The sequence below is a fragment of the Bubalus bubalis genome, chromosome 20 (genome assembly GCF_019923935.1).
Source record: "Bubalus bubalis isolate 160015118507 breed Murrah chromosome 20, NDDB_SH_1, whole genome shotgun sequence".
Classification (NCBI taxonomy): Eukaryota; Metazoa; Chordata; class Mammalia; order Artiodactyla; family Bovidae; genus Bubalus; species Bubalus bubalis.
The window spans coordinates 25383552-25671909 of NC_059176.1; the positions used below are offsets into that span (position 1 = coordinate 25383552).

General features: G+C 42.1%; 7 protein-coding genes, 2 long non-coding RNA genes, 10 other non-coding genes and 3 pseudogenes across 29 annotated transcripts; 10 read left to right on the forward strand and 12 right to left on the reverse strand.

Annotated features, from left to right (window-relative positions):
• Positions 1–9511: 9511 nt before the first annotated feature.
• Positions 9512–10222, reverse strand: LOC123330797 (annotated as a pseudogene).
• Positions 10223–29583: 19361 nt separating this feature from the next.
• On the forward strand, positions 29584–77320 carry SNX6 (sorting nexin 6). 2 transcript variants are annotated; one of them, XM_006056945.4, is made up of 14 exons: positions 29584–29834; positions 29989–30036; positions 41088–41192; positions 41428–41538; positions 44306–44427; positions 46352–46475; positions 53511–53606; positions 55806–55911; positions 59513–59588; positions 61444–61483; positions 67297–67383; positions 71085–71244; positions 71327–71412; positions 75620–77320. In XM_006056945.4, the coding sequence occupies exons 1-14, from the start codon at positions 29829–29831 to the stop codon at positions 75671–75673; spliced, it is 1221 nt and encodes a 406-aa protein (XP_006057007.1). In that variant the 5' UTR covers positions 29584–29828; the 3' UTR covers positions 75674–77320. The 2 variants fall into 2 exon arrangements, with proteins under 2 accessions (XP_006057007.1, XP_006057009.1); XM_006056947.4 differs by lacking the exons at positions 71085–71244; positions 71327–71412 and having other exon boundaries at positions 29716–29834.
• On the forward strand, positions 58830–59052 carry LOC112581039. Its single transcript, XR_003105484.1, has one exon. It is a non-coding gene; the product is annotated as a small nucleolar RNA U3 (small nucleolar RNA).
• On the reverse strand, positions 61097–61168 carry TRNAW-CCA. The gene has a single exon. It is a non-coding gene; the product is annotated as a tRNA-Trp (tRNA).
• Positions 77321–78902: 1582 nt separating the features above from the next.
• Positions 78903–79054, reverse strand: LOC112581034 (annotated as a pseudogene).
• Positions 79055–83647: 4593 nt separating this feature from the next.
• LOC123465232 lies at positions 83648–87114 on the reverse strand. Its single transcript, XR_006640389.1, has 2 exons — positions 86523–87114; positions 83648–83853 (listed from the first exon to the last, which is right to left on the reverse strand). It is a non-coding gene; the product is annotated as an uncharacterized LOC123465232 (long non-coding RNA).
• On the reverse strand, positions 84346–84435 carry TRNAY-GUA. Its single transcript is given in 2 exon segments — positions 84346–84381; positions 84399–84435. It is a non-coding gene; the product is annotated as a tRNA-Tyr (tRNA).
• A 96-nt stretch (positions 87115–87210) lies between the features above and the next one.
• Positions 87211–87374, forward strand: LOC112581029. Its single transcript, XR_003105478.1, has one exon. It is a non-coding gene; the product is annotated as a U1 spliceosomal RNA (small nuclear RNA).
• On the reverse strand, positions 87236–91092 carry LOC102399225. Of its 4 annotated transcripts, none has more exons than XM_025271148.3 (4): positions 90797–91092; positions 90135–90253; positions 88748–88954; positions 87236–88019 (listed from the first exon to the last, which is right to left on the reverse strand). In XM_025271148.3, exons 1-4 carry the CDS (start codon positions 90968–90970, stop codon positions 88007–88009), a joined length of 513 nt encoding a protein of 170 aa, XP_025126933.1. In that variant the 5' UTR covers positions 90971–91092; the 3' UTR covers positions 87236–88006. The 4 variants fall into 4 exon arrangements, 3 of the variants coding, with proteins under 3 accessions (XP_025126933.1, XP_025126935.1, XP_006057010.1); XR_006547129.2 differs by lacking the exons at positions 90135–90253; positions 90797–91092 and adding exons at positions 89051–89120; positions 89589–89719 and having other exon boundaries at positions 88887–88954; XM_025271150.3 differs by having other exon boundaries at positions 88887–88954; positions 90135–90936.
• On the reverse strand, positions 90676–90765 carry TRNAY-GUA. The gene is given in 2 exon segments: positions 90676–90711; positions 90729–90765. It is a non-coding gene; the product is annotated as a tRNA-Tyr (tRNA).
• A 2555-nt stretch (positions 91093–93647) lies between the features above and the next one.
• LOC112581035 lies at positions 93648–93814 on the forward strand. Its single transcript, XR_003105482.3, has one exon. It is a non-coding gene; the product is annotated as a U1 spliceosomal RNA (small nuclear RNA).
• A 12907-nt stretch (positions 93815–106721) lies between these two features.
• LOC112581036 lies at positions 106722–106882 on the reverse strand. The gene has a single exon (XR_003105483.3). It is a non-coding gene; the product is annotated as a U1 spliceosomal RNA (small nuclear RNA).
• A 2576-nt stretch (positions 106883–109458) lies between these two features.
• Positions 109459–109548, forward strand: TRNAY-GUA. The gene is given in 2 exon segments: positions 109459–109495; positions 109513–109548. It is a non-coding gene; the product is annotated as a tRNA-Tyr (tRNA).
• Positions 109549–110146: 598 nt separating this feature from the next.
• LOC123330708 lies at positions 110147–116204 on the reverse strand. Of its 5 annotated transcripts, none has more exons than XM_044932801.2 (3): positions 115551–116203; positions 112133–112290; positions 110147–110341 (listed from the first exon to the last, which is right to left on the reverse strand). In XM_044932801.2, exons 1-3 carry the CDS (start codon positions 116005–116007, stop codon positions 110294–110296), a joined length of 663 nt encoding a protein of 220 aa, XP_044788736.2. In that variant the 5' UTR covers positions 116008–116203; the 3' UTR covers positions 110147–110293. The 5 variants fall into 5 exon arrangements, with proteins under 5 accessions (XP_044788736.2, XP_044788735.2, XP_044788734.2 ...); XM_044932800.2 differs by having other exon boundaries at positions 112137–112290; positions 115551–116200; XM_044932799.2 differs by having other exon boundaries at positions 112049–112290; positions 115551–116198.
• Positions 115373–115536, reverse strand: LOC112581031. Its single transcript, XR_003105479.1, has one exon. It is a non-coding gene; the product is annotated as a U1 spliceosomal RNA (small nuclear RNA).
• Positions 116205–118655: 2451 nt separating the features above from the next.
• Positions 118656–138815, forward strand: LOC102400531 (E2F associated phosphoprotein). 3 transcript variants are annotated; one of them, XM_044933384.1, is made up of 6 exons: positions 118656–118792; positions 126232–126413; positions 127509–127601; positions 128896–129013; positions 132501–132614; positions 138234–138815. In XM_044933384.1, the coding sequence occupies exons 1-6, from the start codon at positions 118671–118673 to the stop codon at positions 138508–138510; spliced, it is 906 nt and encodes a 301-aa protein (XP_044789319.1). In that variant the 5' UTR covers positions 118656–118670; the 3' UTR covers positions 138511–138815. The 3 variants fall into 3 exon arrangements, with proteins under 3 accessions (XP_044789319.1, XP_025127526.1, XP_006057012.1); XM_006056950.3 differs by lacking the exon at positions 118656–118792 and adding an exon at positions 123045–123213; XM_025271741.2 differs by lacking the exons at positions 118656–118792; positions 128896–129013; positions 138234–138815 and adding an exon at positions 123039–123213 and having other exon boundaries at positions 132501–132571.
• LOC112581032 lies at positions 118886–119049 on the forward strand. Its single transcript, XR_003105480.2, has one exon. It is a non-coding gene; the product is annotated as a U1 spliceosomal RNA (small nuclear RNA).
• On the reverse strand, positions 131931–132302 carry LOC102400198 (60S ribosomal protein L39). Its single transcript, XM_006056949.4, has one exon. The coding sequence runs from the start codon at positions 132261–132263 to the stop codon at positions 132108–132110; it is 156 nt and encodes a 51-aa protein (XP_006057011.1). The 5' UTR covers positions 132264–132302; the 3' UTR covers positions 131931–132107.
• Positions 138816–141676: 2861 nt separating the features above from the next.
• LOC112580804 lies at positions 141677–144628 on the forward strand (annotated as a pseudogene).
• Positions 144629–170168: 25540 nt separating this feature from the next.
• SPTSSA (serine palmitoyltransferase small subunit A) lies at positions 170169–190626 on the forward strand. The gene is made up of 2 exons (XM_025271848.3): positions 170169–170336; positions 189475–190626. The coding sequence occupies exons 1-2, from the start codon at positions 170234–170236 to the stop codon at positions 189576–189578; spliced, it is 207 nt and encodes a 68-aa protein (XP_025127633.1). The 5' UTR covers positions 170169–170233; the 3' UTR covers positions 189579–190626.
• Positions 190627–235217: 44591 nt separating this feature from the next.
• LOC123330865 lies at positions 235218–276302 on the forward strand. The gene is made up of 4 exons (XR_006547108.2): positions 235218–236309; positions 236459–236761; positions 272912–272964; positions 276016–276302. It is a non-coding gene; the product is annotated as an uncharacterized LOC123330865 (long non-coding RNA).
• On the reverse strand, positions 256930–257697 carry LOC102401496 (60S ribosomal protein L7a-like). The gene has a single exon (XM_044933243.2). It carries the CDS (start codon positions 257695–257697, stop codon positions 256930–256932), a length of 768 nt encoding a protein of 255 aa, XP_044789178.2.
• Positions 276303–288358: the final 12056 nt, after the last annotated feature.

The window sequence follows — 288358 nt, forward strand, 5'->3', positions numbered from 1 at the left end:
CAAGAGAAAGTAGGATACTGACTACTAAATGTTGAAAAGAGGTTTGAGGTGCTCTTGCTACCTAACAAGGAAATTTGTGCCAGAATAACTAGAATAAATAGAGCTTCCACAATGCACCAGCTTTGATAAGGTTGCAAAGCAGTATGAGTAATAGAGGAGAGGGAAGTGTCCTGACTCTGTTCCTGTTGTCGAGTTTCTCTGCTGTAAACTCTGCAGATACTGAATCACCAGGGAGAGGTTATTCAACCCTCTCCGCGTCTAAAATTTAACCCCATTGTACTTCAGTTTCCTGGCACAAACCTTACTGTAAAGTTGTTTGTAGACCGTGAATGAATTTAACAGACTGTAAATTTAACCCTAAAAATATGTAACCTTATTTCCTCCAATTTAGTGTGAAAATAATCTGTGCTGCAGTTGGGAAGAAAGGGAGAAAGAAACATGTTTTCAGCCGTTTCACCTTCAAATTAAGAGCGTGATTGTTGACATGGAACATCCACCGTTCATTTAGAAACTGTTGTATTGACTACTTCTTTCCTATTCCTCGGATCTGCTCATCTGAAGGGGTGGTGCTGATGGGGATTCGAACAGCTGCACATTTCCAACATAGTATTCCCTAAATGGTGTCAAATGACTGGGAATGAAGTTTTGGTGACTGGATGATTTATTCACTTAGTCATCGTTGTTCCGTCAGGGGAAACAATAAGAGGCTTTTGTTTGTGTTTCTGAGTGTAGGGTGTGAGGGATGAAGAGAAGAGAATAGCCATATAATGAAACTTTGGTCCTTTTTCTCCCTCTCTCAAAAGAGGTCTTTATCTTCAAATTACTATAAATATATCATAAAAAGGGAACATATACTGCATTGTGGCCCCTTCTACATTGTTTTTTCATATTTTCCTGGAAAGGTTCTTTTTTTTCCCTTCTCTATTAAAAATACTGCAAAAAACAATGCATAAATATGTTCAAATCATAAAATATTCAAACATTACAGAAATAACAGAGTGAAAAACAAACGTTTCTCTTCACTGCCCTTGCCCAACCCCCCTCTCCCAACAGTCAGCCCCTACAAAAAAAAGTTCTTTGTTTCTTTTTTTTAAACCTTATTACCCTGATTTGGGGCAGTTTCATAACAACAGGCGGTATATTCAGTCAACAGGCAAATTCCAAAATACAAACAACCAGGAATCACTGAAAGTGAACCTCCCTGTGAAATATAGTCCCAGAAAGTGCCAGGGAAATTTGTGGCAGAGTGGCTGAACACAGACCAGAGTCCCCGAGTGAAAAGGCTCCCGGGGCCAGAAGCATCTGGGTTTGCTTCTCCCCCCGCCATTAGCTAGCTGGATGTCTTTGATCATCTTTGTTTCCCCAGCTGTAAGGTAGGCTTGACAATAGGAGTCCGAAATGAAGCTTGTGGCCAGGAGACACCTAGCAAGTGCCTGACCTATGCTAGATCTTTGGCAAAAATAATTTTCCTCCCAATTCCAGAGGACCTTTGGTGCGTCTAAAGCACATGTTGATTTCTGGTGAAATTCTAGTTTCATCTGCATGTTCGTGGGGAAGTTATAATCCTATTTGTGCACTGTTTATAAAAGGTGAAAAAAGAGCATGCTTTGTTGCCCTGCCAAACTGCTTGGAGTGCATCAGTGTTTTTACAGGTTAATTAAAGGCTGGCACAGAAATACATCTGCATTGGACTTAGGTTCAGGCAATGGATGTGGATTCAGGCAAGAGTGTTCAGGATTATGACATCCTGATAATCATGTGTAAGTTATCTCTGGGAATCCTGTATCATAAAAATAATTCAAAGACAAATTTGAGTAACTGGGGAACACTGATGCAAGAACATGGGATTTAATAAAAAAAATTATTTGTGTAATATTAAGACGGTTATCACCGACTCGATGGACGTGAGTTTGAGTGAACTCCGGGAGTTGGTGATGGACAGGGAGGCCTGGCCTGCTGCAATTCATGGGGTCGCAAAGAGTCGGACACGACTGAGCGACTGAACTGAACTGAACTGAAGACGGCTATTTGGGAGTTCATAATTTTTTATTTTCTTCACACACACACACACACACACACACACACACGCAAAACTCAGCAGTCATCCAACAGGCAAGCTCATAATAAGGTGAAAAGTAACTTGCAGAAGGTAGAAGATAAGGCTTTTGGCAATTCTGGGGCTTTTTCTGCAGTCTTTGAAGGTTAGAGTGCCCTCTACCGGTTACTTTCTAGAAAGGCAGGCAGCTAACAGTCCACAGAGGACTCAAAATTTTTGGAAACATGTAAATACAATACTTAATCTCTGTATATTTCCTATTGAGTGATCCTTTTTTCTAAAGGCTTATCATCTGAAAAAGAGAAAGAAGTGCATTTTTTTGTTCCAACTTGATTTCTTAATCAGAAATACCATATTAAGTAAGTTAGTGTCAGTCGCTCAGTCATGTCTGACTCTTTGCGACCCCATGGACTGTAGCTTTCCAGGCTCCTCTGTCCATGAGATTCTGCAGGCAAGAATATAAATTTTGTCTGTTGGGTCCTAAATTTTAAAGTAATCAGCATTTCAGAAGAAAGATTAAATGGAGTAAAGTGGCCCCCAAATATTTAAAACTAGATTTTACATTAAAAAAATATATTTTGTTGCTGGGTATACAGTTTCTAGTATACACTAGTCTCTCTGTACTAACTTTTCAATTTCCGGGTAAATCTATGATTATTTCAAAATGAAAAGTCGGGGGAAAAAATCTAATGAGTTTACTATGCAGCTTTAAATTATTTGTCTTTTTTGAGCTTGTTGAACTGTAATGGAAAGAAAATAACAAAGACGAAGATTTAAAATGTACATCAGTTGAAATTTTGACTTTTCTGTTCTTTTTCTTGCCCTACTCTCCTTTTCTTGCCCTACTCTTCCTGGCTACTGGCCAGGAAGGGTGGCCAGAAGCCTTAGCTGATAGTCCCTGAGGAACCTGCAAGAGGAATCTAGCCAGAATAAGTATGTGCATGCTCGTCAGGCAGAGCAAACATATTGCCGATGTGAACTAGCTTACTGCTTTTCATTCATGTATTTAAAAGCAGAATTCTTAGCTTCTAATGCAGTGTGACCTGGAATTCATCCACTTTTCACCCATGCATTAACTTATTCCACAGCTATTGAGCACCTATTATGTACTGCACACTATCTATATGTCATGAATACATGTTGCTTCTACCAAATAGGGGTCTAAAATTTAATCACATTCCTTTTAACATCAAAACAACACACAAACACATGCACGCACTAGTCTCAGGAAAATCCTTTTTTTCCTTCCCTCTGCAAAATTCCTCTGTGTTACAAATCCATGAACACCAGAGGGCTAAAACTCATGCTGGGACCCAGTCCTGCATTTAACTTGCCTACTGGTCTCTACTGGGAGTGTGGTTGTGGGAAATCAGATTTGGACAGCTTCCACCACCCTGGAAACATTGCCCGATTGTCCTGCACCACAGATCCCTGCAATGGCTCCTAGAAAAGTGACGGGGGATGTTGGTTCCCACCCAGTGTTACCGCACACAGATAAGACTTCCACGCTTTGTGACAGAAAGGGTGCCGCACTCTTTGTGTGTTCATCCCTCAGTTGTGTCCGACTCTTTGTGACCCCATGGACTGTAGCCTTCCAGGCTCCTCTGTCCCTGAAATTTCCCAGGCAAGAATACTGGAGTGGGTTGCCATTTCCTTTTCTAGGAGATCTTCCTGACCCAGGGATCGAACCTGGGTCGCCTGCATTGGCAGGCAGTTTCTTTACCACTAAACCACTAGGGAAGTCTGTTACTGTACACAGAGGGCAGAAATCCCAAACTGTTCTTTAAACACACACACACATCAAAGCCCACTTTTCCCTAGAGGACTGGCAGCAGGAATACCCAGTTTTGCATCCATGACCTGAGAAATCTCCAGAGCAAAGTAGCCTGTCCTTGATCTGGACTCCTCAGTCACATCCTTGGTTATCTCATTCCATGTAAAGCCTACAGCACAGCTGCCCTGGTTGGAGCAGGGGTGGGGTTCTGTCTCCATCTACCTATTTTTTTTCTTTGCATCTCTCCCCTCCCAAGCTAGTGGACATTGAGGTACCTCTGTGAAGCTGTGGGGTTTTGTGAAATGCAAATTGAAAACTGCCGATCTATTTAAAAACTCTTACTTTATTGAAAAATGAGGCCCAAAAGTGTTGTAAACTGCTGATCTAGAACTCAAACTGAGATCTCATTTCAAACCTCTTGCTCTTCCTGTTGCTTTGTGTTGTTTCTCTTTTATCTCTATGAAGCTTTATTTGTTGTAGGTCCCATTCCTTCTGAGCTCAGCCTTAGGTAGTTATATATTGAAAAGCAATCTCATAATTTATAATTGGATGTTTATGGCCAGTAATAGCTCAGTAAATTGCTTCTATCAAGGAGTATCTATCTGTCAAAGTCCCAGGAGAAAACAGATGGCACACTCAAATTAGGATAATTCAAGGTGGGTTTAATAAAGGTACTATTTACACAAGTATATGTAGTGTGTAAGGAGAGACCACAAGGGACAGCAGTCCCAAGGGTATTCCCACCCCTACTCCCAGAAGGATGCAGCGAGTGAGCAGAATCTCTAGAGACGCATGGAGCTTGCCAGAAGAGGAGCTGTGACCTTTGGTCATGGGACCCAAGCTGCCCAAGGTGACCTTTCAGGCTTAAAGTTGGGCAGTTATAACAGCACCTCCTGGGCCTAAGAGTGGGCTCTTACCTTCCACTTGGAAATGAATTGTCAGAGGAGACATAAGTGCTAACGAAGCAAGAGACTTTTGAGAAGAGGTGCCCAGGTGGAGAATAGTAAGTAAGGGAACCCAGGAGAACTGCTCTGCCACGTGGCTCTAAGTCTCAGATTTAATGGTAATTTGGTTAGTTTCCAGTTGTCTCTGGCCAATCATTCTGACTCAGAGTCCCTCCTGGTGGCACATGGATTGCTCAACTAAGATGGATTCCAGGAGAAGGATTCTGGGAGATTGGTAGGACATGTGGGCTGGAGTCTCCTCTCTCCTTTTGACCTTTCCAGAATTCTTCCAGTTGGTGGTAGCTTGTTAGTTCCACATTCCTTACCAAGATCTCCTGCTGTAAGATAACTCATGTGAGTGTCTGGTTCCTGTGGAGCCTGGCCAGGGCAGGTGGTTTCAGTCAGTGGTTCCCCAAACAGCTTCACTTTCCTCTCTTCCTCTGATCTCTCCCAGGGATCGTTGTTGGTTAAACCCAACTAGAAGTCAAAGGCCGGAGAAGGCAATGGCACCCCACTCCACTACTCTTGCCTGGAAAAGCCCATGGATGGAGGAGCCTGGTAGGCTGAAGTCCATGGGGTCGCTAAGAGTCGGACACGACTGAGCGGCTTCACTTTCACTTTTCACTTCCATGCATTGGAGAAGGAAACGGCAACCCACTCCAGTGTTCTTGCCTGGAGAATCCCAGGGATGGGGGAGCCTGGTGGGCTGCTGTCTATGGGGTCGCCCAGAGTCGGACACGACTGAAGCAACTTAGCAGCAGCAGCAGCAGCAGCAGCAACAGAAGTCAAAGGTGCTGAACCAGTCTGTAGGGGTCAGCCACCCTATTATAGAGCAGGCTGAAGGTGGGTGGAGAGTGAACCTAGGGGCAGTGGAAAATCTTTTACTACAAGGTACTGAAATAAAATTCACATTTTATGGCAAGACAAGAAAAATTTTAATTTTTAAATTTAAATTTTTAAATAAAATTCTTCTTTGCCTGTTTGGGCCGCGGGCTTCTCCTTCAGTGCATGTTGTACATCTGCTTTAACCAGTTCTCTTTAGGAGATAAAATTCCTTCTTAAAGTCATAAAGGCTCACAGCTCCTTAGGAGATAACCTTCCTTCTTAACCTTGTAAAGGGCCAAGAGCCACATGTAAATCTGGATTGTGTAAACTGTCAATTGATTATAGCCCTTTGCCTTAAAGACTTATATCACTGTACTTTGACCTCTAATGAAGAAAATAGTCCTCGGAACTTTCTGAAAGATTGTTTCCCAGGTTATAATCCTCAGGTTGGCAGCAATACAATTTTCCATTTCTTTCTTAGATCTACCATTGATTAATTACTAAATTGTATGTGACCTTTCTTGTTGACATACGTGACAAAGGTCACATACAATTTAGTAAGGGACTCTTGGCATCATCTAATGATGATTCACTGTGATGTTGTCATTCATACTCAGAAATATATATTTGGTCTTATCCTTGTTTCTAGCACAGAGCTCCTAAAACCCTTGGAATTTCCCAAGTGAAGAGAATGACCGAGGTGTCTTTTGTGATGGAGTGGTGACTTTCGGGCTGCACCTCAGATTGAAGGCAGTAGGCCAAGAGAACCAACCAAGTAATAAGAGGATTGGAACTTTCGGTCCCATGCTCCATTTCCAGGGAGGAGAGGAGAGCTAGAGGTTGATCAGTCACCAGTGGCCAATGATTTAATCATTCATGCCTATGTAATGAAGCTTCCGTAAAAACCCAAAAGGATGGGATTTGGAGAGCTTTACATTGGTGAACCATAATGTTTTCACATACCACTGTGCTGGGCCCCAAACTCCATGGGGACAGAGACGCTCCTTTGTTTAGGACCTCCCCCTATATATCTCTATTATCTGGCTGTTGATTCCAATCCTTTAATATCCTTTGTAATAAACCAGTAATCCAGTGAGTAAACTGGTTTGAGTTCCCCGAGTCACTCTAGAAAATTAATCGTACCCCAAGAAGGAGTCATGGAAACCTCTTAATTTCTTGCTGTTGGGTCAGAAGCACAGGTAACTATCTGGACTTGTGATTGGCATCTGAAGTAGGGGCAGTCTTGCAGGACTGAGCCCTCAATCCGTGGGATCTGATGATGTTTGGTTAGATGGTGTCAGAATTGAGTTGAATTTTAGGACACTCAGCTGGTGTCAGAGATTTGCTTAGTGTGGGGAAAAAACCTACCCATCAGAGTTAGTGCTAGAATCATGCTTATCTAATAATGGGATCCCAGAATATGGAAAAACAAAGGAAAAGCAGTCACTGGAATGGAGCTTTCCAAGTGCTCTAAACTCTTACTACACAACCTGGAATGAACCTTACTGTGATCTGTGCTCTATATTTCTTTGAAATGATTCAAACACAGGGATTTTTTTTTTTTTTTTTTTGGCCGTACCCGCAGCTTGCAGGAACTTAGTTCTCTGACCAGAGATTGAACCCAGGGCCACGGCAATGAAAGCGCCAAGTCTTAACCACTGGACCGCCGGGGAATTCCCCATAGGGATTTTAAAAGATTTTTTTAATTTTTATTCAACTATAGTTAATTTACAATGTTGTGTTAATTTCTGCTATATGGCAAAGGGACTTATATATATATATGCTAAGTCGCTTCAGTCATGTCTGACTCTGCGACCCCATAGACGGCAGCCCACCAGACTCCCCCGTCCCTGGAATTCTCCAACCCACTGGAGTGGGTTGCCATTTCCTTCTCCAATGCATGAAAGTGAAAAGTGAAAGTGAAGTCTCTCAGTTGTGTCCGACTCTTAGCGACCTCATGGACTGCAGCCTACCAGGCTCCTCCCTCCATGGGATTTTCCAGACAAGAGTACTGGAGTATATATACACACACATTTATATATATATTCTTTTTCATATTATTTTCCATTATGGTTCATAACAAGATACTGAATATAGTTGCCTGTGCTAGATAGTAGGACTTGTTTATCCATTCTGCATATAATAGTTTGCATCTGCTAATCCCAAACTCCCAACCCATCCCTCTCCTGCCCCACCTCCCCCTTAGCAACTACAGATCTGTTCTCTATGTCTGTGAGTCTGTTTCTGTTTGATAGATAAATTCATTTGTGTCATATTTTAGATTCCACATATAAGTGATATCATATGGTATTTCTTTCTGACTTACTTCACTTAGTATGATAGTCTCTAGGTCCATCCATGTTGCTGCAAATGGCATTATTTCATTCTTTTTATGGCTGAGTAGTATTCCATTGTGTGTGTGTATATATATATATATATATATATATATATATATATACTACAGGTTCTTTTGCATTCATTCTGTCAGTGAACATTTAAGTGTTTCCATGTCTTGGTTATTGTGACTAGCGCTGCTATGAACATAAAGGTCCGTGTATCTTTTTAAATTATATGCCCAGGAGTAGGATTGCTGGATCATATGACAATTCTGTTTTTAGCTTTTTGAAGAACCTCCATACTATTTTCCATGGTGACAGCACCAACTTACATTTCTCCCAACAGTGTAGAAAGGGTCCCTTTTCTTCACACCCTCTCCAGCCTTTGTTATTTGTAGACTTTTTAATGATGGCTATTCTGACCAGTGTGAGGTGGTATCTCATTGGAGTTTTGAATTTGCATTTCTCTAATGATTAGCGATGTTGAGCATCTTTTCATGTATTTGTTGGCCATCTGTATGTCTTCTTTGGAGAAATGTCTTTTTAGATCTGACCATTTTTCAACTAGGTTGCTTTGTGTTTGTTTGTTTGTTAATTGATTTACATGAGCTCAAATGGGGGCTTCCCTAGTGGTTCAGATAGTAAAGAATCCGCCTGCAATGCAGGAGACACAGGTTCAATCCCTGAGCCGCAAAGATCCCCTGGAGAAGGGAATGGCAACCCACTCCAGTATTCTTGCATGGAGAACTCTATGGACAGAGGAGTTTGGCAGGCTGCAGTCCATGGGGTCACAAAAAGTCAGACACAACTGAGCGACTGACACTTTCACTTTTCTTTTCATGAGCTCAAACATGGTTTTTAAGCAGAAGTGTTATGTTTCTTAGGTTCACATAGGTAGCTGGGAAATCCCTAACAGTACCACTTGAGCAAAGAAAGTCTTGTTTAGGGTCAAAGCCACAACAGGTCAAGAAGGGAGTCTGAGGTAAATGGAAAAAATTACTGAACTACAGATAAATGTTTGTTCAAAGTAAAAACTAGTTATTCCCAAAAGATTTCTCCAAAGTTAAAAGGAAAGCCTTAAAAAAAAAAAAAACTTTAGGAGATTAATGTCCCTGTTTTTTCTTGGCTAATTTCTTTTCTTTTCTTTTAACAGCACAATCTAGCTTTTCATATTAACTTTACTATTCAGACCACAGAAAGTAGGTGGTAATTTCAGGACTGGGAAAGAGATAATACCAAAAAAGCTCTTCCTGGACGTTTATTCTATGCTGTGTATAGCTGTGCTCACAGAGATGGCTTCTCTTACTTCTCTGTTGCTGCTGCTGCTGCTAAGTCGCTTCAGTCGTGTCCAACTCTGTGCGACCCCATAGACGGCAGCCAACCATGCTTCGCGTCCCTGGGATTCTCCAGGCAAGAACACTGGAGTAGGTTGCCATTTCCTTCTCCAATGCATGAAAGTGAAAAGTGAAAGTGAAATTGCTCAGTCGTGTCCGACTCTTACCAACCCCATGGACTGCAGCCTATCAGGCTCCTCCATCCATGGGATTTGCCAGACAAGAGTACTGGAGTGGGGTGCCACTGCCTTCTCTGCTGTGCAGCAATTCAGTCGTATATAAAATTGACCCTGCTCAAAAGCTGGGGGAGACTAGAAATGATGGGTCCATATACAGGGGCATTGTTACACAGTTCAAACAGTGGTGCAGCTACCAGCTTGTAATTTTTAGGGACTGCAAACAAGGCTTTCTCTTGAAGCTGAACCAAAAACAATTTCTTATGTTCCTTAGGTTTGGTAATATATGCAGGAATATATGGATACTGAGGAGGTTCAAAATTTGGTCTCCATCAGTTGCCAATGCAGTCATCAAAGACTCAGTCTTGCAGGACTGCATCTTGACCACCCGATATCTCTGTCATTAAGCATTTTAGTCCTTCAACTTCATCTTCTCCTGGGTTAATAAGCTCACCACCGGGTAATTTGAAGAAGTTGTTCCCAGCTGTAGTAGTAACACATGGGGTAGCCCGTGCTCATGGACAATCAAAACCATTTCTACAGCCCTCCTCACGCCAATTTTATCAAATTCCTTCCTCATGCGCTGAAATCTGGCTGCAACAGAGCTGTCCTTCTCACAGAGGGGCTCTTTTGTACCAAAAAGGGAATTGGTAAGAGGGTACAGGTAGATGGTGCGCTCTAGGGTGAGGAGCTTGGTCTGCTGGATGTACTTGTTGCCGAACTGGGTGACTTCCGGGGCCAGCCGTTCTGCGAGCGATTGGACGGCACCATGGCCATGGTGACGAGCTTTGGCACTAGGAAAGCAGGAGGCAGGGAGGCTGCCTGTGTGGGCCGCGGTTACCTGCGTCCCAAGTAGCAGCCACAGCCCACCATTAACAAGAGAATGCCGAGGGAGGCCTTGGCTAATTTCTTAATGGGCATATGGGTAAGTTTGAATTTAAAGTAAGTCAATTTACTATTAAAACTTGATTACATCATTGATGTCTTAAAAATATTAAGTAACTTAAAAGAACATTTGAAATGAAAACTACATTTTTAGTGTTTCTTAAATAGAAAAATGCTGATATAAGAAAAACCTTGAAGAACAAAATATTTTAAAGAACACTTAGTTTAAGGAAAACACTCACATACTCCACCCTCCCCACCCAAGCTATGGGAAGATATTTCTATGTAGTACTTACTATAAATCCACAAAGTGCAACTAGGTAAATACATTTATCTTAGATAAGAGTGAGACCTTCAAAAGGAGATTTCTGAGCTGAGATGGAGAAATAGCATGGGACTGACTCTTTCTTCAGCAAATAGCCAAAGTTGGGGAATCTATACATTTGGCAAGATTCTAGAAGGAAAAAAACAACACAGAAATCATTTTAGTCTCTATCTTTCCTGTCTCTTTTATAAACACTTCTTGATCCTGATGACAAAGAGAAATTATAATGGCGTCATCACAGTTCAGGCATACAAAAATGGAGTAAGGGAGCCATTTAGGATCTGGTCTCTAGCAGTCTCTCCATCAGTGAGAACCTGAATTTTACTGAACTATACCAGACTTGAGGACACCATCTGCCAGCTGGAACGTTATGGTCTCAGGGTCTCCCTTTGCAACTGTGTGACCATTTCAGACCCCAACCAATCCTTACTTAATAAGCACCCTGACTTCTTGGCAGTTCCAATTACAATTCTTGATAAAGGGCTCATTTAACTGACTCTAACCTTACAGTTTTTGCCTTTATAAGCCTCCCCCATTTTGTAGTATGGTGGAACACAATTCAAGTTCTCCTAGAACTTGTGTCTCCCCAGCAGCAGTGCTAACAAACCCCATATAAGCACTTTTTATTTCAATCAGGTCTCTGCTTCTGAAGTTTTCTCTAACCTCCAGCTTGATCGCCACATGGTCTCAGTCCCTACTTCCTCACTCGTGGATGGTATGATCCCTTCCTCAGTCGTGTCTGACCTTTAGTTTCTCAGTGTCCACCCACTTCATCCAACTTCTGCCTCGAAGGCAGAATTATTTCTAGATGCATGTCTGACCATTTACTGCTCCACTTAGTAACCTTCAATGACTTAACCTCACCCCAATACATTCTGTATCTGTAATGAGTTATCCTAAAATGTAGTGGCTTCAAACAATAGTGATCACATATGGCCAGGAATTTGGAAAGGGCTTGGTTAGGAAATTCTTGCTTGGAATCTTTCATGAGGATACAATCAGATTTTGCCGGAGGCTGCTGTTATCAGCGGCAAGGATCTCTAGGAGCCCTCTTGAAAACTGGCTAGTACATGTACCTAGGATAACCTCTAATCTTAACATGTCCTTCAAGGCCATTCATTCTTTATCATCAGGAACAAGGACCTGCCATGCAGCTCAGACAGTAATGAATCTGCCTGCAGTGTAGGAGACCTGGGTTCGATCCCTGGGTCAGGACACCTAGAGGAGAGAATGGTTACCCACTCCAGTATTCTTGCCTGGAGAATTCCATGGACAGAGGAGCCTGGCAGGCTATGTCCATATGGTCCCAAAGAGTTGGACACAACTGAGCGACTAACACTTTCACTTTCATGTCCTAGTACATTTTCAGGTTTGCTATTTCAGAAGTAGTGGGTAGGGACTTCCCTGGCGCTCCAGTGGTTACGACTGCCCTGCAGTGCAGAGGGTGCAGGTTCAATCCCTAGTCAGGGGGCTAAGATCCTACCAGCCTTGCCGCCAAAAAAGCCAAAACATAAAGCAGAAACAGTAATGTAACAAATTCAATAAAGACTTTAAAAATGGGGGCAAAAGAGATAAGGGGTAGTTTTTCATTCCTTTACTCCTTCTTGTTGTTCAATTGCTAAGTCATGTCCAACTCTTTGTGACCCCATGGACTGTGGCACACCAGGCTTCCCTGTCCTTCACTGTCTCCTGGGGTTTGCTCAAATTCATGTCCATTGAGTCAGTACTGCCATCCAGCCATCTCATCCTCTGTCACCCCCTTCTCTTCCACCTTTCCCAGCATCAGGGTCTTTAAAGTTGACTGAGTCAGCTTTTTGCATCAGGTGGCCAGGGTATTGGAGCTTCAGCATCAGTCCTTCCAGTGAATATTCAGGGTTGATTTCCTTTAGGATTGACTGGTTTTCTTCTAAAGAGCAAGATTCTTTTGTTATTTATTTATGTGCTAACCAATATAGAATTATCTCAGAATCATGTATATAAAACAGTATATATTAAGTATGTATATTTAAAGCAACATAACATACTTAATGTGTTGTTAGTCATTCAGTGATGTCTGACTCTTTATGACCCGATGGACTGTAGTCCACCAGGCTCCTCTAGCCATGGAATTAGTTCTCTAGACAAGAATACTGGAATGAGTTGCCATTCCCTTCTCCAGGGCCAGGGATCAAACCCAGGTCTTCTGCATTGCAGACAGATTCTTTACCATCTAAGCCAAGAGGGAAGCCCCTAACCTACTTAATACCTAAAGTTTAATATATTTGATAACTTAAGTATCAGCTCAGTTCAGTCGCTCAGTCGTGTCCGACTCTTTGTGACCCCATGATCGCAGCACGCCAGGCCTCCCTGTCCATCACCAACTCCCAGAGTTCACTCAGACTCAGTCCATCGAGTCAGTGATGCCATCCAGCCGTCTCATCCTCTGTCGTCCCTTTCTCCTCCTGCCCCCAATCCCTCCCAGCATCAGAGTCTTTTCCAATGAGTCAACTCTTCGCATGAGGTGGACAAAGTACTGGAGTTTCAGCTTTAGCATCATTCCTTCCAAAGAAATCCCAGGGCTGACTTGAGAAGGCTGAGTCTTGAGAAGACTCTCAAGAGTCTTCTCCAACACCACAGTTCAAAAGCATCAATTCTTCGGCACTCAGCCTTCTTCACAGTACAACTCTCACATCCATACATGACCACAGGAAAAACCATAGCCTTGACTAGATGGACCTTTGTTGGCAAAGTAATGTCTCTGCTTTTGATGCTATCTAGGTTGGTCATCGGAGAAGGCAATGACACCCCACTCCAGTATTTTTGCCTAGAAAATCCCATGGACGGATGAGCCTGGTAGGCTACAGTTCATGGGGTCACTAGAGTCAGACACGACTGAGCGACTTCACTTTCACTTTTCACTTTCATGCATTGGAGAAGGAAATGGCAACCCACTCCAGTGTTCTTGCCTGGAGAATCCCAGGGACGGGAAGCCTGGTTGGCTGCCGTCTATGGGGTCGCACAGAGTCGGACACGACTGAAGCGACACAACAGCAGCAGCAGCAGGTTGGTCATAACTTTCCTTCCAAGGAGTAAGCGTCTTTTAATTTCATGGCTGCAGTCACCATCTGCAGTGATTTTGAAGCCCCAAAAAATAAAGTCTGACACTGTTTCCACTGTTTCCCCATCTATTTTCCATGAAGTGATGGGACCGGATGCCATGATCTTTGTTTTCTGAATGTTGAGCTTTAAGCCAACTTTTTCACTCTCCTCTTTCACTTTCATCAAGAGGCTTTTTAGTTCCTCTTCACTTTCTGCCATAAGGGTGGTGTCATCTGCATATCTGAGGTTATTGATATTTCTCCCAGCAATCTTGATTCCAGCTTGTGTTTCTTCCAGTCCAGCATTTCTCATGATGTACTCTGCATATAAGTTAAATAAGCAGGGTGACAATATACAGCCTTGACGTACTCCTTTTCCTATTTGGAACCAGTCTGTTGTTCCATGTCCAGTTCTAACTGTTGCTTCCTGACCTGCATACAGATTTCTCAAGAGGCAGATCAGGTGGTCTGGTATTCCCATCTCTTGAAGAATTTCCCACAGTTTCTTGTGATCCACACAGTCAAAGGCTTTGGCATAGTCAATAAAGCAGAATTAGATGCTTTTCTGGAACTCTCTTGCTTTTTCCATGATCCAGCGGATGTTGGTAATTTGGTCTCTGGTTCCTCTGCCTTTTCTAAAACCAGCTTGAACATCAGGAAGTTCATGGTTCACATATTGCTGAAGCCTGGCTTGGAGAATTTTGAGCATTACTTTACTAGCATGTGAGATGAGAGCTATTGTGTGGTAGTTTGAGCATTCTTTGGCATTGCCTTTCTTTGGGATTGGAATGAAAACTGCCCTTTTCCAGTCCTGTGGCCACTGCTGAGTTTTCCAAATTTGCTGGCATATTGAGTGCAGCACTTTCACAGCATCATCTTTCAGGATTTGAAATAGCTCAACTGGAATTCCATCACCTCCACTAGCTTTGTTCGTAGTGATGCTTTCTAAGGCCCACTTGACTTCACATTCCAGGATGTCTGGCTCTAGGTCAGTGATCACACCATCGTGATTATCTGGGTCGTGAAGATCTTTTTTGTACAGTTCTTCTGTGTATTCTTGATGAGATAGGCACAGAACTCTTCTTTATTTTCTCCTATAGCACCTCCCTGGAGAAGGCAATGGCACCCCACTCCAGTACTCTTGCCTGGAAAATGCCATGGACCGAGGAGCCTGATGGGCTGCAGTCCATGGGGTTGCTAAGAGTTGGACACGACTGAGTGACTTCACTTTCACTTTTCACTTTCATGCATTGGAGAAGGAAATGGCAACCCACTCCAGTGTTCTTGCCTGGAGAATCCCAGGGACGGGGGAGCCTGGTGGGCTGCTGTCTATGGGGTCGCACAGAGTCGGACATGACTGAAGCGACTTAGCAGCAGCAGCAGCAGCAGCAGCAGCATAGCACCTCCCAGCCCAATTCTTAGCATAAAGTGGATGGTCATGAAGTATTTGTTGGATTGGGTTGAATAGTACCAGGAATAAGTAACACCCCAGCCTTCTCTTTGCAGTTCCTTCTGAATTTCTGCGGAGCAGGAGACAGTATTGTGTTCCAGACACTATGCTGAGCACTTTACATGTGTTATTTCATTCAGTCTTCACACCTATCAGGATGGTGGTACTTTATTTTACCTATTTTGTAGATAAGAAAACTAGATTTAGAGAAGCTGTTCTCTGCTATTCATAGCCTCACCAAATTCTTTATATTCTGTAGTTTGAGTCAAGAAAAAGACTATTTGATTAACATTATGCCTAGTTTTGAATATACTGATTCTATCATTTCTATTTGAAAGCTTATTTTGCATGTATTTAGCAATACTATTATTGAAATAACTTTTTCTTCAGGATATAGAGGAATGTGCTATAGAAGACCTAAACAGAGAGGACAGTACTCCTTACTTCTAAGATACAGTTTTATTGTTCTCATTTTAAAGTTCCGAAATCAGGATGGATGTAACCTAATGCTGGTGTGAACATCTAATGCACTGCCTTTTTTCTTTCTCCCAAATGCTCTTGGTACACCTTAAAATTGCAGAAATACTTTCTGTCAAAGACATGGCCCATGCCTCTGCTTCCTCTTGGTCTGTTAAAGAATGTGATGACAATACATATGCTTCATAAAGCTGGGCTGACATCCTTTTGTCTTCCAGGAACTTGCTGGCTTTCTGCCAGACTTATACATTTACAGAATGCATCTGCAGAGATCAGCATTTTTAATTTTGAGAGCTTAAAGCACTTTAGAGACTCTGGTTTCTATTCTGTGGTATACAGGGGTATAATATACACCCTCTTACATGTCAAAGAAAGGACTATTGATTTTTCTGGAAAAGACCATTTTTCTCCTCGTGTGATAACTTGTATTTACTTAAAGGCTATTGTCGTTATCACCGTCATCATGATGTACACGTAGTGACAGAAAAAAGTCAACACCCCAGGGTTCCTTTCGGAGTTCTAATTGTTAAAATTGAGCACATTTTAAAATTAATTATGAAGATGAAACCTTTGGGAATAACTTGGATGGCCTGGAGCCTGTAAAGAAAGAGCTAACCTGTTCTGTAAGAAATGAATGAGAATTTGAGGGATTGAGGACCAGTAAGGAAGGGAAGGATGGGGACTAAAACAAGATGAAGGGAAACCAATGCTCAAATCTGGCCCACTTTCTGTTGTTGTGCTGAATATTGCAAAGGCTGCTGAAGAAGGGCTACCTTTAAAAAAAAAATGTTCGCTAAAGTGTCGTATGGGTCAACAGTGACCCCAAGAGGGACCCAGCACAACTTGGATGAACAGGTATAGGGTGAATTCCCCATAAGAAAAAATGGACCAGGGATTTTTAAGTTCGGCAATATTAAAATCCTCTTTAGGTCATTCTGCCCTGGAACATCATCTCCTCCATGGTTCTCTTCCTTTGACAATATCTGCTTACATATAGCATGGATGAAGGATGTTTCAGGGTGAAGAAATTGGGGGACAAAGTTGGGGAAAAGGAGAAGAAACACTGAGTAGAAGGGCTGTAATGTTGCTGGAAGGAAGACTCAATCAGAGGACACCGAGAGAAGACTAAGCCCCAGAGTATCCTCAGAGACATGGGGGATGGGTGGTTGAACCAAACCTCATTTGAATTCCAAAGGGCTCGGGAACATCCATGATCTGACAGTTATATTATACAGATGTAAATATCATTTAAAAGCATTTGAGTTTTCAACAAATGGTGCTGGAACAACTAGACATCCACATGCAAAAAAAATTAGACACAGACCTTATATCCTTCAAACATAAAAAACCCCTCAAAATGGATCATAATTTAAAATGCAAAACCATAAAACTCCTAGAGGAAAACATACATTAGTTAGTCATTGTTATCTAGTAAACCACTCCAAAATCTTTTGCCTTAAAATGACAATTACTTATTATATACACAGATTTATGGGTCAGCTGGGGTTTGGCTGATCTGGACAAGCTCAGGGCAGTGCAAGCTCATGAGAGTGGCAGAGACATAAGAGTGCAGGTGGAAGCACAAGCAATGTCTTAGTAAAGCCTAGGCACATAGTCTGTCACTCCCACTCACACGTTATGGACCAAACCAAGTCCCATGGTCAAACTGAAAGTCAAGGGGCCAGGAAGTTCAAGGAACCACAGTAAGAGTGTGGACCCATGGGAGGACAGCATATTAAAAAGCAGAGATATTACATTGCGACAAAAGCCTGTCTAATCAAAGCTATGGTTTTTCCCGTAGTTATGTATGAATGTGAGAGTTGGACTATAAAGAAAGCTGAGTGCTGAAAAATTGATGCTTTTCAACTGTGGTGTTGGAGAAGACTCTTGAAAGTCCCTTGGACTGCAAGATCAAACCAGTCAATCCTAAAGGAAATCAGTGCTGAATATTCATTGGAAGGACGGATGCTGAAGCTGAAACTCCAATACTTTGGCCACCTGATGCAAAGAACTGACTCATTGTGAAAGACCCTGATGCTGGGAAAGATTGAAGGTAGGAGGAGAAGGAGACAACAGAGGATGAGATGGTTGGATGATACCACCGACTCGATGGACATGAGTTTGAGTAAACTCTTGGAGTTGGTGATGGACAGGGAGGCCTAGTGTGCTGCAGTCCATGGGGTTGCAAAGAGTCGGACACGACTGAGCGACTGAACTGAACTGAGAGTTTTCTCCCTTATTTCACAGTCTATTTTGTGTGGTAGGCAGGGAAACTCTGCTTACCCAGTCATCCAGCAACCCAGCCTCCTTGTGTTGTGTGGTTCGTTCATCTCTTTGGGCTTTATCATTCTCTCCTTTCAGCTCAAGGATATAGAAAGAGACAAAGTGTGTAGGATCCCTGTGGTAGGCTGAGTAATGGCCCCCAAGAATGTCCACATTCTCATCTCTAGTATCTACGAATGTTATCTTACACTGCAAAAGGGACTTTACAGATACAGTAAGGCTTTCAAATTGGGGAAATTATCCTGGATTATCTGCTGCTGCTGCAGCTAAGTCACTTCAGTCGTGTCCGACTCTGTGCGACCCCATAGACGGTAGCCCACCAGGCTCCTCTGTCCCTGGGATTCTCCAGGCAAAAACACTGGAGTGGGTTGCCATTTCCTTCTCCCACTGGATTATCTGGGTGCGCCCTAAATGTAACCACTCAGCAGCAGCAGCAACAGCAGCAGGGTCCTCATTTTAGAGGGAGGCAAGAAGGTCAAAGGAGAAAGAAGTAAGTAGATGTAAAGATCAGGGATTTCAAAGAGATATAAGAAAGGGATCAAGAATACAGTGGGTGGCCTCCAGGAGCTAAAAAAGGCAGAAATGGATTCCCTATTAGAGCCTCCAGAATAAATGAGTCCTGCTAACACCCTGACTTTAGCTAGTAAAACTGATTTGGGAGGAATGGCCTCTAGAAATGAGAATAAATTTGTGTTGTGTTAAGTGACTAAGTTTGTGGTAATTTGTTGCAGAAGTAATAGAAAAATGATATAATTGCATAAGAGGTTTTTCGGGGCAGACATGTGCACACCATTTTCACTCACAGCTCATTCACCTTAGTCAGACAGTCACTCCCATGTTGATGGGGTCCCCGGAATGTAATCTCCTCCAATGGCTGGGGAAAAAAAGAGGGTTTGGTGAATATCTGGCCAGTCTCTTCCACAGCCTTTCATGAAAGCTTCCAAACCATGGAGCCGGCCAGTCAAACTGAGTATCTCTTAGTGCCTAAAGAGCACCACATTCCTGCCTCACATCAGACCACTACAGTGACTGCAGCCTCAGTCTCGCAGTGAGTCCTCTCAGGGCCATGGTGGTTTTCACCTGAATTTCTGGGAGCCTCCCATACCAAGTTTATACATCTCTGTTCAGTTAAATACAAGAGGGCAAAAGAAATACCTTTAATGATTCAGAAATTAGTGTATGTTTCCAAGATGCCTTTAAAATGATGATAAACATGTTCTGACTTTCCTTTTTAGAAATTGCAAGCAAAGCAAAGGAAATTATGTAAATAGCAAGGTCAGAGAAGTGGCTAAAAATGTGGTTGTAGAACATAAAAGAGTAAATAATTCAGTACATTTTCTGAGTCAGTGAGCAGAAAGAAAACTCAAGAGGTCGTTTGGCCAACTCTCTGCTTCTGAGGAGGCCCAGATAGAAGTCATGCCAGAAGGTATGAGATTGTGGGTGGAGACACAAAGGTATCCTGTGTCCTGCTCCCGGATCTTTAAGCATGGAGAAGATTGTATAGAACTTTCAAGGTATTGTCTGAGTCCTCATAGCTGACATACGCAATGCCAATATCTGCTAGGTGCCTTGCCCATGGAAGACTTGCCGGCACCCAACTCAGCTGTCTTCTGACTTTGAGGAAGGGCTTAGGGGTGGGGAAACTCTGGGCCTTAATCATATCCCAAGAGAAAAAAACTCATGACTTCTCTCTGCCTGGTGGGGCTGAACTGCTAGATTAACAAGAGGGCAGCCCTCTCAGCCCTAAAACTGAGCAAGAATCTCCCTACGTTAGCATATGCCCCATGCATCTGATGCCCCATGCTTTCCAGACCTAAAGTCGGCAGAGAGGAAATCAAGACCCCTGTGACTGTCCATGCCCTCTTCTCTTCTCAATTCCCTTTCTCTCCATCAAGGCTAAAAGGAACTGGTGATACTCTCTCCCTCTCCACTCCAGCCCCATGGCAAAGTCTTAGGAACAGGCAAGCATATCGTCAGTGAATTCCCTGGTGGTCCAGTGGTTAAGACTCTGAGTTTCCACTGCAGGGAGCAGGTCTCTGGTCATGGAACTAAGATCCCACCTGCTGTGCAGCCATTAAAAATATATATATATATATATATATATATATATATATATCTTGCTTCGGCTGTTGTGGGCGCTCTATGGTATAACTACTTCCTCCTGCAAACGAGAGCAAAGGACAACGCTTTCTTGCCCCGGAGCAGTCACCCTCTAGACTCAAGTCAGAGGTGGAAAGCTAGGGAACACAATTTAGGGATGTATTTATATTCAGTGTTTTAATATTTATAAAAACAAGTCCTATTTCACCAAGAAATGACAGAGTAAGTACTCAAGTACAGTTCTGACTCAGGTCTTGGAAGGAGTCATTCTTTAACCTTTTCTTTTTTGCTCATCATCAGCCTTACTCTATAATGTATTTCCCAGCTTTTTTTTCTTACTTTTTCATCTTTTAATTTCATATCATATGCAGCTATCAGTTAAAAATTCCCATAATATATCTTGGAGACCATTCCATATATATTTCCCAGCTTTTAAATTCCAGTTTATTGCAATTTAGTTAATACTATTTGTGAGGATCCATTAAGGACTCCTACTGTGCTATTGCTATGGTGGACTTATTCCTGTCCTCAAGATTTAAGTCCTTTGGGGACTTCTGCTGGCTTGGGTTCTGCTGGCCCTAGTCCTGCCTTATCCCCACCCTCAACCTTGAACTTTTTCACTTTGTAAATGAACCCTTTTTGAATCTCTTAAGGAGTGTGACATCTGTTTCCTGTTAGAATCTTGACTGGTAGACAGGAAGTCTGTGACTCCACTCCAGTGGCAGATGGCTAGCTGAGTCACACGCCCTTCCAAGGCACGAAGTTGTTGACGCTTAGCCCAGAGGTTACTATCATTTCCCAGACCCTGTGCCTCAGGAGGGGCCTCGTGACTGAATGTGGGCAGAGGAGATGTTCCTGTTACCAGGCCTGGGCCACCAAAGCTTCCTATTTGTCCTGGTGCTTTCTCTGCCCTTGTTTAATAACATCTGAGCCTCCTGGGCAGGCGTTCCTATTTATTTTGTACCATCAATGCCTGCATTCCTTCTCAGAACCTTTTTCTTTTTTCATAAACTTTAGACTTTAGAATAATTTTAGATTTACAGAGAAGTGGCCAAGATAGTATCTTAGTCCATTTGGGCTATTACAAAAGATAGATCCAGTGGCTTATAAACAACAGAAATTTATTTATCACAGTTTTGGAGGCTGGGAAGTCCCAGATCAAGGCACCAGCAGATTTGGTGTCTGGTGAGGGCCCGCTTCCTACTATAGGAAGATAGTCATCTACCTAAGGTAACCTTACATGGGAGACGGGGTGTGGGGTCTCTCTAGGGCCTTGTTTATGAGGGTGCTATATGCAGATGACACCACCCTTATGGCAGAAAGTGAAGAGGAACTAAAAAGCCTCTTGATGAAAGTGAAAGTGGAGAGTGAAAAAGTTGGCTTAAAGCTCAACATTCAGAAAACGAAGATCATGGCATCCGGTCCCATCACTTCATGGGAAATAGATGGGGAAACAGTGGAAACAGTGTCAGACTTTATTTTTTTGGGCTTCAAAATCACTGCAGGTGGTGACCGCAGCCATGAAATTAAAAGACGCTTACTCCTTGGAAGGAAAGTTATGACCAACCTAGATAGCATATTCAAAAGCAGAGACATTACTTTGCCAACAAAGGTCCGTCTAGTCAAGGCTATGGTTTTTCCTGTGGTCATGTATGGATGTGAGAGTTGGACTGTGAAGAAGGCTGAGTGCCGAAGAAATGATGCTTTTGAACTGTGGTGTTGGAGAAGACTCTTGAGAGTCCCTTGGACTGCAAGGAGATCCAACCAGTCCATTCTGAAGGAGATCAGCCCTGGGATTTCTTTGGAAGGAATGATGCTAAAGCTGAAACTCCAGTACTTTGGCCACCTCATGCAAAGAGTTGACTAATTGGAAAAGACTCTGATGCTGGGAGGGATTGGGAGCAGGAGGAGAAGGGGACGACAGAGGATGAGATGGCTGGATGGCATCACTGACTCCATGGACATGAGTCTGGGTGAACTCCGGGAGTTGGTGATGGACAGGGAGGCCTGGCGTGCTACGATTTGTGGGGTCGCAACGAGTAAGACACGACTGAGTGACTGAACTGAACTGAACTGAATCCCATTCATGGGGACACTAATCACCTCCCAAAGAACCCACCTCCTAATACCATCACCGTGGGGCTCAGGATATGGATCTGGGGGATATGAACATTCAGGCCATGGTAATAGTAGGATTCCCACATGCTGTCCACTCAGCTCTAGTTTCCTCTGACGTCATCATTTTACGTTATTGCAGTACATTTGCCAAAACCAGCATTGGTACAGTATTATTAATTAAACTCCAGAATTTATTCCGATTTTACCAGTTTTTCCATTAATATCCCTTTTTTGTTCTGGGATCTAATTCAGGATACCACATTGTCTCTCTAGTGGTTATGTCTCCTCAGCTTCCTTCAGTCTGTAACAATGTCTTGGTCTTCCCTGGTTTTCATGACTTTGACAGGTACTTTTGAGGAGAACTGGTCAGGAATTTTGTGGAATTCCAGAATAATGTTTTATATGCATAAAACAGGATTATAAAGAAAACAAACCACATTGAAATATAGGTATTGGAGTTTTTTAAAACTGTGATACAATAATTTATGTGCTTTCTCTTTTTTTAACACATTACATAACTAGATCTAGTAGCTACCTTGATTTTGAAATAGCAGTGAACATAAACATTATTTTGAGATTCTGTAACACCTGTAGTATAACATGAAAATATCTGTGAGTTGTCTTCATGGCAGTCATGGGTACTGAGATTTTTTGCCTACAGTAAAGGCTAGAGAAAATAGAGATGTAAATTTTTTCCCATCCAAGTTTACAGATTCTCTGAATTCTGTGGCCACCATGACTGTCTTAAAAGGGATGCAGAACCCCAGGATTGGAAGCCTGAGTTCCTGAATATCAATCTTCATGTAGCTGAGACTCTCAAAATAGCCCTCCGACACCCCCACCACTGCCAAATACATTTTGCCTAAGTTAGCAGTAAATCATACAGGGTTACACCATTGAAGTTTTAGGTTTATCTATTAAAGCAGTTGGCATAATCTCAAATAATATGGCTCTTAAACATTAAATTTTATTTATATGTACACTTGTATTAACTAACAATACAAAAGTACATATATTTGTATTCATTGAGACTTCTTTTCCTTACAAGTAACCAAAAGCTTAACCAAAGAAGAAGATGTTACTGGAAGAGAGCTGGAATATCTCACTGCATACAAAGGTAAGGTAAACCATCAGGTGTCTTAATGGACTGGAGTCAGAGAAGCTCTAGGAACCTCAGCAGTATTCTGGGGTGCCTGCCTATTTTGACAGGCCCTGCCATTAATATGACTGGGCTTCCAACTCTGTTGCCGCATGTCTCGAAGACCCTTACCCAGAAGAATCTGATTGGCCCAGCCAGCTTCGGTCAGATATCCTTCTCTGGCCAAGTCATCTGTGACCAGGGAGTTACTGTCCATGACTGAAACATGGTTTTGGAGGCCCACTATCTCTTGAGTGGACAGATAGTTCTAAGCAAATGATAACAATAGCATTAAAACAAATATCTGAGCTTTTTCTGTAAGCCAGGTACTCTTCTGTGTGCTTCATAAGGATTATTTTAAACCTCTTCAACCACTTTGAGATAGGTATGTGCTATTATTTCCATTTTAATGAAGAAACCAAAGAACCAAAAAAGTATATAAAAGTGTTTGAGGCTCCATGATAATCAAATGGCAAAGGCGAGATTACACTCAGCCCATCTAACTCCAGAGTCTACATGATTATTGCCATATTACAAAGCAAGGAAACAGGCTCAGAAAGACAACTTTCTTCACCCACAGTTATAGGATACAGGGCCAAGATTTGGACAGGAGACTGTCCCCAAAGCCCATGTTCTTTCCTAACTATTCCAGGTAAAGTAGGGGTGGTGGTGGAGGCAACTTCTGGGTGCATCTTGAAGGATGGTAAGATTGGGGAGGCACAGATGAGGAGGGAAGTGAGTTCAGGCTGTGAGAACAGGGAAGGTCTTGCATTATCTGCACAGACTAAAATCTGGGCAGCTCCCCTTTCTGGGCCAGACACAGTCTGATTCTATTTCCTACAATGAGAGGGAAAGTTCAGCACCACTAAGTGAAGGGTTCCTGGACCTGTCATTTTTTTCCTACTGAGTGCAGTGTTTAAACTGACTCCTAAAGTGGAGAACTTCATGTATCTGGATTCTCTTGTGCCAGCTGGAGCTGAGCAACACTTCTGAAGAGACAGACAGAAGGAGGAGCAGGGCCTTGGGCTCAGCCTTTTGGATGGATTTCTAGGCCTTTTGCTTGGGAAACTTGGAGAGTTTTCTAAATCCTGAAAGTTTTCTTTCTTGAGACTCCCATGACATAGCCATAGGCTGAGGCCAATTCACAGGATTCCTGGGGTTTAAGCCCGTTATTCTTTGCTGGAAAAATGGTTTTTGCCCAGGTACTCTTAGATCTTAAGCAATGGGATAAGCTACTCCTAAAAAGATGAATGCAAAGAGTCAGACATGACTTAGTGAATAAACAACAACAACAAAAGATGAAAGCGGTAGGGAAGCAGCAGGTTTTCCAAGCAAGGCCTGGGATTTGTAAACATTACTCATCTTCCCTTTATGCAAAGATGCAGCTATCTTTTCACAAACAATTCTGTGACCTTTTGGAATGTAATTCTTAAAAAAAAAAAGACCATGTGTAGGATCCTAAAAAAGAAATTCCCCAAATCACTTCTTTCTTTCTTCTTTAAATTGAGAGATAATTCACATACCATAAAATTCACCCTTTTAAAGTATATGATTGCATGGTTTTTAGTATATTTACCTTGTGTAACCAAAACCACTAATTTTAGAACATTGTCATCACCCTAAAAATGTAACCCACATACCCTTTAGCAATCATTCCCTATTTCCCCATCCCTCAGCCGTTGGCCGGAGAAGGCAATGGCAACCCACTCCAATACTCTTGCCTGGAAAATCCCATGGACAGAGGAGCCTGATAGGCTACACCCCATGGGGTCGCTAAGAGTCGGACACGACTGAGTGACTTCACTTTCACTTTTCACTTTCATACATTGGAGAAGGAAATGGCAACCCACTCCAGTGTTCTTGCCTGGAGAATCCCAGGGACAGGGGAGCCTGGTGGGAGGCCATCTATGGGGTCGCACAGAGTCGGACACGACTGAAGCAACTTAGCAGCAGCAGCCCTTGGCAATCACAATCTACTTTTTGAGATATATGTGTGTGAAGAGACGATCTTCAATTTATTTTCTAAACTTTCTCCTTAAAAAACACATCAATTAATATCTGGTACTTCTACAGTCCATTCTAAAGGAGATCAGTCCTGGGTGTTCTTTGGAAGGAATGATGCTAAAGCTGAAACTCCAGTACTTTGGCCACCTCATGCGAAGAGTTGACTCATTGGAAAAGACTCTGATGCTGGGAGGGGTTGGGGGCAGGAGGAGAAGGGGACGACAGAGGATGAGATGGTTGGATGGCATCACTGACTCGATGGACGTGAGTCTGAGTGAACTCCGGGAGTTGGGGATGGACAGGGAGGCCTGGCGTGCTGCGATTCATGGGGTCGAAAAGAGTCGGACACGACTGAGTGACTGAATTGAACTGAACTGAACTTCAATAAATGGTGTTGGGAAAACCAAATAGCCACATGCAAAAGAATGAAATTTTTTACACTATATAAAAAATTAACTCAAAATGGATTAAACACTTAAATGTAAGACCTGAGACCGTAAAACTCCTAGAAGAAAACAGATAGTAAACTTCTTAAATTTATTCTTTTATTTGCTTATTTTTTGGCTGTGCTGGGTCTTAGTTGTAGCATGTGGGATTGAACCCAGGTCCCCTGCATTGGCAGGCAGATTCTTTGTGACTGAGCCACCTGGGAAGCCCCTTCTTCATCTAACTTAAACAATTACTATTTCATATGTTTAAAATTTTTCTTCTAGAAAAAAAAAACTTGACTTTTGTTTGACAAAATATGTTCAACCCCAATAGTCTATTTCCAGAATTTTAAAGTAACTCACTCATTATTCTCTGAAATCTTACTGTTCTTTAAAATCTTCCAGTGCATGTCTTTTTTTTTTTTTTTTTTTTTTTGGCTGCATCATGCATGTTTGATCTTAGTTTCCTGACCAGGAATCCAGCCTGCACCCCCTGCATTGAGTCTTAGCCACTATACCACCAGGGAAGTCCCCCAATGCATGCCTTTTGAAGCACACCACTGGGAAACTATTCATAATTATAACATTTTACTTTCCTGTTGAATCTGTGAAGTAATCAAATTGTGATTCAACATAATTTGCTCATGAAATTTATATAAAGTAGGTAATTTCATAGAAATCTATCAAAACAAGATGAAGATTGATTACTTGGTTTAAAGTATTAGGAAAGGGGTTAGCTTTAATATCTTCTTGATTTATTTTACAAGTAGTTGAAAAACCTGTTATGTAAACTTCTACCTTAATTTCTTTTCATATTCCTGAACTTCTATAACTGTCTTCTTGATAGTTATTAGTATCAGTTACTTATAACTCCTTTTTTTTATCATTTAGAAAATATATCTTGAGACCTTTGCTCAGAAAGGAAGGCTCAGATGATAATGAACAACTTTATTATTTCAAGATTGGGTTCTCTATTCATGTGAGTTTTCAGCTATTGATTTTAGCTACAGTAAGTACTATATGTCTTTGTTGATCATTTTAGTTGGTTACTTATATCTTGTTTTAAAATTTTATTTTTATTTGGCTGCACCAAATCCTAGTTGTGGTAGGTGAACTCTTAGTTGCAGCATACGGGATCTAGTTCCTTGACCAGGAATCAAACACAGGCCCCCTGCACTGGGAGCTCAGATTCCTAGCCACTGGACCACAAGGAAAGTCCCAGTTACTCATAACTTAAATCCTGCCTATTTTTTTTTTTCAGAACTAGTGATCTTAAAGTTTTGGCATTTGAGAATTTCAGTGTTTCTCTATAGTGTTGCTGGACTTGGCTTAAATATTGAAATTTAAAACCCTTGGTTGATGCAGAAGCATTTGAAATCATCTTATGTGGCACTTCTTGATCTTTGTCCACAAGGACACACCTGACCCTCCTACCAGTTGTGTACAAATCCTCAGCTCATTAATTGTAGCTCCTTGCTTCTGTCTCCACCTAGGAAATGTAACCTTATAGGCATTATCTTAAAACCAAAAACAAATTATTGGGAAATATTGACACATTTTACCAGCAACAAGTTCCTGGGACATCCCTCCTGACATTTCATCACACTACACTGACACCACATGATGCCTCATGACTCCCAGTGAAAAACATCACCCTAGTAGTTATTACATTGCACTGGAAGCAAGAAACAAACAAAAAGTAAAGTCACCCCCCGCCCCCGTGTTGGAGAATAACCCTTGTTGGGGCAATAACGTAAATCTTTCTATGCCTCAATTCTTACATATAAAATGAAACCTACAATTTCTCATGAAAATGTCTGGAAGTTTAACATTACTGTTTTGTAGAAATTCCCTGGCTGTCCAGTGGTTAGGACTATGTGCTTTCACTGGAGAAGGTACAGGTTCAATCCCTGGTTGGGTAACTAAGATCCTGCAAGCCGTGGAACCTGACCAAAAAAAAAAACAAACAAAAAAAAAACTGAAGCAAAATAAAACCCAATACTGTTTTGAGAGCTTAAATTTAATAAGATAGGATGGGAGGGCCTGGCAAAATAGGGACTCACAGGCTGAAGAGCTGGACTTTCACATAATGGAGACTTGGGAAGATTACTGAACAGGGTAGTAACATAATCACCAGTATCTGTGTCTTAGGAGGAAAACTGGCAGCAGTATATATAGAATGGCAAAGAAGTTATAAGAAATATATAGAATATTTTATATATAGAATATATAGAAGTTATGAGAAATATATAGAATGGCAAGAGAAGTTTTGGCAAAGGGCCGGACAAGGGTGGGGAGAGATAAATATGGAGTTTGGGATTAACATATACACACTGCTATATATATGTGTGTGTGCGTGTATTAACATATACACACTGCTATATACACACTGTTATCTATATAAAATAGATAAACAACAAGGACCTATTGTGCAGCAAGGACCTATTGTGCACTCATGCTCAGTCGCTCAGTTGTGTGCTACTCTTTGTGACCCCATGAACTCTAGCCAGTAGTCATGTATGGATGTGAGAGTTGGACTATAAAGAAAGCTGAGGGCCAAAAATTGATGCTTTTGAGCTGTGGTGTTGGAGAAGACTCTTGAGAGTCCCTTGGACTGCAAGGAGATCCAACCAGTCCATCCTAAAGGAAATCAGTCCTGAATATTCATTGGAAGGACTGATGCTGAAGCTGAAGCCCCAGTCCTTTGGCCACCTGATGCGAAGAGCTAACTCATTTGAAAAGACCCTGATGCTAGGAAAGACTGAAGGCAGGAGGAGAAGGGGGCAACAGAGGATGAGATGATTGGATGGCATCACCGACTCTATGGACATGAGTTTGAGTGAACTCTGGGAGTTGGTGATGGACAGGGAGGCCTGGCGTGCTGCAGTCCATGAGGTTGCAAAGAGTCGGACACAACTGAGCGACTGAACTGAACTGTAGCCCGCCAGGTTCCTCTGTCTATGGGATTTCCCAGGCAAGAATACTGGAGTAGGTTGCCATTTCCTCCTCCAGGGGATCTTCCCAACCCAGGGAATGAACCCATGTCTCCTGCATTGGCAGGCAGATTCTTTACCAGCTGAGCTACCAGGAAAGCCCGTGCTATACACTAGGGGCTCTACTTCAATTTTTAAAAATGGTTTTTAAAAAGAGGCCAGACAGATGCTGAGGGTAATTGTTGTGGAAGGGGGTTGGAAGGAGGAATGAGACCAATTTAAGAGGTAATGGCAGATAATCAACTATACATGTAATGGGATTTGGTTACTAAATGATGTGAGGACTGAGGGAGAGGAAGGAAGGACTTGAATGGGACTTTTGAGGTTTCTGGCCTGAACATTTGAACATGCTGATGCCATAAACTGAATGGAAACGTAGGATTGCTTTTTTGTTTGTACATGTGTGTGCACTTCTGTGTAACAGAAGTGGGGCAGGGGCTAAGGAATGGTTTTGTCTTTTTCAAGTGCCTGTGGACACCTGTGTGGTGCTATAGAACTGGACAGGTAGAGTGGGCCTGGGGACAATTCTTGGTATAAAGAAAAGGAATACTCTAGTAATGTGTACAGCTCATTTATATAGTGCTCAACTATTAGCGCACCACACCCTGAGGTAATTACCTTGCCAGCAGTAAAGCTTTATTACAGCCCCTGACCGATGACTGTGTAAAGGGCCTTGGTTCCCACAACATCTACGGGCAAAATATTAATTGTGATTAATTATCGTGTGGCACCATACAAAGACTAGAAGGTTTCTTGTGGCTCCCGGAGGGCACTTGCTTGGTTTTCGCTACAGCCCTCAAGTAAAGAGAACTGGACAGCTCCCCGGGTGGCCTTCGGCCCTTCCCGGGTCTGAACCGGCCAGCCGCGAGCGGTCTCCAAACACTTGCACCTGGGCCTGGGCGCTCTCGACCTAGGATGCGACGACCTTGGGCGGAGGGCTCTGAGTCCTTCCGCGCTCTCAGACCCTGGCCCCCAGCGTCGGGGCGGGGCGGAGCGGAGCTGCTCCGAGGCCCCGCCCGCCTGCAGCCGTCGCCGCCGCCGCCGCCGGCTCCCTCCGGCCCGCGGTGCGGTGCGCGCCTGCGCTGGCCCTCGCCTCGGAGCAGCCATGATGGTGGGTGTTCGCGGCGCCGAGCCCAGGGCGCGCGGTGGGGGCGGCGGGCGCGGGGCGGGCGCGGGGGCCGCGCCGGCCGGGCACTAACGTCTCCCTTTGTGTCTCCCCCACTCCATCCTCTCCCCCGGCGCGCTGGGCCCTTCCGACCCTGCAGGAAGGCCTGGACGACGGCCCCGACTTCCTCTCGGAGGAGGACCGCGGAGTAAGTTCTGCCTCCTTCTGGCTCGCAGGACCCCCCCTTCCTCGCCTTGGCCTTGGGGTGGGTTACCGGAGGGGGGTCCCCGGCCGCGCGGCACCCGCTTCCCGCCGGCCTCCTTTCGGTTTCCTCGCCGCACCGCGCCCCGCCCTCCTGCAGCCCTTCCTCCCTTGGGGCCGTGCGGTTCTGATTTCCCGGGGACCCGCGGCCGCTCTCGGTCCCCCGCCCCGGCTCCGACCCTCCGGTGGACCTCCTTCCCCGCCCGCTCCGGGTGCAGGTGGGGAAGTGGAGGGGGAAGTCGGAGCTAGACAGTCCCCGCCCCCCGCCCCACGTTGGGGGCTATGAAACCCATTGTCAGACCTTCCTGCCCGCACCCTGAATTTCCCCTTGGGGACCTCTCGAACCCGTCTCCGCCTACCCTTCTCTCTCTCTAAAACATTGTAGTACTGGCTTGTTATAAATTATCCTTTTGCAAGGGATTTTACAGTCGCCGGATCTTATCTCTTCTCCAGTATCCTACGAGATTTTGCAAAGTGCTGGTAGCCCACTGTACCTTTACTTTTCCTAATGTCCAAAAGACACATCTTTTGTGGAGATCCCTTGGTGGTGATTTGAGGCAAACTGCAGTTCCCTTCAGAAAGGGCCTTCAGAGCTGTGATTCCTCCCTTCCACTCTGCCCCATTTACCTTGGCTGAAGGGTGGTAATCTCTATAGTGCCTTGTACAAGTGAGCACTTGAAAGATACTGATACATGATGATTGCAACTCAGCAGCGTTCCGTGGTTCCTTCACATTTAACAGCGTGAGCTTTACTTTTCTGTTTTGCTTTTACTTATTTATCTTTGATAATGTGAGAGACACATTTGTTAGTCGGTTTTTGGCAGATGATAAAGTATTTTATAAGATTTTATTCCTGTTTTTTTTTTTTTAAATAAAGATAAGGTGGTATTAACTGATGACCTTTATAAAGCTTTAACATAGTAAGAAAGATGCAAAGGGTGCAGTATACTTTTATAGATGAGGAGTTAATACATTTCTCTGTTTACACAAAACAGGAAAAGCAAACAGGATTTGCTGTCTTGTAAAACCTAATGTTCAGTAAAAGTATTAATTTTTTGAGTATTTATGTTGATGTGAAAAATAGAGTATTTTCTGGTGAATATTTGTGTTCCAAGCCTTATGCCTTTGATGAGATTTGCTTATCAAACTGGAACCTCTTAAGTAATGTGTCCAGAAACTTTTCATGTATTACAGATTAAAGGCAGGGTGAGATGAAAGGCATGGGTGACCAGGACGTTCTTACAGAAACTTGCAGATGAAAATTTTAATATGAAAATGGAAAAAAAAAAATTACCAGGAATTTGAAAGCATTTAGAAGGTCATGATGAACATGTCTACATGTCCAGTTCTTCCTTATTTTTGTCCTGTGAGACGAGGTGAATCATAGTAATAGCCACAGCCGGACAGTGTGTTAGCACTGTATAAGCACTGTTTCCTTCTATCTTCTCATCATTCTTGTGAAGCTTTTAGTATCCCCCCTTTACAGATGAGAAATCTGAACCTCAGGGAAACTAAGTAATAGTCTGAAGTCATATAGTCAGTGAGTGGGAGAGGTGGACTTTAAACCATGTAGCTGACATCAAAGCCAGTGCACATATTTCTCAAAGTCTCCTTGAAACACTTGCATCAGAATCACCTGGGGTTTTTGAAGAGCTAAAGTCAAAAGGTTCTGGGCCCACTGTCTAGTAAATCAGTCTCTTGAGATGGGGAGGGAAGAAAACTACTTTGTTAACAAGCAAGAAGATTCCACTGCACATGAAGTTTGATTATGGCTGCACAAAGTTATCCTGCTGTTTCCTCATTTCAGGAACAGAAATTGCAGGCCTGTTAATTTCCTTATATTGTGTTTGTCTGCATAGAAATAGATTAGTAGAACTTTTAGGCGTTGCACTTTTAGTTCAGATTGTCTTGTTCAGCCTTTTAAGAAAGTCTTGATAAAGAGAAAGCGTGAAATACCTATTTGATACAAATTACAGAGGGGAACATCACAGATTCAAAAATAATAGTGTAAGCACTTCATTCAAAGCAGCAAGTAAGCAAAATTAAAGACAGTATTTTTAAATACGTTTATAAGCAGCCTTGAATTTTCATCATATTTGGAACAGAAGAGAATCTTAAAGCTTTAAGAAAATACTGTTTCGGGAGAAAACATAAAAAGCAGACTTTAAGAGTACACAATATTGAAAATATTGGTCACGTTTAATCTCTTCGGTTACACCTCTACATAATAGGGTATTTTTTTCTTTCCCAAAGGCAGGACAGTAACATATTATTTAGTAAACAAATGAGCCCTTTGAACTGGACGCATTTTGCTCTGATGTCCTTGTTAAATAGAGCGGTAGGTGCCAGCATGATGGCATAGTTCTGTTAGCATTTGATTTGAACTCTAAATAATATGTTTATTGTTTTCAGAATTACTTCAGGTGGAGGAACTGCACCTCTCCTGGACTTCTTGCCTTGCTCCTCCCTCTGCATTTCTTATCTTCGTTAATGTCATTTCCATTCCTCAGGCAAGAAGCCTCTGAATCATATCCTTCATCCCCATACCAGAACAATCATCAAGGCCAGATAATTTCACCTCAGAAATATTGTTTAGCCCATCTTTTGTTTACATGACCCCAGTTAAGGTCCCTGCCATCTCTTGCAGGGCTTATAGCAGTATCTGTTATTGGTCTCTATCTCTGGTCTTTCTGTTTTCCAGTCCAGACTTCACATGACTGCTGGTTTACCTAACTGAAATGATTGAATCATACGGCACCAGTAGTCACAAGGACTTACTTGGACCCAGTTCTTTTTGCAGTAAGGTCTAAATTCCTTATTCTAGCATTGAATACCGTTCATCATTCTTTCTGGCCGACTTCCTTCTCAAGATGCCCCAGCAGACATCCTCTCCCCAACACACACGTGTAGGCATATTCTAGTCTATTTGTCATTGCTCAAGCATCTCTGCCCTCTCTAATGTCTATTTTATGCATGCTTGTCAATGTTGTGGAGTGGTTTTTTCCCTTTACCTCTTTTTTTCCACATGAAATTTGGCTTATCTTTTAAGACTTGGCCCAGATGTCTACATTTTCTTTTGTACCTCCTCAGCCTTTAGCTTGAATACATTCCACATTTATTGGTAGTTATTTCAGATAAAAATGTCTCATAGATTTTGTTAGCAAAGGATAAGATGAATGTTGGCAGAGGAAGAAGAGAAAGCTCCTGCCCTGGGACCATGGCAGTGTAGCATGAGACTTATGGTGAAGTGCTGAGGGAGTACCAAGGAGGGTGAAAACGTAACGATTGCTACACACTGCTGAAGCATTTGCTGCATGCCAGGGACTTTCCATATATTAACTCACTTCTCAAATCCCTGTGAAGTAACTGCTTCTGTTATTCCTACTTGGAAAGGAAAAGTGAGGTTTAGAAAGAGTAAGTAACTTGCCCAGATTCCCACAGCCAGTATGAAATAGATTCAAACTCAGAGGAAATCTAGCTATGGGTCCTGGGCTGTCATGTCCAACTGTTTTGTGACCCCATGGACTGTAGCCCACCAGACTCCTCTGTGCATGGGTTTCTCCAGGCAGGAATACTGGTGTGGTTTGCCAGTTCCTTCTCCAGGGGATCTTTCTGACCCAGGGATCAAACCTGCATCTCTTGCATTGCAGGTGGATTCTTTACTGCTGAGCTGTCTCTTACCGTGGTGCTGTCTCCTAAAGGAGCTAAACCTTAAATGTTGATCAGAAATTGTGTAGGCTGTCAGGGAAGGGGAGGGCTTGTCAGCAGAGAAGATAACATGTGTAGATAAGCCATTTGGTTCCACCTGCAGCACTTGTTCTTATTGGAGAGAAGCGAAGTGAAGTCGCTCAGTCGTGCCCAACTCTTTGTGACCCCATGGATAGTAGCCTGCACCAAGCTCCACCATCCATGGGATTTTCAAGGCAAGAGTACTGGAGTGGGTTGCCATTTCCTCTCCAGGGAATCTTCCCAACCCAGGGATCGAACCCAGGTCTCTCACATTGGAAGCAGGAGTAAATACCAGTAGTACAGATAAAGTGCATAATGATAAAGAATCCAGCCAGTGGGAAGTTCAGAGGGTTCTTAGCTGGGAAGGACATATACCCAGATGAAAATAGCATTGTAGATGACTACAGTGTGGAAGATGGATTGCTGCCTTCTTGCAGAAAGCAGAGAAAGCAGTTAGCAGGCCCTTGTGGCAGTCCAGATGAGAAATGTTAAAGGTAGAACTAAGGCCGTGCAGTGGGAGAAGGGATGAAGGAGAGGACATAGCAGAGATGTCTAGGAGATAGAATGGACAGGGCATAGTGGCTTAAGAAATACATGGGCTGGGCAGAGGAGAAGGAGATGAATATAGGAGAGAAGAGTAGAGTTAGACGGTAGATAATAGGTATGGTTTTCACATATGCTGGATTTGAAGTGCCTAATCCCTTTCCGCCAAAACTACAAACTAAGATCTGAAAGGACCAAGATTGTGTCTTTTCATCCTAGCACCTTTGACAGTAGTTGGCACACTGAAGGCACTCAGTTGTTTAATAAGTATTAAGAAATAAATACGTAAACACTAAACAACAAATATATCCAGGTGGATATATCTAGTTGGTAAGTTGAAATTATGATTGGGAACTTAGAACAAGAGATGTGAGTTGAAGGTATAAATTCAAGAGTTATTAGTCAAGAATGGCTGAAATTACAAAGGCTAGGTACCCATAGGAAATAAGATTCACATGCCAAGGGGAGAAAATGGACTAATTGATGGGGCTGAGATGGTCGGGAAGAAAATGAGAAGTGTTCCCAGAAGCTGAGAGTTTGAATGGAAAGGATCAGAATGATCATTAAGGCAAATACTGAAGAGAGGTCAAAAAGACTGCAGAGTATTGGATTTGGAAATAAGGTCCTCACCGTGTGGAGGTTTTGTGAGACCAGGGCTAATTTGACTAGAAAAGCAGTGCTAGAGCAGACAGGAAGGTTACATGCTCAGGTGGCCAGAAAGCTCAGCTCTCTGTAGGACACCATGTCTTCTGAGAAAGCAGAGGCATTGAGTCCATCCAAATCTATTTGTAGAAAGGTTTATTGATGGGTCTGAAGGGGTAACAGCTGCTAGTGTTTATTTCTTGGAGATGTGGGAGGCAGTGTCACTTATTGAGCATAGGCGTGGAAATGTGGTTGAGGCTTGAGACAGGAAAGGTTTGGAGTAGTTGCTCAGGGAGTCAGAAGGGGAGCTGAGCAGATCGGCCTAGGACTGTTGAATGATTTTAAGGATCTTACGCAGTTTGGAGACCAGTACTTTGTAGTGGACAAGTGCAACAAACAGTTGTGATTTTCCTCTAGCCACATTCAGCTCAGAAAGCAAAAAATGTCGCTTGAATTGATCGTCCAGGTGGGAATTTGCAAGTCAGGTATGGCAAAGAGCAGTGAGAGTTGACGAGACCCGTGAGAAAGGCATTGGAGTGACATCAAGTGACTTATTTTTGATATGGTAGATGAAATCTAGTTTCCAGAAAGTATATGTATGTATAATCAACCATTGATTTGACTGCTGAGTATACTGGGTATAATAATGGAAATAATTCTTTACAGGACTTCCAAAATTATTTGTTGTGGTTCAGTTGCTAAATTGTGTCCAACTCTTTGTAACCCCATGGACTGAAGCACATCAGGCCTCCTTGTCCCTCACCATCTCCAAAATTATAACTGGTTGTAAATCAACTGTACTTCAATTAAAAAAAATTTTTTTTTTTCTTTTTTAAAATCCTAACTGAACTAGGAGTAAAATAGATTTAAAACTCGGCCAGAACTAGTGAACTTAACCGAGTTTCTGTCTGTCTCATGGGGTTTTTCACTGATTGTACTATAATTCCCTAGAGATAGTTTCTTAGCACGATTACAGTTTGCGCCTTTCTTTCAGGGCTGCATTGAGCCAGAAGAATAGGGCCTGGGGGCTCACTGTAAGGACTAGGCTTTTCTCCAAGCGAGAACCCCTTAGGTTTTGAGCAGAGGAATGCGTTCTAGTTTAGTGATATCGTTCCAGTGGCCCTATATGGAATATAGATTGAAGAGGCAAGAGGACAGAAACAAGAGACTGGTTGGGAAGCTGTGGCAGTAATCAATTACTGTGCTTCCTTCTTCCTCCTCCTTCCATCAGTCTATCTCTGTACATGTATTTACTTTTCTGACAAAAGATAAACAGTTTTTTAGGAATGTCATAAAGTAGGTACTTTAATGTGTGAACACATCAGTGTACTAAACTAGTAGTGAATGTCATCCTTACTAATTATACATGAATTAATCAGCAGTAGGGCAGTGTCTTTATATTTCTAAGGATAGTGTATTTATGTTGCTTAATCCATTTCCTCTGCCTGGGCTTTCTCTTGATCATGACACAAATGTTTAACCTAGTAAGTCTTTGACAAAAGAAAGTACAAAGTTTATTGACCCAGATAAGTATTAAACTGATGAATGTAGTCTAATTAGAATATCCTCAAACTGACCTGACTGGTTGCACAAAGTTAATTAAATGTTAATAAATCACAGTTATTTGCTTCACTCCTCCCCTTAATAAAAGCTACCTAAAATTACTTATTTTTCTCTAAACCAAGAAGGTACTCTGCTTGCAAAATCTGTGTGTGTGTGTGTGTGTGTGTGTGGTCACTCAGTTGTGTCCAGCTCTTTGTGACCCCATGGAATATAGTCTGCCAGGCTCCTCCGTCCATGGGATTTTCCAGGCAAGGATATTGGAGTGGGTTGCCATTTCCTTCTCCAGGAAAATCAGTGCACATTGTATCTAATTAGCACTAAGTTTACAGAAGTTCCAGGGTTAGGACTCTGTGATTCCACTGCAGGGGGCGGGGTTCCATCCCTGGTTGAGGAACTAAGATCCTGCAAACCGCACAACAGGGCCAAGAAAAGAAAGAGAAAAAAAAAAACCCACTAAATTTACAATACGATATTTTATTAAATCTAAGGTGCAGTTGATTGGAAGATATATTTTCTTACATGTACCACTAAGGAAAAAATACAGCCAACTAAACTATTAATTTGTCATCAATTACAGGGCATCCTTGTTTCAGATGCATTAAAATGTGGAAAATGTGCATCTGGAATTGATGAAATAGGATATCAGATTATCTTTCTTTTTTGACTTAATTTTTTAAATTGAAGTGTAGTTGGTTTACAGTGTTGTGTCAACCCCTGCAACACAGCAAGCTGACTCAGTTATACATAGATAGTGGTCAAAATAGCTCAGTGTGTCCCACTCTTGGGGACCCCATGGGCTGTACAGTCCATGGAATTCTCCAGACCAGAATAGTGGAGTAGGTAGCCTTTCCCCTTCTCCAGGGAATCTTCCCAACCCAGGGGTCAAACCCAGGTTTCCTGCATTGCAGGTGGATTCTTTACCAGCTGAGCCACAAGGGAAGCACAAGAATACTGGAGTGGGTAGCTATCCCTTCTCCAGCGGATCTTCCCGACCCAGGAATTGAACTGGGGTCTCTTGCATTGCAGGTGGATTCTTTACTAACTGAGCTATCAGGGAAGCCCATATACATACAGACATTCTTCTTCTTTTTTTTTTTTTTAATTCTTTTCCATTGTGGCTTAACCTAGGATATTGAATACAGTTCCCTGTGCTATACAGTGGGACCTTGTTGTTTATCCATCCAGATTATCTTTCAGCGAAAGTTTTGTTTTGATGTGGGAGATCATTTTATTGGCTGGCAAACCCTTATGTGTGTGAAACAAATCTTGTGGTCAGACAAAAGAATCCTTCTCCATAGGCCCAGGAAATGGAAAAAAATTGAAGTCTGAAGTGTATATGGGAACTGACCATAGGAACATACACTATCAAAATGAATGCTTCTGCTGATATGTAGCTAAACTTCCTATGAGATATAAAGAGGAAGAATCAGAATCTTACCATCAGTGTTTTGCTGTGACCACATTTGTAATTCATGTACATTTTCCTAAGATCAGTTCTAGAACTAAGAATGAAAGAAGCAAATGGCAGGTTGAATTAATAGCTATTAAGGCTATTATGTGGGATGCTTTAGTAAAGCATACAAGAAGAGAATTTATAAAAAGGTTAGAAAGAAGTAGAGGAATAAAAGCAAAGGAGGAAACTTCTGGGACTAATGGAAATGTTCCATATCTTGATTATGGTGATGATTACAAGGGTATAATCTATGTATTTGTTAAAACTTTTCAAATTATATCCTTAAAATCTGCATTTCATTATATGTAAACTGTGCCTAAAAAAATATAGAGTACAAGACCAAAAGTGAGATATAGGAGTATAGGAATGTATACTATAGCTATACTTTTTGTATATAGGAATACTTTTATTGATTAGTTGCAATTTTAAAAAGCCAAGTGTTTTACTGTCAGACTAAACAAAGCAAAAAAAAGGGAAATAGTGGATGTGGATGTGGTATAAAAGGATACTGAAATGGAAGACAGAGAAATATGTTAATAATTTGAAATAATCTTTAATTGGAAGAATAAATAACAGCTGTTCATATGTAGAACTCCTGAAAGGTGTATTTCCAGATTAATAATGAAATGGTTAAAAAAATAAACTTGAAAGTTAAAATGTACTTAGAGACATGCAGTCTGGCAAAATGTTTTATATCATCATTAAAAAGGAAATATTAGCAACTGAGATAAAGTTTTGACAGAATGTAAAGACAGTCCGGAAGAATCTAGTGTTCCCTCATATGGTTTTTAAGGCTTATTCTGAAAATTGTTTTGATATGTCTGTGGTAGGACATGGAATTCTGTGTTTTTTAATAAGCATCCAAGTTGAATCTTACTAGTAGTGTCTGAGAAATGCTAGACCAGGCAGTGAAAACATAAATGAAGAACTGCCAAGATTGTTATTCCAAAATCCGTAAGATAAATCTATTAGTTTCCTGGGGCTGCTGTAACAAGTTACCACAAACTTAATGGGTTAATACAACAGAATTTTGTTCTCTCATGATTCTGCAGGCCAGAAGTCTGAAATCAGTATCACTGAGCTGAAATCAAGGTGTTGGCAGGGCCATACTCCCTGACGCTCTAGCGAAGAATTAGTTACTTGTCTTTCCAGCTTTCTCGTAACTGCCTGCACTCCTTGGCTTGTGGCTTTACCACTCTAATCTCTGCCTCCTTAGTTAAGTTGCTTTCTCTTCTTTTGTCTGTGTCAAATCTCCCTCTTATAAAGATACATGTAATTGTATTTAGGGCTCTCCTGAATAATCCAGGATAAACTCCTCCATCATTTTTTTTTTTTAACCATATAAGGTGACATCCACAGGGATTTGGACCTGGATGTCTTTGGGGGAGCTGTAATTCAGCCAACCACAATAAACATCTTAAGAGTGGCCTCAATATGAGTAAAAAGAAATAAGGAAGCAGATTTCTTAAATTAGAATTAAGGTAAGGGGTTAGAGAAGAGGTAGGAAACAGTTTGAAGACCTGATAAGACTAAATAAAGGCAAGAAAACCAAAGAACAACGTACTCTCTAATGTTTCCAATATTGCAGAAGCAATGAAGTTATTGGAAAATGAAAAAGAAAACTTCTGTGTAATTCAGGACAGCCTTTAAATTTCTTTTATCAGACAGTAGCTACATGTAGCAGAGTACAATAGTGATTTTTTTAAACATTTTTATGTAAGTTTATAGTGTTAACTTAAAAGTATGATTGCTGATTGAAATTTAATTCAGTGTAAACTTATTAAAGTTACCAATAAAGTTTTTGTTAAAGACCATCATAGATAGTATCATGCATTTTAAATAATGATTCATTTCTTCTGTGACTGTTGTTAGATGGTAATGGTATTTATTTTTTAAAAATATGCCTCTTCAATATAGGACCAGTAGTGCTAAAGTGAAATAGTATTTTACTTTCATTACTAATAAACAACTCTATTTAATGAGAAACTTCACAAAATTCATCTTTGAATAAGTCACAAGATTTCTTAAAGGCTTTTTTCCAATTTTATAAAATTCATGCATATTGTGGAAAGTTGGGAGAATAAAAGAACATAGAGGAAAATCACTGCAACTCACATTTTATTGTATTTCCTATACATAATAATTTTATGTGTGCATTTTTAAAAAATATAATTGAGATCATAGAGTGAACAGTTTTGCTTCTAGCATTTTTTCCATTTGCACCGTAATTGAAATTTGAAACACTAACGATTAGGTAAGTTTCCAAAGGCAATCCTGCTTTTGCAGCTAGAGTATTTGAAGCAGGCTAGTTAGATTTTTAATATTTTGTATCTTTGCATCTGGCTTAGACTTGATTTTATCTTTTAGTGTATTTGCTTTTGTAAATCTCCAAATTACCTTAAGATGTTAGAATGTTAATCTGTTTAAAAGGGAAGAAAAATGAGTGATATTTAAGAATGAGTAAAATTGTGATTAGAATTATAAGTGATGTCTTCTCGTAGATGAGTAAATAGAAGCACTAAATAGGGAATATACCCAATTCTTCTAATGTACTAAAGCTATAGAGTAAAATTTAATACATATCACGGGAGTTAATTATTATTTGTTACCATTTTTCTTAGCACTTTGCATATGTAGTACATTGAACTGTTATTATATATTCCTAAATTAAAATAAGCAATAAAATTTAAATGATTGGCCATTATTCTTTTTATTATTTTTCTTATTCTTAAAGGTAGATACATTTCTTAATTTTAGGACATTTGAACTTGTAAAGGAGCATCTTTTTGGGAAATAGTTTAGTAGTTTACTTTTTGGGTGAAACTATAGTGAATCATAGTTAGCACATTGACTCATACAAAGGATAGTTGAATGGTGTAGAAGGAAAATTGATTAAGATAACATACCCAAAGCACCTCCCCCAGAAGATAGATTAAATGAACTTGTGTACTTGTTAGATCTAAGATTCGCTATTTTAGTTTTATTTTTGCATTGTCTTATTGTCTAGGAGAAGAATGAATTTGCATAAAAACCTATAGAATTTTCACTGAGGTGGTATTTTTTTCTAGCTTAAAGCAATAAATGTAGATCTTCAGAGTGATGCTGCTCTGCAGGTGGACATTTCTGATGCTCTGAGTGAGAGAGACAAAGTAAAATTCACTGTTCACACAAAGGTAAATGGGATTTTTTTACTTGTGTTATTTTAATTATTGTGCTGTTATATATGTAATAGTACACTGACTAGAATTTTGGTTTTCAACATAATTAGAAATTGTATTTTAGTTTATAATTCACTGCTGCTTATTATCTTTCATTAAAGACTAAGTTTAGAAAATAAGGTATAAATGTTCATAGAAACTTTTATAGTCTAATCTTAATTTTTATTTGAGAAAATCTCTGTCTTTGCAGAGTTCATTGCCAAATTTTAAACAGAATGAGTTTTCTGTTGTTCGACAACATGAGGAATTTATCTGGCTTCATGATTCCTTCATTGAAAATGAAGACTATGCAGGTTACATTGTAAGTATTGAGGTTCCATTTTAATCCTATTTTCTAGGAACTTTTTGGATACTTCATTATGTGTGGAAATTTTATTCAACACTTCTAGTGAACTGATGTAATTTTTTTTAAAATTGGCAGCTATAAAACATAATTGACTGCCACCTTTTATCCCAGGTTGTCTTGTTTGGGAGAGTGGCAGTATCGATATGTAATGCTCCCTCATTTAAACTTAAATTTTTACTGTTTGTTAGGATTGAAATGGGCTTGTCCTGGGGGGTAATAACTAAGGAGGTGTTACAGACCGTATTGGTTTTAAACCCTTAGGTAGACAGATGTTTAGAGTTGGAGGGCTCCTGAGAGGCTGTCTAATGTGAATATGCACCCAGTGTTGTGGCTCAGCTGTGGACCACACTCAGATTTCTGGAACTGTTTCATTTGATTTCCTTGAAATTGTCCTGACCTGATTCCATCTTTATCCTTGTGGCCCTTACTCTCAGTCATTTGCTTTTTTTTTCTTTCTACAACTCCAGTTTGGTGCACAAGTGGCAGTGCTTTTGTTGTTGTTAATTGCCAGTTTTTATAAAGAATACAACTGAGGAACAGCCCAGTAGAAAAGATGCATAGGATGAGATATTGGGGTGAGGGATTGGCGCAGAACTCTCATGCCCTTTCCAGGATGTACCACCAGCATGTCAGTGTGTTTACCAGCCTGGAAGCTCTCCTGTTTCCACCCTTTTCCCCCTCATCTTCTTGTATGGTGTTATTTTCGTACTACTTTTTTCTCTCGTAGACTAAACACTCCTCAAAGATCAAGACCATGTCTTATTTATCTTTATCTGCTGGTCGTTCAGCATCACGCCTGGCACATAGTAGATGTCGTGCGTGGGCAGCAATGAATGTGTGCCAGTCTGCACTTGGTGCTTCCTTCCCTGTTGCTTTCCTTGGTATAATCCTTTTCTTCTGGTCATTGCTGTTTTAACTTCCCCCTACCTACCTTTCTTTCTGTTTATTTGCTGTCTTTGCTCTCCATCATTTCCCCTTCACAGTTCTTACTTGCAGGCTCTTCCTCTAAGATAGATTTTTTTCTTATGTCATTCCCTTGAGTGATACGTCTCTTTTAGACCTTGTGTTTTTATTTAAAGTAAGTGCTTACTTTCCCCCTCACTGTGAGAGAATAGGGGGAGGTTAGTCATTAGTCTGTGCCTTATTCTCTTGTAGTTAAGTCAGTGCTTTTTGCCTCTGGTACACTCCAGTCATACCATTTACATACTTTGGAAAAAATAGCATGCATATTTGCAACACATTTAATTAGTGTGTACTTAGAGCTTAATGTGCATATACATTTGAGAGCTCTAGGTTGTCACGTAGGAGTCTACAGACTAAAGTTTGGGTTCAGTTCAGTTCAGTCGCTCAGTCATGTCCGACTCTTTGCGACCCCATGAACCGTAGCACGCCAGGCCTCCCTGTCCATCACCAGCTCCCAGAGTTTACCCAAACTCATGTCCATTGAGTCAGTGGTGCCATCCAACCATTTCATCCTCTGTCATTCCCTTCTCCTCCCGTCTTCAATCTTTCCCAGCATCAGGGTCTTTTCAAATGAGTCAGCCCTTCGCATCAGGTGGCCAAAGTATTGGAATTTCAGCTTCAACATCAGTCCTTCCAGTGAATATTCAGGACTGATCTCCTTTAGGATGGACTGGTTGGATCTCCTTGCAGTCCAAGGGACTCTCAAGAGTCTTCTCCAGCACCACAGTTCAAAAGCATCAATTCTTCAGCGCTCAGCTTTCATTATAGTCCAACTCTCACATCCATACATGACTCCTAGGAAAACCATAGCCTTGACTAGATGGACCTTTGTTGACAAAGTAATGTCTCTGCTTCTTAATATGCTGTCTAGGTTGGTCATAACTTTCCTTCCAAGGAGTAAGCGTCTTTTAATTTCATGGCTGCAATCACCATCTACAGTGATTTTGGAGCCCACAAAAATAAAGTCAGCCGCTGTTTCCACTGTTTCCCCATCTATTTGCCATGAAGTGATGGGACTGGATGCCATGATCTTAGTTTTCTGAATTGAGCTTTAAGCCAAGTTTATCACTCTCCTCTTTCACTTTCATCAAGAGGCTCTTTAGTTCTTCTTCACTTTCTGCCTTAAGGGTGGTATCATCTGCATATCTGAGGTTATTGATATTTCTCTTGGCAATCTTGATTCCAGCTTGTGCTTCCTCCAGCTCAGCGTTTCTCATGATGTACTCTGCATATAAGTTAAATAAGTAGGGTGACAATATACAGCCTTGACGTACTCCTTTTCCTAAAGTTTGGGTCCTGTGATCTAATACCAGAATATAGTGCTGCGCTCTGTTTCTTCCTTGGTGTTCAGGACCTCAAGAAACTTAATTTCTAGACTTAATCAACTTCTCTAACCTTAATTAGGATATTCCTCATTCATTCAGCATGTTGTTAGCTCTCTCAGACAGCAGTCTTTTTTTTTTTTTTTTTTTTTGAGAGGGAAATTAAGTTTGTTTGAGTGGGAGATGCTATTAGAACAGCGGGCCAGCTCAAGGGAGAACCGATGAGACAACAGTCTTTTATAGTGGCAATAGTGCAACTACTGAAAGAAATAAAAATCTTTAAAAACTAGTGGTATAGGGGACTTCCCTGGTGGTCCAGTGGTTAAGACTCTATGCTTTCACTGCAGGAGGCGTGGGATCTATCCCTTTTCGGGAACTAAGATCCTCCTGCTGCATGGCACAGTCAAAACAAAACTAGTGATTTTACTCTGTGACAGATCCCTCCAGCACCACCAAGACCTGATTTTGATGCCTCAAGGGAGAAACTACAGAAACTTGGAGAAGGAGAAGGGTCTATGACAAAGGAGGAATTCACGAAGATGAAACAGGAATTGGAAGCGTATGTGACTTTTGTTGTTATTTGTGCTTGTTTTTATGCCTTTTTTTGTTTGGTTGGCTTTTGTCTTTGTTTCTCTGCTCTCTGATATCCCATCCTTTCAATCATTTCACCACAGTGACCCTTTCTGGAAGATGCAGGTTTAAGCCATACAACCAGTGTTAACTATCATGATCAGAGCCTACAGGAAAATTATAGAATAATTGTCTGCATTGTAAAATTCTTTAAATTACTGTTTTAAATAAACTCTGAAGATTGAAAACAAAAGATTCACAAGTTCATAAATGATAGTAGAAAGGGAAATAATGACTTTTTAAAACACACATGTAGATCATTTTATTTTTATTTACAAGGCCTTAGTCATTACCCACCTGGTTCTCTTGTTTGGACAAGTGCATACTACCAAGATTTCTGTTTCTCATGTAAGTGTGCACTTAGCAACTCTGGATATTTTCTTCTTTCTTTTTCAAAAACTGTGTGTGTGTGTGCGTGTGTATATAATTTTCCCACTCTTTTGTCTGCCTGTGGCTTATGCCTGAAGGGAAGAGAATAGGAGCAAAGCAATGAGAGAATAGTTTTTTAGTGTTTTTTATTAAATGATGATTAGTTTCGTATATACTAGACATATATTAAATTCTTGAAAATATTCTATTTCATTTTTAGCATATTTGCTGAAAATACAGTTTTTCCCCTTCTCTTGAACATTTGAAATAATTTTGGATTGCTGCATATTGTTTTTCTGTATTTTGAGAGTTAAACAAGGAAATAGCTTTCCTTGCATTACCATCACCTCCATCACTTTTTCTGGTCATTTCTCCTGTTTGTGCATTTCCTTTTCTTCTCTTCCACTGAATTTCAGTTTTTAAGCATATATTCATGCTGCTACTAGACTCTTCTTCAGAATGCTAAACTCTTGACAAGAGAAATTAACAAAGTAGGTCTTCTTTGTTAAAGTGTAAGGTGACAGATATTTTAAGAATTCTGTCAATACTGAGTGCAAGCAGTAGCCTGATAGTGGACAGGTACGACTTCTATAGTTGATAAGCCTGACAGCTGGAAATGAGCAGCGCACATTAATATTGAGAGAATCTGTGGTTTTCCAGTGGCCCTGATCATGATTCTTTTGTGGTCTGGTTAGGGGTTGGATAACAGAGAACCTTGGGTTTATTCTACTGCTACCTCCATCCTCTGCATCCTTCTTTTTTGTCTTCACTGAATGACTACCCTCACAGAGATCAAACTTCTCCCAACATTGGTCCTGCTGGTTTGCTGGTATGTAAAACTTAACCTCCTTGCACGTAGTTGAAGCAAGAATATTGGGCCTTTTCCTTGAGTGTTTTTTTTTTTTCCCCCCAAACTGACATGTATTACTATAAGATCACTGTGATTCACTGATGATATTAAAATGTTTTAAACACAGTTCTTCAATGTAATGGAAAACACTAGTCTCTCCATGGTGTGTTTCTTTCTTGTGTGTTTGGGTCTTTAGATGAAAATAATTATTAAAGTTGAAAATATGTTTACTGAGGTTTGTTTTATTTATTTGTATGAAGGTGTGTAAAAGCAGTAATTATCTAGAAATTGAATCATTAAAATTGTATGCTATAATTTGTAATATACTTTCTCTGAAGCTAAAAACAAAAAGCCCTATAGTTACCTTTAACATCAACTTGCATAGGAAGAAAGGTTCATAAAACTTAAAAATATTAGCATTTATATATAATAAATACTATTAACTAGCATGAAGTCTTTTCAGAGCTGGGTTTTATATATTTTGTTAACAGTTCAACTAAAACCTTTGTTTACATGGATTATATCTTCATGCCTCTAGTTTTGCATTTAGAATAATTCCTAGTATTTGGTTAAAAAACTGTTGCGGGTGTTTTTCTGCAGTGTTTTTACCTTTAATTTTGTGTATTGTTTCTAGTGAGTATTTGGCAATATTCAAGAAGACGGTTGCAATGCATGAAGTGTTTCTGTGTCGTGTGGCTGCACATCCCATTTTGAGGAAAGATTTAAATTTCCATGTCTTCCTGGAATATAATCAAGATGTGAGTATTGAATTGATCAAAGCAGTGATCAAGGTTTATTTTTAAAGAGTCATTGGAAGGAGAAGGGAGTTGTTAGAAAAGGCTTAAGGCCTTATAAATACATTTTATAAAATGTTCTGATTTTTCAAGGCAGTTTAATATGACATTTTTAATGATGATACAGTATTTCAGTAGAACTTAAGTAGATTAATTTTTTAAATGATGCTAAACTATGTTACTACATGAGATATTGATTTTGATCCTGAAATGTGAACTTCTTAAGAAATAGGGTTATTAAATTGGTTAGTGTTTCTTAAATTTGAGTTTGGAGGCTTCTGAAGCCTTACGGAGAATTCAGAGAAGTTCTTGAGCTAAAGAATTCTCAGTTACTTTTGGGTTGATCATTGACTCTTAATGTGTTTAACCTGCCTCCTTCAGTGCTGGTTGCTGCTAATTTTCCTCCCTCCCAGCCTCAAGAGATTTCTTCATTCGTGGTCCTGGAAGAAAACTTTTTAGTGGATGGGTGATACAGATCTTGGAGTCTCTATTTGGACGACAAGATTAACTCATGATTTTAGCAGAAGAGAGATATCTATTTCCTAACCTTTGTTCATTTCTTCCTATGGGAAGACCACACCCAGGACCTCATCTCACCCCCGAGTTCTTAAACCCTGACATTATGGACTCCAAGCATAGCCCTCTGTCCTCACAACTCCCTTTTCCCCTGTTCCCACTGCAGTTGTTCTTTGATTCACTGCTGCATCTAGACCCTTGACTTCTCCTGCACTTTGACCCTGTCAGTAGCTCTTTTCTTTCTTTCTTATCTTGCCTAGCGTGCCTGCTCTGTCACTTACAGCAGTGTTATGACTTTAGACAGATCTCTCATTTTCCATTAAAGCTAATTTCAATAATTCTTCTAGATCAAATAATGACCTTGTTCACTGGAAGTGGACACCAATCAGAAAGCAAACACCCAAACCTCCTGTATCCCCCCATAGTCTTCAACCACTTTGGCAGCCACACTCATTTAATAGTTTTCTTTTCTTTTTTCTTTTTTACTTCCTCCTTTCCAATCTGGATGCCTTTTTAAAATTTTGCTTGCCTGACTGCCCTGGCTGGAACCTCCCGTACAGTGTTAAATAAGAGCAGACATCTGTGTTCTGTCCCTGATCTTAGGGGAAAAGCATGCACTCCTTCACTATCAAGTGTGATGTTAAATGTGGGTTTTTACATAGACACCCTTTGCCAGCTTAGAGAAGTTCTATTCCTAGTTTGTTGAGTGTTTTTATCATGAAAAAGTACATCTGTTGAGATGATTCATGTTTTTTATTCTATTAATGAGGTGAAATACATCATGCTTTTCCATTTTGACTGAGATACCTTTCTAGCTATGCTGACTCCCATGTTCTTGTGGATCTATGGGAATCCATCTTGATGTGTTCACCTCTTAACTCGATGGCTGCTTCCCAGTCTGCTTCATGGGCTTTTCCCGCCATATATCCATTCATTTAAATCTGATTCTTCCAAGGTTCATCATTGAGTTCTCTAAGAGTCTATAAGATTTCTAATTCTGTAAATTCTGTCTAATACCTGCTTCTGTGGCTCCAGCGATTCTAATATGTTATTAACTTAGAAATCTATGGGAATTCCTTGGCGGTCCAGTGGTTAGGACTCTGTGCTTCTACCGCTGGGAGCATGGGTTTGATCCCTGGTCACGGAACTAAGATCCCACAAGCCACATGGGACAGCCCCGCCTGGCGGCTCCCCCTGCCCCAACTGTATCACTCCTGAGGCCCAGCACTATTCATTAAATAGCCTCCTGAAAAACCTCCATTTAGATGTCCCCTTGGCCTTTTACCCTCAGCTGTACCCTTCTTTTTTAAATCCATGCCTCCTTTTGTACTCTTTGTCTTATCTCAAAGAAGGCATCACTAACTCCCATTCCCTTCCACCATGAAAATTACTGAGGACTCCTACTGTCTGTTCCTGTCAGGAGTCACCAGATTCTCTCTGTCTTTTTACTGTGCATACTTGGTTCCATCACTAGACCTGAAGACTAGTCCAGACTTTGCCTGGGTTACTGAAGCAGACCCTGACTGGTCAGTCAACCTCCAGTCTTAACCTTTCTCAACCCCTCAGTCGTATTGAGTTCTTTGGGTGCTTTGCTGATGCCACATGAATAGCTTTAACACTATACTTCTCATATTGTGTGTAATTATGTTTGCTTCTCTCTGTCCTCCTCTGTACCATTAGCTACTTTAGGAGTAGGGGCCACCTCTTAATCATCTTAATATTTGTAACACCCAGCACAGTGTGTGGTTATAATATACATTCATTATGGTTTGTTAAATGAGTGAATTAGAGAAAGAAATGGCAACCCACTCCAGTGATCTTGCCTGGAGAATCCCAGAGACAGGGAAGCCTGGTGGGCTGCCGTCTGTGGGGTCGCACAGAGTCGGACACGACTGAAGTGACTTAGCAGCAGCAGCAGTGAAATAATTAATATAAAAAATAAGGTTAAAAAAAAGCTGGAGTACTTTGAGGGGCCTAAGAGCAGTGAATTCTAACTGGGAATTTGAAAGGGTTTCATGAAGAGATGCCTTTTATTTTGAATATTAAAGTCTGACAGAGTTTTTGGTGGGAGAGGAGATACCATTTCAGATACAGAGGAACCTAAGAGTTTAGAGCCTCTTTCGAGAACAGTGTGGAGCATAAGGCTCTTTAGGGGTAGGGGTGGCGTTGGAAAGGTAACCTGAACCAGATTTTTTCAAAGTGTTGAGTATCTTGCTAAGGGGGTTGGCGTTCAGTCTCTGAACATTATGAAACTCTATGAACTTACTTAAGTATAGAAGAGATGCTCAAAGTGTGATTTTGGAAGGAAAAAGAAGCTGTAGATTGTGTCAAGATTTTTATTGAAAGGTATGGAGTTTTCACAGTTGCATACCTTTACAGTCAGTCTCTCCCATCAGGAAGCTTCCATAAATCTCCTATCTTTATCCATCAGAGGGAAGACAGAATGAAAACCATAATCAAACTAATCAAACTGATCACATGGACCACAGCCTTGTCTAACTCAATGAAACTATGAGGCATGCTGTGTAGGGCCACCCAAGATGGACGGGTCATAGTGGAGAGTTCTGACAAAATGTGATCCACTGGAGAAGGGAATGGCAAACAACTTCAGTATTCTTGCCTTGAGAATGCGATGAACAGTATGATAAGGCAAAAAGATTTGACATTGAAAGATGAACTCCCCAGCTCGGTACATGCCCAATATGCTACTGGAGAAGAGTGGAGAAATAACCAGAAAGAATGAAGAGACAGAGCCAAAGTGAAAACAATGCCCAGTTGTGGATGTGACTGGTGATGGAACTAAAGTCCAATGCTGTAAAGAACAATAAAAGAACAATATGGCATAGGAACCCGGAATGTTAGATCCGTGAATCAATTGGAAGTGGTGAAACAAGAGGTGGCAAGAGTGAACATTGACATTTTAGGAATCAGGGAACTAAAATGGACTGGAATGGGCGAATTTAATTCAGATGACTTCATTTAATTCAGATCTCTGTTCATTTCCAAGGCAAACCATTGAACATCACAGTAATCCCAAGTCTATGCCCCAATCACTAATGCCGAAAAAGCTGAAATTAAACAGTTCTATGAAGACCTACAAGATCTTCTAGAACTAACACCCAACGTGTCCTTTTCATCATAGGGGACTGGAATGCAAAAGTAGGAAGTCAAGAGATACCTGGAGTAAGAGGCAAGTTTGGCTTTGGGGTACAAAATGAAGCAAGGCAAAGGCTAACAGAATTTTGCCAAGAGAACACACTGGTCATAGCAAGCACCCTCTTCCAAACAACACTAGAGATAACTCTACACATGGACATCACCAGATGGTCAATACTGAAATCAGATTGATAATATTCTTTGCAGCTGAAGATGGAGAAGCCCTATACAGTCCACAAAAATGAGACCAGGAGCTGACTGTGGCTCAGATCATGAACTCTTTATTGCCAAATTCAGACGTAAACTGAAGAAAGTAGGGAATACCACTAGACCATTCAGGTATGACCTAAATCAAATCCCTTAACAATTATACAGTGGAATGTTGCACAGGAGGCAATGATCAAGACCATCCCCAAGAAAAAGAAATGCAAAAAGGCAAAATGGTTGTCTGAGGAGGCCTTACAAATAGCTGAGAAAAGAAGAGATGCTAAAGGCAAAGGAGAAAAGGAAAGATGTACCCATTTGAATGCAGAGTTCCAAAGAACAGCAAGGAGAGATGAGAAAGCCTTCCTCAGTGATCAGTGCAAGGAAATAGAGGAAAACAATAGAATGGGACAGACTAGATATCTCTTCAAGAAAATTAGAGATACCAAGGGAACATTTCATGCAAGGATGGGTACAATAAAGGACAGAAATGCTGTGGACTGAACAGAAGCAGAAGATATTAAGAAGAGGTGGCAAGAATAAATAGAAGAACTATACAAAAAAGATGTTCATGACCCAGATAACCACAATGGTATGATCACTCACCTAGAGCCAGACATCCTGGAGTCCAAAGTCAAGTGGGCCTTAAGAAGCATCACTATGAACAAAGCTAGTGGAGGTGATGGAATTCCAGTTAAGCTGTTTCAGATCCTAAAAGATGATACTGTGAAAGTGCTGTACTCAATATGCCAGCAAATTTGGAAAACTCAGCAGTGGCCACAGGACTAGAAAAGGTCAGTTCTCAGTCCAATCCCAAAGAAAGGCAATGCCAGAGAATGTTCAGACTACCGCACAACCGCACTCATCTAACACACTAGCAAAGTAATGCTCAAAATCCTCCAAGCCAGGCTTCAACAGTACATGAGCCGTGAACTTCCAGATGTTCAAGCTGGATTTAGAAAAGGCAGAGGAACCAGAGATCAAATTGCCAACATCTGTTGGATTATCAAAAAGCAAGAGAGTTCCAGAAAAGTATCTGCTTCTGCTTTATTGACTATGCCAAAGCCTTTGACTGTATGGATCACAACAAACTGGAAAATTCTGAAAGAGATGGGAATATCAGACCACCTGACCTGCCTCCTGAGAAATCTGTATGTAGGTCAAGAAGCAACAGTTAAAATCGAACATGGAACAATGTACTCGTTTCAACATGGGAAAGGAGTACGTCAAGGCTGTATATTGTCACCTTGTTTATTTAACTAATAATGCAGAAAGCAAAGAACTAACGAGCCTTGTGATGAAAGTGAAAGAGGAAAGTGAAAAAGCTGGCTTAAAACTCAACATTCAAAAAACGAAGATCATGGCATCCAGTCCCATCACTTCATGGCATATAGATGGGGAAACAATGGAAACAGTGAGAGACTATTTTCTTGGGCTCCAAAATCACTGCAGTTGATGACTGCAGCCATGAAATTAAAAGACGCTTACTCCTTGGAAGAAAAGCTATGATAAACCTAGACAGCACATTAAAAAGCAGAGACATTACTTTGCCAACAAAGGTCTGTCTAGTCAAAGCTATCTTTTTTCCAGTAGTCATGTATGGATATGAGAGTTGGACTATAAAGAAAGCTAAGCACTAAAGAATTGATGCTTTTGAACTGTGGTGTCGGAGAAGACTCTTGAGAGTCCCTTGGACTGCAGGGAGATCCAACCAGTCCATCCTGAAGTAAATCAGTGCTGAATATTCATTGGAACGACTGATGCTGAAGCTGAAACTCCAATACTTTGGCCACCTGATGCGAAGAACTGACTCATTTGGAAAGACCCTGATGCTGGGAAAGATCGAAGGCAGGAGGAGAAGGGAACGACAGAGGATGAGATGGTTGGATGGCATCACTGACTCATTGGATGTGAATTTGAACAAGCTCTGGGAGTTGGTGAGGGACAGGGAAGCTTAGCGTGCTGCAGTCCATGGAGTCGAAAAGATTTGTACATGACTGAGCTACTGAACTGACTGAACCGATGGGGTTTTAGGGAACAGATGAGAAGCTGAGAGACTGTATAGATGGGAAAACCATGAATAGGGAACCAAGAAGAGGGAAAACTTGGAGATCAGATTATAATAAATATTTTTAAAAATATTCAGTGTGCGGTTAGCAGAATATACATGTAAAGAATACGATGTAGGCAATTCGAAATAGAATCTACGATTCAGGAAAGAGCCTAGGCGTAGTGATTGAGATGTGCTAGTCACTTGCTTAATGGTGAGTATTGAAGCCATGGCAGCAGATAAGGAAGTTAGATGAGATGTTCCTTCATGGGGCACTGATGCAATAAGTGGTAAAGTCAGAGTTGACTGCTTCTCAGTTTTGCCTTTAGATATATACTATTCATGCCATTCAGAGTCATCGTTTGTGTCCTTTGTCTCATGAGTTGCTGACCCCAAAATAGGTCGGGAGATGAAATTTGGAGGAGTTCAGAGTGAAAAATTTGCAAAATATATTTTCAGAGTTTCTATAGAATCATATGATGGTATATTGTACTCCAGTAAAGTTTACATGTTCAGAGAAGCTCCTGAGTGAATTTTTAGTTGACTTTATATGATATAGTAGTGTTTGACAAAGTATGATGAAAGAGCTCCTTAGAGCAGAATTATCAACTACACTTACACAATTTGGAGGGGCTTCCCTGGTGGCTCAGCAGTAAAGACTGCCTGCAATGTAGGAGACTCAGGTTTGATCCCTGGATTGGGAAGATCCCCTGGAGAAGGGAACGGCAATCCAGTCCAGTATCCTTGCCTGGAAAATTCCATGGACAGAGGAGCCTAGCAGGCTACAGTCCATGAGGTTATAAAGTGTCAGACACGACTGAGCGGCTAACACTTTCACTTTTGAGCCATACTGTAGATCAGCTGAACCTGAATCTTTGGGGGTGAGGCCAGACTCCTTTAAGTTCCCAGAATTTGAAAATCACTGATCATACATAATGAAATTGCCACTTTATTAAGTTTAAAAACTGGAGTCCTTTTGAGATTGCTGTTTTGATGACAGAGAATAAAGGAGGTATTAACTTCTCATTTGTAATCTTAAAAGAAATACTAACTTAAATTTACCTTTCTTTCAGTTGAGTGTGCGAGGAAAAAATAAAAAAGAGAAACTGGAAGATTTCTTTAAAAACATGGTTAAATCAGCAGATGGAGTAATTGTTTCTGGAGTAAAGGTAAGACACTATTTGGTTAACAGAGGTACTGCTTTGAGAATTTACTTCTTTTACGAGGGAGATACTTTGAGATTTTCCGATGTGTAGGCCGTTATATTGGAATGGAAGAGAAGTTTGGATAGTAGACTTCTTAGGGCTGGGAAACTGGGCCCCTTGCCCTGAGTTCCCCTCTTCAGAGAGCTCCTTTCTCTAAGGGGTGATAGGTCTGCAACTCCAAGGGGATTTGCCAACCCAGAGCCCACACCCCTGTCCTCCAAACCAGAACATTCTCCTTATCTAGAACCCCACATTTTCTTGCCCAAATTCCAAGCCTGCCTTCAAGTCCTGCTTGGACTTCCTCCTTGAATTCATCTGCTGGTGAGTAGACCGTGCCTCTGGTGGTCTGTCCTCCACAGGTAGTCAAGGAGTAGAGGGCCAGCACAGGGAAGAAGAGCAGTGTGCAGGATGGAATGACTGTCCGGCCTTACCCTGTGACTCTGCCTTACAGAGGGGCTGCCTCGGTTTGTACACTTAGCCTTGGCTTTACAAATGTTAGGGGCCAACTTGGGTTTAGATTTGAAGTTAGAAGAGCTCAGTTGAAGTTTTGGTTTTGTCTCATAGTAGCTACATGACCTTGAGAAAAGTCACTTTTCTTTCTCTAAATCTCAGGTTTCCCATTTTGAAAACATGGTTAGTAATGCTACCTAGCTATAGGATTGTTAGAAACACTGAGTTAGATTTAGAAAGAATGAGATGCTAGGTATGCATATACTTATAATTACCTAGATAACACCTAGATTTTTCTTAATGATGGTCTGAAAATGGTACAAGAATTGATTTTTTTGAAAACTCTTACCATCAAAATATTGAGAAAAATGTTTATTGCAGAATGTATTTTCAAAGTTTATATAGAATCATATGATGGTATATTGTACTCCAATAATAATATTATTAAGCAAATAATAAAGCAATAAATAATGCTTTATCATCATTGCCTGTTTTTATAAATATATCTACACTAAAACTTTGGTGTAAAGTACTATTTGATTTATATTTGATTTTGTAGAGACAGGTCAGTTGATATGTTGACAGTGCATCTCCTTTGGCTACTTTTAATAAAGAGTTGACATGGGAATTCCCTGGCAGTCTAGTGGTTAGGACTCAGCGCTTTCACTGCCGAGGGCCTGGGTTCAATCCCTGGTTAGGAAACTAAGATCCCACAAACCATGCAGTGAGACCAAAAAAAGATTCAGGCTGGTTTTTTTTTTTTCTTCTTCTTCAGATTATTTCCATTTTGATGCTACTTATGTTGAACTTTTTGATTAACATTAAGTATAATTGATAATTTTATTAAAGTAATAATAGCTAACATTTTTTTGAACATTTGCAGTGGTGTTTGGTAGCGCACATTTCATTAATCTTCACTACAACTCTGCAAGTTAGTTTTATCTCTATTTTTCCAATAGACCTCACCTGTACTAGTTAAGAAAACTAGTACACATGCATTAACAGATTTTAAGTCACATTTTGTCACACTAACTTTTGCTACTATGTTCTGTTAATACGGGTCTCAAGTTACATCATTTCAGCTGGTGCTTTTTCAGTAAACAGTTGCTATTTTAGAAGGGAGTTCATTGTTTTTAGTTTTAATGGATTTCTAGCTTTGTTCCAAAAAAGATTGAAAACAGTGTTTAATACGAACATTGCTCCCAGATAGCTAATTTGGCCAGGTTCCCCAAAGCAGTCAGAGAGGGCCAATGACTAAGGCTTGGCAGCATTCAGGAATGGTTCATAAAATGCCTAACAGACCAAGAGAAGCAGATTTCTACTTGTCTGCTGGGCTTTTTTCCCTTTTTTTCCCTCAAAAGCAATTGATTGCTCCCGCTGGAGGAAATAAATGTGTTGGAGAAGCAGGATTGTAGTGGAAGAATACAAGCTGGAATAGGTTCAGGTACAGCATGGAAGCTTGGACAATATGGGACCATAAGCCTTCTGCTGTAGAACTGTGGAAGACCTCTTACTTGATAGAGAGATGTTTTTGAGGTTTGAACTTGTTTTTGAAGTTTGAACTTGTTGGTGAAATCAATATAATGTCTGATTATTAGAGGATAGCTATGCTGCTTAATGATGATCTTTTATGATTATAAGGGAAGCAAAGTGTTATATGTTAGATTACAGCAAATAAGTGAAAAAAGCTCATATTTTCTTTTGATCCCATAGGATGTAGATGATTTCTTTGAGCATGAACGAACATTCCTTTTAGAATATCATAACCGAGTTAAGGATGCATCTGCTAAATCTGATAGGATGACAAGATCCCACAAAAGTAAGGTTTTTCTCTGTGGCTCAAGTTTACATTGTTTAATGGAATAATTATCAAGTTACTATGTTATTTACAGTTTGTAAAAGTCTTGATATAGGGCAGTGATTTTCAAACTATGGTCTATGAAGCTTTGATCTCAAGGCCCTTTTTAGCAAGTCTGTGAGAACAAAACTAATTTCATAATAATACTAGGATGATTTTTTTGTCCTTTTCACCATGTTGACATTTACACCAATGATGCAAAAGCCGTGATGGATAAATGGCTGGTGTCTTAGGACAAATCAAAGCAGTGGCACCAAACTGTACTAATAATCTTTGTATTCTTTCCCACAGTGCATTCAGAATTTTAAAAATTCAATTAAGAATGTCCTTGATGAAGCAGTGAAACTTATTACTTATTGAAAGTCTCCTCCCTTGAGTATACTTTTTTAATATGCTGAATGATGGATCGGGAGGTATGCATAAAGCACTTCGCATATGGATGTATGATGGTTCTTTCTAGAAAAGCAACTGAGTTGCAACTGAACTGGCTGCTTTTTTTCAATACAATTTTTACTTGAAAGAACAACTGACAGACAAGCTGCTATTATGCAAACTTGTGTCTTGGTAGACATTTTATCAAAAATTAATTAAATGAGCCTTACACTTCATGGAAAACTACTGGCAGTGTTTGTTGACAATGATAAAAATCAAGGTTTCCAGCAATTATTAGAATCTTGGAAAACTTGTATCAGTCACCATGAGTTTGCTTTTCAGTAATTAAAGACTTGTCTGAGGAGATTGATGGTGATATTACTGAGTGTGATACTTTTTATATACTGAAGTGCATCTGCATTTGGAAGATGTGTGTGATTCATTGAACCAGTATTTTCTAAATAATCAAAATCATGTTAAGTACACGATAGACTAATGGTTTTTTTTAACAGCTGTATTGAAGTGTAATTGATATCAATAAGCTGCAATGTTCAAAGTTTACAATTGGATAAGTTTTGACACATGTATGACATCATTACTAGAGACAGTATAATGAACATGTCCATCACCACACACAGTCCTCTTGTAATCCTCCTTCATAACCTCTTCATAATCCCTCCATTCTGTCCCTGTCCCTGTCCCTAGGCCACTGCTGATAATGCTTTCTGTCTCTGTAGATTAATTTGCATTTTCTAGAGTTGTAAATAAATGGAATCGTACAGTATGTACTTTCTATGGTCTGGGTTTGAAATTCAACAAAATTATTTTGAGTTTCATCCATGTTGTTGTATGCTTCAGTAGTTCATTCTGTTTTATTGCTGAGTGGTATTCCATTGTATAGATATACCACAGTTGTCTATTCAGCTGTTGCTGGACAATTGGATTGTTGCTAGCTTTCACCCATTCAAAATAAAGCTGACATATGTAAGTCTTTGTATGAACATAGGCTTTCATTTCTCTTGGGTAGTACCTAGAAGTAGAATGACTGGGTCAAATGTAAGTGTATAATTAACTTTTTTTTAAAAATTGCCAAACATTTTTCCAAAATGATTGTATCATTCTGCATTCCTACCAGCTGTGCACGAGGATTCCAGCTGCTTCATATCCTTACCAACAAAGTCAGTCTTAAATTTTATCCATTCTGCTAGGCCAATATGGCTTTAATTTCAGTGATTGATGATATTGAACTTCTTTTCTTGTATAAGTCTTTCAACTTTATTCTTCTTTATCACAGTTGTTTTGGGCCCTCTAGGTTCTTTATTTTTTTGGATGGATTTTAAAATCAGCTCATCACTTTCTACAAAAATGCCTGCTGTGATTTTTTGATTGGAATTGTGTAAAATATAGATCAGTTTGGGGAGGATTAAGATCTCAAAAGTATTGGTTCTTCTAATACATGAATAGGGTATATGTCTATTTACTTCGGTCTTCTCTCAGCAATTTTTTGTAGCTTCCTTTGTAAAGCTCTTATATATCTTTAGTTAGATCTCTGTTTTTTGATGCAATTCTAAATGATGTGTTTTTTACATTTGAGTTTCTAGTTTTTTTGCCAGTATATAGAAATACATTGTATTTTCAGCATCGAGCTTATATCTTGCAGCCTTTCTAAATCAACTCACTTATTAGTTTATTAACTATTTTGTAGATTCCTTAGCATTTTCTACATAAAGGGTCATCTGTGAATAAAAACAGTTAACACTTCTTCCATTCCAGTTGGAATGATGTTTATTTCTTTTCCTTGCCCATTATACTATAGCTGTACCCTTTAGTTGTTTTACCATGTTGGTAAAAGTGGTGAGGGCAAGCGGTTTGACCTTGTTCCTTATCTTGTGGGAAAGCATCCATCTTAATTGTGATGTTAGGTATAGGTTTTTCCTAGATGCCTTTTAGCAGGTTTAAGTCAGGAATGAATGTTGGATTTTGTCAGATGCTCTTTTTGCAACAATTAAGATAACCATATGGTTTTAATTTTTTTAGTCTGTTAATATGGTTAATCATGTTGATTGATTTTCAGATACTAAACCAATCTTATATTCTTGGGATAAATATTACATATCATTGGAGTTTAATGTGATAGAGTACACAGACTTCACTGATAGAACTTTAGGTTCCCCAGTGTGACTAACCCTTAAAGAAACGACTGCTTGTTGAGTAGAGTATCCACAGTTATCTGAAAATATTAGTAAAGTACCTCCTGCTTTTCCAATGACATACCTGTTTGAAGCTAGATTTTTTTCCCCCACATACTTGAGCAAAAATATTGTGTCACAGCACAGTGAATGCAGAAGCAGATAAGAGAATGGAGCTATTGACTGTTAATCCAGACACAAAAAGGAGATTTGCAAAATCTAAGTGTCACCATGGACACTGATTTTAAATATTTTTCATTTAAATATTATGTTAACATATAATGGTTTGAATACTGTTATTTTAAAATAGTAAATATTAAGACTGTACTTTCGAGGATCGTTTCTGTTGTTTGTTACTCTAGAAGTTTCTCTGAACATGTAGAGCACCTGAAACCACGAGGAGGAGACATACTTCACACAGCAGTCTCTCCTCAGCGTGAAGCTGGCTCGTGGTGTTGCTTCTGCAGTTGCTATTTGCTGTTGATGATTGTTCTCTTCCTCCTTTGGGAGAGTAAGAGGGAGAGAATGCTGTCTGGGTGGTTTCCTTAAGAAAAAAAAAAGTAAATACTTAAAAAATTTTTTGTTTTACTTAAAAAAACAACAACAACACTCTGTACAGTGCTACGGACCCCGAAGTCTCTCTGAATATTCTTTGCTCTTGTATGTCTCCCTGGTTCTTTTCCATGCCCTTCTCTTTATCTAGAATTCTTTCCTCCACTTTGCCTAGTAAAGATTTCCTCACCCTGCAAGCTCCAATGCCTGCTGTAGTGTCTGTAAACCCTTCCCTGACATCCTCAGGTGGAATATCTGTTTCTCCTGCTCCTTAAGTAGTTTATAGCTACTTCCAGTTCCATGTTCATCATAGTGTATTATAGTTTGTGTCGTTTCTTTCTCTAGACTTCAGTATCTCATATTACATACACATTTTTTGGCAGGTGCGTATTCAGTAACTTTTTAAATCCATGAATAAATATATTAAATCCTTAAAACTTTTTCCATAGGTGCTGCAGATGATTACAATAGAATTGGTTCTTCATTATATGCTTTAGGAACTCAGGATTCTACAGATATATGCAAGTAAGGATTCTGATTTAAAACATTAAATAAAACAAAATTTTTGTTGGCAGCTTGGGCACACACACTACTGCTGACCCAGCAGGCGTTTTGGAATATTTTTGTCAAAATACATTGACAGTATAGAGCTTCTTTATAAACTTAGGTTGGTGTTATTTTTCTCTTCCTTTTCTCTCTTACTTTTTTAAATCCGAGAAATAAAAGTTAACCTTAGTATATATAATTTTTAACATTTACAGTGTTTTAGTTGATGAAAATTTGCCAATTTGTGTGTGTGAAAGAGAAACAATTTATATTAAAATGTTCTTAGATTTTAATAAAGTTTATTTTAAATAAATGCTGTTTTAGAATTAGAGTATATATATATTAATATATGTTTTGTTGGAGGCCAAGTTTTACTCTTTGGCCACCTGATGCAAAGAACTGACTCACTGGAAAAGACCCTGATGCTGGGAAAGATTGAAGGCAGGAAGAGGAGATGACAGAGGATGAGATGGTTGGATGGCATCATCGACTCAATGGACATGAGTTTGAGCAAGCTCCAGGAGTTGGTTGTGGACAGGGAAGCCTGGTGTGCTGCAGTCCATGAGGTCGCAAAGAGTCAGACACGACTAAGCAACTGAACTGAACTGAACTGAAGTTTTAATCTAGCCATAAATCTTAGTTGCTCGTGTAATGTTGTTTAAACTTAACTCTCCTTTGAAAATAGCTCAAACATACTTTTAAAATTTTAAGAAGAAAAACTGTTTTCATAGTCCATGCCTTTCTCTAAACCACATCCTTGAACTTTTCTCTAGTATATCCTGTCTCAGTAGACATGTCAGATCAAATTTTTCAGCAAAACAGGATACCATAGCCTACTAATTAACATGCTACCTTCCCAAAGAGTTAGTTCTTAAGTCTTTGATAAGGAAAAAAAGGCAACCTTGCCATGTGTTACCTTACATAAACTTGTCAAAGAGTGAAGTGAAGTTCATAAAATTCAGCTTTCAATAGTATATACCCTAATCCAAATATAATGTTGTCTGTCATATTTTTCAGAATACCCTTTAGTAGTTTGGCATTGGGATATTTTTTAGTTGGCATCAGCATTTGAAAGATGGACTTTCGAGTTAAAAGCGACAGTGGGGACTTCTTGGTGGCCTGGCGGTTAGGGTCCGGGCTTTCACTGAGGTGGCCCCAGTTCAGTCCCTGGTCAGGAACATCCTGCAAGCTGCAAGTGCAGCTCCCCTACCCACCCCCAAAAAGTGAAAGTGAATCCTGAAATAGAAATTGGCTGTTCCTTTCTCTTGTTTTCCAAAACAAAACAGCTCCATTTGAAAATATTTAAAATGTAGTTCTTTGGATGTGATTGTTCTGTACTTCTGTAGTATTTAAAGGTATAGACTTTATTTAATATTATGCAGCATATTACTAAAGGATATCAAGACAAAGATGGTTGTTTTAAAAAATATTTATTTAATATATTTATTTGGCCGCACTGGGTCTTAGTTATGCTGTGTGGGATCTAGTTCCCTGACCAGGGATTGAACCTAGGCCCTTGCATTGGAAGCATGAAGTCTTAACCACTGGACTACCAGGGAATTCCCAAGACAAAGTTTTTAATGTATGGCTTAGACTGTTACCTTGAAATGGGAGGATTTTCTATAACAGTACATCACGGGGAATCTGTTATATCGGTGCTTATACAAAGAAAGATTTTTGTCGAACTAGATGAAATCTGCAGTGAAAAAAATCATTATTATTGTAATGAGATAAGAATGTTTATTATTAATATGGTTTGCGGTGTGTTCTCTGAACATTTGCAATAGAAAATTATTTCAAAGATAGCTTATGATGAAATATTTTTCCCTTCCAGGTTTTTTCTTAAAGTTTCAGAACTGTTCGATAAGACGAGAGTAAGTACTAATAATTAACCTTCGGGAGTATGTCTCTGCAAACAATGTTTAATTTGTTGGGCTGTGTTTAACTTTATGAAAAAGATGAGTTATACTTTAGAATCATGAAGAGGCAGATTTAGATTTGAAAATAATGAGTTTTTCAGGAAATTCACTTTTTGTTACGGTATAAAAGTTCAAATTCTTTTTTTTATAAATTTATTTATTTTAATTGGAGGCTAATTACATTAGAATATTGTATTGGTTTTGCCATACATCAACATGAATCCGCCACGGGTGTACATGTGTTCCCCATCCGGAACCCCCCTCCCACCTCCCTCCCTGTACCATCCCTCTGGGTCATCCCACTGCACCAGCCCCAAGCATCCTGTATCATGCATCGAATCTGGACAGGCGATTCGTTTCATATATGATATTATACATGTTTCAAAGCCATTCTCCCAAATCATCCCACCCTAAGTTCAAATTCTTGATCAGAAAATGTGTTCAGTAGGAAACTGTTCATTTTTATGAAAAAAATCATTTTTTCTTGGGGATTTTGTAAGCTAGAAGAAAATCTTGGATTCACTATAACTTTACCAAGATTATTGTTTTTGATCCCCCATGAAATACTGAGTTAAAAGTGAGTTGTATCAAGGTAAAGCAAATATATAACTGCATGAAATTTTCATTCATTTTAGTAATTTAATACTGATACAGTCTTGGTTTTCAGGGGTCGTATTTATTTATAATCATTATGATAGTTAAATAATATTTAACATTTTTATAAATTGATAGAATAGTGAAAATGTTTACTAAATGTTTAATGGTACTTAGCTAATTAAGATTGGTGGTGGCTAGTCCATTGTAGAAGTCTGGTTTCATCATGATCTTGTCAATTGAGCTATTTATAGTGAAGACAAGTAGAAAAAGATAATATTCTCTGTCAAAGGAACAAGTTCTTAAATACGTAAATGTTATACTGGGGTCGATATAGCCCATTATTCTGCCTTTGATGTTTGTACCAGTGAGCATTTTCTGGAAAGATATAGTTGTTTTCTTGAGTCTATTTACATCAAAAGGATAGGGATCTATCACAAAATAGCCTTATGTGCCAGTTCTTCAAAAGTAGATGTAAAGATGGGATTAGATGCACAGAGGTTTATTGTGAAAAGCAAAAAGGAAGGAGCAGTAATAGATAGGAGGAGCCTTCAGATGACAGTGCCAGTCTGCACCTGTGGAAGGAGAGGAAGAGGAAAGAGGACTGGCTAGGCAGGGTTTCAGACTATAGCATAGTTCTGAGAAAGCTTCATCCAGGTCACAGGGGAGTCCCTAAGCCAGAGCCGCCTGTTAGAGAGTTCTGCGTCAGGCAAAAATGGGCTGGGTGGGGAGCATAGAACATAACTTTGGTATGAACATGATTCCAGATCCAGAGATACAGTAGTTGGGGCTATCAGCCAGCCAGCTATAATCCTTTCAGCAAGCATTTCTCTTGACCGAGGTCCGAGTGGCACATTTCGATAACCCCCAAATTCTTATTTCCTTTAGCATGTGCATGGTGTTCTGGTTACTATGGCTGTGTTACAAATCATCCTAAAATCAGTAGCTTTAACCAGCAACCATTTGATTAAGCCAATGAACTCTGGTTCAGGAACTCAGAAAGGGCACAGCAGAGATGATTGTCTCTGCCCCATGGTGTGCCTCCACAGGAAGGCTGTGAAGGCCAGAGCCTGGAACTGTCTGAAGGCTCGATCATTCCTGTGTCCGAGGGTTGATACTGGCTAGCAGCTGGAACTTCTGCTAGGGCTGTTGGCTGTAACACCTACATGTGGCTTTCCCATGGAGCTGCTTAGGCTTCTTCACAGCTTGGTAAAGAGGTTCCAAAAGTGAGCATCCCAAATGATGGGAAGAGGAAGCTGGGGCCTGGAAACTGGCGTGGCATCATTCCTGTATTGGCCAAGCAGTCTTAGAGCCCAGATTCAAAGAGAGGGGACACACACCCTACTTATTAATGGCAGGAGAGGAGCCCCGTTTAAAAGCACCGAACATTAACTAGCATGTCAGGAAGTTAAGTTTGTTTCTCTGCAAAGAAACTTAAAGTTTTTTCTAACTTTTTATTAAAGTATACTATACGTGTAGAAAAAAGCACATAACAGAAACGTACAGCTCAGTGAAATGTTATTTCACACACCCATGTAATGAATACCTGGATGAAGAAATGGAGCATTACAGCAATTCAGGTGCCCGACTCCCCTTTCAGCTGCCTTCTGAGTCACCACCTCCTGCAAGACTAACCACTGTCCTAGCTTCTAACAGCAAAAATTGGTTTTATTTTCATATCTTATATAAATACATATGCAGTATATATTGTTCTTTGTCTGGTTTCTTTTAATTGTTATATACATGAGATTCATTGGTGGTGTTGCATGTAAGTATAGTTTCTACATTCTTACTGCTGTATTGTTTTCCATTTCAAGAATAGACCTAACTTTATTATTTGTTCTACTGGTGGGCATTTAGATAGTTGCCGGTTTGAGGTACTTTACACAGAGTACTGTTAAGACCATTTTTTATTTATCTTCAGCTGAACATAAGTACACATTTCTGTGGGGTGTATGTAACTTGGAGACGTGATGGTTCATAGGAAACCCATGTGAAAAGCTTTTTTTTCCCTAAGTGATTGTGCCAGCTCGCATTCCCACCAGAATGAATGTGAGCATTGGGCTGCTGCACAGGGTTGTAATATTTGGTATCTTTTTTTACTTTAGCTGTTCTGGTGGATGTATAGGATTTTTTTTTTTTTTAATTTTTTATTTTGACAACAATTTCTGGCTTAGATTGCAAGAATAGTATAAAGAATTCCTGTACACATGTCACCCAGATTTCCTTTCCTTTTGTTGTTGTTCAGTCACTAAGTCTTGTCCAACTCTGCAACCCCATGAACCTGCAGCAAGCCAGGCTTCCCTGTCCATCACCATTTCCCAGAGTTTGCTCAAACTCATGTCCATTGAGTCAGTGATGCCATCCAACCATCTCATCCTCTGTCGCCCTCTTCTCTTGCCATCAGTCTTTCCCAACATCAGGGTCTTTTCCAGTGAGTCAGCTCTTTGCATCAGGTGGCCAAAGTATTGGAGCTTCAGCTTCAGCACCAGTCCTTCCAATAAATATTCAGGGTTGATTTCCTTTAGGATGGACTGGTTGGATCTCCTTGCACTTCAGGGGACTCACAAGAGTCTTCTCCAGCACCATAGTTCCAAAGCATCAATTCTTTGGTGCTCAGCCTTCTTTATAGTCCAACTCTCACATCCATATGTGACTACTGGAACAATCATAGCTTTGACTAAACGGACCTTTGTTGGCAAAGCAATGCCTCTGCTTTTTAATACACTGTTTTGGTTTGTCATAGCTATTCTTCTAAGGAGCAAGAGTCTTTTAATTTTGTGGCTACATTCATTGTCTGCAGTGATTTTGGAGCCCAAGAAAACTAAATATGACACTGTTTCCACTTTTTCCACATCTGTTTGCCATGAAGTGGTGGGGTCAGATGCCATGATCTTTGTTTTTTGAATGTTGAGTTTTAAGCCAGTTTTTTCATTCTCTTCTTTCACCTTCATCAAGAGGTTCCTTAGTTCCTCTTCACTTTCTGCCATTAAAGTGGTATCATCTGCATATCTGAGGTTGTTGATATTTCTCCCAGCAGTCTTGATTTCAGCTTGTGATTCATCTAGCCCAGCATTTTGCATGATGTACTGTGTATATAAGTTAAATAAGCAGAGTGACAGGATACAGCCTTGACATACTCCTTTTCCAATTTGAACCTATCCATTGTTCCATGTCCAGTTCTAATTGTTGCTTCTTGTCCTGCATACAGATTCCCTTAGATTTGGTTGACATAGTACATTCTTCTTTATCCTCTGTCTCTCCACAGTGAATGAAGAGTTCTCATCTTTTTAGTCTGACATGGCTGCTTCCCAGTTCACCTCACCTCAGACTCACCACACCACTTTAGTTTTATGTTTTTTTTTTTTTTTTTAACTTTTACTCTTTGGTATTTTCAGGCACATTTTGTTAATATTTTAATGTTGTTTTGTAGTTGTCTGCAGCAGGGGGATTGGTTTGAATTACCTAGTCCATTACTACTGCCAGCCTCTATTACTTTATAGTCATGTGTACATATCAGTTGCTATTAAAATGAATAGAAAAATACAGGTGAACCTAAAAGATGATATTGAAACTAGTTACAGCCAAGAACTTGAGTCAAATATAGAGTCCTTCCATAAATTCACTAATCTCATTTGATCTCATCATTTTTCTGTTAATTTTTTTTTGTCAGTTACATACAAAGACAAAATAACAGGCTCATAGAAAGAATGGAAGGAAACTTAGCTTAACTAGGAACTGATACTGTAGTTACTTATAACTTTAATTTTTTTATTTTCATTTTTTAATTTATTTTAATTGGAGGCTAATTACTATACAATATTGTGGTGGTTTTTGCCATACATCAACATGAATCAGCCATGGGTGTACACGTGTCCCCGCATCCTGAACCCCCCCTCCGACCTCCCTTCCCACCCCATCCCTTGGTTGTCCCAGAACACCAGCTTTGAGTGCCGTGCTTCTTGCTTTGAACTTGCACTGGTCATCTATTTTACATATGGTAATATATATATGTTTCAATGCTAATAACTCAAGTCGGCCCACCCTCACCTTCTCCCACATAGTCCAAAAGTCTGTTCTTTACATCTGCCTCTTTTGCTGTCTTGCATATAGGGTCATTGTTAACCATCTTCCTAAATCCATATATATGCGTTAATATACTGTATTGGTGTTTCTCTTTCTGACTTACTTCACTCAGTATAATAGGCTCCAGTTTCATCCACCTCATTAGAACTGACTCAAATGCATTCTTTTTTGTAGCTGAGTAATCCATTGTGTATATGTATCGCAACTTCCTTTCCCATTCGTCTGCCGATGGCCATCTAGGTGGCTTCCATGTCCTGGCTATTGTAAACAGTGCTGCAGTGAACACTGGGGTACACGTGTCTCTTTCAGTTCTGGTTTCCTCGGTGTGTATGCCCAGCAGTGGGATTGCTGGATCATAAGGCAGTTCTGTTTCCAGTTTTTTAAGGAATCTCCACACTGTTCTCCATAGTGGCTGTACTAGTTTGCATTCCTACCAACAGTGTAAGAGGGTTCCCTTTTCTCCACACCCTCTCCAGCATTTATTGTTCGTAGACTTTTTGATGGCAGCCTTTCTGACTGGCATGAAATGGTACTTCATTGTGGTTGTGATTTCATTTCTCTGATAATGAGTGATGTTGAGCATCTTTTCATGTGTTTGTCAGCCATCTATATGTCTTCTTTGAAGAAATGTCTGTTTAGTTCTCTTGGCTCATTTTTTGATTGGGTCATTTATTTTTCTGATGTTTATCTGCATGAGCTTGTATATTTTGGAGATTAATTCCTTGTCAGTTGTTTCGTTTGCTATTATTTTCTCCCATTCTGAAGGCTGCCTTTTCACCTTGCTTATAGTTTTCTTTGTTGTGCAAAAGCTTTTAAATTTAATTAGGCCCCATTTGTTTGTTTTTGTTTTTAATTTCATTACTCTGGGAGTTAGGTCATAGAGGATCTTGCTGTGATTTATGTCAGAGTGTTCTGCCTATGTTTTCCTCTAAGAGTTTTATAGTTTCTGGTCTTATATTTAGATCTTTAATCCATTTTGAGTTTATTTTTGTGTATGCTATAACTTTAATTTTTTTACAATAAGAAAAAAGTACTGAGTGTAGAATGTAAATACTGACTAAATACTTAATTTTTTTTTCCTATTTTAGAAAATAGAAGCACGAGTGTCAGCTGATGAGGACCTCAAACTTTCTGACCTTTTGAAATATTACTTAAGAGAATCCCAAGCTGCTAAGGTAATTTTATTCATTGTTTTTTAAAATGGACTGCTTTACAGAAACCCATCATCTCTTTAGAAGTTGTTAGACTTAAAATGGTTTAAGATGACTTATCTCTTGATTTTAAATCATATTTTCAAGTGTGATTTTTTTTTTTCCTCTTTTTATAGATTGTAGGTCACAGAACCCCACATTAAAGTCTCCTCTATTAACTTCTGATACAGTTTGTCTGGAACTTATCTTTTTTCTGAATTTGATATATTTAGCCAGGTGAAATACCTGCAAAGACAAAAGGAAAATGCCCAAATAACAGTTGTACAATTAGAGGATTCCTAATTTGGCCTATCTAAGTCCTCTGTTGGGGGTGTCTGCTCACTTGTGTGCAGCTCTTTATGACTGCATGGACTGTAGCCTGCCAGGCTCCTCTGTCCATGGGATTTTCCCAAACAAGAATACTGGAGTGGGTTGCCATGTCCTCCTCCAGGGGACCTTCCCGACCCAGGGATTGAACCCACGTCTCCTGTGTCTCCTGCATCACGGGCAGATTCTTTACCACTGAATCACCAGGGAAGCCCTCTGTTGAGGGTGAGCGAGTCATAAAACAAGGATATGTTTTATTTTAAGGCATCTCAAATTTCCTTTTGGAAATCTGTCCATGTGTAAAACTAAAACTCTTTACTAATCAAAAAAATGTTTAACAAAAACTTCTAAAAGCACTGAAATCTTAGTGACTCAGATACTCCAATTCAGTGTTAATTTATGAATTGAGATATACAGAAAATTCCCATCTGGCCCTGTTGCTTTGAATACCCTTCTTTTATTTCTCATCAAATTATAAATAACCCTTTTAACTTTGAGGACTTAAGTACTTGCAGATATACTGTCCATATTGAATTTGTTTTAAATCAGATTGTGTATTATGAACTGCTTAACATTGGTTGGGCAGGATTAAAATAAACTGTTCACTTTTGAAGACTTATTATTATAATATGGAATGGTTTGTAATATATTCATAAAAGGGAAGGCTGCTCAACAAGTAAAAAGGAATAAGCTATGCATATATACAACAAGATGGGTCACTCTCAAAATAATTTTGCTGAGTGAAAGAAGCCCAGCAGTAAAGACTGCAGTTTACATTAGCGTTCACTCTTAGTGGTATACATTCTGTGGATTTGGACAAGTGTGTAGTGACATAAGTATCATACAGAATAGTTTTCCTGCCAGAAATCCCGTGTTCCATCTGTTCATTCGCCTTCCTCCTAACACTTTTTGATACTTTAATTGCCTCCGTAGTTTTCCCTTTTCCAAAATGACATATTGTTGAGTCTTTTCATACTGGTTTCTTCACTCGGTAATGTGCATTTAAGTTGCCTCTGTGCTTTTCAGGACTTGATAGCTCTTATCTCTTCAGCAGTTAATAGCCTCTATCCATCAAATTTGTTTATCCGCTGACCTTACTGAACGGTTGCTTCTAAGTTTTGGCAGTTATGAGTACAGCTGCTGTAAACATCCGTTTGCAGGTTTTTGTGTGAACGTAAGTTTTCAACTCCTTTGAGTAATTAACAGCAAGAAGGGTAATTGCTAGACCATATGATAAGAGTAGTTCTGTCAAACTGTCTTCCAAAGTGGCTATATCATTGCATTCCCACCATAATGAAGGAGAATTCCTGTTGCATAACATCCTCACCAGCAATCGGTATTATCAGTATTGTAGATATTGGCCATTCTGACAAGGTGTGTAGTGATACCTTGTTCTAATCTGCATTTCCCTGATAACATTTGATGTGAAGCATCTTTTCACAAGCTTATTTGCCATCTCTGTATCTTTGATGAGCTACTTGTTCTAAAAAAAGAGTTATTTGTGTATTTTGGATAGCAGTCCTTTCTATCAACATTTTTAACTGTCAGGGAAAGGAAAGTGTTAGTCGCTCAGTTGTGTCTGACTCTTTGCGACCCCATGGACTGTAGCCTGTCAGGCTCCTCTGTCCATAAGGATTCTCCAGGCAAGAATACTGGAGGGAGTAGCTATTTCCTTCTTCAGGGGATCTTCCCAGTCCAGGGATTGAACCCGGGTTGCCTCTATGCCAGGCAGATTCTTTATCGTTTGAGCCATCAGGGGAGCTCCTGAGCCACCAAATACACATCAAAACCATGGAGTTATATCACTTCACACCCACTACATAGCTCTAATCAAAAAGACAACAGTGTTGACAGGAATGTGGAGAAGTGAGACCTCTCATAGTTCTGGTGGAAAAATGTAAATGGTGCAGTCACTTTGAAAGTACTCTGGCATTTTCTCAAGAGGTTCAACATAGAGTTGTACAAGGTGACCCTGCAATTCTACTTCTAAATAATGAGCTATAAAAGAGAAGTGAAACATGAAAACATATCCACAGAAAAGCTTAAACACACATGTTCGTAACAGCATTTTTCTGAAATAGCCAAAAAGTTGAAACAAACCAAATCTTTCAGCTGATGAATGGATCAATCAGTGTGGTATATCTATACAGTGAAATATAGAGCTTCCCTGGTGGCTCAGAGGTTAAAAGCGTCCGCCTCCAACGCAGGAGACCTGAGTTTGATCTCTGGGTTGGGAAGATCCCCTGGAGAAGGAAATGGTAACCCACTCCAGTACTCTTGCCTGGAGAATCCCATGGACAGAGAAGCCTGATAGGCTACAGTCCACGGGGTCGCAAAGAGTCGGACACGACTGAGCAACTTCACTTTCACTTTCATATCCATACAGTGAAATATTTAGCAATCAAAGGCATGAAGTACTGATTCATGCTACAAATAGATGAACTTGAAATTTTATGCTAAGTGAAAAAGCCAGACAGGGGAGTTGGCTGGCAGTCCAGTGGTTAGGACTCTACTCTTTCACTGCTGAGGGCCCAGGTTCATTCAGTCCCTGGTCAGAAAACTAAGATCCCACAAGGCAAGCAGCCAAAAAAGGAAAAAAATAAATAAAAGGCACAAAAGGCTGCATATGAAATGATTCCTTTAAGAAATCTGTTTATTTGGCTGTGCTGGGTCTTTGTTGCTATGTGGGCTTTTCCCTAGTTTGGCGAGTTGGGGTTCCTCTCTGCTCGTGGTGCACGGACTTCATTTGGCGGCCTCTCTCGTTGCAGGGCACGGGCTCTGCAGCGCACGTGCTTCAGTAGTTGTGGCTCCCGGGCTCCAGAGCAGACTCAATGGTTGCGGCACATGGGGTTGCTTGTCTTAGACAGGCGGGGTCTTCGCGGATCAGGGAGGGAAGCCGTATCTCTTGCATTGGCAGGCACGTTTTTTTACCCTTGAGCCACCAGGGAAGCCCAGGATTCCTTTTTTAATGAAATGTCCAAAATAGGCAAATCTGTAGAGACAGCAGATGAATGACTGGAGGTGGGGGCTGTAGGAGGAAATGGAGAGTGATTGCCATGGATATGAGATTTCCTTTTGGGTGACAGAGATGTTCTAAGATTGAGTGTAGTGATGGGTACACAACTCTGTGTGCATATTAACCATTGAATTGTGCTCTTTAAATGGGTGAATTATATGGTGATATGAGTTATACCTCAATAAAGCTGTTACCCAAAAAATGTAGAAGAGTAACTGACCTGTGGCATTCAGTGTGTAAGTGTTAACTCCGATGATGGTTGTTAGGGGTGGGTGGGGGGGAGGTTGGCAGCAGCTACTAGACACGAGCAGCATGTGTTATCATGCAGCATTCTGTTTTATAGGATCTCCTCTATCGAAGATCTAGGTCATTAGTGGATTACGAAAATGCCAATAAAGCACTGGATAAAGCAAGAGCGAAAAATAAAGATGTTCTGCAGGCTGAAACATCCCAACAGTTATGTTGTCAGAAATTTGAAAAAATATCTGAATCTGCAAAACAAGGTACTCTTACATTAACCTTTAGTAATCAGGTGTGTTTTACACTGTTACACAAGCAGTTAATCCTAATTTGTTTTGTTCACAGAACTTATAGATTTTAAGACAAGAAGAGTTGCTGCATTCAGAAAAAATTTAGTGGAACTGGCAGAGTTAGAACTGAAGCATGCAAAGGTAGTGTCATATTAAAGATATAACAATTTAAGTGACTTAAAATTTAGGAATGAGTCTGTAATGATACTTTATACTAATTTTAAAAATAGGAAATCTTAGACTTGAGAGGGATTTTAAAGATTATCTAATTTCAGCAAGAATAGTATCTGCAGTGTCTCTAATGGTTAGCTCTGCAAGACTCCAGTACCTAATATGGAGAAACAGTGTCATTTTTTGACTAGTTAAAAAAATAAATTTTCTTTACTGTCATTGCTCATTTAAAATACTATACCCGAAAATGGAAACACTTTTGCATGTGTGAAATGATTATTGTACACATTTCTTGTTGCAGCATGTTTTTTTAATTGAAGTATATAGTTGATTTAGAATGTTATGTTGATTTCAGGTGTACAGAAAAGTTATTCAGTTATATACATATATGTATATATTCTTTTTCAGATTCTTTTCCATTATAGGTTATTATAGAATATTGAGTATAGTTCCCTGTGCTATACAGTGGGTCCTTGTTGTTTATTTTATATATAGCAGCATGTATATGTTCCCTTGTGGCTCAGCTGGTAAAGAATCCGCCCGCAATGCGAGAGACCTGGGTTTGATCCCTGGATTGGGAAGATCCCCTGGAAAAGGGAAGGGCTACCCACTCCAGTATTCTGGCCTGGAGAATTCCGTGGACTGTATAGTCCATGGGGTTGCAAAGAGTTGGACACAACTGAGCGGCTTTCAAAAAAAAAAAAAGTGTGTATATGTTAGTCTCAAATTCATATTTTTTGTGGTTAAAAAACATAAAATTTACCATCTTAACCATTTTTAAATGTGAAGTTTGAGTAGTGTTAAGTATATTCACATTGTTGTACACCGGATCTCTAGAACTTTTTCATTTATTGAGCATTTATTTTAAAAATGTAATTGCAGGCCACATGTGTGTCTGTTAAATTTTAGCTTGCTAGTCTTAGCCCAGCTCATTGAGATCTTTTGGAAACTTGGGTTTGATCATGTGGTATTTGACTATTACACTAGGTTTTCCTGTCAGTTGTTTGATATTTGCAGTTTGTATGAACTATCTTTTATGTCTTCATCTAAGTTTTGATTTAAAAGGTTGATCAGGATTAAAGGAATCAGTGTTTGTTAATCTAATTTATAAAAGTGGCACCCAAAAACTTTTAGTTCCCTTCTTTCTATACTAATTGATACTAACTTATTAATATTATTTGGTTATATTTATTTGAATAGTTATGAGTTCACTTATACTATTATCCACCATTATTTCTCCATTTTATCTGTGAAGGACATTAGGATCGAGCCTGTGTTGGTTTTCTGATGTTCACTGCTTATGTTCTTTTTAAAGACGTTATAAACTGTCACGGATTTTGTTATAGATTAAGGGTGAGTTGACAAACTATAACCTGTTTTTGTACAGCCTGTGAGTCAGAAATAGCATTCATGTCTTTAAATGATTATAAAAAGATCAAAAGAATAATACTTCTTGACATGCTAATTACATGAAAGTCAATTTTAACCTATAAAGTTTTATTGAAATACAGCCAAGCTTACTCACTTAGGCTTTGTCTGTGATTGCTTTCATACTACTGCAGCAATGCTGAGTAGTTGAAACGGAGACCAAACGTCTCTGAAAGTCTACAATGTTTACTGTTTAGCACTTCACAAAAAGAGTTTGCTGACCCATGCTATAGATTGATGTTAGCTTCTGGTTTCCAGATTTTGTACTTTTTCAAATTCTTTCTGAGGTATGTTCTTTGGGTGCCAGTTTCTCACAGCTGTTCTAGTCCAGTTGTTCTAAACTAGTAGTGATTTTGCCCCCCAGAAGACATTCAGTAATTTCTGGAGACATTTATGGTTGTCACCAATCGGGATGGGTAGGTTATGGAGAGGCCAGAGGCCAGGGTTGCTACTCAACATCCTCCCACGCACAGAGAACCCCCACAAGAGGGGATCACAGCCCCAGTGTCAGGAGTGCCAAGCTTGGAGAACTCTGTTGTCTCAGATTTCTTACTGATTTTGTAAGTCTGAACAAAATCTCATTTTGGTCCCAGGATCCAAGTAAACCATTCCAGAAAGAGTAGATAATGGTTAAATTTACAGCAAGATGTTTGAAACTACTTTGGATTTTATTTATTATAACTGACATATATGACTCTACCACATAATTGAAGTCTAGTTATAACAGAAAACTCGATAGTTAGGTCACTTTTGTTTCCTTGAAAATAGGCTCAGATTCTTTATTAAGGAAATAAAAAATGTATGATGGGGCAGTAACAAAAGAAAGTGATGAGCCAGCTGTGGGGGTGTGACGTGAGTCCCCACGTACCTTACTGCAGGGGCAGAGCAAGGTACACCTTTTGCGGGGCATCCGGCAGGTGTCAGCCTGCAGCACATACATCTCGTGACTCGGCGGTTCCCGTTGGGGGGTGCAGCTGTAAGAAGGTAATTTCATGACGATAGGCAGGCTTAGAGTCATTTGTCACAGTTCTGTTCTTATACCGGCCAAAAATTGACAGTAACTTAAACATCTAAAATTGTTTATTTTCACTTAATTTTAGACTTTCAGAAATGTTGCAAGGAAAGTACAAAGAATTCCTGAATACTCTTCACCCAGATTCCCCAAATGTGCATGTTATCACATCTATTTTGTCTTTTTCTCTCCCTTCTTCCCTGTTTCTCTTTACACACACATCCCTGTACATACCTATTTTTGTCTTAAACCGTATGAATAAGTTGCAGATACTATGCTTCTTCTTTTACACGTTTCCGTGTGAATTTCCTAAAACCAAGTAATTCTCTTAAAATAGTCAGTTATAAAGGTGAGGAAATTAATATCGACATAATTCTGTTATCTAACCCAGAGACCTGTATTCACATTTCCCTGGTTGTGCCAGTAGGAGTGAAGAGATCGTGTGCATTCAGTGCACCTGTCGTCTTAGACTTCTGGTGTCTGGGGAAGTTGCTGAGTCTTTGTGTTTTGTAGCATTGGATACAACCCACTCCAGTGTTCTTGCCTGGAGAATCCCAGGGACGGCGGAGCCTGGTGGTGGGCTGCCGTCTATGGGGTCGCACAGAGTTGGACACGACTGAAGTGACTTAGCAGCAGCAGCATTGGATACAGGCCCGTAGAATGCCCCTCAGTTTGGGTTTGTCTGATTCCTGGGTTTGGGTTCTGCACTCTGGGAAGGTGTCCCACACAGAAGTGATGTTCAGATGGTCTCATTGCATCTCATGTGAGGAGATACATGCTGTTGATTAGCTGCCTTACTGGCAATGTACAACATTGATCATTTGCTTAAAGTGATGTCTGCAGGCTTCACAGTGGCTGAGTTGCTGTTTTATACTTTGGAATTAAGAGGTATACTGTGGGGAGGTACTTGAGACTGTTAATACCTCATCACTCAACCAGCACTGACCAGTAGAACTTCGTGCCGTGGTGGAAGTACTCTCATTAGCACTGCCCGTGTGGTTGGCGTTAGTCACGTGTGGCTGTTGACCCCTTGAAATGTGGATAATGCACCTGAGGGACTGAGTTTTCATTTAATTTTAATTAACAGAAATTTTAATTATGCAGCTGTACATAGCTAATGGCTACAGTATTGGCATTTTAAGTCTCATAATAGCATCCATTCATGTTTTTTGCCTCAGTCAGTTAATTTGTGATGGTTGCCAAATGGTCATTTTCTAATTCCATCTTTATACATTTTAGTTGACTTGCTAAGGAGAAGGATTTCCTTCACTCCTGTTAATATATACTGTAACGTAAATATACTTAAATTTACTTTTGTATGTTCCTAAATTTGGATGCCAGTTCACATGTTTTATAAATGGGCATTTAGGTATGACTTTTGTAGAATACTTCTGTGTGATCTTACTATTTTTATAAAACTGCTATAAGTCTAAGCTACCATCAGAACATGCCCAGTAGTTTAATCTGTACACAAAGGGCATATTTTATAACCCTCACTAGTGCCTGCCAAATATTAATATATTCGTCTAGATAGAAAGTTGCTGAAGCATCTAGTATGTGGAAAATATTATTGTGCATGGAACAGATTCTGTAATTTTATGTCTTTAAACCTTTATTTCTACATAATGACTGTTTTCACAATTCTGGTATTTTAATGTGATTTCTAATGCCATGTGTTTTCAGTAAGACTCTTTCACACTATTTGAAGCTCACTGGTGCTGTTCCCTTCCTTTGCAGGGTAATCTACAGTTGCTGCAGAACTGCCTGGCAGTGCTCAATGGAGACACATAAGCCACACTCTTGCCTTCCAGTTAAAAAGGGCTGCCTTCCTTCAGATTTTATTTTTTCTTAATGATGTTAGGCATTTACTGCTCACTGGAAACGAAAGAAACAGCTGACAGAGTGCATCTCCTCTCCCTTTTTCTGAAAAATAATGGCTCAGTGCCACCCACGGGTCTGCGGGCTGCGTGGTGGCCCCTGTGCCCTGCGCCCTGGACAGTTGCCCATCATCGTGCCCCCCTCCTCTTCAGAAGTCCAAAGTTCCGTCTTTTTTAAGTAGCCTCTATAACTGTTTATTTTATGAATAGTATTCCTTTTGGCTGCCAATCTTATTTACCTTTAAATAATTTCTGAAGTTTAACCCTTTCAAAAATACATGGTTTAAACAAAGATAAGGATTGCCATTACCTTTTTTTTTTTTTTAATTTTGTTTTAAAAAAACATTATACACCACCATAGTTCACTCTTGTATCCTGGTAAAGCATCTTAATCAGACTTATTTTAATTAATGAACGTTTCTTAGAAGTGTTGGGACAGGCTTTATGTACTCTTTATAAGTATGATTTCTGAAGAAAAGCAAATGCATTAGTATGTTTGCCTTAAACTTGTAGACTAAACCAACTATTGTCAAATAAACAGTGATAACAGTGATAGTTTTTAACTCTGTGGTCATTGTATCACTCTAAAATTTGGAGTAGCTATAATCTACTCCTATACTATGCTTTTACAGTGCAGGTCTTAGCTTTTCTTTATTTCTTTTAAAATGGCATATGGAACCAAGTTCACCGCTTTACAAAAGAATGAACTGCTTCTCTGGGTGCTTTGAGCACTTCGTGTAAGATGGAATTGGACAGAGACAGGTTAGAGGCCGCTGTTTGTAAAACTGGAACAGAGACTGGTCTGTTATAATTTCCAGGATTCCACCTCTAGCTCAGCCAATTAACCATGAGACATATGCCAGAGTAGAGATTGGTATGTAGAGAGAAAGAGGCCTGCTATAGGGAGTAGCACTTGTCAGTGGGGAAAAGTTGGAATATTTGGAATAAAAGTTAGGGTACAAAGTTAAGGTAATGTCAGTAGCTACTTTACAAATATTATTGACCTTTCTAATGTGAATGACCATTATGTTATTCCTAGTTTAAAATTAGCTTGAGTGGTTGGATTTTTCCACTCTAAGTTGTCTCCCATGTAGAAACCACAGGCATTTGGGTTGGTCACCCCTCCAATGTGTTCCTAATTGTTTTTGCAAACCATTCTGAAGACCGCCTGCCTGGGTCTCAGGGCTAGTTACTACAGTTCCAGACTTCCTCTGCTGCTTGTCTCGCCTCGCTGGTGTGCTGCTCAATGTTTCTCTCTGTTACTGTTGTTCCTCTGCGTTTGAATTGTCCATGTTTGTGTTGGCTGAGAGATTGTGTTTTGTCCTCCATGTGCCCTTCACTGGTGAGAATATGCCCCTGTGATGCCCACCAGTGGGTGAACGTGGGGTGGAGGGCCCCAGCCTTTGGATTCAGGGGCAGTCCCTTCACCAGCTGCCCTTGTGGCCTCAGACCACAGGGTTCACTTGAGCTCTTTGCCTGTTTCTCCACCATGAAGGATATACTGACCTACCTCACAGGGGTGTTGTGAGGATTAATAAATGTTGGTACAGTGCTTTGGAAATGTGAAGATGCTGTGTCAGTGCTAAAAAATAGCAAGTTCACAATTTGCTACACAGCCATCAACTAATCTGTTTCTACCAAGGTGGCCTTTTTCTAGGAAGGAAGTACAGTGGAAAGTACATCTCCTGACCTTTTGGTTTACATTTTCAAATGCTTGATGGAATGGGGTAAACTGGAGGTGATGATTATGGGTGTGGGGAGGTGAGGTATGCTTAATAAATACATGTATAAATGAGTTATTACTATCCAAGGGTCTTGGGAAAGAATGTGTGTTACTTCTTTCAAGTCTTAGGGCAAAAATTTACTTTGTACCTCCAGAACAGTTGAAACATTCCATAGCTCACTGCTAGTCCCTGTTAAAAATAGCCCACCCTGGATTCACTGCTGTCGATTGAGTTGTGGCATTCATAAAGCTTTAGCGTGGCAGAGGTGCAAGAGGAAGACACCTAGTGGCAGAGACAGGACAGCAATGGAAAAAAATGGTTTCCCTCAGGAGATGCTTTATGCTTTGAGAGGAAGAGGAGCAACCTGGTCTGTGGAAATGGCTTGGGGAGTCATTGTTGGTTGCAGTGGGAATCAAGGATGTGAACGATTAGGAGTTTATGTGGTGAGCAAGGACAGTGACCGGAGGAAATCAGTGAAAAAGGTGAGGCAAGCCTGCCTGAGGCCAGTGAAGCTCCAACTGGATGAGTTTTTTCCAGTGGGCACATAGTGTAAAAGGAATTGATTTTTCACTGTTTATGGGTAGAGGAGAAATATCAATAACCTCAGGTATGCAGATGACACCACCCTTATGGCAGAAAGTGAAGAACTTAGAGCCTCTTGATGGAAAGAGTGAAAACACTGGCTTAAAACTCAATATTCAAAAAACAAGATCATGACATCTGGTCCCATCCCTTCATGGCAAATAGATGGGGGAGGAGAATGAAAACACTGACAGACTATTTTCTTGGACTCCAAAATTCTGTGGTTGGTGACTGCAGCCATGAAATTAAAAGATGCTTGCTCCTTGAAAAGCTATGACAAATCTAGACAGCATATTAAAAAAGCAGAGACATCACTTTGCTTACAGATGTCCACATAAAAAGCTATGGTTTTTCCAGTGAGATGTGAGAAGTGGGCCATAAAGAAGGCTGAGAGCCAAAGAATTGATGCTTTGGAAGAAGCATCAATTGGTGCTGGAGAAGACTTGAGAGTCCTTTGGACAACAACGAAATCAACCCTGAATGTTCATTGGAAAGTTGAAGCTCCAATACTTTGGCTACCAGTGGAAAAGACCCTGATGCTGGGAAAGACTGAGAGCAAGAAAAGAAGGGGGCAACAGAAGATGAGACGGTTGGATGGCATCACTGACTCAATGGACATGAGTTTGAGCAAACTTCTATAGGTGACATGGTGCAGTTCATGGGGTGGCAAAGAATCAGCAGGACTGAGGCACTGAACAACAATAGCTAACAGCAAATCAAGTTTACAGCAGAAAACAAAAACAAAGAGCACTGCTACAAATCCCTTTGGGTATAAAACATTGAAACACACATACCCAGACACCAAGCAAGTACCTTTTTATCTGTATTCACAATTACCAGAGGAAAGGGCGAGCACAGTCCCCCACTACCCCAAGTTATGCAGTCGAGCTTCCCACATTTGGGGTCAGCACACCCAGAGTACAATGAATAAGCCTCGCCCTGGGAAAACCACCTACGTGATTATGGTATCTCCCCTGCCAGGTAAGTATGAGTTTCCGCCCACGCACCGCCCAGCACACTCACGCTCGCTCCATTCTCCAGGCACGGTCACTTCCTCAGCCGACTCTGCACACTCCGGGCCCTCTGCACCTGCACGCCTGTCGCCGTGGCCTCGCTCAGCCGTAGACCAACCCCAGGAGCCTCCGCGTGTCCACACGCAGGACGCGCAGACCCAGGTGAAGCGGGACCAGCAACCTCTGCACGCCTGCTCATCTACATACGCCACGCCCCTGCGTGGGTGTCTCCGGCGTCCTTTGCTTCGCCTTGGGGACCGCGGAGCCCACTGACCCCACCCGAGACGCGCCGATATCTCCGATGGCGGGGGGGGGGGGGGTGGTGGCGCGTGGCGACAAGTCGGGACCTGCAGAGGGGACCAGGGAAGACGAGCTCGCGGCGTTCGGCGCCCCGCAGTTGAGGGGGGACCTGGGTGGGTCCCGGCTTGGGTCTGGTTTCACTTTTCTTTTACTGAAATTGACACGCAACAGAATGTCAATCGGACGTTAAATAGTAAGAGCAGCGTTTCGTCATAAATTTAGCATGAAATTTAGTCCTCGTCCATGATCTTTCTTTCAGATTATGTAGTAATCTAATCTTGCAACAGCGAAAGAAAATCAGACTATCAGGGCAAAGCGTCCCTGTAAGGGGTAGATGTGTATGGGCTGGGTGAGGTGTTGGATGGTCCCTGAAAATCAAATACACGCAAATATCACGTTTTCGTCCTGAAGGACTAGGCTGCCCTTTCAACCGCCAGATTTGTCTTTTCCTCTTTCGTACATGAAGATTATTTCTCGGAATCAAGTGGCTCTTCCCCAAACGTGAGCAAAACGACTGAACGAACTGTTGCGCGATCATGGGTGGTCCGTGCTAGGGAGCAAAGGGAGGCGAGAGGCATGACTGGAGATTTTAAGATTAGGGAAGGCTTCCTGAGGTCCTGACTGCTCAAAGATCCTAGAACACGTGTTATAGCACCCTTTTTTTTCTTTTTCTTTTTTTTGTCGAGATGTCTGGTGGGGGCAATGCTAGTTCCCGCGACAGGGATGGAATCGCACGCCGGCGCCGCCCTGCAGTGGAAGTAAGGAGTTTTAACCACTGGACAACCCGGGAAGTCCCAAGCACCCTTTTTGATTATTGGTTGTCTCAGGAAGTTTTCTTTCTTAGTGAATATTTCCTAAAAATAGAGGATTTTCTTATCTAACCCCAGTGTTTCTTGATAAAAGTCAAGAAATTAACACTGATACCTTCTTTATTCTATAGACATTCCATTTGCTCAATTCTCCAGTAATCCTTTATCAGATCAGTTCAGTTCAGTCGCTCAGTCGTGTCTGACTCTTTGTGACCCCATGAATCGCAGCACGCCAGGCCTCCCTGTCCATCCCCAACTCCCGGAGTTCACTCAGACTCACGTCCATCGAGTCAGTGATGCCATCCAACCATCTCATCCTCTGTCGTCCCCTTCTCCTCCTGCCCCCAATCCCTCCCAGCATCAGTCTTTTCCAATGAGTCAACTCTTCGCATGAGGTGGCCAAAGTACTGCAGTTTCAGCTTAAGCATCATTCCTTCCAAAGAAATCCCAGGGCTGATCTCCTTCAGAATGGACTGGTTGGATCTCCTTGCAGTCCAAGGAACTCTGAAGAGACTTATCCAACACCACAGTTCAAAAGCATCAATTCTTCGGCGCTCAGCCTTCTTCAGAGGCCAACTCTCACATCCATACATGACCACAGGATAAACCATAGCCTTGACTAGACAAACATTTGCTGGCAAAGGAATGTCTCTGCTTTTGAATATGCTATCTAGGTTGGTCATAACTTTCCTTCCAAGGAGTAAGCGTCTTTTAATTTCATGGCTGCAGTCACCATCTGTAGTGATTTTGGAGCCCAGAAAAATAGTCTGACACTGTTTCTACTATTTCCCCATCTATTTCCCATGAAGTGGTGGGACCGGATGCCATGATCTTAGTTTTCTGAATGTTGAGCTTTAAGCCAACTTGTTCACTCTCCACTTTCACTTTCATCAAGAGGCTTTTGAGTTCCTCTTCACTTTCTGCCATAAGGGTGGTGTCATCTGCATATCTGAGGTTATTGATATTTCTCCCGGCAATCTTGATTCCAGCTTGTGTTTCTTCCAGTCCAGCGTTTCTCATGATGTACTCTGCATATAAGTTAAATAAACAGGGTGACAATATACAGCCTTGATGAACTCCTTTTCCTATTTGGAACCAGTCTGTTGTTCCATGTCCAGTTCTAACTATTGCTTCCTGACCTGCATACAAATTTCTCAAGAGGCAGATCAGGTGGTCTGGTATTCCCATCTCGCCTGGGTTTCGGCCTCACGCAGCTGCCTTGGCCCAGAGCAGGCTTCCTGCAAAGGTCTCTTCCTCCCGCTGTGCTGTCCCCGCTGCTTGCGCTGCTGGTGGGATGTTTTTAAGCGGGTGATCGAGGTCCACGCCAAGTGATGTTCTAAAATGACAGAAGTCTCTTTACAAGGAGTTGTCTCCTGAGACCTCTTGGGAAGAGAGAGAACCAGTTCCTCTCGAGTATGGGACCCCCCCCCCAACACCCTATCTGCTTAAAAATAATGCCCATTTGAGAAAGAAACAGCTACCAAGTGGGGCAAGCAACTTGGCTGTATTCCAAGCCCTGGTTCCACCTGTTCCAAGCTCCTCAGGCTTCTACCTGTACTTTCTTGTCTGGATAACACATAGTAACATCTGGAGCAGCCGTGAAGAGATACCCCACGCCCAAGGTAAGAGAAACCCAAATAAGACGGTAGGTGCTGCAAGAGGGCATCAGAGGGCAAACACACTGAAACCATACTCACAGAAAACTAGTCAATTTAATCACACTAGGACCACAGCCTTGTCTAACTCAATGAAACTAAGCCATGCCTGTGGGGCAACCCAAGATGGGTGGGTCATGGTGGAGAGATCTGACAGAATGTGGTCCACTGGAGAAGGGAATGACAAACCACTTCAGTATTCTTGCCTTGAGAACCCCATGAACAGTGTGAACAGTAATCCTTTATAGCAAAGGGAAATTCAGAATCACGTGTTACATTATGTATCCTGATTTTTTAACATATTTTAATCTGATATAACTCCCAGCCCTGTCTTTTTTATTTCATTATGCAGGCATTTTTTAAAATTACAGGCCAGTTATTATTGTGTAGAATAGCCTTTGATTTTTAAATTGTCCTATATGTCCTCATAATTACATTCAAGTATGTATTTTTTGACAGGTAGACAACATAAATGATACTGTATCCATTTACAGGTTGAATTATGTCTGTGTCCTGCCACCCCTCTCCCAGGAAAAAAAAAAAAAAACACCTCAATATACTAATCCCTGGTGCCTATGAACATGACCTTATTTGGAAATAGAATCTTTGTACATATAATTAAGTCAGTCCAGTCACTCAGTTGTGACCCCATGAACTGCAGCAGGCCAGGCTTCCTTGTCCACCACCAACTCCCAGAGCTTGTTCAAACTCATGTCCATTGAATTGGTGATGCCATCCAACCATCTCAGCCTCTGTCGTCCCCTTCTCCTCCTGCCTTCAATCTTGCCCAGCATCAAGGTCTTTTCTAATGGGTCAGTTCTTCAAATCAGGTGGCCGAAGTATTGGAGTTTCAGCTTCAGCATCAGTCCTTCCAATGAATATTCAGGACTGATTTCCTTTAGGATTGACTGGTTTGATCTCCTTGCAGTCCAAGGGACTCTCAAGAGTCTTCTCCAACACCACAGTTCAAAAGCATCAATTCTTCGGCCCTCAGCTTTCTTTCAGTAAAAGTTCAGTAAGGTGGGCCCTAATCCAGTAAGAATATTGCCCTTATAAGAGGAAAATGCTGTGTAAGGACAGAGATATATAATGCCATGTAATGACAAAGGACAGATTGCAGTGGTCTTGTAGTGGTCTTGCAGTGACTTGTAGCTGCAAGTCACGGATTGACTGTCACCTCTAGAAGCTAGGAAGAAGCAAGGACAGAGTCTACCCAGAATCTCAGAGGGAGCATGGTCCTGCTGACACCTTGAGTTTGGATTTCTAACTTTCGTAACTGTGAAAAAATAAATTTATGTTGTTTCAAACCACCCAGATTGTAGTACTTTATTATGATAGCCCTATCAAGTTAATCCAGTGTCCTCCTGTGGGCATCACATTGGAAGCATGTGAAGCCAGTTTGTTCAGTTATTGATGGTGTTAACATTCATTATTTGCTTAGGGTGGTGTATCAGTCATCTACTGCTGTGTAACAAATTACTCTAAAACTTAGCAATTTAAAATAGTAACCATGTGGGTGACTTCCTTGGTCCCCTGGTTAAAAATTGCAGAGAAACTAAGCCTAGGCAATGGTGACTAAGACCTGACTCAGGCAAATAAATAAAGTGATTAAATAATTTTAAAAATAGCAACCATGTTATTTGCCCACTATCCTTTGGGTTATCAATTGCAGTTGGGCTCAGCTGGGCAGTTCTGTGGCATTGACGTAGGCTCACTTATACAGCTGCAGTCAGCTTGTCGGACATTTGGGGCAGGTTAGTCTAAGGGCCTCAGCAGACATATTTCATCTTCACTCCCATATTTCATCCTCCAATAGGCTAAGTCAGTCTTCTCATGGTGGTCTCAGGACAGCAAATAAGAGCAAGTCCTGATGAGCAACTACTTTTCAATCTTCTGTTTCCATCGCATTTACTGTTCCATTAACAGTGGTTCCGAAGATCTCCGGTGGTAGCTCTGCTCCACAAATAGATTAAGATGGTTGGGAAGGTTTTCTGTCTCCCCGAGTCTGCACCTGCAGAGACCATATGAAAGACAGGGACGGAGAGACAGAGGTTGGGAGGTTGAAGCATTGTGACTGGGAGAAACAGAGACTGTGACCTTCCTTTAGGGGGCAGAGCTGGGGCCTGAGCCGGCATTGAGGGGGGTTTCAGGAAGGGTGCCCTGCTGTCCGACTCTGTGATGGCTTGGGTGCTTGTTGGCCTCGCTCCAGGGCTTTTGGAGCGCAGCTGCTGTTTGGTGGGCCTGGGCGGGAGTGGGGGTGGGAAAGCGAATAAAAGCCCGCGGCGGAGGCCACCGCGCTGTGGGCCTGTGTGCGGCCTACGGGCAGGAGACGGCGCAGGCGAGTCCCCAGGCCACGGCCAACGCGGGGCAGTGCGGGTGTCCCCGAAAGGCTTTCCCGCCTCTGGCCAAGAAGGAAGGACGCTGCGCTGCCGCAGGGTGTCGGGCGGGGCAGAGGCGCCGGGGGCGGGGTGCCTTTCACTGGGGAGCAAAAGTAACCAGCACCTCCTTCGAGCCGGAATCGAACCAGCGACCTAAGGATGACCACACGTGTCGGATCTACAGTCCTCCGCTCTACCAGCTGAGCTATCGAAGGGTGCGCGCCACCAAGTGGCCGGGGACCTTACTTTTTCCGGAAACGGCGCAACACCACCCTGGGACGCCCGAGGTGAGACCGTCCGGGCTGGTCGGAAACCCCTTTGAAGAGAGCGTTTAAGTGCCCCTTAAATGCTCTTCAAGTGTCGTTAGTTCAAAATACTCCTTTGAATAAAATGGTATCATTTGCTGTGGCAGTTGTGCCGCCCTTCAAAGCCAGTATCATCTTGCCTGCACTCCGCGGATCGCCTATGGATCTCCCTGCTTTCGCTCTGCCACCTTTACAGCCAGAGTGATTTTCTCTTCTTTTCTAGGAGTGTGGGCAAGAGGGTTTAGATGAAGCCGCTTCTCTTCTGGAAACTTCTGGTTCACTCAGACTTGAACCCTTACAATGGTCTACACGACCCTCAGTTCCTGTCTCCACACAGTCACCTCTCTCAGTTTCGGTACCACTCTTAAATTTTGTTCTGTATTCAGGACCCCCTTGTTATTCTCCAGACCCACTGGTCTAACTGACCTTTTGCTAGGGATTCTCTTCTCAGACAGCCCCATGACTAGCCTCCAGTCTGCTCACGTTGTCACCTTCGCCAGGGAGCCTTCCCTGACCACCGAAATCAACACAGCAACCTTCCTCCTTACAGCAACTCCCATCCCCTTTTCCTCCTTGGTTTTTTTCTTTTTTCTTTTTTTCTTTTTTATAGCTCTGGTCGCACAGAGTCGGACACGGCTGAAGTGACTTAGCAGCAGCAGCAGCAACATACTAATTAATTTACCTACTGTGTCTCTTGTCAATTTTCTCCCACCCCACACCCCTTTCTCTAAGTAAAATATGAGTATCAAGAGGCCTTTTTGTTGCCAAATTCCTGAACAGTGTCTGGCATGGGGTATTCAATACATAGTTGTTGAGTGGAAAAGTGCCCAGTACTGTCAAAGAGAAGATCAGGATATAAAAGAAGGGGCCAGGAGCCAGGGTTTGCCCAGGGGGATGTGCAGAATTATCTTCTTTGGTCACAAAATAGAGCAAGGTAGCAACCCCTCCAAACCATTTTCTGCACTAAGAGACTTGACCAGACTCAAGCCTGGCTTTCAGCAGCATAAGGTCCTGTCCCTGCCTTGACCTCCACCCCCATTTAAATGTCTGTCTGATCCCAGACATAGAAAACAAACTTATGGTTACTAAAGGGGAAAGGTGGGAAGAAGACAGAATTGGGAATTAACATATCCACACTACTATATATAAAACAGATAAACAAAGAGCACCTACTGTATAGCACACAGGACTATACTCAATATTCTGTAATAACATGCGAATAGAGTCTACAGTATATATAATATATATAATCCTGTCTCAAAAAATCTAACACCTGACACAGGCCCCTGATCTCCGTTTTTTCTTTCTTTCTTTCCTTTGGCTTCTGTATGCTGCATTTTAGTTCCCTGGCCAGGGTAACCCCCGCCCCCATGCAGAGCTCATAATCTTAACCACTGAAGCGCCAGGAAGGTAGCCTAACTGCCCTTTGTTAGAGCATTTAACAGGGTTTGCAATTGTAAAGATGGTTCTCTTACAGCCCAAAGGGTCTCTCTCAAAGACTGGGAGCCATTCTTTTGAAATGTAAGCAAGAAGGATAGGGCATATTGTGTGCGAGGACCCATCCTAACTTCAGTAACTGCCCTCTGACAAACACGGCTGGCCTGCCTCTCTACTGACCAGCTCTGTGGTTTTTCACTGCTGCCTCTTCTGAGCCCCCTCCCCCTCATCCTCCCTTTAAAACGCTCCGATCCCCTCGCCCATTTCGGAATGGAGCTCGATCAGCTCTTTCCCCTGCTGTCAGTATTCACTGACTGAATCAAGTCTGCTTTCAGCACTTTCTCTACGGTCTGCTGTGTTCCTCTTTGACCGAGTCAGATCGGAAAGGACCAAAGGACACCTGGGGGGCCGCTCAGTGTCTGCCCGTTGGGGCAGCAGGCGGGGGTGGGGGTTGGGGTGGGATACGGGGGCGAGGCCCAAGGGCAAGGGCTCCTAACCCCGAGCACCGCGCTCCGGGAGCCCCCGCCTGGTGCGGTGGAGGCGACCGCTCGCGCTCTCACCTGGTTTTCTCTCTGCAACAGAATCCCGAGTTTTCCTTCCAGCATCACTAGGATAGGCTATATATCCGAAGCACTTTCGTCACTTTTATTTAGAGAGACACCGTGAATAAACATAACCACGCTTTCCTATTAAGGCGGCATTAGCGCTTAATGTCAACCGGTAAATAGGTCTTTTCTGAGCTTTCCATGACTAGAAAATGAGTTCAGACAGGGGACTGCAAAAAAGGGCTGATATTTTCTTCTTGTTGAAAGGAAGGTGAGACCAGACCCGAGTCCAGACCCACCCCTCAACTGAGGGGCACTGCGGTCTCGTGTCTTCCTAGGTTCCCACTCCAGGTCCAGACGGGTCGCCGCTCGCCCACGCGTTCCCCTCACGAAACACCGGCGAGTCTCGGGTGGGTTAGTAGGTCCCGCGCCCCCGCGTGGAAGAACATGACATCCGGGGCATCCCGGCAGGGGGCGTGGCGTATGTAGATGAGCGGCGCGCGGAGGCTGCTGGTCCCGCTCCTCCCGGGCCTCGGTGTCCTGCGTGTGCACACGCGGAGGTTCCTGAGGTTGTTCCCCGGGTGGGCGAGCCGGGCCGGGGGACAAGCAGGTGCTGAGTGTGCGGAGGTGGTGCGAGGGAAGTGACCGTGCGTGCAGAGTGGGGCGAGCTCGAGGGTGCTGGGCGGTGGGTGGGCAGCAATTCATACTTACCTGGCAGGGGAGATACCATGATCACGAAGGTGGTTTTCCCAGGGCGAGGCTTATCCATTGCACTCCGGATGTGCTGACCCCTGCGATTTCCCCAAATGTGGGAAACTCGACTGCATAATTTGTGGTAGTGGGGGACTGCGTTCGCGCTTTCCCCTGATTAATCTGGTTTATTGACAGACAGAATATGGATAACTACGTGTTTATACTTGTGTTTAGTTTCTTTAATGTACAGCTTTGTGATGGTTTAATAAGTTAATAAATTGCCTTGAGTTGCATTTTTGGATTTGTTTTGTTTTTCTTTCAGAGATGTTTTGCAAGCATTTATTATTTTTCCATCGACTTTTTTTTTTCAGCGTTACCTGATTAGGTAGGAAAAGGGTTTTCTGTTTCAAAGAAAACTTTCTCGAACAAGCTTTGCCATTTGCCAGTTGTAGTATTAAATGTCAGGGAAGAACCCCAATGTATATGTCATTTATTGTTTCAGTCATGCCTGACGGTGCGAGCACTTGGACAGCAAGCTAGGCTTACTTGTTCTTCACTATTTCTGCTCATCGAGTCGTGGTGCAATCCAAACATCTCGTCATCGTCCTGTATGTCACCTGTTTTTCTCCTGTTTTCAATTTTTCTCAGATTCAGGTTCTTTTCAAATGAATCAGCTCTTCGCATCAGGTGGCCAAAGTATTGAAGCTTCAGCATCCGTTTCTCCAATGAATATTAAGGGCTGATTTCACTTAGGATTGATTCGTTTGATCTCGCAGTCTAATGGACTCTCACGAGTCTTTTATCACTTACATGTGGAATCTGAAAAAAAAAAGTATAAAACGAAAACAATCACAAAAATGGGGGGGCAGGGATAAACTAGGAGTATGGGATTAATAGGTAGAACACTGTATAAAAAATAATATACTACATAGCAATTGAACTATATTCAATACCTTATAATGGAAAATAATCTCAACTGTACACCTGAAATTAACACAAGATTGTAAATCAACTAGTTTAATACATTAAAAAAAATTTTTTTTAAGAACCCGGAGGGAATGCCCTTCAGATCCATGTTTAGACTCCAGGCTTTCACTGATGGGGTAGGTAGGACATCAGTCCCTGATAAAAGAACTAAAATCCCCAAAGTTGTGCAGGCCCCCCCAAAAGGCAGATTTTTTACATGTACAAGAGAACCCCCAAAGGAAGATGGACTGTAGCCTGCCATGAGATTCTTCCGGCAAGAATACTGGAGTGGGTTGCCATTTCCTGCTCCAGAGGATCTTCCCGACCCAGGGATCGAACCCACGTCTCCTACATTGCACGCAGATGATTTACCAACTGAGCTATGAGGGAAGCCCTAAAGGAAGATAAATACCCCCAAAAGTGGCTAAGTGCTTCCGTTTATTGGCCCTGGCTCCTTTTGCTGGAGAATGATACTTAGAAACTAAAATCTGAGTCCTCTTGTTGATGAATACTGGTGTGTCATCGCTATTAAGTCCTGTACCTATTTTACTCAATGGATTATATTCCATTATCATTATTACCCTGATTTGGCAGTGGGACTCCTTTGAAACTGGCTCCTGTGAGCTTGATATGCCCCCAAATCAGTCACCGTACATTTCTTCACTTTTCGGCACATCGGCACTTTTCCAGGTTTGCATGTTCCGAAACTAAGAGCCTCACCTCCCGTGGAAGCTGATATGCCCCTTCGCCCTCCTGCCCACCATGACTTCCGGTCGCAGCGAGGCTTCCTGTGAAGTGATGGAGAAGGCTATCAGGCTCAGAGCATCCAGGCTTAACCAGGCCTGTAGGTATCCAGCCTTGGCTGCCCTCCTTCGCCCACCTACCCCAATTCCTGGGCATAAGGGTCTGCTTCCTGGAAGAGGTCAAGGTTCTGTGGACTTCCTGGAGACAGGGCTGGAATCCAGAGGGAGGGGCAGAGGGCACGGGTGTCCAGGTTGGACTCGACAAACATTTCAGATCCCACTGGTGTGTGCCCACCACCCAAGATCGCTAGCCCACCCAGCAAAAGTCCTCCAGAGGCATAGCAAGCCACAGTGAAGTGGCCTTCCCTCAGCCCGGTGTGTTGCCACTCCCTGACCAGGCAGCGGGCACCTCTGCCCCTTTGAGGTTGGGGGACAGTACCTCAGAGCACCCCTGCCAGTATCTGTGACACCCAGACCAGAATAGTTGGCCATGCTGGTAACCAAAACCCACACTCCTTCCCACTTCCCCAAACCCAAGTCCCCAAGGATTCTACACCTCCACATCCCTTCGGGAATAGATCCAACAAAGGCCTAAGGTTCTTTTTTTTGGCCCCATCTGCTGGTCTTTACAGATGGTATCATTCGAGGCTGGGGTCTCTGCATCCTTAGAGCAACGGACCTTTCTGGAAGGGCACCGGTCAGACTGCAGCGGCACAGCCCTCTAGGCCCGGGCAGACTCCACAGACTCCAGGTCGGCGCATATTAGCAGTGGGACGATTAGAAGGGCTGAGACCAACGGGGCGGGGGGGGTGGGGGGGGTGGGGGTGGGGTGACCACAGGAGCTCGCCAGGAGAGGAAGACAAAGCAGAAACACAGTCTCCAGTTAGAGAGGCAGTTCAGTTCAGTTCAGGCGCTCAGTAGTGACAGACTCTTTGAGACCCCATGGACTGCAGCACGCCAGGCTTCCCTGTCTATCACTAATTCCTGGAGTCTACTCAAACTCATGTCCATTGAGCCGGTGATGCCATCCAACCATCTCATCCTCTGCCTTCCCCTTCTCCTCCTGCCTTCAATCAGAACTAGAACCAAAAAAGGCCTCAGGGGTCGGGGACCGCAGCCCCGGGCCCCTGAGGTTTCAGAGAGCCACACTGCCATCGGCTGGTGAGTTTGGGTGGAGCAGGGGCTTAGGGGACGAGGAGGATCACGGAAAGGGGGCTCAGCTCACCGGACGGCCCGCACCAGCTGCTCGAAGGCCTCATCCACGTTGAGGCGCAGTTTGGCAGAAGCTTCGAAGTAGGCCACGTGGTGGGAGGCACTGAAGGTGGAGGCTTCAGATCGGGGGACCTGGGGCGCGAGGCGGGGATACGGAGGAGTCAGGGGCCTGCAGTCAAGGCTAGTCCCAGCCGGGGGTGGGGGGAGGCAGAAAGACACACTGTGTGCTCTAACTGGGGTAACGTACTGCGGAGGCTCAAGTGTAGAGTCCTCTGAGATGGACTCCCAACTGTAAGCAGTCTCTGGAGTTTCCCTCCCACAGGAAGGGAGGGAGAAAGTACCACTCCCTGCTGTTCTCTGTACCCACACCCAAACCAGTCTGTCCCCACAGTGAAGCTGCTCCTTCTTGATGACAGTCCAGCCCATTTCCTTCTGGGTGCTCTCTCCACTTCAATCTCTTTCTCCCAATTTAGCCTTAAGGACCCAGCACTAAAGTTAGCCACCTGGTGAGAACCTCCCCTGCTTTTCACTGGGGAGCAAAAGCAACCAGCACCTCCTTCGAGCCGGAATCGAACCAGCGACCTAAGGATGACCACACGTGTCGGATCTACAGTCCTCCGCTCTACCAGCTGAGCTATCGAAGGGTGCGCGCCACCAAGCGACCGGGGACCTTACTTTTTCTGGAAATGCCGCAACACCACACTGAGACGCCCGAGGTGAGACCGTCCGAACTGGTCGGAAGCCCCTTTGAAGAGACCGGTGTGCTCGCCGCCAGGGCGCCAAGTGCCGGTGCGAGGACCCGGCAATCCTGCGGGGTGGCTGCGGCCCGGCCTTTGTGTCGGCCGGCATCGGGGCAGCGAGTTTCAAGATGCCTCGTTTTCTCTCCGCCGTCCCTCTTTCTACAAGTGGGGACCGCGGCCTGAAAGTGAGGAAGAGGGCTAGGGGAGAGGCGTTGGGAAACGGATGCGCGCGTGGGGTGCGGGAGGCCGGGCCGAGGAGAGGGCACCGCGGAGCCGGCTGCCGACCGCCTAGCCAGCCACCTGGTGCTCTTTAAGTGCCGTCAGTTCAAACTACTCTTTTGGTCAAAATGGTATTATTTGCTGTGGCACGTTGTGCCGCCCTTCAAAGCCAGTATCATCTTGCCTGCATTCTGCAGGTCTCCTATGGATCTCCCCGCTTTCGCCCTCCCACCTTTACAGCCAGAGTGATTTTCTCTCCTTTGCTAGGGGAGTGTGGAAAGGGGGTGGGGGGTGGGATGTGGAGGGTTTAGATGAAGCTGCTTCTCTTCTGGAAACTTCTGGTTCACTCAGACTTGAACCCTTACACAGGTCTACACGACCCTCAGTTCTTGTCTCCACGCAGTCACCTCTCTCAGTTTCGGTACCATTCATAAATTTTGTTCTGTATTCAGGACCTTCATGCTATTCTCCACACACTGCTCTAGCTGTCCTTTTGCTAGGGATGCTCTTCCCAAACAGCCCTATGCCCAGCCCCCTCCCTCCACCCCCCAGTCTGCTTACATTGTCACCTTCTCCTGGGAGCCTCCCCTGACTACCGAAATCAACACAGCAACCTGCATCCTTATAGCAGTTCCCCATCTCCTTTCCTTCCTCGATTTTTTTTTTCTTTTTTCATAGCTGTTAACATCTAACATACTAATTAATTTGCCTACGGTGTCTATTGTCAATTTTCTCCCACCTCCACACCCCTTTCTCTAACTAAAATATGACATTTTAGTTGGTCTAAAACATTTTGCCTTACACCTGAAACTAACACAACGTTGTAAACAAGTATATTTCAATTAAAAATAATTTTAAAAATTCCTCTCTGAGAAAGTTCGACACCTGACACAGGCCCCTGTCATCCTTTTTCTTTCTCTTTTGTCCCCTCTATGCTGCATTTTAGTTCCCTGGTCAGGGTAACCCGTGCCCCCCCGCATTGGGCGCTCAGAGTCTTAACCACTGAAGCACCAGGAAGGTCGCTTGACTGTCCTTTGTTAGAGCATTCATTTAAAAGGGCTTGCAATTGTGAAGATGGTTCTGTCTTAGTCCAAAGGGTCTCTCTCAAAGACTGGGAGCCATTCCTTTGAAATGTAAGCAAGGATAGGGCCTCTGTTTCCCACTTTCTGTGCGAGGACCCATCCTAACTTCAGTAACTGCCCTCTGACAAACACGGCTGGCCTGCCTCTCTACTGACCAGCTCTGTGGTTTTTCACTGCTGCCTCTTCTGAGCCCCCTCCCCCTCATCCTCCCTTTAAAACGCTCCGATCCCCTCGCCCATTTCGGAATGGAGCTCGATCAGCTCTTTCCCCTGCTGTCAGTATTCACTGACTGAATCAAGTCTGCTTTCAGCACTTTCTCTACGGTCTGCTGTGTTCCTCTTTGACCGAGTCAGATCGGAAAGGACCAAAGGACACCTAGGGGGCCGCTCAGTGTCTGCCCGTTGGAGCAGGAGGCGGGGGTGGGATGCGGGGGCGAGGCCCAAGGGCAAGGTTTCCTGACCCAGAACACCGCGCTCCGGGATGCCCCGCCTGATGCGGAGAAGGCGACAGCTCGCGCTCTCACCTGGTTTTCTCTCTGCAATAGGACCCCGGGCTTTCCTTCCAGCATCACTAGGATAGACTACATATCCCGAAGGACTTTCGTCACTTTTACTTAAAAAGACACCGTGAAGAAACGTTACCACGCTTTCCTATTAAGGCGGCTTTAGGGGCTTAACGTCGAAGGCAATGGCAACCCACTCCAGTACTCTTGCCTGGAAAATCCCATGGATGGAGGAGCTGGTAGGCTGCAGTCCATAGGGTCGTGAAGAGTCGAACACAACTGAGCGACTTCACTTTCATTTTTCACTTCCATGCATTGGAGAAGGAAATGGCAACCCACTCCAGTGTTCTTGCCTGGAGAATCCCGGGACAGGGGAGCCTGGTGGGCTGCCGTCTATGGGGTCGCACAGAGTCGGATACGACTGAAGCGACTTAGCAGCAGCAGCAGCAGCGCTTAACGTCAACCGGCAAATAGCTCTATCCTGAACTTTCCATGACTAGAAGATGAGTTCAGAAAGGGGAGGGCAAAAATGGGCTAACATTTTTTGCCGAAAGGAAGGTGAGACCAGACCCGAGCCCCGACCCACCCCCTCAACTGCGGGGCAGCGCGAGCTCGCGTCTTCCCAGGTCCCCCCTGACTGGTCGCCAGTCGCCCACGCGCTCCCCTCACGAGACACTGGCGAGTCTCGGGTGGGTTAGTAGGTCCCGCGCCCCCTCGCGGAAGAACATGACATCCGGGGCATCCCGGAAGGGGGCGTGGCGTATGTAGATGAGCGGCGCGCGGAGGCTGCTGGTCCCGCTCCTCCCGGGCCTCGGTGTCCTGCGTGTGCACACGCGGAGGTTCCTAAGGTTGTTCCCCGGGTGGGCGAGGCCGGGCCGGGGGACGCGCAGGGGCGTAGGGGGCGGAGGTGGTGCGAGGGAAGTGACCGTGCGTGCAGAGTGGGGCGAGCTCGAGGGTGCTGGGCGGTGAGTGGGCGGCAACTAATATTTACCTGGCAGAAAAATACACTATGATCATGAAAGTGGTTTTTTCAGGGCGAGGTTTTATTTATTGCGCTCCTGTTGTGTTCACCTTTGCTATTTCCCCAAATGTGGTGAAGTTCCACTGCTTTATTTGTGGTAGTGGGGGACTGCGTTCGCGCTTTTTCCTCAGTCTTTTTTGGTCTTAAAAGCAGCTGGTACAACGGGTTTCGCGTGTTTGTACTTTGAGTGGGACTTTACTCTGTTTAATAAGCTACTAATTTTATAAAATGTACACATAGGCAAGAAATTGTGCTCCTAGAAAAAATGTGAAGTAGCTATAGGAGTTAAAAGCATACGCTCTTTTGTTGAATAGCATCACTGACTGACTGCATCTGCGTTTGTTTGAAATCTAAGAGTTTGTGGAATACGATTGAGCAATTGAACTAAAGTATACGTATTCTGAGATTTTTGTCATATGCTTTGCTAGGTTGTGATCCTTTGCTTTTTAACCTTGTTAATTTGTTATTTTGTAGAGGCAATGGCACCCCATTCCAGTGTTCTTGCCTAGAGAATCCCAGGGAAGGGAAGCCTGGTGTGCTGCCGTCTATGGGGTCGCACGGAGTTAGACACGACTGAAGCGACTTAGCAGCAGCAGCAAATGTTTTTCAGGGGTTTTCAAGGCAAGAATACTGAAGTTGTTTGCCATTCCCTTTTCCAGTAGAACATATTCTATCAGACCTCTCCAGCATGACCAGTTTGTTTGGGGTGGCGGCATTGCTTAGTTTCATTGAGTTAGGCTGTGGTCCGTGTGATCAGATTGGCTGGTTTTCTGTGATTAAGGTTTCATTCAGTGTGTTTGCAGTCTGATACCTTCTCGCAACACTTGTCTTACTTGGCTTTCTCTTACCTTGGACGTGGGGTATCTCTTCACGGCTGCTCCAGCAAAGTGCAGCCGCTGCTCCTTACTTTGGATGAGGGGTATCTCCTCAGGGTAGCCCCTCCTGACCTTGAACGTGGAGTATCTCCTTTCAATCCTCCTGCGCCCGCGCAGCTGCTGCTCCTTGGACGTGGGGTTGCTCCTGTCGGCCACCGCCCGTGACCTCAGGTGTGGGGTAGCTCCTCTCCGCCCCCACCCCTGACCTCGGAAGTGGGGTAGCTCCTCTCCGCCCCCACCCCTGACCTCGGAAGTGGGGTAGCTCCTCTCGGCCGCAAGATGGTTAAACAGTGGAAACAGTGTCAGACTTTATTTTGGAGGGCTCCAAAATCACTGCAGATGGTGATTGCAGCCATGAAATTAAAAGACGCTTACTCCTTGGAAGGAAAGTTATGACCAACCTAAGACAGCGTGTTAAAAAGCAGAGATATTACTTTGCCAACAAAGGTCCGTCTGGTCAAAGCTATGGTTTTTCCAGTGGTCATGTATGGATGTGAGAGTTGGACTGTGAAGAAGGCTGAGTGCCGAAGAATTGATGCTTTTGAACTGTGGTGTTGGCGAACTCTTGAGAGCCCCTTGGACTGCAAGGAGGTCCAGCCAGTGCATCCTAAAGGAGATCAGTCCTGGGTGTTCATTGGAAGGACTGATGCTAAAGCTGAAACTCCAATACTTTGGCCACCTCATTTGACTCATTGGAAAAGACCCTGATGCTGTGAGGGATTGGGGGCAGGAGGAGAAGGGGGATGACAGAGGATGAGATGGCTGGATGGCATCACCGACTCGATGGACGTGAGTTTGAGTAGACTCCGGGAGTTGGTGATGGACAGGGAGGCCTGGCGTGCTGCGGTTCATTGGGTCTCAAAGAGTCGGACACGACTGAGCGACTGAACTGAAGGTTTTTCTTTTAAGCTTTCTAATTTGCCTGCCATCGAGTTGTTTTCTATTGCCTGATACTTCCCCCCGCCCCTCAGCCCAGTAAATAGCAGTTGTGTATTCGGCAGCAGGAGAAAACCTCGGAGCAAAAAGCTGACTTGTACTTTTGAGGTTTTTGAGGCGAAAAAGGCAAGTTCTGTGTCTGTGCAAAGAAGGCTTAGCAGTGAGTGAAGGTGATGAGCTTCTATATAGCAGTGGGGTTGGCTTCTCTGGACAGGAGTGGATCGTGAACAGGTTCTAATCTGGTGCTGCAGGTATTAATAACTTGGTTGTGAGGTTTGGAAGGACTCGTTGGATGGGACCGGGTTCTGTAAGTTGCCAGTCATTTGCTCATCCTGGAGGGTTGGCGGGTAGAGAGTATATAATACACAGCCGTGGACAAATTCTAGGCTTTCAGAAGGGGCTGGGACAGCATTATCCCCACTCTCAAGATGTAGGCATGTGATGACAGCGAAGGCCTGTTTATGAAGCCCTTCCAAAACAAGGGGCTTGTGCTTCTAATGGACTCGGAAGACCAGGCAAAACCCTGGCCATTTGCTAATGTTTTTCATAAATGCTGTATAGAGTCTCCTGACTGCCCAGGAAAAAAAAGGAGACTGCCATTGTAAGACTTGGAATCACAATCCTGATGTGGACCTTTCCTCTAGTGATAATGTTGCCCTTCCCCATCCTGATAGCTCAATGGATAAAGATAAAGCTATCAGGCAGGCTTCCCTGATAGCTCAGTTGATAAAGAATCTGCCCGCAATGTGGGAGACCTGGGTTTGATCCCTGGCTTGGGAAGATCCCCTGGAGAAGGGAAAGGCTATCCACTCCAGTATTCTGGCCTGGAGACTTCCATGGACTGCATAGTCCACGGGGTTGCAAAGAGTCAGACACAACTAAGAGACTTTCACTCACTCCATCATCCAAGTCAGTTCTGGCCCAGGCTCTCCGGCCCCATAGGCACTGGGACACGTAACGTGTAATGGAAGATGAATACCAAATCAGAAAAAAAAATTCCCCTGTGCAAAAAAGGGAAAGATATTTACTCCTCTTTCTCAAACTGTTTATTCTTTTGTTTTTGTTTTGGTGTGTGCCAGACTTAGTTTTAGCTTGCAGGATCCTTGTTGCAGTGTGTGGGATCTAGTTCCCTGAGTAGGATGGAACCCAGACCCCTGAATTGGGAGTGTGGAATCTTAGCCCCTGGACCAATAGGGAAGTCCTCCCCGTTTCTTAAAAAATTTGCAAATACCTGTTCTGTCCTTTTGAGATATATAAATACATAGTGTTTTTAACAGCTAAACAAATCTTTTGTCAATGTTGCAACCTAAGAATGTTTGTTTTGGGCCTTTGAAGCCATCTTTTTGAAGTGTGAACATTAAGGAAATGCTCCATCTCCCTCTACCTCAGGGAGTTTAGCTAAAGTGGCTGGCTCCATGTTGTAATGACCTGCTTGCCATGGAGATACGAGTTTTATTTCCTTTTGGATAAAGGCACACGGATGGCCACTCCAATTACCAGTTGAATTTAGAATGAACTGTGTAGCAAATGGTGCTGTCAAGTCCTCCTATTGAGGACAAGTTCTTGAAGACGTATATATAATGAATTGTATCTGCCTGCCTATATAACAGGAAACATTCTTATTGTTATGGGGTGAATTGTGTCATTCCCCCTGCCCCAAGATTCATGTGTTGAGGCCCTGGCCCTCACGTGACTGTATTTGGAGACAGGGCCTTTAAGGAGGTAAATTAAGATTAAAATGAGGTCATAAAGGTGGATCTCTTAATTCAATATGACTGATGTCCTTAATTGGAGATGTGAGGGACAGCTGCAAGCCAAGGAGAGGCCTCATGAGAAAGCAAAGCTGCTAATATCTTGGTCTTGGATTTACAGCTCCTCAAACTGGGAAATGTTCCTATTATTCAAACCTCCCTGGCAGTCCATGATGTTTTATTACGGCAGCCCAAACTGAATGATATCCTGTCTTTGCAGTCTATTTGGTGCATTTCTTGTGATGTACATTACAATGTGGTTTAGTAGTTTTTCAGTAAAAATATTTTCTTTCTTTCTACCTTTATGGAGAGGATTCCCTGGTTTGACAGGAGATGGTATTCTCAGTGGTCTGGCATTGAGGACAAGTGTTGGTTTGGTGGTTCTTGACTTGACTGAATCGGGTAAACATCTTGTGGTCTCACAACAGTCAGGTAAGAAAAGACCCTGAGTTATTTTTAAAAGTCTCCCTTTTAGGACTTCCCTGGTGGTCCAGTGGTTAAGACTCCATGCTTCCAGCGCAGGGGGCATGGGTTTGATCCCTGTTAGGGAAACTTCTGCATGCCATGTGGTGTGGCAAAAAAAAGCGCCCTTTTTCAGCCCTCTGCTCTTTTCAAATTCTAGCTGGAGGAACCACCGGCTTCAATATCAACATATTAAGTAAGCATGGGTAACATAGGTTCTAAAATTCTCGGGATCACTATTAGCATTGAAGGTAAAAGAAATATGTCTATGTGTGTGTGTGTATGTGTATATATATATGTGTATGTGTGTGTGTGTGTATATATATATATATATGTGCCAGCTTCCCTGGTAGCTCAGATAGTAAAGCGTCTGCTTACAATGCGGGAGACCTGGGTTCGATCCCTACGTCGGAAAGATCTGCTGGAGAAGGAAATAGCAACCCACTCCAGTATTCATGCTTGGAAAATCCCATGGACCGAGGAGCCTGGTAGGCTACAGTCCATGGGGTTGCAAAGAGTCGGACATGACTGAGTGACTTCACTTTCACTTTTCATTGCTCTCATTGACAGAGTCATTTCCTAGGCAGGTTGATAAGGAGTCTAGGGGTCCCCAAGGAGAGAGGGGTCTGGAATTCTCAAGGAGGAAGAAAGGACAAACTTTTTTTCTTTCTCCACATTCCTTAGGATTATATAACAATAATGTATCCTGCCTAAGGACAGTCTTTGGATTCAACCTTCTGTTATCTTAAAATGTTAATTATGGGAGTAGACCTGGTCTTTACAAGGATGTATTTTGCCTGAGGACAGTATTATCTTAAAATGTAAATTATGGGAGTAGGTCTAATGAGGTCTTTACAACTTCAAGATATTCTTTGGATTATATAACTTCATTGTTAACACTAGCAAGCGGGTACTCTTTCTGCCCCCTTCTGATGCCTATGTCAGAAGCTTTCTCTATCTCCTTTATACTTTAATAAAACTTTATTACACAAAAGCTCTGAGCGATCAAGCCTCATCTCTGGCCCCGGATTGAATTCTTCTCCTCCGGGGGCCAAGAATCCCGGTGTATTCGCATGATTCAACAACAACCTTTCATCATCAGGGCTTCCCTGGTGGCTCAGATGGTAAAGCGTCTGCCTGTAATGAGGGAGACCTGCGTTTGATCCCTGGGTCGGGAAGATCCCCTGGAGAAGGAAATGGCAACCCACTCCAGTTCTCTTGCCTGGAAAATCCCATGGACGGAGGAGCCTGGTAGGCTACAGTCCATGGGGTCACAAAGAGTCGGAAATGACTGAGCGACCTCATGCATATCTATATATCTATAGTCACTCAGTCTGTGGCTCAGATCATGAACTCCTTATTGCCAAATTAAGACTTAAATTGAAGAAAGTAGGGAAAACCACTAGACCATTCAGGTCTAAATCAAATCCGTTATGATTATACAGTGGAAGTGAGAAATAGATTTAAGGGACTAGATCTGATAGAGTGCCTGATGAACTATGGATGGAGGTTCATGACATTGTACAGGAGACAGGGATCAAGACCATCCCCATGGAAAAGAAATGCAAAAAAGCAAAATGGCTGTCTGGGGTGGCCTTACAAATAGCTGTGAAAAAAAGAAGTGAAAAGCAAAGGAGAAAAGGAAAGATATAAGCATCTGAATTCAGAGTTCCAAAGAATAGCAAGGAGAGATAAGAAAGCCTTCCTCAGCGATCAATGCAAAGAAATAGAGGAAAACAACAGAATGGGAAACACTAGAGATCTCTTCAAGAACATTAGAGATACCAAGGGAACATTTCCTGCAAAGATGGGCTCGATAAAGGACAGAAATGGTACGGACCTAACAGAAGCAGAAGATATTAAGAAGAGGTGGCAAGAATACACAGAAGAACTGTAAAAAAAAGATCTTCACGACCCAGATAATCACAATGGTGTGATCACTGACCTAGAGCCAGACATCCTGGAATGTGAAGTCAAGTGGGCCTTAGAAAGCATCACTACGAACAAAGCTAGTGGAGGTGATGGAATTCCAGTTGAGCTATTTCAAATCCTGAAAGATGATGCTGTGAAAGTGCTGCACTCAATTTGCCAGCAAATTTGGAAAACTCAGCAGTGGCCACAGGACTGGAAAAGGTCAGTTTTCATTCCAATCCCAAAGAAAGGCAATGCCAAAGAATGCTCAAACTACCGCACAATTGCACTCATTTCACACGCTAGTAAAGTAATGCTCAAAATTCTCCAAGCCAGGCTTCAGCAATATGTGAACCGTGAACTTCCAGATGTTCAAGCTGGTTTTAGAAAAGGCAGAAGAACCAGAGATCAGATTGCCAACATCTGCTGGATCATGGAACAAGGAAGAGAGTTCCAGAAAAACATCTACTTCTGCTTTATTGACTATGTGAAAGCCTTTGACTGTGTGGATCACAATAAACTGGAAAATTCTGAAAGAGATGGGAATACCAGACCACCTGACCTGCCTCTTGAGAAACCTGTGTGCAGGTCAGGAAGCAACAGTTAGAACTGGACATGGAACAAAGACTGGTTCCAAATAGGAAAAGGAGTACGTCAAGGCTGCATATTGTCACCCTGCTTATTTAACTTCTATGCAGAGTACATCATGAGAAATCCTGGGCTGGAAGAAGCACAAGTTGGAATCAAGATTTCTGGGAGAAATATCAATAACCTCAGATATGCAGAGGAGAAGGCAATGGCACCCCACTCCAGTACTCTTGCCTGGAAAATCCCATGGATGGAGGAGCCTGGTAGGCTGCAGTCCATGGGGTCGCCAGAGTCGGACACGACTGAGCGACTTCACTTTCACTTTTCACTTTCATGCATTGGAGAAGGAAATGGCAACCCACTCCAGTGTTCTTGCCTGGAGAATCCCAGGGACGGGGAAGCCTGGTGGGCTGCCGTCTATGGGGTCACACAGTCGGACACGACTGAAGTGACTTAGCAGTAGCAGCAGATATGCAGATGACACCACCCTTATGGCAGAAAGTGAAGAGGAACTAAAAAGCCTCTTGATGAAAGTGAAAGAGGAGAGTGAAAAAGTTGGCTTAAAGCTCAACATTCAGAAAATGAAGATAATGGCTGCTACTGCTGCTAAGTCCCTTCAGTCGTGTCCGACTCTGTGCGACCCCATAGGCAGCCTCCCACCAGGCTCCCCCTTTCCTGGGATTCTCCAGGCAAGAACACTGGAGTGGGTTGCCATTTCCTTCTGCAGGAAAGTGAAAAGTGAAAGCGAAGTTGCTCAGTCATGTCCGACTCTTAGGGACCCCATGGACTGCAGCCTACCAGGCTCCTCCATCCATGGGATTTTTCCAGGCAAGAGTACTGGATTGGGGTGCCATTGCCTTCTCCGAAGATCATGGCACCTGGTCCCATCACTTCATGAGAAATAGATGGGGAAATAGTGGAAACAGACTTTATTTTTTTTGGCTCCAAAATCACTGCAGATGGTGATTGCAGCCATGAAATTAAAAGACGCTTACTCCTTGGAAGGAAAGTTATGACCAACCTAGATAGCATATTCAAAAGCAGAGACATTCCTTTGCCAACAAAGGTCCATCTAGTCAAGGCTATGGTTTTTCCAGTGGTCATGTATGGATGTGAGAGTTGGACTGTGAAGAAAGCTGAGCGCCAAAGAATGGATGCTTTTGAACTGTGGTGTTGGAGAAGACTCTTGAGAGTCCCTTGGACTGCAAGGAGATCCAACCAGTCCATTCTGAAGGAGATCAGCCCTGGGATTTCTTTGGAAGGAATGATGCTAAAGCTGAAACTCCAGTACTTTGGCCACCTCATGCGAAGAGTTGACTCATTTGAAAAGACCCTGATGCTGGGAAGGATTGGAGGCAGGAGGAGAAGGGGACGACAGAAGATGAGATGGCCGGATGGCATCACTGACTCGATGGATGTGAGTTTGAGTGAACTGTGAGAGTTGGTGATGGACAGGGAGGCCTAGCATGCTGCAATTCATGGGGTCACAAAGAGTTGGACACAACTGAGCGACTGAACTGAACTGAACTACTCTTCAATTTCTTGGAAGTGTTTTACTTTCCATCTGGTGATAGCATAGTAGAAACTTGTTTTTTTGGGCCACCTTTCTACTTGTTCCTTTTCCTCCATGGTTCTCATACAGAACAAGTTCTCTGACTTGAGAAACATGTATTATTTTTTTCTCCTTTTAAAGTACCGGGGAGACCTGCTGTGCATATTAAAAGCTATCATGTCCTGTGCTATAGATGCCATGTTAGTGGAGCTCCTTTGAGAAAAAGACCCCTAATTTGGTAACTATGTACCTCCTGAAAGAAGAGATGGATGGCCAAGAGTGACTATCTCACACTTCACTGGAAAAGCCCTCCAAACAGAGACAAATCCATGTATGGAGCTGGGCCTTAGCAAATAATGACACTTTTTTAGTTTGAGATAGAGAAAAATTAACAAAACTTAACAATCAAATTAAGGAGAAAAAAGAGAATTTTATTTTAGTCAACCTGAGGATTATAACCCAGGATAAGCTTTGAGAAAGAAATCCAAGGCACAGTCACATATATTTTTCAGAATAAAGAATCATACATCAAAATAACATACTGACATTTTACATAAAGTTCACCAAAGATGCATAGTTCAGGTAAGCATGTACAAATCAGGCAGCAAGCCACCATACCCTTTGACACAGCTGGGAAAGAATGCCAATCTTCTGAGAAGTTACATCGCTGTTGTCAGAAGAAAGGGAGAAAAAAAATGATCTTTATGGCCCAGCAGGCATTTCTACCTCTAAGGAGATCTGGTTAATGTATAATACACATCACACACTAGGGAGGGCCCAGTATGGGCAGGGACTATGTTATGGTTAAATTTTCTTGTCCTGTTTATACATTCAGTTCCATCAGAATCAATAATTTACCAAAAGGATAAGCTATGGTCAGGTATAAAACAATATCATTTGTCAAGAATTCAATTAAAAGGGGGCTTCCCTGGTGGCTCAGTGGTAGAGGATCTGCCTGCCAGTGCAGGAGACACAGGTTCCATCCCTGGTCAGGGAAGAAACTACATGCTGTGGAGCAACTAAACCCATGCACCACTACTGAGCCTGTGCTCTAGAGCCCATGAGCCACAACTACTGAGTCCATGAGCTGCAACTACTGAAGCCCGTGTGCTAGAGCCTGTGCTCCAAAACGAGAGACGCCACCACAATGAGAAACCCACACAGCACCTCAGACCCAACACAGCCAAAAATAACTAAGTTTTAAAAAAGAATTCAATTAGAAGGAATGAACCAGTTTTTAAAAAATTAGAAAAATGAGAATTTTAAAACAGCGCTCACCTTGTAAAGAAGTAACAAATTTGATAAATAATTGACTAATATGTAGATTTATACAAGATCTCAGAAAAATTAATTTATTATTCCATTAATGTTAAGGCCTGTAAGCTTCTGCTGCTGCTGCTAAGTCGCTTCAGTCGTGTCCAACTCTGCGCGACCCCATAGACGGCAGCCCACGAGGCTCTGCCGTCCCTGGGATTCTCCAGGCAAGAACACTGGAGTGGGTTGCCATTTCCTTCTCCAATGCATGAAAGTGAAAAGTGAAAGTGAAGTCGCTCAGTTGTGTCCAACTCTTCGCGACCCCATGGGCTGCAGCCTACCAGGCTCCTCCATCCATGGGATTTTCCAGGCAATTTTAACCCTGCAGTTATCCTGACTTCAGTACCATCGTCTGCGAGGTTTATCTGTGTAGTTGATCTGAGTTCTGGTTATTTTTCTGTCCCCCTAATGGCAGAGTCTTTGTTTTCAAACACAGAGTCCTATATTGATGGCAAAGGATTCCTCAAGGGTTTCAGGACTCTTCTATTTTCTGTAGGAAAAAAAAAACAGAAATTTATGGGAAAACTTACAGAACTATGTCCCAGCAGAAGGGTCTGTAATTTTAGATGATTTTCTAACAGTCTCCTAAAGGACACTGGAAAACCAACACCTCAGCTTTGTTCCAGCTCCTTGCTTCACAGAGAAATAAGGCCTCACAAGACAAATTGTAGGATTGTGAAACAGAAGTAAAATATTGCAGATTCATTTTGATATATGGCAAAACCAATACAATATTGTAAAGTTAAAAAATAAAAATAAAATAAAATGGCAAAAAAAAAAAAAAAAGTAAAATATTTAGGGTATGTTGTCAATCGAAGGCTGCAAAGTGTTACAAGCTAAGAGTCACCTAATTTTTCAGTGAAGCATCTAGTACAAAAAAGAAAAGACAGTTTGGGGTCAGGTACAAGTACTAGTTAGGTAGGGACTTCCCTGGTGGCTTAGCGGTAAAGAATCCGCGTGCTATGCAGGAGACCTGGGTCAATCCCTCGGTCAGGTAGATCCCCTGGAGAAGGAAATGGCAACCCACTCCAGTATTCTTGCCTGGGAAATCCCATGGACAGAGGAGCCTGGCGGGCTACAGTCCATAGAATCACAAAGGGTTGGAAACAACTGAGCAACTAAACCACCACCAGCACTAGTCAGGTACTTAGATGGTAGGTTTCAGCTTTTCCAGAGGCAAAACTTCTGACAAAGCACTGTGTGGGAATTCCCCAGATCTACTGGTTCAGTTCAGTTGCTCAGTCTTTGCGACCCCATGAATCGCAGCACGCCAGGCCTCCCTGTCTATCACCAACTCCTGGAGTTCACCCAGACTCACGTCCATCGAGTCAGTGATCTACTGGTTTGGTCCCTAGAAAAAAGATTTTGAAAAAAAATCAGCTATTTCCCCCCCAATTTGGGTATTCCAATTTTTAGAAAAAAAACTTTTCACTTATTTTGTTATGAAAACAAAGTGTTAATGGAATTTTAAGTCAAAAGTTGGGATTAGGCTATAAACCTAATAGGATGGTTCTCAGTTCTTGATTTCAGTGTCCTGGAAGTGCCTACTTGTGTGCTTTTCAGCTGCAGCAGCAGCTGCCACACTTTTTGAAGGCTCAAACCCTGACCTTGGGTTGCTTATTTGCTATCAAAGTGAAAGAGAAAATCAGTTGGATTCATATTTCTCATGTGAAGCCAGTAAGTACCTTAGGAAAACCAAAGGGTGATTTACACAAGAACTTGACACTTAAATTTTCTGGAATAACTGACATTGGAACTGAGCTGTACTGAAAAGGTAATGATTCTTTCCTACAGATACATGTTTCCAGTCAATGCCACTTTGCACTCTCAGAAATGGTTTGTATTGAAGTTGAACAGCTGTCATTGGTGATTATTGGCAGAGCACTTTTTATAATATCAAAATAAATCTAACTTGAATCCATGTCCTCAAGCGCTAAATTTGACACAAAAACAATTTTAATTGAGTACAATGTTGTGTTAGTCTACTGTACAGCAAAATGACTGTTATATATACATTTTAAAATATATATTTGCTCCGGTCAATGTAAGTACTTGACTTAAATATGAGGTTAACTCTAAAAGCTGACTTAAATAAAACCCAACATTCAAAAAAACTAAGATCACATGGCATCCAGTCCCATCACTTCATGGCAAATAGATGGGGGAAAAGTGGAAACAGTGACAGATTTTATTTTCTTGGGCTCCCAAGTCGCTGGAGGGGTGTCTGAAGCCACAAAATTAAAACATTTGCTCCTTGGAAGGAAAACTATAACAAACCTAGACAGCGTATTAAGAAGCAGAGACATCACTTTGTTGACAAAGGTCTGTATAGTCAAAGCTATGTTTTTTTTCCCACTAGTCATTTATTGATGTGGGAACTGAATGATAAGAAATATCAAGCACCAAAGAACTGATGCTTTCAAACTGTGGTGATAGAGAAAACTCTTGAGAGTCCCTTGGACTACAAGGAGATCAAACTAGTCAACCCGAAAAAAAGAAAGCCAATTCAGAATACTCACTGGAAAGACTGATGCTGAAGTTGAAGCTTCAACTTGGTCCACCTGATGCAAAAAGCCTGATGCATTGGGAAAGAACCTGATGCCGGGAAAGATTGAGAGCAAGAGGAGGAGGCAACTGAAGAATGAGATAGTTACATAGCATTATCGATTCAATGAACAAAAACGAGTTTGCTCAAACTGCTCAATGTGTTAAGGGACAAAACAGCTGACATGTTCATAGTACCTTAAAAATAGACACAACACCCCAAGTCTCAAATAGCTCAAACACTGCAGACTTAAAAGAACATCTGAAATAGTCAAAAACTCAGATATGCTCTGTCACTTGCTCAAGTGAACAAGTAAAACTTTTTACTTCGCAAAAATCTCTCACTGCCTTAAAATCTGTTTCTTAACAAAAATTAAAGAAAAAATAGTTCACAAGTATTAATTTTATGTTTATCACAATCCTGAGAACAGTTTAGTTCAGTTGCTCAGTCGTGTCCTACTCTTTGCAACCCCATGAATCGCAGCACGCCAGGCCTCCCTGTCCATCACCAACTCCCGGAGTTCACTGAAAGCCCCGTCCATCGCGTCGGTGATGCCATCCAGCCATTTCATCCTCTGTAGTCCCCTTCTCCTTCTTCCCCGCATCCCGCCCAGCATACCGTCTCTTCCTGCCCCCAATGTGTCTCAGCAACACGATTTTTTCCAAAGAGTCAATTTTCCCCAAGAGATAGCCAAAGTACTAGAATTTCAACTTTAGTATCATCTCTTCCAAGCAGACCGAAGACTGATCTCCTTGCAGGGTAAGGGGTTCTCAAGAGTTCTCCCACACTACAGTTCAAACTGCGTCAATTCTCCCTCGCTCCGTTTTTTTCACAGTCCAATTCCCACATCCGTGATGTAACTACTAGGAAAACCCATAACTTTAACTATGCAGGCCTTTATTAGCACAGTAATGTTTCTTTTTTATGACTATACTACCGAGATAGCTCATCTTTTTTCTCTTAAAAAACAAGCATCTAAAAGTAAAAATTGATAATGATCAGTTTTATATTCACTAGCATAAGTACTCAAAAATTATCAGCGATTATATCACAAACAGTAAAAAAAAGAAAATCTAAACCTGTTAGTCATACTGTCGTACATCAGGAGAAACCGCGAACGCAGTCCCCTTGTACTACAAATTATGCAGTCGAGCCCCTCACATTTGGGGAAATCGCAGGAGTCAGCACACGCAGACTACAATGAACAAACCTCACTCTAAAAAAACCAGCTTCAAGATCATTGTATTCCTGCCAAATAAATATGAGTTGCTGCACATCCACCGCCCAGCACCCTCGAGCTCGCCCCACTCTGCACGCACGGTCACTTCCCTCGCACCACCTCCGCACACTCAGCTTCTGCTCGTCCCTCGGCCCGGCCTCGCTCAACCGGGGAACAACCTCAGGAACCTCCGCGTGTGCACACGCAGGACACCGAGGCCCGGGAGGAGCGGGACCAGCAGCCTCCGCGCGCCGCTCATCTACATACGCCACGCCCCCTGCCGGGATGCCCGGATTTCATGGTCTTCCAGGCTGGGGCGCGGGACCTACTAACCCACCCGAGACTCGCCGGTGTCTCGTGAGAGGAGCGCGTGGGCGAGTGGCGACCAGGCGGGGGCGGGACCTGGGAAGACGTCAGCTCACGGTGCCCCGCAGTTGAGGGGTTGGGTTGGGGCTCGGGTCTGGTCTCACCATCCTTTCAGCAAAATGTCAGCCCATTTTTGCCTTTCCCTCTCTGAACTCATCTTTTAGTCATGGAAAGTTCAGAAAAGACCTATTTCCGGTTGACGTTAAGCCCTAAAGCCGCCTTAATAGGAAAGCGTGGTAATGTTTCTTCACGGTGTCTTTTTAAGTAAAAGTGACGAAAGTGCTTCGGGATATATAGCCTATCCTAGTGATGCTGGAAGGAAAGCCTGGGGTCCTATTGCAGAGAGAAAACCAGGTGAGAGCGCGAGCGGTCGCCTCCAGCGCACCAGGCGGGGGCTCCCGGAGCGCGGTGCTCGGGGTTAGGAGCCCTTGCCCTTGGGCCTCGTCCCCGCATCCCACCCCCCACCACCCCCGCCTGCTGCCCCAACGGGCAGACACTGAGCGGCCCCCCAGGTGTCCTTTGGTCCTTTCCGATCTGACTCGGTCAAAGAGAAACACAGCAGACCGTAGAGAAAGTGCTGAAAGCAGATTTGATTCAGTCAGTGAATACTGACAGCAGGGGAAAGAGCTGATCGAGCTCCATTCCGAAATGGGCGAGGGGATCGGAGCGTTTTAAAGGGAGGATGAGGGGGAGGGGGCTCAGAAGAGGCAGCAGTGAAAAACCACAGAGCTGGTCAGTAGAGAGGCAGGCCAGCCGTGTTTGTCAGCGGGCAGTTACTGAAGTTAGGATGGGTCCTCGCACACAAAGTGGGAGACAGAAGCCCTATCCTTCTTGCTTACACTTCAAAGGAATGGCTCCCAGTCTTTGACAGACGCTCTGGGCTCTAAGAACCATCTTTACAATTGCAAGCCCTTTTAAATGAATGCTCTAACAAAGAGCAGTCAAGCGACCTTCCTGGCGCTTCAGTGGTTAAGACTCTGAGCGCCCAATGCGGGGGGGCACGGGTTACCCTGACCAGGGAACTAAAATGCAGCATAGCGCGGACAAAAGAGAAAGAAAGAAAAAGGGATGACAGGGGCCTGTGTAAGGTGTAAGACTTTCTCAGAGAGGAATTTTTTTTTCCATAACTTTTTAAATTGAAATATAGCTGTTTACAACGTTGTGTTAGTTTCAGATGTAAGGCAAAATGTTTTATATATCGTATTTTAGAGAAAGGGGTGTGGAGGTGGGAGAAAATTGACAATAGACACCGTAGGCAAATTAATTAGTACCTTAGTTGTTAAGAGCTACGAAAAAAGTAAATAAAAAAAATCGAGGAAGGAAAGGAGATGGGGAACTGCTATAAGGAGGCAGGTTGCTGTGTTGATTTCGGTAGTCAGGGGATGCTCCCTGGAGAAGGTGACAATGTGAGCGGACTGGAGGGAGGAGGGGGCTGGGCATAGGGCTTCTGGGAAGAGCATCCCTAGCAAAAGGACAGCTAGAGCAGTGTGTGGAGAATAGCATGAAGGTCCTGAATACAGAACAAAATTTATGAATGGTACCGAAACTGAGAGAGGTGACTGCGTGGAGACAAGAACTGAGGGTCGTGTAGACCTGTGTAAGGGTTCAAGTCTGAGTGAACCAGAAGTTTCCAGAAGAGAAGCAGCTTCATCTAAACCCTCCACATCCCACCCCCCACCCCCTTTCCACACTCCCCTAGCAAAGGAGAGAAAATCACTCTGGCTGTAAAGGTGGGAGGGCGAAAGCGGGGAGATCCATAGGAGACCTGCAGAATGCAGGCAAGATGATACTGGCTTTGAAGGGCGGCACAACGTGCCACAGCAAATAATACCATTTTGACCAAAAGAGTAGTTTGAACTGACGGCACTTAAAGAGCACCAGGTGGCTGGCTAGGCGGTCGGCAGCCGGCTCCGCGGTGCCCTCTCCTCGGCCCGGCCTCCCGCACCCCACGCGCGCATCCGTTTCCCAACGCCTCTCCCCTAGCCCTCTTCCTCACTTTCAGGCCGCGGTCCCCACTTGTAGAAAGAGGGACGGCGGAGAGAAAACGAGGCATCTTGAAACTCGCTGCCCCGATGCCGGCCGACACAAAGGCCGGGCCGCAGCCACCCCACAGGACTGTCCGGTCCTCTCACCCGCACCCAGACTCTGGCAGCGCGCACACCGCTTTCTTCAAAAGGGCTTCCGACCAGCGTCCCAGTGTGGTGTTGCGCCGTTTCCGGAAAAAGTAAGGTCCCGGCCACTTGGTGGCGCGCACCCTTCGATAGCTCAGCTGGTAGAGCGGAGGACTGTAGATCCGACACGTGTGGTCATCCTTAGGTCGCTGGTTCGATTCCGGCTCGAAGGAGGTGCTGGTTGCTTTTGTTCCCCAGTGAAAGGCACCCCGCCCCCGGCGCCTCTGCCCCGCCCGACACCCTGCGGCAGCGCAGCGTCCTTCCTTCTTGGCCAGAGGCGGGAAAGCCTTTCGGGGACACCCGCACAGCCCCGCGTTGGCCGTGGCTTGGGGACTCGCCTGCGCTGTCTCCTGCCCGTAGGCCGCACACAGGCCCACAGCGCGGTCCGCCGCCGGCCGCGCCCTCTCCGCTTTTATTTGCTTTCCCACTCCCGCCCCCGTCCCCGCTCAATGCGCCCAGGCCCACCAAACAGCAGCTGCGCTCCAAAAGCCCTGGAGCGAGGCCAACAAGCACCCAAGCCATCACAGAGTCGGACAGCAGGGCACCCTTTCTGAAACCCCCTCAATGCCGGCTCAGCCCCCAGCTCTTCCCCTCAAAGGAAGGTCACAGTCTCTGTTTCTCCCAGTCACAGTCTTTCAACCTCCCAACCCCCCTCTCTCTCTGTTCCTTTCATATAGTCTCTGCAGGTGCGGACTTGGGGAGACAGAAAACTTTCCCAGCCATCTCTCGGGGCAGAGCTGCCACCCCGAGATCTTCCGAACCACTGCATACCCTGGTCCTACGTAGAAGTAGACACCCGCAGGAGCAAGTCAGCAGGGCTCTCAGTGGGCCTGACAGTGCTGATGAGAAATTCCGCGGCTGATTCAGGTGTCCTGTCGGTCTGAGGACCGGAAGTGGCCCCCGGGGAAGCCTCAGCTTTCATAGGCCGTTGCACCTATCCCTGTAGCCGCTGGAAGGTTCAAGTTCCTGTGGAAAGAACAAGGATTGCTCACACTCTGTAGAAGGGTGGGAAAAGCGCCCCCACCATTCTGCTACATCTGATGGAGGAGAGAGTTCAGTTCAGTTCAGTCGCTCAGTCGTGTCCTACTCTTTGCGACCCCATGAACCGCAGCACGCCAGGCCTCCGTGTCGATCACCAACTCCCCGGAGTCCACCCAAACTCATGTCCATCAAGTCGATGATGTCATCCAACCATCTCATCTCTGTCGCCCCCTTCTCCTCCTGCCCTCAGTCTTTCCCAGCATCAGGGTCTTTTCCAATGAGTCAGCTCTTCGCATCAGGTGGCCAAAGTAGAGATGACAGCAAAAGTACAGACAAGAGCTCAGAGAGCCCTGAGTCGGGAGCAACGGGGGCTGATGGCAGGGAGAAGGGTGGAGGTTGGGATGGGGGGCATGTGGGGAGATGTTAGCATGAGGGGCACATAAATTCACCTAGTTGCACAGACCACTAGCCTGTGGGTTCTGACCAGGTGGCTAACTTTAGTGCTGGGTCCTTAAGGCTAAATTGGGAGAAAGAAGAGGATGAAGTGGAGAGAGCACCCAGAAGGAACTGGGCTGGACTGTTACCAAGAAGGAGCAGCTTTATTTTAGGGACAGACTGGTTTGGGTGTGGGTACAGAGAACAGCAGGGAGTGGTACTTTATCCCTTCCTATGGGAGGGAAACTTGAGACTCTGCTTATAGTTGGAGCCCATCTCAGAGGACTCTCAGCAGAACACCAATGGCAGCGTGGCTCTCTGAAACCTCAGGGGCCCGGGGCTGCTGTCCCTGACCCCTGACGCCACAAGCCATTTTTTGGTTCTGGTTCTGATTGAAGGTGCGAGGAGAAGGGGAAAACAGAGGATGAGATGGTTGGATGGCATCACCGGCTCAATGGACATGAGTTTGAATAGTCTGCGGGAGTTGGTGATAGACAAGGGAAGCCTGGCGTGCTGCAGTCCATGGGGTCTTAAAGAGTCTGTCACTACTGAGCGCCTGAACTGAACTGAACTGCCTCTCTAACTGGAAACTGTGTTTCTGCTTTGTCTTCCTCTCCTGGCAAACTCCTATGGTCACCCAGCACTTCTCATCTCAGCCCTTCTCCTTGTCCCACTGCTAACTAACATGCTCCGATCTGGAGTCTTTGGAGTCTCCCTGGGCCTAGAGGGCTGTACCACTGCAGTCTGACCAGTACCCTTCCAGAAGGGTCCGTTGCTCTGCGAATGCAGAGACCCCAGCCTCGAATGATACCATCTGTAAAGACCAGCAGATGGAAATAAAGAACCTTAGGCCTTTGTTGGATCTATTCTTGAAGGGATGTGGAGGTGTAGAATCCTTGGGGACTTGGGTTTGGGGAAGTGGGAAGGGGTGTGGGTTTTGGTTACCAGCATGGCCAACTATTCTGGTCCGGGTGTCACAGATACTGGCAGGGGCGCTCTGAGGCACTGTCCCCCAACCTCAAAGGGGCAGAGGTGCCCGCTGCCTGGTCAGGGAGTGGCAACACACCGGGCTGGGGGAAGGCCACTTCACTGTGGCTTGCTGTGCCTCTGGAGGACTTTTGCTGGGTGGGCTAGCGATCTTGGGTGGTGGGCACACACCCAGTGGGACCTGAAATGTTTGTAGAGTCCAACCTGGACACCCGTGCCTTCTGCCCCTCCCTCTGGACTCCAGCCCCCTCTCCTGGAAGTCCACAGAACCTTGACTTCTTCCAGGAAGCAGCCCCTTATGCCCAGGGATTGGGGTAGGTGGGCGAAGGAGAGCAGCCAAGGCTGGATATCTACAGGCCTGGTTAAGCCTGGGTGTGCTGATTGCTCTTGATAGCCTTCTCCATTACTCCACAGGAAGCCTCGCTGCGACCGGAAGTCATGGTGGGCAGGAGGGCGAAGGGGTACATCAGCTTCCACGGAAGGTGAGGCTCTTAGTTTCGGAATATGCAAACCTGGAAAAGTGAAGAAATGTACAGTGACTGATTTGGGGGCATATCAAGCGCACAGGAGCCAGTTTGAAAGGAGTCCCACTGCCAAATCAAGGTAATGATAATAATGGAACATAATCCATTGAGTAAAATAGGTACAGGACTTAATACCAGTGACACACCAGTGTTCATCAACAAAAGGAACCAGATTTTAGTCTCTAAATATCATTCTCCAGCAAAAGGAACCAGGGCCAATAAAAGGAAGCACTTAGCCACTTTTGGGGGTATTTATCTTGCTTTGGGGGTTCTCTTGTACATGTAAAAAAAATCTGCTGTTTTTGTTTTCGGGCTGCACAGCTTTCAAGATCTTAGTTCTTTGACCGGGGATTGATGTCTTGCCCCATCAGTGAAATCCTGGAGTCCTAAACACTGCACTGCCAGGAAATTCCCTCCACATTCTTTTTTACATTTTTTTATATATTAAACTAGTTGATTTACAATCTTGTGTTACTTTCAGGTATACAGTTGAGATTCTTTGCCATTATAAGTTATTATAGAATATTGAATATAGTTCAATGTGCCATGTAGTAAAATCTTATTTATTTTTATAGTGTTCTATAACTATTAATCCCATACTACTAGTTTATCCCTGTATTTTGCCTCCCTCTCATATCCCTACTCCCCCTTGATGCCTAGCATTGTTTTCTGTTTGTGATTGTTTCTATTTTATAAATAACTTGACTTCCTTTTTTTTAGATTCCACATATAAGTGATATAAAAAAACTCTTGAGAGAGTCCCTTAGACTGTGAGGAGATCAAACGAATCAATCCTAAAGGAAATCAATCCTGGGTGTTCATTGGAAGGACTGATGCTGAAGCTGAAACTCCAGTACTTTGGCCACCTGATGCGAAGAGCTGACTCACTGGAAAAGACCCTGATGCTGGGAAAGATTGAAGGCAGGAGGAAAAGCAGTGACAGAGGATGATGAGATAGTTGGATGGCATCACCGACTCAAAGCACGTGAGTTTGAGCAACCCTGGGAGACTGTGAAGGACAGGTTAAGCCTGGCATGCTGCAGTCCATGTGGTCGCAGAGTCAGGCACGACTGAAACAGTAAGTGATTTTATAGATATTATATTTGTCTTCGTCTGATCTGCTTAGTATAACCTCTAATACCTATTCAGTTCAGTTCGGTTCAGTCGCTCAGTCGTGTCTGACTCTTTGGGACCCCATGGACTGCAGCACGCCAGATCTCCCTGTCCAACTCCCGGAGTTTACTCAAAGTCCATGTCCATTGAGTCGGTGGTGCCATCCAACCATCTCATCCTCTGTCGTCCCCTTCTCCTCCCGCCTTCAGTCTTTCCCAGCATCTGGGTCTTTTCCAAAGAGTCAGTTGTTCACATCAGGTGGCCAAAATATTGCAGTTTCAGCTTCAGCATCAGTCCTTCCAATGAATATTCAGGACTGATCTTCTTTAGGATGGACTGGTTGGATCTCCTTGCAGTCCAAGGGACTCTCAAGAGTCTCCCCCAACACCACAGTTCAATTCTTCAGTGCTCAGCTTTCTTATAATTATAGTCCAACTCTCACATCCATACATGACTATTGGAAAAACCATGGCTTTGACTAGAGGGACCTTTGTTGGCAAAGTAATGTCTCTGCTTTTTAATATGCTGTCTGGTTGGTCATAACTTTTCTTCCAAGGAGCAAGCGTCTTTCAGTTTCATCGCTGCAGTCACCATCTGCAGTGATTTTGGAGCCCCCCCAAATAGCGCCTGTCACTGTTTCCATTGTTTCCCCATCTATTTGCCATGAAGTGATGGAACCAGATGCCACGATCTTAAGTTTTCTGAATGTTTAGTTTTTTTGTTTGTTTTTGTTTTTTGCAAGTTGCTTTATTTACAACGCCAACTTTAAAATGAATGTTTAGTTTTAAGCGAACTTTTTCTCTCCTCTTTCACTTTCATCAAGAGGCTCTTTAGTTGTTCTTCGCTTTCTGCCACAAGGGTGGTGTCATCTGCATATCTGAGGTTATTGATCTCTCTTCCTTTCCCGATTTGGAACCAGTCTGTTGTTCCATGTCCAGGTCTACCTGTTGCTTCCTGACCTGCGTATGGATTTCTCAAGAGGCAGGCCAGGTGGTCTGATATTCCCATCTCTAAGAATTTTCCAGAGTTCGTTGTGACCCACACAGTCAAAGGCTTTTTGGCAGAGTCAATGAAGCAGAAGTTTTTCCTGGAACTCCTGCTTTTTCCGAAGATCCAACGGATGTCGGCAATCTGATCTCTGGTTCCTCTGCCTTTTCTAAACCCACCTGGAAGAGCTGGAAGTTCAGGGTTCACGTACTGCTGAAGCCTAGTTTGGAGAATTTTGAGCATTATTTTACTAGCGTGTGAGACGAGTGCACTTGGGCGGTAGTGTGAGCATTCTTGGGCATTGCCTTCTCTTTGGGATTGGAACGCAGACTGACCTCCTGCAGTCCTGTGGCCACTGCTGAGTTTTCCACATTCAACACGTTCGCAGCATCTTTTAGGATTATAAAATGCTCACCTGGAATTCCATCAACTCCACTAGTGAAGGTCCTCAGGCCCACCCACTTGCCTTAGCATTCCCGGCTCTCCGGCGCCAGTTGAGAAATGACTGTGGCTGCTGCTGCGGCGGAGTGGCCTCAGCCGTGCCCGACGGCGCGCGACCCCACTAGACGGCAGCCCACCAGGCTCCCTTCTTCCCTGGGATTCTCCAGGCAAGAACACTCGAGTAGGTTGCTATTGCCTTCTCGGAGGTAAGCGATCATACCACCTTCACTGTTTTCGGTCAACACCTATTCTAAGTGCTGTAAACCCTTCCCCAAATCTGGAAAGCCACAGGCGGGTCGTAAGAAAAGTTACGACTGGAAATACTAGTGGGAAAACGCCGCCGTTTAGGAGCTAAGCAACGCCACACGTCCGCAGAACAAGGAACGATTTTCTGCATAGCATCATTACGGCAAACGGCAAAACGCCGTCTACTAACGAAGTGAAAGAAACCTCGCTAACCCAGCAACTAGGGGAAGCGGCAGGTTACACCCCCACCTAGCTTGGTCTGCTCTTCATAAACCACGTTCATCAGGGGAAAGCGCGAACGCAGTCCCCCACTACCACAAATTATGCAGTCGAGTTTCCCACATTTGGGGAAATCGCAGGGGTCAGCACATCCGGAGTGCAATGGATAAGCCTCGCCCTGGGAAAACCACCTTCGTGATCATGGTATCTCCCCTGCCAGGTAAGTATGAATTGCTGCCCACCCACCGCCCAGCACCCTCGAGCTCGCCCCACTCTGCACGCACGGTCACTTCCCTCGCACCACCTCCGCACACTCAGCTCCTGCTCGTCCCTCGGCCCGGCCTCGCCCACCCGGGGAACAACCTCAGGAACCTCCGCGTGTGCACACGCAGGACACCGAGGCCCGGGAGGAGCGGGACCAGCAGCCTCCGCGCGCCGCTCATCTACATACGCCACGCCCCCATACCGGTTGTGTGACCAACCAATCCCCAACCTAGACAAGTTGCCTTGAGGTTTCTGGGCCCCAGGGTCTGGGTGCGCAGCGAGAAGACGCGACCTGGAGGGGGAGCCCGGGAAAACAGGAGTTCTGGGCGGCCGGAACCCCGCATTTGAGAGTGAGGGTGTGAGTCGCGGCTCCGTTCTAGTCTCACCTTCCGATTTTGTTTTCACAGCCAGACCGAACTCATCCCCACTGGGCATGGTTATTATGAGGACCTTTCCCTCCCCCGACCCCCGTTAAATATTTAAGTAATAAGATTTCCGCAGTCAATTTAAAAGCGATCGCTTTATTCGTAGTGTCTTCCTGAGTTAGCATCTCCATCAACTACTTCAACACATATCTGCTTCAAGATACACACTAAACCAAGTGAAAGTTAGAGGGAAAAAAAGTCAAGATTCTAACCTTGAAGAAAGTAAACCAGGGCAAGGTACAAACTTCTTCCACTTTGCAAAGAATACAGTGCTTGAGTCAAGTATATAGTACTGGCAAATACAAAGTTTTAAATTTTATTTTGGCCGTTGCCCTGCGATTTGCAGGATCTGTTTCCCCACCAGCGACTGAGCCTCTGCTCCCTGCAGCGCAAGCACCATCCAAACCCTACCTGTCTTTCAAAATCCATCTGCAAGCAATGGGTGGCTCAGTAACTAGATAGAAAGATCCTTTAGGATTCCTTTCAGCCATGAGATGCTGCACCTATGGTTACTCCAACTGTACGATTGCTGTGATACCTTTTCAGATTCTCCCTCTGCTTGTGCTCTATGCTTTGAAATCTTGTAGGATAATGTACCACTCATATGCTATATATTTCTCTGGTTTTGTTTGTTTGTTTCTAGACTGTGCCTCTTGGCTTGTGGGATCTTAGTTTTCCAACCAGGGACTGAACCCAGACCACTGCCCTGAAAGGGAGGAGTCCTACTGGACTGCCAGGGAACTCCCTTCCCTGGTTTTCAACTATTGGTCCACCCAACTTTCTTGGGAGGTACAATACTCTCCCATGAGTCACAATGACATGAAAGAGACACCTGTTAGGAAACCCATTTTTCTTTTTCTGAGAATTGTGGCCCTCGTCAGGGCCACAATTACATCCATATTCATTCTGATCCACAAAGTTAAGTCATTACTTATTTACTCCCATAAATTTAAAACTAAGAATTGGAAATGCTAAGGAGTTGGTTTTGATTCTAGGACTAGGACTTTGATTCCAGGACAGAACAAGTAAACTCAGGGGCTGAGCCTGTCAATTTTTGGTGGTTACATGCACTAATTGACAAGCAAGCAAAGGGAAGCAGGAGTATGTAGCAAACTGAAACAGAGAGGCTTTCCCTGACCCCCTTGTCAAACAGTGTAAGCCCTCACCCCAACCCCTGCTCTCCGTCCTGTCTTCTCTATCCCTTAATCCACTTTTCCCCCTTCTACTTCATGTTACTTGTTTGCTTACTTCTGTATCCCTCTTCCATTTCTCTATTGTTGCACAAAAATATCACCTCCCCACCCAAAAAAAAACACCCCCAAAGTTAAGAGCTTTGAAACAAAAACACTCATCTATTTTCATCCAAATCTGCAGTTTGGGAAGGGATTTCTCTCTTCCCCAATGTCTGGGGTCACAGTTTGGGACTGAAACCTAAGTGTGTCCCTTTTCCATGTATGGCTCTTGGCTTGTGGGATCTTACTTCTCCAACCAGGAACAGATTGGAGACAAAACTTTGGTCTTCTGTTGAAGGAGATGATCGGTAGACTGTGACCACTGGTCTTTGAGCTAGACTCAGGCAACCATTCCCCTGTCCTTGGAATGTACCCTCTGCCTACTACTTCCACAGTGGGAGCTATCCCAAGGAAAAAACCTTGAGGAAGTACGGCGTTGTTGAGATCATCTGAACAGTATACCTGACAACCCACTTAAGGCCTTTTTAGCCACCCAAGACAATCTTAGTAAGTTCCTGTGCTTCTTGGACCTGCCATCTACCAATTTAGGGTGGCCTACCTCTATCTTAGAGAAAGCAATGGCACCCCACTCGAGTACTTTTGCCTGGAAAATCCCATGGATGGAGGAGCCTGGTAGGCTGCAGTCCATGGGTTGCTAAGAGTCAGACACGACTGAGCGACTTCACTTTCACTTTTCACTTTCAAGCATTGGAGAAGGAAATGCCAACCCACTCCAGCGTTCTTGCCTGGAGAATCCCAGGGACGGGGGGTGGGGGTCTCGTGGGCTGCCGTCTCTGGGGTCGCAGAATCCCAGGGACGGGGGGTGGGGGTCTCGTGGGCTGCCGTCTCTGGGGTCGCACAGAGTCGGACACGACTGAAACGACTTAGCAGCAGCAGCAGCAGTACTATATACTTGACTCAAGCACTGTATTCTTTGCAAAGTGGAAGAAGTTTGTACCTTGCCCTGGTTTACTTTCTTCAAGGTTAGAATCTTGACTTTTTTTCCCTCTAACTTTCACTTGGTTTAGTGTGTATCTTGAAGCAGATATGTGTTGAAGTAGTTGATGGAGATGCTAACTCAGGAAGACACTACGAATAAAGCGATCGCTTTTAAATTGACTGCGGAAATCTTATTACTTAAATATTTAACGGGGGTCGGGGGAGGGAAAGGTCCTCATAATAACCATGCCCAGTGGGGATGAGTTCGGTCTGGCTGTGAAAACAAAATCGGAAGGTGAGACTAGAACGGAGCCGCGACTCACACCCTCACTCTCAAATGCGGGGTTCCGGCCGCCCAGAACTCCTGTTTTCCCGGGCTCCCCCTCCAGGTCGCGTCTTCTCGCTGCGCACCCAGACCCTGGGGCCCAGAAACCTCAAGGCAACTTGTCTAGGTTGGGGATTGGTTGGTCACACAACCGGTATGGGGGCGTGGCGTATGTAGATGAGCGGCGCGCGGAGGCTGCTGGTCCCGCTCCTCCCGGGCCTCGGTGTCCTGCGTGTGCACACGCGGAGGTTCCTGAGGTTGTTCCCCGGGTGGGCGAGGCCGGGCCGAGGGACGAGCAGGAGCTGAGTGTGCGGAGGTGGTGCGAGGGAAGTGACCGTGCGTGCAGAGTGGGGCGAGCTCGAGGGTGCTGGGCGGTGGGTGGGCAGCAATTCATACTTACCTGACAGGGGAGATACCATGATCACGAAGGTGGTTTTCCCAGGGCGAGGCTTATCCATTGCACTCCGGATGTGCTGACCCCTGCGATTTCCCCAAATGTGGGAAACTCGACTGCATAATTTGTGGTAGTGGGGGACTGCGTTCGCGCTTTCCCCTGATGAACGTGGTTTATGAAGAGCAGACCAAGCTAGGTGGGGGTGTAACCTGCCGCTTCCCCTAGTTGCTGGGTTAGCGAGGTTTCTTTCACTTCGTTAGTAGACGGCGTTTTGCCGTTTGCCGTAATGATGCTATGCAGAAAATCGTTCCTTGTTCTGCGGACGTGTGGCGTTGCTTAGCTCCTAAACGGCGGCGTTTTCCCACTAGTATTTCCAGTCGTAACTTTTCTTACGACCCGCCTGTGGCTTTCCAGATTTGGGGAAGGGTTTACAGCACTTAGAATAGGTGTTGACCGAAAACAGTGAAGGTGGTATGATCGCTTACCTCCGAGAAGGCAATAGCAACCTACTCGAGTGTTCTTGCCTGGAGAATCCCAGGGAAGAAGGGAGCCTGGTGGGCTGCCGTCTAGTGGGGTCGCGCGCCGTCGGGCACGGCTGAGGCCACTCCGCCGCAGCAGCAGCCACAGTCATTTCTCAACTGGCGCCGGAGAGCCGGGAATGCTAAGGCAAGTGGGTGGGCCTGAGGACCTTCACTAGTGGAGTTGATGGAATTCCAGGTGAGCATTTTATAATCCTAAAAGATGCTGCGAACGTGTTGAATGTGGAAAACTCAGCAGTGGCCACAGGACTGCAGGAGGTCAGTCTGCGTTCCAATCCCAAAGAGAAGGCAATGCCCAAGAATGCTCACACTACCGCCCAAGTGCACTCGTCTCACACGCTAGTAAAATAATGCTCAAAATTCTCCAAACTAGGCTTCAGCAGTACGTGAACCCTGAACTTCCAGCTCTTCCAGGTGGGTTTAGAAAAGGCAGAGGAACCAGAGATCAGATTGCCGACATCCGTTGGATCTTCGGAAAAAGCAGGAGTTCCAGGAAAAACTTCTGCTTCATTGACTCTGCCAAAAAGCCTTTGACTGTGTGGGTCACAACGAACTCTGGAAAATTCTTAGAGATGGGAATATCAGACCACCTGGCCTGCCTCTTGAGAAATCCATACGCAGGTCAGGAAGCAACAGGTAGACCTGGACATGGAACAACAGACTGGTTCCAAATCGGGAAAGGAAGAGAGATCAATAACCTCAGATATGCAGATGACACCACCCTTGTGGCAGAAAGCGAAGAACAACTAAAGAGCCTCTTGATGAAAGTGAAAGAGGAGAGAAAAAGTTCGCTTAAAACTAAACATTCATTTTAAAGTTGGCGTTGTAAATAAAGCAACTTGCAAAAAACAAAAACAAACAAAAAAACTAAACATTCAGAAAACTTAAGATCGTGGCATCTGGTTCCATCACTTCATGGCAAATAGATGGGGAAACAATGGAAACAGTGACAGGCGCTATTTGGGGGGGCTCCAAAATCACTGCAGATGGTGACTGCAGCGATGAAACTGAAAGACGCTTGCTCCTTGGAAGAAAAGTTATGACCAACCAGACAGCATATTAAAAAGCAGAGACATTACTTTGCCAACAAAGGTCCCTCTAGTCAAAGCCATGGTTTTTCCAATAGTCATGTATGGATGTGAGAGTTGGACTATAATTATAAGAAAGCTGAGCACTGAAGAATTGAACTGTGGTGTTGGGGGAGACTCTTGAGAGTCCCTTGGACTGCAAGGAGATCCAACCAGTCCATCCTAAAGAAGATCAGTCCTGAATATTCATTGGAAGGACTGATGCTGAAGCTGAAACTGCAATATTTTGGCCACCTGATGTGAACAACTGACTCTTTGGAAAAGACCCAGATGCTGGGAAAGACTGAAGGCGGGAGGAGAAGGGGACGACAGAGGATGAGATGGTTGGATGGCACCACCGACTCAATGGACATGGACTTTGAGTAAACTCCGGGAGTTGGACAGGGAGATCTGGCGTGCTGCAGTCCATGGGGTCCCAAAGAGTCAGACACGACTGAGCGACTGAACCGAACTGAACTGAATAGGTATTAGAGGTTATACTAAGCAGATCAGACGAAGACAAATATAATATCTATAAAATCACTTACTGTTTCAGTCGTGCCTGACTCTGCGACCACATGGACTGCAGCATGCCAGGCTTAACCTGTCCTTCACAGTCTCCCAGGGTTGCTCAAACTCACGTGCTTTGAGTCGGTGATGCCATCCAACTATCTCATCATCCTCTGTCACTGCTTTTCCTCCTGCCTTCAATCTTTCCCAGCATCAGGGTCTTTTCCAGTGAGTCAGCTCTTCGCATCAGGTGGCCAAAGTACTGGAGTTTCAGCTTCAGCATCAGTCCTTCCAATGAACACCCAGGATTGATTTCCTTTAGGATGGACTGGCTGGACCTCCTTGCAGTCCAAGGGGTTCTCAAGAGTCTTCTCCAACACCACAGTTCAAAAGCATCAATTCTTCGGCGCTGAGCTTTCTTTAGGGTTCAACTCTCACATCCATACATGACTACTGGAAAAACCACAGCTTTGACTAGACAGCCCTTTGTTGGCAAAGAAGGGACAAAGGAGTCCAATCGATTCCAAGACTTTCAGTCTATGGCAACTCTAAGGATGTCAGGAAGTGGTAAGAACAGAAATTTAGTCAAAAGTAGCTATTGGCTGAGGCATAGGAATGGGGTGAAAGATGCTCTGCTGGTTTGGGGCTACATTGATTGAACTGCAACAGGCGGAGGTATCTAGCCAAGCAAAAGGAAATCTGACAAAGTATCAGAGGAAAGGGCAAGGATTAAATAAGACAGAGTAGTCATCTGAATTGGATCATTAAGAGGGATCACTTGTTCCCTAAGGGGGCAGACACTTGAATATAGGCTGGTAGAGAAGCAGAAGCAATGATCTTACAGTCAAGACGCTGTCATCTGTCTCATCTGACATATCCAGCGGATGTGTAAGGTAAGGGCTGAGAAAAGATTGGGACTAAGAGGAGGTCATGGAGAAGGCAATGGCACCCCACTCCAGTACTCTTGCCTGGAAAATCCCAAGGAGCCTGGTGGGCTGCAGTCCATGGGGTCGCTAGAGTCAGACACGACTGAGCGACTTCACTTTCACTTTTCACTTTCATGCATTGGAGAAGGAAATGGCAACCCACTCCAGTGTTCTTGCCTGGTGAATCCCAGGGACGGGGAAGCCTGGTGGGCTGCCGTCTCTGGGGTCGCGCAGAGTCGGTCACGACTGAAGTGACTTAGCAGCAAGAAGAGGTCAAGAAAGGCAAATTAGGAAGTAAGTAATGACAGGTTGGTGCTTTTGAACTGTGGTGTTGGAGAAGACTCTTGAAAGTCCCTTGGACTGCAAGGAGATCCAACCAGTCCATACTAAAGGAGATCAGTCCTGGGTGTTCATTGGAAGGACTGATGCTGAAGCTGAAACTCCAATACTTTGGCCACCTCATGTGAAGAGTTGACTCATTGGAAAAGACCCTGATGCTGGGAGGGATTGGGGGCAGGAGGAGAAGGGGATGACAGAGGATGAGATGGCTGGATGGCATCACCGACTCGATGGACATGGGTTTGGGTAAACTCCGGGAGTTGGTGAAGGACAGGGAGGCCTGGCGTGCTGCGGTTCATGGGGTCTCAAAGAGTCGGACACGACTGAGCGACTGAACTGAATTGAATGACAGCTTAGCAACTTTTTGGAAGACAGAAGAGGGCGGAAGTCAGACAGAAGGGAGAACTGTGAAAGCAAGGCAGTAGCGCGAGAAAAAAAGGCAGAAGGGTTTCAGGCGACGAGGCCGGAGGGACGTCGAATGCTAGTGTCTGGAGACCTACTGGCCCTGATCTAAGGCTACAAGTCCCTCAGAATATAGATTCCTGATTTTTCACGTCACAACGTGAAACACGGCACGTGGAGTGTTTATCTCACATACTGCCACTTATGAGGGTGCTGACTGCAACTTCCAGTAATAAGGTAGCGGCTTCCTATGTTCCAAATAGGAACATATTCCTGTTGCGAAGGGTTGCAGCAGGTCTTCGGGACCCGCCTGCCGTACCAGCCCTTCGCTGGGAATATCCGCGCAGGCGCGCATTAAGGACTCGGAAGTGCGGGCGGAAGTTGTGTCGGAGCACTTTAGGGAAGGGACCTGCGGAGTAAACAGTCATTCGGCAGACGCCTGTGGATGGTATCGGAGGGGCTGGTCACTATGAACCGCCTCCAAGACGACTATGACCCGTACGCAGTTGAGGAGCCTAGCGACGAGGAGCCGGCTTTGAGCAGGTGGGCCCCTGCCCCGCCCCGTCCCCCTGCCTCTCCCCGGCCCCCGAGGCTTCGGACCAAGGTCGGACCTCAGCCTCCCGACTCGCTGCGCTTTCCGGGCCCTTGCGGATACTCCGGCCAGCGGTTCGGGACCCTGTCGCACCCCACTGTCGTCTGTGGGACTCCGCCGGGGGTTCTGGTGAGGTCTTGCAGTCACGGGGGAGGCAGGATCGAAATTGGCGCAGGGAAGGGCCGTAGTCCATATTCTGGAATTAAGCGTAAGATTCAAAAGCCGTGAAGTCGAATCCTGCTTCTGCAGCTTACCAGCACTGTGACTGAGGGCCAGTCCCTTATCGTCGGTTTCTCGTTTGTAAAAAGGAAGTATAATAAGCATATCTCGAGTTTGTTGTGAGCCACTTGGGACTTAACTGTGAATTGAACATCATGAAGATTAAACTGCCATAAACAGAAATTAGGGGATAATTAACTTTTTTTTTTTTGTGAGCATCTATTGTATGCTTGCTGTGGGCTACAGAGATCAGACATAAGATTTTTTGTCTTCGACAGGTTTAACGGTAAAGTAGGGGACATAAGATAGATAAGTATCTTGCGAGATACATGTCTTGGAAATAAACGTGTATTGCAGAAGAGCGCTGTAAAAAAAGATGACCTGGGATAGTTACAGATGAAGTTCCACGGGAATTTCCAGAAGGGAGGGATTAATCCTACCTGGGGGAAACTTGCAATTATGTTGACTAGAGATTTCCAGGTAAGTTTAGCCATTTTTAAAGCTGTCAGCAGATCCTGTTCATAAACTTTAAAACATTCTGTCCGACTAGTTTTCTTTGAAACCATTTTTCTCTTAATCACAGTGCTTCCTCATACTATCCTGGGGAAGGTTTATAGGATGGGAGATCAGACTGCTGTGAGGATTTCTGTTGTGGGAAGTGAGGATGGATTCCAGGATTCCCTTATGAAGAGTTTCACTTAGGGGCCCAGTCTGTGAAAGTAGGTCTCAGTTAGTAATTCAGTTTGATTGGTTTCAGTGTTTCCTGAACTTGAGTTATTCTTCCATTATCATCCCCATATTCACCCTTGTTATTATTCATTTAATATTTTTCTTTAAGTCAATTTACATTTTTGTAGTTAAATGCCTTTTTTTTTTGGCTCACAGTTTGTGGGATCTTAGTTCCCTGGGATTGAACCAGGGATTGAACCTGGGCGGCCAGCAGTGGAAGCACAGAGTCCCAACCACTGGATCACCAGGGAATTCCCATGTAGTTAAATATTTGTAAGAAGACTTTATATTCCTGTGATGGTTGCCACTGGTAAGGTAACTGTAAATACTTTGAAAACAAAACAGTGTTATTAGGCGGTATTGCCTGCTGAATCCAGTGCTTGTTTTGGAAAGGGAAATTGTGTTAGAGTGGTGTTTAAGAGGTGTCTGTCAGGATTTGATTTTCCTCTATCTAGTAGTGACTCTTTTATCGCCTGTTACTGTCTCATGGAAGCTGGCAGAACACATGAGTCTCCCGAGTAAGAGACACCTCACAGTAGAGCAAGCAGTCTGAGCATCCTGTTTGTGTTGGTTGCTCTTGCTTCCAGCTCCCATCTATAGGAGTTACCTGGAGAGGCCCACATGGCTGCTGCATATTCAGTGGGTTGGTATCATAGCTGAGGATCACTTGTGCTTGGAGAATGCACCTTTTACAGCAGGCAGTATATATGCCACTAGATGCCAGTAACCCCTCCTCCCACATCCCAGTTGTGACAATCAAAAATATCTCTAGCTGTGCCATCTGTTCCCTAGGAGGCAAAATTGCCCCCAGTTGAAGAGTACTGTGATAGTTCAAGGGTAATAGTGAAAGATAAGCCTGAAAAGATAAGTTGAAACCAGATTGTGGAAGATTCTTTTGAATGCTGTACTCGGAGTTTTGGTCATGGATAATTTTCTTTTGGATTTGGGTAGTGATGTGATAACAGTTCTTTAGGAATAATATGCTGGCATCAGGGTTCAGGGTGGAAGGAAGCAGAAGGGTTTTGAGATCTGGAGATCCTTAGGCCTTGATGGTACAAGCAGAGATAAGAGAACCTGAGTGAATATAGAGGTGATGGAGAAAGGGAACATGCTGATCAGGATGGGGAATTTTCTTGGGAATAAAATCTGGATAAGGCCTCTGTCATTAGCAAAATTGATTGGCATGAGTTGTATTATTCTTATTTACCTTCTTCTGGTGTATTAATAGAAGAGAAAAATAGTGAAGCAAAACCCATGAATAGTCTGTAACTGTTCATCAGACCATGAATAATTGAACACTATATATGTACTATTGACTGTGTTAGAAATGTCTTAGGCATTTCATCTTGATAACATTTCATTTCTTCTGATACCTGGTTTAATTCCATACTGCTATTGATGGGGAAACCCAGGCACAGAAGGGCAAATTGGCATAAATTGCTCAGGAGAATTTGGAATATATTTTAGGTCTCTCTCTCTCTTTTTATAGTTCCCTGTAGCACTGTGCCTTTTAAACTGTGATATTTATTTACTGTCTGTTAACATTTTGTGTGGATATATTAGCTGTCTGTTACATATATTAAGTTTTATTTAAGTGTCCAGACTTTGAAACAAACGCCCAGTAAAATTTTCATTGCTGATGGAATTACGAATTGGTGCAATACACTTGAAAAGTAGTGTGATAATTCCAGAAGTCAGAAAGATGTTTGTGTCCAATTTTAGACATTTAACCTAAGGAAATCAACAGAAATGAAATTATATATCCAGAGCTATTCATTGTATGTGTTTAATAGCAAGGACAAATAACTATACAGCATCTGCAAGAGGAAATGGTATGCAGACATTAAAAAATATGTTTGGAAATATGCAGAAATGGTTGAAGTCAGAAGAGCTGTATGTAATGATAGCTGAATCCAGTGCAACCTTATGAAACTTAAAATTGTTGGGCAATGGGATGATAGGTGTTTAAGTTATTTTAATACTTTAATATTCATGTTCTTTGTGATTTAAATGTGTTCCAGTTCTGAAGATGAGGTGGATGTGCTTTTACATGGAACTCCTGACCAAAAACGAAAACTTATCAGAGAATGCCTTACTGGGGAAAGTGAATCCTCTAGTGAAGATGAATTTGAAAAAGAAATGGAAGCTGAATTAAATTCTACCATAAAAACAATGGAGGACAAGTTATCTTCTCTAGAAACAGGTAAACTTTTAGTTCGATTTTCACATAGATATTTTTCTAAGCTCCATAACGGCAGAGACCCTTATTTGCGTTCTGTTGTGTCCCCAGCACTTAAAGTCCGTGCCCAGTGAACACGTCTTGAGTGAATAAATAAATGTACTTGGCAACCTGAGCGTACTTTTCTTTCATTGCTAGTGCAGACTTTTCCTGTGGTGCTGGAGACTGTTAAGCGTTGTTTACTTATATGATTTCCTTTTGTACTTTTTACCCTAGGATAAAGAAAGAAAGACACATTAGCTTATAGAAGTACTTTTTAGTTTCTATAACACTGATAGAGCAGATTGAGCAATGTGTCACCACAAATTCCTGTCTTATTTTAGTAAGTAATGAAATATACTTAATTTTGGTGCGTGGTCTATTATGTAAAATGTACCTGCCTTGAAAACTGTTTTGTTAAAGTAGGACTCCTCAGCATTGGTTTCCATATTGTTATGCTGTATATTAACTATTAAGAATTGAAAGAATATATGATAATGATAAAAGCAAAGGCAGATATTAATTAAGAGGAAGAATTAGGGATGTACGCATATGATGACAGAAGTATAGGTAATGTTACGGCTCTAGGCACTACTGAGGAGAGGAAGAACATGTCCTTGACTCATTCCTCTTGACTCTTTATAGAGCTCTTATCCTCTTTTTTCTAAAGTCCCTTAAAACAAGATGTTTATTTCCTGTTCTCTGCAGTATACTGCATGGCTGAAAGGTAGAGATATATATGCTGGTAACTTGAAAATATGGCTATTTTGTTTAATCAGATGTGCTTTTATCATTATCATATGTGCTTTCAGTCTCTTTCTGGCAAGAGAGGAAGAATAATTTTCTCATGATTTGGAACACATATTCGAGGATGAGAAGTTCTCTGTAATTGCATAGGGCACAGAAATACAGTAAGTCATTGACTCCAGTAAGTCATTGATGTGAAAGTATTTTTCCACTGAAGTGGAATTGGGAATGAGCCAATAGCAGTTTTTTAAAGTGATGGAAGAATGTATGGAGTTTTTTATCTTGTCATTTCTGTATTTTTTAGTCTTTAAACTTCCTTTATGGTTTGACTAGGGTCTTCAGGAGATGGGATAGTTGGAACAGCTCCGACAAAGTACTATGACAATATATATTTTGATTCTGATTCTGAAGATGAAGACAAAGCAGGTAAGGAACATGTTTACCAGGTTTAGCAGTTATATTTTATGAAAGAAGTTTTACCTAGCAATTTGATATTAGGTTTTTTCCCTTTGAGTTTTATCTTTTAAGAAATTGCAGGCAGTTGATGTGAAAACAAAAGCAGGATTGTGCGTAGAACAGATGGAAGCACACACACCTGAGGGCCTGGGACTAGGGCAGCGTGCAGAGGCACATCTGGGGAGAGGAGGCGAGTCCTGACTCGGTAGCTCTCTGCTCAAGGCTCTCGGCCTCCTTTTCCTTCAGCGTTCTTTAGCACAGCAGCATTTGCTTTCACGACTGCAGATAGTTTCTAGGTTTTATTCTCTTGTAGAATTTTCCCTAAGTTGTTGCTTTTTTAAAAAAATCAACCTCTCTGTTCTTTGAAATTGATTTTGTATAAATTAAAATTTTTTTTGGCTGTAGTGAGTCTTCATTGCTGCGTGCAGGCTTCCTCTAGTTGCGGCGAGCAGGGGCTGCTCTTGGTTGTGGTAGTGGGCTGCTTCTTGCAGTGGCTTCTCTCGTTGTGGAGCATAGGCTCTAGGCACCGGGCTGAGGCTTTAGTTGCTCTGCGGCATGTGGGATCTTCCCAGACGAGGGATGGAAGTGGTGTCTCTTGCATTGCAAGGCAGATTCTTAACCACTGGACCACCAGGGAAGCCCCTGATTTTGTATAAATTTTGAGCAAAGTTGAGCATAATGACAAGAGCTAAAACTAACTTAATTATATCAGTAGTTATGATGGAATACATACATAACATATTTATAAGGTAAAGAAATGATTTTATATTTTTATATATTGTTGCATAAATATTGACTTGTTCAAGTTGGTCCAGTATATGTATATGATCATACTGTTCCACTCATTTTTGTTCTGAAATCAGTAGCATTTTATGTATGAGAACTTATGGAAAATTTAAGACATCAAAAATAGTTTCTAAGGAATTCCCTGGTGGTCCAGTGGTTGAGACTCCATGGTTCCACTTCTGGAAGTCTGGGTTTGATCCCTTTTCTGGGAGCTAAGATTCTGCAAGCCGAGCAGTGCAGCCAAAAAAAAAAAATTAGTGTCTATTCTTGACTTGATTTGGGTGGCTTTTTTGAGACTCTGACTTCTCATTATTTGAACTCGGTTCTGAACTTTATTTGGAGGAATAGTTAAAAAAATTTTTTTTAGGAAAATAGAAAAAATGTATACCTTAGGAAATAAGATTCTTCATTTTGTGTAAAAGAAGGTGTGAATTTTAGACATGCTACTTAGCCATATTCTTAACATTTTCAAAATTAGCACAAGTGACCAAGAAAAAAAAGAAGAAACAACACAGAATTCCAACAAATGATGAATTACTATATGATCCTGAAAAAGATAACAGAGATCAGGCCTGGGTTGACGCACAGAGAAGAGGGTAAGAACTTAAATTTAATATTTCAAATCTTTAGGGAAAATGATTAAAAGATGATTTTCACTGTACTCATGTTTTGGGTGTATGTGTGTATGTTTATAGGGACTTTGCTGGTGGCTAAGATGGTGAAGGATCTGCCTGTAATGCAGGAGACCCGGCTCATGCATAAGGAAAGTTTGAGAAAAAAAACTACTGAATATTTTGAAAATGAAAAGCAAATGTCAGTCAGGCCATTGGTTATTTATTTATTTTTATTTGAAATATAGCATCATGGACTCAATGGACATGAATCTGAGCAAACTCTGGGCAATAGTGAAAGACAGGGAAGCCTGGTGTGCTGGAGTCCATGGGGTCACAAAGAGTTGGACACGACTCAGCAACTGAACAGCAACAACATAGTTGAGTTACAGTGTCGTGCCAATGTCTGCTGTACAGCAAAGTGACTCAGTTATATACATACATACATTCTTTAGACCATTTGTTTTTTAAAAACTGTTGTTGAATTCAAACTGCTGTAGTTAAGTCTCTCCCTTCAAGAAACAAAGCTGACTTTTTTCAAATAAGCAGTATAAAATTACTTAGAGATTAAAAGTTTATATGGGAAATTCCCTGGGGGTCCAGTGGTTAGGACTCCACGTTTCCACTGCAAGGTGCTCAGGTTCGATGCCTGGTTGGGGAACTAAAATCCTGCGTGCCTCAGCATGGCCGAAAGTAAAAGAGTTTATGTGGATTAAGAGTGGATGTTATGTTTTCTATTTGAATACTTGAATCGTGTTTACAAATTTGACTTTTTAAAGTTGAGGTAAAATTCACATGACGTAATGTTAACCATTTTGAAGTTAGCAGTTAAGTGGCATTTAGTGTGTTCACATGGGTGTGCAACCACTTCCTATGTTATTTCAAATCATTTCCATCATTCCAAGAGGAAGCTCCATACTCTGTTTCAAATTTGATTTGATAAAGATCAATTTATCATAAAAATGAAAGCTGAAAGCTTATCACTGTTACCTAATGTTACCCTAGCCTGCCTGAGCTTCAGAATCACCTGGTGAGAGTGAAATGCAAACCCTTGAGTCCTACTCCAGGAAGTTTTGATTCATCGAGGGTGGGGCCCAGGAATCTATAGTTGTCCAGTCCAGAGGGAATGTGATGCTGTGTGGGTCTTTGTGTACCACCTTTTAGCTTCCACTCTCCCACTTTGTCCTTTTTCCCTCTCCCAGTTTCACCCATGCACCACTTACAGCTGTCTCTTGCATTTAAGTGATGAGTAGTTTTCACACCTACAGTGTGAGATGAACATTTTAAGTGCTATGAGCGCTGTTGAAATAATTAAGGAGCTTATGATTAGCTCCAGATTCTGGTAACAAGTTGTCAGTGACTTAAGATGGAATGTATTTTCATTGTTATATAATCTTGAGAAGTAACATCTATAAGCCCCTTTTAAGAGTATATCCTTTTATACTTTAGTGTCTTTGTAAGTAAATTCATACTTTATTTTTTCAGTCAGCACATATTTGTTGAGTACTTACTATATGCAAAACACTGTTCCAGACTCTAGAAATACAAAAGGGAACAGAACAGACTAAGATTCTTAGGCACTTAGAGCTTACAATGCTTGCTTTTTAAAAGTAGCTTTATTGATGTGTGTGTGTTTAATTAGTAGACACTTTTAGAATAATTTTAGATGTACAGAAGAATTAGCTGATAATACAGAGAATTTCCTTATTACTCCCCCCAACCAACAGCGAGACGACCTGACCACTGGACTGCCAGGGAATCCCCCCAGATTTCCTTAGTTTTTATCCTAATACCCATATTCTCTTCCAAGAGCCCATCTGGGATACCATGTTACATTTAGTTGTCATGTCTACTGAGGCTTTTCTTGGATATGAGTTTCTCAGACTTTCCTTGGTTTTGATGACTTTAACAGTTTTGAGGAGCATGGGTCAGGAATATTGTGGGAGGGTCCTCTATTGGAATTTATCTAATGCTTTTCTCATGATCAGACTGGAATTAGAGGTTTTGGGGAGAAAGACCATAGAGGTAAAGTGCTGTTTTCATCGCTTGGTATCGAGGGCACATACTATCAAGCATGATTTAGTTTCTCAGCTGTAAAGTTATTCTTTCCACACCTTTCTATTTGGAAGGATGTTATTATATTTAGCCTAGACTTAAGGAGTCATGTTCCATTTCCTTTAGGGGAGAGTATCTTCATAAATTATTTGTAGTTCTTACATATGGGAGATGTGTCCGTTCTCCCCATTTATTTACATATTAAGTCATTTATATCAGCATGGAGTCATGGGTATTTATTTATACTTTGCTTATAATTTAACACTGTTTTATTTCGATGCTCTAATTGTTTTGATTTCAGTCATCAGGGGCTCTGAGTTGACTCCTGTGCCCCTTTAACATACTGTCTCATGGATTTTTGGTTTTGTTTTTTCTTTTTTTTTTTTTTTTTATTTTTTCAACCATTTAAAAATGCATAACTTTAGTTCACAGACCATACAAAAACAGGCAGATCATCAGTTTGCCAAACCCTGGTTCACATCATAGAATAGCATATAAACATGCTTTTTTATGGGACTTTCCTGGCAGCCAAGTGGGTTCAATCCCTGGTTGGGGAACTAAGATCCTGCATGTCTTGTGGCAAGCACCCCTCCCCCCATGGTTTATTTTAAAAAGGTGCTGCCTTCAGGTACAAGGATGACACATACGTGTACTTCCTATAACAGTAGGTGTAAGAGCTGCTAGTTATAGGGAACAATAAGACAACAAAACTTTTAAAAGCCAGTTCCTATTTTACTAGCTGTACTTCTAAGTACTTGGTAGCTAGAGAACATTTCTATCATTGGACAGGCCCATGTCCTAACTGACAGTATTTATTCAGTACATCATCACAAACCATATAATACAATAACAATTCCAATGTTTCATATTTATTACTGGGTCTCAGACTGATAGTGAGGAAATAACATCAGGAGCCAAGCATTACAGTAGTGATGTTCTCATTGTGATTTGGCTGCGTAAAAAAGTGGTCTTAACATGTGTGCCACACATGTTAAGACCGCTTCTTATAGACCCAGCTTGCTTCTTATAGACCCAGCTTGGTTCTTCTCCAATGTCTTCTCTTGGAGTTGTACCTGATTTTATTGCCAGTTTTCATTCGAATCCATTGAGGAATGGGACGATTCTGCTTTTGTTTCTTGGCCAGGAATCGCTTGATCCTGAAAGTCTTGTGAGAAGACATGGTGAGGAGAGAACTCAACCGCACATAGGATGGCGGAGAAGAGAAGAACGGTTTTGTTTTTTCTTATTGAGCACCGCCTTACTTTCTGGCACTACAGGATGTTCCAGGTCTACCTTATGTGCCCCATTCCTAGAATTAACCATTTTTCTAAAGGGTACTGATTTCTTTTATTGGAAAGTGGCCTTAGAAAGGAAGATCTGGCTTTAATGTGCTTCACCCTTCCTCTTTCTGTTCTAGCTACCATGGTTTTGGAATACAGCGACCACGTCAACAACAGCAGCCTGTTCCGAATAGCGATGCTGTCTTGAATTGCCCTGCCTGCATGACTACACTATGTCTTGATTGCCAAAGGTAACTGATAAAGGGTAACAACACACACATACACACACGCATGAAAATAAAACCCCTTGGTGGTCCTTGTTTAAATAGACTTTTGAGGTACTTAGGAATTCTGATAAAGTTCTGTCCTCATATATCCCTTGTGCTGCATGACTAATCTTTATAGAAATAATTTTGATTATATGTAGTCTAACTAGGTTTTCTAATAAGTACTTGCCAGTGCTGATAAGGATTCAGTAAAACTGCATATATATTTTAAGATGATGAAATCTCTCAAATATACTCATTCTTTTTTTCTATTGTGATAACATAAAATTTACTATTTTAAGCATTTAAAAATGTTGCTGTAAGAGTATTTCATTTGAATATTCCATTTATTGTTAGCTAGACCATTTAAGAATTAAATCTTTTCCCAGCTTTATTGAGATGTAATTGACATATACCATTGTATAAGCTTTAGGTATACAGTATACAGTGTAATGATTAGATATTCAAATATATTGCAGGATGATTACCACAATAAGGTTAGTTAACATAGCCATCACCTTACATAGTTCCTTTTTTTGTGTGGTGAAAACTTTTAAGATCCACTCTCAGCATTTTTCAAGTATGTAATACAGCGGGAGGCTTGGGTTTGATCCCTGGGTTGTGAAGATCCCCAGGAGGAGGTCATGGCAACCCACTCAGTGTTCTTACCTGGAGAATCCCTATGGACAGAGGAGCCTGGTGGGTTATAGTCCATGCAATTGCAGAGTTGGACACGACTGAGCAACTAAGCACGCACGCACGCGCACACACACACACACACACACAACTAAGCACAGCACATTGTTAACTATAGTCATCATGCTATACATGCATCTCCAGAGCTTAATCATTATAACTGGAAGTTTGTATCTTTTGACCACCTTCAGCCACCTACCCTCCCCCACCAACTTTTTTTTTTAATATAAATTTATTTATTTTAATTGGAGGCTAATTACTTTACAATATTGTATTGGTTTTGCCATACATCAACATGAATCTGCCACAGGTGTACACGTGTTCCCCATCCTGAACCCCCTCCCACCTCCCTCCCCATACCATCCCTCTGGGTCATCCCAGTGCACCAGCCCCGAGCATCCTGTATCATGCATCAAACCTGGACTGGCGATCCATTTCACATATGATATTATACATGTTTCAATGCCATTCTCCCAAATCATCCCACCCTCGCCCTCTTCCACAGAGTCCAAAAGACTGTTCTATATATACCCGTGTCTCTTTTGCTGTCTCGCAATACAGGGTTATCGTTACCATCTTTCTAAATTCCATATATATGCGTTAGTATACTGTATTGGTGTTTTTCTTTCTGGCTTACTTCACTCTGTATAATAGGCTCCAGTTTCATCCACCTCATTAGAACTGATTCAAATGTATTGGTTTTAATGGCTGAGTAATACTCCATTGTGCATATGTACCACAGCTTTCTTATTAATTCGTCTGCTGATGGACATCTAGGTTGCTTCCATGCCCTGGCTATTATAAACAGTGTTGCGTTGAACATTGTCTCCCTCACCAACTTTATGAGTTCAGTTGTTTGGTTGTTTTTTTTTTTCTTCAGATTTCACATGTAAGTGAGATCATACACTATTTGTCTTTCTCTTTCTGACTTATTTCACTTAGCATAATTCCTTCAAGCTCCATCCATGTTGTTACAAATGGCAGGATTTTTTTCTTTTTTCTTTTTAATGGCTGAATAATATTCTATTGTGTGTATATACCATATTTTCTTTATTTATTCATCAGTCGATGGACATATAATGGGTTTTTGGGAGGAAGACCACTGAAGTAAAGTGCCATTTTCATCACATTATGTCATAGGCAACAAGCTGTCAACATGATTTATGGCTATTAATGTTGACCTTGATCGCCTGGCTGAGGTGAGGGCTCAGATGTCTCTTTGAGAGAGTATTTTTATTCCTTTGTATACATTCCCAACAGTGGAATTGCTAGATCATATGACGGTTCTCTTTTTGACTTTTTGAGGTTCCTCTGTATTGTTTTCCATGGTGGCTGTACCAATTTACATTCCTACCAGTAGTACCCAAGGGTTCACTTTTGTTATCTTTTGACTTTTTGATCATATCTATTCTATGAGGTGATATCTTACTGTAGTTTTGAGGTGATGATCTTACAGTAGTTTTGATATGTAGTTCCCTGATAATATTGAGTACCTTTTTGTATACCCGTTAGCCATTTGTATGTCTTTTTTGGAAAAATGTCTATTCAACTTCTTTGCTCACTTATTAATTGGATTTTTTTTATATTGAGTTCCTTATATATTTTGGAGATTAACCCTGTATGAGCTATATGATTTGCAAATATTTTTTCCCATTCCATAGGTTGCCTTTTTATTTTGTTGATTGTTTCTTTGCTGCACAGAAGCTTTTTAGTTTAATGGAGTTCCATTTGTTTATTTTTGCTTTTGTTGCTTGTGCCTTAGGTGTCAGCTCCAAAACATTGCCAAGACCAGTGTTAAGGAGCTTTTTTTTTAGGTTTTCTTTTAGGAGTTTTATGATTTCAAATTTTAAGTTGTAGTCTTTATTTCAAATTAATTTTTGTGAGTGGTGTAAGTTAAGGGTCCAATTTCATTTTTTTGCCTATGAATATTTAGTTTTCCTAATACCATTTATTGAAGAGATTGTCTTTTCCCCATTGAATATTCTTGACTCCTTCCCAAATATTAGTTTATGGTACATGCATGGGTTTATTTCTGGGCTCTTGGTTCTGTTCTGTTGATCAACGAGTCTGTTTTTTTATGCCAGTCCCATACTGTTTTGATTACTGTAGCTTTGCAGCATAGTTAGAAATCAGGAAGTGTGATGCCTCTAGCTTTGTTCTTCTTTCTCAAGATTGTTTTGACTATTTGAGGTCTTTTATGGTTCCATACAAACTTTAGAATTTTTTATGTTTCTATGAAAAATGCCACTGGAATTTTGATAAGGGTTGCATTGATTCTATAAAATGGCTTTGGGTAGCATGGACATTGTAGCAGTCTCTGAGCTTGGGATATCTTTACATTTATTTGTGTTTTCTTCAATTTCTTTCATCACTGTCATAGTCTTCAGTGTATAGATCCTTCACCTCCTTGGTTAAATTTATTCCTAAGTATTTCATTATTTTTATGTTATTGTGAATGAGATTGTTTTCTTAATTTCTCAGTTTGTTGTTAGTGAAAATGCAATAGATTTTTGTTGATTGCTTGTGTATCCTGAGTCTTTACTGAATTCATTAGTTCTAACATTTTCTTTTTGGAATCTTTAGAGTTTTGTATACATAAGATCATGTCATCTGAAAACAGGGATAATTTTACTTCTTTCTTTTCTGTTTGGTTACCTTTTCTTTTTTTTAACCTGATTGCTTTGACTAAGATTTCTAGAAATATATTGAATAGGAGTGGTGAGAATGGACACTCTTATCTTGTTGCCTGTTTTAACCTTTTTTTTTTTTTTTTTTAAACTTTAAACTTTTAATTTTGTTTTGGGGTATAGCCGATTGACGATGTTGTGGTAGTTTCAGATGAATAGCGAAGGGACTCAGCCATATATATATATATATATATATTTATCCATTCTCCCCCAAACCCCTTCCCATCCAGGCTTGCACATAATGTTGAGCAGAGTTTCCTGTGCTATATACAATAGGTCCTTGTTGGTTATCCATGTTAAATATAGCAGTGTGCACCTGACCTTCCAGTGTACATTTCAGTGACACGAACTACAGTACAATTGTACAGCCATCATGACTCTCCATTTCCAGAACTTGTTCATCACTCCATTTAGGAACTGTTTCCCCATTAGACAGTAAGTCACCATTCTCCATCTGTACCTATCCCAGCCTCTGGTAATCTCTATTCTACTTTCCTTTTGGATTGTTCTTTGCTAGTGTCTAGAAACAGCAGATTTTTATGTCTTCATTTTGCACTCTGCAACTTTGCTGCATTAATTTATTAGCTCTGATAGTTTTTTGTGTAATCTTTATAGAGCTTTAAACATATAATATCATGTCATCTGTGAACAGAAAAGATTTTACTTCTTCCTTTCCAGTTTGTATGCCTTTTATTTCTTTTCCTTACCTAATTGCACTTATTATAACTTTCAAGTTGGTTAGAAGTGGTGAAATCAGGTATTTTTTGTTTTGTTCCCTTGTCTTAGAGGAAAAGTTTTGTCTTTCATCATTGAGTATGATGTTAGCTATGATTTTTTCATATATGGCCTTTATTATATTGAGGAGTTCCTTGTATTAGTTTTTGGGTGTTTTTTATTATGAAAGAGTGTTGAATTTTTCAAATGCTTTTTATGCATCAATTGAGAAGATCATGTATTTTTTTTAATCCCTGTCATTCTATTAATTCATATATACTCTTGCCTTTTTCCTCTCCTTTTTTTCCCAGTAGCCGTATAAATGTCTAATGATTTTTTCCTACTTTTCTTGACTTAGTAAGTTACTTTCCTTTTCTCCGCCTTAAACCTCATACAACAGAAATGTCTATTTGGCTTAGTCCGTGTTCTAAATCAGGTTAACTGAAACTAAATGATGATGCAGGTGGTAGATTTGTTCTAGTCACTGAGTAGCCAGATGTAGTTTTACTAGCTAACTTGATGTTTCTGATCATTTGCAACAATGAATTTTTGTACTCTCCATTTGAACTCTTAAGTTTTTTGTATATAAATTGACACCTAGAGTGGGAAATAAAGAAAAAGTAAAGTACCTTTGTACTTAAGTTGCTTCTCTTTTAAATTAAACCATGCTGCTATGTTACAGGATTCCTATACCCAAAAGAAGTTGCTTCAAGATCTAACAGTAGAAATTGGTCTTGGTAAAAATTGTGTTCCATATGAATACAGGATTCCAGTACGGTGGAGTATAAATGTAATTTTTATGGTCTCACCTAGAGAAGCACCAGCCTGGTGGTTGGTGGAAGAGGAAAAGATGAGCGTTTAGAACCAATGGAGGCATAACTTGACTTCACTGTTTTTAGCCAAGTAGACATTTCTGTTGTGTGAGGTTTAAGGCGGAGAAAAGGAAAGTAACTTACTAAGTCAAGAAAAGTAGGAAAAAATCATTAAGTTATTTGAGGAGAACAAAGAAAGCATTATTTATTCTTTAGACTATTGGAGTGAAGCCAAGAATGGACATTATAAAGTCAGATGCTCTTTAAGCATTTAAAACTGTAGCTTTTACTAAAATAGTGACCAGAATGGCACCACCTGTAATGAAAGGAGGGCAGAGTCTCAGGCCACATCAGGAAAAGATGCAGTCCAAGATTTTTTAAACATTACCTCTCAAGTTTCCAACAACTTTTCTTGTCTTTCTTTGTTGGAAGAGCAAATCAAAAAATTTTTTTACTCAGGTAAAAATTAGCTTTAGAGCAGTAGAATATATTCATTCTTTATTATCTATTTTTGTAACAGGTCCCTTCCTGTTCTTAAAATAATTCTTAAAAGTTTTTGAATTTCTTGTTTTGTTCTCATGTTTTAACTTTGTTTGGTATTTCAATAAGTTTTTGATAGTCTTAAATTTTTATCTAAATGTGTAACTATTAAAATAGAACGTAAATCCAAATTCTCTGTTTCATTTTCCTCTTAGGCATGAATCATATAAAACTCAATACAGAGCAATGTTTGTAATGAATTGTTCTGTCAACAAGGAAGAGATTCTGAGATACAAACCCCCAGAGAACAGGAAGAAAAGGCGAGGCCATAAGAAGATGAGGTCTAACCAAGAAGGTGCTGCGGAGGAGGCAGAGACAGATGTGGAAGAAATCTATCACCCAGTCATGTGCACCGAATGTTCCACTGAAGTGGCAGTCTATGACAAGGATGAAGTCTTTCATTTTTTCAATGTTTTAGCAAGCCATTCCTAAATAGCCATGCTGGCATTTAATTGCCCAATACTGTATACAAGGCAAATACGCAGTTATATTCTTCCTGCCTCCTCATCTCAAGTGACATTCTGAGTGGTTATTTGAGGAAGCAGTGTTTTATCTTTATCTTTTTGAAAGAAAATGGTTATCTGCTCTCATTCCCCCACTTCCTTTAAAGAAAAAGAAAATTTCCCCAGTTCTGATGGGATTCATTATTCATTCCTTTTTTGGATAGGTATTTGGAAGCTGGGGCCTTTTATTTATTAAAGCTCTCTAGAATTAAAATGTTCTAGAGTTACAGGTAACTCTTGTTTCAGAGTATTACTTTTATTTTCTATTTTGGATATACCCTTGGTGTACTTAAACTATATTGTTTCTGCTTAGAAGTATGTTTATTTCTCTTCTCCCACATAGGATAGAGTGAACAGTATTTAGTAACTGTTAAAATTAGGTAGAGTTAGTATGGGGGTGCCTTGGGTAAGTAACATAGGTCTTTCCTTAGAAGGATGGTAGTTACAAGTATTCTAAACTTAATGAATTAACATAGTAAAATAGAAATTTGTGGTAAGGAAGAGCAAACTAACCCTCTAGCTTTAGACTTAAAAATTCTGTTGCTGTCTCTTGTGCTACCATTTATTTCAGAATTGCTGTTGTAAGCAACCAAGGTATGTGTGTTTTTGCTCATAATAATAGAAAAATCATTAGTGGCAGCTTGGAGGAAATTGCAGTGTAGGCATCTGTACATTTTAGCTTTTTTAAAAAAATATGACTGGACTCTTTCCAAAAACAACATTAGGAAGCTCAGGGTCCTCTTGTTATTTTAATAGAGATGTGATAGAGTGGAAAAAAATCAGGAAATAGGTTTTAATTCAGGCTCTACCATGCTAATCTTTGGCAAGTCTGTTCCTGTGAGCTCCAGTTTTCTCATCTATAAAATGAAAAGATTAGAAAAGAGCAGTGATTTTCCACAGAGGTCAGGGCTCAACAGAGCTTGAGCGGGACTTCTGCTTTCTTCCTCAGATATACCTCCAGGAGGGAAAACATATCCTTTCTACCTCCCTGCCTTTTGCACTTTCTAAAAGGCTACACATAAGGTGAACTGGAACCAGTGATAGTGTGGTATTTGTAGGAATTGGATGGAGGCAGAAGAATGATAAAGAATTTGCTTCTAGGAAATTTCCAGTGTCTTAATATCATAGTTGATCATTTTTGTGATATGCTGATATCTATCCAGTTGAATTGTGCTGGAGAAGACTCTTGAGAGTCCCTTGGATTGCACGGAGATCAAAGCAGTCAACCCTAAAGTACATCAACCCTGAATATTCATTGGAAGGACTGATGTTGAAGCTGAAACTCCAATACTTTGGCCACCTGATGCAAAGAGCTGACTCATTTGAAAAGACCCTCATGCTGGGAAAGATTGAGGGCAGGAGAAGAAGGGGTGACAGAGGATGAAATGGTTGGATGGCATCATTGACTCAGTGGACATGAGTTTGAGCAAACTCCGGGAGATAGTGAAGGATAGGGAAGCCTGGCATATTGCAGTCTGTGAGGTTGCCAGGAGTTGGACAGGACTGAGCAACAAAAATCCAGTTGAAAGAAATATGTATACTTTTAAATGTTTCAGTGTATATACTTTTAAATGTTTCAACATATTGCCAGATAATACATTACAAAATAATACTACTAGTCTACTTATTTTAACCTTATCTTTGTCTTACTGTAGCTTTATAAGATCTTTTTCTGTCTTACTATCATTGTGTCAGGAGTCTGGGCATGACTTAGCAGTATCTTCTACTGAGGGTTCAAGAAGGTTGTAATCCAGTTGTTGGCCAGGTTGTATTCTCATGTGAAGACTTGCCCAGGGAAGATTTCACTAACTGCTGCACTTCGAAGCTACTGCAAATTGTGAGGTTGTGGGACTGAGGTTGCTGTTTTCTTGCTGGATGTAAGCCAGGTGCTGCTCTCTAGAAGACTCCTGCCAGGATGTATCTATGCTTCTGTTTTGTGTTTTCATGTATATCATTCATGAACCTTTTGTCCCCTGCATTGGAAGCGTTGCAGTTTCTTAACTGCTGGATCACTAAGGAAGTTCCTGTGATTTCTTCTTTTCTAAGCCCCTTATCCTCCTTACCCCTAGATGTTTCGTCCTCACAATTCCCTAGCCCTCCCTTGCAGGAGTCACTGCTGCCCACTTCTGAACTGTTATGTAATTTGGAAATGAAGGAGGCAGGCAGTTAGGGAATGGAGGGAGAAAAGGGAGACCCTACCCCATGTCATCAAATATTAAGATGCACGCATATCCAATATTGAATATCTTTTCTCAGAAAACTTTCTGAATGGATTATCCTTGTTTTGGAAATTAATTGACTGTGTTGACTCATTAATGATTTGATACGCATTTTAAGCAGTCATGGATATGTCAGAATTTTTGAGAAATGTAAAACTCTAATGTGCTAATTATTTTTAAATGTAAGGAAATTCATATGTTTTAAAATGAAAAATTGTTTATATATGAATTTAATGGAACATTTAAAAATTTTGTAGTTTAATTTTCTTAAATTGGTGTCTGCCCTTTTCATGCCTAGATCTCAGGCATTTGTTTCTGGAAAAGCTTGCAGGCCCTGGGCTTCCTACCTGCAGTGTGAAATGGACAAATTGGATTTGATCAAGTCTTCCTATAGGAAGAGATCAGTAAGGGAACAAAAAGTTGGCAGTAGTTTATCAACATCCCATCAGTTCAGTTCAGTTCAATTCAGTCAATCAGTCGTGTCCTACTCTTTGCAACTCCATGAATCACAGCACACCAGGCCTCCCTGTCCATCACCAATTCCCGGAGTTCACTCAAACTCACGTCCATAGAGTTGGTGATGCCATCCAGCCATCTCATCCTCTGTGGTCCCCTTCTCCTCCTGCCCCCAATCCCCCCCAGAGTCTTTTCCAATGAGTCAACTCTTCGCATGAGGTGGCCAAAGTATTGGAGTTTCAGCTTCAGCATCAGTCCTTCCAATGAACACCCAGGACTGATCTCCTTCAGAATGGACTGATTGGATCTCCTCGCAGTCCAAGGGACTCTCAAGAGTCTTCTCCAACACCACAGTTCAAAAGCATCAATTCTTCGGCGCTCCGCTTTCTTCACAGTCCAACTCTCACATCCATACATGACCACAGGAAAAACCATAGCCTTGACTAGATGGACCTTTGTTGGCAAAGTAATATCTCTGCTTTTGAATATGCTATCTAGGTTGGTCATAACTTTCCTTACAAGGAGTAAGCATCTTTTAATTTCAGGTAATTAAGCAATTTCAGTAATTCTTAATAGCATGACAGATTTCATTATTTGAATAGGTATTGGCTAATGGGACCTAGGGAAACACAGGAAAATTTCTTTTGCATTAAAGCAATTCTAGGCAGAGTAGTATTTGTTTAGAGTGATATACTGCCAGGGCTGCCACAACAAAATACCACAAACTAGGTGGCTTAAACAACAAATGTATTTTCTGACATCTCAGGAGGTGGAAAGCCCAAGATCAAGGTCAGCAGGTTTGGTTTTTTATTTTTGTCTTGAGTCTTCTTTCCCTGACTAGCAGAAGGCCACCTTGCTGTGTTTTCACATGACTTTTCTCTGTGTGTATGCAGGTCTGTCCTCATCTCTTCTTAATAAGGAAAGCAGTTACAATGGATTAGGGCCTACCTATGTGCCCTCACTTTATTGTAATTACCTCACTACAGATCCTGTCTCCAAGCACAGTCATGTTATGATGCACCAGGGGTTCGGATTTCAACATATGCATTTTGAGAAGATACAATTAAGCCCATAACAATTGTCATCTTTTATTTTATGCAATAGCAAACTTGATGATAAAGCACACTTCAATTAAGGTAAATCTGTTTTCCTACTGTCTTCCAGTGGGAATATACTGCCCTCCCACCCCTCAGTGAAACATAGCAATAGCAAGAGTAAGACCTTAAGCTCAAAAGCAGAAACAATTTTGAATTACTCTGTACCCTCCAGATCCTCCCCCCGCAATTTTGATTTTTTTCTTCCTGTTTTACCAAGTCTTTTCTTTATATTGTCTTTCTTCAGTTCCTTCTTCAAATGATGAGCATACCTTCCAGATACAGAGTTGCTCCATTTCATGTGGAAGATTCTGTAACTTGGCTTCCCTTTCCCCTTTTGTCTGAGATCTCAATGAACTGTTTAAAAAAAAACAACACCTAATTTTATGGAAGTAGAGTTGATTTACAATACTGTGCTCTATAGCAGTGTGATTCAGATATATAGATACGTATTCTTATCCATATGGTTTATTATAGAATATTGGATATAGTTCCCTGTGTTGTACAGTAGGACCTTGTTTATTCTATATACAATAGTTGCATTTGCTAACCCCAGCCTCCCAACCCATCCTTCCCCCTTCCCCCTCTCCATAACAACCACAAGTCAGTTCTCTATGTCTGTGAGTCTGTTTCTGTTTTGGTAGGTAAGTTTTCAATGAACTCTTCTACCACCTCACTTATCCCCCTCTTTTTTTGATTTCTCTTTCACCTTCCTTTTTATTTTCGGTGTTACTGTGTGCAAAGGCCTAGACATACAGAGTAAGAAGAGATACATGTTCTTTTCATGAAGTTTACTGTCCAACGTGAGAAGACGACCTTTAAAAAAAATGCACTGACTTTAGATGGTAACTGAGAGTTGTGATTTGATGTGAAAGCAAGGGGGTAGCTATTATAAGAGAGTATGTGTTTTAAATTTAAATAGAGCTTGGAGAAGGCCTAATGAAGTGGTATTTGAGGTGAAACCTCCCCATTGAGAAGAAGAGTTACTTTCCTGCAGATGGATATTTGGGTTGTTTTTCTTCCTGTTTATTTATTTTGCTGTTAAAAACATTGATGCTTTGAACATTCTTATACACATTTCTTGATGGGTATTTCCAAGAATTTTAAGGTTAAATTTAGGAGTGTTAATTGTATGTTATTCTGTATGTGAATGTTTAGCTTTCAGGATGGTGCCAAACCATTTTCCACAATAATTATACCAATTTACATCCACGAGGGAAACAAAAGAAATTCCATTTAATAGGCTCCCCTGGTGGCTCAGTGGTGAAGCCGCCTGCCAGTGCAGGAGACATGGGTTCAATCCCTGATCTGGAAAGATCCCACATGGCGAGGAGCAGCTAAGCCCATGTGCCACAGTTGGGCCTGTCTGTGCTCTGGTGCCTGGGAGCATCAACTACTGAGCCCGTGTGCCCAGAGCCTGTGCTCTGCAATGAGAGAAGCCGCTGCAGCCTTTTTGTCCGACATCGTAGTGAGGCGGCAGTTGTTGCAGCTGCTCTCCAGGCTTCGCTATGCCGCCCAAGGATGACAAGAAGAAGAAAGATGCCAGAAAGTGGACCAAGAAAGACAAAGATCCAGTGAACAAATCTGGGGCCAAAAAGAAGTGGTCCAAAGGCAAAGTTCGGGACAAGCTCAATACTAGTCTTGTTTGACAAAGCAACATGACAGACTCTGTAAAGAAGTTCCCAACTCTAATAATTTATAACTCCAGCTGTTGTCTCTGAGAGTCTGAAGATTCATGGTTCCCTGGCCAGGGCAGCCCTTCAGGAAATCCTTAGTAAAGGACTTATTAAACTGGTTTCAAAACAGAGCTCAAGTGATTTACATCAGACACACCAAGGGTGGAAATGTCCCAGCTGCTGGTGAAGATGCATGAACAGGTCCCACCAACTGTAGATTTTGAAAAATAAAACTTTATTAAATAAAAAAACAAAAACAAGAGAAGCCACTGCAATGAGAAGCCTGCAACTAAAGAGTAGCCCCACTGCTCACCAAAATGAAAGAAAAGCCTGTGCAGCAATGAAGACACAACACAACCAAAGGAAAAAAAAAAAAAGACTCAGAGCCAGGGTTCATTAAAAAAAAACAAAACAGAGAAATTCTATTTGAGAATCTCCCAAACTTCCCATAAGAATCTTCATTCTTGTCAGTACTTCACAAATTTAATTTTTACCAATCTAAATATGTATTTTTACCAATTTTTCATTGCAATTTTAATTGTATTTTCCTGATTATTATCTGTTTTTTTAATTTTACTTTTTAAAATAAATTTAAAAATACATTGTGGGTAGCAGACTTTTGTGAGTGATATATTGCAAATATCGAATTTGTCATTTTATGGTTAACACTTTTTGTGTCTTGTTTAATAGCTCTCTCCTAACCCTGAGGCCACAGATAATTCTCTATTTTCTTTGAAATGTTTCTAAAATATGTACTCATATCTAATTATTTTATCTATCACTGATTCCTTTTTTCCTTGTGGATACTTAGCACTCTTTATTGAAAAGTCCATTCTTTCTCCAGTGACCTAAATGGCATCTCTGTCTTATCAAATTTCCAAGTGTGCATGGATCTACTTCTGGGCTTTCCATTCTGTTTTATTGGTTGTTTGTTTTGTACCAGCGCAGTGTACCACGTTCATTTCTGTGGCTTTATGGTAAGTCATGCTATTACATTTTAGAAGCAACCAGTAAAAGTTCTGTAAACCTATTTGAGATCTTAATTGGAAATTAATTTAATCTAGGTCATTTTTAAAGAAATTGACATCTTTACAATATTGAATCTTGCTATCAATGAACATGATATTGCTCTACTTACGTTTCAATGAAGTTTTATAATTTTTTACATGCCACTCTTGAATACCTTTTAAAAAGATTTATTTTGTAGGTTATAAGGAGCTCTTGATCTGAGCCACAGTCAGTTCCAGGTATTCTTGGAAAAGACCCTGATGCTGGTAAAGATTGAAGGTAAAAGGAGAAGCAGGCAGCAGAGGATGAGATGGTCAGATAGCATCACTGACTCAATAGACATGAATCTGACCAAACTCTGGGAGGACGGGGGAGTCTGATGTGCTGCAGTTGGTGGGGAAGCAAAGAGTCGGACACTGTTTAGTGACTGAATAATTCCTAGATAACTAATGATTTTTATTATTTATTTAAATGGTCTATTTTTGGCTGTGCTGGGTCTGCGTTGTGCTGGCTTTTCTCTACGTGTGGCGAGCAGGGGCTGCTCTGTTGCAGTGTGGGGGCTTCTCACTGTAGTGGCTTCTCTTGTGGGGCCTGGGCTCTGGGATACATGGGTTCAGTAGTTGCAATTTCTGGGCTCTAGAGCACAGGCTCAATAGTTGTGGCGCACAGGCTTAGTTGCTCCAAGGCGTGTGGGATTCTTCTGGACCAGGGATCAAACCCATGTCTCCTACATTGGCAGGTGATTCTTCACCACTGAGCCACCAGGGAAGCCCCTAGATTGTCTCTTTAAAAAAATTGCTTTCTAACTTTGTTATATAGATATGCGACTGCTTTTTAACTTTTTTTTCTCTCTCTTTTTTGTTTTTTTTGCCATACCATGTGGCTTGCAGGATCCTCATTCCCTACCAAGGATTGAACCTTGGGCCATGGCAGTTAAAGCGCCAAGTCCAAACCATGAGACTGCCAGGGAATTCCCGACTTCTTTTTTTTTCTTAACTTTAATTTTTGTACAATTGTAGATTCATAGGAAGTTGTAAAAATAGTACAGAGAGTTCCATGTACTCTTTACCCAGTTTCCCAATGGTTCTATCTTATATGGATATAGTACAGTATCAAAGCCAAGAAATGGACATTAGTGCAACATATATGTATAGTTCTGTGTCATTTTATCAAGTGTATGGATTCCTGTAACCATCAACGCTATCAAAAACATCTGTTCCATTACCACAAAGCTCTCCCTCATGCTGCCCATTTATGGATCTATCTACCTGGCATTCGAGTATTATTTTTAGACCCTGGTAGTTAATAATCTATTCTCCTTATCTGTAATTTTATCATTTTGAGGAATTTATCTAAATGGACTCATACAATACATAGTCTTTGAGAATTTTTTTTTTCACTCAATATAAATGCCCTGAGATACATCTGAATCATTGCATGTGTCAATAGGTCATTCCTTTTTTATTTCATTTTCTGGATGTATTACAGTTTGTTTAGTCATTCAGCTATTGAAGGAGCAATTGCTTTTTTAATATAAAAGCAAATGCCCACTTTAATCATAATTCTGAATTGCTTTTTTGGTGTTAATATCTATGGTTTTATAAAGCATAGTAAACTAAGCTAGGTATTACTATTTTTCATTTTGGCCATGGCACATGGCATGTGGCCATGTTCTCTGACCAGGGATCGAACTTGCCCCCTGTGGTGGAAATGTGGAGTCTTAACCACTGGACAGCCAGGGAAGTCTCAGTATTATTAATTTTTTTTGGTTAATAAGATTTGAGACATATATAAATGATATCTATGATATACATTATAGTTATAACTAGACAATTAAAATTCACACATTTATATGAAATATTTGTAACTCTATTTCTTTATTTTGACCACCCTGTGGGGCTTTTGTGATCTTAGTTTCCCAACCACGGATAGAACCCAGGCCCTCAGCAGTTAGAGCAGAGTCCTAGCCACTGGGCCACAAGGAATTCCTCTATTTAGTCATAATAAATTTAGATCTACCTGAAAAAGATATTACCTACCATAGGGCTAAGTACCTGAAAAGCACTTCCAGTATCATTGATTTAATATAAAGTGATTATTTAAACAGACACATGCGCACATAGCTTTCCTCCATGTCTTTTTTTTTTTTTTAATATTTATCTATTTAGCTGTGCCAGCTCTTAGTTGTAGCATTCTGGATCTTTTTCAGTTGTGGCATGTGGGATCTAGTTCCCTGACCAGGGATTGAACCCTGGCCCCCTCCAATGAGAGCATGGAGTCTTAGCCACTAGACCATTAGGGAAGTCACTGTGTTGACTTGTTTTAGAATTTTATTTAATTCATCTGTAGACATACAAACCTGGTCCCACTCCAGCCCAACTAAGTCAGAGACTTGGAGGGGGCGGGTGGTACCCAACCATCTTTTTACAAAAGCCTTCCAGGTGATTCTGATGTACTCTGAAGTTTGAGAACCACTATGATAGACTTTTTTTTTTTTTTTTAAGTCAAGGAAAAAACAAGCCAGAGAACATTTGAACATATACCCTATTAGGTTTTATACTTGCTACTGTTTTTCTTCTGCTTTTGGTCTCTACTTTTGGTCAGGTGGGGTGTGTCGCTGTTACTTCTAGGGCCAAAATAACCTCAGCCCAAACACTCGTGCTGTCAAATCTTGGCTTTTGACTTAGCAGCAGCAGCCATGGCCTGGTTGTTTTTTCCTCTTGATCCTATTTCTCAGATAGAGCTGAGAGCTAGCTGTATCACAGGCTTTGAGAGTGGTTTTGAAAGTTTGAAAATCTGCAGTGTTGATCTAGCTAGAATGGGACTGTGAAGATCCTTGGTGAGTCCTTACAGATGATTCATCTGCTCAGGCCAGGGTTGGTGGTGGGGATGGTGCAGTGTGTGTTTGTGGTGGGTGGGGGTCGGGGGATTGTGATGATCACAGATCCAAGGACTGAAAAGGACATTTTAAAGGCCTGAGCTATGTGGCTTGGACTCTAGGATCAGGTTTGTTCACAGTCTTATCTGTCAATCTTTTTTTAAGTCCTGCTTTTTGGGATTATGTCTAGAAAATATTCTCCTTTTCTCCCCATTTATGCTACTTTTATCTGTTTTTCTTTGTTTTTCAAATACCTCATTGGTCCACTTGCAATTTATTCTGGCTTTAAATTGTTATTTAATGTGTCCATTTGGAGGACACGAACATTTCATTTTATCATGTTTCCCATCTACTGCATCTCTTTGTTATTAAAATCTCTTGGTCTTTGTAAATTAGTAAAAAAGTTTACTACCAGGTATTTTTGTATGTTTTTTGCCATTGAAATTGGACCTTTTGTCCATTATATATTCTCACAGGTAACAGCTGGAGGAAAGCCACTGACGTAAGCAACTGTTGTATTTTATAACTTGCTACCATGATGAACCTCAAGTTGTCACGGTTTTTCAGGTGACTTTCTTGGGTTGTCCTCCTGTTACCTGCAGGCAGCCCTTCTCCACTGGTGTCCAGGATACTGTGAATGTGTTCTTTCTGTTGTCTTTTTTGCTTATTTTCCTTTAGAACTCTTCATTCTCCAAGTTTCAGTCCTTCAACCATTCAGTGCATAGTCTCTTCCTCGGAGGAGAATTCATCCACTTTTTAAAGTTTGCCTCAATGTTAATGGTTCCCAGTGTATTCTGAGCCTTGACTCTAATTCTAAATGTCTGGAAATACCCTGGACTGTCCTAGGACCTTGAGAAATGTGCTTTTCTAAAGCTGAATAGGGACTTCCCTGGAGGTCCAATGGTTAAGGCTCTGAGCTTCCACTGAAGGGGGCACAAGGTTCCATCCTTAGGCAGGAGACTAAGATCCCACATACTGCACAGGACAAAAAAAGAAGAAAAAAAAAAAAGCTCAGCAAAATAGTCTAGGATTCCTTTATTCCGGTTGTGATATCCACTTCCTGTGTAGTTTTTTTTTTTAATTTTATTTTATTTTTAAACTTTACATAATTGTATTAGTTTTGCCAAATATCAAAATGAATCCGCCACAGGTATACATGTGTTCCCCATCCTGAACCTGTGTAGTTTTAAGATTTAAAATTTTTCTTTGTTTTCCACTTCCACTTAGTTAACAAATCTTTTTTTTTTTTAATCTTCCTTTCAAATGTCCCACATTTATCTGTCATTTCCTTCTAGTCACGCTGAGTCCAGGTCATTTCTGTCCCTTTTGAACCATTACTACCACTTGCCAACCGGTTTTCTTGTTCCCAGTCTTCTCTTCGTTTGTTGGTTCATCAACATTAACTGAGCTCCTCTCTGCCTGGGATTGTGTCAGGTGCTAGGAATTTACGAACAAGGACCTGCTCTCAACGAGTTGAGATGAACAGGGAAAACAGGTAACCAAGCAATCACAGTATTGTGTGGTGTGTGCCATGGCACAGATGTAACACCAGGTGCCACCAGAGTATGGGAAAGGAAGGACTTGGGACAGCTCTGGAGAGGAGGTAAGGCTTGAGCTGGGTCTCACAGAATTGGTATGAATTGGCCAGGAATTTAGCCCTCTGGGGTTGCTAACTCTGTTAGATCAAACACTTACTTGGGAAAATTTTTTTCTCTAAATGCTTGCCATATATCCTATTTTTTTGGTATGAGACTTTAAGGTTCTGTAAGGGCTATTTTCACACTTCAGTCATTTTAATTCAGCATGGAATCAAATTTCAAGCTAACAAATGGCTAGATTTACTAAGAAACTAAACTCCAGGTTTGTGCATGTGTGCTCATCTTCAGTCATATCTGATTCTTTGTGACACCATGGACTGTACCCTGCCAGGCTCCTCTGTCCATGGGATTCTCCAGGCAGGAACACTGAAGTGGGTTGCCATGCCCTCCTCCAGGAGATCTTCCTGACCCAGGGTTCAAACCTGCATCTCCGGCATTGCAGGCAGTTTCTTTACTCACTGAGTCACCTGGAAAGCCCAAACTTCAAGTATAAATCTGTTAATCTTTCCCCCAGAAGATGAGATGCTTAGATAACATCACTGACTCAATGGCCATGAGTTTAAGCAAACTCCGGGAGTTGGTGAAGGACAAGGAAGCCTGGTGTGCTGCAGTCCATGGAGTCGCAAAGAGTTGGGCACGACTTAGTGACTGAACAACCCCTTACCACAGTTGTATAGTCATATCCCCAATACTATCTAGATTGTTATGATCGGACTCTGGAAATCAACAAGTTTCTGATAGGTTATGATGCCCTCTTAGCCCATCCACAGACCAGTAATCTGACAAACAGGTTTATTAACCCTTACAATAAGGGAGGCTTTACACTAGAGGACCAGATAAAGTATAGAGTTAATACAGGATTTGAGGGAAGCATGGAGATAAATGTGAATGAAACAGTATTTTGGCAGGCTGATAGCAAAATAGGGCTCCCATGGTCAGTGTCAGGTTTAAACTGTTAGAGTGAGCTCAGGAGTGATGTTTCCTTGGAAACTAAAAGTTTATGTGTAGAATACTACATCCACAACTCTTTTCCTGACGCTTTACACCAGGGTTGTAAATAAAGGCTGCTTCTCTGTGTCAGAGTGACTTGGATGTTCAGTCAGTAATGGAATGTTTCATTTTTATGGATTTAATTTCAAGTAGGAAAGTTTCTGCTGATTAATAATTTTAGAGAACAGAAGCTTTCAGTGAGTAAGAAAGCAGGAGTCATACAAAGAGGGGGGTTATTTGATGCTCTACAACTGTAATGTATCATGGGGAGAGATGCTTTTGTTACTCTGCAGCTGCCTTTTACTGTGTCTGTTAGCCTAGCCTGGGTAATGGCAAGACAGGTTTCAAATGTTCTCAGTCCTACCAAATTTTGACTTTTTCAGTCCTCATATTATAATAAAGCAGGATCTGTAGACAAAAGGCAGAAAGGGGTCTGATTAAGAAGGGCGCTCCTCTGTGAAGCCGGTGGTTGGTGGGCCTCCTTGCTCCTGGCATCAGCTGCGTACCTCTATAATAGAATGGTATATAATCATTATGAATCTGGGCTGTGAGCATGTTGAGTGTCAGGCGTTTCAAAGATTCCCTTTGTCTTCCCAGGTCTGGCCCACAATGCTGAGTGAATTCACACATGAGTCATCAGGGTTGCTCACCCCTAAGTTTTTACTGCTCTGCCTCTCTGCCACATCCAAGGTGGAGGTAGCAAGCACTACCTGTCACCTGAGCAGTGTGTCCCTAGAATTCCTAGGGCTGGAAAAGTGCTCTTGGCTCTTGGTGTGGTTGATTAGTGAAGAATGGCAGGGAAGTCATTTACATATATGTAAAAATCAGCTGACTTCCACAGAGCCACAAGTCTTGTTCTGAGCCTCATGCAGAATCTCTGGCCCCACCTTTACAAACAAGGCATGTAAAAAACACCTTCTTTAGGTGTGGTACCAAAGTTCCCTCCAGGCACAGGCTGTTGAGTTGATGCTTTTCTGGAAGATCCTTATATATAAAAAAAATGCCAACAGGTACGCAACAGTCATGGATTCTTCAACTCACGGAGTTTAAAGGGAGCAGTCTCATATTAAAATGAACTCTTAGCTTCCTAAACTAACTTCATTGGTATGTAATCCATCCGTGTTGTCATAGGAGTAGCTAATATGAGTCTCCTTAAAGGCTTTCAAGTTAAATCACTTTCTCTTGGGTTTTCAATTGCCTGGTTCTAGATCTGGGATTCCTGTGCACACATGGAAATGGCAGCTTTTACAAGGTCTAGGTACCCGGGCCACAGTGATTTCCTTTCTCTTTTTATTGTGGTAAGCTGCTTTCTAAAGTAACTTCTGCTTCTGGTTGAGGATTATTTTGTTGAATCAAATACAGCTGTCCCTGCTTATTAACTGTCTGTATCCACAATGTAATCATGATACACCAGTTGCCAAGGTAGTTTTCCACTGTGTAAATACATGATAAATAATTCATAGGGAGAATCACTGACAAAATAAAGCTTGTGCCTTCAGTAACTTTTATCTGGGGATCTCAAGAGAGCTCTTCACAGATGGTCCAGCCTAGTATAGAAGTGCCTTTTGCCAATGTGCCTTAAATAAAAGAATGAACTTAATCTTTAGGTAATGCATAAAGCTTTTGCTCTTTATCACAGCAAATGGTAGAATTTTTTGATTTTAAGAATAAAATAGTGTTCAAATGCAACAAAAACCATGTTCCCTGCCTCCTGCCATGCTGCTACTACCCAAAGACATCTCTTTCTAATGTAACTGTTTTTTTTTCTGCTATTCACTTCTATCTACATAATATGCTTATACCATGGATTCTTGACTAATCAACCTTAGATCATGTTGTTTACTTTCTCTCTGGCCAGCAAGGACCTAGAACTCTCATACCCTGCTACCTCTCAGTATGAACGTGGTGCAGGCTTTCTTTTTAATGTCAGTATTAAATGATTACATCAGTATGGCTGAAGTAAGCAGTGTAAGACGGTTATAGTTCTTCTACATTGTATTTTTCCTGAAGTTATATTTTGCCTTTACTTCCTCTTTCCTGCAGGGTTGGGAGAAAGGGAAAGTCACTTGGCTTTTCAGGGTGGTGATGAGACCTGGTGCCAAACAGCTTCTTAAGCAGCCTTTTAACCATTTCTCTCGTCCCCAGCCTCTCATCTCACTCCCTCTGCCCTCCACCCCAAATTCTCAACTTTGGCTTTTCCTATGTACAGGATATGGGACTTCCCTGGTGGCTAAACAGTAAGGAATCTGGCTGCAATGTGAGAGACCTGGGTTTGATCCCTGGACTGGGAAGATCCCCTGGAGAAGGGTACGGTTACCCATTCTAGTATTCCTGCCTGGAAAATTCCATGGACAGAGGAGCCTGGTGAGCTGTAATCCATGGGGTCACAAAGAGTCGGACACGACTGAGCAACTAACACTTTCTTACACTTTCTTTCATTTTTATATATAGCATATATCATCATATTGAAACTACTGCAAGGTTTTAAACAGAGAACATAGGTGCATTCTTAGTCACTCAGCCGTGTCTGACTTTGTGACCCCGTGCATTGTAATCCACCAAGCTCCTCTGTCCATGGATTTTCCAGGCAAGAATACTGGAGTGGGTTGCCATTCCCCCCTGGGGGAATCTTCCTGACCCAAGGATCAAGCCGTGTCTCCTGCATTGTTAGGCGGATTCTTTGCCACTGAGCTTCCTGGGAATATAGGAGTGATTGCTATATCTTATACTGCTATATCCTAGTTCAGAATGTCATCTACTACCTGAACTGCATTTCACAATTATATCCTATTTAATCCTAGCATCTTGCTGAGTATTAATAAATGTTCTATAGCCACCAACACATCTATCACAACAGAGATGCTTTGGTCAAATGAGTTTGGGATACATTGGGTTATGCAAAGTTAGATTTTTACTGCAGGACTTCTAAGAACAGCTACGATGCATTATAACTCCCCAAGAAGACTGTCCTCCCCCACCTTTCTTTTTAGAATACCAGTGTTCCTTGGAGCATATTGAGCAACCCTGAACTGGGTCATTCAATAACCGCCTAAGGGGTTTTCCCTGTCCCCAGTCCCTTTTATCCTAAAGCTGTGATTTATATTGTTGCCACACTTTTCTTTCTAACTCACAAAGCCCATCTTGGCATTTCAGTTCTCAGAAAGCTTTCCTATTTTCATGAAAAAATACAGTCCATCCTCAAGATCCTCCATGTTTTGGCCATAACAGATCTTCCTACCCACTGTTCCACCATTTCCTCATGCTCCTGCACATTTCAGCCAACTTGATCATGAGTTTTACCTCAGGCCTACAGAGTAACTGGAAAGTCCAGTTCCTGCTCTTCTTTCACGCTGAATGTTCTACCCTTACTTCTCATCATGTCCCACGAATGCCTCCCTGATCCACTTCCTTCCCCAGGCACTACTCACGTTGGAACATAAGTCATTCCCTCCCCCTGTGCTCTGCCATTTTGTCAGTGATTCTGTTAGACTTAGTACGTTCAGCCTTGCAGCTGTTGTCTCACTGGTGGAATCTAAGACCCCTCAGGGCAAGACAGTATCTTTTTTATTTCATAATTCTAGCATGTGTACTGATTTAGGTAAATATTCAATGAAAGCTTATTAAAAAGTTAGAAACAGAAGTACTCTTTGGAGATCCAACCTGAAATAATAAAAGGTAACATTATTGAGGAGTTGATTCTTCAATTTCTAGGTTATCTGGCATGTTATTAATTTACCCTCATCTAGATGGCTTTTCAGTGGTTTCATCTCTTCCAGATCAGGGTAAAAGGAAACTGACAGTGAAATTACTCTAAACTTGTCTGCTGTTTAGTAACTTAAAGAATAAGTATTTAATTGCAAAAAAGGTTGAACTTGGGATTTTAGATTCCATTAATTTTATTCATATATTCCTACCTCTCACTGGTGCAGATAATCAAGATCTAATTGTGTGTTGCTAGATACATCTTTTGTTTATTAAGCCACTGAAATCCTGGCTCCAAACTATTTCCCTTTGATACTCTAGCTGGGAGAGCATTGTAACCCTAAGGTCTAAAAGGTATAATTTGAGTGTCATAAATGAAAACACCCACAAAATTGAACTCTGATTGCTACTCAGATCAACATGGTTAAACTTGAAGTAGAAAATTCATCAGGAAGAAAGATTTTATGCTAATTCAAAATAAAAACCAGTGGTTAGTTCATCCTATAGGATGCTTGTTATAGTCAGGACAGACTGCTCAATACCCAGCGTTGAGAAGATGTGGGTGGCAAGAGATGTGGGTGGGCCTCCTGGTCCATCTTGGAAGCTGACTGGTTTCTTGAAAAGTTTCCTTCTATGACACAGCCTTTCCTGGTTTTCTGCCTGTGTCTCTAGCCTCTCATTACTAGTCTTTCATTGATTTTTCCTCCTCTTCCTGACCTACATGTTGGATTGGAGGTCCCCTGGCTGTGATCCCAGCCTTTTTTTCTGGGCTCCAGACAATTATGTTCAACAGACCAAGCAGTTTCTCTCTCTCTCCTTTTTAAACTTTTTATTTTGTATTGAGGTTTAGCTGACTAACAAGGTTGTGATAGTTTCAGGTGAACAGCAAAGGGACTCAGCCATCCATATACATTTATCCATTTCCCCCCAAACTCCCCTCCCATCTGGGCTCTGGTTTCTCTATCTTGATGTTTCACTGGCATCTTAAACCCATTGTGGCTACTCAGCTCCCCTTCTCTTTCCTCCCAACTCTGCACATTTTATCTGGATAACTTCTATTCATCTTTCATGCTTCACCTCTATTTTTTCAGCAAATACTGACTGAATGCCTACCAGGTGCTTAAATGTGCCATCCTCAGGGAAGCCTTGTTGGGTGTCACAGATTAGTTTAAAGAGCTCCCGTTATCAGGTAAACCATGTTCTTCCTACTGGAGCACTTACCACTATGGAAGTTATATAATTAAAAAAATATCTATCCTGCTAAAGTTAATATCCACAAGAGCATAGATAATGTCTAATTATCACTGTGTCCTCAGTGCCTAGAATAGTGTTTGTTTCATAGCAGATGCTTAAGACGTGCAGAGTGAATGGACATGGAGTTTTTAATGCAGTTGCTTATAATTTTTTGAAGAAAGGCAGCAATTGAAACGGAGTTTACAAAGCAGTGTTGACAAGGAAGTGGTTAGACTGTATGACTTTTGAAGTCCTATTCTATCCAGAGACTCTATGATTCTCAACCTCACATCCAAGTTACTGTAGATCACTCTGTACATTCTGTGGTTATGCAAAACAAGCGCATGGTCAGAGTTGGGTGTGGTTAATTTGGGAATATTTCCTAATTCAAACGGATGAATTTAAAGCTCAACTTAGAGCAGAGATTCTTAGTCTGAGTACTATAGACATTTTGGGGCCAGATAATTCTTTGTCTGTATATGTGGGTGTCCTGTGCATTGTAGGATATTTTGCAGCATCTCTGGCCTCTACCCACTAGATACCAGGAGCAAAGCTTTTAACAACCAAAAATGTCTCCAGATATTGCCAAATATTCCCTGGAGGGCAAAATCACCCCTGAATGGGAGCCACCGACTGACAGGAGGAAGATACATTGGCTTTCTTGGGAGAGAAGCTTTCCAGAGGACAGCATTTATGGAGGCTCTAAGTTGGGGATGAGCAAATCATGCCCAGGAAAATGGCAAGATGCTCTTGGTTGGAATGGGAAGAGCCCTTCATCTGGGCAGTTACATCCAGGGAAGTCTTCAGACCAGACCTAGTGTTCCTCAGACTTGGGGAGGGGTGGGTGTAGGGATCATCGAGCTCAGTGCCCGCACAACACATTGATGAAGTTCACTGCATGAGCTGTTAGCTGGGCTGACCTGAGAAGGAGGCGAAAAAGCTGGCAGAGAAGGCAAAAAATGCCTTGTAGTTGGTTGATTTGATGTATATTTTAAGTACTTAGAATGATACCTGTACATCAGATTTTTGCATTTGCTAGTCACCAAATTTTTGTATCTTCTGATTTATATCTTTACTTCAAGCTGGAACAAGGAGAAGAAAGTGACCATTTCTGGCTTAATTAGTCATGACTATTAGATATTTAGGGGCTTCCCAGGTAACAAATCTACCTGTCAATGCAGGAGATGCAAGAGACGCAGGTTCGATCCCTGGGTTGGGAAGATCCCCTGGGAAAGAAATGGCAACCCACTCCAGTGTTCTTGCTGGGAAATCCTATGGACAGAGGAACCTTGTGGGCTACAGTCCATGGGGTTGCAAAGTGTCGGACACGACTGAGCTACTGAGCATGCACAACTGAGCACATTACGTATTTAAGTATGAGTGAGTGAGTGAAGTCACTCAGTCGTGTCCAACTCTTTGTGACCCCATGGACTGTAGCCTACCAGGATTCTCCATCCATGGGATTCTCCAGGCAAGAATACTGGGGTGGGTTACCATTTCCTTCTCCAGGGGATCTTCCCGACCCAGGGATCAAACCCAGGTCTCCCGCATTGGGGGCAGATGCTTTAACCTCTGAGCCACCAGGGAAGCCCTTATTTAAGTATAACACACTTTAAATATCTTTAAAATCAGGAGATATCACTGAAACTTTTATATTAAAAAAAAGTCAAAGCATGACTTTCTGCCTGCAATATCCAATATAAGTATGCCATGCCATTATCTTTTAAAATAATTTTATTCTTAATAGCACTGAGTTTGGGAAATTGTGTGCTTATTTCTCTCTCTGTCTTTTTGTGTTTGTGCGTGCGTGTGTGTGTGTTTTTCTGATGCTGTTGTTGCTAAAATATTTTCAGAGCTCTTCATTCTTCTGTTTATTCCTTCTCAAACATTTGTTGAGAATCTGTTTTGTCCCAAACACTGCTGGGCACCTAAAGATGAAGACACCTAGGGCCGTCCTCCAGGAGCTCACTGATCGGTGGACAGTGACACCCAGGTAGCAGGTGCTCTGGTGGGCAGTACAGTGCTGGTTCCCTGTGGGGCGGGAGGGCTGCTGGGGGTCTGAAGGAGAGGCGAGGGCGCCTGCGGAGGGAGCTGTGGAGCTGCTCGCTGAATGGTGAGCTGGAGTTTGCCAGGGGGGCAGGAGTGAGCGCTCAGATGCCTCCTGGCAGAGCTGATAAAAATGCTTTCATGTAGGGAGGGAGTGAGAAGAGAGTGCCACAGAGAGCAGGGATGGCTCAGTGGGCTGGGGGTGGGGAGGAGCCTTGCCTACCATGCTCAGGTGAAGAAAGTTGTGGAAAGGTTCTTGGAAAGTCGATTCTGGCAGTAGTGAGGAAGGACTGGCTTCTGGGACAAAATAGGAAGATGAGGTGTGAGGCTAATGTACTTCTCTGCACAAACTGGACAGTGAGGTGGGAGGTGTTCAAGGGAATATGCACCCTCCTCCCTGAATTCCTAGAGGTACTAGAGGCACTTTTTTCTTTTTTAAATTGAAGTGTACTTGATTTGCAATGTTGTGTTAGTTTCAGGTATACAATATAGTAATTCAGTTCGTAAATATATATACGTAATTATATATATGTGATTCTTTCCCATTATAAGTTATTACAAGGTATTGATATAGTTCCCTGTACTATAGAGTAGGACCTCGTTATCAATCTATTTTATATATAGTAGTGTGTGTCCTGTACACACTTACAACTCTCAGCAGTGTGATAACTGTCCAGTACATGAACTGTATGTGTGCATGTTGAAATGTAGCCCACAGTTCCGCATGTTCTACAGGAACATGACAATTGAACATTTCTCATCAAGATAGAAAATGGCAACCTGGTTTCGCCATCACTGCCCAATCAAATAACCTGTTAGTCATGGTGCACCTTTGGTCCATCAGGTGAGAATTAACCTGAGGTAGGGGCTGAGAAGGAAAGGAGGAAGGTGGCCAGGACAATGGAGTCATTCAGTGGTTAGGCAAATGATTACAGATCTTGGTTAGTAATTTCCAGTGAAGGTAGAGGCTGAAGGAGTGGTCTAGGATAATTGCTATATTTCCAGTTTGGTCACTAGCTTTTAAAATTGCCTTCTGGGTCTCTTTATGAGGCCAAGAAGATCAGTTTCATCACTTTTTTACTCCATACAGCATGAAAGAGACTCACTGGGTCATCTATTTTTACTTTTTCCCTAGAGCATGAACCAGTTTGATAACCCACATGAGTGACTGGATTGTCCTCTGATTGAAATTGACTTTGAGATATTTACAAAAAGGATCTGTTCAATACTTTCAAGGATAAGGTTTACCCTTGGTAAGGATCTGCATGAGCACACACTCAAGTTCTGTCCTATAAAATCTTTTCTTCCCTTAGCTAGAATGGGGAAAACATTTCATAATTGGAAACATTTAGTGAGAACTCAGTCTCTAACAGCACTGGTGTGCTTGGTATTCTGAAGAAACCAAAGCCTTTTATGTCCTCCGTGCCTCCGACCCAGGCAGTGTTCTGCCTGGAATGTCTCCACATGTCACCCTTCTCCCCATTTCTAACTGGGGAGTCAGACACACCCTTCGAGGCCAAGGTGGAATGTCACCTCTTCTGCCTTCTTGACACCCTCACACCCCACGCAGGAGAGTCACAGCCTCTTACACACTGTTTTCCCCAGTAGACCATGCACTCTTTTAATGGAGGCCCCACCTGCCCACCTTCGAGTCACCATCATTCACACACCTGGATTTAGCAGAAGTTTAATCCATTTGGTTGAATTATAGAGGATTCAGAAATGTTGTCATGAATATTACATCTGCCTGGGAAGGCTGGAAGCCAGAGCCCACGAGGAGGAGGCTGTGTGAGGGGGCCCAGCCAGGGGACTGAGCCTCTTGGCACCTGGCAGTAGCAGCAGGTGGGCACCAGTGAGAAGTGAAATGAAAGCCAGGTGAGGGTGGTGTTCAGGGCCAGGATTATTGGAGGGGCAAGGTAGACAGGAAGCAAGACTGGGAATTAGGCTGGGATGGTGGGGAAAGGAAAGGGGCTAGGGAGGACGCTTAGTCATCAGAGTGAAGATGTTATCCAAAATGTGAGAAAAAAATCAAGTGAAGAGTCCTGCGGCTGGCACACACTGCAGCTGTTACTACATTTTAAAAGAACAGGGAATCATGAAATTTGAGAAGGACAGAATGCTGTCCCGCTCAAAAGGCGAGAGCGGCCCCAAAATACAGAGTGCTTAGTTTTATGGGCTGGGTAATTTCATAGGCTAACAAGTAGGAGGATTATTCCAACTATTTTGGGGAACAGGCTGGATCTGCAGGATTTGGGCAACTGCCCACTTTTTGGCCTTTTATAGTTGGCCTCAGAACTGTCATGGTACCTGTAGGTGTGTATTTAGCATATGCTAATGTTTACAATGAGCATATAATGAGGCTCAAGACCTACTGGAAGCTGAATCTTCCACCACCCTGGGCTTAGTGGTTTCTAACCAGTATATGCTGTATCATCAAGAGCTATGTCATTCTTTAAGTGTTGTGCCCTGCCCCCTTCCCCCCTGTTTCAGTGGAGTTAGTAAATTGTAAACTTAATTTAAGCATTGCTACATGGCATTTCTTCTTTATCATATAAGCAAAAATAAAGGCTACACTTGGTCAGGCTCTGTCTTAAATTAATGTTTTAAATTATATAAAATCTTTAGGAACACATCCCTTGCATAAAAATACAACAGCCCTAAATCAGTATCCTAAATTTTATTATTTTTTAAAATAAATTTCTTATGAATCTCTGAAGCCTTTCTTATTTTTGAATACTGGGAGAAAGATTTTTTTTTTCTTGTCTTACTCTGCTTATCTGAAGACTCTGAAAGAACTCTGACAGGTCTTCAGAGTGTATTGACATTGGTTGAATTTCAGTATTAGTAGTTGGCTAGCAGATTTATTTTAGGAGAATATCAGAGATACCAATTCCTAGAACTTGTTAGGGCAATGTCAGATTATCAATCCAGCTTTTATTATACATATAATTTATAAAATTGTAATGAGATAACATGTAATGTGACATAATGATACAGGGCAACTGCTTCTGAATCCCTGGCCTGTGTGATATATGTTCCAGATGGGATTGAAATTCATCAGTAGGAAGCTTGGTGTTCCAGCATTAATGATAGAAAATACTAATTAGTTTTAATGAGCAGATGTGCAATTTAAGCAAAGAGTTGGAAACCTCATCCACCTTAAGCTTTGGACAAGTTTTTCCAGGACCTTAAGTTGATTTATTTATGTCTGGAATAAACAGCACAGTTCAAAACTTATTTGACATTTTTCAGAGTCATATAAGGGGGATTTACAAAATGATTATTTTGTAGAATTCTGCCTCACAGGTGAACTGCTGGTCAGTTTAAATATCTCCCTAAGTAGCCAAATATCTTGCCTGTGAATATTAATTTTTTAAAGTTTTATTTTCTGGGCATGCCATGTGGCATATGGGCTCTTAGTTTTCTGATCAGGGATCAAACCTGCACCTCCTTCATTGGAAGCATGCAGTCTTAACCACTGGACCACCAGGGAAGTCCCTGCCTGTGAATTTTAGACTTGAAAATTTCAGGCCCTAAAATTGATGATCACCTGTCAAAATAATTCACTTTTAGACTCTTCTACAGACAAAAATGACAAGAAAACCTTGGAATGTGGCCAAGATATCATTAAGTGACCTCACATCTAGCATGAAGAGATTTGACAGATCCCCCTGGATTGGAGTTTGAAAGAAATAAAATTATTTTTGTTTACATATGTGTGTGTACACACACACACACACACACACACACTTGGGCTTCCCAGGTGGTAAAGAACCTGCCTGCCAATGCAGGAGATGTAAGAGACAAGGGTTTGATCCCTGGATCAGGAAGATCCCCTGGAGCATGACATGGCAACCCACTCCAATATTCTTGCCTGGAGAATCCCATAGACAGAGGAACCTGGTGGGCTATAGTCCATAAGGTCACAAAGAGTCAGACACAACTGAAGCAACTTAGCATGCATGCATATATATACAGCAGGGTTTTAAAACTGTATTTCTATATTTATATAGGGAGTTATTATAAAGACTACATAGAATGACACCACTGACAAGGATGGATATTTATTTGCAATATAAGGAAACTAAGTGGGAAATCATTATTCTATTTGTACTTGGAAAGTAGATTGGATTAGAGAAAGTAGGAGCTTAGAAAGCATCACTACGAACAAAGCTAGTGGAGGTGATGGAATTCCAGTTGAGTTATTTAAAATCCTAAAAGATGATGCTGTGAAAGTGCTGCACTCAATATGCCAGCAAATTTGGAAAACTCAGCAGTGGCCACAGGACTGGAAAAGGGCAGTTTTCATCCCAATCCCAAAGAAGGGCAATGCCAAAGAATGTTCAAACTACCACACAATTGCACTCATCTCACACGCTAGCAAAGTAATGCTCAAAATTCTCCAAGCCAGGCTTCAATAGTATGTGAACTGTGAACTTTCAGATATCCAAGCTGGGTTTAGAAAAGGCAGAGGAACCAGAGATCAGATTGCCAACATCCGCTGGATCATTGAAAAAGCAAGAAAATTCCAGAAAAACATCTACTTCTGCTTATTGATTATGCCAAAGCCTTTGACTGTGTAGATCACACAAACTGTGGAAAATTCTTAAAGAGATGGGAATACTAGACCACCTGACCTGCCTCCTGAGAAATCTGTATGCAGGTCAAGAAGCAACAGTTAGAACCGGACATGGAAACATGGACTGGTTGTAAATTGGGAGAGGAGTACATCAAGGCTGTATATTGTCACCCTACTTATTTACTTTATATGCAGAGTACATCACGCAAAATGCTGGGCTGGATGAAGCACAAACTGGAATCAAGACTGCTGGGAGAAATATCAATAACCTCAGATATGCAGATGATACCAGAAAGTGAAGAAGAACTAAAGAGCCTCTTGATGAAAGTGAAAGAGGAGAGCAAAAAAGCTGGCTTAAAACTCAACATTCAGAAAACGAAGATCATGGCATCTGGTCCTATCACTTCATGGCAAATAGATGGGGAAACAGTGGAAACAGTGAGAAACTCTATTTTCTTGGGCTCAAAATCACTGCAGATGGTGACTGCAGCCATGAAATTAAAAGACACTTGCTCCTTGGAAGAAAAGCTATGACCAACCTAGACAGCATATTAAAAAGCAGAGACATTACTTTGCCAGCAAAGGTCCATCTAGTCAAAGCTATGGTTTTTCCAGTAGTCCTGTATGGATGTGAGAGTTGGACCTTAAAGAAAGTCTAGTGCTGAATTGATGCTTTTGAAATGTGGTGTTGAAGAAGACTCTTGAGAATCCCTTGGACTGCAAGATGATCAAGCCAGTCAATCCTAAAGGAAATCAGTCCTGAATATTCATTGGAAGGGCCGATGCCAAAGCTGAACCTCCAATACTTTGGCCACCTGATACGAAGAACTGACTCATTGGAAAAGATCCTGATGCTGGGGAAGATTGAAGGCAGGAGGAGAAGGGGAAGACAGAGAATGAGATGGTTTGATGGTATCACCGACTTGATGGACATGAGTTTGAGCAAGTTCTGGGGTTGGTGATGGACAGGGAAGCCTGGCGTGCTGCAGTCCATGGGTTTGCAAAGAGTGGGACACAACTAAGCAACTGAACTGAACTGAGGAACTGTTAATGTGAGACTTAAGTAGGGCCTCTGGTTTACGTTCATTTGCTCAAGAGACTTGCAGGTTTGCAACAGTGGGCAGCCGAAAGAGTACTTTTGGCTCTTGTTTTTGGATCTACCTTCAGGACCCCTCCCTTCCAGCTCGACACTGCTCCCTGCCTTTCTCGTGTCCCAGCAAGCTATGTACCTCCATCTCCTCAGGTTTCTCCACCTCCCCAGTCTCCTTGCTTCCTCAGCCTCAAACTTCTCAAGGTGCAGTCTCCTTTGAGGTCATTTCCTTCCACCATCTGGGTCTCTTTCCCTCAGGCCCCTTCTACCTGCTCTGACACACAATTGGTTGGTTGGTAGGGGTATTTGGATGAACTCTTTGACCTCTGGGTGGAGGAAGGTATGATTGTATCATCCTTCTAGTCCCACAAACCTGTGGACAGCATTGGGACAGGAAGGAAGGGAACAGGACACAACCATTAAAAGAATGACACAACCATTAAGAACAGAATACAACACAAACTGGTTAGAACTGGTTAAGACCGAGATGGTGGAAGATTCAACTTCCAGTAAACCTTGAGCTTCATTATACACTCATTGTAATATATTAGCATAAGCTAAATACATACACACAGGTGCCAAGACGGTTCCTAGGCCAGCCACAAAAGACCAAAAAGTGCACAGTGGCCCAAATCCTGGAAATCCTACTCTTTCCCCAAAATGTTGGAGTAATCTTCCCACTCATTAGAGTATGAAATTAACCAGCCCGTAAAAACTAACCGTCTCCACACCTTCGGCATTCTCAGACTGTCCAGACTCTGCCTATGGAGTGTATTTCTGTCTAACAGATTAACTTGCTATCTCTTTACATTGGCTTCCTTTTAAATTCTTTCCTGTGACAAGCCAAGGACCCTCACTTGATGGCGCATCCCAGGACTCATCCAACATCCTCTTGCACCCCATTTTCCTGCAACAGCACCAAGAGGTGTGCCTTTTGAAAGAGAGCAGGTTTTCATTTCCTTGAGGACTTGAGGTCATAGTGGGGACGGATGGAGCTGACGGTGCAGCCTTTGTGTTTGTGGAATAAGCCCCTCGCTTCCTGCTGCTCATTTCCTAGGAAACCACAGAGAGCGCTGGCTCTGGACTTCCTGTTGGCTGATGCCAGGGTTCCTGATCTACTAGGGCCACTGCATCCTCTCCTTGGCGTTACTAGTGCCAAAAAAGATGGGAGTATTCGAAATCAGTCTTTGATACCTAGTGCATAGTAAGAATTCCATAAGGATTTGCTAAATGTATGCATGAATGAAAAAATGTCATGGTTAAATCAGCTTTCTTGTAGCTTCTTTCTGTTGAATCAAATTACTTGCCATATTTAAACTAATTGGTAAGGCGTATTTGCCTTTACATATAACATTGCTGAAAGTGAAAGTTGCTCAGTTGTGTCTGACTCTTTGCAACCCCATGGACTGTACAGTCCATGGAATTCTCCCTGCCCAGACTACTGGAGTGGGTAGCCATTCCCTTCTCCAGGGGATCTTTCCAATGCAAGGATTGAACCCAGGTCTGCTGCATTACAGGCAGATTCTTTACCACTGAGCCACCAGGACCTGAGGGAAACCCCAAAGTGGATTCTACCCCATTTGGAAGCAAATGAATTTGCTGAACTCAGTTCTTATTCCATAAAAACAATCCATTTGAACAAATTGTGTATGGAGCAAGTGTTGATAGTCATTCTATTATGAATGTGAACTTTCTGTTTTGTGCTGCTCTGTATCTGCTGTAGTGAAAACGCACAAGAATTGTATCAAGCCCTTGCTGTATTTTGAGACATTGTGCAACATGTTTGGAGGGTTTTCCTTAGTTTATACTCATTGACTAGCCTTGCTCGACCCCTTTCCTCTCCGCACCAAGCCACCAGACCAGCATTTTCTCTACCCTCAGAACCAGCTCTCACCTTTGCTGACCCCAGAGCCTCTGCTTCTCATCCTCTCATTTTCTTTCTCTTTCACGCACAGATGATAACCTCATTGCTCCTGGCACAGCTCAGCCACCAGAGGCTCTGCTCAGCCCCTGAGGAGGGGCTGGGGTCCAGAACATGGAGGTTACTGTGGCTACTGGTCCAGAAGTATTGTGAAAACCTAGCAAGCAGGATGAATCCCACATTTCCTTGCCATGTGTGGCTCTTGGTGACCTGCCCTGCCACTCTCTACAGCCCCTGGGGAAGAAAGCACCCACTGCAGTTTTAAACAAAATTGTAACATTCTTTCCATGGGGCACAGGGACATGTTTCTCACCAGATGATAAACTTGGAGGGCGGAGGTCACATTGCATTGGTCTTTCTGCAACCCAGCATTGGCACAGCTGCCGTATGATGGACGGTCAGTGAATGGATTGGTGAACTACTGAGTCATTTTAACTGAAAAGATGGTTTAAGTGAAAACTTTCAGGATGCAAACAAGTTCTTGATAATTCTCTTCTCTTGCCATTCTCTCTCATAGGCTGCAAGTATTTTCAGAATGAAAAGTTTTCAAGCCGAAGTAGGCAATGGTAGTTGATAAGGAAAGTTTGGATGACAATGACCAGCTCATCATCGTAAGAGTGAGACTGTGTGCAGATCCTACCAAAGGAGGCAAATCTAATACTTGGAACTGAAACAGGGACTTTGCTGGTGGTTCAGGGGTGAGTCCTCCAAGCTTCCACTGCAGAGGGCAGAAAATCACTCCTTGATCGGGGTATTAAGATCCCGCATGCTGTGCAGCTCCACCTCCCACCACCCCCCACCCCTCCAAGAAAAAAAAAAAAATGATGCTTGGTAGAATGATTCCATATTACTCTTAGGGAGAGAAGTTGGGGGTTTGGGGAGGGGAGAAGACAAGGGTATTAAAACTGGTACATAGTTTCTGGCCTGGAGATCAAAGTACCTCAACACCACTTCAGTCCTGCTGTGTCCACACTGATGTTTCTGGAAGCCAGATCTGGAGGTTAGCCTGGCCCATGTTGCTGTCAGCACTACCTCCCTAGGGTACCAGTTCCCACCTTCCCATTCTGCTCTGACATTTCTTTCTTCCAGACACATTCTTGCACTGAGCCCTCCTTGCCAACCCTCTCTTGGGCCAGGTTCTCCTTTCCCATATAAACAAAGTCTACTGTTGACCTCGTCGTGAGCATTCCACCTCTCTTCTGCCCTCTGTGGACAAGCCCATCTCCCCTCTACTGGAGGCACAGCGGGTTGGCCTTCTTGGCCTTCTTACTGCTTCCTAAGAGAGACCACATGCCACTGGGCTTTGCCCCCTCCATTCCACTTCTCTCTGAGCTTTCTCTGCACTCCCTGAAGTCTTTGATGTTTGGTCTCCAGTTTTTTCCTCTCTGTCCTTAGTCCTGCCACCGTCCTGGACTTCATGTGTCCACTTCAACTTTCGTGTGCCCAGTCCTGCCAACACCATTGGCGATGACAGTCCCTTCCTTCCCCTCCGCCCTACTCTGGCTGCCTGTCCCACGGTTATAGCTCGTGCCTCTCCTTGCCTTGTCTGGCTCATCTCTATGATCTCAAGCTTTGGCAGGATATTCGGCAGGATGTCTCCTCCAGGACAGAAGCTCTCCCACCGTGTACTCCTACAGTTCCCAACCTTGCACAGCTCTTGACAATCGCATTTTTACTATTCTGCATTTACTCCCATCTCTGATCCAATTCTCACAGCCCTTACACCAATGATTCTCTTCCCACCAACCTTCTTGCTTCCTTGTCTTTCGCTTGTACTCTGTCAGACAGACTCCACCCTGGAGCAAGACTCCTAATTCATCCTCTCTGGTTCCATCCATGGGTCCTGTGGCTTGATGGTGAAACTGATGTGCTTTTTCTGTCCGATGATCCCTCCGCAGGTTTAGGAAATTTCTCCCATTCCCCCTTTTCCTTTTCCAACTGTTTACCTCAACGTCTTGCTCACTCTTTACAGAAGCCTTACTTTAAGGCTCTAAGAAGTCCTTTAAGAAGTCCTTTCTGCCTGATTGAGACTGAGGCTGTCAAGTAGGGAGTTCCTTAACTTACTCTTCCATGTTCATGTCCATCTGGCTCCCTTTTTCCTCTCTTAGGAAAAGAGCTACCAATTCCTGTTTATTAAGCCTGTAGATTTGTGCCCCCCTCCCTGCCCCCGCCATTCCACCATTTTCACTTGTATCTTTACTCTAAGCTCATAAACTTGCTCACACTTTCCCATCTGAAAATCAAACTAAACAAAAAACCCTCATCATCCTCTCTCTCCTTCCTGCAAAGATAAGTCTGATCCTATCTCTTCTTTTGTTACCTCTCATTCCCTCTCTAATCTGGTTTCTGCCCTTATCACTCCACAATCAATGAGTCATCAGTTGAGCCCCATGTGGGCAAAACAAATTGGTAAGTCCCTTCCTCTTTTTCTTGTCCTCCCTGCTGGTTGTCCCTTCCTCCTTTGGCTTTGCCTATTTGGCTAGTCCTCTTTGCTGTCAAATCTGTTAGCTCCTTCTGAGTTCCCTTTATTGGGTCCCTTTGGACTTTCATCTCCTAAATGCAGAGTTGCTTCAGTCTGCTCTTCCCACTCTGATTGCTTTCCCTGGCTGCCCCGTCTGCAGTCATGGCTTCAATTACCAGCACGTACTGAAAATCCACATGCCTCTAGCTTCTGTTCAGGCTTCTCTACTGAGTTCCAGACCCATGTGCCTAACTGCCCCCTGTATACCTCCATTTAAGTGTCTCTCAGGTACCTCAGATTCAGCCTCTTCCTAACAGCATTCATGTCTTTTCAGCCAGACTTTTCCTCTTGGACTCTTTGTGAATATTGTCATTATCCAGGATCCCAGCCTCTTTTCACCACTTCTAGTCAGTCATCAACTGTACAGAGATGGGGTGGAGGTGGGGGTTATGTTCACTGGAATCCTGGGGAAGCTGAGGGATGGAAACTGACTTGCTGGGGCTGCTCTCCTGAAGAGATGCAGTGGACTGGGGAGCTACATACAGTAGGGAGGACCACATGGTAGGAATGGCACTTAGAGACCTGGCATTGGGAAGGGTAGCTATGAGTGATGATGCTTCCAACTTTGTGTAAACTTAACCAAGCATCACCAAGGGCTGAGATACTTGGGGTTCTTAAAGAGAAAGGAACAGAGTTTGCCTGCCCAAACAGATCTGAAGAGATAGCTCAGGATGAGAGAGAGAGAGAAGCCCAACACAGGAAGATTCAGAAGTGGGAGAGACAAGAGTACTCAGATCTCTCAAGGATAAGGAGGCCCCAAGTGAGTGTGGTTTATAGTATACTTTTATAGTTTCTACCTCTTACGGTCTCCAACTGGATCTTCTTTTCCTCCAGTCTACTGCTAATACTCATGTCTTATCCCAAAAGCAAATCTTACTAAGCTACTGGTTCTTTTAACTTTTGGACAGTAAGTTAAAAATTCTTTAGCTCCTCAAACAAGGTCTTTTAGGTTATAGTCCCTGGTTACTATCTACCTCTTGCTGCTATCTACACTATTTTCCTTTTCTTTTCAGCCTTTCTTTTTTCTCTTTTCAGGGAAGTTCTTCCAGCTCTTTAAAAGCACCAGGCATTCATATAGGGGATCCATAGTCCAGTGTTTGTAATATCCACTCCACCCCATTCATCCTCCCATTTCTACTTGTCCTTTAATAATCAGCTCAAGCACCATTTCCCCAAAGGCTTTTACAATCCCAATGTGATTTTTCCTGGGCTATCATAGCATCCTACACAAAACATAAAAATACCCTTTACTACATCTCACTGTAATCAATTAACCTGCTTCTCTTCCCTGGTAGTTACTGGGTACTTTATGAAGGCAGATCTCAGTCTATCTGGCTTTCTATACCCACTATATAGCTCTTGAACAGTACTTGATATTTCTAAATAAATAGTTGTCAACCATCAAAGCTTTAAAGTGTAGCAGAAAGCTACTTAACCTACTAATATAAACCTTTTAACATTTAAATAGCAGGCCATTTAATAGTATCACGTCACATGTTAATCGTGCATCTTCATTCCTGAAGGTGTGTGTGACGTCGGGGCCCATTTGTTAGTGGGAAAATCTGAACATTTAAGAGCGCATCTCCAGGAAATATCTGCCCCACCTACGGATCTCAAGCAATCTGTCATCTGCAGAACCAACCAGATCACCGTCCTTCTCCCGGCCTTGACCTACAGGGCACCTACAGCTACTAAGAGAGGTGGGCAGACACTTCTTCACAGATGCCTTTCATGACCTCCTTGAGTGGGGGATGTTCGCCTCCACACTCTCTCGGAGCATCTTATTTTCTCCCTCTGCACCGATCATGGCACCCCACTCCAGTACTCTTGCCTGGAAAATCGCATGGATGGAGGAGCCTAGTAGGTTGCAGTCCATGGGGTCGCTAAGAGTCGGACACGACTGAGCGACTTCACTTTCACTTTTCACTTTCATGCATTGGAGAAGGACATGGCAACCCACTCCAGTGTTCTTGCCTGGAGAATCCCAGGGACGGGGGAGCCTGGTGGGCTGCCGTCTATGGGGTCGCACAGAGGCGGACACGACTGAAGTGACTTTAGCAGTAGCAGCAGCAGCACCGATCACAGCTTTAATTGCACTGGTGTGATGAATGCCTGTCTCCCTCTCTAGATCGTAAACTGCACGAGTTAAGCACCCTAATAAGTTCCTATTCAACTTGTAATGCCCGAGCCCATTAGGACGCCTCAGGAGTCACTGCTATGCCACAGATATTTCTGCGACCGGCGTTTCTGGGCCCTAGTACGGGCGCCCGCCCCCGCGCTCAAGCCGGCGGGCAGTACGGTCCCGCCCACCAACGGCCTCAGGGCGAGGCCGGGCTGGGCGCTCTCGCGGGGACAGTTCCCGGGCTCGCGTGGGCGCGGCGCCGGGAGTGGGAAGCGCGGAGGGCCGGGAACCGCGCGAGGTTGGGCCTGGCCAATGAGCACGGCCGGGCGGGGCTCGCTGGCGGCGGCCCGGGAGCGCGCGGGGCTGGGCGTGCCCACGGGTGACGCTCCAGGCCTGGCCGGCCAATGGGCGCGGGGTGGCGGGCGGGCGGGCCTGACGGCCGGGGGGCTCTAGGACGCTAGCGGGAGGCCGGCCGGACAGACTGACGTTTGGCTGCAACGCGGGAGGCGCGTGGCGGGGATGGCGCTGGCGCGGGCCTGGAAGCAGATGTCCTGGTTCTACTACCAGTACCTGCTGGTCACGGCGCTCTACATGCTGGAGCCCTGGGAGCGGACTGTGTTCAGTATCCTGCCCGGGCCGCGGTGCCGGTGGGGGCGCGGAGGGCCGGGGCGGCAGCCTTTCGGGCTCCGGGCCTGGCAGGCGGAAGGGCGGAGGGCCGGCCCCGCGGGAGCTGCGCGCCGACTAGCCTCTGCGCGACGGACACGTGGGCCGAGGTGTGGGGGCCGCGCGGGTGGCGTTCCTGCGGTTGGGAGCGGGCCAGGGTGGGGGGGGAGAACTCTTGAGATCAGCGGTCGCGGGTGAGTCTCCAGACCCGAGATAGAGGCGTCTTTATTACTGGAGGAGATCCCCTAGGGAGACGTCTACCGGGTGTGCCCTCGCCTGCTCTTCGGTCGCGCCAGCCGTCGGTTCGGTCTCCTATTCCTGTGGGAGGCGGAGACCGGGTAGTGGAGCAGACCGCTCCCGGCTTGGGCGCTTTTGACCTTTAACTGTCCCTGATTTAGCTGGCTTCGATCCTAATGAGAATGCTAACTAGTTTATCAGCCTTCAAGTGAGATTGTGAATTTGTGTTATGGCATCCCAATTCAGTTTTTGAAAGCAGCTCTGTTAATTGTACCTTTTTTGATCTTCAAGATGGTTAGTTTTACTCATTAATTTTCTGTTTGCACAGTCCGGAACAGTAGAGCCCGAAAAGGAATTTATGGTTATTTGCAGATAGTGTTTGAAACTGTGTTTTCGTAGATAGCTAATAACTACTTGTTAATGACTACTGGGCGTTTACTACCAGGCAAACAACTGGGCTAAGCACTTTTCCTGTATCTTAACTCATCTTAACTTTAATAACCACAATGAATAACTCATGGCTGTGAAGAAAGGGTTCCTGAATCTATGTTGACGTTCCTTGATATAATTCTTGCAGAATAAATATTAATAATGATAGACTTTTTAAAAAAGAACTTGAGGACCAATATGAGACAAATACTTTACAAAGCATGCATGCCTCATGGAGGGCCGCTCCTCTTCAATGAGCTTTAGTTGAACTAGCTTCAGAACAACTTAGCCAGTACATTGTTGCATTGTGGTAGAGTGAGATAATTTCATTCCAAGCCTTAAAAGTGTTTATTTGTATTGAACTAGCATAAGATTGTACTCAAAGCTGTCTTCTGTTTCAGCACTTTTGAGGCATCTTAGCTGCTCTATAAGGACATTTAGTTTTATTACTGTTGGCATTTCTTTTCAAACCTGGAATTTAAGAACCAGAATGCATATTTTGGATGTAAAATCTGAATGTAAAGCATGCTCTAGTTTCCTGAACCATTTACTTGTAGCTGTAGTTTAGTTAGGATTTTTTTTTTTTTTTTTGCAGTTTAATTTCACTCTAAGTTCTGTAGGTTGGAGTGCATGAGGTCATCCTTGCAAAGTGTATAGTAAAATAGAGACCATCTCTTGACTTAGTTAAAATGACTAAAAAGTGAGTTTAAACAGTGTTGTGGTAAATTTAAATTCTTTAAGAAATCAGAAGTTGAATGTAATGCCCCACTATCAGAGTCTACACTCTTGATTTTGCTCTTGAAGGCTTTTTTGGCCTATAGATAAATGCTAGTGTCAGTGGTGTTAAGGCTTTTTTGTACTATGTTGCAATAGTAACAATGTCCTGTAAATAGCTCCATGATGGCTTTGGGGGCCTGATGTGGAGAAATAAATTATGAAATTGTCTGTCGTACCTCTGTGGATTTTTGCCTTTGAAGCATTTGACTTCTCATTGGTTTATGTAACCACATGATTTCAACTAAAAAACAAAAAATAATGAGATCTGCAAAAACCAGAAGGAGATCTGCTGGGAACTTTTTATTTCCACCTCTTGAGGGGAAGCTTTAACATGTTTCAGAAATCCCCTTTCCTTCCTGGAAGTCATCAGTGGGAAAGGAAAAGACCAGGTTTTGTAACCAAGACCGGTTTTGTAACCAGTGAGACACTCCCTGTAGTGTGGCTCACCCAGTAACATTTTAACCATGCTGTTGAGGGGAGATGGAAAATTAACAGCTACTTTGTTAACATAATTTAGAAGCATACGTAAAATTTATTTTAGCCTTGTTTTTTAATTAAAAAAAAAAAACTAAATAAACTTGTATTTTGTTATCACTTATTTTTGCCACCTTTCTATGGCTTCTTATGTTTCCATGGCATTTTATACTTTAGTTTATTTTAAGCAAAATGTGGGCAGTTTTTTGGTGTATGTTTGAAATTAGATTCCCCTCCCCAGACCATGATTTCTTCAAAGAAAGAGTTCTTTTTGTTGTTGTTCAGGAACATGTTACTGCACACAAATAATGCTTGACAAATATTTGCTTATATGTTGCAGAAGTGCTGATTTTAAGCCACTTTTAGAGTAGCTTTGGAATTGGATTGTTTCTAATGAACAACATTCAGTTATATTCAAACATAAAGAAGTAGAAAAAGCTATCAGTTGAAAGAATTTCTCTTATTTTGGAGATGTTTACAAAATTTGCATTGTTGTCCCCTCATTTGTAAAATATGTACATTTGTTAAATTCTTTGTTCCACAAGTATTATATACTTTCTAATGGCGGATACTATGTGTCACCTGGGAAGCCCATTCTAAAGAGTAGAGATTTACCTACAAATAAAATATAAAAGTATTCTAATGCCACTAGATAAATAAATAAAAATATATATTATTAGGTTCTTAGAGATGTTATGGAGGTAAAAAAACAGCAGAGATGAGGATAGGAACTAAGGAAGAGGTCTTGTTCTTTGATTTTAGCTAGAGTGGTCAGGAAGGAGACATTTAGAAAGCTTTAAGCAGGGAGAAAATCCCAGGGGATTGAGCATTCCAGGTAGCAGGAATGGTAACCATGCCCTGAAGCACCAGCATGTCTGGCATGTTTCAAGGATAGCTGTGCGATTGGGGTGGCGAAAGTGGGGTGAGTGGCAGGAGAGGTCGGATCCAATCTGGTAGGGCCTCCTAGGCATGGAGTGCGAGTTCTGGAGGTGAAGGGAGGTGCTCATACCTTTTGAGTAGAGTCACTCAGATCCAGTAACAGTTTTCTCACTGCCATTTTTTCTCCCTGACATTTAAATATTGGATAAAGTAGGAAAAGAAAACAGGAATATACATTTTTTCCTTTCTTCTTGAGACTTAAAGCTCTTTTCATTCTGAGTGGAAACCATGCGCACACATACACACACCCTAGGAATGGCATTTTTGAAACTTATTTTAATTAATTTTTTTTTCAATGTACTGAGTTCTTCTGAGTGTCCAAGAATATGAACTTCAGTTTTTCCTTCGGGGAAATTAAATCCAAGTTCAGGAAAAATTAGAATTTACACATATTCTCAGATTCCCCCTGCCCCCTCACCCCATTCAGCTGAAAGAGCTGGGCAGTGAGTGCTTTGGGACCCAGGGCAGGAAGAGCGATCAGAGAAATTGCAGAGGGAGGTATCTGAGGGTTTGGCTGCATTTTCCCCACATGGGAAGAAGGTGTGGACTGGGGTGCAGAGATGTGTTAGGATGGTGAGTGAGTATGCCAGGCTGACTGGCTGGAACACAGATTCTTTAAGGCAGAATAGGTGGGAAGTACAATTGAAAAAGCAGGTTGAGCCTGTTTATTAATTGGACACTTTTGTGTGTATACTTTGTGCCAGATGCTGGCTCTAGGTGCCTTTTCTGATGTGTCAGTGAGCAAAAAAGACAGAGATCCTTGTCTTTGGGAACTTTTATAATAAGTGAACTATGTGGGAATTCTGTGGTGATCCAGTGGTTAGGACTCTGCACTTGTGAAATATATAGTGTGTTAGGTGGTAAGCATATGGAAAACAAAAGTAGGTAAAGGGGATAAGAAATGTGTGGATAGGATGGAGTTACTATTTTTAAACAAGGTATCAGGAGAGGCTTCATTGTGAAAGCATACTTGAGAGTGAAAACATGAAGGAGTTGAGGGAGTTAGCAGGGTAGACATCTGACAGAAGAGAGTAGCTGGCAGAAGGAATAGCAGTTGCAAAGTCTCTGAGTCCATAGCTGCCTGGTGTGGATGAAGGCCTTCACTGAGGCAGGTATGGCTGGAGCAGAGTGAGTGTTGGGGAGAATAGAAGTTGGTGAGATTAGACTCATTGGAAGTCCTGGAGGTCTTTGTAAGGACAGTTGTTTTTAATTTTGGTAAAAAGGGGTGCTTTTGGGAGATCTGATAGAAGAGTGATCCAATCTGACTTTAAGAAAAATTATTTATTTGGCTGCTCCTGGTCTTAGTTGCAGCATGCAGGATCTTCAATCTTTGATCTTCGCTGCAGCCTATGAACTCTTATTTGGGGCATGTAGGATCTTGTTCCCCAACCAGGGCTCAAATCCAGGTCCCCTGCATTGGGAGCACAGAATCTTAGCCACTGTACCCCCAGGGAAGTCTCCAATCTGACTTTATAAGTTGAGAAGGTTTACTTTGGTTGCAGGATTTAGAACAAATTAAGAGTGGCTAGAGGAAGGAATTGGAGAAGGCAATAGCAACCCACTCCAGTGCTCTTTCCTGGAAAATCCCATGGATGGAGGAGCCTGGTAGGTTGCAGTCCATGGGGTCACTGAGGGTCAGACACGACTGAGCGACTTCACTTTCACTTTTTCACTTTCATGCATTGGAGGAGGAAATGGCAACCCACTCCAGTGTTCTTGCCTGGAGAATCCCAGGGACGGCAGGGCCTGGTGGGCTGTCGTCTATGGGGTCGCACAGAGTCGGACATGACTGAAGTGACTTAGCATCAGTAGCAGCAGCAGAGGAAGGGATGGAGAAGGCAATGGCACCCCACTCCAGTACTCTTGCCTGGAAAATCCCATGGAAGGAGGAGCCTGGAAGGCTGCAGTCCATGGGGTCACTGAGGGTCGGACACGACTGAGTGACTTCACTTTCAGTTTTCACTTTCATGCATTGGAGAAGGAAATGGCAACCCACTCCAGTGTTCTTGCCTGGAGAATTCCAGGGATGGAGGAGCCTGGTAGGCTGCAGTCCATGGGGTCACTAAGAGTCGGACACGACTGAACGACTTCACTTTCAGTTTTCACTTTCATGCATTGGAGAAGGAAATGACAGCCTGCTCCAGTGTTCTTGCCTGGAGAATCCCAGGGACGGAGGAGCCTGGTGGGCTGCCAGAGTCAGCAGTCCATGGGGTCGCACAGAGTCGGACACGACTGAAGTGACTTAGCAGTAGTAGCAGTAGAGGAAGGAAGGGTGGAAGCAAAGGTAGATGTTTTGGATTGAGATAGGCTTTGAATGATCATGAAAAAAAGCATTACTTAAAATTTTTTTTCAAATTAAAAAATTAATTTAAAAGTTGTAAAAATTTTTTTATAGAACTTTAAAGGTTGCTTTCCATTGACAGTTATTACAATATATTGTCTATGTTCCCCACATGGTACAGTACAGCCTTGAGCTTGTTTTACACCCAATAGTCTGTACCTCTTACTCCCCCACTACTGTTTCCCCTCCTCCCTCCCCAGCATTTTGTTATTTATTTATTGATTTGATTGCACTGCGTCTTAGTTGTAGCATGTGGAATCTTTGTTTAATTGTAGCATGTGGAATCTAGTTTCCTGACCAGGGAGCTAGCCTGGACCCTCTGGAAGCATAGAGTTTTAGCCACTGGCCCACCAGGGAAGCCCCAGCATTACATTTTCTAAGCTGTATGTTCTTTTCAGTGGTGGCTCAGATGGTGAAGAATCTGCCTGTAATGCAGGCAACCTAGGTTCGATCCCTGGGTTGGAAAGATCCCTTGGTGAAGGGAATGGCTACTAACTTCAGTATTCTTCTCTGGAGATTTCCATGGACAGAGGAGCCTGGCAGGAACCATGGGGTTGCAAAGAGTCAGATACGACTGAACTACTCACACTTTCACTTTCACATGCTCTTTTCAGTAGTGACTAGAGTATTTTCTTAGATTTTTGCTGTATCCTCAAGTGTCTAAAGCTGGAACTGAGAAAGATTTTTCTTTACATCTGAATAAGAAAGTAAGTGAAAGTGAAGTTGCTCAGTTGTGTCCGACTCTTTGCGACCCCGTGGACTGTAGCCCACCAGGCTCCTCCGTCCATGGGATTCTCCAGGCAATAGTACTGGAGCGGGTTGCCATTTCCTTCTCCAGGGGATCTTCCCAACCCAGGGATCAAACCTGGGTCTCCTGCATTGCTGGCAAATGCTTTAACTGCTGAGCTACCAGGGAAGCCCTACATCTGAATATACTTGAATAATTAGTGTGTTTGAGAGTTTAGAAAATACACCTTCTTGAATTATAAATGAAAAATAGTTTATACATCCTCATGGGTCAAAACTCAAAAGGTGAAAAGATGTAGATGGTGAAGGTCTTCCTTCCACCCCTGCCCCAGCCGCCTTGAGACAACCGTTGTCATCAGCTGCCTGTGCATCTTCACTCTGTGAGCACCTGGAAAGCAATAGGTCTTGTTTTGGTGTGTGTAGTTTGGTGAAATCAAAGCTTTTATAAGCCAATAGAGAATTGTTTGAGGAATATATTTTGCTCTGCCCTTTTGGAGGTACTAATAATGATTGATATGGTTCCCTACAATTAAGTGTCTCTGTTTTTTGTATATTTTCTATATAAAGTATATTTTGTAAATAAACACAGCACACAAAACAAAATTGACAACGAGAACCCCTATATATAGGCCAGTGGGTACCATTGTCTGTCTCTTTGGGAGAGCTTTCTCTGAGCTAGTCAGTAAATTATTAAAACCCTAATTCACCAAGTGTCTTCTACTAGAACTTGTTTTTTCTTAATGAGCTCCTTTTTTGAAGAAAATGTTTGTAAATATAGAACCATCTGACAATTTAAATAGGTCTCCAGTAAAAATCAGCATGTGATGAGGCAAAATTCTTAATATCAGAAAGTTACTTTTAGAAAAAAATTATTAGTAAATAAGCTTAATGCCTTTTAGGAAGATTTTATCAAGGTACTTTCAAGTCAAATATGATTTCCAAATAACCTCCTCGAAATAACATTCTGTACTACCTTCCAACTTAGGTAGGGAAAGAATTTCTTCCCAACAATCTTCAGTCTTTCTCTTGTATTTTATGCCCTTTCCTTTTTGCCTTCCTTTTGTAGGAATGAAGGCAGTTTTCCATTGTCAGGGAGGGGACTCAATGAGGAAAGCAGAGGTAGGAAAACTGTAACTGATAAATGAATACTTCCAGTTCTCCAGCCCAGTGGTATCCAGACCTTTTGTTTGTGTATCCCCTAAAAGAACACAAAGCACATACTATGTATCCTCTCACTCATTTAAGTTGACATTGGAAATCTTTCATAGCAAATTTAGACAATAACAGGAGGGGTTTTTTTGCTATTAAAAAAATACTGTGTATTTTTGCTAAAAGCTTAAAACTATGATTTTTTTTCCATATACAATTCGTAGAAAATGTTCATCACATGATCTGATTTAGCAAAGCTGGTCCTCACTCTGAAGCCAGGTAGGTGAACTCAGTCTTAAATTTCTGTCAGAAAAGCCTCAACATCTGACTTCCCTGGTGGTCCAGTGGTTAAGACTCCACACTCCCCATACAGGGGCATGGGTTCAGTCCCTAGTCTGGGAACTAAGATCCTGCATGCCCTATGGTGCAGCAAAAAAAACAAAAAACAAAACACAAAACTCAGTGTCATTTTCTTGTCCAAATGATTTTTATGTAAACACCTTTACTCCTGTCTCACCTTGTTATTGTTGCTGTTTTATTTGTTTTATATTTAAAAATTTTTGTTGTTGCTTTTTAATTTATCTGATAACTAGTGGTTCGTTCTCATCTACACTAACTCTAGGTTTGTGCAAGTGGTGACAGGTACATAGGTAACTGATATATAGAGCTTATTTGGTGAATTTTTAGCTTCATTATGTTTTCTGGACAGCCACACCACCACACGTGAACACAGTATGGACATTTCTTATCCCTTTGGCCAAGCTTTATTAAAACCAGTGTCACTGCTCACATCTGGACTTCCTATTTCCTTCATGTCAGATTTCTGGATCTCTTTCATGCCTGAGGGTCATGCTTCTTGAAGCCGACTCCATGGGTGCACTTGTGAATGTTGGCAGTGGATTCTCTGGCCACTGCCTCAGTGATGGCAGAATGGCCCTTCTCTGTATCCTGTTTGCTGGAGGCATTTTGTGGGGTCCAGATTGGAAAGATGTCTCATTTCCAAATTCATGTTATTACACAGATGGATGAGGCTTGGAGCTGTGCCAGAAATTTGTAACTTGAATGAAATAAAGTACAGAGTAAGTTAGTTACCATTCCTTTGCTTGCTGTCCCAGACGTTATTTTATAGCCTGGGGAAATGCATGATTGTAAGATTCTGGAAGTAAAGTGGGAGAAGTGAAATTGTAAGTGGGGAGGGAGTGATGAGAAGGAGAACTAGCAGATCACAGTTCTCAGATCAGCTGGAGGAGAGAAAACAGTGGAAGCTGAAGATTTATAAACTGATTCCCCTAACTGATCCAAACCCTTTGAAAAGTTGCTCCAGGGCTCCAGTGCTTTAGTTTGAAAATCACTGCTCTCGCCTGTTTCATACTGCCTGGATATTTGGCTGGCTATATGAGAATGTTAGACTATCCCTTATCTGTACTCCTTAGGATAGTATTTTCCCTTAGTGGGGGAAAGAAAAAAAAAAACCTCTTCTTTTGAGAAAGGTGGAATATAAAAGCAAAACAACAACAACAAAAAGACAAAAACAAAAGAGCAGAACTGTGCTACACAAAAAGTAAGTCTCCTATACTAGGATGTCAGGGAAAGTCATGGGAAATTGATGGTTGAGGGGACAAAGCACATGTAATCTACAGTGTTTCAGTGTGTGATACAAGTGATTTTTCAGTAGAGGTGAATGTGGATCCTCTCTCTACTGCTTCATATTCTTAAGGACCTTGTGACCTCATCCCCCAACCCCAGCTCAGAGTTGGAGTATTAACGTTTGTGATGCTTAGGGGTAAGGATAAGATAAATTCTTTAGATTAAAAAAAAAAAAAAGCCCAATGCTTAAATTTAATGATTAAAGCTACATGTTCCAGAAGATCTACTTAATGGAGGATGTATACTTTTCATGAATTGCAGTGCTTAAAAAAATAGCAGTTATGGAATAGAAGGAGTATTTATGATCAAAAGTTATGAAAAGAACTATTACTAATACAGGAATTTTGGCATCACATGATGTTGTTTACTTGCAAAGTTGTATCTGACTCTTTTCAACCCTGTGGACTGTAGTCCACCAGGCTCCTCTGTCTATGGGATTGCCCAGGGAAGAATACTAGAGTAGGTTGCCATGCCCTCCTCCAGGGGATCTTCCCGACCCAGGGACCTAATCCGTATCTCCTGCATTGGCAGACGGATACTTTACTGCTGAGCCACCGGTGAACCCCATTACGTGTTGTATGTGTTCCTGAAAAAATTCTCAAATAAGATAGTTTATGGGAAAATACCACTGGCGCAGACTCCTCAAAACTGATGTAACTTCTAATGAGAACAATGGTTAGCATTTGGGGGGATAACTTGGATAGCCAGGGCAAGCAGGCTGGAGGCTGCCCCAGGGGACATTAAAAATTGATGGACAGAGTTGACTAGAAATGCTGGGGTGTGACAGAGATGGTGTGGGCTGCCTTGGAGGAGGCGGTGCAGGCCTGTCATTAGCGGAGAGTTTTTCCAGCTGGGAGGTGTGCCTTTTTGTAAAGGGAGAACCGGTGCAGACGCTAATTTTTAATTTTCTTAAAATAGAGCTATAAGGACTTGCAGCCACTGAGCTGAGGGATGTTTCTTGCTGAAGATTAGTATTCTTTTCTCACTAATCTGGCTCCCCTAATTTATGAAAAAATCCCATATGAAACAAATCCTAGTTATGTATGAGCTGATTGACGTTTCAGAAATGTGTTATAGCAGATTATATTTTAGAGCAAACAGGTAATTCACCCCTCCACCCCTTGACTCCAGGACTTCAGATCTTCATTAGATTAACAGAAGCTCTAATTAAAAAGGGATATAGCCATACGTAGCGTCAGTGTCTCTGGGCTCAGATCTGCAAACCATTTCTAGGATTTCAGTTCAGAGTTGAACAGTGTCGTTGCTGGTTTTAGCAGCAGACTTTTTTGCTTGTTTAGTTTTTAAAGAGTTCATCATCGAGTTGTTCTAAAATCAGTTTCCATACTTAGGTATGACGAACACTACAGAAAGCTCAGAGGATGGGTTTTGCCTGCTAACGTTAACCTCTGATGCTGATGTCATGTTCTTCGTTGTTGTTTAGTCGCTAAGTTGTGTCTGACTCTGCTGCAAATTCCATGGACTGTAGCCGCTTGGCTCCTCTGTCCATGGATTTTTCCAGGCAAGGATACTGGACTGGGGTGGGTTGCCATTTCCTTCTCCAGGGGATCTTCCCAATCAATGGTTTGAACCCACGTCTCCTGCATCGGCAGGCGGATTCTTTACCAGTGAGCTACCAGGGAAGCCCATGACATCCTTTACTATGGCCCAAGAATATCAAATTGGCTGACATATACTGGACTGTATCTTCTACTTGCTTTCATATATGACAACCAGAGTATCAAAAGTAACATATTTGGGGAAAAAAAGCTTTTTTTTTTTTTAAAACATTTGGTGGTGTTCTGAGGCTGCAGGATTTTAGTTCCCTGACCAGGAAGTGAAAACCTGCCCTCAGCAGTGAAAGCATGGAGTCCTAACCACTGGGCTGCCAGGGAATTCCCAAAATAAGCTTTCTTAGCATTTCTTTTCAAGGTCAGGGAACAAAAACTGCAGTAAGAAAATGGCAACCCACTCCAGTATTCTTGTCTGGAAAATCCTGTGGACAGAGGAGCCTGCTGGGCTACAGTCCATGGGATTGCAGAGAGTCGGAAAAGACTGAGCACATTTCTTTTCACGGTCAAGGGACAAAACCTGCAGTAATAAGGGAGATTCCTTTCCATAGCATTGTTTAACAGCAGACACCTGCTTTCCCTTAGAACTTTGATTGCTTTTCACCAAACAGCCTGTGGTTATACTTTATCAGATGCTTTGTTTTCTTTCAGATGGTTCCTTAAAATAAATTAGATTTATCAAAACTTTTGAATATATCTAAGGATAAAAGTTGGAGAATGGCACTTTTCCACTGCAATGGCACCTGACTCCAGTACTCTTGCCTGGAAAATCCCATGGACGGAGCAGCCTGGAAGGCTGCAGTCCATGGGGTCATTGAGGGTCGGACACGACTTCACTTTCACTTGTCACTTTCATGCATTGGAGAAGGAAATGGCAACCCACTCCAGTGTTCTTGCCTGGAGAATCCCAGGGACGGGGGAGCCTGGTGGGCTGCCGTCTATGGGGTTGCACAGAGTCGGACACAACTGAAGTGACTTAGCAGCAGCAGCAAGGATAAAAGTAGCATTCAAAGAGTTCATTTTACAAAAGGAATTTGAGTAATAGAAGATTGGGTTGACTAGTAGAAGATTGAAAAATGACATTTTAGCTCTGTTTTTTGATGTGACCAGGGCCATCAGAGACTGAAAACATTGAAACTATTCAGTGAAGAGGAATAAATCATACCCACTCGAACAAAAACCTCTACTCTTTTCCCAATGAGGAACTAATTTTGGTTTCTCCAGAGTCTTGTGAACAGGTTGCTAAGGTAGGTGGTGATAGTGTGAGGTTACTGGTTAGGGCAGGAATGTTAGTTTCTGCAAGCTTATGATGTACTGTATTTTAAAGCATTTCCTGTTTTGTTTTGTTTTTAGGTTGCTGGGAAAAGGCCTAGGGTGGCCAATTCCTTGTATGAGCAAAACGTCTTTATTTATTTTTCCTATCTAGCTGGGAACTTACCAGCTCGTGATTAATTGAAGATTCCTGTTAAAGAAAACAGAAAACAATACACAGATATATGGCTTCACATCCATTTGCTGTTTAATCCATTGAACCCATAAAATATTTAAGTTATGTCCAGGTTTATAAATAACCTCTAATTTTTCACTCAGCCCTTGAACAAACATTTATTGGCAGTTCCCGCACAATCTTGGCACATTATATGCTCAGTTCTTTTTTTTGTTTTGTTTTTTATTTTTATTGGAGTACGGTGACTTTTGTTGTATCTCTGCTGTGCAGCAGAGTGAATCAGCTATATGCTTACTTATATCCTCTCTTTTCTTGATTTCCTTTCCATTTAGGTCACTGCAGAGCATTGAGTAGAGTTCCTCTTGGCTCTACTATAGGTTCTCATTAGTTACCTATTTTATACATCATCTGCTCAGTTCTTGATGATTGACGAAGTCCCGGCTTTGTCTAACAATGCACTACAGCTAGAAGCAAAGAGCGGCCGAGGCACTCCCTCTTAAGCACTCAAAAATCAGTGGTAGAGGCAGTTACATACACACAAAACAGAAAAGACTTTTTTTAGTTCTTGAGATTTTTGGTTTGTTAGTCTAGATTTCACTAGCTTAGTTCTGTATTGCTTGAATCATGGAGCCTGCTTTAAAGCATGAACCTGGTTAGTCTTGTACAGCTGATGCTTGTGGGAACAGCAGTAAGGGCTTGGTAAATGGAGAGTTGGTTGTGGTCTAGTCGCTCAGTCCTGTCCAAGTCTCTTTCGACCCCTTGGACTGCAGCCCACCAGGCTTCTATCTCTGTCCATAGGATTTTCCAGGCAAGGTTACTGGAATGGGTTGCCATTTCCTCCTCCAGGGAATCTTCCCAACCCAGGAATTGAACCCAGGTCTCCTGCATTGGAAGGCAGATTCTTTGCCACTGAGCCACCTGGGAAGCCCAAATGGAAAGATTACTCTATCACCTTTGTATATTATGTACCATTATATATAGATTATGTCACCTTCTAATATAAGTGTATTATGTAGCACTGATTATTTACATTTTCTGTGTGTGTATCTGTGTGTGTGTGTGTGTCAGCATCTCAAACAGAGGATTACCTTAGGTGATTGAGAAATGGTGCCTAAATGCCTTCTCTAAGCAAGTGGAATCTGAACATGTTGATGCAGGAAAGGATTTCATTTTATGGAGAAGAAACAGGTTCAGAGAGTTGTGATGCCCTAGTCATGTCCGACTCTTTGCGACCCCATGGACTGTAGCATCTGTCCATGGCTCCTCCATCCATGGGATTTTCAAGGCAAGAGTACTGGAGTGGGTTGCCATTTCCTTCTCCAGGGGATCTTCCCAACCCAGGTATCGAACCTGGGTCTCCTGCATTGTAGCAGACGCTCTTACCATCTGAGCCACCAGGGAAGTCCATACTATAAATTAACAACAAGTTAATAGCAGAGTGACCTTGGGCAATTTCCAAACAGAGGTCTGAGTCATAGTGTTAAATGCCCAAGCCTTAAAACAGTAATTTCAATAAAGATTATGTTACCTTTTGTTGAAGAATAGATTTTTTATCAACCCTGAAAGGCAAGTTATATATATCCTCATACTATAGATAAAGAGACTAGTAATCAGATAATTTCTGGCACAATCAGGGATTGACAAACTTTCAGCTCAGACCTAGGTCTCTTCTAGTGCTGTGATGACCCCAGTATCCATTTCTTGAACTTTACAGTGTATCAAGGACCCTTTAAAATTTGAGAGGTGTGTTAATGCAGTGGATTGAGAAATCCACTCAAGGACTCAGATAACAAATAATAGCTGTTGTATTCTAGATAGTATACTTTTAGCTTTGTTTGGGAGAACATTTCTAAGGAGATGAAGGTCACACGTTCTCCAACCTTGCAAATGTCGCAATAAAACCAAGACCTAAGAGTGTCAATAGACTGCCATTATAAATGGTGCCAAGCATAATCTCAGGGAATATTCAACTCAGTATTTTAGAGCTATTTCAACTACATGGCTGAAATTGCTTAAATTGCATTTGTAGAAAGCTATTATAAAAGGCATTTCTTCTTTTTTTGCATGTTTTGCAAGGTGATTATTAAGGCCAGTAGAAATTCCTCATGGTCCCATTGTTTTATTTGTTCACTTATTAAGAGTTTCATTGTATAGTTAAGTCAGTTGTGAGTTTTAAATAGTCTCTTATTTAGTGGAGTGTGGACTTCCCTGGTGGCTCAGACAGTAAAGCGTCTGTCTACGATGTAGGAGACCTGGGTTCGATCCCTGGGTTGGGAAGATCCCTTGGAGAAGGAAATGGCAATCCACTCCAGTACTATTGCCTGGAAAATCCCATGGACAGAGGAGCCTGGTAGGCTATAGTCTATGGGGTCACAGAGAGTCGGACACGACTGAGCGCCTTAACGTTCAAATTAGGAATTTAGGTTTAATAGATACTATTATATATAAACTAGTTAAGCAGAGATCTACTGTATAGCACAGGGAGCTATATTCAGTACCTTGTAATAACCTATAATGGAAAAGAATCTACAAAAGAATCTATCTGTATATCTGAATCACTTAGCTGTATACCTGGAATGTTGTAAATCAACTGTACTTCAATTAGAAAAATATTCTCTTCCCGTTGAGCTTTAGGATAATTTTTGGAAATAATTTTGAAATTTAATTGTATAGCAAACTTACTTTTAGAGAGTTAGTTATTATTATGATTCTGAAGATACTTAGGAGAACTGGGGTCAGAATATAGAAACTTTTGAGGGAAATAGAATAAAAGTTTAATAAGTGGCTCTGGGTAAAAATTCAGGGTTATTATTATTATTTCGAGCAGCTAATAAATTGGCATTTGCATCTTGGTTCAAGTGACTTTTGGTAATTTTGTTTATTTTGGTCAGAATTGAGAGTTATTTATTCTAAGAGCTAAGACTTTCTATTTATTTCCTAAGAACAAATTAGATCAATGATGCCTAACCCAAACTTTGTCAAGGAAGAAGATCCTTCAAATAAAATAGCTTTTAGTCTAGTATGATATACAGTTACATTTTCCTTTGCAATTTTTACTTATTAAAAAAAGTTATTGACTATTCCACCATGCAAAAAACCCCGTAAAGGATAATATAATGAAAGTGTGCCCATACTACCAACTAGTTGAAGGAAAACATTACTAATACATTTGAAGCCCCTTTACGCCCCTTCTTGCGGGTCTCTCTTCTTCCTCTTCCCATTTCACCCCATTAAGTATCCAATAGCTGAATTTTGCTTATATAATTGCCATTTATTCTTTTTTTTTAATTTGTTTTTTAATTGAAGGATAATTGCTTTACAGAATTTTGTTGTTTTCTGCCAAACATCAGCATGAATCAGCCACAGGTATAGATATGTCCTCTTATTCCATATGTATTCATCACAACAGAATGCTATAGAATGTCATGAACTCTAGTTTCTAATATCTTAACCAGGCCAAAAAAAAAATCTTTTCAAGTTTCAATAAGTTCTTGTTTCATTTAGAAAAATATCCTGATTTTATATGCAAAGAAAATTTTAAAGATTTGAGAATTTAGTGTTCACAAAATTGACCTTAAGTCTCAGATTCCTATCTTATGTGGAACAGTCTCTGTTAAGCTAAATTTATGCATGTTCCATAACTGATACATTCTCCATGATGAATTGAAGGATTACAGTGCCATAAAGAGTAGGTAATATAATCATTCAAATGGCTATTTTTAGTAATTGCTTCTTACTTGAATTTGAGCCAATGACCTGAATTTTATTACTATGTCATTTCATTTGTTTGGTGTAGACACTCATAAATCTTACATAAAAGCTATAAAAAAACCAAAAAAATTTTGAAAATATAGATTAGAAAAAGATTTTGTGTTTCTTCGCTGTAGTCACTGTAGAGTTTGTCAGTCACAGTACATATGTGGAATATGTAGAAAGCACTACAGTGAATCCAGGGTCAAATAATGTTTCTTGAGCAATTCCTTTATTCATCACACATTTATTAAGCATATGTTATGTTAGATATTGGAGATACAAAAATGATTAGACATTGTTCCTGTGTTCAAGGAGTTGATAATCTGGATGAGATAAATCTACAGATATAAGCACTGTGACATTTAATAAAGAGTTTGACAAACATCAGGGAGTAATTACCTCTGTTAGGACATTGGGGTAAGAATGGAAAAAGTGAGTGCTAGGGAAAGCCTCATCTAAGAAGAGATGAGTCGCTGAGAGAATGATTAGGTTTTATTTGGAGGAATAGGACTTCTCGTTCATAGGAAGGTATTATGGTAATGGTGAAGAACACATTTTGGAGGTTTGAGTGATTTGGTTTGGAATTGGCTCCATTGCTTACTCTGATTTTGGGATGTTACTTAAACTCACTGAAGGGCTTAACACAGTTCCAGGTGCACACTAGATATTCACAGAATGAAAGCTGCTACTGCTATTATCTTTGTTGTTCAGTTGTTAAGTCGTGTACAACTCTTTGCGATCCCCACGGATTGCAGCATGCCAGACTTCCCTGTCCTTCACTGTGTCCTGGAGTTTACTCAGATTTGTATCCATTGAGTTGATGATGCCATCCAGCCATCTCATCCTCTGTTACCCGCTTCTCTTCCTGCCCTCAGTCTTTCCTAGCATCAAGGTCTTTTCCAACGAGTCAGCTCTTTGTATCATGTGGTCAAAGTATTGGAGCTTCAGCAAGAGCCTTTCCAATGAATATTCAGGATTGATTTCTTTTAGGATTGGTGAGGTCTTAAACTGTGAACTGGTTGATCAGATTTGGGGGTGGGCATTGTTACAAAGAGAAGATCTTAATTGGTTCAGATCAGTCAGGGCTTATCCCTGGAGATGGGATAGCATAAGGCCCACTCAAGGAACATGGCAGCTGTACTAGCAGGAGGAGTGAGTGGATATTTGGGAGAAAAGCACATTAACCATCTTACATATCAGTGGCAGACAGGGGGAAAGAACCAGTGAAATAGGAAAATGATGTGAGAGAAGGAAGGAGAACCCCCAGAGAAGTACCTCAACCCAGAGTAGAAGGAGTTTTGAAGAGGAAAGACGAAAATGGCGTCAATTCAAATAGCCATTGGGTTTGGTAGGGGGTCATCAGTGACCTGAGAGTGTCTATAGCCTGGAGGGATAGAAGGCATATGGTTGTGTGGATGATAAACAGTAATGTGGAAACAGCATGTACATACACTTTTTTAAAAAAAGAAATTACGTGGTAAATACAGGCTGGTTGTTTAAGAAAGAACTGAATTAAGGGGGTGCTAAAAAGTAAGTTAAAAAAATTGTCATGGGTGGACATTACCTACACCTGACATCTGCATCTCCACCAAAGTGGCCAGTTCCACCTCCCCCAGGGCAGCTTCCTTCCTGCCAACACCCTTCCTCTTGTGAAGTTCTTCATCAGGACAGCAGCACGGGGTCACTGGTGTCATTCCAGATGTGACACTGGCCTCCACCGCCATCTTTAGTGACTTGTTTCCAAAGGCCTGTCCATTTTCTTCATGAATCCCGCTTTAGGATATTCCTGTGTCCAGGTTGTCTGGGTCAACCATTCTGGGTACGGTGAGGGACACTGAAGGACTAAGAATGTCCACTGTGGCCCTCTCTTTGTCTTCCTCCTAACTCTATCACCACACTGCTCCTCCCACCCCACCAGAAAAATGTAAATCCCCAAATAATGGTTGTTAATCATCAAGAACTTGCTTTCCCCATCCCAGGACCCACAGTTTGACCAACCTTCACTTAAAAGCTAAGACTGAATGTAGGCTGACCCCTCCCATGAAGACTGTGAGATCCCACTATAAAATTATGTGTTTGTTTTTTTTTTTTTTTTTCCCAGGCTGCGCTGTGTGGCATGTGGGATCTTAGTTTCCCAACCAGGGATCGAACCTTTGCCCCCTGCATTGGGAGCGTGGAGTCTTAACCACTGAACCGTCAAGGAAAGTCCCCAAATCATTGTGATTTTAGTTGCATTTCAAAAAGCAATCACTGTGGGAGACTTTTCACCCATGTTTGCTGAATGAACTTAGGGTTTGAGTCAGGTTTGAGCTCCGATTCTAAAGATAGCTTCTTGTGTGGCCTTGGACAAGTCCCCTCAGTGTTTTCTCATTCTCTGAAGAGTGGTAGTCAATAAACATTTCACAGGAAAGCTGAAAGCTGTAAAGGTCAAGTGAGATAATACATAAAAGATTTGTCAACTAAACTGTTATACAAATATTGGTTGGTAGTAAGCACATTGTTTATTTAAGCCCTATCTTCTCATAGAGGAATGTAAGGTGTGCTAGAACTACCAGTTTGTAGAGCTGAATGTATGGAAGACGAGGTAGGGGGAGGGGAGGTTGATATGAATGAAGGAGTGACTGAAACACAGTCCTAGTTCAGAAGCAGTAACTCCCCTTAGAAATCCTTAGGTTTTACATAATTTTTGTTAACAGTGTTTCATGTGGCCCAACGGGAGGACTCTCTGTTGATTTGTGTCTATACAGTTTAAATTCCTTTTGGAATGCAGAGAAAGGACCACAGTGCAGAATGTTTGTGGTTTAGGTTATCAAGATGACTTTTGTTTGACATTGCAAAGTTTAGTGAGAATAATATGTGTTTAATATAGCAGGTGTTATCAGTTTATGTCACTAGTATATGATTGATCTTATCTTGGGCTCTAAAGTCAATATCTTACCACATCCTAGTCTAAATAATTCTAAAATTTTTGGATCAGACAGTCTGATTATTCACGTCGGAAGACCTTTTGCAGTCATTAAATACTGTGCAATTTTATTCCTATACATTTCTGTTTCTTAGGTTAACAGTCACTTTCTCTGCTTCATTTTAAGCAGCCTGATGTTTTGAAATAAAACAGGGAGAATAATAGTATACCCCATGCAAGGTGATAGTGAAGATAAAATGAGCTTAAAAAATTTAGAATGGAGACTTCTCTGGTGGTCCACTGGCTAAGACTCATCACTCCCAATGCAGGGGCCCCAGGTTCTATCCCTGGTCAGGGAACTAGATTCCACATGCTGCCACTAAGACTTCTCATGCTGCAACTGAGTTTACGTGTCACAAACACATGATCGCACATTCTGCAGCTAAAACCTGAGGCAGCCAAATAAATAAGTAAAATTGTTAAAAACAATTTTAGAATGGTGTCAGGCATAGTTCAGGTGAGCAGCTATAATTATAGTTATTCGTTCTCTATAAATACTTGATAGGGATGAGAAAGAATTAAGTGAATGGATACTTCCACACAAAACAGTGCTGCAAAAATTGGGGAATTTAGTTTTAGATAAACTGAGAAAAATCAAATGAAGTTTCCTTAACTGTGACTCAGATTCCATGCTGGTTTCCATCGTGGGGATGGCACTGTACACGGGATATGTCTTCATGCCTCAGCACATCATGGCGATACTGCACTACTTCGAAATTGTACAGTGACCAACATGTGGCCAAGTCAAGAAGCTCCTTAGGGAAGACCCATCGCCTGAATTTGGAAAGAGACTTCATCAGATGTCATAAGAAACTCTCCTAGATGTCAACATAACCAACCCTATGAATATAAAGACTAAAATTCATGGGTAGAACAGGAAAACGATCCTGACTCATGTGTTGTGTTCTTTATTGTTAATTTTAAAAGAGGCTCTTGTATAGTAGTTTTTGTCTATTTTAACATTGTAGTCATTTGTACTTTGATATCAGTATTTTCTTAACCTTTGTGACTGTTTCAATATTACCCAGTGAAAGCTTTTCTTAATGTAACTTTGAGTACAGTTTAATTGCCTTCTATTTCTAAAACCTAAAGTCATTAGTTGGGCTTTACTGTTCTTGCTATCGTTTGGCATACATATCTGCCTGGAAATATTTATACTCTTGACCAAAGTTTTGTAAGAAAAAAATTCAAGATTTGGGGCAAGGGGGCTGGGGAGGGAGGATATTTTATTGAGAACTATTTACAAAAGACTTATCTGTAAGTTTGAACTCAGGAGTACAGTTTTAGTTATCTGGACTCTTAATCAGCTTTTGCTTTAAAACTATAAAGTTTCTTAATGAAAAAGGAAGATCTCGCTAAAGTTAAAATAAGGAAACTTTCACCTTTTAAGTATTTAATTCATGTGTGAACTCATTTCCAGAAAGCTTTGATGATGGTTCTTGTGACAAATGGTGGTTTAGTAGCACTATTGTGTACGGCTTATGTGCCATAGCGTTTCTAACAGAAGGTAATGAGCTTCTTCTGAGGGCCGTTAGTAGCACTGGACTTCCTTAAATTTAGATTCATGATTGTAATGGGTGCTGCAAATGCATTTGCACATTGCAATATGATGAGATGAATTGTTAAAAACTATAACAAAAAGAAATGTACACTTGGTTAAAATCCGCTCACTCTTTGTATTGTTTTTTTTTTAAAAAAAGATTTTTATTCCATAAATGTAAAATGACTACCTAATTTTTTGATGTAAACTCATTAAATTCGAAGAGAGAAAAATCAGCTGATGTAGCAGTATTTTTTTTTCCCTTGATGGTTAAATATTGATCTAATATTTATATTTCTGAATTGATTACTGTGGGCCAATAAGCAGTAAGTATATTTTAACATGTCTCTCAACATAAAAGTATTGCTAATTTAAAAAATTAGACATTTTTTTAAAGCATGCCTCCCAGAATGTTTTGCTATTTTTTTTTTTTTTTTAGAATTTAAATATTTTTGGCATCAGATTGTACAGAGTAGACTTTTGAAGTGTTTTCTAGCCCAGAGGTACTAAGTAATATTTGAAAGCCTGGTATTTTTAAAGAATCAATTGGTATCATCTCCATTAGATAGGGAGAGTGAGGGTAATGTATAATTTGATTTTGAAGTGGTTAAAAGTAGATTATCTAAAGTGAAATAATGAATATGAGGCTGTAAGTCTGAATTTATTCAATAAGTGCTCAAATTTGGCTTTCCCCATTGACCTCCTCTCTCCCCTCTTAATCATTGACAAATAGCTTCTAATATCGGGATCTCTGCTGAGTTGAAGACAAGACAAGTCAAGAATCATTAGTTGACAGGGATATCCAGATAATCTGTCTTCACCCTCTATTCAGAAATCTTTAATTCATCCTCACTCTGCTGAAATCCATTAAATTGCTGTTGTATAGCCAATGGTTGTTATGAAACACTGACCTGAGAGATAGATAGATGGAAGATAAGTTTAGCCTTACAGATAATTAAAAAAGAATTTTTTTTTTAACCTTACAGAGAATTTTGAGAAGAGTCAGAAAGAGAAATAGAAGCAGGTCCACAGAGAGGTGATCAGGGAAGCATATTCTCACCCACTGATGCAAGGGTCTGGTCCATTTGTTAGTAAATAATAAATGGGGAGATCATTTCACTTTATCTGTTTGCAGAAGGTATTTATTAGATAATTCTATATAGGTTGCTTATGTTTTTGTGTCTTCTGAACAGAGATACTGACTGTCTTTTTTTCTGGAATATTTTTCAAGGATGTTTGTATGATAGAGAAGATAAAGAAGAGATAATACCTCCATCTAGAACAAAGGGCAGGTGTGCTTAGAGCTTTGGAAGGGGAAGGTAAAGACTGTCTCCTTATGAAGCAATGGACATCATAAACGATCTGAGTTCCCTGTGCTCAGGATTGCTCTCCTCTAATGTGACCCTCTGCATGTACACGTGTCACCTGGTCCTCTTTGCTTTGTCCTTTGGGGACTGGAGCTTGGGAACCAAACAAGAAAGTGATACTGGGCTATTTCTATGTGTAAAACTAAGTCTTTTGTGTCTGACCCTGGACCTCAGCCTTCTGCCAGTATCCACAAAGCTATGCCAAACTAACTTGTTAGCTTGCAGACCCTTCACAGTTCTTGACACTGTTTTGGTGGTGAGAATGCGATGAAGAAGAGATGTGGTGTCTGCTAGAAGAGGAAAGACCATGGCCCCACAGGCCAGATTCAGAGATGAGACACACCCTGGTATCCAGTAGTAAATGCTCTTGCTCAAGTGTTGGGGGAGTTAGGGGAACCAGGGTCCCCAGCTATCCTTCTTGTTAACTAATCCTTTGAAGCTGAGAAGTGAGAGACATGATTGTGCCAATCTGCTTACCTGGTGCCTTGGTGGTTGGTCATGTTCCTCTGGTGAGTTGGAAGAAGGAATCTTGTGATAAAGGGACAGCTCTAAAGACATTGTGTCTAAGACATGCTAAGTCAAAGAACCTCCAAATGGAAATCAATGGTGACAACATTGTTGAATTGTTGAATAACATGAGGGCATATTCACATTTGGGTGGTCTGGAACATTCCATGTTTATTCAGGTGAACTGAATGCAAAGCCTTGCTTATAGGCTCAGAGCTGCTCTCTCCCTCTGTGCCCCTTCTCTCCGATCCTGGCTTCAGGTTCATTAAAGGTGAGACCCAGTGTACCCTGCCTGAGTATGCTGGGGAGTTTCACAGAGAGGAGAGAGTCAAACTTGATGGCTCTGTAGGATATACTTACCCAAGTCATCCTACCCATTCCTGTGGGAGAAGGGGCACCAGTATTTAACTAGTGGAGTTTGGACATTTTTTGTAATGCAGAAGGAAAATCTCTGTGACCTTATTAGGCCCGATTCAGTATACTCTTGTGGCTTCCTATGGTGAGTATGCAATTGATGTCGATGTCTGTGCTATGAATGCTTGTAAGTGCCAGAGATGATACCCATATTTGGCAAGAGAGGTATGTAGAGAAATACTAGTACCTTTGGATTTCCACAACTCTGATGACCCCTTTGAGCTACAGGTCTCTATGTATGATTTAGCCATTTAGAATCTGGCATAAAGAGACATCTTCCATCTAAGGTGCTCCTTCCATATTTGGACTCCTGGGTCCTCTTGCCCCCTGATAATGGCTGTCTGTTTGAAAAACAGCCAGGAACTTACTGTTCTCAGAACTGACTCACAAGTAAAGCACAGGGTAGCCCCTGCTCCTGCATCTTCCATGCAAAACATTGGTCAGCACCTCTGGATTTCATTCATTCCCATAGCCATTTGCAGTCTCTAGGGGCTGAACAAATGCCACCTTCCTGGTGGCATGGACTGACAAAGCAGTTTGGACTGTTGGCCCGCAGGCAATCCTAGATTCAGTTATTTAAACTGAATGGTGAGCCCTAGCTGAGGTATACTAGCTTGCCAGAAGGCCCCATTGGAGGAACTGTCAACCTATGCCCTTTGAATGATGGAGGTCTCACTCGAGGCCAACAGTTGTAACAACATTTTCTTTCCAGGGATACCTTACATGATTTCTGGACTTTATTTCTTTTCTGGAAGCAAGAAGTTAACTTGTGTCCTGAAAAACACCCTTCAGGGCAATCATAAGACACCTGCCTGCAAGTGTTTAGAAACACTAACAGATCATGTGACCCTCAGATGACTGCAGAGATCTTTCTAACAGGGTTCTCCAGAAAGGTAACTGATTTTTATTCATGCATATGTTATGGGCAGTGATCTCTGTACCAGGAGTCATCTGATTAGAAAAGGTGCTACAAAATTTCATGATTTTAGTTGAAGCGATCCATGACAGTGCCTTGGCTCTGGAGGGATTTCAGGCTGGTCTCAGCTCATTAAGCAAGGTTGTTATGGATGAGAGAATTGCCCTAGACTTCCTTCTTAAAGGCCAAGGTGGATTTTGTATGATCTTAAGTACATTTGGCTATGCCTGGATTAATAATGCCTTGGGCCGAGTGGAAAAGTCTTTATAGAAACATGGCTTTCTAAATTAGACCTTGATAGTTTTGGGGATTTGTTAAGCTGGTAGGTTCTCAGACCCTGGGGGCCATGGTTGAGATTGATATAGGATGGCTGCTTCCTGTCAGAATCCTATTTAACAGTTCAGTTCAGTTCAGTTCAGTCACTCAGTCATGTCCAACTCTTTGAGGCCCCATGGACTGCAGCACGCCAGGCCTCCCTGTCCATCACCAACTCCCAGAGCTTACTCAAACTCATGTCCATCGAGTTGGTGATGCCATCCAGCCATCTCATCCTCTGTCATCCCCTTCTCTCCCACCTTCAATCTTTCCCAGCATCAGGGTCTTTTCAAATGAGTCAGTTCTTCGCATCAGGTGCCCACAGTATTGGAGTTTCAGCTTCAGCATCAGTCCTTCCAATGAACACCCAGGACTGATTTCCTTTAGGATAGACTGGTTGGATCTCCTTACAGTCCAAGTGACTCTCAGGAGTCTTCTCCAGCACCACAGTTCAAAAACATCAATTCTTTGGTGCTCAGCTTTCTTTATAGTCCAACTCTCACATCCATACATGACTACTGGAAAAACCATATCTTTGACTAGACGGACCTTTGTTGGCAAAGTAATGTCTCTGCTTTTTAATATGCTCTCTAGGTTGGTCATAGCTTTTCTTCCAAGGAGCAAGTGTCTTTTAATTTCATGGCTGCAGTCACCATCTGCAGTGATTTTGGAGCCCAAGAAAACAGTCTCTGTTTCCATTGTTTCCCCATCTATTTCCCATGAAGTGATGGGACTGGATGCTATGATCTTAGTTTTCTAAATATTGAGTTTTAAGCCAACTTTTTCACTCTCCTCTTTCACTTTCATCAAGTAGCTCTTTGGTTCTTCTTTGTTTTCTGCCATAAGGGTGGTGTCATCTGCATGTCTGAGGTTATTGATATTTCCCCCGGCAATCTTGATTCCAGCTTGTGCTTCATCCAGCCCAGAATTTCGCATGATGTACTCTACATATAAGTTAAATAAGCAGGGTGACAGTATACAGCCTTGATGTACTCCTTTCCCAATTTGGAACCAGTCTGTTGTTCCATGTCTGGTTCAAACTGTTGCTTCTTGACCTGCATACGTATTTCTCAGGAGGCAGGTCAGGTGGTCTGGTATTTCCCATCTCTTTAAGAATTTTCCATAGTTTGTTGTGATCCATACAGTCAAAGGCTTTGGCATAGTCAATAAAGCAGAAGTAGAAATTAAATGCTGTGCTAGAGAAGTTGATTTGGTTCTCGCCTCTGCTGATTAGATTAGAGTGACTATTGGAGCAGCATAATTATGTATAGAAACTAATGTATGTGTGGAATGGATATTGTTGGGATATAGTCCTCTGTGGGCCTCTCACGTTTCTGCACGTCTTGAGAACAGTAGTTCTGACTGGTTTTGTTCTAGACCATCTTTTCAAGGGTATTTGTTAAAGAAAAGGCCTTGGAAGACCTAGTGTCTCCTTTTAGGGTAAATGGTAGGCTTGCTTGGAGCCTTGGATGGTAACAGTGTTTACCACTGGAGCAGAGAGTGGAGACATGCTTGCTGTCCAGTATAAAAAGATACGGATTCTCGAAGCTCGGGGGTTCTTGTCGATAATGAAACCTGTTGTCTGTATACATGATGTATATATGATGTCACCTAGGCTCTCTTTGTGTCTCTCTTAGAATTAGAGCTTGTTTTCTTTCAGTAAGAAAATGCTATCCTTCAGTTACTGCTATTGCTAAGGGCAATAAAGACCAAGCAGAATGAAATCTCAGTTTCTTTAAACTTCTTAACTGCGTTGACCTTGAGTGATAAAATAGCGCCACGGTTTAATTAAAGCATAGTATTTTTTCTTGGTATTTGCTTTCTTGATTTGTCAGCTTTCAGTCTTTAGAATATATACAGAGTCTCAATCTTGTTTTTATTTTATTTTATTTTACTTTTATTTTGTTGTTACATGGAAACTCTAGTTTCTGTGATTCTCAACTATTCATTTGCCAAGGTTTTTTAAAAGCATATGTCAAAAGTACTTATACAAACATTTTTACAGTGCAAAGTTGAACTCTTTACTAAGCCTGGTTGGTTAAGCTATTGATGAGAATTGTCTGCTTCACACCCTCCTCAATGAAAGAAGGCTAGTTTAATAGTCTAGGTGAGAAAAAGAGGGTAACTTGGACCAAGGTGGTGGCACTGAGGTAGAAACAGGATATGGTGACTAATTAGGTACAGAGGGTGAGGGGAGGAGAGAGTCCAGGTTTCTGTCTTGAATAACTTAGTAAGTGGTAACATTCACTAACATTTGGGGGAAATGATCAGATATAAGGGTGATCATGCAGGAGTTAGTGAGTTGTAGATGATAAAGGACTTTGCAAACCATTTTCAGGAGTATGGACTTAATCCCTAGAGCAGTGAGAGTCATTGGAGAGTTTTAAATGAAGGAGATATCAGATTTGCTTTTTTTTTTTGGGCCATGCAGCATGGCTTGTGGGATCTTGGTTCCCTAACCAGGGATTGAACCTGGAACCTCCCCAGTGAAAGCGTAGAGTCAAACCACTGGACCATCAGGAAATTCTCCAGATTTGCATTTTATTTTATTATTATTATTATTTTTTTAATTTGATTTTTTTTTTTTTTCAGTTTACAATATTGTATTGGTTTTGCCATACATCAACATGAATCCACCATGGGTGTACACGTGTTCCCAATCCTGAACTCCCCTCCCACCGCCCTCCCCATACCATCCCTCTGGGTCATCCCAGTGCACCAGCCCCGGATTTGCATTTTAGAAAGGTCAGTCTGGTTACAACATTAACCATGGATTGGAGGGTGTATTGCTGATCTTGCTCATAGCGCCAGTTGTCTCGCTGTTCACATTGTCTGCCCTATTCGCTGAACCCAGGGTAGGCAAGGTGCGAGCTAAGAGGCTGGAAGAAGACTCAAAGAGCCGTAGGAACTGCAGACATGTTTATTCTCTCCTGGCTGGCACGGCAGCCATAACACAGCCTTTCTCCTGGCTGATGCAGCAGCTGGAGCAGCAGCCACAACATAACCATAGTATAGCCATAACAGAACCATAACATAACCTCATATAGCATAATCATGATGTTGCGCCAGTCTAGCCCAAATGCAGCAGCAGCAGCCAGGGCTTTCAGGGTGAAGCTCATTCAGGCATACCACACACAACCCATGACTAAGCAAGTATCTCATGATGCACATGTGCAGTACTATAAATGATCTCAGCAGCTACATAGTCACTACTTACAAAACGGGGTGAGACAGCCTGAACATGCCATCTTGGCTAATTTGCTCTCTCTCCACAGAGGATATAAAAACTCTGGTAGAAAAACTATTTTAGGTGTCTGTTAGAATAATTCAGGCAACGCATGATGGCCAAACTAAGTTTGTTGCGATGGACATGAGAAGCCGATAAAATTGAGAGATGTCAAGGTTAGAGGAGATTTAGAAGTCATGGTTGCTGACCAGATTTTTGGCTGACTCAGTTGAGTGGTTAGTGAATTTTTAATGAATTTTGATTCATTAAAAGTTAATACATAGAGATAAATGGATTTAGCATAAGAGAAAATGATTTCAGTTTTTGATGTGTTGAGTTTGATGTTAGTGAAATATTTGAGTGGAGATGTTTAGTAGTCTGATGAATATGGAGATATAATCAGGAAATGGATATGGGCTGAAGATTGAAGTTGAAGGAAAGGATGAAAGTTCCTAGGAAGAGCATAGAAGGCAGAAGTTGTTAATCTGGTGTGTGAGCTTCTAAAGCTTCTGAAATTATATGCAAAATTATATGTACATTTTCTGGGGGAGCTCTCACATGACTTTAATCAGATTTTCAAAGTCATCATTTGCTTGAGAGAGTTAAGAACCACCATTAAAATCTATATGTGAAGTGTTTTTTTTTTTTTTTCATTAAACATGAATTAGTAATTTAAAAAACCCTATGATAGTATAAGATGGATTGGACCATTGCAAAATGGGGAAAAACTGGCAATAGCCATGAAAATATGTTAACTTTCCTAATCTACAAAAACAGTTTAGAAATCAATAAGGAGTTCCATAATCCCTTATTAAAGACACTTGGGACTATCTTTCAAAATTCTAATTTTTGGGGGGTTTTAGAAAGGTAAATGGTATATATCATTTAATATTCCTGGTCAGACCCAGGGCAATATGTAGTTTATCAAATATATTTTTAGCTCTGCATTGAATTATATGAATATTCACAGTAAACGAGGTCAATAAAACTATAAATGCCTTTCAATCAGTCCAGAGAAGGTTTTGCTGACAAATGAGTTCAGGTCAAGCCAGATTACGCTACCAAATGGTAGCACCCAGACTGACCTATGAAGGAACAGATCATGTGATATCACTTCCTCCTAAAACCCATCCATGGCTTTGTTTTCTTTTTTTAAAAAGAGCTAGTTTTCATTCTTAGAGTTTGCTTTTTGATTTCACCATTAACCCACTATTTTTTAAAAAAATATTTATTTTTACTTATGTATTTGAGCATCAGGTCTTTGTTGTGGCCTGTGGGATCTTTAGTTGTGCCATGTGCGATTTAGTTCCCTGACCAGGGATTGAACCTGGGCCCCTGCATTGGGAGTGCAGAGTCCCAGCCACTCTACCACTAGCAAATTCCCCCACTCATGGCTTTCTAATGCATTTGGGTTCAAGTCCCAAATCCTTAACATTTCTACAAGGCCTGGATGATCCCCTCTCTGTGCTTCACAAGCTTCTTATTGTTCCCAACCAACTACCCCTCCCTCTTCTGCGCTTCTTTCCCCCACAGGGTGTTTACCCAGGCTTTTTCATCTGCCTGGTGAGGGCTTCCCTACCCTTCTTCTAGATTTTGTCTTTTCTACCCAGCAGCTCAGGCATCTCTTCCAAGGAAACCTCTTTGACCCTCTAGACCTGGTGAGGGGCCTTGTGACACGTGTCACTTAGCACAGTTCCATTGATTTCTGTTATGAGTTGTTGCTTTCCTACTACTCTATGAAGACTTGGAGTGTAGATCTTGCATCTGTCTTGTTCATTTCTATTTCAATATCTGTAAATACACCTGGGATGAAAAAAAGTTATGTTGTGAAGAGATGGAAATTTTTTCCCCTAGTTCCTCTTCCATGAAATTGATCCACACTTCCCCTCCTCTTTAAAATTTTAATAGCAGATTCTATAATGGATACTTAAAGCCTATGCTCTTGAAAAAGCAAGACCCATTAAAAATGGAAGTAGCTTTATTTTTTCCCCTAAGTATAACAAATATGAGCTTATTGTAAAAAATTAAAAAAAAATTGGATGCCACTCATCATCTTGTTAAAGTCATCTTTATTACTATCATAAGAATTTATTGTTGAGAATCTGATATGTACAAAGTGCTTTACACATAGAATCCTTAAATCAGCCATGTGTGGTAGGCATCATCTCTGCTTACAGATAAGGAAAGCAAGATTCATAATGACTTGCAAAGTCAGATGCGAATCAAAAGTGATGGGCCTCTATGTGTGTGTGTGTCTGTAGATTTATGCCTTGGGCTACTAGGCAGAACCTCTGTGTGCCTCTGTCTCTTAAGTGATTCTTAACCAGGAGGGTCATCCATGGTATATCTAATTCAGGAGATCTGCAGTAGAGCCTGGAAATCCCTGCTAGTCCGATATGCTGTTCTGTAATTGTAGTTCTACAATACCAGACAGTCTCCTTTTCTTAATTTAGAGACAAGTACAAGCAGGTCTGAATTAATTGCTGATTCATTCACGTGGGTGCCAAGTTATTTGTGCCCATTTATTGACTCCTGCCAGCAAATAAGCAGTAAACATAGGCGCCCTCTTGTATAGATTTACTTGCTAATGCTCTGGGTATGTCTTTCTATGGTTAACATCTGAGTTGGTCTCCAGCCCACTTTTTGGTCCTGGGGCATCTTGCTTCTGGGATTCTCAGGCTTTGAAGAGCAAGGAAAGAGAGATCAGAACTAAGCCAAGCAATTCTGGGAGAGAGAAGGAAGAGGAAAGGGAAGGAGGAAAGAGAAGGGGAGAATGAGAGAGAAGAAATTAACAAATAAAGGAATATTTTAGTATTTTGTGATTATAGAATAATAGGACTCATTTTTCTTATGTGGCTGATAATTTATCTCTGAAGACAATTTTATTACAGGAGTCCCAAACATATATTCTAAACATTTAAAAATGTCATATAAAATGAAACAGGACTATAATGCCATTAGAGGAGAAAGTTTGGAATTGTGTCAAGGTGGAAGGTTTTTTTTTTTTTTTCCATTCTGTGGAATCAAGGTCATCTTTGGCTTTGAGGCCTTTGCTTTTGGCCACCACTCAAGTCAAAGCTTGACAGAATGAACAGCCCTGAGGCGAACTATCAAATGCTAATGTTCAGTCAGAGTGAAGGTTGGTGTATGTACTTCCAAGGAAAGGCCATTCAAATATTATCTAGCTGCAGGGTAAAATTGCTGGCGCAAGGCAATGGTAACCCAAGAACACAAGTGTCCCATCTTTTTCAGAGGCACTAGAAAGACCAACAAGCTGATGATTAGTGCCTACACGTGTAAAAGGAGAACTTGTACTGAATGGAATACTTGGTAAGTTCTTGAAGTAGTCATTGCTGCTGCTACTGCTAAGTTGCTTCAGTCGTGTCCGACTCTGTGTGACCCCATAGACGGCAGCCCACCAGGCTCCCCCATCCCTGGGATTCTCCAGGCAAGAACACCGGAGTAGGTTGCCATTTCCTTCTCCAATGCATGAAAGTGAAAGGTGAAAGTGAAGTCATTCAGTCATGTCTGACTCTTAGTGACCCCATGGACTGCAGCCTACCAGGGTCCTCTGTCCATGGGATTTTCCAAGCAAGAGTACTGGAGTGGGGTGCCATTGCCTTCTCCGAAGTAGTCATTGAGTGACCCTAACTCTTCAAATATCTTCTTACACATACCTGTCAAAATGTCCTAAAATTGATAAAACCCAGTGTTATTAAGTATGTGGAGAAATGGGAGTTTTCACTCCTTGTTATTGGAGTGAGAATTCATACAAGCATTTGGAAGGTAATTTAGCAGCAGCAGCATTTGATCTGGTAGTTATATGTCTATAAATTTATCCTTCAGAAAGACTTGCTCATGTTTATAACAATGAATTATAAGAATATACATTCAGTATTTTTAAAACTTTTTTTTTTTAATGAAACAGAATATGTTAAAAGAAAGCTCGTTAAAAAAAGGGGGGGGACTTGCCTGGTGGTCCAATAGTTAAGGTTTCATGTTTCCACTGCAGGAGGCATGGGTCTGATCCCTGGTGGGGGAAGTTAGACCACCCCGAACCCCGTGTATGGTTTAATGAATACTTATGAAGCAAACACTTATATAACCCATACTCATGTCAAAAAAGATAATAATGACAGTTCCCCAGAAGCCCAGGTGTCTTGCCCAATTACAATCCTACTTCTTTCCTATAGAGATAGCTTCTTTCCTGACTCTTATATCTGTTAGAACTGATTTGTCTAATATGGTAGCCACCAGCCACACATGGCTGATAAGCACTTGAAACGTAGGTGGAATTCAGATGTGCTGTAAGTATAAAATTCACACTGGATTATGAAGATTTAGTATAAAAAAGTGTGAAGTACTTCATTAGTAATTTTTAATATTGATTACATATAGAAATGACAATATTTTGAATGTATTGGGTTAAATAAAAATATGTTAATTTCACCTCTTTTTTTCCCTTTGTTTAAAGTGACTCCCGGAAAATTTAACATTGCATTTATGGCTTGTTTTCATGGCTCATGTTATATTTTCATTGGACAGTACAGCTCTGTAAGTAATCACTATCTTGACTTTTAGATAATGATTTTTTTCCTTTTCTTGAAAATTTTACCACCTGTGTATGCATCTGTAATGTTATATAGTTTCAGTTCAGTCGCTGAGTCATGTCCGACTCTTTGCGACCCCATGAATCACAGCACACCAAGCCTCCCTGTCCATCACCAACTCCCGGAGTCTACTCAAACTCATGTCCATCGAGTCAGTGATGCCATCCAGCCATCTCATCCTCTGTCGTCCCCTTCTCCTCCTGCCCCCAATCCCTCCCAGCAGCAGAGTCTTTTCCAATGAGTCAACTCTTCACATGAGGTGGCCAAAGTATTGGAGTTTCAGCTTCAGCGTCAGTCCTTCCAATGAATATTCAGAACTGAACTCCTTTAGGATGGACTAGTTGGATCTCCTTGCAGTCCAAGGGGCTCTCAAGAGTCTTCTCCAACACCACAGTTCAAAAGCATCAATTCTTCGGTGCTCAGCTTTCTTCACAGTCCAACTCTCACATCCATACATGACCACAGGAAAAACTGTAGCCTAGACTAGATGGACCTTTGTTGGCAAAGTAATGTCTCTGCTTTTCAATATGCTATCTAGGTTGGTCATAACTTTCCTTCCAAGGAGTAAGCATCTTTTAATTTCATGGCTGCAATCACCATCTGCAGTGATTTTGGAGCCCCCCAAAATAGTCTGACACTGTTTCCACTGTTTCCCCATCTATTTGCCATGAAGTGATGGGACCAGATCCCATGATCTTAGTTTTCTGAATGTTGAGCTTTAAGCCAACTTTTTCACTCTCCTCTTTCACTTGCATCAAGAGGCTTTTTAGTTCCTCTTCACTTTCTGCCATAAGGGTGGTGTCATATGCATATCTGAGGTTATTGATATTTCTCCTGGCAGTTTTGCCAAATTTTGAAATTTATATAAATGGAAAATGCTTTATGCATTCTTTCATATCTTGCTTCTTTTGCTTATGTTTGCATAATAATTCCTGCTTCTACATATCACTGTGATTCATTTATTTTCACTATATTATTCCAGTTTATATGCTACAATTTGTTTATCCATGCTGCTGTGCTAATTTATACCCCTACTAGCAGTGTTTGTGAATTATAGCATTGTTTTTAATATTAAAAAATTAGAAATGTTCATCAGTAGGGATTGATAGATAAATTATAGTACATCTATGCAGCAAAAGGCCACAGAATTATTGAAAAGAATGAGCTAACTCTCTAAAATGACTTGGCAAAATGTCCAGAATACATTGTAAGTTAAAAAATATATATATCACAAAGTTTCAAAATAGATCTACAGGATCATCCCATCTGGGCACAAGTACAAAAGTCTAGAAGTGCAAAAGAAGTTTTTGCAGCAAAACAATAGGTGGGAGAGCCTTGGATTGTGGGAGAAGAGGGATGAAGAGACGTGGTTGGAGGAGTGTCATCAGAGGCTTTGACCTGGTGATGGGGTGCCATGTTAGGTCAGTGGAGAGGAGCACTGAGGATGGAAGGACTCTGGGAGAAGACCTCCTCTCAGGCTGTGCATTCATTGCCAATTTGGGGCATTGCTACTCAGCAGGGAGTGTACTCAGCAGGCAGCAGCAGAGAGAGACTTAGGATTTGAGTCCTTAGATAGGAAATTATCCTCTTTAATGCCATTGTTTCTATTGGAAGATCAGATTTAACCTAAGGCAAAACTTTTATGTAATAACCTGCAGTAGGTATAAGGTTTTTTTTTTAATTAGTTAATTTTTGGCTATGCTGGGTCTTTGTTGCCGTGCATGAGCTTTCTCTAGTTGCGGCGAGTGGGGGCTACTCTCTAGTTACGGTTCTTGGCCTTCTCATCGCGATGGCTTCTGTTGCTGCAGAGCAGTCTCTAGGCGTGTGGGCTTCAGTAGTTGCAGCGCATAGGCTCAGCTGCAGCTCTTGGGTTTAGTTGCCCCTTGGCATGTGGAATCTTCTCAGATGAGGGATCAAACCTATGTCCCTTGCGTTGGCAGGTGGATTCTTAACTACTGGACCACTAGGGAAGTCCAGAGATAAATATTACATGCATGTTTATTTATCATTAACTACCTTCAAAGAATATCAGACTATTTCATGAAAGGTATAAGGACATCCCAACAACAATTCCATTGACCTCTACCATTTTTGTTCTCATTGCTTATATTTTACTACTATATGTGTGCTAATCTTCTCAACATCTTAATTTTTGCTTTAAAAATTGATGGCCTTTTACAGAAATTTGAAAAGAAAATATATAAAATAAAGTAACTAAAACATTTAAAGCATTTACTCAGATAATTTATCCTTTCTTTTGCTCATTTTTTCCTGCAGTACTAGAGTTCTGTCAGTTTTATTTCCTTTTAGCCTTACACCTTTTTCAAAGTAAAGATTGTGGAAATGTATTCTCTTGAAGCTTTCGTCTTTCTAAGAATATCTTTATTTCATCTTCATTTTTGAAAGATATTTTCACCAAATTCAGTGTTCTAGGTTGACATTTATTTTTCTTTTATTACTTTAGAGAAATTTCTCCATTGTCTTCTGACAAATTATTTCTGGGGAGAAATCAGCCTTTATATGTATCCTTTCCTGCTTGTATATAATATATTTCCCCCTTTTCTGCTCCTCTGGCTGCTCTTTTTAAGATGTACTTTTTATTTTTGATTTTTGGAAGTTTGATTTTGGTATGACTAGATCAGTTCTTTGTGGTTACTCTGCTTGGAATTCATTGAGAGTCTTAAATATTTGGATTGTTGTCTTTTATCAATTTGGGGAAATTCTTGGTCAGCCTATGTTCAAATATTTCTTCTACTTCACTTTCTCCCTCCTCTGTTCTAGGACTCTGATTGCGTTAATGTTAGACCATTTCATATTTCCCCACAGATCAGTTCTGTTATTTAGTTTTTTCCTCTCTTTCTTTTTCCCCCTCTGCATTTCAGTTTGGATATGCATATGGATCTAAACTTGGCTCTGTGATACTCTCCTCTACTTTGATATGTGGTTACACCCACCTAATGAATTACTTACTTCAGATAGCATATTTTTCATTTCTAGCATTTCCATTAGACTCTTAAAAAAAAAGTTTCTGTATTTCTGTTGAAATCATCTTTTCAAACGTGTTTTCCTCTTTTCTACCAGGTGCTTCAGCATTTTTACCATGCTCACTTTAAAATTCTAGTTTGATCATTTCAATATGTGGGTCAGGCTGGGGTCTTTTTCTGACTATTTTCTTTTATGATAGTGGGTCCACATTTTCTTGTTTTTCGGTATATCTTGTGATTTTTAAAATTTCACTCTGGATGTTTAATGTGAAAGAATAGTAGAAAATATTGAACTAAATCTTTTAGTTTTTAAATACTAAATACTATTCACCTTCAGAAAGGTAAATACCAGGCTACTAGAGTGGGTGAGTCAATCTGATCTCTCATTGAGCTGGGTGTGCACTTTTTTTGCAACCAATGGATTAGTTCACCACTGGCCTCAGACACTTGGAGAGTGGGATCTGGACTTTCTCTCTAGCAAGGCCTGTATGAATCTGAGTCCTGGTGAGATTCCAGGGATTTTCTGGGGCTTCACAGCTTACCTATCAGCTTGTGGAGCTATTAGATACCTCTTGGTGCTTTACAGACAAGCTGCCCACCTTTTGGGTTGCTGGGAATTTGCCTTCCACTCCTGCCATCTCTCATACTAATTTTTCAAAAGACTCTTCCCTGAAACATAGGTCCTTTAATTAGGAGCCTGGAAAGAAAAAGCTCACTTTATTATTATTTACCAGTTATGTTTTAGCAAGCAGAAGAAACTACATTTCCAGGACACTTTTCCTGTTTTCACTAAATCCTCAGCTTAATGTAAGAATGTAAGTAAATCTAGAAAGCTTTTATACCTTCCCTAAATCTTCTAAAATTTATTACAGTTAGCAGTACAGCCAGGGTTTTATTTTTAATTCAACATGGTAGTGGAGGATCCCAGTATTTAAAAATACAAGATTCTTGTCAAAAATTATACTTAAAACTGAAAAGATTACTAGAGCAAACATGAATTGTCACTGAGTAATTAGAACCATGTGTAGGCTAGTGAGGCTCTGAGATATAGTAGTCGATGATAAATCTAGCATTTCCAGGGGATCATTTTAGGAGATAGTAGTGTCCAACAATAGTGGCAGAAATCAGTGGGAAATAGCAAAGTAATAATGTGTAACCCTTGAAAGTTTTCATGCTCATGTGTTTCTGAAGCTTCCTGCTTTTACCTCTATATAAATCTATAGAAAAATTCATTTTTAATTTAAGCTAAATTTGATTTAGTGTCAAGGTTTGTTCAACTAGCTGAGAATCCAGAGACAACTTTGGATATACATTTTTTTTTTCCTGTTTCTGAGCCTGGAGAATTGATCAGATTCATTCTCATTGTCCATTGTTTTTAAGAACAGTCTCTACCTTCTGACATTTCTAAACAAGATTCATTTGAAAAATATCTGTCATTTCTCATGAATTCAATAAAACCTTATATTTTTTTAGCTATGTAAAAGTTTAGAAAATGGATTCATTTTTTTTTCCTTGCTTGATTCAACCATGTTAAAAACTGTCATCAAAGAAGATGATAATTTTTGCCTTTGTGTCTTATTGTCTTTAAGACTTCCCTGGTGGTTCAGATGGTAAAGTGTCTGCCTACAATGCGGGAGACCCAGGTTCAATCCCTGGGTTGGGAAGATCCCCTGGAGAAGGATATGGCAACCCACTCCAGTACTCTTTCCTGGAAAATCCCATGGACAGAGGAGCATTGTAGGCTACAGTCCATGGGATCGCAAAGAGTTGGACATGACTGAGCGACTTCACTTTCTTTTTGTCTTTAAAGTTTTTTAAATTTGCCAAAAAGGACCCAGGTAGATTCACTGATTGAATATTTGTTGTGATCAGTATGAAAACTCTGATTTATAAATATTTCTATTTGGTACAATTCTAGGTGTAACAACTTCAATATACATTAAAGTGGAAACCACTTATTATGCCAGTAAAAAGGCAAGTAACTATAAGAAATATAAGAAAACAGAAATACAGGAGCACATAAAATTATTTTAATAATTAAATCACAGCCACTTTTACTTTAGTACCAACTATGACAAGATTTTTTCCCAACTTTTAAGTTGGAATTTTTTGTCATTCAGAAATATTGGATGAATGGGAGAAGTAATACCATGTACCTTTTACCTCGGTTTATTGACTGTTATTATTTTCTGACAGTTCTAAAAAGCTACATCTTTTATTTGGGCAGTTGAGAATTATATTTTGTTTCTGTTAATTTTTTTGGTAGTTTTCCTCTTGGTGATTTTATCTCTATAATTATAGAGATAAAAAGACCTTGTAACAGAATTGTCTCCTTACTTTGGTCAGTGTCAACCTCAAGGTATCTGCTGTTTGTGAGCCATTCATTTAGAGCATGGGTTCTCTTGGATTATAGCAGGAAGGGAAGAAGAGGGGAAATAAGAGGATATTCTTTCTATAAAGTGTCTACCTTCCTTCTTCCTCCTCTTTTTGATGAGTACTTGCTGGTCTGAAGAATTAACCATGTGCATCAAGGCAGGGTGAATTCAATTTTCTTTTCTTCCAATCAAGTGAAGGAAGGTCAGTCTTTCTAGCTTTTTCTGGTATACTGTATTATCTATCAGAAAGTTCACTATGATTTTGGATTCTGTTATATTTCTCACAAACCTGTCTTCAGGGTTAATAGTTTATAGCACTCTTGTTCAGGTAAAAGGATTGGTCCTGAGGATTTATGATATCTAACCTAATTTTCCATCACCATACCTTGACCTTGGCCTTATAAGTTGTAGCCTATAGAAAGCAATCGATTGCTACCCGATAGAGGCAAATGACCCTCTTTAACTCTAGGGCAATAGCTAATAAGGTCTTGATAATTGTAATATACCCACTGTCAGCAGTGATTGCTTGTGCCTCTCTGAAGCTGCCCTGAACTGATGGATGCAACTTGTGTGACAGGAAGCCAGTTCCAGAGGCTTCCTTCTTTTATCCTTAGCATCACCAGGGCTCCTAGAATGGGACTGATGAAGTCATTTTTCTTTCATTGTTGTTTTCTCTAATGAAATATGGTAAAAATTCATCTTCTCTTGAGCATGCCATTTTTTCCTTGTCAGATCTACAGTCTTTCCTTAACTGAACCAATTTGTTATCTACAAAAACAGTGGCCTTGCAATTCCCTTTTGATTCAAGGAGCTTAAGCTGGCCAAGAGGAGTTTTCTTCTATAAATTTAGTAGCAGATCAGTTCTGTCCTTAGCCAAAACACTTGATTTCCTTTCCTTTTTAAAGAATTTGAGAGAGAAAGAAATATCTGTTATTGGTGACCCTCTTGAATACTTCAAGTGATCGTCCTTCAAACATCCTTGAAGAAAATCCTAGGCAAACTGTGTTAGGAGAAACCAATACTAATTTTTCTGTTTGTCCCAGGATTGAAGGATACCTCAATCATTAGCAGAAATGAGGATGTGATAATCTGGATATCCCTCATTTAAAAACGTTATCATGTACGAGTTTGAGGAACCCTCAGAGTCAAGCTGTTTGTACTCTAGCTTGTCTGAAGTAAAAGCCTACTGGCATGTCCTTCGAAGTATTGAATTGTGGGTGATACTGGATTTACTATTAAAATGAGAAAGCCAGGGCAAGAAGAGATCTTATATCTTGATGTTCAGCTCTGCCATGATTCAACATTTTATGTATTTTTTCCACTGGCTTTTGCTTGGTGGTACTTGATTTCAGTTCAGTTTACATCTGAACTCCTCTTTATTTTTATGTTTATCCAGATTTATTAAATGAAAGTATGGTAAGCATTTCTTGGGTGTAGGAAAATGAAGACTCCTTTAAGCTTTCTCAGGCCTTTTCCTCACTGCACCACACCTTCCACATTATTATAATTGTCTGTTATACAGACTGCTAGTTCCCCTCAATATCCTTTTTCCTCTTTCTAATGTACAGATAGAATTTCTAATTTTTAGCTGAGTGTGTGGTTGTCTTGAGAATAAAGGCTGTACTTTCCTGCATCCTTTGCAGCTAGCTGTGGCCCTATGATTCTGTTCTGGTCAGTTAGGATGTGAGGGAAAGTGATGTGTGTGGCTTCCAGAAAGAAGGGTGTAGCCTTTCTTTTTCCCTTCTTTTACTGTGCCGAGTGGAACCTGGTCATTTTAGAGCTTGTGGACAGTGGCAAGCCTCAAAGAATGGTGATGCAACAAGATAGAAACAGCCTTGATCTCTGGACAACCTCATGGAATGAAGCCATTCTGCCAGCCCTCCACTTAAATCTGGGCTGTTGCATGAGGAGAAATAAACTTATTTAACTCACTGCAGTTTTGGGTCTCCACTTCGTGCATCTGAACCTGTATTCTCTTTACAAACCTGTGGTCTGTCTTCCCAGTGGACTGAGGCTCCTTGAGGATGGGCACTGTATTCTAGTCACCATTTGTGTCTGACTGGTTCAGAGCTAGTTGGTTGGCTCTGGAGGTGGACCTGGAAACAGATTAGTTTTTTTCTCCAAATGAAAATGCCTTTTTGATAAGACAGAAGTACATAGGGTACAGGTGAAACACAAGCAATCTTTTCTGTTGCCTCTTGCCTTGCTAGACTCACTGAAGAAAGGAAGGGGAGGGTCCCTAGGCAGAAAGGCAGGATATGAAATAACCAGGATAAGAGCTGACTTATTGGAAAAGACTCTGATGCTGGGAGGGATTGGGGGCAGGAGGAGAAGGGGACGACAGAGGATGAGATGGCTGGATGGCATCACTGACTCGATGGATGTGAGTCTGGGTGAACTCTGGGAGTTGGTGATGGACAGGGAGGCCTGGCGTGCTGCGATTCATGGGGTTGCAAAGAGTTGGACACGACTAAGCGACTGAACTGAACTGTCTAGTATCCGTGGTCCACTGGGATGTCACCATCCTCCTCCTCTGCTGTTGGTATGGATGGAACCTTACTCTATAAACCCTTGCCCTTTGGCCTAGGGACTCTCCTCTTTCTTCCCCACTAAGTTCAGGAATGCAAGAGGCAACATAAAACCCAGGTGCATGTCCTGTTGCCTCGGGCTGTTCCTCTGGGCTCTCCCTGAATGGGGCCAGCTGCGGGGTTCAGATTCCGGAAAGAATTTGTGCAGGTAGCCTAGGTGGCCTGATTATATCAAGGTAGACAAGTGGGGGTTGGGTTACACAATCACATGAATGGCCAAATGCTCAGAAACTGGGACTACCCAGGCAAAAATGACTCATTGATCTCATAAGATATAGGGATCCAAGCCAATTCTATACTTACATGAAAAACACCTTGGGACTTCCCTGGTGGTCCAGTGGTTAAGACTCTGTGCTTCCAATGCAGAGGGCTTGGGTTCAATTCTTGGTCAGGGAACTCAGATCCCACATGCTGTGCACTGTGGCAAAACAATTAAACAAGAAAAACAAAACAAACAAAAAACCCCAACTTGTACCATTATTGTCCAGTCGAGTCATAAGCCATACCAACTGTGTGGACAAAGAACTTCATATATAGACTATTAACTAGATATGTAGTTAATTAAGTAATCAAAAAGGCAAGAAAAGACACCAAGGCTTCATAGAGATAGCAATTACAGGAAGCAATGACCACTCACAGGGTTTGGGGAGCAAAGACTGGGATTACTGAAATATAGACACTTGGAGGAGGGACCTGTGGAGTGGAGCTCAGACCTCTGAGGAGGGGGCACAGCTCTGCTGGGACTAGCATCTCTGAGCTCAGAGAAAAAAACCTGTGGATTTGGTAACTGGATCACTAGGAAGGAGACAGAGCTGGGATGAGGCTAGTACTGTATGTGTTGGAAAAACTGCAAACTGCATTTAAATGTGGAAAGTCATATTGGGTAGACCAAAAAAAAAAAAAAAAAAAAAGGCAACCAAAGAGATATCTCTACTGCTATGATCACCTCCACGACAGCCACCGTCACTGTTTATTGGACAGCTACAGTGTTCTATATACAGAGCAGATCCTTTATGTATATAGCCCCTCTCAGAACATTACACAGGACACTCACCATTTTGTGGACGAAAGGAAGCTGATGCTTCGAAAATTTAACACTTTTGCTCAAAGTCATGGAGCTAATCTGTCTGAGTTCAGGCCCATGCACTTTGTACTTCACTCCCTCCTGGGTGGGGAGTCCTCTCTTTTGACATTGCATGTTAATTAAGGCTCACAGATGGCCCTATGAAGGAGCGACCGGAAGAGTGCATGACTTTTTAAATTGACCTTTGGTCACATTGGCTGACTTAATGTTTTTATAATGTTGAAGTTGCATTTTTATGATCCAGTCAGTGGAATGAGGTTAATGAACCAGTACTTTCCTCGTGTGGGCTGAATGTGACTGCTGAGGTGAAATGAGGAGGGCCAATTTATTTAACTGGAAGAGGGCTGCATGAGCTCATGCCAGGGAGACCAAAATCCACCTTCAGACATTTTCAATTCAGTGTGGCCAAGCATCTGTAAAATCAGAAGCCTACAAAACATTTTTGCATCCATTCTTTTACTTTGTATTGTTAAAGTTAAAAAAACATTTACAATGGGTTTGCCACTAGCTATTAAAGACATTAAGTGTATGAGTAAGCAGTAATCAAAAGCATTGAAACAATTTACCCATTAAAAAAAATTGTTTAACTGTTCTGCAGCACTCGGGATCTTCGATTTTTGCTGAGACATGCAGGATCTTTTTTAGTTGTGGCATGTGGGATCTAGTTCGTGACCAAGGGTCAAATCCACCTACAAGTGCAGGAGACACTAGTTCTATCTCTGGGTCAGGAAGACACCCTGGAGAAGGAAATGGCGATCCACTTCAGTATTCTTTTTTTTCTTTTTCACTTCAGTATTCTTGCCTGGAGAATCCCATGAACAGAGGAGCTGGGTGGTCTACAGTCCCTGGGGTCACAAAGATTCAGACACAACTTAGCGACTAAACAATATTTAAAATGTCCTCTATCTCTTATAGAGTACGCATATTTATGCACAGACACACAGTTAAAATGCTCTGTACTTAAAATGTGGCTTACCTATTCGGTGAGGAAACTAAGAGGCATTAATATGGAGCTTGGTTTCATCTCTTTTATTTTTTGAAATCAAGATTTGGAGGAACCTAATTCTCCACAAACATAGCTTCTCTACTTGTATATTCTCTTTGCCTTTTAAAAAAATATAGTTGATTTATACTGTTGTTTTAATTTCTGAGGTATAGCAAAATAAGTCAATTATACATATAAAAATATACCTATATATTCTTTTTCATAATCTTTTCCATTATGGTTTATCATAGTATATTGAATATAGTTTCCTGTGCTATACAGTAAGACCTTGTCATTCATTTTTTCTTTTATATATCTAGCCTGATTTAATCTTGATCTCAGTATACTTCACTGGGCTGGGGGTGGGGAGTGTGGTACTCTCAGTTCAGTTCAGTCACTCAGTCATGTCTGACTCTGCGACCCCATGAACCACAGCATGCCAGGCCTCCCTGTCCATCACCAACTCCCGGAGTCCACCCAAACCCGTGTCCATTGAGTCAGTGATGCCATCCAACCATCTCATCCTCTGTCGTCCCCTTCTCCTCCTGCCCTCAATCTTTCTCAGCATCAGGGTCTTTTCAAATGAGTCAGTTCTTCGCATCAGGTGCCCATAGTATTGGAGTTTCGGCTTCAACATCAGTTCTTCCAATGAACACCCAGGACTGATCTCCTTTAGGATGGACTGGTTGGATCTCCTTGCAGTCCAAGGGACTCTCAAGAGTCTTCTCCAACACCACAGTTCAAAAGCATCAATTCTTCGGTGCTCAGCTTTCTTTGTAGTCCAAGTCTCACATCCATACATGACCACTGGAAAAACTATAGCCTTGACTAGATGGACCTTGGTTGACAAAGTAATGTCTCTGCTTTTTAATATACTATCTAGGTTGGTCATAACTTTCCTTCCAAGGTACTCTCAAGGCACCTGAAAAATATTCATTTGACTTGAGTCTCCCAGTTATACTCCTTCAATCAGTGGCTGGCTGTCACAAAGGCCTTCGAGACTGTGGTGTTTATAGGTCAGTATTGGTGGTGACCCCTTCACAGTCTCCTGCTCAGGGTGGGAAGTCATATATGGTTCCACCCTCCTCATCAGGGTGAGCACCCAGACCAACGTGGGTCAGGCTGCAGATTAATCAATGGCCTGTTGTTGTTCAGTCACTAAGTTATGTCTGACTCTTTGTGACTCTGTGGAATAAGATGGCTCAATACCAAGGATCTGCCCAGACAGCTCTTACTGGCCTGATGGCAGTGACACGGCAATAAGCCATTTCTTTGGCTTTAAGACAAAGGACCAAGATGTAGAGAGAGTCGGTTGGCTGTGGGTGCAGGAGCTGAGAATACATCGAGAGGGCAGTCTGCCATGGGGCCTCAAAGCCATAAGTAAGCTAAAGTCAGAAGGCAGAGAAAAGGCACGTGTAGTGCCTGAACATGGCAACAGGTGTTCCTTGAATGAGGTTTCCAGGCCAGAGGATTTGGGAAACATCACGTCCATATCCTCTCTTGGAAAGTCACAGGGTGCATTAGCATTTTAAAGATGCTGAAGATCCCACAGGAATAAACTTGTCTAAACACTCTTAACTTGTTGTAGCCCCATGTTCCGGGAAACAAACTCACTCAGAATGACAATGCAGATAGTGGAGTGCAGTTTATTATACCTGCAGGTCCAAGGGAGAATCTCCTCTTAGCCAAGGACCCCGACCCGGTTTGTGAAAACCTTATATACCCTAAGCGTAGGTGCCCAAACCCACCTCCCCAAATTCCCTGAAACTAGTCTGAACAAAGGAAAAAGAGAGATACAATCAAAGTTAACCCGTGATTCATATGCCTTAAGCCTAGGTAGTTAACAGTGGACAATTATCAATAGGCTTGTGGTCATATCCCAATAAGCATAATAGAATGTACGATTCTATTTGGTTACACAGATAATTAGGGTATTCTTTTAGGCGATGGAGAGCCCTGGGCTCTTCCTTCCAGGGGCCTGGTTTTCCAGTTGGTTTGTCGTTTCCATAGATACTGGGCATATAGCTCAAAGTCCACAGTCGGGCCCAAGATGGAGTACTGCTTTCAAGATAGAGCCTGTTCTGTTTCCTCCTTCAAACTCAGAGTTTCCTAGATGTGTTTGACAACAGAACCCCCGCCTGTTCGCGTCTTACTGTGTTCCAGGGAACAAGGTTGGGAGGGGGAGCTGGCATGCGGGTGGAAGCCAAAGGAGAAATGGCGGCAGGAGCAGAGAGGCAGTTCAGACTTCCTGGTCTTTAGGCCTGTTCCACACTCTGAACTGCACTCCAGTCGCCATGCGCCGAGGTCTGCCCTTGGGCTGCCGTGCTTTATTAGAGGTCCTTATTTCCACCACTATTCTTATCCCAAACCTCCATTAATTAAGATGGATTGAGTGAGTCTTCTACTTGTAACTAAGAGACTGTGAAGAAAGCTGAGCACCAAAGAATTGATGCTTTTGAACTGTGGTGTTGGAGAAGACTCTTGAGAGTCCCTTGGACTGCAAGGAGATCCAACCAGTCCATTCTAAAGGAGATCAGTCCTGAGTGTTCTTTGGAAGGAATGATGCTAAAGCTGAAACTCCAGTACTTTGGCCACCTCATGCGAAGAGTTGACTCATTGGAAAAGACTCTGATGCTGGGAGGGATTGGGGGCAGGAGGAGAAGGGGACGACAGAGGATGAGATGGCTGGATGGCATCACCGACTCAATGGACATGAGTTTGAGTGAACTCCAGGAGATGGTGATGGACAGGGAGGCCTGGTGTGCTGCGATTTATGGGGTTACAAAGAGTCGGACACCACTGAGTGACTGAACTGAACTGAACTGAAGAGGCTGACTGGAGAAGGCAGTGGCACCCCACTCCAGTACTCTTGCCTGGAAAATCCCATGGATGGAGGAGCCTGGTAGGCTGCAGTCCATGGGGTCGCACAGAGTTGAACACGACTGAAGTGACTTAGCGGCAGCAGCAGCAAGAGGCTGACTAATGTAACTAGATGTTAGCTGTCTCCCCAGATACTACAACTGGTGACAAATGTTCCCATTAATTCTTCCTTGTGAGATGTTGGACCACCTGTGTGGGACATGCTAAGACACTGTGGATCTGGTGTGGACAGTATTTTCCCTCCTGTGCTCCAGGTGAGGGGGAAGAGGAGGGACAACGCCATCCGGGTGGACAGTGAGACTCCTCTGGAGAGAGGGTTGTCAGTGTGTGCTCCTTGGGGATGGGGGAGAGAGCTCCCCTGGGTAGTAAGCCAAATCTTGCGGCCTTCAGAGTTCCAGCTGGAAGGACTGGTACCTGTTTCTCACAAGGGCAGGGAAGAACTTTTGTATTCTATTACAAGTCAATCACTAAAGGGGTGTTACCTTTCACATTAAATTATACACAATGGCCCATCTCTGGGAACCCTGCCTCCCAGGCAATGAGCTTTAAGCTAAAATATCTTTGTTTAACTCACCAGAGGGCCTATTCAAGCCCACCTGTGCACAACTGGAGGCAGGAAGAAATAACACAGATTGGAAACAGGAAATGCTTGACTTTACGTCTGGCCCTTTTAGTATAAAAGAAGCCTGGAAAAAAAAAAAAAAAGAAGCCTGAATTCTAACTCAAGGCCACACTGGTTCTTTGGGGGCAAAAGTTCACCAGCTTCTTGGTCTGATGGCTTTCAGAATAAAGTGGCTGTTTCTTGCCCCAACAACTCTGTTCTGTGGCAAGTATTTGCCAGCTTGGACTGGGTAGTAGTACCATCTGTACTGGCGACTACATCAGGTCCTCAGTGAGGAGGAAGTGTCCCCTGTGAGGAGGAAGTGATGGTAATTGTGTGTCTGCTGTGCCAAGGTCTGCTTTCGGATTACAAGTCCAGCAGTGGAAGATGACTTCACCATCCCCACCTCTTTCCCCTCCCAGCTCTCTTGGCCCCCGGGGGATCCAGAGGCTGCAGAGGGCATGGCAGAGGAGGCACTGAAGGGAGTGGCCCATGCACCCCATTCTCAGCAGTTTGCCCAGCAAAGTTAGGTCCCAATGGAGAAAGAGAGAAGATTTAACTGAAAGAGTTTGGAGATTGGCTTTTTGACCAGACTAGAATTTTTGTCTAAAATGACCAAAGGACTTTAATGTTCTGAGTGACTGGAGAATCTCTGGGCCTCAGGCTGCCATGGAGAATGTCTGTTGTTGGTCAGTCACTCAGTTGTGTCTGACTCTCTGCGATTCCATGGACTGCAGCGTGCCAGGCTTCCCTGTCCTCTATCTCCTGGAGTTTGTTTAAACGCATGTCCATTGAGTCGGTGATGCCATCCAACCATCTCATCTGTCACCTGCTTCTCTTCCTGCCCTCAATCTTTCTCAGAGAAAGTCTACATGTGAGCTTTGCAGAGGTCATGCCTTTGGCTAATTCAATCCTGCACTCTGCAGACCAGGAGTAGGACAAAGCTAAACATCAGTACAAAGGGTTTATAAGTATTTACACTGCTTCCTAAGTAACTAATGCATGAGCCAATTCTAACAAAAGATTTTGGACACTCATATTGCACACCCAATTAACACAATCAATTCATATGTGTTCAATCACTGAACATTGTTAAGCGCCTTAGCTGAATACTGGGGCTGTGAGGATGAATAAAAATGGCTTCCTATTCTCAGAAGCATGCAGTCTAGTGTGAAAAGCCTTAGTCCTGCCTAAGGCTTTCCTCCTTGCGATTGCAGAAGAATCACAGTGCTGTTGGTTTAATTTTTATTTATTTATTTATGAATACTCTGGGTCTTCATTGCTGCACACAGGCTTTCTCTAGTTGCAGTGCTGTTGGTTTAAATGCATTGTCATCCCTAAAGTCTGATTTGGTAGCTTGGAACCTAGGAATCTGCATTTTAACAAGCTCCTTGTTCTAAAGCCACCGATCAAGAAATAATCTAGCCTTTTCATCGATACGGCATACCAAGGCAGAGTTTACTGCATTAGGACATGTGTTATCGAAAGCCACAGGGTTTGCCCCAGAGTCAGGACAGTATTACCTACTTGGATAGAACAAAGTTTCTGCCTTTTCTTTATTACAACAAATGAATTCAGCTGGATAGATTCTCATCGAATTGGAGGAGCATGTTTGGGCTTGTCTGACTTAAAAGATGGGGTAAAAGAAATGAACTTTGGGAATTCCTAAGGAGGAGGCCCTTAGCAGAGAGGCAGCCATTTTTAGAGCGGGGTCAGGCACAGAATTCTGACAATGCTGCTTCTCCCAAGGGTGTGTTGGCCTTAGGGTGGAAGCAGCAGGATTTTATTGATTTAATGGTGGTTAATGATTGATGGTAATAACCTTGGGGAGGCCAGGTACCTGACAACAGACTTTTCACCAAAAAAAGTATGCAGGAGAAAATGCCTGTGAACACAGAATTTTAATCCCCATTCAGCTATTTGTCATGGAAATTTGGCCAGTGTTTCTTGTCTTCTCTCTTTTCCTGATTATATAATTAGGACAGTGCTGACTGTTTTTTGTAAGGTTTTTCCTAAGGAGTAATGAATCAAACACCATGTTAGCACTTGGAAACTTTATAAAGATGAGGTTTTTTTGTATGTTAAAAATGCAGAATAAGCAGGTAAGTGAGATTTTACTGCAAGGTCGTGGATTTGGTTTAATCTGACTTACAGTGTATTGCTCATTTCGTTTATAATCTGTTTTGATGACTCAGTTTACAAGAGTGATGCAGTTTTGAAATTACATGTGATTAGATTTAGAAAAAAAATCTAATGTGGGAACTAGGGCAATTCAAAAGCATAGGATAGGCAAAGTTTTTAGAAAGCCCAATAGGACTTTGAGAGATAAAGCACGCGTGGAGAAGTATGCTAAGCAATCGACTGACTATAGACTTATAAATAGAGGAGTTCATTCTCTTTTGGTTATTAATTTGCTAAGGGGCCTTGAGCTATGAATATAGATGAAATCTATGAAAAGTTGACACATTCAAATTGGGGCAATATATCACCACACCTAAGAGATGGTGCAATATGAAAGCCTTAAATATTTAGCATAATGCTATGCCATATAATTACATGTATGGCATTATCTTTAATAGGAGCTGATTAATGAGGCTGACATAAAGCAAGGATGAATATTAGCTATTCAGACACTGATGTTCAGAGAGCCACCTGGATAATCATTTTCCTTCTAAGTCCTATTCCTTAAGGATTATAGAAATGTCAATTGTTTTTGCAGAGTTTTCATTTCAAGAAGCAGTTTTTCATAATCTCCAGAGAACCCTTCCCTAACAGACTACAATAAAACTTAGACTTGATGGTGGTGACATTTTAGACCTAAAATACTGCCTTCACAGTTTAAGTAATTATTCTGCTATGTCTGTGCAAGGGACTTTCAAATTGTTCACTTCATTCCTGGCTTATCTCTCATCTCTACCACTTGACTAGTTTCTTGTCCCTTACAGTTGAAGGCAGGAGGCTGAATTTCTAATTTCCCCCTTAAAACTTTCCTGCTCGTTAGTTAGTACTACTTCCATGGTTATTCATCTAAATTAGTTTTTAAGCAAATTCTTCTCAGCGGTCATCGGAGACTGTCCATTTCTTTTTTCATTTCGGCACTGAATAGCTGCTCACCACTGGTCCATCCTGGGATTTGTATGTTCTCATCTGGGATTTGATTTCTCATCTCTTTCTGTTTCTGTACTCTCTCCCTCAAAGGTGATTCTCTTTTTCTCTCTCTGTCTATATATTTTTTAATAGAATTTTTATGAGCAGTTTTAGGTTCACAGCAAAACTGAATGGAAGGTATAGAGTTTCCTCATATTCCCCCTGTTCCTACACACATGCAGCCTACTCTGTTATCATTATCTCCCAGCTGAGTGGTACATTTGGTACAACTGATGAACCTACATTGACACATCATAATTACTGAGTCTGTCGCTTATGTTAACTCTTAGTTTTGTACATTGTTTGGGTTTGGATACATGTCTAAGGGCATATATCCATTGTATAGTATCATACAGAGCACTTTGACCTCTCTAAAAATTCACTGGGCTCCACCAATTCATCCCTCCCACCCCTTGTCAGTTTTTAAAATCAATAATTGTTGAGTGTCTGCCACCTCTAGGAATGGACTAGTTCCTTGAAAAAACAAACTAAAAATAAAGTTCCATGTTATTAAGAATCTTCTGTCTGAGGGAAACCAATTACGTAGACAAATAACCTAATGTAGTAAGCTAACCTGCTTTAAAATGGTTGTGTGTCAGTATCAATGGGGCCATAGGAGAAATGGAGCTCAGAAGTTGACCTGGGCAGCATTCTCACACACCTATCTTCTCCAGTAGGATTGTTTGTAGGCAGTGTGGAGGGGGGTTGGTCCGGGGATTGGTCCAGAGGTTGCAGAGTGTGGCATCTGAGCTCAGAGGATGGCATGTGTAAATGCCCAGAAGCTCTGGAGGATAAGGGATGCTCAGAGTGACCACAGGAACATAGCATATTTGAGGAACTGACTGCAATGGCGGGCTGCTGAAGGAGACGAGCCTTGGAAGGAAGGTGGGAACAAAGATCGTCAAAGACTTCAAATGTCATGCAAAAGAAGTTTATTAGATTTTGTCTTGGAGGCACTAAGGAACCAGTGAATAATTTTGAGCAGTGTACTGATAATTTTTTAAAAATTGAAGTACAGTTGATTTACAATGTTGTGTTAGTTGTAGGTGTACAGCAAAGTGATTCATTTTATATATATATATATATACACACACACACACAAATACACATTTTTTTCTTTTTTAGATTCTTTTCCCATATAGGTTATTATAAAATATTGAATATATAGTTCCCTGTATGTTAGAAAAATCTACAAATCTACTCTGATGGAAGGGCGGAAAATAGATGGCAGCAAGACTGGGGACAAGAAAGTCCAATGGGGATGCTTTAATTTGGGAGACAATAATGTTTAGTTTGGGAGACAAAGACAGCAAGAATAGTGCAGTGGGGAGGAGATGGAGAAGAGAGCTGATGAAGTACACAGGATTTGGTGTTAGGGAAAGAAAGAGGGAAGTTTCTGGCTTGGTCAACTTGACATTACTAAGTTGACACATTGAGATAAAGAAGATAGAAAAAGCAGCTGGATTTTTTTGGGGGAGGGGGAAGGGTGGCAGGCATTGAAAAGGGGAAAGATGTGTTTGGCTTTGAATAATATGAGTGTGAGGAGCTGCTGGAACATTTAGGTGTGAATGTTGAGTAAAAAGGGAGCTGCACAGTTCTGGAGCCAAGAAGAGAGTTTCAAGCTGGAGATACTGATCAGGGAGTTCTGCTTGTCTATAGGTGTGGTACATAAATGTGAGTAGAGCAGATGAGTATGAGTAGGGTTGAGTTAGAAGAGTCAGAAGACAAGAGGGATAAGGAAGGAGCTCCAGGCTATAGATACCAGGTGAGTTCAACTCTAAGTATTTCAACTTCTCTCAAGAGCAAGAAGATCTTAGTAGACAATGATGATATTGTGAGTTTTTGTTTTGTTTTAATTTTTATTGGAGTAAAGTTGATTTACAATGTTGTGTTAGTTTCAGGTGTACAGCAAAGTGAGTTAGTTACACATACACATATATCAGGGCTTCTTAGCTGGTGCTACAGGTAAAGAACCTGCCTGCCAATGCAGGAGAGATTAAGAGACTTGAGTTAAGTTGGGAAGATCCCCTGGTGGAGGGCAACCCACGCCAGTATTCTTGCCTGGAGAACCCCATGGACAGAGGAACCTGGTGGGCTACAGTCCATGGGGTCACACAGAATTCAATACTACTGAAGCTAGTTAGCACATATACATACATATATCAACTCTTTTTTTAGATTCTTTCCCCATATAGTTAAATACAGATTATTGAGTAGAGCTTCCTATATTATACAGTAGGTCCTTCTTAGTTATCTATTTTATAAATAGCAATGTGCATGACATTGTTTTTACACTTAAATTTATTATTTCAATAACATTCAAAATCTAGTCTATACTCAAATTCCTAAAACTGTTCTTTTAAGACGTTTTTAAAAATCCAGGATCCACTCAAGTTTCATGCTTTGCACTTGACCGTTACCTTCCTGTTGCCTCAGTCTAGAAAGTCTCCCTTCTCCCTCCACCTCCTTCAGATCTCCATGACATTGAGGGCTTTGAGGGTCCAGGCCAGTTGTTCTACAGGACACTACACATTCTGGACCATGGTGAGATTTAGGTCAGTTATGTCCACTAGCTCATCAGTAAGTGATGTTTTTACCTCCCACTGCATCATGTCAGAGAGGTTCTAACGTCAGGAACAGGCCCTTTGTATGATTAGATTTTTGACTATCGTTTTATCAGAAACTGCCTAAATTATTGGATCTGACAAATATGCATATTTGGATCATATATATATATATATATATGCTAATCCCAAAGAAAGGCAATGCCAAGGAATATTCAAACTACCGCACAATTGCACTCATTCACATGCTAGCAAAGTAATGCTCAAAATTCTCCAAGCCAGGCTTCAACAGTATGTGAAGTGTGAACTTCCAGATGTTCAAGAAGGATTTAGAAAAGGCAGAGGAACCAGAGATCAAATTGCCAACATCCGCTGGATCATTGAAAAAGCGAGAAAATTCCAGAAAAACATCTACTTCTGTTTTATTGACTATGCCAAAACCTTTGACTGTATGGATCACAACAAACTGTGTAAAATTCTTCAAGATGAGAATACCAGACTATCTTATCTGCCTCCTGAGAAATCTGCATGCAGGTCAATAAGCAACAGTTAAAACTGGACATGGAAAAACAGACTGGTTCCAAATCGGGAAAGAAGTACATCAAGGCTGTATATTGTCACCCTGCTTATTTAACTTACATGCAGAGTACATCCTGTGAAATACTAGGCTGGATGAAGCACAGCTGGAATCAAGATTTCCAGGAGAAATATCAATAACCTCAGTGATGCAGATGACACCACCCTTATGGCAGAAAGTGAAGAAGAACTGAAGAGCCTCTTGATGAAAGTGAAAGAGGAGAGTGAAAAAGTTGGCTCAAGACTCAACATTCAGAAAACTAAGATCATGGAATCTGGTCCCATCACTTCATGGCAATAGATAGGGAAACAATGGAAACAGTGAGAGACTTTGTTTTCTTGGGCTCCAAAATCACTGCAGATGGTGACTGCAGCCATGAAATTAAAAGATGCTTGCTCCTTGGAAGAAAAGTTCTGACCAACCTAGACAGCATATTAAAAAGCAGAGACATTCCTTTGCCAACAAGGTCCATCTAGTCAAGGCTATGGTTTTTCCAGTAATCATGTATGAATGTGAGAGTTGAACTGTAAAGAAAGCTGAGTGCTGAAGAATTGATGCTTTTGAACTGTGGTGTTGGAGAAGACTCTTGAGAGTCCCCTGGACTGCAAGGAGATCCAACCAGTCCATCCTAAAGGAAATCAGTCCTGAATATTCATTGGTGGGACTGATGCTGAAGCTGAAACTCCAATACTTTGGGCACCTGATGCAAAGAACTGACTCATTTGAAAAGACCCTGATGCTGGGAAGGATTGAAGGAGGGAGGAGAAGGGGATGACAGAGAATGAGATGGTTGGATGGCATCACTGTTGCACTGGAGATGAGTTTGAGTAGGCTCCAGGAGCTGGTGATGGACAGGGAAGCCTAGTGTGCTGCAGTCCATGGGGTCGCAAAGAGTTGGACATGACTGAGCAACTGAACTGATACACACACACACACACACACACACACACACACACACATCCTGGTCTTTTCTACAAAGAGATACATATTCTGCTTCTCTCATCTTTAAAATATAGCCTAGCCTAAGTCAACTTTGCAGGCTTCCCTGGTGGCTCAGATGGTTAAAAAAAAAATCTGTCTCCAATGAAGGAAACCTGGTTTGAAGAACTGACCTGGTTTGAAGAACTTCCTCAGTTGGGAAGATCCCCTGGAGAAGAGAATGGCAACTTACTCCAGTATTTGTGCCTGGAGAATTCCATGGACAGAGGAGCCTGGCAGGCTGTAGTCCATGGGGGTCACAAAACGCTGGACACTACTGAATGACTGATACTTTACTAAATCAACTTTGCAGCTGTTAATTTCAATTTTTTTTTTCTTGATTCTATTTTCCCATAGAAACCTGTGTTGCAAATAGCTTATTCTGAGTGAGGCCTGGTAGAGTTCAGTGAAACTCAAAGCCTTACTTGGGTCAATCTGGTTCACTGATATAGTTATGTTTATGTCTCACCAACCATTGTCCCCTAGAATTGTGATAGATAAGGCCATATTTGAGGGATGGACACAGAGAGAATTGCCTGCTAAGAAGACTGAAAGGAGCAGCCCGAGACTGGGGAGGTGAATTAGAAATAAGAGAATGTTTAGATTGGTTAGGACCCTTTTGGGGTGACAGGTGACAGAAGCCTAGTGCAAACTGGTGGGAGGAAAATTGGAAATGTATTTTAAAGATATAAGGGAGTCAGGCATGTAGGTATGAGCATGTAATTGGAATGTGTTACCAAACATTGTGGGAGATCCAAGGCATTTTTTGTTTTCCCTCTCTATTGAAAAATTATTGGGGAAATCACTGATAGGTACTGCTTGGTGAGGCCCATCTCTGGGCTGATTGACCATGGTGGGGAAGGTGGGGAGGTGGAGGCATGTAAGTACAAAAACATGGGAGCTGGGTCCCAGGAGAGTGGTTTGAACATTTCCTAGGGAAGGAAAAATTGTTTATCAGCCTCTCTGAGGGCTTTATTGCTGTGACATCAAGATATTTGAGGAAGTTTTAGTCTATTGGGGATAGGTCACTGTGAGATACTGCAGGAAGTCAAATGAGAGAGAAAAGTGCATCCCCTGAACTTGGCATTTGAAATGTCAGTGGTAACTTCAACAGGATTGGCCTTTCTTATGGCTCAGCAGTAAAGAATCCTCCTACAATGCAGGAGACACAGAAGATGTGGATTCAATCCCCAGGTCAGGAAGATCCCCTGGAGTTGGAAATGGCAACTCACTCCAGTATTCTTGTCTGGGAAATCCCATGGACAGAGGATCCTGGCCGGCTACAGTCCTTGGGGTAGTAAAAGAGTCGGACACAACTGAGCGCTTAAGCATACACACTACAGGATTAGTTTTGGTGGAGTGAGGGCAGTGGATAGAGGAGGAAATAGGAGATAGGGAGCAGAGAGGTGTGTATGCTAGAAGCTTGCTTGGAAAGGAAGGAGAGGTGTTCTTCAGCTAAGGTCTGAGACCGAAGAGACTTCCCTCTCTTCAGAAAGACAGAAAGCAGGGCTTTCTTTCCTGGGCTCAGTGAGCCTAAGAATCTATCAGCCCCTTAGGAATGACATGCAGAACTTACCTGCTTCTCAAAGAAAGAGCCTTTTGAGCCACAAACCTTTAGAATCGTGGTGGTGAAACAAATGTGGCAATAGAAAGGGAAAGGTGAAAGAAATAGAGATGGTAAATAACTGGCGCATGCTTTTGAGGAGGAGGGGAAGGTGGAAACTGGAGCTCAAAGGAAATTATTATCCTTTGTGGGAAGAGGTTTGTTTTTTTTTCTGCAGAGACTGTAGGGAAGTTGTGAAATCCAGGGCAGATGCAGACACCTTTGTAGGTAGCATGGCAGGGAACTGTGTGCATTGCATTTCTCTCTCTTTTCTTGGTCCATCTTGGTTTGGTATCAGGATAAAAACTCTTTCTATGGATAACTGCTTGAGAGATGGTCATAATCTGTTCTCTTTCTTGGGCTTGCCGTTGGGCTTTCTGCCTCCATGATTGCTCCTGACTGATGTGCTCTGCTGCTTGTACCTGACATGTTAGAACCTGACCTGTGCTGGAGCTGTTCCCCTGCCCTTCCCCTAAGACCTTCTACAGGTCACTCAGTACTCTTTGTGGGTGAAACTGACAAGTCTGAGCAATTAATCATGCCTTTTCCCTTTCCTGAAGGTAAGCTTTATTCAGGGCTTTCCCCCAGTTTGGGGCTTCTTGTGTTGGAGTCTCCTGGCAAAGAGTGAGTTAATAGGCTGCTTCAAGAGAGTAGGTGTTTATGTGGCTGAACAGTTATTGAAGTTTATTATAATAATTTACAATGAGCGACCTCTGTTTCTTAAATGATCTCAAGCCAGAAGGCAGGAAAAGCATGGCCTCTGAGCCTGGAGTTCAGGATCTAGAATCTGAAGTTCTCTTCTCATGGGATGATTTCAGTTCAGTCTTTTAGGTTTTCCAAGCCTTAACTTTACCATCTGCCAATGTAAATAATATTTTCCACTTATGTAATGGGGGACTGTGTCTTCGTTTTCAGAGAGGTACCATGAAAGTAGCCTGTTGAACATGTTACTGTTAGAACTGGAAACCCTCATAGGCCACTCCTGTGGTCTGAATGTTCTTCAAGTTGCAATTGTGGAAGAACCGGTTTCTGAAAGAAAAGCTTTGTGACATTCTTTGGAAAATCGTACTCATGGAAAATACTTATACACCAGACAGAGTGTGTTGATTTTTAATTTAAGGGCATTTTTGATTATAGGAGCATGTATTTTCCTACTTTTGATTTTCACAAACCCTCACTACTGGTTAGCTTTCTGTGCTACTGAGATTCTCTTTAAAAATAATAATACTTTGAGTCAGACAGAGAAAGACAAATACTATATGTATGTATGTGTGTGTGTGCTTAATCGTGTCCAACTTTTTGCAACCCCATGGACTGTAGCCCACTAGGCTCCTCTGTTCATGGAATTTTCTAGGCAAGAATACTGGAGTGGGTTGCCATTTCCTCCCCCAGGGGATCTTTCTGACCCAGGGACCAAACGCCAGTCTCTTGCATCTCTTGCATTGACAGACGGATCCTTTACCACTGTGCCACCTGGGAAGCCCCCAATACTGTGTGGTATCACTTATATGTGGGTCTAAACAATTTGACAAACTAGTGAATATAGTGGGGAAGGCAATGGCACCCACTCCAGTACTCTTGCCCGGCAAATCCCATGGATAGAGGAGCCTGGTAGGCTCCAGTCCATGGGGTCGCTAGGAGTCGGACACGACTGAGCAGCTGGCTTCACTTTCACTTTTCACTTTCATGCATTGGAGAAGGAAATGGCAACCCACTCCAGTGTTCTTGCCTGGAGAATCCCAGGGACGGGGGGAGCCTGGTGGGCTGCCGTGTATGGGGTCACACAGAGCCGGACACAACTGAAGCGACTTAGCAGCAGCAGCAGCAGTGAATATAGCAAAAAAGAAGCAGAAACTAGAGAATATAACAAAAAAGAAACAGACTCCCAGATATAGGGAACGATCTAGTGGATACCAGTGGGGAGAGGGAAGGAGGGAGGGACAATATAGGGATGGGGATTCAGAAATACAAACTATAATGTATAAAACAAATCATAAGGATATATTGTACAACATGGGGAATATAGCCAATATTTTATAGCTATAACCTTTAAAAATTGTGAATCGTTATTGTATACCTGTAACTTTTATGATATGGTATAGCAACTATATTTCAGTTGAAAATTGAATAATACTAAATCAGTGATCATTAGACTACCTGGGACTTAGGTGTATTTCCTTTAAAAAAAAAAAAATGTGTTGCATTCAATTTATTTTTAAATTTTTTTCACTTTGAAAAATGGTGGCTGGGGTGGGGGGTGGGGAGGGAGAATCTGGGAGTTTGGGACTGACCTGCACGCACTGCTATGTTTAAGATGGATCATGAGTGAGGACCTAATAATAGCAAAACAACAAATCCAAAAAACAAAAACAAACCTTGAAACAAAAAAAAAAAAATTGTGGTAAAATATATATAATCATCGTAGCCCTTTTTAAGTGTACAGGCCAGTGGCGTTTAGTACATTCGCATTCTTGTGCAACCATCAGCACCCTCCATCTCTAAAATTAGCTGTACTTCTAAACTATCAGTTTACTGGCTTTGGTAATTCCTTCTGCCAGGGATCTGTAGTCAGGAGGCAGACTGAGTGACTCCTTGCTCCTAGGAAGACTCTTCCCCCCCCACCCCCCCAAGGAATGATTCTGAAATGAAATGAGAAGGTCCTAGAAGAGCCCCCCCCCCGCCCCCACCATTGGAGACAAACCTTATCAGGGTCCACAGTAGTGCATTACAGCCCAGCCTCCAGATCCTTACAGGTGTGGTTTGGCTTACAGACAAAGTGGGTTTTATTTGGAGGGCAGAGGAGAGTTCCCAGATTTCTGTAACAATTGAAACTGCAGAGCTGGGGGATGTTTGGTGCTGAGTGACATGGTGGCAGCCGTGTTGATGGCCCGAGTCAGCTGCTGCAGCTGCCTGCGTGATGCCGCTCAGAAGTGGTAAGAGGGAGTAGGGAGGGGGCTGGGAGGGGACAGGGTGGCACAGGACCTGTCCACAGGGAGTGAGAGGGGCACTGACCAGGCATGCTGACTGGAGGCAAGAGAGCACATCCAGACAGTTGAAGTCAGCTTCATATTCAGTTGTAAACTTCCCCTTTGTTCCCGTGCAAGCTGAGATGTCCTCAGCAGGACAGGACAGCAGGGTGGAGAGTAGTTTAGAAATTTCAAGCATAGAACTCCGATGGGCTTCAGCTCTTTCCTGATGATTCAGTCTTCTTCTGGGATCACATGAATGGAAAATACCATCTCCACAATGGTTTGCTCAATATTCGTTCCCTAAAGATGGCCTTGTTCCAAAAGCGATCTCATTCGTACTCACCTTTGTTTTATCGAAGTGTGCTATGACGTGTTATAAAGCTCACAATTTACAGCCGGAACTGAAGGTCAACACAACGAAGAGAGGACGCTGGTGTCCTCCTAACTGAGTTAAATATCTCTGGAGGACTGGGTTGTTTCGCCCTTTAAAAAAAAAAAATTTTTTTTTGTTGCATTGGGTCTTCTTTGGCGTATTTGGGCTTTCTCTAGTTGTGGCGAGCAGGCGCCGCTCTTTGTTGCGGGGTACAGGCTTCTCATTGCTGTGGTTTCTCTTGTTGTGGAGCACAGGCTCTAAGGTGTGCACGCTTCCGTAGTTGCAGCCTGCTGGCTCTAGATCACCGACTCAGGACTTCTGGCGCAGGGGCTTAGTTGCTTCGAGGCATGTGAAATCTGAGATTCAAAGATTCGAAGGGATCGAACCCATGTCCCTTCATTGGCAGGCAGATTTTTATCTGTGGCACCACCGTGGAAGTTTTGTTTTTCCTTTTGATGTGAGGATAAAAGTTTGCTCTTTGTATTTGTGGAGAAAAGTTCCTGTGGCGTTGCCTAGCAGCTCTGCCAGGGAGGGAAATGGATGTCCTTCTCATTGAGTTAAAAGGTCCAGGCAAGTGAGTTCAAGGTCGTGGATTCAATACTGCCTGGACTAATCTCCTTAAGCAATGCCTCAGAGAGGGCCAGGACAGCCTGCTTCTGTTCCAGTGAACAGCCAGTCACTCACTGCTTCTGTGGCGTCATGATAGATATGTGTACCAAGTCCCCCTATTGCTCAGCTCCCCTTCTGTGTCATGGGAAGCCTGGTTGTGGGATGGAGAATGTGACTTCCTTGTTTGTCTATGTTGAATTATGAGAAACTAGTAAGGAAACATTATGTTAGATCCATACTGCTAAAGGGAAATTTAAACTGAAAGAAAGAGACTTGGTCAGAGGTTGATTGGCATGTCAGACTGTACATCTGTCCACCTCTTTCTTCCTTCCTCTCTTGTGTCTCTGTCTTTGTCTCTCCATCTTTCTTTCCAGTTCTTTACCTGGCTGTAACTCTCTGTCCTGTGCTTTTCTGTGTATGTCTCAGTATGCTTATCTCTATCTTGTTTCTCTGAGCAGATGTTGAACTCCATTTGTGTGCCAAGTGCTATACTAGATTCTGACAGTCTAAAGGCAAATAAGACCCTGTGAATAATAATAGTAACAGTAGCAACTGGCATTTTTGTTACTTAACATGGATCAGACTCTGTATTAAGAACTTTATATCCATTATTGCATTTAATCCTCACAATAGCAGTATGTGATGGTTACAACATTACCCATTTCACAGGTAAGGAATCTGAGGTTCAAGTAGGTTTGTAACTTGCCCGAGGTTGTTTCGCTTGTAGGGGTTTAAGTCTGTCTGCCTCATGAGTTCTCATTATTTACCTCTACTCTCACTGGCCCTTTGGTGGTTAACTTGAGTTCCTGGGGACTCCAGGCTTCTCGTGGGACTGTTTTATGATATTGAATCAATTCCAGGTTACTGGTCTGTTCGAGATCTAGGAAGTGTTGTGCCACTCTGGAAGGGGCTGGGGGAGAGGAGAAGGAGTGAGGGGGAGAGAGAGTAACACATGCACACACAGACAGAGAGACAAAGATAGTGATAGACTGAAAAGTGGAAAGAGGAGCTAGGTAGAAAGAGAGACATATTAAGATACACAAAGAATGAGAGAGGGAGAGAGAGAAGAGAAGAAGAAAGAAAGAGACGCAGATGTACAGACTGACAGACATACCAAGCCATTGATCAAATCTCTTGCCTTCTCTCTCTCTCTCTCATTTTTCTTTTATTAGCGGGACTTCAGTATAATGTTACCTTACTTGTTTCTTACAAATCAAGATGAATGATAAGCAGTGGTGTCCAGTAACATGTTGTGTGCTGTGGGGAATATAAAAGATTGGTGAGAATGTGGTAGCTCTGAAACCCAAATAAAAGCCTTTTTTTGTTCCTAGTGATCAGAACACAACAGAACTGTTATTTGCTGTATCTTACGGTATTTAACATAAATGATTAGACATAGACATTGGAGGTGGACTAAAGAAATTTGCATCCCAGCTCCTCCACTTCCTAGTTGGGTGATTTTGAGTAAGTTACTGAACTCTCTGAGCTTCAGTTTTCTGATCTGTAAAATTGGTATAACTGTGGTACTTCTTTTATGGAGTTCTTGGGAGTTTTTCAAGAGATGGTGTCCAACAGTGTTGGGCATAAATGATTTCAGCCCTTTTTATTTTATGAACAATGTTGGTAAAGTTAGTTTAATTTAAAACACTGAATAAACTCATCTGCTGTTAGGATATAGCAACTGCATTGTGCTACTTTTAGGACTCAGTGACCTAGTTTCCAGGAGTGCTCCTCTCAGTCCAGGTGCTGTGGTGACTTGGAATCTCCTACATAATTTCCTCATCAAGCAGCTGGTACTCATCTACCCCCACCTACACACACTGGTCACTTTTACCTGCTGGCACATATGATGACATGATTTTCTCTGCCCAGTACACACTTCCCTTCACTTCCCCAACATTTCCAGTGGTAAAAAGCCCAGGAACTGCTTTGAGTAACTTTGCCCACCATAGAGATAGAGTGTATGGTACCCTTTGTGCAGACCCACACCACTGTGGAGCGTCCCTGTTGTGGCCATGATCATGGTCTGTTTAATTAAAAGCAGGGTGTCACTCATCTGTAGATTATGAGTTCTTTGCAGACTGGTATTATCTTATGTGCTTTTGTGTTCTCAGCAGGTGGGCAGAGCCCCTGAAGAGTCTAGGAGAACAGGCTGAGAGAGCCTTTGGCCATTTGTCATATTCCAGAATTTTCTTTCCTTTGATAAATAGTTACCAGGAGAGCCCAACCAACATGTTAGGCATTTCCATCCCATGAAAGACTAGACAGGATGTGATTGAGATTAGTTTTATATTCTGAGACTTTGCTGTAAAGTCCTTCCATTTGATGTCTCAGGGTTCAGAACGTCTTTCAACTTAATTTATAATAAGAATCTGCCTATCATTTGGGAGGGCTTCTGGGGGAGGGAAGACTGCCATGATATTTGGACACAACTGTCTCTAAAGCACTGGGATAGTGGATGTCACACAGCACAGAGCAGATACAGAGCAGGTGGCTGGGAAATGCTTTCTGAACAGCAGGAATTTACATTGCTTATAAGTATTTCTTAAAACAGATGCCAATGTCCATCATCTCGATAGGACATGAGCAAAGCAATGATGTAAGCTGAGGAACTAGTTTTGCATGGCCTGGAGTTGAACTTCAGATTTCACTGTTTCATCATTCCATGACTTTATGTATCTGACTCACAGGCTGATTCAGATCTTGGGTAGGAATTTAAATTCTGGACTGACTGTGAACTCTGGGCAGGTGGCAGATGTGGGCCTCCAGTAATTCACTGGCCTTTGACTTCAGCCCAAGAGCCTGGGGCTCTGGTGCAGGCTCTGGAGTTGCAGAGTGGTATGAGGTCTCCCTTTCCCCTGAACAAGTGGGGAAATATTATGAGCTGTTCCTACCCTTGACCATGGAAAAGTCCATACCAGTCTGAAATCTACTGAGAGTGAGTTCTCATCTCTAATCTAAGGCCAGTTTTTAGTCTTAATTTGGCTATTGTAGAATGGAGTCCATGTGCCTTTCTTGAAAGCGCTTCTGTGTTTTGCAGGGAGGGGAGTGAATAGGGAATTGCCAGGCTGTTCTTCTGAGTTCAAGGAGGGCTTTCAGGTACCCTCAAGATTTGAAAGACTTCAGGTTGAGCCCTTGCCAGGCAGTTTTTTGTAGTTCTGGGTGGTGGCTCCATAAGCTCCTTTGTCTTCACACTTGTCATTAGCCCTTTATTAGCTTAAGGCTAATTTTTAAGGTTGGATGCACCACAGGGCTGACCAACTTGGCTTAGTCAAAGCATTACTCCCCTGATGAATCTGCACTTGCCACTTGCCAGCTTCCCTGGGCCACGTAAAGGCACAGGTTGCCACTTGAGTCTGCTTCTCCTGGAAGAACTGAAATTCCTGACACTGTGTGTGACAAAGCAGGAGCTGGAGAAGAGGATTAAAGCTGAAGTTGCAGGAAGCTCAGTGGTGACTGTTGTCAGAACAGCTCTGAGGCTCAGATCTCAGCCAAGCTGCTTCTCCACTATTTGGCTATGGGCAGGGACTTCCCAGGTGCTGTAGAGGTTAATGCAAGAGATGCAGGTTCAGGCCCTGGGTTGGGAAGATCCCCTGGAGGAGGGCATGGGAACCCACTCCAGTACTCTTGCCTGGAGAAGCCCATGAACAGAGGAGCCTGGCGGGCTACAGTTCATGGGGTCACAAAGAGCTGTACACAACTGAATGTGCGCGCGCATGCGCACACACACACGCGCATGGGCTACAGTCCATGGGGCCACAAAGAGTTGGACATGACTGAGTGCACTCACACACACAAGCCTCGTAGGCTCTCTAACTCTTAGAAACCTCAACTGTGATCATAACACACACCTTGAGAGGGTAATGGGGGGAATACTGGGGTACCACCATGCCATGGAGACTGGGCTGGTAGGGGCACCCTGGACAAGAGTCCTTATCCGTTTCTTTCTTGCTCTTTGGGTACCAACAGATATGTTTGTGGTGGTTGGTGACATCCTGGATGCAGAATGGAAGAAGACACATGGGGTGGACTTTAAGGAACTCATAATTTATTTACATATTACATTTTTTTTATTAAAGTATAGTTGATTTATAATGTACTGATTTTTTGCTGTATAGCAAAGTGACTCAGTTATACACATATATACATTCTTTTTTAAATATTCTTTTCCATTATGGTCTGTACAATGAGATGGATATAGTCTCCTGTGTTGCACAGTAGGACCTTGTTTTTAATCCATTCTAAATGTAATAGTTTGCATCTGCTAACCCCAGACTACCAGTCCATCCGTCCTCCGCCCCTTTCCCCCTTGGCAACCACAAATCTGTTCTCTATATCTGGGAGTCTGTTTCTGTTTTGTAGAGAGGTTCATTTGTGCCACATTTTAGGTTCCACTTATAAGTGATACCATATGGTATTTGTCTATCTTTCTGACTTACTTCACTTGGTATGATATTATTTAGTTGTATCCATGTTGCTGCAAATGCATTATTTTGTTCTTTTTAATGGCTGAGTAGTATTCCATTGTATATATGTACCACATCTTCTTTTTAAAATGTTTATTTATTTATTAGGTTGTATGGGTCTTAGTCGGAGAAGGCAATGGCAACCCACTCCAGTACTCTTGCCTGGAAAATCCCATGGACGGAGGAGCCTGGTAGGCTGCAATCCATGGGGTTGCTAGGAGTCAGACACGACTGAGTGACTTCACTTTCACTTTTCACTTTCATGCATTGGAGAAGAAAATGGCAACCCACTCCAGTGTTCTTGCCTGGAGAATCCCAGGGATGGGGGAGCCTGGTGGGCTGCCATCTATGGGGTCGCCCAGAGTTGGACACGACTGAAGAGACTTAGCAGCAGCAGCAGCATCATGGGTCTTAGTTGTGGCACACGGGGTCTTTGTTTTTCATAGTACATGGCATCTTTAGCGGCATGAGAACTCTTTGTTGCAGCATGTGGGATCTAGTTCCTTGACCACGGACAAAACCTGGGCAAAACTTGGACAAAACCCTGCCTTGGGAGCTTGGAGTCTCAGTCACTGGACCACCAGGGAAGTCCCATGTGCCACATCTTCTTAATCCGTTCATCTGTTGATGGACATTTAGGTTGCTTTCATGCCTTGACTATTGTGAATAGTGCTGTTATGAACATAGGGGTGCATGTGTATTTGTTTTGGCCATGCCACACAGCTTGTGGGATCTTAGTTCCCTGACATGGATTAAACCCAGGCCTTTGGCAGTGAGTGCACATAGTCCTAACCACTGGACCATCAGGGAATTCCTGCATGTATCATTTTGAATTGTAATTTTGTCCAAGTGTATGCCCAGAAGTGGGACTGCTGGGTCATATGGTAATTCTACCTTCAGCTTTCTGAGGAACCTCCATACTGTTTTCTATAGTGGCCGTGCAAGCTTAAATTCCCACCAGCAGTGTAGGAGAGAGAGGAACTCATACTTTAAAACAGACATCTTGAGTGCATTTGAAGCAAAGCTTGCATAGAAATCACATAAAACAGTCATAAATATTTGAGAAAATAGGTTCCTGAAAAAAAATTAGTATTTAGGTGAATAGGAAATTGCAGTTGTTGGGAGATAAATCTTCATCTGTTTGCCAGTGTGCCATTAGGATCCATTTGGAAGTCCAGGGGCTCTTTGGTTAATCAAAGATAGAGGAGTTGTAAAACAAGGAAGAAGTTGTCTCATGCTAGTGTTTCCCTAAATGCTTGCAGGACATTTCATCTACAAGATCTTTTGGAACAAAAGGTGTCTATTGTCCATAAAGGGCTGGAAACACAATAGGGTTAAGAATTGATGTTTTACCATGCAAGAGTTCTTCCCTGACCCCAATGACCAATGCAGGTTAATCTATTAAGATTTATGAGACATCGGGTAGCAAGGAAACCTGGTATAACCCAGCATTTTTCAAGCTCATTTGAGTAAGAGATCTTTCCCAGATAACTTCTACTGAATAGGAGAAATGGAGTGGGCAAAGGTTGAGAAATACAGCTTTGATTGTTGGGTGGGGTGTGAGGTTGGTTGTGTAAGGTTGAGTTGTGAGTGGATTTTACTGGAGAATTCTCAAGAGAGAACTAATACAGATGGAAGTTGCAAGGACTGCTGAGTAGGTGTTTTTTTTTTTTTTTTTTTAACCTCTATTTAAAAAAATTGGGACTTCCCTGGCAGTTGAGTGGTAAGACTCATGCTTCCCCTGCAGGGGGTATAGGTTCTATCTCTGGTAGGGGAATTGAGATGCTGCACACCACAGTGTGGGCAACAGTAACAAATTTCCCATTTCCTCAACATTTTCTTATATCAACTATTTCAAACATTCAGGAAAACTGAGAGATTAGTTATATGATCAGGCCACTCAAGATGGCTGTTCTCTTGCTCTCTGTTCATCCCCTGTTCGACCAGTCCCTGCTTCATCTACACCCTACTCAAGTGTGTGTGTGATAAGTCATTTCAGTTGTGTCTGACTCTTTGTGACCCTATGGACTGTAGCCTGCCAGGCTCCTCCGTCCATGGGATTCTCCAGGCAAGAATACTGGAGTGGGTTGCCATTTCCTCCTCCAGGGAATCTTCCTGACCCAGGGATCAAACCCTCCCTGTCTCTTATGTCTTCTGCATTGGCGGGCGGGTTCCTTCCCAATCCTCTTGATCTTAGGGCTTATTGAGTAACTACCTATGTGATTGCCCCCTGCCCCAGCCGCTGGTTTCCCTGGTGACTGATGAGCTAACCTGATGTTAGTTATGTCAGTTCCCCCTGTAAATGGTAGCCTTCTTATTACTCGAGTAGAGGAGATTTCTGCTGTGTCCTGCCTTCTGCCCATGGTAGAGTGTTTCTCCAGGATTTTTTGCTTCCAATTTGCAAGATTAAGCTATCCAACAAGTCACTGGTGTCTCTGTCACTGTCTCTAGGCATTTTCTTTGGTCTCCCGGCTGGATAGTTACAAGGCTTACAGGCCTGCCGGGTGCAGCCCAACGTTAGTACAATGAAGTCTAAAGTTATATACACATTATGATGGACTTCTCAGGTGGCTCAGTGGATAAAGAATCCACATGCAATGCAGGCTACGTAAGAGACCTGGGTTTGATCCCTGAGTTGGGAGGATCCCCTGGAGAAGGAAATGGCAACCCACCCCAGTTTTCTTGCCTGGGAAATTCCATGGACAGAGGCGCTTGGTGGGCTACAGTCCATGGTGTCACAAAAATTTGGACAGGGCTGAAGCGACTGAGCATGCATACATGCATATACATTATGACACATCACTTCTCAATATTTAACATACATCACTTAAGAATACAGATATTTGTTTTCAGACTCACAATGTCGTTATACCTATTAAGAAAGCCATCTAAAATCAACTTAATGAAGAAGAAAAAATAAAATCAACTTAATGTTTAAATCCCTCCCCATCTACAGCTTTTTTAAAAAAAAATCAATTACTTTTTTTTAATGGTTGTTACTTATCTTAACTTAGAATAGTTCCTCTCCCTTTTTTTTTTCTCCCATGACATTGACCTTCTGAAGAACTTAGGCTAGTGATTGTATGAATGTCCCACATTCTATTTCTGTTTCCTCATGATGTTCAGTTTTTCCTCTGTCCTGGTAATCCTCTGCCCTGGCTGCACATTGGAACCACCTGTCTTGATTAATTGGCAGTACAAGGAAGGGGGATTAATTGGCCACTCTGTTCTCATTGGAACTATTTAAATCAAATTTAAAGCCTAGAAAAGAGAATACCGATGTCTGTGTTCCACTCTAAACCAATTAAATTGGAATCGCTGGAGTTTAAGCTCAGGTGATCCTGGTTTCAAAATTCTCTAGGTGATTCTGGTAAGTTATCAGCACTAAGAACCGCTGCTCTATCCTGTGGATCCTATATATTGAAGTTAGACTCAGGCTATACATTTTTTGTCTGGAATACTTTGCACATTGCAATCACCTTGGAAGCTTTAAAAAGTACTGATACATGGGGGTCCACCCCAGAGATTCTGATATAGTTGGTCTGGCGGCATGGCCTAGGCTTTGGGAGTTTTGAAATCTGCTCGGATGATTTTAATGCAGCCAGGAAGACCCACTGCTTTAGATTATTTTCTTGTTCAATTTGCATCCTATGAGGAGGCACACAATGTCACACTATTCCATTATTTGTGATGCCAGTTTCAATCACTGGATTAAGGTGGTCACACCAGACCTCTGCATCACCTCTTCATCGCAAATGTACTAGTGCTCCTGTTCCCAGAGGTAAGTGGTCTCTGAGATGATACCTTGGTGCTGCTAACAAGTTTTAATCCAATGGTTTTAGCTTCCACTGGTGATTGTTACCTCTATCAAATATTATGTGGAGGGTGAGTATAAATGGTGATCTAATCTTGTCTTTCCTTCTGTAACAGAGTATGGCTGAGTGCAGCCCTAAGCCTGCAGCCCTTGCTGCAGTGCCACTATGCCGCATCCAACTCTGGTTACCCTTGGACCTGTGGGGGCCCTGCTCAGTGATTGGTCGACGCTGCAATGGGCCCCACCCACAAGCAACCAACTGTCAAAGAGAGACCTTTTAGTGGTCCTGCTCAGTCATTGGTCAGCACAGCAGTGAGCCCCGCCCACAAGCAACCAGCTGTCAAGGAGGGACTGTTAGTTGAGAGGATTCAGCCAACCGAATCAGGCAGTGGAGTGGTGGTCGTCAGGCAGAGAGTGAGGTAAGAGGTGGGTCCGTCTCTCCAGCTTACCTGGCAGGTGTGCTGTGTGGGCCACAGGGAGTAGGCTGGGGGCTGTGTCCTGCAGGGCTCCAGAGCCCTTGCTAGGGCCACCCACTGGCCTTGGCCCAGGCCTTGAGGCGGTGGTGAACCTTAGTCTATGGGCCCTGGCTCCCACCATTTGGGGAGCCTGAGGAACCTGAGGGTTGGTTGTGTCCTGGGCGCTTTGCTCCCTCAGTGATGACGTTGTACAGGGTCTGGGGACCTGGCCCTGAAGGAGCTGCCAACTGAGATCTACCTCCTCAGCCAGGACCCAGACCTCAAAAGGACAAAGCTGTGCTTGGGGACCTTGGCCTTCTTGTCAGACAGGCAATAACGTTTGTTTGGTAGAGATTTACAGGAACATCATTCCCTGACCCTGACCTGACCTCCAGAACAAAGGCTCTGATACCAAGAAGTTTGCAACAGCTAACCACACCCCTCTGTCACCTTTCCTAGAAAAGAGCTTTGCTGAAAAATTTTGGGCCACCACCCATCTCCTTGCAGGGCCCTACAATATACCTTTCTCTGTTCCAAACTCTGAAGTTTTGGTATGTTTGGCCTCACTGTGTGACGAACACAGGGACTTGAGTTTTGGTATCACGTCCACATTTATTTGACTTTCTTTTGTAAAGAAGATCTGTCCTCTTTATCTCTCACCACCCCCTGGACACATGTATTTTTATTTACTAACCAGCTACAATCATTATCCTTTTTAAAATTCAAATTATACTAAATTTGGCCTGTGGGAGCCCCTTCAAGCTGGCTTTTTTTAAAAGTAAAAAAATTTTAATTCAATTACATAGAGAAATCTACAAAAGATTGAGTCGACAGTTCAAAAATTTCCCAGAGCAAACACCTGTGTAACCAGTTCCCAGATCAAGTAACAGAACAATGAAATTACCTCAGGAGCCTCCATCACACCCTCTTCCTATCTTTCCCCACAAGAGTAACCACTAAGAGTCTTACTTTTAAACTTGTTGATCAGTTTGCCTGTTTGGGCACTTTGTATAAATAGGATCATAGAACATGTCGTGTTTTTATGTGTCTGGATTCTTTGTTCATTATCATGTTTATGAGATTCGTCTGTGATGTGTGTAGTTCTTTTTCATCCTTCTTGCAATTTATTTATCCATTCTAATGTTGGTGGGCATTTAGGCTGATTCCAGGTTCTGTTAAAACAGTACTGCTATTGACATTCTGATACTTGTCTTTGGGTGAACATATTGTTGAGTTTTGTTTGCTTTTTTTTTGTTTTTGGAGGCGGGGAACATATACCTAACAGTGGAATTGCTTGTTCATAGAGTATGCTCAACTTGATTCAATACTGCCGGACAGTGTTTTCTTTGGTTATAACCCCATTGGTCTTGGTATACTTTTACTTTCTGGCAGAAGATGTCCTGGGCTCATTTTGTATGTTTTCTGACCAAGCCCTGGAATCGGCCATCTCTCTGAGGAGCCCTCATGCTTTTGAATAAGGAATAGTATTTAAAAACCAAGGTCTGCATGCTAGTGGTGCTCACTGATACCAGGAAGTCATTGCTCTTAGTTCCCTTTAGTGGGCAAAGGTAGAAAATTCACTAAAGAAAATAATCATGCGTTTGAATTGACAATGCCAATTCAACATTGCAGGATTTTTTTTCCCGTTAACTCTGTTTGTATTTTATATGTGCGTCTCTTTTATGCTAAAAATCTTGGTTTCTAATAACATCAATAAGTTTTGTTTATTTGCTTTGCTCTACACTTAAAACAGTTGCAAAACTGCAATACTAACATTACTATATTGTCAGTATAACTGACAATAATATTATGAATTGAAGTGATGTATGTGTGAAGCTTTAGATTTCTTTGAAGTAATTTTTTTGTCTCTTGAGCAATTTATATGATACTAAATTGAATTGCCTAAACCTAAAGAGGATGAAGGAGAAGGCAATGGCACCCCACTCCAGTACTCTTGCCTGGAAAATCCCATGGACAGAGGAGCCTGGTAGGCTGCAGTCCATGGGGTCGCTAAGAATCAGACACGACTGAGCGACTTCACTTTCACTTTTTACTTGCATGCATTGGAGAAGGAAATGGCAACCCACTCCAGTGTTCTTGCCTGGAGAATCCCAGGGACGGGGGAGCCTGGTGGGCTGCCGTCTATGGGGTCGCACAGAGTCGGACACGACTGAAGCGACTTAGCAGCAGCAGTAGCAAAGAGGATGGAGAATTTACCCAGTGGCTTAAGAAGATGCGTGTTGGGCTGAGAATAATATTGAATGTGGGGCTTGGCCCTTCTAGACAATTATTGCTGTGGAGCTCCCACTCTTTGCCCCTCCCCCTCCTTTTTCTAAATTGCTTTTTGAAGGATTTCAGGGTTTCCACTGGGGAGGGGTGCACCTGTGGGGATGCACTCCTTTCTCTCACTTAGAGGTTCTGTGGCCACCAGCCTCCCCCACCCAGGTTGTGATGGTTCATTTTGTGTCAGCTGGGCTGTGCTCTGGTGCTCAGTTGTTTGGTCATGTACCAGTCTAGATGCTGCTATGAAGGCATTTAAAACATATTTATTTGGCTGTGCCAGGTGGGTCTTTGTTCTGCCACGTGGAATCTTTTATTTGCAGCATGAGAAGTCTTAGTTGCAGCATGTGGGATCTAGTTCGCTAACCAGGGATCAAACCTGGGCTCTGTGCATTGGAAGCATGGAGTCTTAGCCACTGGACCATTAGGAAAGTCCCTATGAAGGCATTTTTGAAAGCTCTGATTAATATTTAAATTGGCAGATTTTGAGTAAAGTAGATGACTCTTCATCATGTGGTGGGTGTCATCTGATCAACTGAAAGCCTTAAGAGAAAAGACTCAGGTCCCTTGAAGAGGACTTCCATCTTACTTACAATTCCATCAACTTCTTGCTGGAATTGCCAGCTTGTCCCCTATTTGAATTTGCCAGTCCCTATAATCATGTGAGGACTTCTCTGGTGGCTCAGTGGTAAAGAATCTGCCTGTCAATTCAGGAGATGAGGGTTCGATGCCTGGGTCGGGATGATTCCTCGGAGAAGGAAATGGCAACCCACTTTGGTATTCTTGCCTGGGAAATCTCATGGACAGAGGAGCCTGGAAGGCTACATTCCCTGTGGTTGCGAAGAGTTGACTATGATTTAGTGACTAAAGAAAAACAACCACATAATCATGTGAACTAATTTCTAAAATGCCCTCCCCACCCCTGCCCGGAGCCATCCTGTCTTTTCTTCCCTACCCCCATCCTCTACACACACAGAGACAGACACACCCTCACCCACCCACCCACCCACCCACGCTATGGATTTTGTTTCTATGGAGAACACTTATAGAATGCTGGTTATCTCAAGCCTCAGACAAAATGGTCCAGAGTCTCTGCTGTGTGGCCCAGGAATAGCGGAGCAGGGTGAAAAGCAGATTGTTATCATCCAGGCAGAAGAGGTGTGTAGTAGGTTGATAAGGGGCCCTGCGGAGGGAATGGGTGCAGGAAATAGGTAAGAACCTCCCTCCTCTCCCACTTAGAACTTGACTACTGTGGCTGCCTGCACCTGGAAGAAGTGATCTTTGTTTGACTTGGAGCCAGAGCCTCCTCCTGGTCCAGGAGCACCCTAACACTCTGTTTCGGTGAGAGAGGAAGAGGCCCTCCATGACCCTCGAGTGCCTCTGGGGTCAATTGACCTAGGTAGGGTTCTTGTCAGTGGCTCTCGGGTAAGTCGGGCTGTGTGCACAGCAGGCTTTGAGCAGGGCTTCTCCTCAGCGGGAAAAGGCCCAGCTGCTTGTTGTTAAGAGGCACTGCAGGATTTCCTCTTTTAGCTTATCCCTCCCCAGGAGGAGGAGACTTTCGGTGAAATAGAGGAAACCACAGAATATTCAGGAACATAATAACGCGTTGAAGTTATGCCATGAGACAGTCCGTGTAAACAACAGAAGAGCTGATTTTCCAAGGTCGCTCTATTCTGAGGGGAAAGGGCTACTCCAGTGAAGCCTAGTAAGATCCCACCATACTCTCCCCCCAGGAGAATGGGACAGACAAGTAGGAGAAGACCAAGGGTCTAGAGGAGGAAGAGAAGAGAGGTGGAGAGGGAGGAGACCCCAGGATAACGGGATATGTCCTTTTAGATCACGGTTTTCAAGCATTTTACTCTACATTTGTGACACTTTTGATATAGTTCATTTCAGACCTCCTGAGGATGGTTGCTTTTCACCAATCAGATAACTAAGGGGACCTCTAGATAATATCACAATTGAACTCTCCCAGGAGTGTCAGGATGCTGATCATTCAGTCTCTGGAGTAAAGCATCTCTGTGTGCCTTAGATGCACCTATCAATATTTTAATGAAGGTGGAGAAGTCAGACCAATGTCCTCACTCATATTTGCTTGGTGGAAGACACACCAGTTGGGAATCTTCTTACTGTGAATGACCGCAGGTACCAAACAAACTAGCTTAAAATAAACAAAGCAAAAGAATCATTGGCTTTTGTCACTGAGAAGGCCACAGGTAAAGCTGCTTCAGGTGAGACCTGAGTCAGGACTCAGGTGATGCTTGCAGGGTGCCGCTCTGGTTCTGCTCTGTGCTGGCCCCTCCTAAGTCTCTGTGTAACTGTCCCTGGAATCTTCAACTTCCCATCTTTCTGACTCAATCTTGGGGAGGATAAGGGAAAGCTTCTCTTTCCCATGAGCCTAGCAAATAATTTCCTCTACTGAGGAAATTACTGTGGCCTGGAGAATGTGCCAGGCTAATTGCCTTGAAGTGGGACACACACGCACTGTAGGGCTGGGCAGTGGAGTGGACTTCTGGGCAGCTGGGGACCCAGAGTGCGTGGGCTCTCTGGGGGAAAACTGGGAATTGAGACCAAAGCTGAGGAAATGCACGCTGGGAGGACCAAACAGACAAACCAGCAAACGTGTGCACTGACTGACTTAGATGGCTATGGGGAAGGTAAGTTTTTTCTCAGAAATAAAACATTGAACATGCTCAAGGGCGAGATCCTAAGACTCTGTACCTTGTTGTCCAGGAGAGAGAATTTGGACCTGAAAAAATGCAAAAGCAGGTGTTATTGGTTACTTTAACCATAAAAAGAATTTCTCTTGTGGAGCATCTGTTTGTTTATTCAACTCCTATGAATGCTCAAACTACTGCACAATTGCACTCATCTCACATACTAAAAATTAATGCTCAAAATTCTCCAAGCCAGGCTTCAGCAATACGTGAACCGTGAACTTCGAGGTGTTCAAGCTGGTTTTAGAAAAGGCAGAGGAACCAGAGATCAGATTGCCAACATCTGCTGGATCATGGAACAAGGAAGAGAGTTCCAGAAAAACATCTACTTCTGCTTTATTGACTATGCCAAAGCCTTTGACTGTGTGGATCACAATAAACTGTGGAAAATTCTGAGAGAGATGGGAATACCAGACCACCTGATCTGCCTCTTGAGAAACCTATATGCAAGTCAGGAAGCAACAGTTAGAACTGGACTTGGAACAACAGACTGGTTCCAAATAGGAAAAGGAGTATGTCAAGGCTGTATATTGTCACCCTGCTTATTTAACTTCTATGCAGAGTACATCATGAGAAACGCTGGGCTGGAGGAAGCACAAGCTGGAATCAAGATTGCCAGGAGAAATATCAATAACCTCAGATGTGCAGATGACACCACCCTTAAGGTAGAAAGTGAAGAGGAACTAAAGAGCTTCTTGATGAAAGTGAAAGAGGAGAGTGAAAAGGTTGGCTTAAAGTTCAACATTCAGAAAACTAAGATCATGGCATCTGGTCCCATCACTTCATGGGAAATAGATGGGGAAACAGTGGAAACACTGTCAGACTTTATTTTTTTGGGCTCCAAAATCACTGCAGATGGTGACTGCAGCCATGAAATTAAAAGATGCTTACTCGTTGGAAGGAAAGTTATGACCAACCTAGACAGCATATTAAAAAGCAGAGACATTCCTTTGCCAACAAAGGTCCGTCTAGTCAAGGCTATGGTTTTTCCAGTGGTCATGTATGGATGTGAGAGTTGGACTGTGAAGAAAGCTGAGTGCCGAATTGATGCTTTTGAACTGTGGTGTTGGAGAAGACTCTTGAGAGTCCCTTGGACTGCAACGAGATCCAATCAGTCCATCCTAAAGGAGATCAGTCCTGGGTGTTCATTGGAAGGACTGATGCTGAAGCTGAAACTCCAATACTTTGGCCACCTCATTTGACTCATTGGAAAAGACCCTGATGCTGTGAGGGATTGGGGGCAGGAGGAGAAGGGGACGACAGAGGATGAGATGGCTGGATGGCATCACCGACTCAATGGACATGAGTTTGAGTGAACTCTGGGAGTTGGTGATGGACAGGGAGGCCTGGTGTGCTGTGATTTATGGAGTTGCAGAGTCGGACATGACTGAGCGACTGAACTGAACTGACCTGAACTGATGTATTGATTGCTCGCTAGTACCAGGCATTGGACGGGATAGTGGAGACAGAGGGGTGAACTGTACCACCACGAGACCCAACATAGTGTTAACTTCAACATAGGCTGATCATCAGAAGCTGATGGGATTATTATTATTATTATTTTTTTAAATTTTATTTTATATTTAAACTTTACATAACTGTATTAGTTTTGCCAAATATCAAAATGAATCCGCCACAGGTATACATGTGTTCCCCATCCTGAACCCTCCTCCCTCCTCCCTCCCCATTCCATCCCTCTGGGTCGTCCCAGTGCACCAGCCCCAAGTCCTACTCCTCCGCCATCTTGGCTCCTCCCCTCTGATGGGATTATTTTTAATTAAGTTTTAAAAAGTGAGTTATATATGTAATAAAGTACACAAGCCTTAAGTATACAGCTCCAATCCATTGAATCACAACTTCTGTGATGGTTTTCCATGTTTTAGCTATAAAACAGCAGGATAAGATTCTCCCCAGCTGGGATTCAGTAACCCCATCTACTTGAAAACATAAAATCAGCTATCCAGACTTAGCAAAGAGCTTCAGGAACAGATTCCTTGCCACCAGAATTATTCCTATTCTGCCCTGACTGTTGGTCATCCATCCTTGCCAAATGATTCAAAATAATTCTGCTGGATGTACTTGCCTCAGGGCAGGTTGTGATAGGACTTACCTCCTGGAGGGCAAATTCGTATCTTCTGTGCCAGAGGTAGCTTCCACGATCACAGTGGTCATTACCAGAGCACCTGAATTACCTCACCAAATCCTCAGCCTTCCCAGGAGAATGCTTCAGGTAGCTGCATGCAGCAATCCCAGTTGGCATGTCAGATGAAAGGATTTTTTGCTATTTTGGGTCTTCCTAAGCTGTCAACAGAGAAAAAATTTAATAGCCTTCAAATCTCAGAAATCAATAAAGTGGTTAATGTTGCTTTCCTTGTGTCTGTGATCCCGCTACATTGACAGGATTTTCTTTTTCTTGGAAGCAGTTATTAAAGCAGGAGGTGAGATGGGCCTCGATGGGAGGCTGCCCTCGAGAACAGTCAGTGCTGGTTTTCAGTGGAATATTATTATCTGCTGATAGGAGGGGAAATGCTCCAGAAAAGAAGTTTACATTGTTTTAACTCTCAAAAAGTTGCTTGTAGGAATAACAAGACCTTTGTTTAACTCTAATCTTAGTCTGCCTTTAGAAGGAAGTTTAGAGGATAAAGAATCATTGTCAACTCAGTCTAAAGTATCAACTAAGATTCCACAAGCCCCATGACCTGGTCAAAAAAATCCAAAAAGAAACAAGCAAACACCCCCATGGCCTCCCCCCGCCCCCACCAACCCCTGCCAAAAAAAAAGCCCTTCAATGATGTGGATAAGGAAAGGAAAATTGATTTTTAAATAATAAAAAATACCAACCCTCTTATTAAAGTTATACACAAAATTCACTCCACAATTTCTATTTTTTAAGATAATTAGATTTTGTTGAAAAATGAGTTGGTATCATGATTCCCCTACTTTTTTCCTAAAAAATATTTATTTGGTTGTGCCAGGTCTTAGTTGCAGCAAGTAGGATCTTAGTTCCAGACCGAATAGAGGTCAAACCCATGCCTCCTGCACTGGAAGCACAGAGTGTTAACCGCTGGACCACCAGGGAGGTCCCATGATTTTCCTACTTTTGTTCATGCAGCTTATGCCTAGAGAATGGGGCTTTGGAAACTGATCTTTTTCAATATAGATTTTTCTCTCTGAATTAACCAGTAGAGTCCTGGTTGGTTTCCCTCCAGTAGGTTTTCTGAAGCAGCTGGATTTCTCAGGTGGCGGTACCATGGACTGCTTCAGCCTGAAGCAGCTGTTTTCCCCAAGCACCCATTTCTTGGTTCTCTGTATTGCTTTCTTTTTTTGTATTGCTTTCTTGATAGTGCTCATCACACTCTGAATTTTGTTTGTCTGTCAGGCCCCTAGAATGAATGCCAGTGCCAGTCTCTCAGTCGTGTCCAACTCTTTGTGACCCTATGGACTGTAACCTGCCAGGCTCCCCTGTCCATGGAATTCTCCAGGCAAGAATACTGGAGTGGGTAGCCATTTCCTTCTCCAGAGGGTCTTCCCAACCCAGGGATCAAACCCTGGTCTTCTGCGTTGCAGGCAAATTCTTTACCATCTGAGCTATAGGGAAGTCCCTTAGAATGAATGAGCATGTGTTTAAAGCCCTTTGATAGTTTCAGTTGCCTTTAGTATTAAATCCTGTCTCCTCCTCACGCAGCATATCTGAATTCTGTTTCTCTAATCTCTCATCTAGTGCTTGTTCCAGCCCCTTGGAACTACATTTCCATTGCCATTGATCTGTGTCCTTTCCCCTGGTTCTCTTTTACAGATCCTTCCTCATATCCAGAATATTTCTTTCCCCAGTTGATTCCTCTTCTCCCATGACCCACTGGCTTGAATAAGAACATACTGTGCCCCTTTTGAACTTCCTTTATCACCAGGTTATCTTGCTATAATTGCCAATTTATTTGTCCAGATTCCTCCACTAGATGTGAAGTTGGGGGCAGAGGTCTGTCCACTCTCTGATGTCTCTTTAGAGCCTGGCATATATATTTGTTGAACCACTGAATGAATGAATGAAAGAAATACCCACAAATAGCTTAACAGTGGTTTCACTTTTGTTAACTGGATATAACATGATAAATTATGTTTTCTTTATCACAATTATGTATCAGAAAGCAGGATAAGGAAAAGGCCAGAAATCTTGGGCCAACTAGATCTGCAGTAACTTATGGATGATATGGGAGCCTGGGTTGGTGATCAGGACACTTGCATTTCTTTTAAAAAAATAATTTTATTTTTTGGCTGTGTTGGGTCTCCGTTGCTTTGTGCAGGCTTTCTCTAGCAGGGACTATTCTTTATTGTGGTGTGAGGGCTTCTTGCGGAGATGGCTTCTCTTGTTGCAGAGCACAGGCTCCAGACATGTAGTCTTCAGTAGTTGCAGCAGGCAGGCTCAGTAGCTCTGGCACATGGGCTTAGTTGCTCTGTGGGATGTGGATTCTTCCCAGACCAGGGATCAAACCCGTGTGCCCTGGATATGGGGATAAGAATTGGCAGGCAGATTCTTATCCACTGCTCCACCAGGGAAGTCCAAGACACTTGCATTGTTGTCCTCATTCTGCCACATTTCAGGATTTCTAAAGCATTGAAGAGCAGATTCCAAAATACTCTGAGGGTTAGGAAAAACAATGCAACCAATTCCTTTTGGGTTTAAAGGTTTTGTGATTCTACACATCTTGATTTATTAATACCATCAATTAGATCTAATTAATCTGAGCTGAGATAAGGTGTAGCAGGCTGATCCTTAATGGGAAGATTTATGGGCTTCTTATTCTAGCGCATCTGAGGAAGGGAAGGGAATGTTCATCCAGGAACCAGCTGCATGCTGAGGATGTCTTGGCTCCTGTTACCAGAAGACTGTACAGCCAAGGCTCAGCAGGCCGGATTGGAACAATAGCCAAGAAAATATTTGAGGGGACCCAGGGGCCTTTCAATGAGAGTGTCATCAGGACATGCTTCCCAGATGGGCTGTTATAAATGATTCATTTGGAAACTAATTGACAGGATGAGTGGGAAGTTTAGTTGGTAGAAGGTTCTTATTCTTAGTGAGAGAACATTAAGGGTCTTAAATCATTTGTTATTAAGAGTCTCAACCCCCCTCCCCCACAGCTCTTACATGCCTGAAGGCCACAAAGGGCATTAGAGGCTCCCCCACCCCCACTGCCAATGCTTACTGTGCTTCAGAAACTCTATGGAGCTTTGAACTGGGAGGAATCGTGAGTTCTCACATGGGATGGCCCTGGAGGCCCTCACACTTTTAGCATTGGGTCTACTTTGGGCTGTGTCTCTTGTTGGGAGCCCCCAGTAGAGTACAGCTACCTTTGTTTTGAAGACTAGATTTGAATAATGTACAGCTTCCCCTTGGTGTCTATAATGAGAGAAGGTTGTTGAGAAAAACTGCCAGAAGAATCTTTCTGGACTATTGGTCAGATTGACACAGGAGGGCTTCTTAGGAGTCCATTCACTCTAAGAAATTGAATAGACAGATCCAAGAACTTCTGGGAATCATCTAAAATTAAATCAGTGGAAAGATTAAGGTGGCAAGACTTCTTTAGTTTGGCCTTCTTACTTTCTGGTCGAGATATGGATTAATAGAGTCTTGATTAATATAAAAAATTAGGAATATTGGAGATTATGGATTTTAGTTCAAAGATTTTTTCCCCCTATACTGGGACTGAATTACCTCAGATTAAAAAAAAAAAAAAAAAGCCAAATTCCCGGAGGTCACCTGAACTGGGTTAATTGCTTGTGGGGTTAATTTTAACTTCTAGAGCCTTTGAATTGCTAGAGGCAGTAGTTTTAAATGTGGGGGTCATCAGCTTTCCTTAGAGAACTGCCTTTTAGTTGAAGGTGACTTTTTTTGGGCTAGACTAAGGGAATTTTGGTTGACGGGGGAGGGAAAGAGAAATGTGAGGGGGTGGTTAGTACCTTTTCACTGGGAGAGCCTCTGGAGTTGGGTTTGCTAGTTCCCACATGAGATTTGTGTGAGGTTGATCTACAAAAAAGAGGAAAACTGCAGTTATCTAGGTTATATGCAGGTCACTCCCCAGCCATTTTAAAACCCCAATATAAGTAAAGTTTTCCAGGCATCTATTATAAGGACAAACTGTGGTCCTGGCAGACTGAAGCCTGTTCCCATATGGTAGAATTTGAAGGGAGACCTTGTTCTGTGGTGATAGGAAGTTTTCTTGTACAAGTGGGATCATCCACTGAATTCAAATCTGGGCTCCTAGCAGGTCAGAGCCCTCATTCTGGGTCTAATATTGTTGGCCAATGTAACAATTGAGAAATGGAATACTTATTGCTACATCAGTAAACAAAGGATGTTACAGTCTTAGTGATTACAGCCACCACAGATGGTGAGCTGGCAAGCCCTGAGGGAACTCAGGAAGGAAAGAATACCTGCTATCTAGCAGCCATCAGACTCCAGCCACTCCCTGAGGTGAGCCCTGAGGAAGGTCAGGATGTGAAATCAAAGTGGTTCGGTAGTGTCTGACTCTTTGCGGTCCCATGGACTATACAGTCCATGGAATTCTCCAGGCCAGAATCCTGGAGTGGGTAACCTTTCTCTTCTCCAGGGGATCTTCCCAACCCAGGGATGGAACCCAGGTCTCCTGCATTGTAGGTGGATTCTTTACCAACTGAGCTATCAGGGAAAGCCCTGAGGAAGCTCAGGATGTGAAAATACAGGATATTGGGCCCAGATAGCTGAGGTGCATATCAAAGGAGTGATTTCAGTAAGCCCAGATTCTTGCCTCTTCCCATTCATAGAAAAGCAGTAAATTCCTTAACTTGGGATTCCTGGGTTTTCTTTAATTAATAATTGTTTGAGGTTCAGACTACCTGTCCTCTGTTGCAAAACTTCTATGTAACCTGGCTCCTCTCCTCACCTCCTTGGAGCAGTTCTCTCAGGGTTACTTGAGATGCTATCTCCTGGGCATGAAGTCCTAAAAAAGTCCTACCGAATAAAATATAACTCACAGTTTTCAGGTTGTGAATATTTTTTAAGTCCACACAATGACCTAGAATTCTTGGGTCCTTCAACTCACACACCATCGTCCACTGCTCAGGTGTCAACAGTTATTAAATTTCAGGATTCTCAAAGTTGGGATGCTCTGAGGAGTGGTTGGGGTCCAGGAATCTGTAACTTAAAGCAAGTCTTTCAGTAGCCTTTAAAGTAAGAGTTTGAGTGGACAGGAAGAAAACCCCACTTTCAGGCTCCATAGCCTCATAGACAAGAGGAGCCTTTTGAAGCAAATCTCTTATGATACTTTTATCTGTGTGAAATCTCCATTTAAAACCCCTTTAGTCATGGATGTGAAGCAAAGCTGGAAAGGGTGAAGCTTTTCAGAACCTGAAAAACAAGTTGTGTTAAAGCGAGTGAAGCCCTGCCCTCTCCCTAACTTGACCCTCAATCTGTGAGTACTCAGTTTCTTTTTCCTGCCACCTCCCGTTTCCAGCCATTTGGCTTGGCAGTATCATTTGTTGTGGTGGTGCAGTTGGGTCAAGTGAGACTAAGAAGGGGCAGGTTCTGAAGCTCTGTGTTTGCACACTCTGAGATTTTGGGTGCCTTTGGCTGAGGACCGAGTTGGCCCTGGGGGACAAACTGTGTGGAGCCACCTGCTGCTCTCTGCTGCCCCCTTGGTGGAATATTCTCACAAGTCTCTCCAGGCCATCTGTTTGAGGACAGGATGAGTTGTGTGGTAGTTTGTTACACCCCAATTGCACTCATTTCACACGTTAGCAGGAGAAGGCAATGGCAACCCACTCCAGTACTCTTGCCTGGAAAATCCCATGGATGGAGGAGCCTGGTAGGCTGCAGTCCATGGGGTCATGAAGAGTCGGACACGACTGAGTGACTTGACTTTCATGCATTGGAGAAGGAAATGGCAACCCACTCCAGTGTTCTTGCCTGGAGAATCCCAGGGACAGGGGAGCCTGGTGGGCTGCCCTCTATAGGGTTGCACACAGTCGGACATGACTGAAGTGACTTAGCAGCAGCAGCACACGTTAGCAAAGTAATTCTCAGAATTCTCCAAGCCAGGCTTCAACAGTATGTGAACCTAGAACTTCCAGATGTTCAAGCTGGATTTAGAAAAGGCAGAGGAACCAGAGATCAAATTGCCAACATCAGTTGGATCATACAACAAGCAAGATAATTCCAGAAAAACATCTGCTTCATTGACTATGCTAAAGCCTTTGACTGTGTGGATCACAACAGTGGAAAATTCTTCAAGAGATGGGAATACCAGAATACCTTACCTGCCTCCTGAGAAGCCTGTATGCAGGTCAAGAATTAACAGTTAGAACCAGACATGGAACAAGGGACTGGTTCCAAAATGGGAAAGGAGTACATCAAGGGTGTATATTGTCACCCTGCTTATATAACTTACATGCAGAGTACATCATGCAATGCCAGACTGGATGAAACACAAGCTGGAATCAAGATTGTAGGGAGAAATAAGCAGATGACACCACCCTTATGGCAGAAAGTGAAGAGGAACTAAAGAGCCTCTTGATGAAAGTGAAAGAGGAGAGTGAAAAGGCTGGCTTAAAATCCAACATTCAAAAAATGAAGATCATGGCATCTGGTCCCATCCCTTCATGGCAAAGCGAAGCCACGAATTGATACTTTTGAACTGTGGTGTTGGAGAAGACTCTTGAGAGTCCCTTGGACTTAAAGAAGATCCAACTAGTCCATCCTAAAGGAAATCAGTCCTGAATATTCATTGGAAGGACTGATGCTGAAGCTGAAACTCCAATACTTTTGTTGCAGGAAGGTGGACCCCTTCCAGGGCCCGAAACTGGGCTCTTGTCTAACACTCGGAAATGAACTGTCCGAGGAGACACATGTGCTGACAATGAAAGAGATTTTGTTGGGAAAGGTCACGCGCGGGGAGAGCAGTAGGGTAAGGGAACCCAGGAGAACTGCTCTGTGCATGGCTTGCAGTCTTGGGTTTTATTGTGATGGGATTAGTTTCTGGGTGGTCTTTGGCCAATCATTCTAATTCAGAGTCTTTCCTGGTGGCGCATGCATCGCTCAGCCAAGATGGATGCTAGCGAGAGGGATTCTGGGAAGTGGACAGACACGTGGTGTCTCCTTTCCACCTTTCCCGAGCTGTTCCGGTTGGTGGTGGCTTATTAGTTCCATATTCCTTATCAGGATCTCTTGTCATAAAACAACTCATGCAAATGGTTACTATGGTGCCTGCCCAGGGTGGGCGGTTTCAATCCGTGTGCTTCCCCTAACACTTTGGCCACCTGATACGAAAAACTGACTCACCAGAAAAGACCCTGATGCTGGGAAAGATTGAAGGCAGGAGGAGAAGGGGATGACAGAGGATAAGATGGTTGGGTGGCATCACTGACTTGATGGACATGAGTTTGAGTAAGCTCTGGGAGTAGGTGATGGACAGGGAAGCCTGGCGTGCTGCAGTCCACGGGATTGCAAAGAATTGGACATGACTGAGCAACCAAACTGACTGATTTTCATTCAGATAATGATAATCAAGCCATTAGAGATACATGGCTTTATAACATGGTAGTTTTTATGTTAGTCAAATGTGAAATTTTCATTTATTTTTAAGGCTCAGTAATATTTCATTGTATACCACATCTGTCAAGTGCAGATGTTCTATGGGAAACAGTAGACACAGTCTCAGGCCCAGCGGGGTCACAGAAGGTGGTGGAGGAAAATAGTCTGTCCTGGTCACTGAGATGCCAGGAGTTGAAGTGCAGCTACTTTTGGCAAATCACAGGTGTCTGCACAAAAGCAAAACCTGCTCTGCTTCCAGTGTGTCTATACTTTTCACCTACCACAGTAAAAACAAAAATATGAACAACAAACTTTGCACCCTGAGATAAATCAGAGTCACCCTTACTGGTCTGATTTCCCAACTAATAAAATGTTGAATATTTTCAACAATCCTAGACTCCTCCCAAAATAGTTTTATCTCCAATTTTTTCTGTGTTGTTGGCTGGAGATTGTCAGGAGCATTGTGAATATAGCTGTCTTATGAACAAGTTGTTGCTTTCTTATCTTAAAGGGATAATGTAAACTTCGTAACCTTGGTAATACTGTGAATTTTTTGCTTTAAGTCCTTCTTATGTTTTTTATTTGATGAACCAGTCCTTCTAAAGTCTGATTCCCTTGCTGTCTTTGAAGGTGCATTTTTCTTTCCTTTTCTAAATTCTTCTTTCTCTGGGTATTCCTTTGACATCTGTCATGTCTGGATCAGCTAAAATGCAAAAGCTCAAAGATGTTCAGTATTGATTTATGTTATTAGGTTACAATAAAAAATATTGATTTTGAAGTACTTTTAGACTTAGGAGAGGTGGCAAAAATAGTATGATGAGTTCCCATATATTCTATATTCAGCTTCCCCTAATGATAACATTTTACATAAACTACAATTCATTATCAAACCAGGAAACTGATATTGGTATTAACTCAATTACAGACTTTATTTAGATTTTACCAGTTTTTATATGCACTCTTTTTTTTTCAGGTATATAATTCTACAAAATATTATCACATGTGTAGATTTGTGTAAACACTGACATATTTAGGAGACAAAATTATTTCATTGCCATAAAAGAAATTCTGTGACTTCACCCGTTTATAATTAGTCATACTCTCCTTAAAACTTAACGCTTGACAAATAATGATTTGTTCTTTATAACTTTGTCATTTCGAGACATACATTTTATATGTATGGAATCATACATATAAACTTTTTTAATAAGATTTTTTTTCTTTTTAAAATTTATTTTTGATCGCACTGGGTCTTCATTGCTGCTCACAGGCTTTCTCTAGTTGCGACAGATGGGGGCTACTCTTCCTTTTCGTGCATGGGCTCCTCATCTCGGTGGCTTCTCTTGCTGTGGAGCACAGACTCTAGATGTACGGGCTTCAGTAGCTGCATCACTCGGGCTTTGTAGTTGCAGCTTATGGGCTCTAGGGCACACGGGCACAGTGGCTGTGCCACATAGGCTTACTCTGCAGCATGTGGAGTCTTCCCAGGCCAGAGATTGAACCTGTGTCCCTTGCATTGGCTGGTAGGTTACTATCCACTGTACCACCAGGGAAGTCCCATATAAGCTTTTGAGTTTTTTTTCACTTAGAATAATGCATTTATGATCCTCAAGTTGTTATACATATCAATATGTCATTTTCTTACTGAAAGGTATTTCATTGTGTTATATACTGTACTGCAGCTTATTTAGCCATTTGCCTGTTGAAACATATTCGGGTTGTTTCCAGTTTTTGGCTATTACATAGAGCTGCTATGGACATTTGTGTAGTTTTTTTGTGTATAAAAATAAGTTTTATTTCTCTTGGTTTGGGTGAGAGTCTTATAAACTGTATTTGCAATTGTATAAATTGTAAAAATTTATAAATTGTATAAAATTACTGATGTTAAGTAGTGCTTCTTGAATTGTCCTGGGTGAATGTGAAAAGAGGTAACTTAATATATTAAGTGATACACTTAAGCCAAGCAAAGTCAAATGACGTGGCATTTGGTGCTATTAATTGTTGACAGTATTTCAAACAGAGTCAAGTTCTAAGAGAACTGAGTTCTCACAAAACACATGTAGACAAACCTGCCAAACTCAAGAGCATTTGTCTGAAAGCCTCAGTACATTGCTATGTTGTGAAGAGTGACTTTGTTCCAGCAGAAAAACGTCATCCATTTCATTATATTAAAACAGTTGTTCATTTGGATTTTTATTGGTTTCATAGTTTGTTTTTATTTCATTTATAATTAAAAAACATTTTTATAGCTCTGGACCAGCATATAATCAGCTCAGCTAAAACCAGTATAGCATATACAATTTAGTAGTGGTGTTGGTACTGAATAAAGTCAAAGTGAGGAGGGAAGGGGACAGGGCACAACCTTTAAAAGAATGATGTAGCCATTGAGGATATGACAAAAACTGTTTAGAAGAATTAAGTCCAAGGTAGTGGGTGATTTGACTTCCTGTACACCGTGAGCCTCGTTATACACTCATTGTAATACAAGTTCAGTTCAGTTGCTTAGTCATGTCTGACTCTTTGCGACCCCATGGACTGCAGCACGCCAGGCTTCCCTGTCCATCACCAACTCCCAGAGCTTACTCAAACTCATGTCCATTGAGTCAGTGATGCCATCCAACCATCTCTGCCTCTGTCATCCCCTTCTCCTGCCTTCAATTTTTCCCAGCATCAGGGTCTTTTTTAGTGAGTCAGTTCTTTGCATCAGGTGGCCAAAGTATTGGAGCGTCAGCATCAGTCCTTCCAATGAATATTCAGGACTGATTTCCTTTAGGATGGACTGACTAGTTGGATCTCCTTGCAGTCCAAGGGACTCTCAAGAGTCTTCTCCAACACCACAGTTCAAAAGCATCAATTCTTCAGCGCTCAGCTTTCTTTATAGTCCAACTCTCACATCCATACATGACTACTGGAAAACCATAGCTTTGTAATACAAAAGCATATACTAAATACAAACCCACAGGTACCTGGAAGTTCTGGGGCAGACTGTAAAAGTCCAAAATGTGGGTGATGTCCCAGTTCCTAGAAATCCCCACACCTTTCCCCAAGCAGTTGAAGTAATCCTTCTACTCATTTGTTGTTTAGTCACTAAGTTTGTATCTGACTCCTTGTGACCCCATGGACTGTAGCTTGCCAGGCTCCCCTCTCCATGGGATTTCCCAGGCAAGACAACTGGAGTGGGTTGCCATTTCCTTCTTTGGGGGATCTTCCCAACCCAGGGATTGAACCCCGTCTCCTGCATTGACAATTTTTTTTTCTTTAATTTAATTTAATTTTTTAATTTTACAATATTGTATTGGTTTTGCCATATATCAAAATGAATCTGCCACAGGTATACACGTGTTCCCTATCCTGAACCCTCCTCACACCTCCCTCCCCATGCATTGACAATTTGTATGGTTGTGAGAGTTAGACCATAAAGAAGGCAGTGCTGAAGAATTGATGCTTTTGAATTGTGGTGCTAGAGAAGACTCTTGAGAATATCTTGGACTGCAAAGAGATCAAACCAGTCAACCTGAAGGGAAATCAACCCTGAATATTCATTGGAGGGATTGATGCTGAAGCTGAAGTTCCAACACTTTGGCCATCTGATGAGAAGAACTAACTCATTTGAAAAGCCCCTGATGCTGGGAAAGACCCTGGTAAAGACCCTGGAAGGACTCATTGGTAAAGATCCTGATGCTGGGAAAGGCAAAAGGAGAAGGGGGCAGAGGATGAGATCGTTAGATAGCATTGCTGAATTTGAGCAAACTCTGGAAGATAGTGAAGGATAGGGGAGCCTGGCATGCTACAGTCCATGGGGTCACAAAGAATCAGACATGACTTAGCGAATGAACAACAACAACTGCATTGGCAGGTGGATTCTTAACACCGAGCCACCAGGGAAGCCCTCTCAGTCATTAGCTTATGAAGTTACCCAGCCCAGAAAATCTAACTGTCCCATATTTCCAGGCAGCTCTCACCTTCTGAGATGGGCCACATTCTGCCTATGGAACATACAGCTTGCTCTTGAATCCTTTCTTGCCTGAAGCCAGGGACCCTCATTCTTTGGCCTGTCCCAGGAACTCATCCAAGACCTGGATGAGTGACCTCTCACATTTTCCTGCAACCTCTTTACAAAGGATATTGATAAATATACTTCTTACCTATCACTTTGCCTCTTGCTGAATTCCTTCTGTGCTGAGGCATAAAGAACCTGAGCTTCAATATGTTTGGAGGCAAGTTGTGTGGTTTCTGTTGGAAGAGTGTAGTTTCAAGTTTCATCCAAGGTGTGTGGTTTTAAAAGGAATACATAAAGACATCGGTATTAAAAAAATATGGATGGGTATTTATGCCATGTTTTACATTTGTATATATTAATATAGTTTGTATATAGGATTAGAGATTAAGAAAAAAAGGTGGCTTAAGCAAATGTAGAAAGTCTACTCTCTCATAAACATCTGAGCTAGTCAGTTGTCCAGTACTGTAGCATCGTCATCTGGAGACCCATTTTCCTACTAGTTTGCTCCCCTTGCCTTCTCCTAGATTGGTGCTTCTCAAAATTTAATGTAAATATGAATCACTTGGGGATATATATATATATATATATATATTTTTTTTTTTTTTTTTTTTTTTTTTTTTTTTTTTTTCTCACTGCACTGCTTGGCTTGAAGTTTCTTAGTTCCCTAACCAGAGATTGAACCTGGGCCCTTGGCAGTCAGAGCACAGAGCACATTGAACCACCAGGGAATTCCCTGGAGATCTTATTTAACTATAGAATCAACCTCAGTAGGTCTGGTTCGGGCTGATTCTGCACTTCCACAAACTCCCAGGTGATGCTGACGTTGCTGGTCACACAGAGCACATGTGAGCAGTTAGGTCCAGGGGTATTGCCTTCATTCACATGGCTGAAGCTGGTTTGTCACCATTTCTCTGAATTTCCAGCCTGTGGGAAGGAGTAGAGAGGAAGAAAAGGGGCAAGTAGCTTCCTTATGAGAACATGACCCAGAAGATGTAGACGTTCTTTCCAGGTACTTCTCACTGGCCAGAATGTGGTCATTTGATCCCTCAGTTGCAAGGGAGGCTGGGGAATGTAGGCTCGAGGTAAAATTTGAAGAATTCTATTAACTAAGAGCAAGATGGTGAGAACAAATATTAGGGAATTATAAACAGTGTCTGCCATGATATTTAAAGAGAATTTAAGTCAAGACAGGATCTGTGAAAATATTTCTCCTTTTATGCTACTTATATGTGAGAAATACTAGTCTGAAGTATAATCTAAAGTATATACTTCCTTTAGCACTCATGCAAGAATTTTTCATAATCTGCCCCTTGTCTACTTTTTCAGTGATCATACCCTTTGTGCCGGTTCTTTTGAATGATTTGCTTTTGCCTGAAGAAACACATTCTTACACCCCTATGTCTTTGCACATGGTATTTCCTTTGTCCTTCCACATCATCCATCTGTATCCTAATTTAAGCTCGTTGGCAAAGCTGTATTGCTGAACAAGAGAAGCTTAGGCAGGGGTTTTGAGAATTCTTTTTTAAAAGAATTTTTTGTTACTTTTATGTACAGAAAGCTCAGTGGTGCATACTCAGCCCAGTTTGGTGGCCAGCTCTTTGGCCTTCGCCTCTTCCAGCTTGGTGATGAGAGCCACTGACTTTGGCTCCAAGACATTGCCTCCCCACTGACGGTGGATCTCATCATATCTGTCGTTGTAATTGGTCCTGATGGCTTCCACCAGCTTAGCCAGGGCACTCTTGTCCTCCGAGTTGACTTGTGTGAAGGCCACAGTGGTGCAGGTCTTCCTGTGGATCAGGCGCTCCAGCCGGGCCTTCCCCTTGATGATGCAGTAGGGAACCCCCATCTTTGAGCACAGGAGGACCATGTCATGCGCAGTTACCACCAGCTGAGCATTCTTGTTCTCCACCAAGGTGGTGACAGTGTTGACCCCTGCGCGAAGGACAGGTGGCCTCTTGGTGGGCAGTTTGCTGGCAGTTTTCTTCTCCTCTTGGGCCAGCAACCTCTGCTTTGTCTCTTGCTTCGTCTCTGGACTGTACTTGTGGGTCAGCTTAAGTAGTTGAGTAGCTGTTTGTCGGTCCAAGGCCTGGGTGAGTTGGTTAATTGCAGGAAGCACTTTCAGCCGCTTATAGAGAATAGCCCTTTGCTGCTGCAGCTGGATGTAGCGGGGCCATTTGACGAAGCAGGTGAGGACCCTTTTGAGTTGGATAACCTGTCCAATGCCAAAATTCTTGGGCCTTTTCTCGAAAAGGGGGTTGACCACCTTCTTGGCCTCCTGCTTCTTCACCACAGTGGAAGCCAGGGCCACCTTCTTCCCCTTGGCCTTCTTTCCCTTCAGCATCTTGAAGGGCTGGCAGAGAGACAGAGAATTTTTTTTTTTTTTTAAACAGAGACACCCCCTTCAAGAGAGAATGGATAGATAAGCAGAGATGATTATTTGTTTGAAACTTCTCAAACCTTCTGTTCTACTGATGAGAGCTATGAGCTCACCTTCACACTTGAAAGGCACAGCTCCAGGTTGTAGACCCTGTCTATCCTCCAACCCCCCTGCAACATGAGGGGAAGGCCCACAGAGTTAAAGTGTGTTTTTGCTATATAGAGATTCTATGACAAACCTAGGAGTGAAATGGCTTGGATTCTATTGGAAGATGTTATTGACTCATTGGGAAGCCTTCAGATACTCAATGTAATTAACTCCCTTACAGAATGCTATTTTTTTTAAAACTTAGGCTGGAATATGTATCAGGCTAAGATTTTCTTTCATTTGAGAATATTTTACAGTTGCCTACTGGTCATCAAAATTGAGTGTGTGCATATATTCTAGAAGAGATATAAAATTCCTTTAGTTTTTTTTTTTGTTTATATTTCTAGTTAGAATAGAATTCTCAAGAAAATTTTCCTAGATGCAACTATACTTCATGATATTTCTTTGAGGGAAACAACAAATCAACAAAAACTTCCCATAAAATTTAAAGAACTCACTGCATTGAAAATATTTTTATTTGGCTGTACTGGGTCTTGGTTGCAGCCTGTGGGATATTTAGTTGCTAGTTGAAGTATGTGGGGTCTTAGTTCCCTCACCAGGATAGAACCTGTGCCCCCTGCAGTGGAAGCACAGAGTCCTAACCACTGGATTGCCAGGGAAGTCTCTTATTTCTATTTTTATGTATTTTATCCTTGTTATATCAGGAGCTCATCATTGTTCTTTATTTTTTAATGATGATATACTTAATGTTTTATATACTTTTTTCCAATGGCCTCATTGATTCATTTACCAAGTAGATCTACTGGTTGAATTAAAAATGTAATATCATACATGAATGAAAATGTAATATCTTAAAATACTCTGGGCTTCCCTGGTGGTTCAGATGGTAAAGAATCTGCCTGCAATGTGAGAGATCCAGGTTCTATCCTTGGGTTCGGAAGATCCCTTGGAGAAGGGAATAGCAACCCATTCCAGTATTTTTGCCTGGAAAAATCCCATGGACAGAGGAGCCTGGTGGGCTACAGTCCATGGGGTTGCAGAGTCGGACATGACTGAAGCAACTTAGCATGACGTATCAAGAGTATAGCCCCTGGCATCTAGGAGCTACTGATTTAAAGGCAGACAAAAACAATGGCAACAAAAAAGTGATGTTCAAACTGGGCTACAGGAAATGCTTTTATGCTAGTCCAGTGTTTGTCCTCTTCACTCCATGTCTTCAGGTTGCCCCTTTGGCGTCTTTCAGCAGAGTTGTACATCACAGTGTGGACTCCCTGGTGGTAGTACTGGACCAGCAGTGTCTCCCTGGTCTTCCACGTGGAGAATGATGGATAGGAAAGGGAGCTGAGGTGTTTTCCTATACGTTCTCTCTGGGGTAGTGCAAAAGAGAGAAAGTGGGTTTGAAACCTAAGGTAAGATTTTGGCCTCTCTTGGCCTCAGTTTTTCATCTGTAAAATGGGGATGATAATACTTGCCTTATAAGATGATGTCATGATTATATGGGAAAAAAAAAAAAAAAAAAAAGGAAGGGTGAAAACACTTACAGCAGAGCCAGGCATGAAGTAGTTGGAGTTTGTCTCTTGCTCCTCTTTGTAAACCTCTCTAGCACACTCAGAACAGTGTGTTTCTCTCTGGAAAAAGGCTATATTAGTTGTTAAGCTGCTCCAGTGACCCAGTCGATAGACTAAGAATTATGGTCCCCGGAGTCAATCGACCTATTGTTATTAAATTGCCTTGGCCCTGTCAGTTTCTGGAGTTGTCATTTTGCACTGTAATTGATTTACAGTTTTCTTCCTACCCTTCTCTTGCAGATGTAGGCACTAGATGGCGCCATTTTACCAAGTATTAATGGCTTTCACACATGGCATAACTTGTTCTTCCACTTGTCCAAGGCTAAAAAAAAAAAGGACAGTTTTTACAGTCTGCTTCAGCATAGCCACATATTCCAGGACATCAAAGAAATCCCTTTACAATTCTGTATTTCCTTCATTTATAATAGGGAATGTGTGATGCTTAGAAATCACCCAGAAGTTCACATATTTGATTTGGTTTAGGGGACAGAGAAAATTTGGAGTAGATTAAAAGGGAAATGATAAATTTGATTGGAATGGGAAAATGAAATGTTTGAGGAGGCGTCACATAAACATGGATTACTTTGTTTAAAGAATGGATAAGTAATCTCATGGTAGACTCTAACAATGAAGTGCTTCTGGGGAAAAGGCTAAGCAACTGTTACCCTCCAAGAATAGAACAAGGGGAAATGGGCTTCATGACCACAGGAGAGAGAGAAGTTAATCACAAGAAAGGATTTTTGGAACCAAGAATATGTCTCATCAGAATGAAGAAAATTGTCAAAGCTTTCTTTATTAATGTGAAAAATAAATTAGTCATGGTCTCAACATGATTATTTTGAGGATTACTTGCAGTCCTGCTAGAAGATAGAGGAATGTTTTATCCTTTATTGTGGTGATTATTTGAAACCTGACATGTGTAGCCTAGGGTGATGCTCATTGCAGTCTATTGGCACAGGCTAGGACTGGATATGACTTAACAGGAGAGCAGTGATTTCAAAAGTGTCCCATTTTTATATGTCTGTTACACACACACACACACACACACACATGCTACATTTTTTTCTTGGTTTCTAAAATACCTCAGAGCTGGATGAGAGGGAAGGCAATGATCATAGGAAAAAAGTATCAGATGTCTTCCTTGACACTCATTTTAAAAATTATTTTTTATTTTTTAAAAACTTTTAATCTTATATTGGGGTATAGCCGATTAACAATGTTGTGATAGTTTCAGATGGACAGCAAAGGGACTCAGCCATACATATACATGTATCCATTCTCCCCACAAATTCCCCTCCCATCCTGGTTGCCATGTAACACTGAGCAGAGTTCCTTGTGCTATACAGTATTGACACTTATTTTTTTGAAACTCTCATTTGTTACTTATCCTATGATTGTTCAGACTGTGGGTTTTTTGTTTGTTTGTTAGTCCTTATTTACACTTGTAATAGCTGATTGATCAATATGAGTACATATTCATGATTGCACACCAAGTCCACATGAGGGCACCAATTTTTATTTTATTAACTTTCTGCAGAGATTTGTCCAACAGTCCATCTAGAGAGTCACCCTGGGTGATCTCCTTTTCTCCTCTCTTGCCCCACAAAATTGGTAGTCTTCCCTCCAGGGTTCCAGTTTCACCCTGGAGAAATAGCACTTGACTTTTCAGGTCCTTCAGATTTCTTAGGGCAAATAAAATATAAGATAATAAAACTCTCCATTGCTGATAGTGACTGGCCCTCATTGCTTAGCTTAGCTATATTATGCTAGCAATACTTTATCTTTTCAAAGATTATTTAGCAGGAAGGGCTGAGGTGGAGATATAGAGAAGGTGTTAGTGATGGAAGATTGGGATGAGGTGGAAAAAAAAAAAAAATCCAGTCCAGCAGTTTTTTCCCTTGCTGATTATAGATGTAATATATGTTCATTGTAGAAACTTTGGAAAAAACACAGACTAATGTAAAAAAGAAAGCAAAATCATTCTATTCTTTTCTACTACTTATAGATGACAAAAATTAGTATTTTGAAATATTTCCTTCCATGTAACTACAGGAATTTGGAAAAACTGAGCCAACTATTTGTAGAAAGCTGGTGTAGAAGATCACTGAAGGGTTGAAAGGTGAATTTTTTAAAAAAAGTTTATAGGAGTATAGTTGATTTATAATGTTGTGTAAGTTTTAGGTGTACAGCAAAGTGATTTTTTTATGCATATACATATATTCATTCTTTTTTAGGTTCTTTTCTCATATAGGTTATCACAGAATATTGATAGAGTTCCCTGTGCTATACAGTCCTTGTTAGTTATCTATCTTATATATAGTAGTGTGTGTATATTAATCCAAGCTCCTGATTTATGCCTCCCCCACGGTTTCTCCTTTGGTAACCATAAGTTTGTTTTCAATATCTGTAAGTACCTCTGTTTTATGAATAAGCTCATTTGTATTATTTTTTAAAATTGGATTCCACATGTGGGTGATAGCATATGATACTTGCCTTTCTTTAGCTTGATAATCTCTAGGTCCATTTATGTTGCTGCAAATGGCATTGGTTCAGTCTTTTTCATGCCTGAATAATACTCCTTGTATATGTATTTATGTGTGTGTTCCACATCTTTCTTTTAAATTTTATTTAATTAAAATTTTTTTGACCATGCTATGTGGCTTATGGAATCTTTGTTCCCTGACCAGAGGCTGAGCATATAATAATGCTAATACTGGTATATTAACCTGGGATTGGGTTTTGAGAGTGATGGCCTGGGAGCCTATAGATTATAGAGTTAGATAAGGCAAGAGTTTGCTACAATGAATATACTTGCCTGTGGTTCAGGATTTAATGTTCTGGCAAGGACTCTTGAAGCCACTCTCTGTACAGTGCTGGATGGCCCCTGGAAGCTTGGAAAGAGTGATGACCACCACATTGCAGGAGATAGAAAGGCCAGAACTACCTCGGCATAGTATCAAGCAAGGGATCAAAGTCTCAGAGCAGTGAGCATATGTGCCAGTTATCAGCTTATTATCTCTTAGCTCCAAATCCACTTTTTTTTTTTTTTACCTTGTGATTTTGGAGCTGGACCAGGTAATCATTTTTTATTTGTCATCTGGTACAATATTAGGCTTTCACAATGGAGGGTGCTGGAGGGATACTGCACAGCATAGGTGAGGATGGAGCTTCTCTTTCTGGTTTCGGCATGCTTTTTTTCTTTTTCTTTTTTCCCTGCTGGTGTGGCTACTTAACAGTGGGCAGAGGCCCGTTGGTACTCACTCCCCTACAAGTTGCTGCAGGAATCCAGCAGGCTGTTTGCTGTGAACTAGCTCCAGGTCACTCAGTAAACTTTACAGGTAAGGATAGGAGGGTGACTGGTAATCAGAATGTTTTGGTCCACAGGGTTCTCTCCCACAGAAGCCAAGTGATCATGGTGTAATCATGAAAGAAAGGGATGGGCATTCTTCTAGAATATTGCTACATTCATATAGCAGAAAGCCACAACAATACAAACTCCACAGCTGCTGGTCAGCAACCTGATTTGAGTTGCCACAATGGAGAGTCATGGCCATTCACCCATTTTCCAGACTGAGCCAGTTCACAGACTCAGAGTTCCTTGATTGAAGGGCAGCTGGGTCACTGTGGGAAGGACTTTGTATTGTTGCCACAAGTATATTCTGTAAATCTTCTCTCAAGGCTTCTCACCAGTCCTAATGGGACTGGTGCCTATCTGCTAGAATAAATGTGCATTGAGTAAAAGACCTCTGGGTTTTACTAGATACTGGCTCTGTACTAATCCTAATTTCCTGGGAAGTAAAATGCTAGAGATGGTGACTGTAGCCATGAAATTAAAAGACGCTTACTCCTTGGAAGCAAAGTTATGACCAACCTAGATAGCATATTCAAAAGCAGAGACATTCCTTTGCCAACAAAGGTTCGTCTAGTCAAGGCTATGGTTTTTCCTGTGGTCATGTATGGATGTGAGAGTTGGACTGTGAAGAAGGCTGAGTGCCGAAGAATTGATGCTTTTGAGAAAAAGTGGTGTTGGAGAGGACTCTTGAGAGTCCCTTGGCCTGCAAGGAGATCCAACCAGTCCATTCTGAAGGAGATCAGCCCTGGGATTTCTTTGGAAGGAATGATGCTAAAGCTGAAACTCCAGTACTTTGGCCACCTCATGCGAAGAGTTGACTCATTGGAAAAGCCTCTGATGCTGGGAGGGATTGGGGGCAGGAGGAGAAGGGGACGACAGAGGATGAGATGGCTGGATGGCATCACTGACTCAATGGACGTGAGTCTCAGTGAACTCCCGGAGTTGGTGATGGACAGGGAGGCCTGGCGTGCTGAGATTCATGGGGTCGCAAAGAGTCAGACACGACTGAGCAACTGATCTGATCTGATCTCTGAAAATGCTAGCAAGGTCTGGTAGTCAAAAGTGGGGGCTTATGGTGGTCAGATGACAAATGGAAGCTAACTCACAATGGCTCCTGTTGATTCATGGACCTTTCCTGTGGTTGTTTTCCCATCTCCTGAATGTAATATTGAAATATACACTAATGGCAACTGCCGGAATACCTATACTGGCTATGTTACCCAGCAGGCAAGAAACCTAAACCAGCAGTAGCTAGCCAAAGGGAGAGGGATCTAGAATTAACGATAGAGAATCATAAATGGATGGTATCAGTTATAGCTTCAGGACCAACTGTAGCGGTAGAGACTATGATTTGTCATACTAACTTCCTTCTGTAAAAAGAATCATACAACTAATAAGAATAATGATAAATTATAGAGCTCATATATTCTTACACTATTCTAGGTGCTTCACATTTATAAAGTCAATCTTCAAAAAAGTCTATGAAGTTGGTAGTTATAGTTTTACAGATAAACAAACTGAGACCTAAGTTGTAACTTAATGATTGCGAATTGAGAGGGATGTGGATGATAGAATACTTTTAGCATGGAATAATCCAAAAAGAACTCATAATATACTTTTGATCCTTTGCTTCAAGGTGGATTGTATGAATAGCAGATTTGGTGATGGGTGGGTGGATGCAAAGAGAACAAGTGTTCCAGGTAGAGGGAATGGAATAAACAGATGTGCAGAGGGAGCAAATAGAGATGTATTCTGGCTGAGTAATATATACAGGAGTTTGGTTAGAGAGCAAGACTGGTGATGGGAAGGAAAGGGAGATAAAATTTTAAAAGTAGAACTGGGTCATCCTGAGTAGAGTTCTGAAGTCAAGTTAAATTTTTTGAATTTTATTTTTGGCAATTACAGGGAATGACAGGATTTTTAAGGACATATGTGACATGATCATAGTGCTCTCTAGAAGGGTGGTTTCCAAATATCAGGTGGTAAAACTAATCATGTTCTGGCTGCCTAAGAATTATTTGGTTCCTGAGGGACATTTGCTCTTGTTAAAAACATTCGTAAGATGTTGATTTACCCCCGAATGTCTTTGATATTTGCAAGACCATTTGGTTCTGTCCAAAACATTTATAAGATATTTGGTCTATGCCAAAGGCCCTTGATATTTGGTCCTGTCCAAACTGTAATGGACCAACTATATTCATGGATGCTTTGGATAGACCAAGCCTCTGTGTGGATCACAACAAACTGTGGAAAGTTCTTAAAGAGATAGGAATACCAGACCACCTGACCTGCCTCTTGAGAAATCTATATGCAGGTCAGGAAGCAACAGTTAGAACTGGACATAGTACAACAGACTGGTTCCACATAGGAAAAGGAGTATGTCAAGGCTGTATATTGTCACCCTGCTTATTTAACTTATATGCAGAGTACATCATGAGAAACGCTGGGCTGGATGAAGTGCAAGCTGGTATCAAGATTTCTGGGAGAAAGATCAATAACCTCAGATATGCAGATGATACCACCCTTATGGTAGAAAGCAAAGAACTAAAGAGCCTCTTGATGAAAGTGAAAAAGGAGAGTGAAAAAGTTGGCTTAAGGCTCAACATTCAGAAAATGAAGATCATGGCATCTGGTCCCATCACATCATGGGAAATAGATGGGGAAACAGTGTCAGACTTTATTTTTTGGGCTCCAAAATCACTGCAGATGGTGACTGCAGCCACGAAATTAAAAGACGCTTACTCCTTGGAAGAAAAGTTATGACCAACCTAGACAGCATATTAAAAAACAGAGACATCACTTTGCCAACAAAGGTCTGTCTAGTCAAGTCTATGGTTTTTCTAGTAGTCATGTATTGATATGAGAGTTGGACTATAAAGAAAGCTGAGTGCCAAAGAATTGATGCTTTTGAATTGTGGTATTGGAGAAGGCTCTTGAGAGAGTCCCTTAGACTGCAAGGAGATCCAACCAGTTCATCCTAAAGGAAATCAGTCCTGAATATTGATTGGAAGGACTGATGCTAAAGTTGAAACTCCAATACTTTGGCCATCTGATGTGAAAAACTGACTCATTTGAAAAGACCCTGATGGCTGGGAAAGATTGAAGGCAGGAGGAGAAGGGGAAGACAGAGGATGAGATGGTTGAATGGCATCACTGACTCAATGGACTTGAGTTTGAGTAAACTCTGGGAGTTAGTGATGGGCAGGGCCGCCTGGTGTGCTGCAGTCCGTGGGGTCCCAAAGAGTCGGACACGACTGAGCAACTGAACTGAACTGAAGCTTCAAGGTTCTTCTGGCACAGACAACTTGTCTTATGAGCCAAATATCTCATTGGGCTTTTTGGATTGAACAAAATGTCTGCTAACCATTTGGAGACATTTAAATAATACAGACCTCTGGGACATGCCTGAGGAATGACCAAGCATAATGTCTCCATTGACTGTCTTTTCCCTTCTCCCTGTGGCCAGGTTCTGCTTCCACTTTTAACTGAAGGTCCCAATTTTTCTTGCCCCTTCACATTTATTTGTGATATCAGTTAACTGTGACTTCTGGTAATGTACCTAGTTTGTCTGAGGTTATTCAACTCAGGCCTCAAATGTTTGGCAACCTTAGCTTTTTTCTTTTTCTGCGATGTTGCTAATAAAGTCATAAAGATTAAAAAAACTGAGTCTTTCTGATAATTTTTTAAAAAGAGAACTTTTAGGTTTCTCTTTTTCCTTTTCTTTCCTAAGCTAAATAGTATCTGTCCTTTTAATGGTTTAACTTACGTCATGGTGTCAGACCTTTAGTATTCCATCAAGTTCTAGTTTGCATGTGATCCTCTGGGATGGTGGCGCTCAGAATGGCTTATAGTGCTTTAGATATTCTTTTTTAGAAATTAAAAAAAAATTTTAAAACTTTTTATTTTGTAATGGGGTATAACCAATCAACAATATTGTGGTAGTTTCAGGTGAGCAGCAAAGGGGACTCAGGCACACATATACATGTATCCCTTCTCTCCCAAGCTCTCTTCCCTTCCAGGCTTCTGCTCCAGATATTCTGATCCACACAGACTAGAGTAGGACCATTATCCTTCCTCCCCCAGACTAAACTGGACTCTAGGTTTCACAACTCAGATGCATTCGTAGCACAGCAGCTCCATCATTCTGCTGCTTCTTTTAAAGCCATCGCTGCTAAAGTCACTAAGACTTTCCCATTCTAGCTCTTTCTTATCTCTCTTTCAACAATTGTATGTGCAGTTGGTTCCTAAAGAGTTACTAGGGAACTGGGCTCACTACTTTAGCCAATTATTATCCCATCTAGTTTTTTGGTGATGGGCAATTTAGTGTAATATTGCCACAGTTGTGATTCCATCTTTTGCTCTCATTTTTTTTTGCTTAAAAAAATGAGCACAAAATGCTTTCTTAAAAAACACGCTAGATTTGGTTATATTCCTATACTTTCCCCCCATAAAAGTAAAAAGCAAACTGTTTTGTTTTGTCATCAGTCACAAAGAATAAGAACTTTAAAAATGGAATTTGGCTTTGTTCTTTAGCTGACAGGAATGTGTCCTGGTCATTAGCTTTTTAAAATTTTGGATAGGTAGACACAGAAAAGAAACTTGGAACTGAGGTTGGTAAAAATGTGATAATGTATTCTTCAAAAGAAATTAAGATATAATGCATATACCATAAAAGTCATCCTTCAAAGTATATAATTCAGGGGTTTTTTAGTATAGGGTTGGCCAAAAAGTTTGTTTGGGGGAAAACCCAAACAAACTTTTTGGCCAACCTAATATATTCACAAGGTTGTGAAAACTGTCGCCACTAATTCCAGAACATTTCCATTACCTCCAAAGAAATTTTGTACCAGTTAATAATCACTATATAAGCCTCTTTGTCCCCAGCCCCACTGGATTCTGACTTCCTGTATTATCTATAGATCCCTGGGACACACCTGTGAGCCTGGCACTCTGAGAGCTGACTGGCACAGGTTTTCATTGGCAGCCTAAATTGTGCAGAGGAGAATCTTGCATTTACAGTGTCCCAACTCTTCGTCTATTCAACTATACTGGATTCTTAGGAAGAGAGGAACTCGTTTTTGACAGAAAATGAGAATTTTGTTCAACATCATCTCTTCCACCTGGGCTTCAGCTTTTTCAATATTTATGCTTCTCTTTACAGCCAGATGCCCATTCTCTTTAAAGAAAAGAATCAAAATAGAAGTTGAGCAGTTCTACTTTCTCTATGATCTGCTAACATCGCACCATAATCTCTATTTGACAGATTTACATCTTCCATGTTCCTGCCCCAAACAAAATCATACAAAAATCTTACTTTTCTTTACTGTCTTTTGCATCATTTGTGCATTCTGGGGGTTTCTCTAGTGGCTCAGCTTGTAAATAATCCACCTGCGATGTGGGAGACCTGGGTTTGATCCCTGGGTTGGGAAGATCCCCTGGAGAAGGGAACTAAGGGAAGGGAACCCACTCCAGTATTCTGGCCTGGAGAATTCCATGGACTGTATAGTCCTTGGGGTCACAAAGAATCAGACACGACTGAGTGACTTTGACTTTCACTTTCTATGCATGCTGGGCTTCAGCCTTCCTGACACAATTCCCATTTGATCTGTGCCAAATTTTGCATGTAATTTTGACCATGGGTCCCTTGACCCCGTCTGTGGTATGTATATTCTAAACCTGAACTTTCTAGGACATTATATATGTGGGCACATTGATCCTTGCTCTCTTTTTTTCTTTCCAGGAATAATTTCTGGAAGTTAGGTCTGATTTTTATTGTTGAAAGTCCCATCCTTCCTGCAAAATCTCCCCTTGTAGGACCACAGACTGTGGACCCACAGCTATGTTTTCTTCCTGCCATAGGGCAAGAGGGCTTGCCTCTGACTCTATCAGCAATCCTTTCCATAATGGTCATCACTCCAGGATGACAAAATCCCTTGCTCCCCAAGGTTCCTGTTACTTCATCCTCAGCAAAATTCTCCATGTTGGTCCAGAAGAGTAGTAGTAGTCTCATTATATCCTCCACCTCTGAGAGATCATACTGTCAGGTTGGATTTGTCAGATGTACCTTCATAAATGGACTTGGACATTACCTTTCTAAGACATTTGTAGTATGTGATCATTTGTTCTTTTATGAACGTTCAGGAAGTGTAACTTCTATAAATCGACTTGAGAGCATCGATGAAAGGAAGGGAGGAAGCTTGTATCCTGAGCTGATGGACAGCAGGGCCACATAGACATATACTTTGTTTCTCCAGAAGATGATGCTATTTTAATCACTACTTTTTGGGAGTTGTTAGGTAATTTATTTACTTTTCCACACAGATAGATGATTAGGTTGGAATTCTAGCGTTACTGTAACTGTATGACTTTGGGAAAATTACCTATCCTTTCTAAGTTTAGTTTTCTTTGTAGAATGAGAATAAGAATGCCTAGCTCATAGTATCTGTCATAGATTAAAGACGTCTGCAATATTTTTGAACACTCCTCCCACTGAGAGGTAAAATCTATGTCTCTGCTCCTTAAATCTGGGCTCTATGGTTGCTAGACCAATAGGATATAGCAGAAGTGACAATGTGCCAGTTTCTAGTATAAGAGACTGGCAACTTCTACTTCCCCTTTATAGGAAAAATTTCTCTAAGTGTGCTGAGCTACCAATGGCATTGAAACATGTGTAATATTATGTATGAAATGAGTTGCCAGTCCAGGTTCGATGCACGATACTGGATGCTTGGGGCTGGTGCACTGGGATGACCCAGAGGGATGGTATGGGGAGGGAGGAGGGAGGAGGGTTCAGGATGGGGAACACATGTATACCTGTGGCGGATTCATTTTGATATTTGGCAAAACTAATACAATTTTGTAAAGTTTAAAAAGAAAATAAAATTAAAAAAAAAAAAGTGGAAAAAAAAAAAAAAAAAAAAAAAAAGAAGTCCATATACCCTGAGACCAGCATGCTGGGGCCTCAGTGTAAGACAGTCCTAGCTGAACTCAACCTTCTAGCCATCTCCACCAAGGCTATAAACATGCAAATGAAGCCATCAAGGACCTTCCAACCAGCCCATCAGCTGAATACCACCCAGTGACTCATTGATGGCAGTTGATTTCATGTGGAACAAAGGCATTGTCCAACTGAGTCTTGATTGAATTCTTGACTCACAGATTCATGAAATATAATGATGAATATATACATCATTAACTTAAGACAATAACTTATTGTCTTAAGTTATTCAGCGTATGGTGTGATAGAAAATTAGAATTTGGTACCTGGAAGTGGGGTGCTTCTCTACTAAAACCATAAAATGTACGGCTTTGGGACTAGGCAGTAAGCAGAAGCTAGAAGGCCTTGAGGAGCCTATTGATAAAATCTGGAAGACCATTGAAGATAAAAGCTGGTGAATCCTAGAAGGAGGGAGAAATTTGGTTTTGGAGGTTGGAAAAAATGTGATCCTTGTATAATGGAGGAAAGTTAGACAATATTGTTGTCTGCAGTAATGTGGGAAAATAGAACAACCTGACCAACTGGTGGTTTGGCTGAGATTTACTGGCAGCATACTGAAGGGGCCAGTTGGTTTCTTTGGGCCACTGATAATAAGGTATGGATGTGCTGTGCTTCATCGCTCAGTCATGTTTGGCTCTCTGCAACCCCATGGACTGTAGCCTGCCAGGCTCCTCTGTCCATGGGGATTCTCCAGGCAAGAATACTGAAGTGAGTTGCCATGCCCTCCTCCAGGGGATCTTCCCAACCCAGGGATCAAACCCAGGTCTTGCGCATTTCAGGTGGATTCTTTACTGACTGAGCCACCAAAGTTTTGGATGGAGAGACTTAAGTGTGAAAAAAAAAAAAAGAACTTTTGTGGTATTCAAACAATTTTTAAAGGAACTATAAGGACTTGGGATTTAATGGGTTTGAAAATAAAACTTTCTCATTTCCTTCCTCTCCATTGGCAAAGACCTTTGAAGTAAGATCATATAAATAATATGGCTGTAAGACCCTTTGTTAATCTTCTAGAAAGATTTAAAAATATGTCTAGAACTAGAAAAAAGGCTTCTAATTATTCAGCCCAAGGCAGAATAATTATGAATCACTCTGATTCAGCCCAAGGCAGAGAATTAAAGAGATTAAATATATTTAAAGATATTAAAGAGATTTGTTGATGTGGCTTTTATTTAATGAAGTACATTCCAGTGAAATTCATAGAAATCCCACAAAGTTTTTAAGAGAATTGAATTGATGGACACTCCATCAACTTTGACTGAAAGGAACAAAGATAATTCAAAATAAAAAGAGCTCTTAAATTTCAGTGGGCAAGAAGCTATTAAAAAGGCTACTGTACTACAACCACAGGCTAGTTCTTATAAAAAAGGCAACTTGGTTCAGAGCTTGGAATCAAGCAATGTGGAACACAAGTCCTAGGGAACATGACTGGACCCTAACCCGGGCACTGATGATGTTTGCACGCTAAGTTGCTTCAGTTGTGTCTGACTCTTTGCGACCCTATGGAGCATAGCCTGCCAGACTCCTCTGTCCATGGGATTCTCCAAGACAGAATACTGGAGTGGGTTGCTATGTTCTCCTCCAGGGGATCTTCCCAGCCCAGGGATAGAACCTGTGTCTCTTATCTCCCCTGTGTTGGCAGGTGGATTCTTTACTATTAGTGACACTGGAAAGTCCATGTTTAACATAATCGTATATTATTTAGAATTATGGCCTTTATTGGGCTTCCCAGGTGGCACCAGTGGTAAAGAACCCATCTGCCAATGCAGGCAACATTGGAGATGTGAGTTTAATCCCTGGGTCAGGAAGATTCTCTGGTAACTCATTCCAGTATTTTTGCCTGGAGAATCCCATGGACAGAGGAACCTGGTGGGCTACAGTCCATGGGGTTGCAAAGAGTCAGACATGACTAAAGTCAGACATGCACATGGCTTTTACAGATTTATGTTTGCGATAGCTTGATAGATGCAAGATGCTTTTAGTCTTTAAAGCATATCCTAAAGGCTTCCCTGGTGGTTCAGTGGATAAGGAATCTGCTTGCAATGCTGGAGACACAGGAGACATGGGTTTGATCCCTGGGTCAGGAAGATCCCTTAAGAGAAAGAAATGGCAACCCACTCCAGTATTCTTGCCTGAAAAATCCCATGGACAGAGGAGCCTGATGGGCTACAGTCCAAAGGGTTGCAAAGAGTCAGGCATGACTGAGTGATTGTTTTTTGAATAGACTCTCAATTCCATTCATACCTGTGTAACTGGGGGCCTTCATCTCAATTGCAGGTCCCACAATTTGCATTGGTGTGACCCTTAGAAGTGAGTATACTTGCTGTTGGCTTGAAATCTCATCTAAAATGTCTTTTTAGTGTGCAGCAAATATGACTGATGGAGAATCTAAATGCTGTAATTCTCAAGATCTAGATTACGTATGGAATCTGATGTTTTATATGTCAGTAATCTTTCATCAAACTTTATTAAAAAAATTTTTTTTTAATTTATTGGAGTATGGGTGATTTACAATGTCGTGATAGTTTCAAGTGTACAGTACATTGATTCAGTTATACATACACATATATTAATTCTTTCTGAGATTCTTTTCTCGTACAGGTTATCACAGAATATTGAGTAGAGTTCCCTGTGCTATACAGTAGGTCCTTGTTGGTTCTTTATCTTATATATAGTCGTGTGTGTATGTTAATTCCAAACTCCTGATTTATCCCTCCCCCGCTATGTTTCCCCTTTGGTAACCACAAGTTTGTTTATAAAGTCTATAAGTCTGTTTCTGTTGTATAAATAAGTTCATTTGTATCATTTAAAAATATTGATTCCTCTTTCATGGAACTTTAGAGCAAGTCAGGGCAGGAATAAGAGTAGGGAAGACTGAAAAGCTTGAAGAAAAATAAGAGTTAATTGAATCACACAGTTAGAAAATTGTAGGAAAATGCTTGTTGAGCTTTTCTGATCTTTAGAAAGAAAAATAAATAATGAAAACTGACAATAAAGACATGAAGAGCTAATTTTTAATTTCAATTTGTCTTTCTGAATGATACCTCTTTGGTCTTTTATGAAGGATAAATTACATTTGAAATGAAATCTTTTAAATGAGTCATCTTTTGGGTAGTTATTTTACACACCTTTAAAATGCATTTTGCTTCTTTGCAGGGGGTGGACTAGAAAGATGAATTCTGAAGTTGAGAAGAAAATAATTTCAGGAGGTAATGGATGAACTTGGGTCTGGAAGATTAATCAGGGCAGTTGCAAGAGAGTGCCAAATGCATAACGGGAGTAGAACTAAATATCTGATTGTAATTAAAACTTTAGGTTTCTAATGGCTGCATGAAAGATATTTTAATAAACGTGAAATGCACTTTCTAAATGGCACGCTAACTTTTAATGACTTGGGTGTTTTGTTTGATTAGTAACCTGGACTGTTAAATTAAAGCCAACTGCAAGTGCATGATAAAATATTGATGGTTTCAGGCAAATGAATTGGGGGAGTTATGCTTGACAGATTTTTTGTATCATTAAGGATTTTAACTGGTGGAAAATATATATTGCTGGTGCTTAAAGATAGTTAAAGAGGATCTTCTTGTTTATATGACCTCGTTTTAATTTTACAGTAATAATAAGGAGGAAATCTGAATTATTCACAGATGGTTGGTCAAGAGAGGTCACTTAATTAAAATAGTGTTATTTTAATTACACCTGTTTCACATTCCTGGAATAGGAAATTAAATATTTTGAAGCATTTGATTATTTCTGTTTCACAGACTACCTGGACTTTTGCTGACTCTTGTGAAGGCCTGAGATTGTTCTGTGTAAGGCCTTTACTACTTGTTAGTAGAAAGTTTTGCTTTTAGAATCAGGACTTTAAAAAGAATGTCTATATGTATCAGAGTCACTTTGCTGTAGAGCAGAGATTGACACAACAATATAAATAAACTATGCTTCAGTTTTTTTAAAAAAAGCTTTTTTAAAAAAAATCCGAATTGAAAAAAACTTTTTTCAGTAATAGGTTTAGAAATAATTCAAGAAGATTTACACACACACATACACATATATTCACACCTATATTCTTTTAAATGCAGGACAATTCTTAGGAGGATATATTAGAAGATATTAATATAAAGCATGGTTACTTCTAGGGAGTCAGACTGGGGATTCAAAAGGTTGGGAGATTTTATTTCTTATTCTTTTTGGAAAATAGAGTCTGTTTTGCAAGGAAATTGCCTTAGTTTTATAAAAAAAATTTCTCTTTGAAATCCAGATTTAGCTTTTAACAATTCAACTGTTCTTTTTCATGCCTCTTTCCCCATAACAGAGAATTTTCTTGATTCTGTCAGATGATGTGGTTGATTTTAAGGCGCTTTCTCCCCTCCTTCTATTCCTCTAACCATTCATCCATCCTCACATATTTAGCATTCAATGTCTCTGACTGCTTTTTACAGCCTAAGTCAAGTAACTCTTTGAAACAGACCTGCATTCTCAGTGTGGCTCTCTAGGATTTGTCTCTGATATGACTTGAGCTGTGGGAAGACAGGAAAAAGGTGAAACTTTGAGAAGAAGGAGGAATTTTGCAAAGGATATTAGGACAGCGATGCGGGGTGGCCTAGGTTCTGCATGCCTAGATATTACCTTTTGTAGAAGAAAACCACATGTGTCTCCTCAATTATTGAGAGGTGTAAAGTGCCAGAAGGACATCTGGAGGGGAAACAGTGGAATGGCCTTTTCTTTTTCTTTTTTTAGGGTTGCCGTGTAACACCACTTAAAATCTACAATTTATGATTACCATTATTTCATAACAGAAAAGACATTTTACCACACATACAAAATAGAAAAACAACCTCCTCCCTACTAATTCTCCTAAAACAAATGGAGAAGGACCTTTTCATAAAGAAAGGTGCCAGCCCTTCCCAGGGTGCTGGCCTCTGGGTGCTTCCATAGGCTGTTTGACGTTGAAAGGATAGGGAGATTGTTGGACACACACACACACACACACACACACACACTTCTGTCCTATGCTTGCTCCTCAAATGACTGAACCTCCAGGTATTGCTGCTGCTGCTGCTAAGTCACTTCAGTCATGTCCGACTCTGTGCGACCCCATAGATGGCAGCCCACCAGGCTCCCCTGTCCCTGGGATTCTCCAGGCAAGAACACTGGAGTGGGTTGCCATTGCCTTCTCCCAAGGGATTGAAGAATATGAAATTAACTCAAGTTTTCCATTTACTTTTTGCTCTGAGTTTCTAGTTTTTACACCTTTCTGGGCCTCTCAACTATGAAAAGAAGATACATATTCTGTTGTTCAGAATAATAAACAAATGTTCAACTACTGTATTAAAGTGTGGTAAATTTTTTTTTACCACTCCGAACGAATTGTAGTTGGAGTTATTTTTGAGTTAGCTAATTTTCATATTAATAAATGGTAAATGGTAGTAGTACCAATAATAACAAACTACAATTCACTGAGTTCTCATTGTGCTGAGTGTATGTACATACATTATCTCATCTAATTTCTTTTGCAACCCTATGAAGTGGGCTAAATTTTACAGAGGAAGAAACTGAGGCTTCAGAGAAGTCAAGCAGCTTAATTTTCTTTTGTATATCTATCTACCTATCTATTCTTTTTCAGATTCTTTTCCTTTATAGGTTATTACAAAATATCAAGTAGAATTCCCTGTGCCATTTAGTAGGTCCTTGTTTTTATTTTATACATATGTGTGTATGTGCTAATCTCAAACTCCTAATTTATCCCTCCCTCCACTCCCTTTCCCTTTTGACAGCCATACATTTGCTTTCTAGATCTGTTGCCCATTACTTTAAATCAGACTCTTTGTCCTGACTTTGGTCAAGGCCGTTTCCCTCTCTTTGTTCCACCCAACCGTACCAACCTTGTTCCTCTCTACTTCCAACACACACCTTCTTTTGTGGTCAGACGTTTCTACTCTGCCTCTCTGTCCTTTTTCATTTGAGTTCTCTCTCTTGCTCCTCTCTTTGTTTTCTTTGCGCTCTTCTTTCATCAACTAATAATTTCTGAGTGTCCATCATGTGCTAGTCTCTGGAGCTAGAACTGTGAAAAAGCTAAGACACCTTCCTGCCCCCATGGAGCTTACAATCTTGATTAAAATTTCCCATGTGTGTGATGCTCATTTTTTCCTCTTAGTTTTGTTTTAGTTTGTTGCATCCACCTGAAAGCTGTTCCTTTCCCTTCCAGCCACCTAAACTGTGTTCATATTTGAAGGCTTCACCCACATTTTCTTTTTCAGGCACGTGCTCCGAAGGCTTCAATGCACTTCTAGTCCCGGACGCCTTTAGTGCACAGTCGTCACTGCATAATGGAGCTTCCACTTTTTTTTCTCATGCTATGCTGATGCTATTATATTTTTGAGAGCCAGAAATATGTCTTATCTGTATACTGATATCCATATATACAGATACTAATATGTATATAATATTTTGACCTCTGTCTCTCTCTCTGTGTATATAAAAACCCTTGGCACCCTCATCTTTAAAAATTCTCATATTCATGAAAGTAGAGTTGTTTTAAACCAGACTCCTGGCCTTTTCCAGATTTGTATTTCTATTCAGAGCCAAGTGTAATCCTTGTGTATTCTTAAACCGCAATCACATAATCTTTTCAGTGCTCACTAAAGGTGTTTGTTTCCAGTACCTAGGGCCATTTTCCACATGGTAACAAAATTCTGTGACGTCTTTTTCATTGGCACATGCCCAAAGTCAGGAGAGAATGGTAGAGGAGGCAGAACTCAGATGGGTAACTACTTGAGTTTCAGAGTAAGACAGATCTGGAGTCCAACTCTTCACCAGCTAGCCTGTGATCTTTCCGACTCACCCTTACTCTTGGATCTCAGTCACATGAACTAACTCACATCACACTACTGAGCTATGTGATCTACTCAGTCACATGTACTAGCTCTATGGTCTTACTCAATCTCACTGACTACAAGCTGGAGAAAATTTCTTAACTTCTGGGAATCTTAGTTTTCTCATCTATAAAATGGGGATAATCATGGTTCAATGAAATGATGTATAGCAAGCAATTTGTACAGTTCCTGGAAAATTAAGAAAAGCATGATAATGTTTTTAAGGTTTCTGACAAAGCTAGCTAGGCTCTCTTATTAGTGACTAGCTCCCAAATACTAGTGTCATGGGATTTAACGTTTGAATTTGCGCCTCGGCAAAACATAAATTGCTATCAGCCATGAGTCTCCTAGACTGCTGTGAATGCTCATCCCACAAGTGTCAGAAACTTAGTGAGCATTTGTGATCCCCCAGCTCCTGCCATGGCTGGGTCTCCAGAGAGGCTGAGCATATGATTTATGGGTTGACAGTGGAGGATGGCTAGGTAGGGAGAGTTAGGACAGCCAGACTGTGCATGGCCTCTCTAGCCACCTGTGTAGACATTTAGTTCATTCCAGAATGGAGCACAACTTGATCCGCTCTGTGAGGAAGCAGCACATGGCCTTCTTTAAAGATTTTATGAATGGGAGTAAGAAATGGAGGCAAGCCAAATATAGCAGCTGGGCTATTCTCTCAGATCATGTGAGATAAAAAAAAAAAAAAAAACAACTTTTATGGAATAGGTTATGGGTTTAGCTGGCACACTGCAATAATAAATGCTCTCCAGTGACAGCCGCCCCTGCCCTCAGCCCTACCTCACCCGCCAGCCCTTCCTGTCCTTTGCAAGCCCTGGGAGATAGCACTGTCCCAGGCCTGGCCAGCAGCGCCTCTTGGTGCCAGCAGAGCAAAAGGATGCCCCTTCCCCAACCCTGCCAGAGGCTTCCAGTCCAGACAGGGGAGGGTACAAGACAGCTGCAGAGAGAGTGAAGGTGTGCGCAGGCGGCTGGGGGAACTGAACAAAGCCTCAGTAGTGACCAGGATCACAGGAAACCAGACGGCTGAGAGCCAGTTATAGGATTACTGTGGAGGCCCAAATGCCACCAATCTGTAGAAGGCAGCTGCCTGTGGTCTCACAGAAGCACAGCTCTGAGGATCATGTTAGCCAGTCATCCGTGGAAAGCCCTCGAGAGAGGGCTGGGTACCACTAAAGCGGGTTGAGGAAGAGAAAGGAAAAAGATCAGGAATCAGGGAAGCTGCTTTGCAATACCTTTTATTTATTTTAAAACCATCAGCATGGGGTTTGTTCTCAGTTATTATCCTTTGCTTTTGGATCCTCCCCTCTCCCTCAACATCCACCTCCAATACCTTGAGAATAGATCTGTGTTTTAAAGCCCAAACACTGATTTTGGGTTCCCTCTTTATTTCCTTATGGATATATCCCATGGGATACATATGAGTCTGTCACTTTTCTTCCTGGCTAAGGGTTGGCCCTGTCCATATGCTGAGCAGCGGGCTGGCTGGGGAGGCCCACAGAGAAGAGGATGGGCTTGAGTGTCTGTGGCACTCTGAGCGCCCCCCACAAGCAGGCTGCCTTCTCACAGCATTGCACATCATCATCGCCTTTGAAGCGGAAAAGAAATCCCACCTTTCCTTTGAGGCCCCTTTTGTAATATTGCTTTCCTCTGGCTGGTTGGATTAGTTAAAGTTTCATCAGCTTCTCTCTCTCAAAAAAAATTTCCCTGCTGTCGTATCATGAAAAGAAAGGATATCTCTTGAAGATGTTTGCCGCCCTCAAGAAATAAGAAAGAAAAGAATCTGATCTGCTGTGATTTTGGAAACTTAATTTCCCTTGCAAGCTTAAGCTGGTCAGACGAAGTGTTTTGAAACAAACATATATATATCTTATATATATATATTTGTGTGTGTGTGTGTGGTTCTTCAGTGGTTTTATTAAAAGAAAAATAAACCCCCTTCCCACACGCCCACCAGTCCAATGTTCTGTGTGTTTTGGGGCATGAGAGTGGGCAGGTTTACAGACCTTGGCAGAAAATACACGTTTTGAAAACCAACTCAAAACGGTATCAGCCAGGATGAGATTATTAGACCAAAACAGTAGGGGGCAGCCTGACACAATAGAAAAAAGGTTGCTAGTCCAGTAAAACAGTGGCATGGCTCTTTGAGACAACAAAGGCAAAAATTGTGCTATGAGCTGTAAATCTTGAATGCTAAATTCCTGTGCAAGAGACAGTCGTGGTTGTATCATAATTAAACATGCTACTAAAACATAAATCCCTTACTGATAACTTCCTCTTAGTGGCCTCATTTCCCATGGAGGGAACCAGAGGCTGGTCACCCATTAGCATTAATTGGAAGGATTTCTGGTGTATTCAGCATGGAATGTGTATTAGAAACAACAAAAGAGAGTAAATCACCATCATCATTGCCACCAAGTACCAAGTGTTTCCTAACCATTTTTATGAATATGGGGCTGTGTTGGTGCTAAAGAATGACATTTAATGGTTGACTCCAGCGTTTTCCAACCTAGTGAAGTGGTGGTGAATAAGGAAGACCATTCATTTATAGATATTGTATCAGTTCATAGCGCTTCTATAACAAAGTAGCAAAGCAAGTGGCTTCAAACAATGGAAATTTATTCTCTCCGTCCAAAAGGCTAGATGTCCAGAATCAAAATGTTGGCTGTGTCATGTTCCATCTACAGTTTTTTTGGGGAGAATACTTCCTTGCCTCTTCCTAGCTTCTGGGGGTGACTGTTGAACCTTGGTGTTCCTTGGCTTGTGGCAGTATAGCTCCAGTCTCTGTCTCCATCTTCTCATGGCTTTTTTGCTCTGTCTGTCTTTACATGACTGTCATCTTATAAGGATACCAGATAAAGTAGATTAGGAGCCCACATATGACCCCTGTAATGACTAATTACGTCTGCAAGGACCCTATTTCCAAATAAGGACTCATTATGAGATATTTGGGATTGAATTGTGTCTACCTTTTATGGAGGGACACAGTTGAACCTGTAACAAGTATATAGATATTTTTTGAGACTCTGCCATTTTATCTATTAGCATATCATGGCATCTCCCAAACATGATCAATCAATTTAGTCTCCTCCAGAAATTCTAGTCTTGCTTAGAGTAATTCTTACCAAGGAATATAAATGGTATGAACAGTTGTTCAGTGTCTGCTAAGTGCCAGGCACTTTACAGAAATTATCTTCCGTTCAATGGCTTCTCACCACGGCCACTGCTATGTGCTAGTCCAAACCACCATTATTACTAGGATGGATGGACCATTTCTATGTCCTGCAAATCTGCTCTTCTGGGTCTCAAACTTGCCCTCTATATTGGTTGTCTATTGCTGCATGACAAGTTACCCCAAATCTAGAGGCTTAATATGACAAGTAGTATCTCACTGTTTCTGAGGTCAGGAATCCAGGCATGGTTTAGCTATGTCCTCTGACTAAAAGTCTCTCTTAAGGCTGTGATCAAGGCACCGAAGGAGCTGCAGTCATTTAAAAACTGCATGGTGGGGAGACTTCCCTGGTGGTCCAGAGGCTAGAACTCTTGCTCCCAGTGTAGAGGGCCCACGTTCAACCTCTGGTCAGGGAACTAGGTCCCACACGCCACCGCTACAAGATCCTGGGAGCTGCAGCTAAGACCTGGTGGTGGTGGTTTAGTCGCTCAGTCGTGTCTGACTCTTGTGACCCTAGGACTGTAACCCGCCAGGCTCCTCTGTCCATGGGATTCTCCAGGCAAGAATACTGGAGTGGGTTGCCATTTCCTTCTGTAGACGATCTTCCTGACCCAGGAATCGAACCTGGGTCTCCTGCACTGCAGTCAGATGATTTACTGACTGAGCTATGAGGGAAGCCCAGGTGCAGCCAAAAAAACAAATAAACCACCCCCTGCCGCCCCACACCGCAAAACAAACAGAAAAACCCAAGACTGCACTGGGGGAAGATCCACGGCCAAGTTCACTCACATGGCTGTTAGAAGGACTCATGTCCTCACTGGCTATTTGCTAGAAATGTCAGTCCTTGTCACACGGGCCCCTATAGGGCTAATCCCAACCTGGCAGCACACTTTGCCTCAGTGAGGGCTCTGAAGGGGAGAGCAAGTGAGAGAGGGTAAGAAGAAATGCACAGTCTTTTGTAACCTAATCTTGGAAATGACATGATTTTTGCAATATGGTGCAAGAATCAAGTCAGAAGCAAGTCATTAGATCCAGGCCACACTCGAGAGGAGAGAATTATCCTAGGGCCTTGTGAGGAAAAGCTAAAAACTTCCCCTTGAGTGTTTCTCCTTTACTCCTACAACACTACCACACCCACAGCCTGTCTGACACCAGATGGGCGGACTTTCCATATATCAAGCAATTTTGTGAGACTACCTGGTTGTCCTACAATTTAACTCAATTTTGATGCTATCTACCTGGAGCTAGAATTAGATGCCACAGGTTAAGAGTTCAGTTCCACAGGACACCCCCACTCCCCTGCCCAATGCCAACCCCAAATCCAGGTTATCACCTGTGCTTCTGCCTGACTGGCCATAAATTGAAGGTTCCCACCACCCTATTTCAATTAATTTGCTAGAGAGGTTCACAGAACTCAGGGAAATATTTATTTACTAGATTACTGGTTGATTATAACAGAGTATAACTCAGGGGAGGTTTCTCTGGTGGCTCAGTGGTTAAGAATCCGCCTGCCAATGCAGGAGACGTGGGTTCGATCCCTGGGTCAGGAAAATCCCCTGGAGGAGGAAATGGCAACCCATTCCAGTACTCTTGCCTGGGAAATCCCATGGACAGAGGAACCTGGAGGGCTATAGACCAGGGGGGTCGAAAAAGAGTTGAATACAACTTGGTGACTAAACAACAACGTAACTCAGGAACAGCCAGATGGAAGGAAAACACAGGGTAAGGTGTGGGGAATGGGTGCAGAGTTTCCATGCTGTCTCTTAGTGAGCCCTCTCCTTGCATCACCATGTGTCTACCCAGAAGTTTGCTGAACCCTGTACCTTTGGGAACAATGATTGATTAAGTAATTGATTGTTGGTGTTGGAGTTCAATCTCTAGCCTCTTCCTGGAGGTTGGGGTGTGGTGGGGGAGGGGAGGCCTGAAAGTTCCAACCCTCTAATTAAGGTTGGTTCCCTTGGCAACTAGTTTCCATCCTTAGGTTACTTAGGGGTTTCCCCAAATTCCTGTTGTTAACATAAACTGATATATTGTTGAAAGGACCTTGTTGTTAAAAAAAAAAAAAAAGATACTGTTATCTTTCTCCTCACAAAAACCTTGGAAATTCCTGTGCCAGGAGTTGGACAGAGATTAAATGAACATTTTTTATTGTAAATCACAACATCACAAGCATTCACAGGAGGAGGCAGGAATTGTACATTATTTGTGACATAGCTACCCAAGTGATCCAGTTAAAATGTAAATCAGTCATAACACAATACTGCTCAACCCTCCAATGGCCGCCCATCCATCACTCTTAGAGTCCAAAGTTCCTACCCAGGCCTAAGTGGCTCGGTCCTAGCTGTCTCTCTGATCTCACTTCCTTTAACTTACCTTTTCCCACCACTTTAGCCTCTGGTCCTTTGACAAAGCATGCTATTCCCACCTTAGGTCTTTGCCCTTGTTTATCTGTTCAGTATACTCTTTCCCCAGACATCACCTATTGAAAGACATCTTATTTACTCCCAATTTTGGGGTAATTATCAATAAATCTAATGCAGCATTTTTGTGTAGTTTCCTGTAAATGTAAGTTTTCAATTCATTTGGGAAAATACCTAGGAGCATGATTGATGGATCATACAGTAAGACTATGTTTACTTTGTAAGAAACTGCCAAGATGTCTTCCAAATAGCTATTCCATTTTATATTCCCACGAGCAGTGAATGAGAGTTCTTGTTGCTCCACATGCCTGTTAGCATTTGGTGTTGTCAGTATTTCGGATTTTTGCCATTCTAATGGGTCTGTTATTATGGTTATATTGTGTAATTTATTACATAATATAATATGTTATATGTTATATATATGTTATACTATAAAATGTATATAGGTATAACATGTTATATAGTATATATTACATAATATAATATGCTATATTACAATAGTGTGATAACTCACCTAGAGCCAGACATCCTGGAATGTGAAGTCAAGTGGGCATTAGGAAGCATCACTAGGGAAGAAACTAGTGGAGGTGGTGGAATTACAGCTGAGCTGTTTCAAATCCTAAAAGATGATGCTGTGAAAGTGCTGCACTCAATTGCCAGCAAATTTGGAAAATTTGGACTATAGTCCTCCAGGTTCCAACTCTTTTGCGACCCCCTGGACTATAGCCCTCCAGGTTTCTCTGTCCATGGGATTTCCCAGGCAAGAGTACTGGAGTGGGTTGGTGGGTTGCCATTTCCTCCTCCAGAGGATTTTCCTGACCCTGTGGCTCAGCAGTGGCCACAGGACTGGAAAAGGTCAGCTTTCATTCCAATCCCAAAGAAAAGCAATGCCAAAGAATGTTCAAACTACTGCACCATAGCACTCGTCTCACACTCTAGCAGAGTAATGCTCAAAATTCTCCAAGCCAGGCTTCAATAGTATGTGAACCAAGAACTTCCAAATGTTCAAGCTAGATTTAGAAAAGGCAGAGGAACCAGAGATCAAATTGCCAATGTCCATTGGATCATAGAAAAAGCAAGAAAATTCCAGAAAAACATCTACTTTATTGACTATGCCAAAGCCTTTGACTGTGTGGATCACAACAAGCTGTGGAAAATTCTTGAAGAGATGGGAATACCAGACCACCTGACCTGCCTCCTGAGAAATCCGTATGCAGATCAAGAAGCAACAGTTAGAACTGGACATGGAACAAGAGACTGGTCCAAATTGAGAAAGGAGTACATCAAGGCTGTATATTGTCACCCTGCCTATTTAACTTATATGTAGAGTACATCATGCGAAATGCCAGGCTGGATGATGCACAAGCTGGAATCAAGTTTGGAGGGAGAAATATCGATAACTTCAGTCATGCAGATGACACCACTGTTATGGCAGAAAGCAAGGAGAAACTAAAGAGCCTCTTGATGAAAGTGAAAGAGGAGAGTGGAAAAAGCTGGCTTAAAACTCAATATTCAAAAAACAAAGATAATGGCATCTGGTCACATCACTTCATGGGAAATAGATGGGGAAACAATGGAAACAGTGACAGACTTTCTTTTCTTGGGCTCCAAAATCACTGCAGATGGTGACTGCAGCCATGAAATTAAAAGATGCTTGCTCTTTGGAAGAAAAGCTGTGACCAACCTAGACAGCATATTAAAAAGCAGAGACAGTACTTTGCTCACAGAGGTCCGTCTAGTCAAAGCTATGGTTTTTCCAGTAGTCATGTATGAGTGTGAGAGTTGAATTATAAAGAAAACTGAGCGCCGATGAATTAATGCTTTTGAACTGTGGTGCTGGAGAAGACTCTTGAGAGTCCCTTGGACTGCAAGGGGATCCAAACAGGCAATCCTAAAGGAAATCAGTCCTGAATATTCATTGGAAGGACTGATGCTGAAGCTGAAACTCCAATACTTTGGCCACCTGATACGAAAAACTGACTCACTAGAAAAGACCCTGATGCTGGAAAAGATTGAAGGCAGGTGGAGAAGGGGACGACAGAGGATGAGATGGTTGGATGGCATCACCAACTCAATGGACATGAATTTGAGCAAGCTCTGGAAATTGGTGATGGACAGGGAAGCCTGGTGTGTTGCAGTCCATGGGGTCACAGAGTTGGACACAACTGAGTGACTGAACTGAACTGAATAGGCATGTTGTGGTATTTTGTTTTAATTTGCAATTCCCCCCAAAAATATAATGTTAAGCATTTTTCATATGTTTATTTGCCATTTGTATATCTTTGGTGTGGTGTCTGCTCACATCTTTCGCTCATGTTTAAATTGGGTTGTTTGTTTTCTTATTGCTCAGTTTTAAGGGTTCTTCATATATTTTGAATATAAGTCCTTCATCAGTTTATCTTGCAAATATTTCTCCCAGTCTGTGACATCTCTTTTTTTTTTAAATTATTTAATTTTTGGCTGTGCTGGGTCTTCATTGCTGCATGGACTTTTCTCTAGTTGTGGTACAGGGGCTTCTCATTGCAGTAGCTTCTCTTGTAGAGCAGGGGCTCTACAACAAGGCTTCAGTAGTTACGGCACGTTTGTGGCTCCAGAGTGCAAGCTCAGTAATTGTGGTACACGGGCTTAGCTGCTCTGTGGCATGTGGGATCCTACTTCAGGGACTGAACCCGTGTCTCCTGCATTGGCAGGAGAATTCTTTATCACTGAGCCACCAGGGAAACCCCATCTTTTCATTCTTCTAAAGCAAATTCCATTTAAAAAGTACAACTGAGATGCAAAATAGCATAGAAAAATTTTGTTATAATTTGCTAATTTACTTCAAAAAGACATCTGGAGATGTAAAAATTAAGTTAAATATAGATAATATTTGACAAATGACTGTTATTGAAATTAATAAAATTAAATACAGTTGAAAAAATCTGTCCTATAACTTTGTGATGGGTATAGCATTATATAGTGAATATAGGAACTGGATATAATTTCTTGATCACAAAGGAAAGGACCAATGGAATAGATAGTTGGTGTTTAATTAAAATTTGGAGATATATAAAATAATATTTTCTGGAGAAAACATTTGCAATAAATAGAGTGACAAAGGCTTATTATCTTGAATGCATACAAAGCTCTTAGAAGTCAGTAATGAAAAATTAAGAACACATTCAAGGACAAAGACAATTGATCAAAGATCTACAAATGGCAAATAAGCCTTTTAAAATGTTCAACTTTGCTGATAACTTAAAAGCAACCAAATTTAATACACGTAACACCATTTCACATATCAAACTGGAATGATGATGGAATGAGGATATCCTATATTGCAGTGGTACAGATGAAGCAGTTTCTTCATATATTAGTGAAGTGCTAAGTGATAAAAACCTTTTTGGAAAGCAGATAGAAAGTGTATATTGAATTGGTCAAAGATATCCTTCAGGGTTTCATATAACATCATATGGAAAACCCTGAACAAACGCCTTGGCCAACCCAATGTTAAAAGCCTTACATTAAAAAAAACCCAAAAAACCTTTGACCCAGTATTCTTTCTTCTGCGGATCTGTTCTAAAGAACTAATCTAAAATATAAGCAAAAGTTTATCCACAATAATGCCAGTTACATCTTTGTTCACTAACAGTGAAATCATTTGCTATAATAGCCTGTGTGGATCATTCTTTGGGCCTAGTGATTACCTAACATAAATTCTGAAAGATATATTCACAAATATAATTCTAAAAAACACTGTTCCATTAATTCACCTAGAGCCTGTGCTCTGCAACAGTAGAGGCCACCGCCATGAGAAGTCCACGCACTGCAACTAAAGAGTAGCCCCTGCTCTTAGCAACTAGAGTGAAGCCCACATAGCAACAAAGACAGCACAGCCAAAAATTAAGTAAATAAATAATTATTAGAAAAAAAAGTACAAAGCATAACTGGAGTCCGTTTTAAGGAGATTGACTGAAGGCTCCTGGATGATGAAACAACAGTGTGACTTGGACAGGATAGTTTACTTAACTCCCTAACAAGCCAGGACCCAGGTTTCCTACAGTTCAGTCCCTTCTGATGCTGGGGTCCACTTAACTTCCCCTCATTCGTGCCCATACCTGACATGCCTTGGGCATTGCTGCTCCACAGAGTCTGGGCCCAATGCACCTTTAGACCCAGCAGTGGTGATACTTAGCCCAGCTTCCCATGTAGTAGTACTAGGTTGCACGATGCACTTAGTTTAATGCTCTGCTGTAAGCATATTGAAATTCTTTGTTGTTCAGTCATGTCCACCTCTTTGCGACCCCATAGATTGCAGCATGCCAGGCTTTCCTGTCCTTCACCATCTTCTGGAGCTTGCTCAAACTCATGTCCACTGAGTCAGTGATGCCATCCAACCATCTCATTCTCTGTTGTCCCCTTCTTCTCCTGCCTTCAATCTTTCCCAGCCATCAGGGTCTTTTCCAATGAGTCATCCCTTTGCATCAGGTGGCCAAAGTATTGGAGCTTCCACATCAGTCCTTCCAATGAATATTCAGGATTGATTTCCTTTAGGATTGATTGGTTTGATCTCCTTGCTGTCCAAGGGACTCTCAAGAGTCTTCTCTAACACCGCAGTTCAAAAGTATCAATTCTTTGGTGCTCAGCCTTCTTTATGGTCAAACTCTCACCTCCATACATGACTACTGGAAACACTATAGCTTTGATTAGATGGACCTGTGTGGGCATTGAAATTCTTAATAATTGTTAAACAAAGGGCCTCACATTTCTTTCTTTCTTTCTGGCCATACTGTGTGCATGTGGAATCTTAGTTTCCTGACCAGGGATCAAACTCGTGGCCCCTGCATTGGGAGTTCAGAGTCTTAACCACTGGACCTCCAGGCTACATTTTCATTTGATGTGAGCCCCACAGATTATGAAGCCTGTCCTAGGGATATTTTGAGCTGGGCCTGCTGGGGTTGTACGAATTCCATGGGGAATATATCAGGGGCTACCACAGGGGACAGGCTGGAGGCCATGTAGTTAGGGTTTAGGGGTCTCCCATTTTGGCTTTGCACAGAGCCATTCTGACTTTTGCCTTTGTACATTTTTGTACACAGGGTTCTGCTGCTAAAAAAAGACCTAGTTATTTTCATTCTACTGCTATCTGATAGAAGAAGCCTCTAGAATTTAGACAGATTTACTGGATTACCCCAGGTAACCCAGATTATTAAATGACAGAGCTATACCTCAAATGTGACCTCTTAATTCCCAGTAATACTTTGGCATTTAATATTAGATTCCTGTCCATATCATTCAAGTAACTTCACTAGAATGTAGTTTTATCAAAGCCAAAGAATATTGCTTGGCTTATATTTCCAGGAAAACCTAAATTCATTCATGGAGGTACTACCTATAATGCCATCTGGACATTTCATAAATCTGTACAGTTGTTTGCAAGAAGACTGGGCAAGAGAGGGTGAAAAGTGCAATCCAAGAGAATATCAGTGCTGGAAAAACAAGTGCACATTCCTGAGTAGGCAGCCACGGAAGAATAAACATGAGTGCCCAGTAAATTTTATGAAAAAGTGTTCAACTTCATTGTAGCCAAAGGCATGAAAATGACAACAATCTGTTGTAGAATACATCAATAAATTTAAAAATATTGAGGGTAGTTGGCTAGGAGGGGCAAAATAAACACTCATACTTTGTTGGTGGGAGTGTGAATTGATTCCCCCTTTTTGGAGAGGATTTTGGAATACTTTTCTAGATTTTAAATAGACCCACTTTTTTTTTTAATTTAGATTTATTTATTTTAATTAGAGGCTAATTACTTTACAATATTGTATTGGTTTTGCCATACATCAACATGAATCTGCCACGGGTGTACATGTGTTCCCAATCCGGAACCCCCCTCCCACCTCCCTCCCCGTACCATCCCTCTGGGTCATCCCAGTGCACCAGCCCCAAGCATCCTGTATCCTGCATCGAACCTGGACTGGCGATTCATTTCTTGTATGATATTACACATGTTTCAATGCCATTCTCCCAAATCATCCCCCCACCCAGAGTCCAAAAGACTGTTCTATACATCTGTGTCTCTTTTGCTGTCTTGCATACAGGGTTGTCTTTACCATCTTTCTAAAGTCCATATATATGTGTTAGTTTA

Bases quoted from the DNA above. Each gene is read 5' to 3' on its own strand.
- SNX6 (XM_006056945.4), top strand. The intron at 30,037-41,087 runs GTAAGTTCTGCC...ATTTTTTTCTAG, and splicing joins TCTCGGAGGAGGACCGCGGA to CTTAAAGCAATAAATGTAGA. The intron at 71,413-75,619 runs GTAGTGTCATAT...CTTCCTTTGCAG, and splicing joins TAGAACTGAAGCATGCAAAG to GGTAATCTACAGTTGCTGCA.
- LOC102399225 (XM_006056948.4), bottom strand. From the start codon at position 90,547: ATGGGCTGGACTGTCATCAAGAAGGAGCAGCTTCACTGTGGGGACAGA. The intron at 88,955-90,134 runs GTGAGCTGAGCC...ATCACTTCACAG, and splicing joins CAGCTGGTGCGGGCCGTCCG to GAAGCCTCGCTGCGACCGGA.
- LOC123330708 (XM_044932797.2), bottom strand. From the start codon at position 116,007: ATGCCCAGTGGGGATGAGTTCGGTCTGGCTGTGAAAACAAAATCGGAA. The intron at 112,291-115,550 runs GTGGGCAGCAAT...TCACTTTTCCAG, and splicing joins TCGAGGGTGCTGGGCGGTGG to GTTTGCATATTCCGAAACTA.
- LOC102400531 (XM_044933384.1), top strand. From the start codon at position 118,671: ATGAGCGGCGCGCGGAGGCTGCTGGTCCCGCTCCTCCCGGGCCTCGGT. The intron at 118,793-126,231 runs GAGCTGAGTGTG...AATGTGTTCCAG, and splicing joins CCGGGCCGAGGGACGAGCAG to TTCTGAAGATGAGGTGGATG. The intron at 127,602-128,895 runs GTAAGGAACATG...TTTCAAAATTAG, and splicing joins TGAAGATGAAGACAAAGCAG to CACAAGTGACCAAGAAAAAA.
- LOC102400198 (XM_006056949.4), bottom strand. From the start codon at position 132,263: ATGTCTTCTCACAAGACTTTCAGGATCAAGCGATTCCTGGCCAAGAAA.
- SPTSSA (XM_025271848.3), top strand. From the start codon at position 170,234: ATGGCGCTGGCGCGGGCCTGGAAGCAGATGTCCTGGTTCTACTACCAG. The intron at 170,337-189,474 runs GTATCCTGCCCG...ACTGTGACTCAG, and splicing joins CTGGGAGCGGACTGTGTTCA to ATTCCATGCTGGTTTCCATC.
- LOC102401496 (XM_044933243.2), bottom strand. From the start codon at position 257,697: ATGCTGAAGGGAAAGAAGGCCAAGGGGAAGAAGGTGGCCCTGGCTTCC.